General features: G+C 41.4%; 3 protein-coding genes and 3 long non-coding RNA genes across 17 annotated transcripts; 5 read left to right on the top strand and 1 right to left on the bottom strand.

Moving 5' to 3' along the window:
* Positions 1-16359: 16359 nt before the first annotated feature.
* Positions 16360-47219, bottom strand: Prkcd (protein kinase C delta). Of its 3 annotated transcripts, none has more exons than XM_027947785.2 (19): positions 46999-47219; positions 43646-43759; positions 30898-31020; positions 29739-29938; positions 28157-28217; positions 27808-27970; positions 27684-27715; positions 26498-26583; positions 26091-26220; positions 25305-25405; positions 24446-24542; positions 24124-24275; positions 23801-23974; positions 23311-23402; positions 22657-22719; positions 21222-21360; positions 20875-21063; positions 20163-20291; positions 16360-16995 (listed from the first exon to the last, which is right to left on the bottom strand). In XM_027947785.2, the coding sequence occupies exons 3-19, from the start codon at positions 31010-31012 to the stop codon at positions 16837-16839; spliced, it is 2082 nt and encodes a 693-aa protein (XP_027803586.1). In that variant the 5' UTR covers positions 31013-31020; positions 43646-43759; positions 46999-47219; the 3' UTR covers positions 16360-16836. The 3 variants fall into 3 exon arrangements, with proteins under 3 accessions (XP_027803586.1, XP_027803587.1, XP_027803588.1); XM_027947786.2 differs by having other exon boundaries at positions 24124-24227; XM_027947787.2 differs by having other exon boundaries at positions 24124-24224; positions 46999-47218.
* On the top strand, positions 28564-29533 carry LOC139707479 (uncharacterized). Its single transcript, XR_011709041.1, has 3 exons — positions 28564-28681; positions 28912-28988; positions 29372-29533. It is a non-coding gene; the product is annotated as an uncharacterized lncRNA (long non-coding RNA).
* On the top strand, positions 29862-30921 carry LOC114102344 (uncharacterized). Its single transcript, XR_003584497.3, has 3 exons — positions 29862-29962; positions 30163-30455; positions 30560-30921. It is a non-coding gene; the product is annotated as an uncharacterized lncRNA (long non-coding RNA).
* A 22938-nt stretch (positions 47220-70157) lies between the features above and the next one.
* LOC139705037 (uncharacterized) lies at positions 70158-77071 on the top strand. The gene is made up of 3 exons (XR_011706933.1): positions 70158-70226; positions 70388-70459; positions 77014-77071. It is a non-coding gene; the product is annotated as an uncharacterized lncRNA (long non-coding RNA).
* Positions 77072-80756: 3685 nt separating this feature from the next.
* Rft1 (RFT1 glycolipid translocator homolog) lies at positions 80757-127055 on the top strand. 6 transcript variants are annotated; one of them, XR_011709035.1, is made up of 14 exons: positions 80757-80850; positions 85718-85803; positions 87666-87782; positions 89139-89328; positions 92677-92778; positions 96942-97079; positions 102874-102952; positions 107387-107437; positions 108311-108441; positions 110148-110292; positions 114054-114159; positions 120049-120298; positions 121116-121402; positions 126112-126198. XR_011709035.1 is itself a non-coding variant. In XM_071618768.1 (14 exons), exons 1-14 carry the CDS (start codon positions 80788-80790, stop codon positions 126878-126880), a joined length of 1629 nt encoding a protein of 542 aa, XP_071474869.1. In that variant the 5' UTR covers positions 80757-80787; the 3' UTR covers positions 126881-127055. The 6 variants fall into 6 exon arrangements, 5 of the variants coding, with proteins under 5 accessions (XP_071474869.1, XP_071474865.1, XP_071474875.1 ...); XM_071618768.1 differs by lacking the exon at positions 121116-121402 and adding an exon at positions 126850-127055 and having other exon boundaries at positions 126112-126251; XM_071618764.1 differs by lacking the exon at positions 121116-121402 and adding an exon at positions 126850-127055 and having other exon boundaries at positions 126112-126255.
* A 26130-nt stretch (positions 127056-153185) lies between these two features.
* Sfmbt1 (Scm like with four mbt domains 1) lies at positions 153186-283645 on the top strand. 5 transcript variants are annotated; one of them, XM_071618760.1, is made up of 21 exons: positions 153186-153254; positions 218476-218631; positions 222073-222167; positions 233782-234022; positions 242575-242663; positions 250967-251213; positions 251839-251933; positions 252390-252491; positions 254097-254247; positions 256795-256877; positions 262339-262465; positions 263476-263589; positions 267084-267126; positions 268967-269031; positions 271468-271607; positions 273417-273526; positions 274314-274489; positions 279778-279956; positions 280132-280377; positions 281667-281795; positions 282972-283645. In XM_071618760.1, the coding sequence occupies exons 2-21, from the start codon at positions 218604-218606 to the stop codon at positions 283110-283112; spliced, it is 2601 nt and encodes an 866-aa protein (XP_071474861.1). In that variant the 5' UTR covers positions 153186-153254; positions 218476-218603; the 3' UTR covers positions 283113-283645. The 5 variants fall into 5 exon arrangements, with proteins under 5 accessions (XP_071474861.1, XP_027803622.1, XP_071474860.1 ...); XM_027947821.2 differs by lacking the exon at positions 153186-153254 and adding an exon at positions 153723-153912; XM_071618759.1 differs by lacking the exon at positions 153186-153254 and adding an exon at positions 154457-154649.
* The last annotated feature ends 4713 nt before the right edge of the window (positions 283646-288358 follow it).

The raw sequence follows: 288358 nt of genomic DNA, 5'->3' as shown, positions 1-288358 counted from the left end.
TCTTGAGTCCAGGATTCTAGGCCAGCCTGGGCAACATAGCAAGACTCCATCTCAAAAACCATAACAAAACAAACATGAGCTGGGATGTAGCTTAGTGCTAGCCACCTGCATAAGGCTCTGGGTTCAATCTCTAGTACCACAAAACCAAAAGAAAGCCCCCTCACCCCTCACCCCCCAAACCTAAATCTACATAAAGGAACAGAGAAGACCAGAAACAAACTGTGGGGGTGATGGTATTATAATGAAGCTTCAGGGAAGTCTCCTCTAGAATTGCAGAGGCAGGCAAAATAGTTTCTGAAGTCACATGACTTAAAAGTAAATGTCATTTCTTGGCACACAATAAAACTGTCTCTGTGCAGATAAGGAAAGGCAGGGAACTCTGAGCCGTGTATCTGTGCATGAAACTTTCTCAGCCACTATCATGAACCCTTCTCAGGTTCATCTATCAGCATGTTGCTACTCATGGGTCCAGTTACCCACCCTATGGAGTAGCCATTTAAGTGGCACCTGCCTGGGCAAAATGCCATCCATGCCTGGCTAAGTGAAGAAAACAAAGCTGGCCCAGGAAATTCCCCAGGCTTTAAGGATTTCACAGTCTACCAAAAAATCTCCATAAAGGGAGATAATAATAAACACAGAGGAAGGAAGGACAGATTCTCCCAACCACAGATCTAAGGAAGATCTTTTCCTTGGTAACTCTCCAAAGCATGAGCATTTAGAAGCATTTAGTTAAGATAGGCTGCATTTTTGCCTTTTATTTGTTGTTGGCAACTTCTAATTTTAAAAAAAATTAAATTTCTGTTTAAAGTGTGAAAGTTTCTTCTTTTGTTTCATCCCCTGCCTTCTGTCTACTGTGTTTAAAATTGTCAGGAAGAGAGAGAGAAATAGAGTGTGAAGCAGTAGAATTCTGGAAGGTAATTTTTGCTACTAAATATCTAGATTAAGTGTCTCCGTATGTGGCTGGTGAGAAGCTAAGTCACATTGGAAATTAAAACTCCACTTTGGGCTTATGTGCTGATTTTGGAGATGTCTGGGGGATATGAACAGGAAGACATTTTCTTTGGGGAGGTTTTTTAAGAATCTGGAACATTGGTTGATACTTCAAATAGTCTATGAGTTTATTTCCTTTTTATTGTCTCTTGGTTTAGTAAATCTTTTTTTTTTTTTTTAAGAATTTCAGTCTGTTTCCTCTGGGCTAAAGTCACAGTCAGGCTTTTGTCTTGGACTTGAGACCTGGTACAGTGTGGAAGAAACCCCACCATTGTGTTCATTAGCCCAATTTGTCATAACACTGACCTAGAGGACATGAACCAGGGCTTGTTCATCTTTGGATTTCCTTGAGCACAGGACCTGGGCAAGGGAAAGCCTTCGATAATATATTGGTTGGGTGGGCTGGGGGTGTGGCTCAGTGGTAGAGTGCTAGTCTACCATGCAAAAGGCTTTGGGTTCACAAGGAAAAAAAAAAAACAGGTTGAAGAAAAAAGTTCTGCTTTCTACAAAGGTGAAATTGGCAGTCTCTTCAAGTCTTTTCAGAGTTGAGACCTAAATTAATCAAGTGAGCTTTGGTTAGCTGAGCTGTGGCACAAATGCTCCTTTCTTCATTTAATGACCACTGTTTTGTACATGTTCATGTATAGTTTTATATATACAAGGATAAAAGATTTCAAGTTCTGAATGAGAGATTTCAAATGAATTTTCTCATTATGGTATAAGGTATATAATATAGAATTTACCATTTTAACCGCTTGTAAGTGTACAGTACAATGGCCTTGATTATATTCCCTGTTGTGCAACCATCTCCAGAACTTTCCATCTTTCCAAAGGGAAACTCTGTCCCCATTACAAACAACTCCCCGTTCTCCCCACCCCAGCCCCTGGCAAAGGACACCATTCTTTCTCTCTAGGAATTTGACCCTGTCTAGGAACCTCATATATATGGAATCAGACAGTAATTGTCCTTTTGTATCTGGTTTATGTCACTCATCATAGTGTCTATCCATGTTTTTAGCATGCGTCAGAATTTCCTTCCTTTTTAAGGATGACTGATATCCCATTGCATGTATATGCCATGTTTTGTTTATCCATTTATTCATCGAGTGGACTGCTTCCAACTTTCGGCTACTGTGAATAACACTGCTATGAACATGGGTATACAAGTATCTCTTTGAGTCCCTGCTTTCAATTGTTTTAGGTATTACTAATAATTTAATTTTAGATTTAACTTTAAATTTTTTTAATTATTATTTTTTTAGTTGTATATGGACACAATACCTTTATTTTGTTTATTTATTTTTATGTGGTTGCTGAGGATTGAACCCAATGCCTCACATTTACGAGGCAAGCGCTCTACAGCTGAGCCACAACTCCAGCCCCTAACTTTTTTTTTTTTTTTAACTGGGGATTAAATGCCCTTGAGTTCAATTCCTGGTACCAAAATTAATTAATTAATTAATTAATTTTTTAAAATACACATAAAGTTGTACACTTTAAATGGACAACTTGTATGGCATATGACTTGTGTCTAATAAAGCTATTACCAAATAGAATATGAAAGAAATGCACTTGAGCTACAGGGCTTGGCAGAGATCAATTTCAAGAGCATGTGAGGAGGAAGAAAACCCAGTGGCAGAAGGATCCTCCTGGCAGACACTATTTATCTGAGACTTGAAAACATGGGGAAGCAATTCTCTAGATTAAGATCAGGGTTGTCTCTAGCTCTTTGAACAGAGAAATGCTCCACACACTAAAAGCAGGTGCTGGGTTCCCTTGGGGGAACACAGAGGAAATGAATGGGGTGTATTGGGGAGGGTGGTACAGGGGCTGCAATTTTATTGGTAGTGTTTTATTTCTGTCTGGGATCTGAGATAGAATCATCTTTTTTTTTTTTTTTTTTTTTTTGGTACTGGGGATTGAATCCAGGGATGCTTAACCACTGAGCCACATCCATACTCAGCCACCCCAAGGTTTTGGGGGGTTTTTGTAATTTTTAGACAGGATTTCATTGAGTTGCTTAAGGCCTTGCTAAGTTGCTAAGTCTGGCTTTGAACCTGCAATCCTCCTGCCTCGGCTTCCCCAGCCTCTGGGATGACAGGGGCGGCCTTTTCCCTTCTCTTTTAAGTTTGTTATTTTGCTCCCCCAAGGGAAACAAAAACAAAACCAAATAAACAAAAACCTTTCCCATCACCCCTACCGGGCGCTTGTCTCCTCCAACCTGCCACAAGACCTGGGAGACGCAGCCCAGCTGGCTGGGAACCAGAGGCTGTAGATCCGGGGACCAGCGCAACCCTGGTCCTCCTGGTCTCCACCAAGCCGTCTCTCCCCCATAGGTTGCAGGAGGCCACCGCCACCAGCTCAGTGCAGCCAACCAGAAAAGCCAGGCTTGTAATAAACCCGACCTTCAGGCCACCGCGATCACCTCTTACCGCATAGAGCACAGGGTACACCACCGTATATACTCATTGTCCCACCTCCAGTCGGGATGAGTTAGGACCGAATCAGGCTGGTCCCCACAGGGTCAGTGTCGCCGCTGCGCCTCACAAGGGAGGGGAGGCAGCATGTAGCCAACTAGGCTGCTCCCCTGGGGACCGTGCGTCCTCAAGCCACCGCCCAACTCCCAGGGCCCCCTCACCCTCGGGGCTGTGCTCAGCTCCCAGGCATCAGCAGCTTCCTCTCCCCAGGACTGCCTCCCTGACCCCAGTCTCTCGCCTACACATTCTTTTTAACTTTTTCAGAACTATGAAATGACACATCGCTAAAGAAAAGCGCTCAGAACAAAAGTACAGTGTAACCAAATCATTATAAAGGACACCTGGGTAACCAGCCCTCAGGTCAAGAGCCGAACGCCTACCTGTTCTTTAAAAATCACTTTGAAAATTATGAACCCTTTTGATCATAGATACAAGCACAGAGACTAAAATAAGCATCTACAGGCCCTCCACCTTGGTTGAGGGAATGCTAATGGTTTTTATGTCATGCTCCAGTTTTTGTTTTGTTTTTGTCTTTTTTCTTTCAGTGCTAGGGATTGGACCCAGTGCCTAGCAAACAAACATCCTATCCTGAACCACATCCCTAGCCACTATATGGATATTTATTTTAATCATCAGTAAGCATTTAATATACCTTAGTTAGTTTTTATATAAGGCAAATCCAAATTAAACAACAATGTGGTGATTTCATTAAAATGAAAAACATATTCATATTTACCTTACTCAATAGAGAATGCTGTTAAAGGTTTGTTGACATCAGCACAGGTTGGACTAGTGAGAGAATGAGCAGTCACTGCTTTTTCTGGATAAAATCCAAAGGAAATAAATATGTATGTAAATATATGTGTGTATGTGTGTATTTACATATCTAGTCATAGTTGTACTTTAAAATACACAAACTCATGACTATTATACCTTAGATGTGTGTGTGTGTGTGTGTGTGTTGCAGTTGGACACAATACCTTTATTTTACCTATTTATTTTTATGTGGTGCTGAGGATCAAACCCAGGTCCCTGCACATGCGAGGCAAACGCTCTACCGCTGAGCCACAACCCCAGCCCCAGTCATGCATTTCTTCACGATTAGAAATGTTAAGATATAGGAGCTGTGGCTCAGAGGTAGAGCGCTCATTCACATGTGGGGGGCCCTGGGTTTGATCCTCAGCACCACATAAAAATGAAGAGCATTGGAAGATTACGTCTACACAGGGAAGAGGGGTGGGAGGGAAAGGGAGAGAGAAAGGGAATTGCATGGATGGTGGAAGGAGACCCCATTGTTATACAAGATACATGTATGAAGATGTGAGAAAAAAAAAGAATAGTGTTACCCTAGATTAGGTAGAGAGAAGTGATGGGAGGGGAGGGGAGGGGTTGGGGAGATAGGAAGGAGAGTAGAATGAAACAGACATTATTATTACTGTGTGTATATATGTGAATGCATGACCAATGTGATTCTGCAACCTGTATACTCAGAAAAATGAGATATTATATCCCATCTGATTCAAATGTATGATATGTCAAGGTCATTGTACTATCATGTGTAACTAATTAAAACAAATAAAAATAAATAAATAGATAGATAAAATAAAGGTATAAAAAATTAAAAAAGAAATGCATGACTGTCATAAAAACTCCAAAGATGTAAGTGGCTATATTAGATTTAACATTTTAAGCCAGGCAGGGCAGGGATTGCCTATAATCCCCCAACTCAGGAAGCTGAGGCAGGAGGATTACAAGTTTCAGACCAGCCTTAGAAGTACAGAAGAGCCCTAAGAAACTTAGCAAGAACCTCATAATTGGGGCTGGGGTTGTGGCTCAGTGATAGAGTGCTCACCTAGCGCACGTGAGGCACTGGGTTCAATCCTCAGCACCACATAAAAATAAAATAAAGGAATTGTGTCCACCTACAACTAAAAAATATATTAAAAAAAAAGAACCTCAAAATTTAAAAAGAAAAAGAACTGGCAATGTAGCTTATTGATAAAGTGTCCCTGGGTTCAATCTCTAGTACAAAAATAATTCATTCATTAATTAGTAATTAAATAATTTAATCTTGGTCCACAATGTAATACATACATCATAATTTTGAGCATATTGTTTCAGTTTCTTTCCTATGACCACCTCCTGTTCTGTTATTTATTGACACGATATCTCCAAAATCATCCCTTTTTATACCTTTTAGTCCTTTGGGAGAATGTGAGAAATAGTAGGTCTTTTTCTCTAATACCAAAAATGCCAACTCTGCTGTTTTGTGACATGTGGCCCCTGGGTCAGGAACAGCCTGACACACTGAAGTATCAGTTATCTTCTGACTAGGGCAGGCTAGTCCCCTGTATTTTTATTTATTTATTTTTTTTTAGTACAACATTACAGACCAGAAGTCAAGCCTTCCGGGTACCCTCAGGCCCCTAGCTTCTCCCTTACCTTTAGAAGCCTGAGTCCTGGGCTGTGTGTGTGTGTGTGTGTGTGTGTGTGTATGTGTATTTAAGCCCCTGTTGCCTCCAGGGCCCATGTAGCTGGGCACTGTACAGTTTGAGGCTTCAGAAAAGGCATCATTTTCCATTTCCTTTCCTTCCAAAATGTGCTTTCCCCTCTTTGGGGCTTTGAGACGTTATGAGTATTACATCAGGGAGCTCCCTAGGATTCCAACCTCAAAAGTGGAAGAACTCATATTCTGACACAGGAATTCAGCTCCAGTTCTTGATCTATTTTCCTATTGATGACATTCAGGATGTTTCTAATTGTTCCTTTTACAAAGGACCCTGCCATGAACATTGTTGCCTGTGAGGCTCTGGAGGCCACCACCAGGACTGTCTCCACAGTAAAATCACTGAGACTTCAACAGTAGCAGAGAGTGCCAAATTGCTTTCCATATGAATGGGGCCAATTTACAATCCCACTGTTGCAAATAGGATCCCACTGCTTTGCATTTTATGAATACTTGGTATCAAAAAATTTGCCAGGGGATTGGGGTTGTAGTTCAGTGGTAGAGCGCTTGCCTAGCACCTGTGAGGCACTGGGTTCAATCCTCAGCACCACATAAAAAATAAATAAATAAAAGATATTGTGTCCATCTACAAAAATAATAATAATAATTTTTTAAAAATCATTAAAAAAAATTGTGGGGGGGCTGGGGACGTGGCTCAAGTGGTAGCGCGCTCGCCTGGCATGCGTGCGGCCCGGGTTCGATCCTCAGCACCACATACAAACAAAGATGCTGTGTCTGCCGATAACTAAAAAATAAATATTAAAATTCTCTCTCTCTCTCTCTAAAAAAAAAAAAAAATTGTGGGGCACAGTTACACACACCTGTAATCCTAGCGGCTCAGGAGGCTGAGACAGGAGAATCATGAGTTCAAAGCCAGTCTCGGCAAGAGCGAGGTGAGGCACTAAGCAACTCAGTGAGACCCTGCCTCTAAATAAGATACAAAATAGGGCTGGGGATGTGGCTCAGTGGTCAAGTGCCCCTGAGTTCAACCCCTGGTACCAAAAAAAAAAAAAAAAGCCAGTCTCACTGTAGAACCTACACATCCTTTGAGACGTAGGTCCCCTCCTTTTTTTTAAATACTTTTTTTGGGGGGATACCAGGGATTGAACAAGTACTCAGGGGCATTTGACCACTGAGCCATGTCCCCAGCCTATTTTTTTTTTTTTTTTTTAAAGAGAGAGTGAGAGAGAGAGAGAGAGAATTTTTTAAATATTTATTTTTTAGTTTTAGGCGGACACAACATCTTTGTTTGTATGTGGTGCTGAGGATCGAACCCGGGACGCACGCATTGCCAGGCGAGTGCGCTACCGCTTGAGCCACATCCCCAGCCCCCCAGCCTATTTTGTATTTTATTTAGAGACAGGGTCTCACTGAGGTGTTTAGCACTTTGTTTTTGCTGAGGCTGGCTTTGAACTTGCAATCCTCTTGTCTCAGCCTCCCCAGCCACTGGGATTACAGGCTTGTGCCACCATGCCCAGCTAAAAATTCTTTTTCTTTAGTTATACATGAGTAGAATGTATTTTGACATATTATACAAGCATATATAGAGTATAACTTATTGTAATTAGGATCCCATTCTTGTGATTATACATGGTGTGGAGTTCACTGGTCATGTATTCATATAAGAACATAGGAAAGTTATGGCCGATTCATTCTACTGTCTTACCTATTCCCATCCCCATCCCTTTCCTTCATTCCCCTTTTTCTAATCCACTGAACTTCTATTTTTCCCTCCTCCACCCCAATTTATTGTGTGTTAGCATCCAAATATCAGAGAAAACATTCAGTCTTTGGATTTTGGGGGTTGGCTTATTTCACTTAGCATGATAATCTCTAGTTCCATCCATTTACCAGTAAATGACATCATTTCTTTCTTCTTTCTTCTACAAGCCTGCAGTCCCTGTGGGTTCCCCCTCTGCACAGCAACCCCATGCTGTGACTGCTTGTTTATACACCTGCATCCCAGGGAGACCTCCAGGCCTGCTCCTGGGTCGCACCAGTTTCCCTCCATCCTGCAGCGCTCAGGACATGTAATCAGTCAGTGCTCACTAAATGCTTGTGGAGTAAACAAATAAGTCCAGCATTCATTTCAGGGTTATGGCCACTAATGCACTAACAAAGCCTCCAGCACAGGATCTGCCCTTAGAAGCTGCTCAAGAAACATCAGCACAACCAGCATCCGTGCCCGGGATGCTATCAGTAGGAGATCCATTTGGAGGCCTCCCACTCTGCTTCTGGAACATATTGGGGAAGACCAAAAGGGTGGAGGGAGAAATTTCCGTGTGGGCTGAGACCAAACAGGGCAGAGAAGGCACCACGCAGCAGGGAATACTTGCTCTTTCTGCTGCTGCCGCCCCTTTCACTGGAATTGCATGACAGTGGTAATTACCACCCTTCATATCATTTCAATTTGTGCCAAGAACTGAGGCATTTGACATTCAAATTTTCTTTTTCATAATTTAAAGCCACATGAGATCCTCTTGCCATTCCTATCAACCTTAGACACATTTTCCCACTGTCAAGCTGGCTGGTGGCCTGAAGACTGTGATGAGGGAGGAAGTGAAAGACCATGCTCCGGGGACCAGAGCCTACTCTCGACTTGCCATCCAGGGTCCAGCCCCCTGTCATGCTGAGAAAATTGTGTCCCTTTTTGCATGATTTCTGGATGATTCTAAGCGTGGGCCCAGGCTTACCTAACACTTACAGCATTGTTATTAGGTGAACAAGCAAAAGACATGAAAGGGTTCATGGAGGCTGGGAGCCAGCAAATACCTATAATTCCTGTGACTGGGGAGACTGAGGCAGGAGGATTGCAAGTTCAAGGCCAGTCTGGGCAACTTAGTCAGATCTTGGCTTAAAAGAAAATAAAGGAGTGTAGCTCAGTGGTGGAGACCCTCTAGGTCCAATCCCCAGTAGAAAGAAAGAAAGTTAAGAAGGAAGCAAGGAAGGAAGGAAGGAAATGCTATGGAGTTAAGAGCATCATTCTTATATTTTCAGAGCACTGATTGGGTGACAAGATACACTGAGTTTTCTATACATTAGCCTCATAGTAACCACATAAAGCAGGTACTGGTATGCAAATACTACAGATGAGGAAGCTGAGGCCCAGAAAAGCCTAATATGTTAGTCTGCTTTGCCTGACTGTGACAAAATACCTGAGATAATTAACTTAAAAGAAGGAAAGATTTATTTTGACTCAGAGTTTCAGAAGTTTCAGTCCACAGTTGCTTGCCCCTTTGCTTTAGGCCTATGGTGGCCCTAGTACATCACAGAAGGAGCTGGAGGGTGGGGTGGTGGCTGATCACATAATGACTGCCAGAAAGAAGCCAAACACTTCAAGGGAAGTTAGTGACCTAACTTTTATTAGACCTCACTTTTTTTTTTTTTTTTTGTACTGGGGATTAAACCTAGGAATGGTCTATCTCTGAACTACATTCCCAGCCCTTTTAAAAATACTTTATTTTGAGACAGGGTCTCACTAAATTTCTTAGGGCCTCACTAAATTGCTGAAGCTGGCCTCAAATTTGTAATTGTCCTTCCTCAGCCTCCTGAGTCACTGGGATTACAGACATGCGCCATCGCACTAGGCAAGGCCCCACTTTTTAAAGGAAGAAGCACCACCTCCCTAAAGCACCACAGGCTGGTGACCAAGCCATTAATATATGGACCTTCTGGGGATATTCAAGATCCAAACTGTAGCACTAAGGAAACTGCTCAGGGCCACACAGTTGGATAGTTGGGATGGAGCAAGTAGATACAGACCCAGATCCAAGTCTAAATTCATGTCTTGCCATTTAGCCATCAGCTTTGTCACCTCCTGGAACATGCTAAGTGGAGGTTAAGCATGGGTCCCTTACAAACAGGAGCATATGATATCAAGATATTGATATGCCCAAGATTTAGGTTTTTTTTTTTTTTTTGGTTTCTTTTGCTGCTATTGTTTTGCAATACTGGGGATTAAACCCAGGGGTGCTCTACCACTGAGATAAATATATTTTGCTCAGGCTGATCTCGGATTTGCAATCCTCCTGCCTCTGCCTCCCAGGTAGCTGGAATTACAAACATTCCTCACTGTCACTGCACCTGTCTCCAAGCCAGAGATTTAAAATATCCTTGTTAAAAAAATTTAAATGGGGGCTAGGGTTGTGGCTCAGCGGTACAGCACTCGCCTAGCATGGGCAGGACCCGAGTTTGATCCTCAGCATCACATAAAAAAATAAAATAATGATATTGTGTCCATTTACAACTAAAAAATAAAATATTAAAAAAATATTTAAATGTACCTTGTTTCCAAACAGAGCATTCAAGGACAATTAAGCCAACAAAATCCATTGTTAGTTCAAAGCAAGCATTTTGTGAAGTGTGTTATTTTTAACTTATTCTTGGTGAAAAGGGTGTCTAATTAGCTTAATTGTTTCTGAACTCATAATGTAAATCCCAGAAAGTTGCTTGGAGAAGATTTGCCAGGAATATTGATGGCAGTTTTCTAATGGGCTGGGACATGCTGTGGCTGCCTTGTTTTTTTTTAATTTTTATTTTATTTTTCTTTTTTGTGGTACTGAAGACTGAACTCAGGAGCATTTGACCACTGAGCTAGATCTCCCAACCTTTTTAATTTTTTATTTTTGAGACAGGGCCTCACAAAGTTACTGAGGGTTTCACTAAGTTGCTGAGGCCGGCCTTTAACTTGAGATCCTCCCACCTCAACCTCCTGAGTCACTGGAATTACAGGTGCACACCACTGTTCCTGGTAGTAATGGTGATTTCTAAAGGGGCTGTTGGGAGGATTAATTACAGGTCACGATGCACATAAAGCATCAAGCACAGGGCTTGACATAGAGTGTCACTATCAAGAGTTCTTGGGGCCACACACAACAAATGCCAGGCATGCTCATGCCTGAGTGACACCTGTCAGGCTCCTGGCACACAGCAGGTACCTGTTCCCTGAAGGAACATGAGAGTCTGGAAACAGAGCCCAGCATGCCCAACCCACCCACGGCTCCTGTGTGAAATCATTCCAGGTGAAGTCAGTAGAATGCTCAACCCCAAGTTCTTCTCCTGAGAAGAAAATGGAAAATCTCTTCCCCAAAGAACTTTGGTCTTTGTATGGTACTTAATGTGGGCTGAAAAGCAAATGTCAAGACCTTCAAAGTATATATTTCACAGCAGGCAGAGAATAAATTGGGGGTCTTTTTTTTTTTTTTAAAGAGAGAGAGAGAGAATTTTTTAATATTTATTTTTTCAGTTCTTGGCTGACACAACATCTTTGTTTGTACGTGGTGCTGAGGATCGAACCCAGGCCGCACGCATGCCAGGCGAGCGCGCTACCGCTTGAGCCACATCCCCAGCCCAAAATTGGGGGTCTTATGAGGCCTTTTTAAGAAGCACATTGTCACATGCCTGTAATCCCAGCTCCTTCTGAGGCTGAGGTAGGAGGATCATATGAGCCCCAGACCAGCCTAGGTAACACAGGTAACTAGGTAACACAGGTAACTAGGTAACACTGTCTCAAAAAAAAAAAAAAGTTTGAACACTTGCATTAAAGTTCAAAGACAGACTTAAATCATTGTCAGATGATGAGGCCCAGGGAGTGCCCCAAACTTCACAGTCTGACCCCAGCTGGGCCATGCTGACTCCAGTGTGGCTCTCTGCTTTGGGAGCCTTTCTTTGTCCTCATTCCCCTTCTTTGCTACTAGGTGCCATGTTGTTTTCTGTTGGGTGCACCTCCCCTCCTCCCTCAAAAAGATAAAGTACCTGGGAGGATCTGGTCAGGACATAGGAAACCAAAATCAGGTTTCCAGCCTCTGGCCACCTACAGGGCAGTTATCTGGGGTCACCTGCTGGGCACAGTCAGGGTGCAGGTGGGAATCAGAAGTCCCATCCAGCTTGGAGGGGACCAAGGAGGAGGCAGGTACATGGGGATCTGCAAAGGTGTGAACACTCAGCCTGTAGAGTGGGTTAGGGCCACAGTGGGAGGACCTAGAGTGCCCCCAGGCCCCCCACACTGGAAAATGCTGGGCATGCTATCTTTCATTTTTCCCCCTTTTTCTGGTACCAGGGATTGAACCCAGGGGCGCTTAGCCACTGAGCCATACACCCAGTCCTTCTTGAATATTTTATTTAGAGACTGGGTCTCAGTGAGTTGCTTAAGGCCTTGCTAAATTGCTGAGGCTAGCTTTGGTCTAATTTCAGAGATCACCATGCAATTAGACCAGGGCAACCCAGCCATCGGGTTCCAGTGTATAGCCTGGGCTGAGACACGCTGGTTAGATCTTGGCGTGGTGGATAGAAATTAACCAGTATGCCCTGCACACTCCTTGCCTCGGCCTCCTGAGCCACTGGGATTACAGATGTGCGCCACCAAGCTCAGCTTGCTGGACATGCTCTTATTTCTTGTTATTAGAACCTGTTGAAAACAGGGAGCTCCCAACTCTTATCAGTTATTCACACCTTAATAAGGAATGTATTAGGGGAATGTGGCTGCCACGTTGGGATGGGTGCCAGAGAATGGGGTTGGATCTGGGGTAGCCACTCTTAAATGCCAGGGAAGGTGTAAGGTGTGTTACCTCCACGTTTCTGGGCCTCTAAAAGATAGTTCTCTGGCATCTCCTTGCAGGCAGGTGGGTCACATGCCTTAGAGCCCAGAGTTTCTTCCCATGGTGTCCTCACCTTCTAGGTCTGCGCCCTCTGCACAGCCCGCTAGGAAGCCACCACCAGAGGGCACTGTAGGCCAGCCAGGGCCGCGACCTCGCCACGCCAGAACCCGCCCCCTACCCCCGGGACCCCCAACCCTTAGCATGTGATCCGCGCACAAGCCCGAGTTAGTTCAAGGAGTTTGGGGCCTTCCCCACTCATGTCTGGGACGCACTGGCAGGTGACTCCGCCTTCCAGGGTGTAGCCTGTTCAGAGCAACATTTCCCAGCTTCACCAGGAAGCCTGGGCAAAATGCAGATTTCCTGATCTTGCCAACTGACTCTCCATACTGATGCTCCTTGGACCTCGGGAGAGCTTCCAAAATACTGGTGCCAGACCCTCCTTCAGAGATCACCATGCAATTAGACCAGGGCAACCCAGCCATCGGGTTCCAGTGTATAGCCTGGGCTGAGACACGCTGGTTAGATCTTGGCGTGGTGGATAGAAATTAACCAGTATGCCTTGCACACTGAATTTGAGAGGCAGTGCATTACTTCCCACTTGGACTTGGGCAATCTGTGCATTCATTCACCCCGTCCACATACTCCACTTTCATTTTTGCAGCCCCATCCTATGCTCCCAGACTTTGAGTGCCCTCAAGAGTTGGCACATGGAACCATAGGGTATAATCACACCAAACCATTGATTTTCTGACTTATTTTTTTAACTGACCCGTTGGCCCTGCAACACTTCCCATGCCAGAAAAGTATTTAACCAGCTCCCCAGTTGCTGGGTCTTCTGCTTGCTTCCAGTTATTCCCAATTAATCCACTCAGAGAGGTGGGCATCCTGGAAAACCTCCCAGGGCCTGTAGGCAAGCTTCCTTAGTAGCTCCGGGCTGGAAAGGGGACTGCAGGCTAGGCCATGGGGTAGTTGCACATTAGTTGCCCACCTGCAGCCCAGTCAGAAGGCGGGAGGAGTCCAGTGTGCAGCAGGCAGGCCCACTGCCTTGAGCATGTGGGGTAGGTCACAGTAGGTACTATTTCCTAAGCACCTACTGTGTGCTCAGCTCATGCCATGAACTTATGAATATCACGGTCGTCATCATTGTCTACAAGGCATCATGCTCATGCCCATTGCACAGTAGAGGAAATTAGGGCTCTGGGAGGTTGTCACTCACCAAGGTCAATAGGAACATACAGGATTTGAACCCCAGGCAATCAGCAAAGCTATGTTCCTGCCACTAGGTCCCGCTGTACCATGTTTCCCAGCCCAGTACAGGACGGGTGCTTTGGTTTGCTCTTGGCAGTGGAGGCTGAAGCTGATGCTACTCACATCTTCACTTGGTAGGTGTGGGGAGGGGGGAAGTGCCTGTTTCCAGGCCCCCAGATCCCAGTGAAAGTGTGGCTCAGGGCCCAGCCACGAGAGGCATTTCCTGAGGCCTCTGGGTCAGGTCTGGCACCCACCCAATGGCTGGAAACAGGTCTAGAGCTGTGCAGTCTTCCAGGCAACTTGGCAGAGTCCCCAACAGCTGCTTCCCCATCCCAGGTCTCTTGAGGTGGACCCCACAGGCCTTGTCCTATCCTTTTTGCCTAGCACTACTGGACATCAGCATTGGCACTGTATGGAGGCCCCCAGAACCAGGAGCTCCATAAGGCAGCAGGAATTGATGGTTCCATTTTAAAGATGAGGCCAGATGAAAGAACTGATCCAGATGACACTGTGGGTAGCAAAGTGGAACTCAAACTTTTTCACATTCAATTCCAGGTCCCATGCTCTTCCCACCACCACCCAGTGCCTCAGACTGAGAGCACTTAATTCCCTGAGGGGCATTCCTGTTCAAAGTCCACTACAGATGGCCTCATGAGGGATCTTGGGGCCTGTGTGTGTTGTGGGGACGGGGACCCCAGGCAGCATCTCTGGATTCTCACAGTCCGTGTTCCCTAGCCCAGCCCCCATCTCCCCCACCTGAAGGTCCCTCCCAAGGGGCTAAAGGTCTCTCCCAAGGGGCTGAACGTCATTTGTGGGGTTTTCATTGCTATTCTGGGTGCCCAGGTGGCCCAACACAGGCATAGCAGGGGGGTAGGGAAGGGAAGTTCAGCTTCTATCCCTGCAGCCCCCTCCCCTTACCAGCCCTGGCCCAGACCCAGTCCTCTCCAGCTGTGGAAACTTGTACCTCATCCCAGAAGAATGAACTTGCTGGCAGTCAACTGCTTGGCTGCTAGGATCAGCCAATCAGGCACTGAGCAAGCCTCGCCTACCTCCAGGGACAAAGGGCCCTGCCAAAGACCTGTGCCCCAGAGAGCAGGGTGGGAGCAGTCGCAAGAAGGGAGAGGCAGAGGGGAAGGCCCTGGAGAGCCAGGACAAAAATGGCTGCAGTCCATTTTGTCTCTTGGAGCCAGGTTCATTCACCTGAGCAACCAGCACACTGGGTACACCTCTTGGCCTGGCCTAGGTACTCTGCATTTTCTTTCTTCCTTTTTTTTTCTTTTGTACCAGGGATTGAACTCAGGACACTTGGCCACTGAGCCACATTCCCCAGCCCTATTTTGTATTTTATTTAGAGATAGGGTCTCATTGAGTTGCTGTGGGCTTTGCTCAATTGCTGAGGCTGGCTTTGAACTTGCGATCCTCCTGCCTCAGCCTCCTAAGCTGCTGGGATTGTAGGCATGCAACACCACACCCAGCCTCTGCATTTTCTTACCTTCCTCTCCCACCCTGCCTTCCCCTTCCCCAGGTAGGCAAGGGCTTCTGAGAAATAGATTAACATTCTCCTGTCTTTTGGCTACTCTGGGGTTTAAATCCAGGTGTACCTGAAAGCTGAGCCGTTTCCTTCCTCTTCCTGGTTCTCTTGCCTAGTCTAGGGCCAACCTCCAAGCCTTTCTTTTCTTCCTCCTATATTGGAGATTGAATTCAGGGGTTCTTTATCCCCTCACACACACTGCCTATTCCTTTTTGAACCACTGAGCCACATCTCCAGCCCTTTATTTATTTATTTTGTGTGTGTGTGTGTGGGGGGGGGCGGGTTTCTGGGGATTGAACTCAGGGCCTTATGCATGAGAGGCAAAGCACTCTACAGAAACAGGTTTTCGCTAAATTGCTCAGGGCCTTGCCAAGTTGCTGAGGCTGGCTTTGAACCTGCAATCCTCCTGCCTCAGCCTCCCTGGTCACTGGGATTATATATAGGCATGTACCACTATGTCTGGTTCCACCAACCCCTTTTGAAACAGGGTCTTAGTTAAGTTATCCAGGTTGGCCTCAAACTTTGATCCTCCTGCCTCAGTCTCCTGAGTCAGTGGGATTACAGGCATGTGCCACTATACCTGGTTAAGCCTTTTTTTTTTTTTAATTTTTAAAAATCATTTTCTATGCTGGGGATCAGATCCAAGGCCTTGAGCATATTAGGCAAGTGCTGTACCACAGAGCTACACCCTGAGGTCTAAGCTTTTGTTCACGTTCTGGGCCTGGCCTCCATTTCTCTTCATTTCCAGACTGGCCCTCACTCTCCAGCTGGACCCACCTCCTCCCATCACCCCACAGACATCCGGGGCTCCTGCAGCCACCCAGAAAAGCCTCTGCTTTAGGCCCAAGGCTGCAGGGTCAGAGGAAATGCATAAATAAAAACACATTTGCATGAAGGCCCAGGGCTCTGCATCTGAAGCTAACAGTTCAGTTAACTTCTAGGATAAGGCTGCCAGAAGTGAAAGCAGCCTACTAGCCTTCTGGGACAAACATGTCCCCGTAGCCAGGTGGGTACCATTCAGTGTTTATTTAGACACACAAATAAAAGAACCTGGTGGTTCAAACAGCTTGTGTTTTGTTTTTGTTTTTTTTTCCTTTTGGTCATACATATATATATATATATATATTAAAAAGATCAATACATTGCCAGTCCCACATGCTTTCTCTCTACTGAGCAATATATACAGCCTATTATATATATGCATATATATATATAATATATATTTTTTCAATAGATAACTACATTCAAGTAATGAAACACAGGATTTACAATTTCCCTCTGAGGACAGAGGAAAAGCAAATTCACACACAGTTCACAGAGGAAGTACCATAAGAGCCCAGCCAGCAGGAGCCGAGCCCCTCTGGGGAAAAGAGGGCAGCAGCAGAAGTCACGACAATCACACTGCTGCTTACCAGGGGCAGCGGCAGGTGCAGATGAGGGTGGGCTAGCCTGCTCTGCCCAGGGGGGTGGAGGGCCTGTCTGGGAGCCTCAGTTTTCCAAGAGGTGCTCAAATCTGGGGTTTACAAAGGAGAAGCCGGCGAATGCTGTCTGGTCCATGGAGTCGATGAGGTTCTTGTCACTAAAGGAGAGGCGTGGCTTCTCCTTCAGGAACTCCAAGTCGAAGTTGCTGTAGTCTCCTGGGTGTTTCTGTGAGCAGAGGGCAAGAGATGGGTGAGTGGGACCTAAAGGGTTAAGGGCTCCCGAATTCCCCCAAGGGTTTCAGCAGGTATCCAGGCCTGGCATCCCTGTTGGGCTGGGACAGGCCAGACCAGGGCAGTCCTTATGCAGAACAGGAAAGGGGGCCTCTCCCAGCAGCCTGAGTGCAACCCCCACCACAGATGCATGCTGTTTCCCTAAGGGGATGAGGAAAGCAAGCAGGTAGGTCTGGGCCAGGGTAAGGACAGGTGGACATCCTCCTGAGTAGGGGCCCACAAGCTATGTGTGGCCTATGGGTCAGATCTCATTGGTTGCTACTTGTTTTTGTAGAGCCCAAAAGCTAAAAACAGCTTTTACATTTAAAATTTTTTTAAGTTGTCAATGGACTTTTATTTTATTTATTTATTTAGATACAGTGCTGAGAATCATCCACAGTGCCTCACACATGCTAGGTAAGTGCTCTACCACCAAGCTATGATCCCAGCCTGGCTCTTTATTTGTTTTTTTTTTTTTTTTTAATATTTATTTATTTTTTAGTTGTAGTTGCACACGATACCTTTATTTATATGTGGTGCTGAAGATCAAACCCAGGGCCTCGCACATGCCAGGCGAGTACTCTACCACTGGGCCACAACCCTAGCCCTCTTATATTTTTAAATGGTTGGGAAAAAAAATAATAGTTCATGATGTGAAAATAAAATTCAAATTTCAGTGCCCATAAAGCTAAGTTTTATGTGTATGCAACTATGGCCATTTGTTGACGTACAAATGTCTATGGCTACTTTGAGTCTGCAAAACTCAACATGTTTACTATCAAGCTTTTTATAGGAAAATTTGGCAGATTTCCCACCCCTAAGAATATGAGATGATTAAAATAAAGAGGTCTCAGCTGGGGGCCCTCAGGCCAAACTGAAGTGGAAGGTACATTCATTTGGGGTTTTTTGTTGTTGTTGTTTTCATTGGGTTTTGTTTTTCTTCTTTTTTTAATGGTGCTGGGGATGGAACATAGAATCTCATATAAGAAAGGACTCTACAACTAAGCTACATCTCCAGCCCCTAGCACTAGCTTTTTGATAGAATTTGAGCTAATATTTTCAAAGTGGACAATGCAACATAAAAATCCAGATTTTGGCCGGACAGGGTGGTGTGCGTCTGTAATCCCAGCAGCTTCGGAGGCTGAGGCAGGAGGATCTCAAGTTCAAAGCTAGCCTCAGCAACCTGGCGAGGCTCTAAGCAATTCAACAAGACCTTGTCTCTAAATATTTTAAAAAGGATGTGGCTCAGTGGTAAAGTGCCCCTGGGTTCAATCCCTGGTGCAAAAATGAATGAATAAGTAAATAATGCAGATTTCTGGCTTCTTTTGAAAACTGGCAGAATAGTGTAGCCCTGGGCCCACTTCCTATGTTGTCATTTTTTGTGGGAGGGTGGGCAGGGCTTATTGAGGATTGAACCTAGGAGCTTTCTACCACTGAGCTATATCCTTAGCCATTTTTATTTTTTTATTTTTGAGACAGGGTCTCACTAACTTGCTTAGGGCCTCCCTAAATTCCTGAGGTTGGCCTCTAACTTGAGATCCTTCTACTTCAGCCTTTCGAGTTGCTGGGATCACAGGTGTACACCACTGAGCCCAGCTCTTTATGCTATCTTATTTATTTTGCACCACAGTCCTGAGAGATGCTACCATTTTGCTTGCTGATAAGGAAATAGGCTCAGAAAAACTAGAGCTTTGCCAATGTGGCCAGAGAGTAGTAGGACAAGAATTGGAACCAGATCTTTATTTTTACTTGTCTAGCATGCAAGAGTGCTTTACCACTGAGCTACACTCCCAGCCTCGCAGGGCCACTCTTGGATAGCAAGCTCGCCATCTCCCACGGGCAGGTGCTGCTTATCATCACACCTCCTGTGTGTGTTTCTCAGTGTAGAGGAAGAAATCAACCTCTATCAGCAGTGAGAGCCTGAGAGTGCTTTCCTCAGAGCTGGGTCAGCCTGTTAGCTCTCTGCCCAGCTCAGGAGGCCTCTGAGTTTGAGATCCCTGCTACAGGAAGTGTTCTGCAGCCTCAAAGTGCAGATGTAGGCCATGTTTTTGAGGATGCCCAGTGGGAACAGTAGGTCCTAGCGGAAAGGGAAAGCAAGGGAGAAAAAGAGTGGGATCTGTGATCATAGAAGGGCCACAGAGTCCCAACTTCTAAGGGGCCCCAACCTGCCTCTGCTGACAATGCTGGTCCCTAGAAGCTTCTGTAGATTGTGAGCCTGGTTCAAACCATCCTCCACTCCACTTTGAAGGCCTCCCAGCTACCTTCTGCCAGGGCCTTCTCTCCCTAGACCACTCACATACCACTTCTTTCAAGGGGACCTTTCAGACCACCTCATTTCCTGTACTCAGAGCTCCTTCAACAGATCCTCCCAATAACAACTGATCATAATGGTCAGTGATATCTATCATTCACTTTTTTTTTTTTTTGGTACCAGGGATTGAATCCAGGGGGCATTTAACCACTGAGCCACATCCCCAGCTGTTTTTTTTTTTTTTTTTTTTTGGTATTTTATTTAGAAACAGGGTCTCACTGAGTTGCTTAGGGCCTAAGTTGCTGAGGCTGGCTTTGAACTTGTGATCTTCCTGCTTCAGCCTCCCTAAGTCACTGGGATTACAGGCCTGCGCCAATGCTCCCAGCAAGTAATTATCAGACTCTTATGTCACAGATTATCATCAGTGTGCAAGTCTTATTTGCCTCATATGGGCTCCTCCAGCTCTGAGACTGTCTCCATGGTGGTACAACCCAACTCTGTGCTCTGTACCCAGCAGGACTTAGCATTTCCAAAATTTACTGGAAAATGGGTTGGATGGATGGATAAAGAGAGGGAATAAGGCCTTAACTCTGATACTCAAAGTATAGTCCCCTGCTCACAGCAAGTGCTAAAAAATATGTTAAAAGGCAGTGGGATCCACAGTCCCCAGTGTTTGCTGAATGACTGGGCAAGGAGAGGGGATGAGAACAGAAGTGCAGAGGCTGTGGCTAAGTGTCCCAGGGGAGAACAGGGAAGAAGGTTTGCTGGAAAAATGGACAAGAGGAGAGTGTGTTGAATGATGCAGGAGGGAGGCATGCAAAGGAGAAGGAGCCCACCCGGATGGCAGGCAGCGTAGGGATGGAATCACATACCACTTTGGGCCTGAAGGGCGGCTCCACCTTCCTCTTCTCCAGCAGAGTCCAGTTGATGGTCTTGAAGAAGGGGTGGAGTCTGATGTTTCCTGTCATTCCCAGCCTCTTGGGTGGGTCCCTTTCAAATAACTGCAACCCAGCAGGGGCCCTGGTTAGTATTCTCGGGGAAAATGGAGCTTTAGCAAATTGCCAGCAGGCCCTGGGGATGCCAAGGCGGGCCTGGCTCAGCATAGTGATGTAACCCAGGGAACTCTGGGGTGGAGGGAGGCTACTTCTGGGTGCCTGAGACAACAGGTCCTGGTCTGGAGCATCTAGGACTCTGAAGGTGGACCTTATGAGTAAAAGCAGTGCCATTTATTGACTGTTAGTATCCTAGGTTTCTATTTACTTCCCAATAACTCTGTGAGGTAGGTTCTCTCAACCCCTTTTGCAGATAAGGAGACAGAATCATAGAGGAGGGTTAAGTGACCTGCCCATGGTCACCAGCTAGTCACAGGCAGAGCGAGGGTTTGGTTCAGGTCTGTCTATATCCTGACCCTGAGCCCATAGTCACCATGCCAGGCTGATTCCACGCATGGGACTCAGACAGGAGCTGCTAGGAACCTGGTGAGAGAGCAAGACCCCCAAATGGAATAGCAAGGCTGCTGTTCCAGAGCCAGGAAGGTGCTGCCTTCCTACAGCCAATGTCTGCCAGGCCCGGCTCAGCCCCCACCTTCTCCAGGATGTCCTTGGACTCTTTGGTGATCCAACGGGGATAATGCGGTGTGTCCAAACGTATGGACTCGAAGAGTTCGTCCTCATCATCACCATGGAAGGGGGACTGACCAATCAGCATTTCGTAGAGGAGGACCCCAAAGGACCACCAGTCCACAGAGAATGTGTACTTCAGGCCCTGCAGGATCTGGGGGGAAGTAGTGGTCAAGGACAAGGTACCAATGCAGACGGGACCCTGAGCATGTTCCCTGGCTAGGCCCCTTCACCCTCAGGGAGCCTTCCCGGGCCTCACCCTGCTGAGGCAAGGTATCTGATTGGACTGGGGGTGGAAAGGTATCCACTTACCTCAGGGGCGATGTAGTCTGGGGTGCCACAGAAGGTGCTGGCTAGGTTCTCCCCAAATATGTTCTCTTTGCACATCCCAAAGTCGGCAATCTTGATATGGCCATGCCGGTCTAGCATCACATTGTCCAACTTGAGGTCCCTGAAGAGGAAGGGCAGGACAGTGTGTCATCAGGGGCCAATTCCTCTCTCCCTAAGGCTTCCCACAATGGGCCCATTTGGGGCCCAATAATAATAAGTCCAGGACTTTCCCAAAGAGTATAAAAGAATGAGGAAGCAAATGGGAAGCAGAAAAGGAAAGAGATGCTACACCCCTGTGCTCCTGATAAGGCACCTACTGTGCACTAAATGCTGGACACAAGAGATCCTACTCCCTGGAGCCCAAAATGAGGCTCGAAAGAGGTGGTTATCACATGCGCTGGGTCATCTAGCTGGTAACAAATGTGAACCCCAGCTCAGGAACCACATCCATTTTTATGTCTTTAGTTATTTGAGTAGATAATTGGTGCACAAAGAAATAAACACTAAACATTTCAAAGTTTATCTTCCACTAAGCTCCACCTTTCTCCCTGGAGCAATTCTGGGCATGGACAAGAGCACTGTGCGTCTAACCCCCACCTTTGAAAAACTGAATGCTGGGCTGGGGTTATAGCTCAGTGGTGGAGTACTTGCTTAGCATGAGTGAGGCACTGGGTTCGATCCTCAGCACCACATAAAAATAAATAAATAAATGGTATCATGTCCATCTACAACTAAAAATAAAATAAATAAAATGAAACCAAATACTACTATTTGAAACACACAGTCCCATGGGTTGGTTTTCTATTTGACAACATAGCTGGGTGTTACCCCACATCAGTGTATAGAGCAAGGCCTCTGTTTTTGCTTTTTCTTTTGTACTGGGGATTGAACACAGGGGAGCTGAACTACTGAGCCCCATACCCAGCACTTTTTTATATTTTATTTAGAGACAGGGTCTCACTGAGTTGCTAGGGCCTTGCTAAGTTGCTGAGGCTGTCTTTGAACTCATGATCCTTCTGATCTCTGCTTTTTTGATGGGCATAGAACATTCCATCATAGGATGTGACTATAATTGATTGCACAAGAATTTATGGAACCAGTCCCTGTGGAACCAGTTCCAATGGGTGGAAGCTTAGATTGCCCAGATGGGGCTTCAGCAAGAGACTAATGGGTCCAAGAAAAAAAGACACTGTGCCTATTAATGGCACCAAGGATAGGCAGAGAGTTCCCAGGTCCTGGAGCTGTGCCAGCTTCAGCTGAAGGGCCATAAGAATTCTAGCACTGGAATGGGGGTTTAGGCAAATACCCAACTAAAGGCTCACTCCACGTAGCAATGAAACTGTGACTGGGCCAGGCCTTTTTGAAGCAAGGATATGCCACCCCTCCCAAGAGCCCCCCCACGGCCCCACCTCTGCACCTGTAAATGATCCCTTTGTGGTGTAGAAACTGCAGTCCACAGATTATCTCAGCTGCATAAAACCTGGGCAAGAGAGACAGTGTTCCAGAATTCTTACCCACCAGTCCGCTTCTCCTTGGGCCCTCCCTCCCACCCTCAGGGGCAGGAAATGCTGCAAATAACTCATAGACAACCTGGACCTGATCAAGCACATCTTGTATCAGATCAGGCAAGCGAGGGCTGGCAGCCCAAGCACAAAATTTTGAAGGGAAAGCTCCAAATAAGCCAATTCTGTCACAGAGTACGATGTTCACGGATATACAGACATGCGCACACATGCATACGGTTAGTGGGGTGGGGGGCATGCAAATGGGGAAAGGGTCACCATGCTAGTCTAGGGACCACACTCCAGGATCTGGAGTTGGGCAGGACCACTATCTATGAGGCTGCTCTGGCTGAAACCCAAGAAGGGGACAGGACCTGGCATGTTTGTGCTGTTCCCTCAGCCAGAATGCACTCCACACCAGTGCTTCCCACATGTGGACAGCCCAGGGCTCCCCAGCTCCAGCTCTTGTCTGGTTGGCTTCTCCAGGGAAAGGAAAGCCGGAAAGCAGGGCAAACTGGCAATGCCCTCTAAGCCAACATCCCTACCCCACCACAGGACTGTCTACGTACGTGGCCCGGTAGAGTTCAAAGCGACCTTTATCCTGGATGTGATACATCAGATCTCCCCCGCTGAGGAACTCCATCACAAAGAACAGGTGGTCCTGGGGTGGGGCAGAGGGTGGGAACTTTAAAGGGGGGATTGGGCTCAGTTTCACCCGGGGCATCGTCCCCAGAGACTCCTGGCTTCTTCTCGAAACCCTGGTATGTCCCAACAGGCTCCGGAGATTCCGAGTACAGCTTCTTGGAGGATCTCTGGGGAGGGGGCAGAAGCAGAGGCAGGACAGCAAGAAAGGTCCCTTGATGAATACCACAGGGCTGAGCCTCAACAGAAAGTAGAGGGAACAGGTTCTGGACTGAGGGGGGCAACTCAGCCCTGGGAGGTATGAGCAGGGAAGACATGGCCCTGCCTTAAGCGATCTAGAAGGAAGATGAGGCCCGGCTGTCGGGGAGTCTAAGGGGGCTGTGGCACTTGGGCAATGATGGGTGGAAGGCCAGGCACCTTGGTCTGAAAGGTGCAAAAGAGGTGGGTAAGGAAAGGATTCTCCCCGGCGAGCGCCAGCACTCGCTTCTCCACCATGGTGCACTCCACGTCATCATCGATCAGAACCACGTCCTTCTTGAGGGCCTTGATGGCAAAGAACTGTCCTTTGCCCTTCAGCTCTGCGAGTAGCACCTGCGGGGTGAGGGGGAGGGATAATGAGCAAGATGGGACTGGGCACAGGCCACCCATAGATACCCAGCCAGAAAGTAGCCAGGGTAGTTTGGGAGGCAGGTGGCCCTGGACTCCTGAGCCCATATGTCTTGGGCTGCCCAGGGACTTACCTTCCCAAAGCTGCCTTTGCCCAGGATCTTGTGGAAAGTGAAGTTCTCGATGCGGCACCTGGAGCTTCCCTCCCAGATTTTGCCATACGTCTCACTGTTGTCTGCTTGAGAGATGGTGCCTGTAAGATCTTGGTCTGGAATAGTCCCCTTCCCTGGGATCCAGGATGGGTTAAATAAGGAATACTGGAAGGGAAGAGGCCTGGCTCCCCAATAGGCTACACCTTTTTCTAGAACTCACTCGGTAATGGGAGGGAGGGTACACCCGTTTCTTTTCCCTGTTGGAAGGTGGGAACTTTAAGTGGGGGATTGGGCTCAGTTTCACCTGGGGCATCGTCCCCAGAGACTCCTGGCTTCTTCTCAAAACCCTGGTATATCCCAACAGGCTCCGGAGATTCAGAATCCAGCTTCTTGGAGGATCTCTGAGGAGCGGGCAGAAGCAGAGGGCCAAGCAGTCAGAACACTGTCAGAACTCCCAGACCAGAGAGAGGACTCAACCATACCTCTCCCTCAACACCAAGGAAGACAGAAGAAGCAGGGTCCAGAACACCCCAGTGGTGTGTGCATGCACAAGTATGTCTCCCCATCCCTTTCTTACTCTCCCAGCAGCACGGGGAAGCCTCAGAGGTCAGGAAGGCACTGATCACAAAGAGAAGCTTTGTAAATTAAACTCCACCTTCCTAACCGTTACTCGATACATTTTACAACTTTTTTTTTTTTTTAACTAATTCTAGAATTTTCCTTTAAGGTTTTGTGGCATCCTTGAGCCATACACACATAATCTTAATTCACAGTGTTCTAACCCTGCAGTTTCCCAGATTCACCCTCAGGTTAAAAAAAAAAAAAAACTGTCTTAATAATTGATTCATTCATTCATTTTCTCTCCCTTCCTTCCTAGAGATTGAACCCAAGGGTGCTTTACCACTGAGCCACATCCCCAGCCCTTAAGTTGCTTAGGGCCACACCAAGTTGCTGAGGCTGGCCCCGAATTTGCAATCCTCTTCCCTCAGGCTCCCAAGCAACTGGGATTACAGGAGTACATCACTGTGCCCAGCTCTGCTGCCTAAATTCTTGAATCAGATCTTCCAGAAGTGATTCACTGACCACTGGGGTTCCCCAAAACTGCTGCCAATTCTGACTACCCTCTGTGTCCAGGGTCCCAGAGTCCCACTGCACTTGCCCACCTGGCTGACTTGGTTCAAGGCTTCAGCTAAGAGCTTCTGGTTGATACCACAGAGGTTGGCTACCTTCTCCCGGCATTTATGGTGCACGTTCATGCCACAGTCTGGGGTGAAGAAGAAGCAGAGCCATAAGTCTTGGGGGTTCAACCAAGGGTAGGAAGGGGTAGAGGAGGAAACAGGAGAAAGGGCTTTGGTGGGGTCTGCTAGGCTTCCTGTCTTTAGGAGGAAAAATATCTGTATATTTCAAATATTTCATGATTTAAAAAAAAAAAATACAGAAAAAGGAGAAGATAGACAAGTACTCTACACCTGAGCTACATCCCCAAGAAGGGACCTAAATGCTTTAAAGATTGTCTGGGACAACTGAGATGAGCTGTTTTACTCCTTCTAGTTTTTACTCTGGGGATGAGGGGAGGTCTGGGGGGCACCTTTGGTCACCGAGTACCTGCTAGTGCACAGCAGATCTTGGCTAAATGCCTTTCAGACACCTGACCTTCTCAGAGAGTCTCTGGGTCCTATTCCTCCTGCCTGCGCCCCACTCCCCATTTTACACTTGAGGATCCAGCTCAGAGAGACAGAGCAATCTGTCTGGTGGTCACAAACAGGTAAATAGCAGTGCCAGTCAGGCCAGTGGGGAGAGGCCCATGTGAAATTCCCAAATGAGGTGTACACAGATGGGATTCCTTTGACCTTAAGGCCCCATCTCAGGGTAAGGGGGTGAAGGCTGCACAAGATAGCTGGGATTCTCAGGGTTCACGTGGGCAGCACGGGGAGCTGAGTGGTACGCACCTTCACATTTCAATCCCTGCTTCACCAGCCCCCACAGCAGGCTGCCACAGTGGTCACAGAAGGTGGGGCTCATATAGTTGTTGACCTTGAACCGGTGAGGCATGTCAATGTTGAAGCGTTCTTTCTGGAACTGGAGGGAAGAGGGCATCACCGCTGAGCTGCCAGCTCCAGCCCCTTCCTCAATGTTTCCCTCTCCCCCAGCCCAGTGCATTCCAAGATGCCCACGAGGGCTCCACTGGGAGGCTGGGAAATCAGAGGCCCAAGGAGCCAAGGCGGAGTACAAAGAAAGATTAAGAAAAATGGAGAGGCAGGGTAAATCCCACAGGGAAGGGTGCGGAGGGCCCAGATCCCTCCCACCCACCCAAGTCCCCCAAGCCTCCAACCCCCCATTCCCTGCCCCAACTCACTATAGTGTCCCGGCTGTTGGCGGCAGTGCCGGTGCACCGGCCAATGATCTTGTCAATACATTTCTTGTGGATGGCAGCATTGCATTCTTGAAGAGGCACAGGCCCAGGAGGAGGAGGGGAAGGAACCAGGCCGGACAGTCGTAAGCCAGCGTCTGCCAGACTGGTCCAACCCTCTACACAAAGCCAGCCTTCTCCCTGACCTCCCACACCCTCACCCCACAGAAGCCTAGGGCCCAAGGCTCCATTTTTCCCTCCTCCCACCAGCCTACGCAGGAAGGGCCAGGAGAGGGTGGAGCAGGGGAGATAGGCCCATCTATAGAAATTAGGGAAGGCTCATGGACCTGGTAGGCAGGGGGGTGGGAAGAAGTGAGGGGGGAATGCAAATAGGGAGACGAGAGGGGTAAGAGAGCCCTCTTTCCCTCTTCTATGTCACAGGACAGCATACTGTTCCTAAGCATGCACTCTCATGTGCACTGAGATGGGCCCCAACATAAACACACCTGTATATACATCCAAAGCATGAGCAACCATGACAATGGACTTAGACTGAATGCTTACCCCGAGCCAGGGACTTAGAATACAGCTTTACATATTTTACCCACTGGATCTTCACACTATTAGCTCTAATTTGTGGATAAGGAAGCTAAAGCACAGAGAGGTCAAGTAACTTGCCTGAGGCCCTACAGCTAGTAGTAGATCAGCCTGTTGCTCATAACCCAAGCTGCAGAGCTCAGTGCATACAGGGAAAGGTGTGCATGTAGGGAAAGGTGCGCATGCACCTGTGCACCAGAGATACCCATATCCATGGGGAGCCCACAGCCAGGGGCACTAGCAAAGGCCTCAGAACCACCCTTCTGTGGGGAAAGGGCCCTGATGTGTGGTCTCGCATGATTTTTGTGTAATACTCGACTGCAGCCTGTTTCAGTCTACTGCCCTGATGTCCCAAGCATAGAGTGGGGAAGGTATGCACAGGACTGGCTTTGATGAGCTGCAGCAAGCCAGCCCTGGCGCTCACTAAACATGGCTATTACAGCTGCACACACAGTCTGACGGGAGAGTGCTGGCAGGTACACATTCACTGATGCAGAGCCCCTGTCCCAGTCACACCACCTGGACCTGGGAACCCATGGACTGGCACATGTAAGCACACTCCCTCATGCACAAACTAAGCTGTGGAGGTACTTACGCCTGCATTTGTAGCCTTGCTTGTTGAGGCCCCTAAAAGGTAAACCAGCAGGGTGAGTGCAGGGAATGATGGGGTTGGGCACCCCCTACTCTTACACCACTCCCCGCAGGTACCCAGCCCTCACCAAACAAAGTCCCTGCACACAGAGCAGAAGGTGGGCTGCCTAAAGAAGGTGGCGATGAACTCATGATTTTTGATGTAGTGGATCTTGGCCTGCTTGATGGCTCCACGGCGGTTCATCGTTGGAAACTTGGCCTCGTCCTCACTACGCATAGACTGCTTGCAATCTGGGGGTCACACAGAGTGATGAAGTCAGCCCCAGTGAACAGGAGGGGTAGCGCTCCTGTAGTCCCTTCTAGATTGATCCTAGATGGGACTGCTAAGGGGCCGGCTTCCCTGGGCGTTAGTGCTGGCTCTGGCCTCTGCCCAGCAGGTAAGCCCTGTCCTTAGTCCCGGTGGATGGATGGTCTTACCTCCGTCCTCCAGGAAATACTGCACAGACATCAATACTTTGGCCTGGGGCTGTAGGTCCAGCTGTGGGGGTAAGAGGAGGGGCCATTAAGCTCAGTGAGGGGGGCCTGGGCCAGATCAGACTCTCAGAACCGGCCCCCATGGCTGGGGTTCCTTGGCCTCCCTGAGGCCAAGGGAGCCCCCTAAAACCTAGTCAGACACCTGTCTGCCCAGTGTGGGCAGGGCCCCACCCCAAGCCCCGCCCCAGCCTGCACCCAGGGGTATTATTACATTTGGGGAAGTGAAAGGATCTAGCCCACACCCAGCCAGACCACAGAGCCTGGGAACAGAGTGGGAAAGGAAACTCCCCACCCTCACCCGCTGCTGTCCACAGCAAGGAGCTTAGAATGGAGGCTTGCTACCCACATGCCCTGCAGAGACACAGACATACTCAGCCTACCACACCCACAGGGCTCTTCATGGACTGGACAATCTGGAAGACAGGACCTGAGCCTCTATTTCCTCACCTCCCCCAGGACCCAGACCTGGTAAGGGACATCCTCCCTTAGGGGAGCGGGGAGAGCACATAGCCAGAGGCCCCTCTGTCCCTGCTTGATTGGCCAAGGGTCAGTACAGACCCTGTGTCAGCCTCTCTCTTATCTTGACCCCTTCATTTCTCACTGGAGGCTGATCAGGGCCTCCAGTGGTCATGAGGCCTTTCCAGTGGAGAAATCTGAGTTGTAGGAGTCCATGTGTAACCCAGGGGGGTTTCTTCCAGCACCAGTACCCAGAACACAGGCACAGCTGCATGTGGCCATGTGACCACAGACCTGCACTGAGTCCCAGTTTCGGCAGGTGAGTGAGTGGTGTCCTCAGCCTTCCCCTTGTCCCACCTCCTTTCTGCTACCGATCAGGAGGAACCCCCCACCACGCCTGCCTAGGCCTGGTATATCTGCAAGGATTCCAAAAAGAACTGGAACAATGGGTGCCTCTGAGAAGGAGCCTGTGGCCTGGTTTTGGGGAAGGTACACACCCTTTCACAGAGTTTGAAATGTTTCACTATGTGCATATCCTGCCTTTTCAAAATTAAAAGGGAAAAAATAGTCACAACAATGAGGATGACTGCCTTTAGTACCCAGTATGTGTCAGGTTCTTTTTTTTTTTTGGTACTGGGGGTTGAATTCAGGAGCACTTGACCACTGAGCCATATCCTGAGCCCTATTTTATATTTTATTTAGAGACAGCATCTCACTGAGTTGCTTAGCACCTTGCTTTTGCTAAGGCTGGCTTTGAACTCCCAATCCTCCTGCCTCATCCTCTGGAGCCACTGGGATTACAGGTGTGCGCCACCATGCCCAGCTATGTATCAGGTTCTTGACATCCATAAGCCCTTGACCATCAGATGCTCGTTTCATCTAACAACAGACCCTGAGGTAAGAACTTTAAGCAGCTCCTCCTTCACAGAAGTGGAAAAGAGAGGCTCAGAGAAGCTGGGGACCTGGAGCGAGGAACTGGAGCTCAGGCTGCACTGGTAGCAGATCTGCACTGGCAGCGGAGCTCCCCCGCAGCTGCCCTCAGTGGGTCCCACACACACAAGCCCCTCACCCAGAACTCAGCCTTGCCGTTGTTCTTCTTGCAGCGTTCGGCCAGCACCGACACGCCCACGGTCACCTCCGACACTGGGTCCTCAGCTGCCCGCATCAGCACAATCTGGATGACGCGGCCCTCGTAGATGTGAGCATCAAACGTGGTCTTCCACTCAGGATACATGGTCGGCTTCTTCTGCACCAGCGTCTTCCCTCGCTCTGCGATGGGGTCAGGCAGGAAAGGTCAGCAAGGACCCTGTGTCCCACCCTCCCCAGTCTTCACCCTGCCTGCCTCTCCTGTCCCCAGGATCTGCTGTGACTCCATAGAATGCCCAGAACACTGAACTGTCCCTAGCAGGGTCCACCTCTAGGGCTTTGCTCTTGCTGTTTCCCCTCCTGTGACCTTTTTGCTCCAGCTTCACTGAAGTGTCCCCTTCTCTCAGGCATTCACTCAGTGAACCCCTGCTGAGAGTTGCCAAGTGCCAGCCACAGCACGGGAGGTGAGGAACATGACAGAAAGAAAAGTCAAACCTGGGGCCTGTCCTCCTGGAGCCCCAGTCCAGGGCAGAGACACAAACCAACACATTCCTTGAGTAACCACTTAAGTCACAGCTGTGACGAAATTAAAGAAGGCAAGGCCAGTGGTTCTAAGGCCATCCATGGTCAAGTGGCCTGACCCAGCCTAAGGGTCAGGGAAGGCTTCCTGGAGGAATGGACAGTCAGCTGGGTCTTAGAGGTGAGCAGAAGCACAAGGGAATGGTGGGAAGTGTGCCTCCTCCTCCAGGAAGTCCTCCTAAGCCTAAGCCATGGTGGTGTCCTCTGTGGCTTTCCTCTCCACAGGACTCATTGCCTGGTGATACGTCCAGCTCCCCATCTAACTGTGAACCCCATGAGGGAAGGACTTGGACGGTCCTGGATCATGACAGGGTCCTCAGATGGACACGTGGAAACGGTTAGGTGGAACAACCAATACAGCCAGAAACTCTAAAGCCTGGTGGGGTTCAATTTAGCCAGGCCTTGAGACCCTGTGGCCTTAGCTTTCCTGCATCCATAGCTGGGCAGGGAGATAAGAACAAGGAAGAGAAGACACCTTAGAGGTTCCACAGAACAAAGTAAGGCCCCTGGCCCCTCCTGCTGAGCCTCACACCGCCACCCCAGGGTCTGGGCTTCGGCCCTACCTGTGCTGAGAGCCTCCTTCATCTTCACGGCACAGAAGGGCTGATTAGCCTCATCCTCAACCTGCAGGGAGCCCAGCTCGTAGGAGTTGAAGGCGATGCGCAGGAACGGTGCCATGGTGGGGCCTGCAGCAGGGTTGGATGTAGAGGGCTGATGAAGCCAGGCAGCACTGGGACAGCCCCAGGACATGCTCAGGTACCTACTGCCCCTGGGGCTCCCACTCCTTTGAACTTGGCCCACATGGTGTGGAAAATGCACTAGTCCTAGTTGCCAATGGTAAACATGGGGATGTTTTATGTATGTCTGGACTTGAGGTAAAACTGGAAGATGTGCCACTAGGTCAACTGGACAGTAGCCTCTGGATGGCTGCCTCTTTATCAAGTGACACCAGGCCAGGGACACTGTCTTCACTGCTCTCCAAAACCTGCACCGTGGAGGCATCTGAGTCTGTGATCTCTGAAGCATTCATTTGGAGTCATTCAGTCAGTGCCTCTGTCAGTAGCCAGTCACTGGGCTCCTGCATCTCAGTGCCAGCAATCATCCAGCAAGAGGAACAAGAGAGCACCTCCTCTCACCCTGCCCCTGGCAGCCCTTCTTGGCTCTGATTTTGCTCATAACTACCCAGGCAGACAAATGGGGCCAAGTGAGCACCCCCACTGAAAACTGAAACTCTGAGGTTTAGCCACAACTAAAAGCAGGGGTTCCACTAACTTAGCACCTACTTTGTTCCAGGACCAGGGCAGTCAGAGGCTCTGCCCACATCAGTGTACTTGACCGTTCTGAACTCACCCTTTGGCGTCACATGCCTCCCGCTGCCTGCACTTTCAAAATGAAAAATTTTTCCCCAAATGTAAAACTGTATTTTAATTTTTTTCTTTTTCTTTTTTTGGGTACCAGGGATTGAACCCAGGGGCACTGAACCACTGAGCCACATGCCCAGCCCTTTCTAATATTTTATTTAGAGACAGGATCTCACTGAGTTTCTTAGGGCTTTGCTAAGTTGTTGAAGCTGACTCTGAACTCACGATTTTCCTGCCTCAGTCTCCCGAGCTGCTGGGATTACAGGCGTGCACCATGGTACCTGGTTGTATTTTAATATTGACTGTAATGCCAGTTTCCACACTGTCCTCTTTCTTCACTATTCCTCAGTCAAGGGTCATTACAGGAGGTTGATTCCCAGGGTCCTCCTGGGTTGCCATCTGTGGAGGACATTCATGTGGAAGGCCACAGGTGCACACCCATACTCCTATATGGACACTGGCTCTTGGCCCAGGCCCCACGTCCGGGTGCTCCATAACCATAGTTGAATGAATGCTCATTCATGCTCATTCCACCCTGAACATTACCTGCATACGCATGCGTACATACAGCAGCTGCCCAACCCCCGAACAGCCCCCTCCAGCTCCTGCACAAGGCAGCCAGCATAGTGGCCAGGTCTGCTGGGAGCTCCCAGCCCAGATGAGCTCACAGGAAACACTGACCTCAGCCTGCAGCCCAGCCCAATGCGCCCGGCCAGTCCTCTGGGGCCAGCTGCCAGAGCAGAGCGAAGAAACCTGGTGAGGCAGATCCGACTACATCCCCTGCCCTGGCTCCTATTCAGTGGGAATAAGAAGCCAAGGCCTCAAAGCCTCTGGCCTGGGAGTACCGGGTCCCAGGCCAGCTGCACACAACCTCTTGGCAGGTGGGGAGGGGGAGCCAGCAGTGGCCTGCTAGGGGTTCATCCCATAGCTGGAGCACATGTGAGCATGTGTGTGTTGGGGGACGTGAGTGTACATGTGGGTGCGATGGGTAAGCACAAATGTGACTTACGTAGCCATAGAAATGCATGTGCCTGTGAGGCCATGGGAGTGGCTGGCACGTGGTAGGAGTAGTTAGTGGTAAGAGTGAAAAGAAGCTGCATGGGCCTGGCCTAGAGCCCATGTGTAGGAGTCTGGGTGTGTGTCTCAAACCCCCAAGGAAAAAAGGTATCTTTCCCCGGGGCTGCTTTGCTAGCCCTGAGGTCCAAGGCATCGAGCATCCAGATGAATGCTGCCTGGGGTCTCGGGTGATAAGCAAGATCCCTGCACAGCACACACTGGCTGCAGGCCTGCGTCTACACACTAAGAGACACAGCTCAGCCTTGCCCCTCAAGAGACAGAGCTGGGGTAGTGAGCAGCTTTCTGGGGTAGTGAGAAGATGAGGGAGGGCTGAGTGACAGGAGGGCAGAGAAAATGAAGGAGAAAGATGCTGTGGCCTTGGCTCCTGGGAGACAGGCTGAGGGCTGACCAGGTGGCAAAATCACGGTCAGGCTGGCTGGATGCGACACCACAATATCAATGCTGCCTTGGCTGCAGGACTGTACAAGTCTCCCCTCCCCCCATCTTCCAGATGAGGAATAGTCTCTTAGTTCAAGGGTCATCATGCTGATGAGGATCAACACCAACCTGACAGGCCCCAGAGAGGGGGTCCTCTCATTAATATCACCCCCTTGCACTTGGGAGCACCCATCCCTCACCCATGCACCTCCCTTTCCAGGCTACAAAATGCAGTCACTCCCCCAATGAAGGCTTCTGCCTGCCCACCAGCCTGGGGAGACGGTCCTGGCTCTGACCCCACTGCTCAACAAGGAAACCAAGTCTTAGAACATTTGGCAACTCATCCTGGGGCGCCAGGCACTTAGCACACCTGCTGGTCAACTCTTCCTCCCTACCACCTCCTCCTGAGGCCTGGTCCTGATGGCCTGTAGGCTCCATGGCTTCCCTTGCCCTCAGCTTGGCCAGCAGGAGCTATGTGACCAGGACTATATGGAGGAGAAGAGGGTGTCAGAGAGGATGAGGCAGAGCCAGGACTGGCCCCCCTGCCCTGTTCTGCAGGCTGCCCTAAACCTGCCCTCGGGCTCACAATCTGAGCAGTTACTGCTCACAGAAGCCACTGAGGGAAAACCACAACCACAGCGGGCTGCGGCCCCAGCCCTAAAACCGTGTAGCTAGGCCACAGTGCACAAGCACAGGGGATCCATGGTCTTGGTGGGCTGCCATGGGGCTTCTCAGTAGTAACCTTAGGGCCAGAGCCCGTAGCCCCAACTTGCTACGACTAAAACCAGGTCAAAAACTAAAACAAGGCCTGGCCCAGCATTCCCATTCCCTCAGCCCTAAACTGGAATCTCCAGACCCCAGGAAGGAGACAGTCACCATGAGCTGGCATCTGCTTCCATTACTGAGTGATCCTGAGAGAGGTCCAGGGCCTCTCTGGGCCACAGGTGCCCCTCTGCACAATGGAGCACGAATTACTCACCTACCTCGCGGTGTCTGAGCTGTGGTGGGAAGGTGAGGGGCGAGGCAGCAGCACAGAAGCAAGGTGTGCTCACTATTTATAACCTCCATGCAAATAGGCCCAGGCCCACAGGCCCAAAAAAAGGCCACCAGCTCAGCCCCAGACTCCTCACAGCTCTGCAGGGCCAGAGGCGTCGCAGGAGCTGGACCCCACACAGTGTCACAGGAGAACCAGGCCTCTCTCCCCATTGGGTGGGCTCCTAGCCTCTGTTCTAGCTTCTCAAGCCCACAGCAGAGGCAGCCCTGGGAAGCAGAGAGCACTGGACTCAAGCGTCAGTCTAGCCCAGTGTCAGGGCGTATACCCATAATTCCAGCAGCTCAAGAGGCTGAGGCAGGAGGATCGAGAGTTGAAAGCCAGCCTTAGCAACTTAATGCAGCCCTAAACAACTCATCAAGACCCTGTCTCAAAAAAAAAAAAATAAAAATAAAAATAAAAAAATGGGGTTGCTGAGAATGTGGCCCAGTGGTTAAGCATCCCTGGATTTAATCCTCAGTACCAAAAAATAAAATAAAATAAAATGGGCTGGGGATGTGGCTCAGTGATTAAGCATCCTTTGGTTCAATCCCTGATACCAAAAAAAAAAAAAAAAAAAAAGGAGTCAGTCTAGGTGTGAATCTCAGCTCCCCACTTCTAAGCTTTTCTGAAGCTGACAGTATGCTGCTGGATTGGCCTTGTAACTGCATTAGCTCACTTTATCTCTATGTAGATCCAGAAGGTGAGTATTTTACATATGAAGAAATAAAGGCTCAGAAAAGCTAACTGATTTGCCTAAGGTAACACAGCTAAAGGTTTAGACCCAGACATGCCTAATGTATACCATTTGGGGAAGAAGAGACAAATGGAGGTAAGGGTCTAGGACCCTGTGTTCAACCAGTCTATTCAGCCCTCCCTACTCTTCATCCCCAGGCCTCCACTTGCCATAACTTGAGGAACTGGCCCTGCTCCCCACTCTGCCCTAAAGCAACAGCCTGGAGGTAAGGAAAGGCAATAGCTAGACCAGGCCCAAGTAGGCAGGTTGCCTCCTCCAAGAGCAAACAGAAACCTGTTTTCAGCCAGTCCAGGGTAGTAGGCAAGGCCAGCCTCAAGGTGACCAGAGTGACCTTGCTGTGGGTAGACCCCAACAGAACAGTATGTGGGCTGCAATTCCACACATGCATCAGCAAAGAAACTGGGGTTCCAATAGAAACCCAGAATGCATTTTCTAACTCTTCTACATAACGGGTAACTTGTTTGAAACAACTCTGTCAAAGATAAAAAATAAAACTCACCAAGCTGAGACCAATATGCTCATCTCCTCATTGTACAGAGGGAAACTACAGCCAAGGTCCTGCATTGAGGATCCCTCAGCTCCCAGACCCAGCTTGGTCTCTTCCCTGCCAGCCCTTCCTTCCGGAACAGTTCTGCCTCACAGGGTGCAAGATGGTGCCCAATGAAGAGAGAGTAAACTGGGGTTGAAGCTAGAGAAGAGGCATCTTGGTTCAGCTGTTAGGAGAATGTGTCAACAGGCTCATGAGAGAGATCAGCTGCAGCTCCTGGTGAGGAGCAGGGGATGCCCCCATGCCACCTCATGCAGCCCTCTCCCACCTACCTTGGGCCTGTCCCTGCCTTCTGTGCATGGAGGGTACCACACTGCCTGTCAAGCCAGACTGGATGGTAGGTGATAGCAAAGTGAGGCCCTCCTAGGGACGCAGCTTTACCTGTTATGTAGGCCTTGAGGGATAAATGAAAGCAGGAAGAGCAGTCAAAGGCCTGGTCAGAGTCGGGAGGGGGTTCAGAGTGAGATGTAGTATGGCCAGCAGGCAAGAACAGAGCAGGCCCTGGCAGTTGGGAAAGGCCAAAGGCGCAGGCTCGGCAGAACAGCCTGGCCTTTCCAGACAGAACCGAATCAAGGAGGCCACAGGGTTTCACAACCCAGGAAGTGGGTTCAGCAAGAGGAACAGGAGGTCAGGGAAGAAAGGGCTAGAAACTCCCTTCCAAAGACCTCCACCAGGAATCTTGTCCCAGCCCCCATGTGCCCAGTTCTTCCTGAGAGAAGAATCACGGCTGGGCTCTCAGTTCATGCCTGAGTGCCACAGCAGGGGAGGCTCCCCAACTCTGCTCCTCACCAGGACTGGCACCTCATCCTCTGGCCAGGACTCCTCCTCCACCCTTCCTTCACCCTACACAGACCAACCACTGCCCACAAACTGTCCTCCTCGGACTCCCCAGGGCTCTGCTATTCCTCACTGCTCTCCTTCTCCGGCACACCCTCCCAGCTGTCACCACCCTGGTCCCTTCCCTAGCCAATCTTCCCACCAGGTGAAACCCCCTTGGTTCCCACTGCCCTGAGACCTCAGCCCAGACCTCGGCCTGGCATTCAGGGCTCCCCACACCCTGGCTCTGCCCTGTTCAACTCCCATTCTGGCCACTCTATACCTCACTTTCAAGTCTCTATGGACTTGCACATGCCGTCCCCACAGCCAGAAGACCTTCCTGAGTCATGTGTCCTTCCAGGCAATTCAAAAGGCCAGCCTGGGGATCTTTCCCCCCTCCTCAAGATACCAGCGACTTCCCTGCTGGTGACCTATGCCAGTATCTGAGGTCAGTTGTATCTGAGGACTTGGGTTTGTGGTCTAGGGGTATCTCTGCCTCCTGGTCAGCATGCTCATCCCTGGTTACAGAGCTGACTTTCTGGGGCCATTTCAAAATCCCACTGGCAGGCTCAGCCCAGCCGTCTGGAATTCAGCAGGAATCAGAGGGGGGCCCAGGCGGCACAAGTGTACCTTTTAATTGCAAAGGGGGTTGTGCTATTATAAGAATCCAATGAAAGTCAGGAGTCTTCTTCCCAGGAAAACACACGCATGAGATGATATGATTGTGTGCACACATAGAGTTAAGAGCTGAGGCCCCCAAGGCCATATAAGCCCCACATCACCTTCAGCCCACCTCAGGTCCAGCTAGTGGGCATCACAATGACAAGACATACCAGGCTGATGGTAACTACAACCTGATGGAGAATATCACATAAATAGTGGCTACAGAGCAGGATGACACCATGCATTGCTCAGGCAGTGAGAATAGCAAGACAGGGCAGGGGATAGAATCAGGGATGGGCTGGTTGGCAGGCGGGGAGCTTCCATCTCAGGGAAAGCAGAGGTGTTACAGTCCACTTATCCAGAGGGTTTGGAAGGGACAGAGGGGCAGGACTAAGGATGTTGAGTGTCAACTGGCTCAAACCATCTGGGCCAATACAGGTTGAATAGGACCTCCTTAAAAGCACAGCCCACACTAGGCACAGGCCTGAAGTCTCCCAGTTGGCCCTGGGTTGGGGAGCCCTGGGTTCAGTCAGAGAGAGGGTTCCAGGCACCCTTGAGGGAGTAACAAAAGCTCCTTCATGGCAGGAGCCAGAGAGTCAGCTCCTAAAAGACAAGGGGGCCTCTGTATGACCCTGGGTATTGGGAAATATGTGGACTTCTCCAAGAATAACGACACACATGTGCACACATGGGCACACCCACAAAACCAAACATACAGTTACAAATGGGGAGCCTCCCTTGAAGTTGGATGTATACGCACACATTTATAGCCACAGTCACATGTGACAGCTCAAAAGGTGCACACACACACACACACAGTGCCCCCCTCCAATAGTTTCTCAAATGTCAACATGCATCCAGGCCCACAAAGACCACACCCAGCCATACAGGATCCATGTGAATAAGCCATAACACACACACAGGGACAGGCACACTGGGCAGACACAGAGATGAATACATGAACTTGGAAGGATCCCATAAGCCTGACTAGAATCTGGTACCCAAATGCCACTGTTCCTACTATAGTCCCCCTGGGGCACAATGGCTGGAGATGGGAAGGGCATCTGGGAATCAGGCCAGGCTGGGCCTCCCCACTGAAGGAGGTCCAGAGCAAAGTCCAAAGTGTGTAAGGAAGGAGTGGGTGGGTCATGCACATCCCTATGCAGACCTGCCACCTTGCCTGCAGGGCCTGGGAGGAGTGGGGGGAGGGGGAGTCAGTTGAGGCTGAGGCTGGGAGGTCACAGGTGACAGTCACAGGCTTGGCACATGAGAGCAGGGGAGGGCTGGAACATCTGCAGGTGGGGACAGCCCACATATGACCTCCATGAGCTCTAGGCTTACCATGCAGAAAATGACAGACAGATTAAGTAATTCAACCAAAGCCACAAAGCCAATGGGGCAGACCCAGGTGGAGGGGGAGAGAGGCTCCAGTTCCAGTGCTCAAATGGCCCATCTGGCCTGCAGTGCAGCAAGGGGATGTGTTGGCAGGTGGGAACAGCTCCACTAGGTGGTCCCAACCCCACTCCTTCTTTTTCCCATAGAGTCCCTAGGATTTTCCTGATTATTTACAAGAAACAAATATTTTGTGTTTGGGAGAAGGTAAGGTGGCCACCTAAGCCTTTTGGTGTCTGTCAGTCCCTCTGCAGTAGGTAGAGCCCAGATGATGCCCCCGCCCGACTGCAGGGACCTCGAAAAAGCTGGGAGAGACAAGACCAACCCATGTAGCAGGCCATTCCCAGAGGACAGGAAACAGAGGAGCTGGTGAGCATGGGCATGAGTGGTCTGGACAGGCCTAGTTCAGATCCAGTGCCCTGAGAACATGGCTGAGTCTTGGGCAGGCATGCTGAGCACCAGGCCTGGCACAAGAAACAGTGCCAACACCCAGAAGCCGTCACCACGGTCCTTACCACCACTGTCATCCTCACACCCTGCCCTGTCTCTGCCCATTTTCATCTATCCTCGGTCACTCAGTCATGGGAAGGTCTGGGGTGGGCTGAGGCAGCCTACATCCATGGGCAGAGCACAGGCCTCAGCTTCCCTGTCTTAACAATGGAAACCCCCAAGATTTCTCCAGTCCTGATACTGGAGGACCCCGAGAGCCTCCTCTCACACCCCCAACCTTGGCCCTGAAGCCTATACCACACAGACATCTGATCCGACCTTGGCTTTGGTGACTGGCTGCTCGGCTGCTCTTGTTTACCCAATACAACCATAGACATGATCCAAAGCTTCCGGGGCTGTTTTGAAAACAGTGGCTCAGCCACCACAAGCCTGCCCTCCTGGTGCTTGGGCAGGGACCTTCGAGGGACAGAAGTCCCAGCAAGGACCCTCAAATTCCCCCACCAATGGCTTGCTGAGCCCTCTCCTCCCCAACCTAGGCTTTAGATTCTCAGGTCTCCACCTTTAGCCCAGACCCTTCTGGACCCAGGCTGTGGCCCCACCTGCCTCCCCAACCTCACCATGTGAATGATTCTAAAAGTGCTCAAATCTGCCCACAGCAGCCCACTGGTGTTCCCTTCCAAGTGCTTCTCATCTGTTAGGGGCGCCCACGCTCACACAGCTGTCAGGCCAGACACCTGGGGCCAGTTTGCCTCCTCTGGGGCCTCCCCACCCAGTCCGCAATGGTGTCTGCCTCTGCAGCAAAGATCAAGACCTTCTTTTCTCCGCCTCCTGCCCCATCCTGGCCACCATTGCCATCTCCAGGCTTGGTACCTGCCTGCCCACGGCTCTACCTCCCCTAGTTTGGCCCCTATGGTTCCTCTGCTCCAGCATCCAGACAGGGCTCTTAAGACTTAAGAGTACAGCAGACCTCATCACCCTTGCCTAAGCCCCTGGAGTTTCCTATTGCTCCTTGGGTAAGCTCAGACTCCTTTCCACCAGACCTGTGGCCCTTACCTTCCTGACCCCCTTGGTAGCTGCTCTCCCTTCATTCCAGTGTCCTAGCCACAATGACCCCTTTCAGTTCTCTGATCAGACAAGTTCCTTCCTGCTGAGGAGGCTCTGGGCTTGCTATTCTGTCTTCCTGTCCCCAATGCCCCACAGTGGTTCCTTCCCATCATTCATTTCTCATAAGGATACTCCCCTATCTGCCTATTTCACAGAAATAAGAAGACTTACAGCCATCCAGCACCTGGCTCCAGGGGACACAGCCAGGAAATATTAAACAAGGGACTGTCTGATGCTTGCCGAGGTCCTTTTCCTAAATCTGCAGGATTCCCTTGTCTTGATGGCCCAGCCCTACAATGATCTCCAGCCCTCCAGGCTCCTGAGCCCTGCCTGCCATATCGCCATCATTAACTCTTCAACACGGGAGAGCTCAGCCTCTTGGTCCCAAAGAGTGAAAGCCAAAGCTCATCCTAGTCCTCACTGAGCTGACCTTCTGTTTGTTTCTGGGATAGGCAGGCCACCAGCTGCCATGGGTTAAGGATGGATGCATGCACAAGTGTATGGGGAGATTTGTTGCTCCCTGACCCCTCAGTCTCCTCAGTCCAAGATGACTGCCCCCTACCCCCGTCCAAAGGCTGAGGCCAGGGGTCTGAGGGTAGGTAGGCTGGCAGGAGGGCTCACCACCCACTTCCTCATTCCCAGCCAATTCTCTAAGCCCAAAGTCCTACAGGAGCCCAGAGTGGGAGGGCTGAGAGGAGCCCTGAGGGGGCAGGCAGTTAGCTGCCTGCTTCCCTTCCCCAGCATCCTGCATCTATTTGTCACGAAATCTGTTTTCTTCTCTCTTTGAAAGGGAGTGAGGGGGAGACAGCAGGAGGGGGCTGGGCTGCTGAGTGGGCACAGCTGCTCCACCCTGGCACTCCTTCCTCAGAGGACAGGGAACCTATTGAACCAATGGAGCTCTCCCACCCCTGGTATTGCTGCCGAAGGCAGAACTGAGGGGGAAGGAGGGAGCCAGAGACCTGACTTAGTTGGGCTCCAAAGCCACCTGGCCTTGTGACACTGGGACAGTCCTCGGCCAATCAGACAATTATGGCCCATTATTAGTACCACTTGCTGTTTTCTGAATAGTTACCAGGAAGCAGGCACTGAGTACTTCACATGACTGACAGAAGATGTGCCAAGCATGGTGCTGGCTACTTTGCACACATTATCTTATTTTCCATATAACCTCGCCAGGGTAGATATCATTGCATTTGCCAGAGGGGGAAACTGAGGCACTGAGTAGCAAAGCCACTTGGCCAGGCTCATTTATACAGTTGCTTAGTGCTGCCGAATCTTCAAGAAGCAGCCTGCCATCTCCGTCCCCAAGAGACTGTGCCTGTTGAAGTTGATGCCTCTGATTCTTGGCTTCCAGGCTTGGAGGGAGGGAGAAGCTGGAGTTGTGGGGCTGCAGGGGACTTTATGGTCTCAGCACCTCATCTTTCTCCTAGAGTCTCTAACTAGGCTAAGCAGCCCTGGCAGTAGAAAGCCTGATCAGTCGGCCTAGCCCACAGGCAAGATGCTGCTCCCCTCGGAAAGCAGGACAGGGGCGGGGCAAGCCACAGGCAGAGGGCTGGTCAGTCCCACTCTGAAACCACTTCCTGGGCAGCCCAGAGGAAGTGAGCCTCCGGAAACGCCTCGGACAGACGGTCTTCTCCCCTGGGTCTAGGCCTTGGAAAGTGGACCCTAGGAGAGAGTACCCTGCCTGCCTCCCGGACCCCTGAGCCTAGCAACTCCACTCTCTCCAGACATGGACAATGGGTTAGACAGAGGGGCTGTAGGACCCCCACTGGCCCATGAGCACCTCAGCCTTATGGCCAAACAGCCCACTTCCTCCTCTGTGGCAGCAGCCACAAACGGTACTGCAGCAGCTGACACAGCCCCTCCCCCACGCCCATGTCCCCGGTCTCTAGTACCAAGCCCTGGAGGCCTGAGTTACATGGGCAAGACAGCTGTTGACTGCCCACAGCATGGCCCACCCAACTCTAGCCTCTGGTCACAGCCACACCTGGACTCTCACTGTCACGCCAGACCCAGGCTACATGGCTAGGCTGTTACCCTGCCTAGGGCCTCACTTCCCAACCCAGCATGGGCACAGTGCGGTATGTGTGGGCAGACATCTGAGTGCATGATGACAGAGACGAGTGTGTGTACGCACATATTAGTGTGCCCATGGGGGTGCATGTGCAGGCACTAGGCACCTATAGCACGTGTGCCCAGTGCAGCCTGGCATTCTGTATGAACACGTGCACATCTCTGCTAGCCAGGCAGGTGATGCTTGAGAGTAGAAAGTGGGTGGCTCCAAAACTAACTAATTGAACTCCTTAGGGAAGGAGTTTGAGTGCTGGGAGGGAATGGCTCCCCTGGCCTCAGGGGGCAGAGGCCCTCAAGCCAAAGGTACTTCACATCTTTCCCACCAGATAGGTTTTGGAGTAGGATGAATAAGCAGAAGACCCTCTGCCCCTAGTGGAGTGACAGCCCTGTCCCCAGAGTCAGGCCCAGGGAGTCCAGCCTCCTCAAGTTCACTCAGTCACCCTAAGACCTATAGTGCCTGACAGGCAGTAGGGTGGGAGTAGGGAACCGATCAGGGAGGACTCCTGGAGGAAAAGCCATCCTTCCCATCCCCTGCTCCTATCCCCCCCAGGTTCCAGGTGCCCTCAGCACACACCCACACACCCATTCAGAATCTGGCTTACTGGGGATTTAAACACTCAGTGAGTAACACTTTTCTCCCCCCCTTCCTTTGTTCGTTTGTTCCTTTCTTTCTTTTTTTTACTGGGGAGGAGATGCAGGGGATTGAACTCAGGGGCACTCGACCACTGAGCCACATCCCCAGCCCTATTTTGTATTTTATTTAGAGACAGGGTCTCACTGAGTTGCTTAGCACCTTGCTTTTGCTGAGGCTGGCTTTGAACTCCCGATCCTCCTGCATCATCAGCCTCCCGAGCCACTGGGATTACAGGTGTGTGCCTGGCTGGTTCCTTTCTTTCTTTCTCTTTCTGGGAATTAAACCATGCTAGGCACGTGAGTTACACGGAGCTTTATGCTCCAGCCCAGAAGACTGTTTCAATTGTAATAGGGGCTGACGGAACCAAGGCTGGCCACAAAGGGAGGGATTTCTAGCTTCCTGAGGCGCCTCGGAGACGGCAGCCTTCTTGGGCATTCCTCAGAGACACTGCCCAGCTTGCCTTGAATCTAGAGGCTGGGAATTGGGATTTAGAATCCCTCCTCAGCCCCAGAGAGGCTGGGGAAATAGAGTGGGGGAAATGGGATATGGAAGAATATCCAGCTGTGCTGAGAGACCCCATTCCATTCCCAACCCAGCATCCAACCCACGGAACCCACCGTGAGGCCTAAGTGAACCTCCATTTCCCTGTGTGATGGCGAGGATGATGTGACAGAGATACAAGGAGCCATGGAAAAACTGACACACCCTCCCCCAACCCTTGGCTCACATATCACTTTCTAACTGACAATAAATTGTCATCACTCCTTCCCCCAAACAACTGGTGGGCTCCAGTCCTCCAAGGCCAAAGCCTTCCCTGGGCCACAGCCAGGTTTTAGGCAGTGAGCTCCTCCTAGGCAGAGCAAATGGCTGCTTCTTCTGGGCACCCAACCCAGGCCCCAAACCACCCAATCCCACAGCAAAAAGGGAGGAGTCCAAAGAAGAATGCTACCCCAGCCCAATGTCCTTCTGCCTAAGAGAACGCAGTCCTACCTGGGGCTCCCAACTCCCACTTGTCCTTGGTCTGGGCTCCTGTTGCTGCTGCCACTCACCAACCACCAGGAAAAGTAGGCCCTCCGCCCTCACTTGGGCCAATTCCCAGCAGACCTGCAAGAACAGGAGAAAACAGCTGAGCCGGGAAGCAAACAGGATTCCCCATCAGCATGGCTGACACAGACCCGCTCAGTCTTGCCTGACTCTTACATCTTGGACCTCTCTGGACTTGACTTTCTCTTCTGTGAAATGGGCTGCCAGGCACAAATATTCTTGGGCATTGGCTATGTGTCCACTTCATGTTAGGAGTTGGAACACTGTGTCCCTGCCCTTGGAACATTTTCAGCCTGGTAAGGAGGTCAGCAGACAGCAAAAAGCTGTTTCCAACCCTCCGTCTGCAGGAGGTTGCCCTGCAGGTTTTGGAGTCCTAGGGTGCAACCAGGCACCACCACTTTAGGGCCTGGGGCAATTCCTCTGAGCCTACTTTTTAAATGGAGAAAACATTAATACCACAAGTGCCTCTATGGCTTCAAATTTTATTGTGTTAGCTCCAAAGCTAGATTCATGTTGAAACAAATGAATGATGATTTTTTTTTTTTATTCCTTGTTTGGTATTTTATGGTTTATTTGATTCTCCCATTATTTTGTGCCCATTATACAGCTGAAAACCTGAGGCCCGGAATGGCAGTGACGGCAAGGTGCGCTAGATCTCCTAGCTAAAAGGCATTTCCTCTAAAAGACCAGGTCAGGGCTCCACAAGATTTCCTTCCCCAGGTATAAACTCCTCCCTACCACCCAGTCCCCCATCAGCAAAGGTATCCTCCCTGGGGGCAAAGGTATCCTCAGGCTTTTTCTTTTTGTCATTACTTTAAATTATTTCTAATTTTAATTTAAATTCCAATTAGCTGTGCCAGCTAAATGGTGTCAGGGCCCTGCAATTACAGCTCTGAATCACCCCTCTTCCCCCTCTTCCCCCTCTTCCCCCCATCACTGCTACTGAGACTAGGGGTTGGCCATGAGGAGTTGGAAGGGTTTTATCATTCATTCAGGCTGAACAGGGTTGGGTCTTGGAGTTTCCAAACACATGCTCCCTCCCACAGACAGCTTGATCAAGGGGACAGGAAGGGGCAAGAGACCCACTGTAGGCAGGAAATGGGGTTGGGGACTTGGGAGATTTCGTAAATCCCAGCTTCCAAGATAATGGGAATCACAGAGCTGTGGGGTGATCACCAATAAGACTTAGTGTGTGTGTGTGTTAGCTCACTGTGGGTCAAGGCTGTGCTGAGGATCAGTGACACAGGACCTCTATTCCTCACAACTTTCTCCATGCTGCAGACAAGGAAACTCAACCTCTCTTGCTCTGAATAAGTACAGTGAGTATTTGAGCCCATGTCTGTCTTGGTCCAGAGCCTGAGATCTTGGTCATAACACTACAAACCCCAGAACTCGCCTACAGCTTTCACCATTGCCCCAGGAGCCAAGGTTGGCTTTGTGCATGCACAGCGCACACCCACGACCTCATGTTCTTGCACATGGTCTCACACACGGGGGCTCTCATCTTCCCTCCCAGCACTGTCACTACATACCTTGTCACATTCCCTCCTGCACTGACACCCACACCCAGCTATCTCAGTTCCCTACAATCACAGTCATTCCCAAGCACACACCTGTAGTTTCATACAGTCAGACTGTGAGTCTGTTACCAGTCATAGGCTCCCACCATAGCCCCACACTGCCAGTGTCACCTCCAGCGCAGTCCCAGCACACACAGGAGCTCTCATAACATTCTACAGCCAGATATAACCACCCAAACATACCCCCCCCCCAGCTGCCCTCTGCCGGCCTATCTACCACACCCCAGCCCAGTCCATAGCAGGAAGGAGGAAACCCAAGGGACCAGTCTCCTCCCTCTGGACCAGGTCAGCCTGGTCACAGTAGCTCAGTGGCAGAGGGACAGGAAGAACCAAATGTGAGTGCACACACACATGCACACTTATTTAGACACACTCACACATGAGCCCGGTGGGCTGGCACCCCAACACCAGGGGCTCCCACAATTAATGGATCTAATGTACTCATGGCCAGTTGGTCACCATGATATACCCAAGTGCAAAATAGGACCTTCCAGACACACAGGGACACCCCACCACCACCACATAAGGGCAGTCTGGTGACACAGAACAAACACATCAAGATCTGGTGTGCACAGTTGCAGAGGACACACAGAGAACTTCAGGACAAACAAACACATATACATGTGCAAGGCACACACGTGAAGAAGGACACAGAATCACAGGGGCACGTCCCACAAAACACATAAGGAGACAGACACACAGCATACCCACAAGTCCAGATACAGGCCATGCAGCACACGGTGATAGGGTCCATGCAATAGGGTAGGGGCCAGAGGAAAAAAGATCCTCCCACACTCGCACCCTAGCCAGGTTTAAATGGGGTACTTAATAGGACTCTCCCCGCCCCCACAGAGAGGGAGTTGGGGAAGTGGGAGCAGTTGTGATGGTGCTCACCTCCTCCCTCTCCAGAGCTGGCCAGCAGGGTGCCTCCATCTCCACCCCCCTTCCCTTACCAGCCTGGGCCCCCAGGGAGGTGGCTCCTGCGTTAGGGAAGCTGGGACTTACCGCACCAGGCAGGGCCACCCGGAGAGGGGGCTCAGAGGGGCGGGGTGAGAAGGGGGATGGTGGAGACTAGAGCCACGCCCAGCCCAGAGACAGATGGAGAGACCGAGAAAGACATCAAGACTGAAAGAAGAGATAGAGAGCTGGAGGCGCCGAGCGGGTCCGCCCGGATGGGACCCAGGGGCGGGAGATGAGGCGTGGCGGGCCGTCTGGCTCCGGCTCTAAAGGAGAGGCTGCTGGACAGGCACCGGACGGCGAGCGTGGGCCGGGGGCGCGGCTGCGAGAGGACAGGATCGAGGGGGCGGCGGGGTGAGTGGTGGGGGTGGGGCGATGGAGCACGCGGAGGGCGACTAGCAGACAGACCGGGTCTGGGGAGAGGCGGACCCGGGAACACAGAGGGAGTGAGGACACACGAACGGACAGAGGGCCCCAGAGAGATCAGGGAGGGACGATCGGACCCTCGGAGCGGCCGAGGCACACAGGAAGGTAGAAGGCCAGGGAGCGATCGGACATGAGGGCCCAGGCTCCCACCGTCGAACAGAGGGACAGACGGACGGGGGCACCGAGACACCGCGGGTCTCGGCACTCGGCGGGACTTTGCTGGTAGCAGCTCAGTTTCTCAGTTTCGGAAAAGGGAACCGGAGAAGGGAGGGGGAAGGGAGAAGCGCTGAGCTTTCGAGGTAGGTAGCCCGGATCCCGCGCCCGGCTCTCACTCACCTCCTGGCGCGAGGCCAGGCGCCAGGGGTCGCGGCGGCAGGGGTCTGGTTCCCGGAGCTGCTCCCAGGAGTGCGCGCGGACGGGGATCGGTGCAGGCCTGACCCGGACGGGTCCAGGGGCGGGTGGGGACGGCCCCGGTCTCAGCGCTGCTGCCAGATACCAGGGGTCGCTTTGGGGATCCCAGCGGCCGCCGCCTCCTGCTCAGGCGCCGCTGCACACGGAAGTGCAAGGGGGCGGGGCGGCGCGACCTCACCCAGGTGCCGGCCTCAAGCCCGCCCCCGCTGAGGGCCCGCCCACAAGTGCCGGCCCCTCTAAGGGCCCCGCCCCCGCCAGCTGGGAGCTGAGGGGTCCAGCGGGTTTGTGCCTCTCTAGGTCTGGCTTAAGTCTTCTGACCTCTCTAGCCTCCCCAGCACTCTTCACGCCTCCGCCCTCCAGTAGTCCACAAGCCGGCATCTGGAGGGGACCCCATTTTACAGTGGAGGAGGCTGAGGTTGGTGGGGCCCCTATACACCCTGAAGCCCAGGAGGCGCCCGCGGGGGTTCCCCGGCTCCTCACGCCCACGCTTGGGACTCCCCACTGGCCAGCTGGCCCTCCCAGCCTGGCCTCACTCCTTCTTTTCCTGTTGGCTGGAGCGCGGACGCAACCGGGCTCAGTGCCCGCCGCCAGGCCTGCTGGTCCAGGCCCTGCCCCAAAGACGCAGCTGGAAAGACTCCTGGGCTGGCGGTTCTAGTTGATCTGCGTCTACACTGCTCATCGGGCAGTTCTAAGAGCTGCCTCTACCTCTCCCGTTCTTCTGCTGTCCTGTCCCTACCTTCCAGAGTTTCCATAGCCCTAGGCAGGCACAAGAACTCCCTTTCTAGACGTGAAAATTCGTTGTCAGCTATAACTCATTCATTCATTTTTTTTCACCAAGTGTACTCTGGGCCTAGACCAATTGGGGTCTAGGGAGTCAATCCCCTGCCCTCAAAACTCAGAAAGCCAAGCCATTACCTCATACTAAGTCCAAGAAATGGCATTTTGCAGGAGGCAAATAAAAACGGAGTTCTGTGCTCTGGCCTCCTGGGGGACCACCTTGAGGGGATGAGAATAGTCTAGACTGCTCTTCCTAGCTGAGACCCTGGGGCTTTAGAAGTGGAGGATGACCACTGAGGAGGCCTGAGTTGACTATGGGGCCTGTGGCAGAGACAGGACACAGCTAGAACGTTAGTCTTCTGCAGCAGTGGAAGGGTGGGGAAGGCTGTTTCAATGGGCCGGTGACAGGTTTAAGGGGGCTCCTGGGAATCAGATGAGGCAGTGGGCGGGCTGGCAGGAAGCAGGAGGCTAGGAGAGGCGGGGTAAGAAACAGAACACGTGATTGAGGTTGGAGAAAGTGGGTGGGAAGAAGAGACCAGACCAGGTAGATTGCAGGGCTGCAGGAAGGGGGGTGGGGGTTGACCATGAGACCAGGGATGGAGATGCCTGGCAAAGATGTGTTGAGGATCTGGGCTGGAGAGAGAAAACCACAATGACTCCTCCCACTACAGAGGGAGGGCCCTGTACCCTATACCCTGGAAGGAGGCAGAACTCTGTTTGAAAATTAATTAGTGTCTTAAGTTCACAGCCCTGGTCCCTCACTCTTCACACTTTTGAACATAACATTTCCTGGGTCATTTCCTGTCCATCCCCGTATCTCTGTATTTCTTGGTTATGTCCATTCAAATGCCACTCTTCCCTGATGTCCACTTGCAATCCAGGGCATCATCTTGAACATATTCATTAGCTTTCCTGGGGTTGGGCTGAAGGAAAAGGTGGTGTGCTGCAAGGTGAGTTTTGAGTGACCTTTGCCCACTTGGAATCAGGTTTCCTTTCTGGCTCCTCCTCTGGGTTCACAGTAGCCAACCCAGCCTCTCCCTCAACATCAACAATAGCCCTACCTTGTACTAGGAACCATAGAGGATGTCTAGACATTGGGGAGCTCCAGGTCCAGCCACCAGACCTTTGTTGCCACATGCTACCTTCCACCTTGGAAAAGGAAATGAAGAATGATGGCTATCAGTCATGGGGCTACCCTGTGCTAGCCTGTCCTAGGTGCTGGATGTGTGCAGTCTGCCCAGTCCTCAAGTCTCCCATAGGTGGGGGCCACCCTCCCAGAGGGTGGTGAGCAAACTGAGCCTAAGAGAAAGATGAAGCCACTTGCCCAAGAATATATAGTACACAGAGGCAGAACTCAAAGCAAGGTCTGCCCAGCTTCAAAAGCCATACTTTGCATCAAGGATTCTCAATTTCAGCACTTAAGGACTTTTGGGCCACATTATTCTTTGTTATGGGTGTTGTCCTGTGCACCCTAGGATGTTTAGCAGCATCTCTGGCCTCTATTGCTACTAGACATCAGTAGCAATCCCATATCCCACTCCCCTCTACACATAATTTGTGACATACAAATAAATCTCCAAATGCTGCCAAATGCCTCACAGGGGCAAAACTACCCATTGTTGGAAACATCGGCTTTAGAGTTAACTATAGGAATAACTATAGGAATAAACCAACAGGAAACACTCCCTGGTCTTCAGTATTATATGGGCTCATGAGTTTAGGGACAGTTACAGTTTGGATGTATGAAACAATGCAAAAAGGTTTAGAGGAGAAATGATCGGGTCATGAAAGCCTTAATCCAATTAGTAAATTAATTCCATGATGGAATTAATTAAGTGGAAATTGAAGGCAGATAGGGTGAGGCTGGAGCAAATGGATATTGGGGGCTTGGCTTTAGGGTATATTTATACCTTGTATCTGGCAAGTGGAGTCTCTTTCTCTCTCTCTGCTTTCTGATCATCGTATGAGCTGCTTCCCTCTGCCACACTCTTCCACCATGATGTCCTGCCTCACCTTGAGCCCTGAGGAATGGAGCTGACTATGGACTGAAACCATGAACTCCCAAATAAATTTTCCTCTTCTACAATTGTTCTGGTTGGGTCTTTTAGCCACAGCAGCAAAAAGTTGACTAAAACAGGGACTTAGAACGCACATCAGCCTCAGTCTTTCTCCTCTGGAGAAGCACAAGGAACTCAAAAAGAGGCAGAGGGGCTAAGGCTGTCCTGGTCATGCTCTATCAAGGGCAGAAGAGGGATGAAGGTCGACTTCCTTACAGAGATAGGCCCTGGGTCCTAAGGCCCAGTCATATGTAGGGTCCAGGGAGTGCAGGTCAAGCTTGCCTGGTGCTGCAGCATCCTGAGCTGCTTTTGGAGCCATGCTGGGTGGGCCAAGGCAGAGTCCAGATGAGCTGACCCCTGTGCACACATAACCAACCCAATAAGGTCCTTCTGTGGCCTGGGAGCAAATTTTGGCTGTGTCCCATGCTAACTATAACTCTGGTCAGGTGACCCCACCTTTCCCAGCCTGAGTCCTCACCTATGGAATTGGCTGGATAAGGGTTAATGAGATGATATGTACAGAGCCTCAGCCAGGGTAGACACCTGGTAAGGGTTTGCTTCACACTGGCTAGGGTTATAGGCATGGTCCTTATGCCAGATCACAGGCTGTCAGCCTTGAAAGAGCCCTTGATGGCCTCTCATGACATGAAATGTAAATCCCCAAGTAGGGCTGGGCTCATAGCAGCCATCCAGAAGTGACATTTTCCTCCTCCAGGTTCACAGCCAAGGAAACAGCTAAGAGTAGAACTGGGAAGCATCCACCCAGGCTCTATGGGCCCCCTGGAGGGTTTGTCCGGAGAAGATGAAGTTGACCCCTGCCACCCTTGTCCCATCTAAAGGTTGCAAATACTTTGGGCCCCCAGACTCCTCCACAGGAAGTCAAGGACTAAACCACACAACCTGGAAAAGACCTGGACCACTTTCTGTCCCAGAGGCCCACCCAGCTGAAGTCAGAACAGGGTCCCCCATTTGATGTCTGCCAAGAGTTAGTCCTTGTTTTGGACTAAGGGTCCCTGTTTCTGTCCCTTCTTGTCCCTGAAGTTTTGGCTGCTAGAATCCATCTCTATCACATCCAGAGCACTGGCCTGGCCAAGGGAGAATGGGTTCCTGTTTCTGGGGCAGGAGGTGTAGGTCAGCAGGGACAGTCCTCCTGTTGGGGGTAGGAAGGACACTTGGGGCGTGCTCATGCCCCAGGCCACCAAGACTGTCATAGACAGGGATTTCAGTCCGGAAGCAGGTGAGGGGAAAGCAAGGGCAGGCTCAGAAGGCAGTAGCCTTATGGGTATTACTACATGGCAGGGAAGTGCCAGGTCAGGAAGCTGAAGGGACCAGGTTACAGCTTGTTTCTGCCAAGGACCTATGTCTTTACTGTGCCTGCACTTCCTCATCTGTGGAATGGAGATGGTAATAGTAATGACCTCGGGTCATTGAGTGGACCAACCAGATCAAGCTTCTGAGACACAGGGAGTGAGCTCAATCCCTGTTGGTGTTAACTGCCAAACAAAGTTAGCAAGGCTGCAGGTTCCCTCAACAAGTTTGTGTTTGCATAACTTGAGAAATACCTAGTGGGGGGGGGGGGTCAAAGGAAGGTGCTTCCTGGGGAAAGCAGGTCGCAGGGCTATTCTGCCATTCTCGTGAGTGTGCAGCCAGCCCTAGACTGACTCAGCCCTGCTCTATCATAGCACAGCTCTGGCCAGCCTGAGACTCTCTTGGAGGCTCCACTGTTCCTGTCCCCCAAAGGGGCGTGGGAGTGGGAGGAGGGGCATTTGCGCTAGGGATCGTCACCAAGGACATCTAGAGAAGCAAGAGAGTCCCCAGTCGTGCTCTATCAGGTCTCACAAGGCGGGGGCATGCTCAGTCACCCACGCAGCGGGAAGGCGGGGAGAGCTGGGGTCTCACACAGGTCCCCTTGCAGTGCTTCCTTCAGGGGACTCTGTCTCTCCCCGCAGACGTTGGTTTACTGAAGGCAGCTTGGCTCGTGGGAACCGCGAGAGCAAGGCTGAGCTGAAAGGTGGACCTCGAAATGGGGAGGGTGGGGACCTCCGCAGGCACACCAGGGTCCCCTAACAGCCGCGCCCCACAAACACGCTCCAGGAGGCACGACTCCAGCGCACTGCCACCGACTGCCCCGAGGCCCTGCCCCGCCCCGCCCCAGAGAAATCTTTCCCGGCCAGGGGCGGAGACACCGCCCAGCCACGTGACGCAGGCCCGGCTATAAAAGACCAGGCTCTATTCCCGGGTCCAGCAGCCACCTGGCGGCTCTTGAGGCGCCGGCACCTGGGCGGGGCGCCACTTTCTTTTGTCAGCCACTGGCTCCTTCCTGGAAAGTCAGAAATACCTAAGTATACCCATTTTGTGGATGGTGCAACCGAGGTCCTGGGTATGAGGGTCATCCAGGGCACTGCAATCAGCCTCTTAACTGGAAAATAGATCTTAAGGACCAGGTGCTGGGTGGGGAATGAGAGGTTGAGAGGGAGAAGCATAGAAACCTAGAAAAGTAAATACAGGTTGGGGGCTGGGGTTGTAGCTCAGTGGTAGGGCGCTTGCCTAGCATATGTGAGGCCCCACGTTCGATTCTCAGCACTACATATAAATAAGTAAAATAAAGGTCCATCCACAACTTTAAAAAGACACAGATTGGCAGTTCTGATGTAAAAAATAATACATTTCCATTAAAGCAAAAGAGAAAGAGAAAAGTTTACAGAAGAAAGTAGACATCTCCTATAATTGTACAGGTCATTTCATCTCCCCAGACAGACCTACTCTCTTCACTGTCACACACCTGTAATCCCAGCCACTCAGGAGGCTGAGGCAGGAGGATCACAGGTTCAAGGCTGATAAGACCCTGTCTCAAAATAAAAAGGGCTGGGGATGTGACTCAGTGGTTAAATACCTCTGAGTTCAGTCCCTGGTACCAAAAGAAAAGAAAAAAGAAATTGTTCTTGAGGACACAATCAGGACAGGCTTTCTGAAGAGGCTGTGCAGCTCTCAGAGACTGAGATGGACAGCCTGCGGCTCAGGACCCCTTAATCCTGCCTGAGGACTGGGACTGGGAATCTGAGGCCCCTGACACAGACTTCACCCAGGCTCTGCCAACATCTCTTGGCAGAAATGTGAGCAGGGGAAGCAACTGAGAGAAGTCGTTGGGCTAGTTGGACCAGCAGAGCCTGAGCGAGGCACCTGCATAGCCAGCAGCCTCCACCCCAAGTCCTCCAGAGGCTCCAGAGGCTCCAGAGGCACCAGGACACTTCTGCTAAGCAACCTCCCCCTGCCCGGCCCATACTCACAGACACACCCACACTGCCTGCCCATCAGGCCTGGCCTCTACTCAGGCTATGCTTTGCTCCAGATTCCTTTTCATCAACCAGATGTTAAAAGTCCTTTTAACATCTAACCAGTCCCCATGAAAATTATCCTCCTACAGGGGGCCTCTGCAGGAGCACAACACATTGGCAGAGGCTCCAGATAGGGAAGAATTAGCATGCAGTCTCCATGCTGATTGGTTATGTGCCACCCTTCTTTCAGCCTCAGTTTCCTCATCTGTAAAATCCCCACTTTGTGGAGCTGCCCGGAAACTAAATTAAAATATTGGATGCAGAGGGCCCAGCCCTGTGTCCAGTACTAAAAACAGGTGTGCCAGTAATTCCAATGACTTAGGACACTGAGGCAGGAGATCACAAGCTTAATGCCAGCCTGGGCAACTTAGTTGAGAGCCTATCTCAAAATAAAAAATAAAAAGGATGGGAGATGGAGCTCAGTGGCCGAGAGCCCTGGGGTTCAATCTCAGCATCAGAAAAAGGAAACAAGGAAGGAAAGAATAGAGGCAGATGGGCTGACTGTGTTCCCCTCCCCTGTCAGAGTTGTGTCTTCTCCACCAAAGCCCAGAAGATGTGATGGGTAAAGGCAGAGGTTGGCAGGGGAGACATCTCCTCAGGGGGATGAGTCTTACCCTCAGGCTGCTGCCCACCTTACCACTTTCACACGCCTGGGCCCTGCCTCTGCCCACAGGCAGGCTGTAGGCACAGGCTCTTACCATCTTGGCCACAGTGGCTAGGCAGGCAGCCAGGTTGTTGGGCAGGCCTAGGCAAGAGGAATAGTGAACCCTTGGGGCCAGAAACACAGCCAGTTCCCAGGCCAGCCCCTCTGGGCCTGTGGGTATAGGGCAGTCATGCCAGGGAAGGGAGGTGGGGGTGGAGAAAAGGCTGTAATTTCTGGAAAAAGGGTGGAATTTGGGTCAAGGACTGGGGTACAGAGCCTGTGCCCTCAGGTGGGCACTTTGTGGGGTAGGGACTCAGACAGTTGACATCCAGCCACACTGGACTTTCCAGAGTGGGCTCTGGAACAGAGGCCTCAGCTTCAAGTACCAGACCCAGAATCACAGGAGTCGCTAGGTCCAGAGGAGATCTTCAACCCTGTTTGGGGCCATTGTGAAAAAGATGAACTTGACTTTCAACTTGCTCTTAAGTTTCACACCTGCTCTCCTGGGAAGTTCATGTTGAGGTCTGTCTCAGCTCTCTCATGTTGCCAGAGCAACCCTGCTGGTCTGTCTCCTCCAGTAAGAAGATGGCTTCCCTATATGTGGGTTGCTTCTCCCCTGTGTGTGGTCTTCTCCTAGTCCTGGGCATCTCTCTGAGGCTGGAAGGTTTAGGAGGTGCTTAACCACTGAGCCACATCCCCAGCTTTCAAAAATATTTTATTTAGAGACAGGGTCTCATAGAATTGCTTAGGGCCTTGCTAAGTTGCTGAGGCTGGCTTTGAACTTGGGATCCTCCTGCCTTAGCCTCCTGAGCCTCTGGCATGTGCACTCAACTGTGTCAGTAGATTTAAGTGCTGCAGTGGCAGTGTTCTGTAGAACTTCACTTTGGGTTCGTGTTATGTGTGTGTGTGTGTGTGAGTGTGTGTGTGTGTGTAGGTAGGCAGTGGCTGGTGTGTATGTGAGGTGCAGGAATACTTGCAGGGAAGAGGGTAGGGGAAGTACCTGGTCTTCCCTCCTGTTCCTTAAACCCCCTCCTTTTACACTGCCCATACCAAGCCATCAGAACCCAGAGGAGAAGTCCCCAAGGAAGCTTTCCTCTCCCCCAGACTGTCAAGAGGTAGGTGTTGTGAGGATGTACACGGCTTAGCCACAGCACAAAAGAAGACAAAAGGAACTTTCTTCCCTCAGGAAGGAGTTTGCTCCCAGACAGAGGTGCCAGGGGAAAGGTTCCTAGGCCCTGGACTTGGTCCCAGTGGGCTTGCACTGGGCAGCCTTCTGTTCTGGTCTCCATACCCAACCTCACTCTGACAATACCCCGTTCTCCTGTCAGACTCCAATTCCCTGTAGAAGCCTGCATTTATCTCTGTCCCCATAGTGCCTCAGTTTCCCCATCCTGACCTCTCCATTCATTTTTGGGTCCTTGCCATGCTGGCCTGGGCTTCCAAGCTCTTTTGTCTGACTATCTCAGTCCCCTCTATTGAGGACACCATGTCCCCACCCCCAACAATACTTTCTCTTCACAGCAGCCACACTATCCTCCTAAAGTGTCAAGGACAGCTCCTCCCCAGTCCTGAGGCTGACCATGGATCTCTCAGAAAAAAGGCCAAATCCTGAGGTGCCATTGGGCCCACACAACTGAGCCCCTGCCTCCCTCCTCCCCTGCCAATCTCTGAGTCCCAGAAGGAGGAACTCCTTTGCCCCTCACAGACAGTGCCCTGCAATGTCTAGCTCTGGCCCTTTGCCCTTGCTGTTGCCTCTGCTTGGCTCACTACACCTAGTTAAGTCTCCATCTTCAAGTGGGGCCTGGCTTCCTCCAGGAAGCCCTCCCCTGCTAACTGAGGGTAAAGGGTACACAGTCCAAGGCCTTCCCATTTCCTCCTCCCTCCTTACCCATCCCTGTCCAGCTGCCAAGCCCCAGACTGATATTCCCTCTCAGCCCCAGGTCTCTGAAGAAATGAGAACACCAGATGCCCAGGAAGAAGTGAGGGCAGGGGACAATCATGGGACCTCAGGATGCCTCCTCACAACCCTGGCTCATCTACTCTATAGGCCTTACTGTGAGCTGGTACCACTGACTATCCCCCAAATCTGCCTCCCCTAGGTTGCCCAGTCTCTTAGGGTCCACCACTGATCTTGGTCCCCAAGTTGTGCCTCAGCTCTGAGGGAACCTGAGCAGTGAGGAGAGGGCCTGGCTTCCTGGGTCCCGTCTGATGTGGGCACAGGTGGGTGTGGGGTGAACTTCTGGAAGGAGGGCCGAGCACTGACACACCTACCGAGCAAGAGTGAGCCTGAGTAAACATAGTGAGTGAATTTTTGTTGGGGTGAGGGGTTGTGGTCCCCATAGGTCCCTGATGGATGTGCAAAGATATGTCAGGCAAGGCACCACATGGCTGGACACTGCCCTGCCATTCTCAGACTTGCCACTGGATCATGAGAGGTCCAGACCTCTATGGCTCCACTGCATAGAGAAGGTGATGAAGAGTTGATATTAGGCTGTCACCAGGGACAAGCTAAGCAGTCAAATAGCCTCTAGTTTAATACTTGGGGCAACCTGCAAATAAAAGTAGATTTTTTTTGGGGGAGGACCCAGGGGTACTTAACCAGTGAGCCACATACTCAACCCTTTTTTATATTTTTATTTAGAGATAGGGCCTCGCTAAGTTGCTGAGGCTGGCTTTGAACTCACAATCTTCCTGCCTCAGCCTCCGAAGCTCCTGGAATTACAGATGTGTGCCACCATGCCTGACTCAGTAGCCCCATTTTATAAGTGAGGAAACTGAGACTGAGATAGGTGAGCCCAAGGCCACTCTGTAGGTCAGGTGGCAGGGCCAGGCCCCTACACCTCCAGTCTTTCAGGAAGAAACCTGGTGGCTTTAGAGGTAGGTGCCTTCTAAAGGCCTTCCTCCTGGCTTAGCTTTTACTCTGTGTGTGACCTCAGGTAAAGTAGCTCAGTTTCTCTGAAAGGTGACAGGAAGATGATGAGAGTCTCAGCTGTCAGTGGTCATGAGAACTGATCAATGGGTTGATGGCGGGAGAAGAAGGATTCCTGCCTCCCTATCTCTCCTTTCCCTCCTTCCCAGGTGTGCTTGAGGATCTGATGAAAGCATGAACAGGAATGGGTGGCTCAGAGAGGTACAAGGGCCAGGTCCTATGGTTCCTCCCTGTCTTGTTCCACACTGGGCTAGGATCCTCTCCCAGGCACCATGGAGAGGAGAGCCACCTAACTGCTAATTTCTTACACCCAGGATAGAGCAGGTATTCCCATCCTATATGACAGAGGAGGAAACCAAGGCTTGGGTGAATCCTTGCCCATGGCCACACATGTTGTTGCAGGGAACTGAGCCCAGGGTCTGGGTAGGATCCCCAGCCCCTTCCTTGGACAAAGGATGGGTGCTGTGATGAGGGCTGGCTTTGATGCCCAGTAGTTGGTTCTTACTAGGCAAGGCCATGACAACTTCTTGGGACACTGGAACAGAGACACAGAGACTGACATTCTGTAAGAGATGCGCTCGCTCTCTTACAGCCCAAAGGTGGATCTACCCTGGAGAGAGAGAGAGAGAGAGAGAGAGAGAGAGAGAGAGAGAGAGAGAAGAAAAGGTGGCAGTCTGGACTTTGGCCCATGTTCCTTCCAGAGGAAGGAGTGGAGTCCAACAAGATTTGAGAGGTCATGTACCTATTTTGCTCTGTCCATGTGGTCCTGCCATGTGCCTAGGTGACTTGCTCCTCAGGACTCCCTCTTCCCTTCCATATACCTGTGGGCTGGCAGAATTCCCAGCCCACAGAGCAGCCCAGGCCCCAGAGCCTGATCTTCCTGAGAGAGCCAGAATGCATTAGTGAAAGGACCTATTCTTACAAATCGTGTTGAAGGGTGATGGCTAAGGTTGGAAATCCCTCAAGTGAGGGTTGTGGCAGGTTGACCTTCTCGCAGAGAGCTTAGCCACTAAACTGTGTGACCCTGGACAAGTCACCTTTCCTCTCTGGCTTCAATTCCCTTATCTGTAGAGGGGACTATTAATAGGCTCATAGAAATCAGCCCAAAGGTGGATCTAGCCTGGTGCCTGGATCAGAGTGAGCACTCCATAGATGACTGCCGGCTCTGTTATGATTTTGTATAATTTTATTATGATCAGGATGCAATTTGAAGTGGGACAGGGAAGGTTACTTAGCTTCTGTGTGAAATCTAAGGCTCTCAGAAGCTTACTTCAAACCATGTCATCTAACTTCCATTGGGACATATAGGGTGGGGAGACTGAGGTCCCAAGAGGCAAAGTGACTTCCTGGTAATAGATGCCAGTAGAACATCATGCATTGCTCTGCCTGTACTGCAATCACTTACCAAGCACCCACAGTATGCCAGGCCCTATGCTAGGACTGACAAAGCTGAGCAGTCTCCATGGAAGAGGCACTGAAGGAGTTCCTTAGTGATGGAAAGTTCGAGAAGGTATTCCAGCTGGAATTGCACCACTTTGCCTGAGCAAAGGTGCAAGGTAACAAACCTGCTGTGACCACAGCCACACCTAGAGAACCAAGAGACCAGCCTGAGGGCCTGAAGCACAGTCACAAGGGACTGGTTATTGCTGGCAGGTACCAGTGACCAGTTGGGGAATAATACTCTCAGTGGCCTTGGATGTCATGCAAAGGCCTAGGCGGATGCTGAAGATAATTGGAAAGAAAGCCATGGAAAAGGGGTTTTCCAGGCAGAAACTGGAAGTAAGGAGATCTGGAGGAAGGGTGAGGAGTCAGTAGGAGCAAGGGCCTGGAGGTAAAGGTCAGTGTCACAGGCACCTTAAATGAGTGAATAATGAATGCATAGCCATTATTATTCGTGGCCAACCTTATGCTTCCTGGGTCTCGTGGCACCAACAGACTAGGGGCTAGAGTGCCCAGTGCCACAGGTAGTGTCCATGCCCAGTGCAGGGTTAGAAACTCAGCCTGATACCACCACCTATCCACATGCCCAGCTTCCCTATCCAAAGAAAGTGCCAGAGGATGATTACACCTGCTCCAGGAGCATGAAATTTGCCCACATGAAAGAGCACACACGGGTATGAGTCCAGGGAGCCTTTTCCATAGTTTCTGCCCTTCTGACCTTTGCTTAGAGAGCTTGACTGGTTCCACCCTTAATGATGGGCTGCCAGGACTCTGGCCTGCAGATCCATGGGTGACTCACAGGGAAGGGTATGAGTGTGTGTTGGGAATTCCTGGGCCACCTTGAAGATCCTTTCTTCCCTTCACTGTCAGTTCTAGAAGTGTGCTTATGGGTCTCTGGGTTTCCAGGTGCCATTGTTCTGGCAGTTGAGCTAAGATCCTGTGTATCCTTTTCTTTCCTTAGCTGCAGGGTCACCCCCTTGAGTACCAACCATGTCCTCTCTTCTTTCTTTTCTTTTTGTATCAGAGACTGAATCCAGGGACACTTAATCACTGAGCCACATTCCCAGCCCTTTCAAATATTTTATTTAGAGACAGGGTCTCACTGATTTGCTTGGGGCCTCGATAAGTTGCTGAGGCTGGCTTTGAACTGGCAATCCTCCCCCTGCCTCAGCCTCCTGAATTACTGGGATTACAGGTGTACACCACCGTGCCCGGCAATGTCCTCTCTTATTGATCACTCCCCATAGCGGCCACACACATGGCCTTCACCCTGTGTCAGCCAGGTGTGCAGTAGTTGCTAAGTGCAGACCAGTTTTCCCATGGTAGTACTGCTTTGCCCAGAGATAGCATTCAGACATATTTGTCGACCTTGACCACATATTTATTACTCCTCCCCCACCACTGCCGGCGTCTCCATTTGGCAAAAGCCAGGGAGGGTCGTCTCCATGGAATCAAGCTAGATGGGGTTGGTATGGATCTTTGGGGCTGCCTCTATACAGATGTGTGGGCAGGCCTTGCCCTGGAAGCCCCTCTGGGATCCAGAGACACCAGGGCCATGCCAGGGGAATCTGATACAGCAGGCAGGAATGTGTGCAGAAGAATAGGGGGCAGCAGTCTACGACTTAGGGCAGGCTCACCTGTGCTAACACCCTTGAGTGCTCATGAGTCCACAGGTACACATGAGGTTCTTGCCCTCACCTGAGTCTGACTTTTTCTGGGGTTCCCTCCTCTCTCGCTGCTTTAGAACAGGGAAGTATTTGGGGTGGGAAGTCACCACCACTTCCTTCATTGATACCCTGGCCATTGTTGAAGTGTAAGTGGGCAAGGATACATATATGCCTGAATTCTTTTTTTTTGTACTGGGGATTGACCCAGGGGAACCTAAGGAACCTAATCACTGAGCCACATCCCAGCCCTTTATTTAGAGACAAGGTCTCGCTGAGTTGCTTAAGGCCTCGCTAAGTTACTGAGGCTGGCTTTCAACTCGAGATCCTCCTGCTTCAGCCTCCTGAGCCGCTGGGATTACAGGCCTGCACCACCATGCCTGACTATGCTTACATTGTGTGTGTGTGTGTGTGTGTGTGTGTGTAAATGGGGGCAGGGTGAGAGGGCAAGAGGAGGGCTAGGTGCAAATAAGCAAGTATACATGGCCTCCAAGAAATGGCTCAGGCTCTGAAGCTGCCCTTGAGGTGACCTTGTTCCATGCTACCCGCTGGAAGTTGTGTCAGTCTCTTTTCACACAAGATCAAGGTCTGTGCAAATTGGGGAGGAGGACAAGGCTGAAGAACCCACTGTGCTTCCCTGGCTCCTCCCACCTGCTCTACACTCTGTTCCACAGGCCCTGGAGTGTTTTCTACCTGTTCTCCTGGCTCTCCCAGGGTCCCCAGAGCAGCTTCTGCCCCTGGGACCTGGACAAAGGGAGTCTGTGCAGACCATGGGCTCTTGAACCTTGGTCCTTGCACTCAGAGGTTAGCCTCCTAGGAAAGGTCTCCTCCTCTAAGAAATCCACCTTTGTCCTCATCTGGCACTAGCCAGTTGGCATGAGGGTGCCCCAGGGCACTGTCTGGGTATCAAAATAAAACGTGAAAATTGCTGCCCCTGCCCAGGACTGCAGAGCTCTGTTGGAAGGTAATTATAGGTGGCCTGGGGTGGCCAGCTATGCCCACATGCCAGTGTTCAGCTGGCCCAGAGCCACAGGGTTGCAGGGAGCCCTGTCCTGTCTTCTTCCTCTTGTTCTCTGCCCCAGGCCTTCAGGGTCAGAGCATCCCAAGCCCGCACTCTGGGGCCCTCCACCAGCCCACATGCCTACTCCTCTGTTTTTTTGTTTTTAATTTTTTTTTTAGTTGTAGACAGACTCAGTAGCTTTATTTTATTTGTTTATTTTTATGTGGTGCTGAGGATCCAACCCAGTGCCTCACATGTGCAAAGCAAATGCTCTATCACTGAACTACAACCCCAGCCCTCTGGTTTTGTTTTCACTTTTTCTTTTGTTTGCATTACTGGGGATTGAACCCTGGGGCTTTTGCATTCTAGGCAAGCACTCTACCACTGAAATACATGCCCAGTCTCCCACTCTTTATTTATTTATTTATTTATTATTATTATTATTATTATTATTATTATTATTATTATTTATACTGAGGATTGAACCCAGGGGCACTTAGCCACTGAGCCACATCCCCAGCCCTTTTTTTAATTTTATTTAGAGACAGGGTCTCACTGAGTTGCTTAGGGTTTCACTAAGTTACTGAGGCTGGCTTTGAACTCACAAGCCTCTTGCTTACAGGCATGTGCCACTATGCCCAACTATTATTATGTTTTTGAGACACAGTCTCTCTAAATTGCTCAGGGTGAATTTGAACTTGCAAATCTCTTGCCTCAGCCTCCCAAGTAGCTGAGATTTCAGGTGTGTGTCACTGCACCCAGTGCCTACCGGTCCCTGTAGGGGTACCTTGGGAGTCTGGGTGGAAGAAGTAGGAAGAGTATGAGCTTGGTCTCAGGTTGGAATCCTAGTAACAACAGTGTCTCCAGACTGCACGTATCAAGCACTCGTCCTGAGCTAACACTTGACATTGAAATAATACTTAACATTGAGCTGACATTAATTCACAAACTACTCACATATCCCTTATGTTGCAGGTACCCTCATTAGTTCAGGAACAAGCATGAGACAGCTAAGAACTTGCCTAGTGGAGTGCAACAAGTGAGTGGCAAGAACTTGCCTAGTGGAGTGCAACAAGTGAGTGGCATGGAGATGGCTGTAGCAGGTGGGGAAGGACAGTGTTTCCCTTCCAGAGGCACATTCCCTGACCATGAAAGCTTTTACAGATCTACCTGTGTGTCAGCAGATATATGTGTTTAGGGACAGACGACAGACTGGGGGAAACAAGGGTAGGCACATGCAGTGTGGCTGCATGTGTCCTCTCAGCCAAGCTGCTTCCTCTGGTGTCTGCACAGATTTTCTCAGCCTAGAGGAAGCTTCCTAACTTTCCTAACTTTCTGTCGTTGCCTGCTTTGGTCCCTCCCCTAACAGTTTGGGAAGGGCAGGACTTTTTTTTTTTTTTTGTGCTCTGTGCAGTGTCCTGGACTCAGTAGAATTGCTTGAGTCTGGTCAGCATAGACCATATTCCTATAGCACAAGGATGCACTGCCTAGGCCCTTGCCAAGATTTATCTCTGGAATTTGCTTTGGAAAACTTCTGGTCCCTGCTGACTAATGAAGACCAAGCTATGACTGCCTTTGTCCCTGAGATCAGGGTCTCAGTCCACACTGCCAGAAAGCTCTTACAGGCCTTTGACTTCTCACTTGCTGTCTGTCATTCTCTCTTATTCTCCCTGATTCTTTTCTGGCTCTTGCAAATGCAAGATGCAAAAGGCCACGTGTTCCTATTTCTCATCTCCAACTCATTGCTAACTCTAAATGATCTCTGCACTGACCTTGTTACTAATCAAGAATAAACCCACTACTGGACACAATGGCACACACCTGTAATCCCAGCAGCTTAGGAGGCTGAGGCAGGAGGATCACAAGTACAAAGCCAGCCTCAGCATCTTAGCAAGGCCCTAAGCAACTCAGTGAGACCCTGTCTCTAAATAAAATATAAAAAAGGGCTGGGGATGTGGCTCAGTGATAAAGCACTCCTGGTACCAAAACAAAAACAAAACAACACACACACACACACACACACACACAAATTTACCCACCCTTGTACCAAAAAAATAAAACCCAAACCCATTTACCCTCCCTGCCTTCTGCTGAGTATTGAGGCCAGGGTCAGGCTTCTTGTGCAAGCTGTCCTTGTCTTGTCCCACCTCACACTGCCTGTGTCCTGATTTCTTTGTCCTCATTCTCAATGCCCTGACACAGGATGGGGAAAAGGCAGACAGGATCATCTGTCTTTTTGTCTCAGGTTCCAATGAGGCTGTGATAGCCTGGTTAGGGACACAGACACAAAGTGGCATGGTGCCTTTTGGACAGTTGTGTCAGAATACCTTCCACAGCCATCTCCATCTCTCCAACTGGGACCCTTACCCAAATGCAAATTTTCACAGAGCTTCTCTGGGTTTGGGGGATCACAGGTCCCTTGTTCCAGACACCTGCTCCCAAGCTGCTCTGTGTGCATTCCTTGCCAGATTGAGGACCAGAGCCTGACTTCTCTTTAGCCTTTTCCAGTCATTCAAACATGTGGGTTAGCACCCTTTGGGTGCCAGAGACCATAGGAAGGGTCAAAGTTCTCCCTGAGCAGAAACAGAGCAATCCTGACTTAAGGAGCTTGATTGAGATCTGCAGGGAGAAAAGGCAAGTTCACAGATGTAGTATATTTTTTTAAAAAAATATTTTTAGTTGTAGAAGGAAACAATACCTTTATTTTACTGATTTATTTTTATGTAGTGCTGAGGATCAAACCCAGTACCTCACACATGCTAGGCAAGCAGTCTACTGCTGAGCCACAACCCCAGCTCCCAGATGTGTTTTTGAGAAAGTATTAGACTTGGATCACACAAGCCAAACTCAATCCCAGCCCTGCCACTTGGGCCTCAGTTTTCTTGCCTATAAAATAAAGATAAACACAGTAATACTTGCTTCCCAGATTTATTTCAGGATTCAATGCTATTCCATCCCTCACTGTTACTTATTGAGGGCCTACTATACAAAGTCCTGCACATGGCTCCAGGGAGATGGTTGCTCTCTTGGAGCTGATAATCAGAGTAAGAACTGACAAGTTCCTAGGAATCATCATAAGCCAGGAAACAACCACAGAGTGAGCAAAGTCCAGAGGGGGGAACCCCAAGGATTGTGAGAGCCAGAGGGACCCCACCATCACCCAGGATATTTAAAAAAAAAGTTTCCTACAAGAGATGACTCCTGAAAGAGGAGGGAGAAAGTTGTTCTAGGACTAAGCAAAGGCCAGGCAGTGAAGATGGTGGGTAAGAGGGTGCCCATCTCTGGAACACAGCATTTGCTTAAAAAATACAAGGCAGGAGAGGTACCCAAACAGACTGTCCTAGGTGCTGGATGTGGGACAGATGAACTGGGTTGGGCCTGTCCAGGGAGCTGCATTATTTACTGTCCTGCCTATAAAATATTTACACAGGCTTTCTGATGATTTATAGTGTTTGCTTTCCTACCTCCGGGCTCTTGGTAGGTAAACCATGTGCCCTGCAGCTCACCCCTGAGAGCAGTCCTGGGACATTGGCGCCAAGTTTCTAACTGGGCCAGAAGGAGGGCTCTGGTCCAGCAGGCCAGGCTGTTGAACAGCTCTGAGCTCTTTTAACAAGGTGGGAATGACACAGACATGAAGCCCTCACTCCAGGGACCCTGGGGACAGCCAGGAATCCAGGGGTGGATGGAAGAGGCCCTGTCAGAGGTCAGGCAGTGGGGAAAGGCCCACACCAGGGCAGAGGCAGAAGCAACGGTGAACCTGTACTCCCTCGCTCTGTGACCTTGGCCAGTGTGCTAGACTTCTCTCGTCCTGTTTTCTCCTGGTAAAATGGGGCTAACAATAGCACAGTGTTTTGAAGAGTGAACTGAGATCACGCAGCACAGGGGCTCAGCTTAGTCACAGGCAGCTTGAAATTCCTGCAGGTTTAATGAAATGTCTTCCAAGTGTAGTATTAGGGCAACCCATCAGTTGAAGCACACCCCAATTCTTCCAGTGATTTTAAAGTGATATTTGTTGGACTGGGGTAGACTTAGTGGTAGAGCACTTGCTTAGCACATGTGAGGCCCAGCACCACTACAACAACAAAAGAGAGTTTTGTTTTTGTTTTTTGCAATACTGGGGATGCTAGGCAAGCACTGAGTTACATCCATAGCCCTTTTTATTTTATTTTGAGATGTGATCCTGGGAAGTTACCAGACTGACCTCCAACTTGCTGTCTTACCTCAGCCTCCCTAGCAGCTGAGATTACAGGTGTGAACCACTACACCCAGCTTCCTAAAGTGTTTAAATTTGGGAATGGGTGCATTTAAGCTGCTTGGACCGGGAACCAAGAGCCCCCAAAGACCTTAAAAGGGCCTGACCTCAGTTCCCATAGAAGAGAGATAGAACAGAGGTCTGGAATCTTTCTAGAAGTTTCCCAGTCTCCTCTTCCTTTCTGGAAATAAAGAAAGGAGGAACTTCAACAGTGGGAGGAAGGTGGCTCAAGTGGACCCCTGCCCAGGTCTAGAGGACCCCTGTCCAAGCAGAAGATGGAGGCCCCGGGCAGCTGGAATCATGGGCTTGAGGATGGGGGCCTGGGTCCCAGGTCATGGGCTCACAGAGACTGGGGAGAGGTGGGTTCTAGCCTGGGGCAGCAGGATGGAAAAGACATTAGGTGGACAGGGATGGTAAGGTCTTTAGATTCTTTTTTAAAATAACTTTATTTTATTTGTTTATTTTTTTATGTGGTGCTGGGGATTGAACCCAGTGCCTCACATATTCTAGGAAAGGTCTTTAGATTCTTGAGAGGAGCTTCCATAAAGTCCTGGCCTGAATGTGGTGAGAAATCAGTCCACATACCCAGGGTCTTCTTCCAGAGCCCTTTGGACCAGCCTGACCAACACGCCTCCCCCAGCCCCCATTGAACTTGACCGACACATCCCTCCCAGCACCCCCCCCCCCCAAACATTAAGGCCAGAGAGAGGAGGAATCAAAAGGCCACCGAGGATCAGAGCAGGACAGAAATCATGTCCTTGCTCTAAGAGTCCTAGATCAGTGGGCGTTTAGATAGAAAGGGTTCTCAGAGACCATCCTGTCCAATCCCCTTGCTGTGGTATGCAAAAGGAGAATGTACCCATCATTGGTCTTGAATCTTTCCTCATCCTTCTTGGCTCAGATCTTTCTCTATCACAGAGGGCCCAACTCTTTTTTTTTCAGGCTGTATTCCCCCATTCATCTATATAGTTTGTTTTGGTCTGTGAGGGACACTGGTGAAAAATGGAGGAAGACAGAAAGAAAAACACCTTAGGCAATGTTTCCAGCTGTGACTGCATTTCCTCTATGGCCTTAGTACTCACTCCCACAGAGTAATGAGGTTCTAGCTTCTTCTGGATGACCCAAGTATCAGTCAGTCATACTTGAGCAAGAATCAGTTGATGAGGCTCATTAAGTTCCCGGCATTCCCAGACAGACTTCCACAAAGGAGAGGGAAGTTGGAAATAATGGTCAGCTCAAAGTTAAGGCAAAGAAAGCATATCTCCAAAGGGAAGTGGGCTCAGGAACCCAAGGCTAGACTGCCGCAGGACACGGGGCCTCACCTCTCTGGACTTCAGGATCTAGTAGGAAAAGAGAAGCCATTCTAGGTATTTCAAATAGAAGGAGTTGAATGTAGGGAACTGTTATTCAAGCCACAGAAAAGTGGAATACCTATATGAGGAATGGAAAGGCAGCTAGAAAGTAGCACCAGAGGAAGCCACTGCCATCCCCAGGCTAAAGGGACAAAGAGAGGAAGGAGTAGTTTACATGAGCCACCCCTAGAGTTCACAGCCCGGTGGATATTCCCCACTGTGTTTCTCAACCATGTGTTTGCAGCAGGAACTTCCCCACTGAGCACACACTTCTCTCCCAGCAGCTCTGGAGGTGCAGCTAGAAGAATCCTGCTGCTTCCCTTGCTGGACTTGTCCCTGAGCTGGAAGGACTGGGGCCTACTTGTTGCTCCTCTACCCCTGCAGAGCTGTAGATACCAAGGCTCTTCAGGGACCATAGGATCCAATCTCGTGCTGTACACAGAAGGGGAATGTATCCATCCTGTGTCTGTAGGCCTCAAGTCATTCCCCATGATTCAAGAGAGCCAGGAGCCTGCTAAGCCCCAATGTCGGGGCCTCAGGAAGACAGCTGAGAACGAAGGCCCCCTAAACAAGGCCCCAGAAATTTGACGTCTTTATCCCACTGTCTGGACTCCAAACAGCAACTGCCCCTCAGGATCTTGAGGTCTTTACAGAGCATCTAGTGTGTGCTAGGCACCATTAGGTTATCTTGGTCTTACTTGACCCCAGAACCTGTTAGATGTTATTACATAACTTCATTTAACAGCTAGAGAAACTGAGGCTTGGAAAGATCAAGACACTTGCTCAGGGTACCTACACTAAGAGGGAGCTGTACTTTTGATTTGTTTTTAACAATTTTTTTTAAAGAGAGAGAGAGAGAGAGAGAATTTTATTTATTTTTTAGTTTTTTCGGCGGACACAACATCTTTGTTTGTATGTGGTGCTGAGGATCGAACCCGGGCCGCACACATGTGAGGCGAGCGCGCTACCACTTGAGCCACATCCCCAGCCCTTGATTTTTTTTTTCTCTCCCAGTCCTGAAGTACAGACATGGAGAGCTCTTGGTATTTGGCATTCAGCATCTGGAGTCAAGTATTTGAGAGCAACTTTGAAGATTAGGGATTTTCTGTCATTTGTCGCATTGTTGAGGCAAGAATTTTGGCCCTTGGTTGGTCAAGACTGGTTTTGGAGGAAGTCACTGATTTTGAGGATTAAATGAGGCAAGGCAGGCTAAACTCTTAGCTAGCTCCCCTTGGGAAGGCAGGGGGACTGTCAGGTTCTGGATCAGGTTACCTGAGCCCTACTATAGTCATGTGACCTTGAGCCAATTCCTTTACCTCCTTAGCTGTAAGATGAGATCCACAAGCCTGACCTTGAAGGGTTCTTGTGCAGACTGGGATCATGCATGTGTAGGTCCTCATGCTCCTGGCCCATAGTAAGGACTGTAGGACAAGGATGCTGACTGGGGCCCTTGTAAATGGAGACATGATTTCAGGCTTGCTGGCAGGTCTGAGTTAGAGTGAGACATGACAGTCAGACACACAGGTGGGGCTGCGGTGTATGCTCAAGGACTTTGGTCTTTGGGGCATAAAGGCCTTCATGCAGATGGCCGCTCTGTTCCTTCCTGGTGGTACAACCATTGTACAAAACACTTTAGCAGGACCTCACTTTCCTTATCTGTAAAATGGTTGTGACCCTAATGCCTATTTCCTAAGGTATGTTGAGATTAAATGTAGTAATGCTCGTGAAGCACCTGGAATGGGTTTAACTGACGTCAGCAATTACTATTATTTAACATCAGTGGTCACCGTGATTTTTGTGAAGGATAGATTAGTGCATGAGTGGAGGGTGACAGACAGCTCCTCCCACACTTAACAGGGATTCCTGGGCCAGCAGCCTCAGGCTCACTTGCTTCTCAGCTCTGGTCCTCACCAGGATTCCTCTAGTACTCACAGGAGGGAGGTTTTTCTCCATCATTTCCCATCAGAGCTGGACCAGGGATGTGGCCAAGGCCTTTTGACCTGTGGCACTGCTACCTGCTCCACCCACTCCAAGGTCAGTTAGGAAATGGGTCTAAATACCCGGTTGGGAGGCTTTGGCTCCTGCCTGGCCTTAGCTCCAATGTCACTCTACAGAGGTTTCCCTGACTGGCCTTCTTCTGCCCAGCTGATACGACTCAGGATGGCATCACTCCATCTTCTTGACTTTGAGACACTTATCTGGGACCTGGAATTATCTTATCAGCTTGGTTATTAGTTTACTGTCTACCTCCCCCACCCAGAAGGAAAGCTCCTTAAAACAGAGTTCCTGTCTTGTCTGTAGGCCTATTTTGATGTCCAGCACATGAGGCATTCATAAATACTTGCTGAATGAATGAATGAGGAGCAGGGAGGCAAAGATGTATGTCACCAGGAAGCCCAAGACCACTGGAAAAGAACGCAGGAATCCTAAGCTAGGATTCCAAGCTAGCTCTTCCTCAACAGCCATGTGACCCTTACCCTCAGTCTCCCCATTGACATCATGAGGTCTTTGGGGAGATGGATTTTAAGACCCCTTTGGGTTCCAATATTCTATGCCTCTGAGAAGTCCCTGCCAAGTTGCAACTTTTGGACGTCTGCTTGGCCACTGCATAGCAGGGAGTCTCCATGACAAATACAAGCTGGTCTATTTTGAAATATTTTCTCAGATTGATTGTGTTGAGTCTAAGTGACTAAGCCCAGAGAATTCTCTCTTCCCTTGGGGCCTCCTCCCCTTGTATCTGACTTGGGGCATACACACTCACACTGTATAACAATACATGTTCAGACACACACACAAGTTCAGGCACACTCTCATAGTCTGCACACGTGCACTGTTACACTTGCACGTACTGACTTGCATGTACTCACTGACATAAGTTTGTATATATGTCACACAACATAGGTGAGCACACAGGCATACATACTCACACACATTCTCACACACACACACAAAACTCACACATACACCCTCACACATGAATACACACCATGATCATGAACATGGACATAAAATCACACACATTTTCACTCTTCCAGGCTCACAGGCCAATTTGTGTACCATTGTATACACAGTCACTGCCACCCACTCACACTCACATGAATCTTATGAAGGCACACACTCAAATATGCACATGCTCACATACTTTCACTTCACATGCAAATGCACTGACAGTCTTTCACACAAGTGTTCACACACTCAGTCTGCATGTACACACTCATATAGGCACATACTCTCATGCACGTTCACACATACTAACACACACATATATGTCTACATTTATTGTTCATTTACTGTTCATGCAATCATGCATAAACTCATTCAGTCACACACACACACACACTCACACACACACACACACACACCCCGCCTCTTCTGTTGCATAAGCCCAACCCCCATCCATCAGCAGCCTGCCCCTCCGCAGCTGCCTGTCTGATGCAGCTCCCTTTTCCCTCTTGGTTCTATTTATTTTTCTTAGCCATGATGAGCATATTTGGAGTAGGATCTATTTTCACCCTATCTGGAAACATATTTCCCCTTGGCCATGAGCTCAGCAGGTCAGTGAGAAGGCTCCTAGCTGCCATCAAGTAGGCTGGGAGGGCTGAGGCCAAGCCAGGATGGAAACCAGAAAGCCACGGAGGCAGGAGGACTTCCCAAGACGGCCTGGCAGCCTCCACCTGGGGCGCTAACTTTGGCATCCTTTCTGGGTAATGCTGTACTCTGGGCAGCTGCTCCTCACAGAGGCAGTGATGGCTATAAGAGTTGGCCCTTGGCCTTCTTTTTTTTTCGTATGGGGGATCAAACTCAGGGGTGTTTTACCACCAAGCTACAGATCAAGTCCTTTATTTTTTATTTTATTTTGAGACAGGGTCTCAAATTGCTGAGGCTGCCTCAAATTTGAGAACATCCTCCTCAGCCTCCTGAGTCACTGGGATTACAGGTGTGTATCACAGCGCCCAGCTTGGCCTTCCTCTTTGCTTATTTCATCAGACCTGAAGATTCTCCTGCCTTCTTTCCATCTTTGTTTTCTGTAGGGCTGTAGTAGGGACTTTATAGATAATCTCATCCTTTTTAGCTTTTAGGTAACAAAAAATTTCTGTTTTAATAAACATTTTCTTGTCCTATGTACATGAAACCCTCTGCAAGCATCATCTCATTTTGGTTCAATAACCACCTGGACAGGTTGTGCCATTATTCTTTACAGATATGAAAACTGAGGCCCAGAGAGGCCAAGGACATTCATAAGGTACTCAGCAGTTGGTGCAGTGCAGGGTCCTTCTGTCTTCCTATTGCCCAGGCCCCAGAAGCCCCACTGTCTCTTGCATTCACCCTACAGACCTGCCTGGAGATGACCGGGGGGGGGGGGGGGGTGGCTGGCTCTGACAGGGTGTTGGTGGGTTTAAACTGAGACTTCAGGGCACATATTTAGAGGGTGCCTGCCCTGTTGGTGGTCTACAGTGATGTAGGTAGGCCTCAGGGAGAGTGGATTGCACAGATAGAGCCTCTGAAAACTGAGGCCCTTGCCTGGTCTGTACCTTCACCCTTTTTTGAGCCATGTTCCTTGCCATGTGACAGCCCTGGGAGGCAAGGCAGGGCAGGCCTTCATGCTCCAAGCAGAGTCCCTGGCTTTGTGTACCTCTTCCCATTCCCCAATGGCATGCAATAGGGGCTCATTAAATGTTAGCTAAAATCAAAAGAATTTTAAATAGGCTAAAGATTTAAATAGACATGTCTCAAAAAATATATACAAATAGCCAATGAGCATATGAAAAGATGCACAAGATCACTAATCATCAGGGAAATGCACATCAAAATCTTGCTTCATACCCACTAGGATGTCTACGATCAAAAAGATGGAAGATTTGAAGAATGTGAAGAAATTGGACCCCTTACACATTGTGAGTGGGAATTTAAAATGGTTTAGCCACTGTGGAAAACAGACTGGCATTTCCTCAAATAGTTTCACATCAGCTGGGTGTGGGAGCACATGCCTGTAACCCAAGCTACTCGGGACACTGAGGCAGGAGGATTATAAGTTCAAGGCCAGTCTCAGCAATATAGCAAGACCTTGTCTCAAAACAAAAAATAAAAAGGGCTAGGGATGTGGCTCAGTAGGAAAGCATCCTGGGTTCAGTCCCCAGTACCACAAACACACACACACACACACACACACACACACACACACGGTTTCATATAGTTATCACAAAACCAAGCAATTCCACTCCTAAAGAAATGAAAACGGGCTGGGGTTGTGGCTCAGTAGTACAGCATTCACCTAGCATGCACAAGGCACTGAGTTCAATCCTCAGCACCACATAAATGTAAAGATATTGTGTCCACCTAAAGCTAAAAAATAAAGATTTAAAAAAAAAGAATTGAAAACACACGTCCACACTAAAACCTGTACATAAATATTCATAGCTGTATTATTCATAAAAAGTCACAAAGTGGAAATAACTCAAATGTCCCACCAATTGATGAACAAATAAACAAAATGCAGCATGCCCATATAATAGACTATTATTCAGCCATATAAGGAATGAAGTACATATCTCAACACAGACCCACAAAATAACATGCTAAGTGAAAGAATCCAGATGGAAAAGTCCTCATTCTGTTGATAGGAAATGTCTAGAACAGGCAAACCAAAAGCCTTACAAAGTAGATTAATGATGCCAGAAGCTGGGGAGAAGGGCAATCAGGGAATGATTGATAATGAGTATAGGGTTTCTTTAGCAGGTGTTGAAAATGTTCTAGAATTAGATAGTAGTGATGGCTGCTCAACTTTTAAAAGGGTACATTTATAGTACAGAATTATATCTTAACATAATATTTAAATGACTCTGATGAAGAAGAAGGAAGACCAGTTAAAAGACTCTCTACAAGGTTGAAAGGTGAAGATCCAAAAACATTGGGATTACACATTTTATTTGCTTTTTGGTACCAGAATTGAACCCAGGATGCTCAACCACTGAGTCATATCCCCAGACCTTTTTTTTTTTTTTTTTTTTTGAAGCAGGGTCTTGCTAAGTTGCTGAGAGTGGTTTGAACCTGCATTCCTCCTGCTTTAGCCTCCTGAGTTGCTGGGATTACAGGTGTGCCCCACCACACCCAGCTTGTTTATTTGTTTGAGAATGTCTCACTATATTACCCAGACTGGACTTGAACTCATAATTCACCTGCCTCAGCCTTCCAAGTAACTGAGATTGATGGGAATGAGCCACCATGCCCAGCCCTAAAATATTAAAAAGCTTTTCCAAGGTCACAGGGAGAAGTGATGTCAACACTGTTGGTATAAGTACAATGACAATGAACTCATAGCTTCTATTTGTTGAACATGTTTGTTCTACGTGTCTAGCAGTGTGGAAGCTTCTAGATGCAGGATCTCATTTAATTCTCACCATATCCCACGTGGCAGGTCTTTTTGTCTCCATTTTACACAGGAGGAAATGGGTTCAGAGAGGTGAAGTGACTTTCCCAAGAAATATTTAAGTTTAAATCAATCCATCTCTAAATGGTAGCAAATGTGGTCCTATGTTTTTGTTTGTTAATATGGCAACCTGCACCCTCCATGTAAGGATAGAAAAGCAAGTTGGTGGTGCTGCTGTAAATGTTAGGTTGCCAGGGCCCAGGGAGGGGTGCTCTGGTCCCCAATTCCACACTGGTCCACAGAATAGGGCCCCAGTCCTCTTTCAGGGTATATGCTTATGAGAAGATTTCAAGAAACTGACCCAGGAAAGTCTGATGCCACTCTCCACACCAGATTGGTTTTTGTTGTTGTTGTTATTGTTTGTTTTTATAATGCAATCCCCCTTTTTAAAATATTTTTTGGTTGTCAATGGACCTTTATTTTATTTATTTATTTTTATGTGGTTCTGAGAACCGAACTCAGTGTCTCATATGTGCTAAGCAATTGCTTAACAACCGAACTACAACTCCAGCCCTAGACTGTTGTTTTAAGGGGCAAGAAACACAACACTCAGGCTGGGGACCTCAGCTGGCTCTGGCTCAAATTCTTTGTCTTTTCAAATAAACAATGGCTGCCTCGTTTCACCTCTGTGTGACCTTTCCATGTGAGTTGCCCTGGGCCCCTAGAGATAGGCCTCAGGGACAGTTCCTCTCCACCTAGCATGTGAGAAGGCCTGGGTGTCTGTGCTGGAGCCAGGCCAGCCTTTAATGTACCAGGGACATTTCCTCAACAGAAGCTTTTAGAACTGCTGAGAAGCAGCTTATAGGAAATAGTAAAACGGGGTCTCGGAAGTCCCACAGCAGGGGTGGGGTCAATCCCTGCTCTGCTAGTTTCACTCCAGCAAGTCACTTGACCTCACTGAGCCTCAGTTTCTTTGTTACATGGAGATAATCACTCATAAGATTATTATAAATTGTTCAACCAGAGAAATGAAAAATTGTGCTCCGTTTATGTACAATGAATTGAAGAACATTCTGCTGTCATCTATAACTGATTAGATCAAATAAAAATATTTAAAAATTAGTAAAATAAATAGTAACGATCAGATCATAAATAAATAAAATTGAAATTTAAAAACAATGCAAAACATCAATGAAAAAAATTGTTATATGTTGTTATAAACCCATCCCTTAAGTTTGATGGGAAGATTCATTGAGGTGATGCACAGAATCTAGGGACCTGACTCAGAGTGAAGACTATAATATTGACCATTATTACAGCTACAGGGGCCATGAACTCATAATCAGAAAATCTGAAGCTCACCCCAGAGTGCTGCACTTTTTTTGTGTGTGTGATACTAGGGAAAGACTAAACCCAGAGGCTCTTTACTATCAAGCTACATCCCCAGCCCTTTTAATTTTTTTTGTTTGTTTGTTTTGAGACAAGACCTTGCTAAATTGCCCAGGCTGGCCTCAACCTTGCAATCCTCCTGCCTCAGCCTCCAGAGTCTCTGAAACAACAGTAATGCACCACAACATCTGGCTCAGCACACATTTTGTATACTTGCAGGCATGTACACTTCCATACCTCCACATGCTGCATGCCCATGACCTTGCATTCATGCTTTCACATCCATCCATACATATAAATTCATGAGCATGTCTATCCATATTCATGTACATATGTACCTACTCAGATTTGATCTGAAGGCAGACTCTGGCAAATAGGCCTGCAAACACATGCAAATACACACTTGCCTTCCCCTCAAACACATGAATGCATGCACCTGGATTTGTATTTATTCACATGTATTCATCCAGCCCCGTGGACTTGCTGATCTCAGGATCATCAGCTCAGTACTGGCTACAGACTGGTGGGTGGAAGAACCTCTGAGCCCCAGGGCAGCCACAGCCAACTCCTGGGTCCTCCCACAGGCTCGGCCAGTTCCCTTCTCCAAGCTTCACTGCACCTGTTCTCTCTGCCCAGCATGTCCCTCTGTTTGGCCAAACCCTCTGGCCCTTCAAGGTTCACCTGAAAACATCCCCTGCAGGAAAGTTTCCCTAATGCCCTGGCCAGAAAGATCTGTTCCCTAACTCCCAAGCCCCCCTTGCCTGTTTTTACCACCTCAGCCTGCCTGGTGTCATTCCATGTTCTCCCCAAGAAGGACCCTGAGCTCTGAGAGGACAGTGATTGTAACTTACTCGCTCTTGTGTTCCCTTCCAATGCCAAGCACAGAGTGCTGGCTCTGGAATAGGAGGCTGAACTGAATGAACCATGCTGATATGCTGGCGTTGAAAGTTACTCTCGTCCCTTTGCACAGATCAATGCCCAGGGGTCTGAGAAAAACCAGGACCCCGTGGCTGCTCTCTCAGGGACTTACTCTATCTCATGGGCAGATCTGGGGCCCAGGGGCTGCCCTGTACACCCTTTCTGGCATAGAACTCTCTCAAAACCTTTATTTGGGAACCACCTCCAGGTCTTGTTTCCCTGACCACAGGTTCTCAGAGTAAGACCCATTAAAGGCTGGACAAGCCTGGGGGTAGATCTCATAACTCGCTTTACCTGCTTTGAGCAGACAGACACTTCCAGCCCACGGAAAAATGCAGTTTTTCCAAGGTGCCTAGAGATTTGCCCTTAGGGAGTGCTTTCCAGTGCCTGATTTGCTGTAACAGAACCACCCAGGGTGCTGGCCAATGTGGATTCCTAGGCCCATCCCAGCTTTCCTGAATCAGAACTAAGGTGGAGCCCAGGAATTAACAGTAACAATACATCTTCAGGGTTAGTCCTAGTTAGAACTGAAAGCCACACTACTGAGTCCAAATTTTGGCATTGTCATTCACTAGCCTTTAAGCAAGTCCCTTAACCTTGCTGAGCCTCAGTTTTCTGGTCTGTAAAACGGGGATGACAACGGTATCTATCTTGTTGGTTGCTATTGGAGTTAAATGAGATCGCGAAAGTGAGATGTCCAGCACAGTGCCCAGGTAGGCTCAATAAGTGTGGAGTATTAGAATCACAGCCTCATGCCCTGGGACTTTTGAGTGAGAGCTAGAGCCTTGAAGTTCTAAGTTGGGAAGGGGCCCCATTGGAGGTCATCTGGATAACAGGAAGACTTGATGCAGCAGGGCACTTGCCCAGAGTGCCACGCCACCTAGTGGCTGGTGTGTGGGACCATGCCGAGCTTTCCTGCCACCTTGCAGCTGAGGTCAACCACCCAGCTTGCTGTAGCTTCCTTCCACTCTGCCTCCTGCCCAGTGGCAGCCTCTTCCTTGCCCCACTGTCCTGGGAGCCTAACTAGCTTGGCATCCACCCTGGCACTCCCCTCCAGGTTTATAATAAAATAGATGACTCAGATCAGCTTTCCTAGCAGGGAGACCATGTGGCACAGAGGCAAGAGACAGGGAGAAGCTTGGAGAAAATAGCTCTTTCAATGACTACCAATTACAGTCTGATATTCTCAAGGGGTCACTTGCTCCTCAAACTAGGGAAAGGACCTTTATTACTTCCTTTCCTGATCCTTCATCACTCATTCATTTCAGTGAATGAATTCCAATACACTCATGAATTCATTGACTTATTCAATATTGAAATGTTTTCCAAATACCATGTGCTCAGGTTCAGGGATGATCACCAGGGATTGATGTGAATATTTTCTATAAAAGGTCAGCTAGTAAATATTTTCAGTTTTTTGAGTCAATCTCTTCAGCTTTTCTAGCAAGAAAATAGTTGTCGGTAATATGCAAACAAGAGGTAGGTGTGGCTGTGTTCCAGTAAACATTTTTTTTTGTAGACATTGAACTTTGAATTTTATATAATTTTCAATGGTCATAAAGTATTCTTTTTTTTAAAGGAAGGGATAGTGTCTTTTATTTTTTCCACATTTTTATTGGTGCATTACAATTGTATTGATGGGAATTGTTACATATTTGTACATGTACACAATATGATAATATAACTTGGCCAGTATCACTCCTCAGTACTTTCCCCTCCCTCCCAATCTCCCATTTCTTGCCCATTTTGCTCTACTGATCTACCTTTGATTTTTTAGGAGATCCTCCCTCACCTTTCTTTTCCTTTTACCTCTCTAGATTCTTCATATAAAGAAAACACACAACCCTTCACCTTCTGAGTTTGACTTATTTTGCCTACCGTCATGGTATCTAGTTCCATCCATTTCCCTGCAAATGCCATGATTTCATTTTTCTTTATGGATGAATAAAATTTCATTGTGTATACCACATTTTCTTTATTCATTCCTCCTTTGATGTACACCTAGCATGGTTTCATGGTTTGGCTATTGCAAATTGTGCTGCTGTCAACATGAGTATACATATTTCCAAGTAGTAAGATGACTTTAATTTTTCAGGATAAATACAAAGGAATGGTATTGCTGGGTCATAAAGTGGTTCCATGCCTAGTCTTTTGTCTTAAAGTATTTTTTTTAATTTTTTTCCAACCATTTACAAATGTAAAGACTATTGTTAGCTGACATGCTAAAGAAAACAGGCAACAGCAAATGGGCCATAGTTTGCCACTCTAAGCTGCAGCATCCTCTGCACATAAGACCAGGTGTGGGCTGCACCCAGTTTGTGCCAATACAGAGTCCAGGCCTCTGGAGCATCCCAGGGAGGAGGGAGTTGATGTCCTTAAACCCATCACAGCTTAACCATTGCAGCCTTCCTAAACTTTATCCTCTCCATGCCACATCTGTTAATCTGGGGGCTATTAGATCTCCTTTAGGACCAGAAGCTTTCTATGACGGCAGGAATATTACTGTTTAAGCACTTGGAATCAGAAAGGACCTGGGTCCTTGACCATCTCTTAGCTGAATGGTCTCAGGTAAGTTGCATAACGTCCCTGTGCCTCAGTTCCCTCATTTGTAGCACCTCTCAGGTTGTTGAGAGGAGATATGTGTGTACAGTGCCCAAACAAAGCCTGATGTTGAGTCAGTGGTTAGTGCTTATGGACTTTCCTCACAGTTTCTTCTCTACTCACCCCAGAATCCAGCAGCATGGCTCTGAGCCCAAAGTGCCTGTGCAGCCCTTCCTTCCTTGCCAAATCTCAATTTACAAAATATAAGAACAAGGTCCCTGATGTTTTGCCCAGGAGTCCTCAACATCTGTACTCTAGGCTCCCGAGAGACATAGTCTTTGGATTTAGCTTAGACCATTTCCCCTGGCTTCTTTGCCTCCAGCAAAATGATTCCTAAACCATCCCTCAAGGATACCCAGTCTTTGGAGTGTGTACACATGAAGAGCTCTTGGCTGGTTCTGTTCCAAGGATGAGTTGTGAAGGAGGAGGCTACTTGGCTGGGGATAAAGGGAAGAGGAGCCCATCTCACACACCAGGCTGTAGTCCAGGAGTGGTCAGGCTGCCCAGGTCAAGATCTTGAGCAACATATACTTTAACCCTCCAGAGCTTTCTCTACTCTCCAGATATACTTCTCTTCTAGGCAGGTGCCCAGCTTGCAGTCCCCTTTCCTTCCCTCCTAGAGCCTGTTACCTTATCTGGTTTCATTATTTCAGAGCACTTATACCTATGTGAAATTTTATAATTTCTTCTTAGATTTATTTTCAGTCTCGCTTCCACTAGAATTTAAGCTCCTTGAGGGCCAGGGATGTTGGCTATAATCCTTGCAACAATCCTTAATGGACAGATTCATTCATTTTCCTCCTCTCTCTCTCTCTCTCTCTCTCTCTCTCTCTCTCCCCCCCCCTCCCTCTCCCTCTCCCCCCTCTCCCTCTCCCCCTCCCCCTCCCCCTTCCCTCCTTTCCTCCCTCCCTCTCTCTCCCTCTTTAAATCAATGCACACACCGTGGTCACCCAGTTAATGAGTGGTAGAATGAGGATTCAAGGTCAGGCCTATCTAAGGATCTAAAGTTCACATTCTGTGCCTCCACACTCAAGGCAGAGCTCATTTCACCCAGCAAGATGAGGATATATAAGCTTTGAGCCACACAGTGTCCAGTAGTAGTAGTGATAATGATGTGTCAGGAGGCATTTATGGGAGCCTTAGGAATGTACTCTGACAATACTGCAGGAGGCAAAGTCAAATGGCCTGACTCTTGCTATCTCTGATCTCATGGACTCGTTAGATAGAGACATATATTCTCCATCTCTTCACTATGATACAGATAGTACTAAGAGATACACAGGGGCACACAGTGTTTTGGGACATGTTTTAGTGTTTGAGCAGCTATAACAAAAAACTATAGACTAGGTGGCTTAAAAAACATGAATTTATTTTTCATAGATCTGGAGGCTAGAAGTCTAAGATCATGGCCCCAATCAATTCAATTCCTAGTGAGTGAATGCCCTCTTCCTGGTTTGTGGATGGCCACCTTCTTGCTTTATCCTTCCAAGGTCTACAGAGAGATTGTTTCCCTTAAGTGTCTTCTTCTTCTTTTTAAAATATTTTTTTAGTTGTCAACAGGCCTTTATTTTTTATTTATATATGCGGTGCTGAGAATCGAACCCAGTGTCTCACACATGCTAGGCAAGCGCCCTGCTCCTGGCCACAACCCCCGTCCTCAAGTGTCTTCCTATAAAGGCACTAATCACATCGTGAGGATTCTACCCTTATGACCTAATTCCCTCCCAAATGCCTTCCTAGTACCATCATATTGGGGATTCAACTTCAAATAAGAATTCTGAGTGGACACAATATTTAGCTCATAGCAAGCACTGGATAGTCAGAAGCCAGGGAAAGGAAAGGGGGATAGGAAGGCAAGGGATATTGTCAGGGAAGACACTTTGGGCAGAAAGAGGGCCTATCTGAAGACTGGTAAAGGGTCCAAATGGCTAGAGTCTTCAGTATACTGGAAAAGAGCAGTGAGGGAATAAAAGACGGTGAGAAAGTTGGTTGGGGCCAAATCATGGAAAGCCTAAAAGAAATTAGAAAAAGACTGGGTTTCCTAGAGCCTGCGTGATGGAGAATAATACCAACAGAATACAACAGAACAACTGATTGTGTATGTTAGGAACTGTACATTTTACAAAGTACTTCTGGTTCATTCATCCACTCTGAACTCTTCTTTATTTATTTACTTTTTTTCTTTTGCTGTACTGGGGATTGAACCCAGGGCACTTTACGGCTGAGCTACATTCCTGGCCTTTGACTTTTTATTTTGAGACATGTCTTGCTAAGTTGCTGAGGCCGGCCTCTAATTTGCCTCCTCCTGCCTCAGCATCCAAAGTAATAGTTCCTAACATGCAAGCAAGTTCAGTAAGAGCATGAGGTCCAATTTACAAGTTGTATAGATTTGAACAAGTCACTTCACATCTCCAAGGCTCACTTTCTTCATCTCTGGCAGCAGGATCCAATTCTCAGAGCTTTGGGAAAGATTTCACAAAACCAAACACATCGAAGGTGGTCTTTAACTTCTGGTCTTCAATTTTTTTCTCGGCAAAATTCCTGTCCGACCTAATTTAAGGGGGCTGTGGATGCGACTGTGTAAGGCAAAAACCTGAAGCAAGAATCTGGTCAACCAAACCGGTGAGCAGATTGTTCCCCGTTTGGCCGATGGGGCTAAAGAAGTTAGTATTTCTTGATTGTCTGAAAGCCTTAGAGAAAGGGCTTTGGATACTCTGTAACAGCATCTTTTAATACTGGCCACAGTGTTTTACTTATTTGGGACAGAGAAAGAGAGACACCTAGAAAGCAAACAACCGCATTCAAAAAGCTGAGGAGCTGGCGGCGCAAGCGCGTTAGCCTACCCGAGCCCTAGGGCCGCACCTTCTTTTTTCCCGCCCCCGCCCCTCAAAGGCACCAATCAGCAAGCGAGCCGCTGCGTGACGCCATCTTCCCGCGGCAAAGCGAGCTGCGGCGGCGCTTCCGGCTGATCGAGCCGAGGTACCGAGGTTATGGGCAGCCAGGAGGTGCTGGGCCAGGCGGCCCGACTGGCTTCCTCCGGTCTCCTCCTGCAGGTATTCTCTGTCGGGCTGGTCACAGCCCGTGCCAGCCAGCATTCGTGGGCAGACGGCCCTGGGGCAGACCCAGCCTCGAGGTGGAGCCCGTTTTGGAGTGGGGTCAGCTGGAGACAGGTTGCGGTGAGGTGGCATCTGGACAGGAGTTGGGAGCCCGCGTTAAGAATCTTGACAGAGCAGTTGCAAACAAACCATTTTTAAAAATAAGCATTGTATTTCCCATTTGGTAGTAGGAGAAAATTTAATCAAGTGCTGAGGGTGAGACATTTCATACTGGAGAAACCGATATTTTTAAGACAAGGGATTCATTCCTCTGTATCTCATCCCTGACCTTCAAACACTTTCTTTTAGCTTTCTGACTCCCACTGAATTTAGACCGTATGGTATAGCCAAGAACAGGGATGTGGGTTCAGGCAGGCCTAGAATGGGACATGTACATGCTGTGTAACCCAGGACAAGTGACTTCATCCTGAGCCTCAGTTCCTCATGGATAGAATGGGGACGATAATAATAGCTAGCTCATAAGGTAGTTTCAAGGATTGATTGGGATCATTTAATAAATGCATTTAACACAGTACCTGTATCTTAGAACCGTGCACCTAATAAATATTGGATGCATCTCTGTTCTGTGTGACTTTGGACAAATCACTCCCCCTTCTTGGCTCTAATTTTTCTCACTTGCCAGATATGATACATGTCAGTCATCCAAGTAGTATCTAAATATTCTTTCAATCCTAGGAACTAGTTATTCTAAGTGATTTAATTAATTTCTCTGTCTCACTTAACCATACTTCACCCAAGTCCTGAATCCACTCTCTCCATTATCTTAGAGAGGCAGATGGAGGTTAGGAGAAAGAACCGGGCTGACTTGGGCTCTGTTTTGGGTCTTGTCAGTTCTTAGATGCCTGCCCTTGAGAAAATTGCCTGACATTCTCTTGAGTATAGATTTGCTCTCCCCACCCCCATCTTTTTTTAAATGAACTTGGGACTGAGCTACTTAGGCCTCGATAGCCGTATTGAAATCATATGCAGCTATTCTTTTTGCAGTGCTAGGGATTGAACCCAGGGTCTTGTACATGTTAAGCAAGCACTATACCACTGAGCTGTACCTCCAGCTCCAGTTTTCTCATTTTAAATGAGAACAGTAATGTAACTTCACAGGCTCATTAAGAAGATTAGATGAAATCATGCCTGCTAAGTGCCAAGCACATTACAAGTACTTAATAAATGTTAGCTACTTTTATTGGGTTAATGTGTTTTAAATGGTCAGTGTAGGATTGAGATAAGAGAATTTCCATGAAGCATGTAGAAGAGTGCTTTGCGCATGATCTGTGCTTAATGTTAGCTTCTCTTCACCTCCATGTTTACCTAGTTGTTTGTTTTTCTATTTCACAGTAAAAATAACTGAGTTCAGCACTTCAAGACAATATTGATTTTTCCACCTTTGATTAAGCTTTACTACCCAGGTTGGATTTATAAGAAGAAAACAAGTTATAACAGGAAATTCTCCTATATTAGGAGTTAGGTGGCCTGCCTTTAGGGTCAGGCTGGTCCATTTACTTGCTGTGTGGCATGGGGCAAATCACTTCACTTTGAGTCTTACTTGCTTTTGTGCATTTACCTGGCTGTTTTAACAGGTCAAATAATTAGCAGATGTGAAAGAGCTTTTTTTGTGTGCAGTGCTGGGGATTGAACCCAGGGCATCTCACATGCTAGGCAGTTGCTGTACCACTGAGCCACACCCCATTCCCAAAGAGTGTTTTTTAAAACCATAATTTCCTTTATGCAAATAAATGGAGAGGGTTGTTAGTAAGGGCCACTGTACGGGGCATGTAGTGGGTAGCATGAGTGACCTCAGTTTCATTTGCTTAAATCTTGATCCAAACCAATTAGGAGATATGGATATGAACTGAAATCTTAAGTTTCTTGGACAGTAACTTTGAAGTTAATGTGTGTTTATATGTTTTTTTTAAAAAATAGTCATAATTTTAAGGTTTTTTTGTTTGTTTTTGTTTTTAGATACTAGGGTTTGAACTCAGGGCCTCACACCTGCTAAGCTAGTCCTGTACCAATGAGCTACATTCCCAGCCTTTTTTAGGTTTCTTGAGTGTTTTAATTGGGTCTTATATATCCTTTTTCAAATTACAGTGCAGACACATCAGGTAGCTTTGCAATTACATTTTATTATGCAAGTATTTGAGAGCTTATTCTCTCTTAACTCTGATCCCGACATTCATTAATGCCTTTCATTTGTATGTTTTTAAAAAATGCTTTCACCCCTATAATCTCATTTGATCCTTGCAATCAACCCTTTAAGATACATAGTCTCATTTGACAGAGGAGAAAATGAAGGCTTTTAAAAATTAGAAGTTGATGGCTTTAAGAGCCAAATGGTAAGTTGAGACTCTTGACTGAGTACTTTTTCTAGTAAGGGATCTGTGATTGGTTCCAAATCTCTCACATTAAGTATAAAATTTGGTGTGTATGTATATACCTGCATGTTTCTAAGAAAAGGCTAGAGAACTTTTCATCAAACTCTCAAAAGGTCACCTTTGACTCCATAAAGGTTAAGATGTTAATTTTGACATTGGAAACCTTTGCATTGTGTTAACACTTTGGGGACACTGTTACTGGCCTAGAGGTTTTCAGACTATATAGTATTTTGGCTTCCTTTGATTAAATCTTCCAAATTGCAGCTGTTCACAGATAACCTTAAGAATGCTTAACAGAGAAGTGATTTGTCATTTGCTGCTGCTATGTGGGGTGGGGTAGGTACGTGGGGAGGCGGGGTGGCATCAGTTAGTGAGTACAGCTTGCATCCTATCCAGCATCTCCATTTGGCAGCCCCACTGAATGGCAGCCTCATTCTCTATGCCTCATGGGAAGAATTCTTTGTTTACATGGTTTTCTTGAATTGATAGGTTTGAAAGTCTCAGGATATGTGCCAAATGACAGTAGCTGGATTCTGTCTTCCCACCCCCATTTTATATTATTATTGCAGTTATTTTTTATTTTTATTTTTTGATACTGGGAACTGAATTAGGGCCTCGAGCTTGCTAGGCAACTGCTCCACTGCTGAGTTACATCCCTAGACCTTATTTATTTATTTAATTGAGACAGAGTCTTACTAAACTGCGCAGTCTGGCCTCAAACTTATGGTCCTCCTGCCACAACCTCTTGAGTAGTTGGGATTGAAGGTATAACAACTGCACCCAGCTGTAGTTGTTATTTAAAAGATATGTTGGCTCAGGGTTAAGGCTGTGTGGCTCAGTGGTAGAGTGCTTGCCTAGCATGTGTGAGGCACTGGGTTCGATTTTCAGCACCACATATTTAAAAATGAATAAAATAAAGGATCATACATCTAAAAAAAAATTAAAAAAAAAAGATATGTTGGTTCATTTGGTAGAGGGCTTGCCTAGCATGTGTGAAGCACTGGGTTCAATCCTCAGCACCACATAAAAATAAAATAAAGGTATTGTGTTCATCTACTAGAAGAAATATTTTTAATAAATAAATAAATAAAAGATGTCAGTTTCCTTTCTGGAAAGGGTCAAATATTTAGTAAAGAAATAAAAGTGTGTAGTGGCCAGGCATGGTGATGAATGCCTATAATCCCAGCACTCCAGAGGTGAGTTAGGAGGATTATAAATTCAAGGCCAGCCCTGGCAACTTAGATTGAATCTCAAAATAGAAAACATAAAAAGGCTGAGAATGAAACTCTTGTAGAGCACCTCTGGGTTCAGTCCCAATACTGCAAAATAAAAAATAGAAAAGAAGGAAAGAAATACAGTATCTTGAGAAAAGCAAATTTCAAAGAAATTAACTGACGTTATTGGAATCTCTGGATATTACCAGGCAAAGAAGAAAGAGACATTAGATAGACCTCATGATTCCTAGTGAGTCTGGTATACTCTCAGACTTTCAGTTGCTGAGTGTGTGCTATTTCTGAACAGTCTAGAGGGCCTGGGCTGAGGCCCAGTGTGAATCACTAACTACAATTCTTTTTGCCTCCTAGAGTGTTTGACTTTGAACCTAAAAAAATTTACTGAATCTATTGAGGACACCCTCTTTTCATCAGTAAATTAAGGAGACCTCCCAAGTGCTTTCCTGGCTGCTGCTGCTGTTTTGTTTTGGGTAGTGGGTACTGAACCCAACAAGGATGCTTTACCATTAAGCTACATCCCTAGTCCTATTTATTTCTTTGCGGGTTACGGGGGATTGAACTCAGGGGCACTTTTTTGTATTTTATTTAGAGATAAGGTCTTACTGAGTTGCTTAATGCCTCGCTTTTGCTAAGGCTGGCTTTGAACTTGTGATCTTCTTGCTTCAGCCTCTCGAGCCACAGGGATTACAGGCATGCACTACTGTGCCCAGCAACTTTTTATTTTTTAAATATATCTTATTTTATTTTTAGTTGCCGATGGGCCTTTATTTTATTTATTTATTTACATGTAAGTGCTTAGAATTGAACCCAGTGCCTCACACATAGTAGGCAAGTGCTCTACCACTGAGCCACAACCCCAGCCCTCCTTTTTACTTTTTGAGACAGGGTCTTGCAAAGTTGCTGAGGCTGAGTCAAACTAGCAATTCTCCTCTGCTTCAGCCTCCTTAGTTATTGGGAATACAAGTGTGTGCCACTGTGCCTGGTTTTCCTGGATTCCTTGACTATTGCACAGGATGTTGAGAGACTCCAAAGAATGAAATTTCAGAAGAAAGGCAGACAGACTGAGCTGTTTAAAGGAGAGTCTATGGCAAAGCTGTGGTGTGTCATTACATAACATTGGGAAAAACAATCATGTTGTCCTCATTTTGGCAAAGTAAACATTCCTAACATAGTTTATTCTGTCTTTTTCTTCTTTTTCTACAGGTGTTGTTTCGAGTGATTACCTTTGTCTTGAATGCATTTATTCTTCGCTTCCTGTCAAAGGAAATTGTTGGCGTAGTGAATGTAAGGTGAGAGGGAATGCACTCTGCACTGTCCACAGCTCGCATCCCTAGTCAAATATATTTCAAGCTGTACCCGTGTATGGTTTAAATTTTAGAAACATAGACCTTTATCAGAAGCACAGCTTTTTAGCAGTGGGCTGAGGAGGAGGTGCAGGGGTGGGGAATGACAGGGCAATGCTACTTTTAATGGACCCATGGAGTGTTTTCCATTAGCAGCCTCCAAATGCACATTTCTCTGCCAGTTGTTCTGGTTTCCCTACTCTTAGAACCCAGGAGAAGAGTGGGAGTAATTTGTTACAAACCTTGTCTCAGGTGCAATACAGTGTTCTTGTCCTGCTGACAGCAAAGGAGGCAGGAATTCTCCAGTTCTGAGGATGTGCATGATAATGGCAGGGCTGGAGCCACCAACTTCCTTCCCTCCTTAGTGATTTTATAATTGGGATATATGGTAACTGGGGGGAGTCTGGGTCCTCATCATTAGGTTTTTAGAGACTCTGGGAAAACTGACTTGCTTTGTCTTTTAGACTCAGCTTATTTCTTCTACTCTCCTCTTTTCTGTTCAAGGACACCCACACATGTTTTATATTCACAAATGACACAAAAATATATGAAATGATGTGAGGGCTCAGAATAGCTCAGCTTCTCAGGTGTTTCTTCATGTCCTGATAAACAAGACAGTGTGTTCTAGACAGCATTTCATGTCTGGTACTTACTATACACATGGTCTTGGTTCTGTTCTTAGAGTCAAATGGCAATTCTCAATTTTTGATTGGCATAGGAATCATCTGGGAGCTTTCTACAAAGTAGGGCTGAGGAAGGGTGCTGGAATCTGTATTTTTACAAGTTGTCAGGTGCTTGTGAGGCAGAGACTATACTTTAAGAAATACTGTTTTGGGGCTGGGGTTGTGACTCAACAGTAGAGTGCTCGCCTGGTACGTGCGAGGCCCTGGGTTCGACCTCAGCACCACATGAAAATAAAGGTATAAACAAAAATACTTCAGGTAAAAAGAAAAAAAAAAAAGAAGAAGAAATACTGTTTTAAAGGCAGGAAAGACGAGGGCCAAATATTAGGTGCTCAGGATTTTTTCCCCATGCATCCTCCCCCAGATTGGCAGGTGCCTGCCTTGACAGCCCTTGTCTGGCCTGTCCCTCTGCTTTCAGCTGCTCTTTGCTAAAGTGCAAGAAGGCTTACCCAGCTGCTGCTCACCTGCAAGGTACCCGAACAAGACTGGCTGAGCTGGGTTTCAGTGGCTTCTTCTTCTTTTTTTTTTTTTAATATTTTTTAGTTGTAGATGGACACGATACCTTTATTTATTTATCTTTATGTGGTGCTGAGGATCAAACCAGTGCCTCACCTGTGCTCTACCACTGAGCCACAACCCCAACCCCATGCAATGGCCTCTTAATGGTTGTAAGCCTTACGGCCTGTCTTGAGATTCCTTTGGCCACTACCTCACAGAGCAGAGCCTTGCTTTCCTCTTGAAGAGGCTATCAGGTCACTAGTCTCAGTGTGACCAAGAGGTTACTTTGCTGTGTGGGGTTAAAGGCTTATCCTTTTCTTTTTATGGTCAGGACTGTACCTCTGTCCATGGCCACAAAACCTGCAGCTTTTGGGGCCACCGCAACAGTTTCTATCCCAGACTATAGGCACACACATTCAGGTGTGCCTTATTGGTTCCCAACTCTTATTCAAGTGGATTGGAGTGGTGTGGCAGGGTGGGGTGGGGGTCCTGTAAGAGCTCACTGCCCTCCACCTTACTACCATGGTTTGTGACCAAGACCTTTTCTCCTACCTGTTGCTGAAGAAATCGCAGAAGTTGTCTGTGAAAAAAGTGGAGGCCTTATTGCTTTCTGCTTTTTCTTTACAGATTAACATTGCTTTACTCTACTACTACCTTCCTGGCCAGAGAGGCCTTCCGCAGAGCTTGTCTAAGTGGAAGTACCCAAAGGGATTGGAGCCAGACCCTCAACCTCCTGTGGCTAACGTAAGTTGTGCTTTGCCAGGAGATAAGTTTCAGGAAGGCAAGTGTAGTGAGTGTTGTACTTGAAGTTGGGTGTAGTGGTGCATAGCTGTATTCCCAGTGGCTGGGGAGGCTGAGGCAGGAGGATTGCAAGTTCAAGGTCAGCCTCAACAATTTAACAAAGTCCTAAGCAACTTAGTGAGACCTTGTCTCAAAATAAAAAATAAAAAGTGCTGGGGGATGTGGCTCAATGGTTAAGCACCTCACTCCCCAGTGCAAAAAAAAAAAAAAAAAAGTGTGTAAAACAGCAATACTTGCCTGAAGCAGGTTGGGTTTTACAGTAGGGTTTGAGGGACTAGATATGAGACAGAAAGGGGAGAGTGTCTGTTTTGGAGTTGATTCTTGCTTTGTTTTCTCTTTGGTTGTTCAGGAGCAGGAGGAGGTTCTGGTGGGGGTTCCTGGTCCAGATTTTTAGCCCTGATATTATTAACTTTGGAGATTGTTTCTGTTGTTTCTTATCATCACTCTGGACTCCACTTAGCCTGTGACATCTTTTGCCCTATAGTATCTTTTGAGCTCTTAACAATCACTTAGTCTTACTATTTTTTTTTGAAAGCCTTTTTAAGGAATTTTTTATATCTTTCTGCAATTTTGTTCTATGATTTTAGTTCTGAGTCTTTTAAAATATTCTCGAAGACCAAGTACATCAGCTAAAAAGTATAATGGCATTTCTGCAGCTAGATCCCCTCAGGGAAGACTGGTGGTTTCAGTTGTTTCCTAATGCTGCCCTTGCATAACTTCTTATTGCCTCACTGAAATTAATGACTGTCATAAGGGTTGATAGGCGTTCATTTTATTAGAGGAATGGCTGTCAATTTCCAGTCATATTTAAGTGCTCTGTGATACACATGTGAAAGGATACTGTGCAGTGGACTTTGGGTTATTTGGGGCTCAAAAACTGGTTGTATACTGCCAGTCATTCCAAGCATGGACAGCAAGCATCTTCTTTCTGGCAATTTTGCTTACCAAGTTCGTGTGACCCAGTGGATAAGAGTATAGGCTTTGGAGTTAAGTCAGTATTGAGTCCTGCTTTTGCTCTTGACTATTTATTCATGACCTTGGCCAAATTATTCATGACCCAGAGCTTGTCAGTCCAAGTTTCCTCATCTTCTAAATGGGGGTAATGACAGAGGATCATTGTGAGGTGTCAGTGAAATGAAGGGTTTGCATCATAGTGCCTATGTTCCTTACTAACAGATATTTATTGTGATGGCTCTTTTTATTATGACTACTTTATTCAATGTTATTATTTTAATATGTATTTATATTTATTTTAAATGTGAGTGTATCAAAATATGGTTTCTTTTCTTGCTCTTCTAGAGTCCCCCTGGGTGTGTTTTGGTCCTTATTCCTGGGCTGGGTCTGGTTGCAGTTGCTTGAAGTACCTGATCCTGATGTGGTCCCTCACTATGGAACTGGAGTGGTACTATTTGGTCTCTCAGCAGTGGTGGAACTTCTTGGAGAGCCCTTCTGGGTCTTGGCACAAGCACATATGTTTGTCAAACTTAAGGTCAGTGTGCCTTCTGCCAATGGGAAATGTGAAGAATAAGGAAAAGCATGGTTTATTAAAAAAGTTTTTTTTTTTTTTTTTTTTTTTAATAGAAACCAGACATGGCTCATGCCTCTAATCTCAGCAACTCAGAAAACTGAGGCAGGACATTGCAAATTCTAGGCAGCCTTAGCGATTTAGCAAGACCTCAGCAACTTAAGGAGACCCTGTGTCAAAAAATAAAAAGGACTGGAGCTGGGTGTGGTGACACATGCCCATAATCCCAGCGGCTTGGGAGGCTGAGGCAGGAAGATTGAGAGTTCAAAGCCAGCCTCAGCAACTTAGTGAGGTGCTAAGCAATTCAGCGAGACCCTGTCTCGAAGTAAAATACAAAAAAGGGCTGGTATGTGGCTCAGTAGTAAAGTATCCCTGGATTCAATCCTCAGTAGAGGGAAAAAAAAATGCTTTTATAGGAGAGAATAATTTTCCCAGACTTGGATCGAAAAAACTATTTGCAAAAAGGTAATGTGATCAGTTAATTCATTTACTTGAAACTTGTCAGATTGTCTGGGCTAAAGGTTACTTTTGCTATACGATAAATGAAAAGCAAATTTGCTAATAAAGAAGTTATTAGTTCAGTCAGAATTTAGGACTATAAAACATTTCATATTTTTCTAGTGATTCTATTAGTTGTATACTACTATTGACTTTTCATCTTTTAAAATATATCATTTGGGCTGGAGTTGTGGCTCAGTGACAGATCCATGTGTGTGACACTGGGTTAAGTCCTCAGCACCACATAAAAATAAATAAACAACAACAAAAAATATATATATATAATTTAATATATCCAAAATGTATATATTCTGGGAGTGGTGGCTCATGCCTATAATACCAGCAACTTGGTGTGTTGAGTTAGGAGGATTACTAGTTTGAGGTCAGCCTTGGCAACTTAGTGAGATTCTGTCTCAAAAAAACAAAAATAAGGGGCTGGAGTTGTGGCTCAGTGGTAGAGCACTTGCCTCGCATGTGAGGCTGTGGGTTGGATCCTCAGCACCACATAAAACAAATAAAGAAATAAATAAAGGTATTATGTCCATCTACAACTAAAAATATTTTTTAAAATAAAATAAAATAAAAAGGATGGGAATAAATAGGATAGCATCAAATTAAAAAGCTTCAGCACAGCAAAGGAAACAAGAATGTAAAGAGAGAACCTACAGAATGGGAGAAAATTTTTGCTTGTTACTTTTCTGACAGGATTAACATCCAGAATATATAAAGAACTCAAAAAACAATACCAAAACCCAAATAGCCTATTTAGTAAATGGGCAAATGGAATTAATGGGCACTTCTCAAAAGAAATGGCTAACAAATATATGGAAAAAATGTTCAACATCTTTAGCAATTAGGGAAATGCAAATCAAAACTACACTGAAATTTTATCTCATTCCAGTCAGAGTGGCAGCCATTAAGAATGAAATTGTCAGGTTTGGTGGCGCACACCTGTAATCTCAGCGGCTTGAGAGGCTGAGGTAGGAGGATCACGAGTTCAAAGCCAGTCTCAGCAAAAAGCAAAGCACTAAGCAACTCAGTGAGACCCTGTCTCTAAAAAAATTACAAAACAGGGCTTGGGATGTGGCTCAGTGGTTGAGTGCCCCTGAATTCAATTCCTAGTATTCCACCCCCCCACACACACACAAAAAGAATAAAATAATAATAAATGTGGAAGAGGATGTAGATAAAAAGGAATACTTTTATTTTTTAATTTTTATTTTTTGGGGTACCAGGGATTTAACTCAGGGTCACTCAGCCACTGAGCCATATCCCCAGCCTTTTTTTATATTTTATTTAGAGACAGGGTCTCACTGAGTTTTTTTTTTTTTTTTTAATATTTATTATTTTTAGGTGTAGATAGACACAACACAATGCCTTTATTTTTATGTGGTTCTGAGGATGGAACCTGGGTCCCACCCGTGCTAGGCCAGCACTCTACCACTGAGCCACAATCCCAGCCCTCGTGAGTTTTTTAATTGAAGCTTTTTAATTTGATGCCATTCTGTTTACTGGCTTTGAACATGTGAGTCTCCTGTCTCAGCCTCCCGAGCTACTGGGATAACTAGTGTGCCATGGCGCCCAACAGGAATACTTTTACACTGTTGGTGGAATTTTAAATTGGTACAATCATTATGGAAATCAGTATTGCTGTTTCTCAAAAGATTAGGAATGGAACCACCTATGATCCAGCTATACCACTTCTCAGAATGTATCCTGAAGAATTAAAGTCAGCATGCTATAGCAATACCTACATACCCATGTTTATAGCGGCACAGTTCACAATAGACAAACTATGGAACTAGCCTCATTGTCTATCAATAGATGAATGGGTAAAGAAAATATGATATGTAAACAATGGAGTTTTATTCAGCCAGAAAGAAGAATGAATTATGTCATTTGCAGGAAAATGAATGAACTTGAGAATATTGTTTTAAGTGAAATAAGCCAGACTCAGAAAGTCAAGGACTGTATGTTTTCTCTCCTATGTGAAAGCTAGAAAGAAAAAAGGAAAAGAAAGCTGTATTTGTGGGTGTCAGGAGGAGGGAAGAAGAAAGGGGAAGGGGAAATACTGGGGAATGATGTTGATAAAATTATATTGTCATGTCTGTGTATATAAGAATGTGTAACAACAGAAACCACCATATGTATTATTATAATACACCAATAAAAAATATGGAAAAAGAAAAAGGATGAGGATGTAGCTCAGTGTTAGAATGTCTCTAGGTTTAATCCTCAGTACAGAAAAAAAAAGTATAAATCTTACAGTATAACATGCAGATGGGGACAGTGGCACATGCCTGTAATCCCAGAGACTCAGGAGGCTGAGGCAGAAGGATCCAAAACTTGATTTTGCAAGGCCCTAAGCAACTTATTGAGACTTTATCTTAAAAAATAGAAAGTGCTAGGGGTGTGCTCAGTGATAAAGCACCTCTGGGTTCAATCCCCAGAGCCAAAACAAAAATATAACATGCTGAAGATTCTGTTTTTTTCTTTCTTCTTCTTTTTTTTTTTTTAGTTGTAGTTGGACACAATACCTTTATTTATTTATTTTTATGTTGTGCTGAGGATTGAACCCAGGGTCTCCCACATGCTAGGCGAGTGCTCTACCACTGAGCCACAACCCCAGCTCCTGCTGAAGATTCTTGAACCTAACATCCAACCCAAGAAGTAAAATATTACCAGTGCTTATGTCCAACCATGCCCTACCCCTCCACCAGGGTAACCACTACTTTGGAGCTTCTGTTTGTCATCTCTTTGCATCTTTCCTTTTTGATCATGTCCATAAAGTGCACCTTTATCATGTGTCTGCAGGTGATTGCTGAGAGCCTGTCAGTAATCCTTAGGAGCATCCTGACAGCTTTTCTTGTACTGTGGTTGCCTCTCTGGGGATTGTACATTTTCTCTTTGGCCCAGGTAAGAGTCATGGCTATTAACTTTTTTTTTAATCTAATCTGAGTTTCTCTGCTTTTTCTTCTTGTTTGCACTACTATATGTTTCACATTTACAGTATTCATGCATGTAAGGAGGAATGTAAATGTCCGAAGTCTGGCCTTACCACAACTTCTCTGGCTGCCATGGTCGTCCTGTTCCATACACTGACACGGCTGATGTTTTTAGAGTCCTGGAGATGGCCACACACTTGGCCACCTTGTCAAGAATCAAAAACTCCTTTTAGACATTTTGTAGGCAGGCCCATATCAAACTGATCTTTGATTGTCTGAAAGTCTTATGGAGGAGAAAAAAACAGTAAAGGGTGGGAATCGAATTGCATGTATTATTTTCCCTGGAGTTCAATCAGTTGTTTGCAGAATAGGAGGAAACTCTATCAAGCCTGTTTTAAATTTAGATTGAAATCTCATATAATTCAGAGAAAATGAATCAAGTCAGAGCAGGTACATTTTTCAGTTTTAGCAATTTTGATTTCATTTCCATTTCATCTTTTTCTAGTTCTAGTTCATATTTATGTTTCTAATAAAAATATAACTAGAGTACAGGCCCTATTTTAAAAATGAAACCTAAGATTAAATATATACCAGAATATAGTTTATATAAAGCAATGTATAGTTTTTATTAATGTATGGGAGACAAATTAAGATTCTTAGTAATCTATGTGAAATTCTTTCCTGTGTTTTAGGCAAATTTACATATAATTTTGTGGAACACTGAAGATCTAGATTTAAAATGAGTAAAATAAGAATGTACATTGCCTATAAAAGCAGTTTGCAGTTAGTTGCATATTTTGGAGAAGTTATCTGAGGTTATTTTTTTTGCCATTTATTGGGTCTAGAACTACATCACTTATCATTGTTTTTGTGCACTTTCTCTAGTAGGATAGGAAGATCATGGAGACACCCAATTATAGGTTGAGTTTTCTTGGAAGGCATTTGCATTATGAGTTTCTGGTTGTCATAGCTTTTACCCAGATCACATCATAGATTATAGTTCAGAGTCTGTGTGAGAGGTCTGAGAGCCAGTAAAACTTCATAACAGCAGGTGAGCACTGAATCCCCATTGTCAAACCTGGTTTCTCTGGTTTCTCCTTATACTGGTTCTATGTCCCATGGCATCAGATGTCAAATAAAAGGGTTACATTAGGGAAAAAAAAAACACATTTTTGCAGGGAAGGTGTCCTGAGGATTGAACCCAGGGGAGTTTTACCATTGAGCTACATCCCCAGCCCCTTTTATTTTTTATTTTGAGCTAGAGTGTCACTGAGTTGCTTAGAGCCTTGCTAAGTTGCTGAGGCCAGCCTCAAACTTGTGATCCTCCTGCCTCAGCCTTCTGAGCGCTGCTGGTATAATAGGAATGTGACAAGGCTTAAGACAATAATGTGTATGTGTGTGTGTGTGTGTGTGTGTGTGTATCTGTGGTACTGAGGACTGAACCAAGAGCACTCTACCACTGAGCTACAGCCCCAGCCCTTTTAATTTTTTATTTTGAGACAGAGTGTCACTAAGTTGCTAGTCTCAGATCTTAACCTCCCGAGTGGCTCTAAACAACTTAGACACATCTGACATAATGAGTAACTCTTACAATTCAACAGTAAATAGAGAAACCACTCAATTAAAAAATGGGCAAGGCCTGATGGCCCAATTACTGTAATTCCAACTACTCTGGAAATTGGCTGAGGCAGGAGGATCGAAAATTCAAGATCAGCTTGGGCAACTTGGTGAGATCTTATTTCACAATAAAATTAAATGGACTGGGGATATAGCTCAGTGGTAGAGAGTACTAGCCTAGTATGTTTGAGACTCTGGGTTCAATTCCTAATACCACCAAAAAAAAAAAAAAAAAAGACAAAAAAATCCAACAACACAGTAGGTACCACTTCATTCCCATTAGGGTGACAATTTTTTTAAAAATAAATTTTTAAAAAACAGAAAATAACAAGTAATTGTTGAGCATGTGGAGAAAATGGAATCCTAGTACATTGCAGGTGGGCATGTGAAATGCTGTGGTTGCTATGAAAAAATAATATGTCAGTTCTTCAAAAAGATAAACAAGCTAGGCCTGGTGGTACATGCCTATAAACTCAATTACATTGGAAGCTGAGGCAGGAGAATCTAGTTCAAGGCCAGCCTTAGCAACTTAGTAAGACCCCTATTTCAAAATAAAATTAAAAAGAAAAGGGCTAGGGTTGTAGCTCAGTGATAGAGTGCTTGCCTACCATGCATGAAGCTGTAGGTTTAATCCCCAGTACCACACACAAAAAGTTAAAACAGAAATATCACATGATCCAGCAGTTCTACTCCTAAGTATATATACCTAAGAGAAATAAAAGCAAGCATTTAGGGTTGGGGTTGTGGCTCAGTGATAGAGTGTTTGCCTAGCAAGTGTGTGGCACTCAGGTTTGATTCTCACTACCACATAAAAAATAAATAAAATAAAGGTATTGTGTCCATCTACAGCTAAAAATTAAAAAAAAATTTTTTTTAAAGAAAATAAGTGTTTAATAAAAATTTATTCCCAAATGTTTATAATGATACCATTTGCAATAGCCAATAGGTAGAAAAAGCTCACATGTCTATCAACTAATGAATGAATGGATAAACAAAATATGTTATATTTATATGGTGGAATATTATTTAGCTATAAAAATGAAATACTGATATATAATACAACATAGATGAACTTTAAATATATTAAACTAAGTGAAAGAAGTCAGATACAATAAGGCCACCCATTGTATGCTTCCATTAACATGTAATATCCAGGATAGGAGAGTCTGTAGAGATTAGAGTAGATTAGTGCTACTGGGGAATGGGGGAGTGGGCAGTAGCTGCTTAATGGCTACAGAGATTCCTTTGGGGGTGATAAAAGTTTTCTGGAATTAGTGATGATGATTATACAACAGCATTTATGTATTGAAAGCCTCTGAATTGTGCACTTAATACAGTTAAAATGGTAAAATTTTTTATTATGTGAATCTTTCCTCAATAAAAAAGTGGAGGATGCCAGGTGCAGTGGTGCGGCCTATAATCTCAGTGGCTCCTGAGGCTGAGGCAGGAGGATTGTGAGTTCAAAGCCAGCAACTTAGGCCCTAAAAAACTCAACGAGACCCTATCTTTAAATAAGATACAAAAAAGGGATTGGGGATGTGGCTTGGTGGTTAAGCACCCTGGGTTCAATCCCTGGTACCCCCCCCCCCCCCAAAAAAAAAAAAGGCTCTGGTCAGCTGGAAAGTGAGGAAAGGCAGAGAAGGGCACACTTATCACAGGGAGCTTTAAGATGGGGGAGTATGGCCATAGAAGTGCTTCTTGTCTTTTAAAGACTTGGGGGCTAAAGGAAGACTGGTAAATGGTGGTCTCTGCCCTCAGGAATGAAAGCATAGGAGCCCTAACCTGCTAAACTACTTGCCATGTGTCCTTTTATAGGAACAGCCTTGGTGTGGCCAGGTTGATTGCAGAGCCTGGAGGTCCCAGCCCTTGAGCACTGCCATTCTCAGGAGGGAAAGAGAATAGAAAGGAGCTTGTGAAAAGGGGCCCTTTTGGATACTCCTTTTCAACCTTCACACCAAAGCCTGGCTTCTGCTCCTGGCTAGAAGCCATTCTTTTGTCCTACATAGGTGGAGGGAGAGGTGGGTCTCTTATTGTCTCACCCTTTTCTCCCACAGCTCTTGCCTTACCCATGCATTGGGTGTAGAGGAGAGCGAGCCAAAAGCTCAGTTCTGCTTTGTAATCATAAATATCACGGATTTCCAGGTTTTATGGAAAATCCACAGTCCTAGAGGAAGGCAAGTTCCTGGCTGTCAGCACATTTTGGCACCTGGATCTTCCAAATACAGACCTTGTGAGAACTTACTTATCTGACATTATGGCATTTGAGCTAGTGTCTGCCTGTCTTAGAAATTTTGTTCTCCTGGTTAAGTGAAGTGTTTGGAACATTGGAGATGCTGCAGTGCAGCTGGACCTGAATGAGTGGTATTGTCTTCCAGAGGATGAGGCCTGCTCACTAGAAAGTGCAGTTAATTAAGACAGTTCTATTTTTTGATTGACCTTTGGGGCCAAAATTATAGTCATATCAGTTATGCCTATGTTAAAGCAGTTTAATTTCAACCCATTGTTTTCTTTTTTCAGCTTTTCTATACTTCCGTTCTGGTGCTCTGCTATGTTATTTATTTCACAAAGTTACTGAGTTCCCCAGAATCAACCAAGCAACACACTCTTCCTGTCTCCAGAATAACAGATCTGTTACCCGATTTTACCAGAAACAGGGTAAGTAATGTATTTTGTCTGATTATTTTAAATCACAGGTGATGGTTATCCTTGAGAGAAAGAAGCTGTAACTAGTTTGTTATAGTTGGAAATATTATTTATTCATTTATTTATTTATTTAGGTTCATACTGGGGCCTTAAGCATGCTAAGTAGGAACTCTACCGCTGAGCTACATCCCCAGTACCCCCTCCTTTTTGGGGGGAGTGTGGGTTAAACCTGGGGTCTTGAGCATACTAAGCAAGTGCTCTACCATTGAGTCACATCCCCAGCACCCCCAGCCCTCTTTTAAATTTTATTTTGAGACAGGGTCTTACTAAGTTGCCTAGGCTGGCCTTGAACTTGCAATCCTCCTGCCTCAGTCTCCCAAGTAACTAGGATTATAGGCATGGGCCCATTAGAAAGATAATTTTTTTTAATTTCATATTTTCTCTTTGTTATTAATAAAGTATCTTTTATTTTTTTAAAGAGAGAGAGAGAATTTTTTAATATTTATTTTTTAGTTTTTGGCGGACACAACATCTTTGTTTGTATGTGGTGCTAAGGATAGAACCCGAGCCGCACGCATGCCAGGTGAGCGCGCTACTGCTTGAGCCACATCCCCAGTCCAGAAAGATAATTTTACAGCTCATAATTATAGAGTACTTGCTATGTGCTAGGCCAATGTTTCCAGATCTTATTACTAGTGGCATTTTGGTCTGAACTTGTTGTAGGAACTGCTGTGTGCACTGTAGAATATATAACAGGATCACTTTATTTGCCTGGAGCTTCTGCCACTTCCTACTAGGTGCTTGTAGCAATAGCCTCCAGTGTAACACCCAGAAACTGCTCTGTCTTTTGGTTTTTCCTTGAATTGAAATGTCATACAAGTTCTAAGAAAGCTAGGTGATACCAATAGTTTCTTTATCTAGGTGTGAGCCCAGTCTTTCACATGATCAACCTTCCCATCTAGACCACTGAGGTCTGATACTTATCTGTGGAAGTGAAACATGATCTTTTTCTGCTCAACTCCTCTCTTGGTCCATTTGCCTTGTCTTCTGGCTGTGGTGGGGGCAGTGCTACTGTTCATTGCCCAGAGTTGCACATGAAATGGTCCACTGCACTGCCTCTGCTCAAGTGCTCTATAAACTGCTCTGTGCTGGGCATGTTTCCTTTTCCCCATACTTGTTTGCTTACTGGACGTAGTGTACTTTGTTGTGGTAAGTCACCCACTGGACTTTTTAGTCTTCTTTTGTGATTACTTGAAAAGTAGCCAAATATGTGGGACTTAAGTTTCAGAATTTATGGAATCCTGTTGTACAACTTTTCAGGGAAAACTAGATATTAAGTGTCAAAGTGACATATGTTTTTAGTTATTAGGAAAGCTTTCCATTCTGATTACTGATCTTAAGTCAACATGACAATTTTGGATACCACTGTGCCTCATCTGCAGGCTTAGATGGTTAGGACTCTGGATCATTTTTCTTGCATGGAGCGTCTGCCCCTGGCCCATAGAGCAGGTCTGAGCACAGAAGAGTTTCTTCTCTGAGTTCTCCCAGTGCCCAGCTTTACCAAGCCTGGCCAGCTTTTTATACTGGGCCAGCCCCTATGTCTCAGCATTATTTAGTAAAGGAGCATGTGAAACTGTTAATATAAACAAAAAGAGAAGGTAATAAAACAAGTCCGTCAAGTGTTTATTAACTATCATGGTCTTAGAACGCTGAACCTCAGTTTCTTTATCTGTCAAGTAGGGATAATAATAATCCTTCCCATCTAACATTATTTTGAGAGCCTGATGAAATGGGGGCATTTCAAAAGTGCTCAAGGCTGTGTCCTGGCATGAGTGGGTGACACTAAACGATAGTTTTGTCACTACCATTACACTACTGCTTTGAGAGCAGAGTTGGCTTTGACAGAGGACCCTAGCAAGCAAACACTGATGCCAGTGTTGGGATAAAAAGTCCCACCTCATGGAGCCTGATGTAGGGATCAAATGAAAGAAAACGAGACACTAAAAGCTTCCACCAGAAGCAATTAGATCAAGGCACTATTCAAAAACCTTTCATTAGGCTCTAATTCTCCTGAATTAAGCCCAAACTCGACAGCCCAAATCTGTTACATTCCTGCATCATTCTGTTGGAATTGAAAATTCAAAGATGACTGGTGTACTTAGGTGGCTGGACAGGGAGAAGAGAGAGAAAGAAAAGGTGAACAGAGATTATGAAGGGAGGTAAACCTGGCCTGCTGAGCTGGGTCAGGTAGTAGTGACCTCAGTGCTGTGATTTTCAGATGAGAGAATCAGGGCTTAGTAAAGTTAGTTATCTTCCCTGGCCTTTGGACTGTGTCAAGAACAGAAGCTTGAGCCCCATTCTCCAAGCTTGAGCCTGAAGTGTGAACCTACTATGAGAAGAGTGGGCTAGAGAAAAAGACGTGAAAAAGTTCAGTAGGAGCCTCCGTAATTGGCCAGGTGAGACACAATGAGAGCAGGGGGAGGGTGGTTGGAAATGGGAATGGACAGGCTGGGGCAGAGTCAACAGCTCTGGGATGACCTGGGCAAGTGGAGCAAGGGGTAAAGGAAACAATGCTGTGTGGGGCTGTAGTGGTGATGGAGGGCAAGGGCAGGAGTGTGGCCTCAGGCTCTCTGGTGACTCTTGTCAGTGCGAGAAGGATGTGGCTAATTGGATCATCCTAAGTCAGAGGAGTTTGGGAAGTGGAAGAGTGACTCAAGCTAAAGCTAGATGAGGTTCTTTTATTTTTAAAAAATATTTTTAGTTGTAGATGGACACAGTACCTTTATTTTATTTATTTATGTGGTGTTGAGGATTGAACCCAGTGCCTCACGTGTCCAAGGCAAACGCTGTACCATTGAGCTACAACCCCAGCCCTTTGGTGTTACTGCCCATCACCTTTCACTTTTCAAGACTCATTTTCCCCATCAATCAGGGAAGCTGTGGAATGGCTTAGATTTTAGAGAAATTCACTTCTATTTAGACCACATCAGCAGAACCAACTCAGCTTTGTGGAATAGGTCTTTTTTACCATCCCAAGTGAGAAATTCATTCTGAATAGAATGGTAGAAGTCCACAGAATTTCTCCCACTTAGTAGACACCCCCAAGTTGAACCCCCATCTCAGATTGGACTTAACTGCCAATGTATCCTTAATGAGCACTTTGTGGAAGTGGCAGTAAGCAGTGTGACTGTTCCTTCTGAACCACAGCCCATTTAAATTGAAGGCATTAGGAGAAAGGAATCAATGAGCATAAACTTTTCAGATTGGATTCCCTGTCATGATTTTACACTCCTAATGAACTTTTTCTTTGAAGAACTCATATTCCCAAAGCCATTCACAACCAACTGGCAAGAGGAGTTCACCAATGCCTCATGCATAAGCTGCAACTTTTTGTTTCTTTTGAAAAGAGCACAGGTACTGCTGTACAGACCCCTCAGAGGGCCATCCACCATTGCTTGGGCCAGGAAGTACTGTGAGGGAAATGGCGGTGCCAAGCCTCCCCGAGAGCTGGGCAGAAACAGCATTTGTAGATGAGTGGTCCATAGCACCCCCTAGTGGTGGTAACTTGTCAGGTGCCCTTTGTTCTTGGGGGAGGAGATGATGGCCTGTTTTAAACATCTTGTGGCCCATTTTCCTTCTCACCAGGGCATATTTACTCTGGGGCTTGAGCTTCCTGGCATCTGCTGTAGGTTTGGTGATGCCCTGAAGGCAGCACAATTCCAGAGGATTCAGACCTGTTTTCCCACTGTTTAGAAGGGAAGTTCAGGTGAGGAGAATGGGGGCTGAAACCACTTGCTTAAGAGATGCTGTAGATTTGCCCTGTCCTAAATGGTAGCCACCAGCCACATGTGGCTATTCAGCATTTTGGATCATGGCTGGTCTGAATTGGGATGAACTGTAAATGCAAGAAATATACTGGATTTTGAAGACTCAGTTTGAAAAAAATAATGTGAAATGACACACACATATAAATATATACATATATATTTATTTGATATTTAACATTGATTACATGTTGAAAGAATGATATTTTGGGTTAAATAAAATATGTTAAAATTAATTTCACCTGTTTCTTGTTCACATTCACTGAGACTGCTAGAAAACTGAACATTACATTTCAGCTGGATAGTATTGCTATACACAGATAAGCTTTGGGTCAAGAATAGGGGCCCATGTGACTGGGCAGGTTCCAGGAATGCTCTTGCATCCACTTCCACAGCTGAGGCTGACCTCTTGGAGAGATGACATGGGCTTGGCCTTTGTGATTCACCCCCTACCAAAGAGCCCTTTGAAATCCCACCATTTAAAAGTCATCACTTCAGATAATCAAAAATGTTCAAAATGCAGATATCCTAGGATTAAGAACCTACAATCTTGGGCTGGGGATGTGGTTCAAGCGGTAATATGCTCGCCTGGCATGCGCAGGGTGCTGGGTTCAATCCTCAGCACCACATAAAAATAATAAAGATGTTGTGTCTTCTGAAATCTGAAAAATAAATTAAAAAAAAAGAACCTACCATCTAGATTGAATTTCTGGGATTCCAAGATGCTTGTGTGATAGAGGAGGGGCCCCAGGGGAACTAGGGGAAATTAACTAGCCATCCCTCTATTCCATTTTATGGTTAACTCTCTGGCTTTAAAGCCACGTGTCACATACATTGACCTTTACTTTGAGTATTTGCTTCCTTCTTACCCTCTTTGTCCTTAGAAGATAGAGAGTTTGGTGCCTCCAGGAACTTCAAAAGAACAATATCAGAACTTTTGTTTTTTCCTTTCCTCTGTTATACTAATTTCAAGTGGTTTACTGACCTTAGAAGGCTGAATTTCTTTTGAAATTACAAGCATATCTCATATGCTTGTGTAAAAGGACCCTAGGTGGCCTATTAGGATGTGGAGCAGAATTTATACTGTTGACTGGTGTACTTCAGATGTGTATATGCATGCGTGTGTTACTTGAACCCAGGGGTACTCTACCACTGAACTATATCCTCAGTTCTTTTTATCTTTTAGTACAGGGTTTCACTAAGGTGCCCAGGCTGGCCTTGAATTTGTGATCACTTTACCTCAGCCTACCAAGTCATTGAGGTTTCAGGCATGTCACCTAGACAGACTATTTTAAAGAAAGGAACTCACTCTAAGCTGTATGTGTTAGACGTGGTCAGTGTCCTGTCTGAGTTTCCAAGGGGATCATAGTGGTTCTTTAGAGGTCTTTGTGTATAAATGTTGGGTATGCTCTTTATAGACTTTCTCTTTGTATTTGATAATTGGGTTAGTCAGCTTTCTGTTTCAATAACAAATACCGGAGATAAGCAACTTATCAAGAGATAAGGTTTATTTTGGCTTATAGTTTTAGAAGTTTCAGGTCCATGATGTATTGGCCCAGTTGCTTTGGGCTTATGTCAAGGTAGAAGTGTGTGGCAGAATAAAACAGCTTACCTCATGGCCCGGAAGCTAGAGAAAGAGGAAGAGTCTAGAACCCCACAATTCCATTCATAAGTACACTGTCAATGACTTACTATGCTTCATCTCTGAGAGGTTCTACCACCACCCAAGAGTGCCATGCGGGGGTCCAAGCCTTTAACACATGGCCTTTGGGGTACATTCAAGATCCAAACTATAGCAGTAACATAAAGTCTTTTCTAGTATTTGTGGATGCCTTCTGTATGCTTAATGTTAAATAAGAATTCAGTGGGAACTATTCCAAGTTGGAGTTTAGGGACCAGATTGAGTTTGCCTCTCATGTAGCATTATATTCTAAGCCTTGAAATACCCAGGATTTTAACATTGTTTTGTTTTTGTTTTCTAGGATTTTGTAAATTGGAAAGAGGCTAAATTAACCTGGAGTTTTTTCAAACAGTCTTTCTTGAAACAGATTTTGACAGAAGGTAAGTACAAGGTTACTCTGAGCAGTCAGGAGATCATGGTAGAAATAGAGGGATTTCACAGAACTGTTGATCAAAACTACCTGTCTGGAGCCCCCTTGGCAGAGGACCCTCAGAATTTTTTTAAATTTTTTTAATGAGAGGGAAAACAACATTTATTTAGTTTTATGCTTTACTTAAGTTGCCTAATTTAAATCTCTCTACAGCCTCATTAAAGACATTTCCCCCTTTATTATGGATAAGGAAACTGAGTGTCAGTGAGGTTGTAGAATTTTTTTCAGGGTCCTACAGTAATGAGGAACAGTTTAATTGGAATCCAAGTCTGAGTTAGTCAGCTTTCCATTACTATGAAAAAATACCTAAGCTAATCAACTTAAAAGGAGAAAGGGTTTATTTTGGTTCACAGTTTAAGAGGTTTCATTCCATGGCCACTTGTCCCTGGTGCTTTGGGCCTGTGGTAACACAGTACATCATGGCAGGAGCCTGTGGCAGAGGAGGCTTGTTCATCTCATCACAGCAGGGAAGCAAAGAGAGAGACAATAGTGGTCTAAGGTTCCAGTATCTTCTTCAACAGTGTGCCATCACAACCTGACTTCTTCCCACTAAGCCCCACTCCCTAAAGGTCCCACTACCTCTCAGTCATGGGCTGAAGACCAAGCAGAGCCAAACTATCAAAGTCTAACTATAAAACCAGGTGGTATATCATTTTAATAGAGTTGTTATAAAAGTGTTATCAATTACAGAAAACTTTGGAGATAGGGGAAACTACCCATGAATTCATAATTCCAATTTTTTAATATATTTTTTCTTTCTTTTTTTTTCAATATTTTTAAGAACCAGGTTTTCATCGTTTTATTTTCTTACTCAAGATTGACCCATGACGGGGCTGGGGATGTGGCTCAAGTGGTAGCGTACTCGCCTGGCATGCATGCGGCCCAGGTTCGATCCTCAGCACCACATACAAAGATGTTGTGTCCACCGATAACTAAAAAATAAATATTAAAAAAAATTTAAAAAAAAAAAAAAAGATTGACCCATGTGATACTTTGGTCAGATATCTGACTTCTGACAGAACTCCTAATGCAGAGGCCCTGACAATGAGCTGAAAGCATAATATATGTGTTGATTTTTACTCAGCTTAAATTCAGAGAATGAAATTTGAGGTAGCTATAAGGAGCTGGAAAGTGGAGGGTTTTTTCCTACATACAGATTTGATGTCAATAGATCTGCATATCTGTTACTGAACATATTTTTTTATCTTTTCAAAATTATCCTTTTTTTTTTGGTGCCAGGGATTGAACCCAGGAGCACTTAATCATTGAGCCATATCCCCAGCCTGTTCTTTTTATTATTATTATTATTATTTTTTTAAATATTTATTTATTTTTTAGTTTTCGGTGGACACAACATCTTTGTTTGTATGTGGTGCTGAGGATCGAACCCGGGCCACACGCATGCCAGGCGAGCGCGCTACCGCTTGAGCCACATCCCCAGCCCATATTATTATTATTTGAAGACAAGGTCTTGTGCTAAGTTGCTGAGGGTCTTGCTGAGTTACTGAGGCTGGCTTTGAACTTGTGATCCTTCTGCCTCAGCCTCCCTAACCACTGGGATTACAGACATGCACCACCATACTCAGCTCAAAATGATCTTTTAGTTATAAAAGTAATATAATCCTATTACAAAAATTCTAAAAACCAGAAAATATAATCCTAGTATTCTAAAACAACTACTCTCACTATTATCTTGTTATTTTCTTCTCCCCATATTTGTGTTTTGTTAATTATGACTCCAAAGGGAAGTAATTTACTTCCCCCCAGGTCTCTTTTCCTATCTATGAGCTGAGAGAGGACCAAGAGGGGCCTAAGGGCCCTCTGAGCCTTGAGAGTGCATGCTTCCAGTCTGAGCTTATGACTGCTGGTACAAAAGTTAAACTATTCGGGGGATTTCTGGGTCAGAAACCTTGAGAGAGCTGGCTCCTAGAAAGCAGGGATTCTCCCTGCTGGGCCTGGCACACCACAGATGTTCAGCAAGTATTTGTTGATAGAGTAAGAAGAGTGGCAACAGAAGAGAACTGTAGGAAAATTGTGTGTTGTGGTAGTTCACATTGTGATTAGAACAGAAAAATTAATGGAGAAAGTTTTGGTAAGGATGTTGTTTGTACTTTTTTCTTCCCAAAGTTTTAAGAGCAGTTTTAATGAGTTTGAGGGAGTTGGATCCAGTCTACATGATGTTCTTCAATTCATTGTACAGATTGCAGTTGCTAGACATGTGTTTTGCAACATTTAATTAAGCCATTCACTAAAGCCTCCTGAGCTTGTCCTGAGCAAATCCAGGTACTTGCCCCACAGTTGGGCCATACTAATATGACTTCCTTTCTTGCAGAAGGCCATTAGGAACTTCTCAGGGCCTCCATCTCTATGGCTAGAAAATAAGGAAGTAGGCTGAATGACAACTTAGGTTTCTTTTATCTTTAAAAACTACAGCTCTGAGTCATGTTCAGTGGTGCACACCTGTATCCCAACAACTCTGGAGGCTGAGATAGGAAGATCATAAGTTTGAGACCAGCCTCAGTAACTTAGGGAAACCCTGTCTCAAATAGAAAATAAAAAGCATTGGGAATATAGGTGGTAAAGCTCCCCTGGGTTCAATCTCCAATATAAAAATAATAATAATAACAATAATAATAATAATTATGGCTCTAAAAAAAGTTAAAATAACTGTGTAGTAGCAAAAACGTATGTGCTCCTCCCTTCTGCCCCCACATTTCCTGCAGCACTGTATGCAAGGTGCTGAGACTAGAGATGAAGAGTAACAAACAGACCGTGACCTCAAGGAACTCATTCTCTCACCAGTTGCACATATCATGTGGTTAACCATTTCAAGACTGTGGGACTGTACTTGGAAATGTTAACTCAATCATTAGAAGTCTCTGGAGTGCCTCTCATTTCCTGGATCTCTGCTAGGAACTCAGAGACAGAGATAACTGAGAGGAGTCTTCTGCCCTCAGGAAGCTGGTAGAATATGAGGAGAGGCCTATGCTGCCAGAAGGTAGGGAAAAAGCCAGTCTGGGTTGTAAAAATGCCCTAGGTAGGCCCAGCCTGACTCTAAGCAGCAACTGGAGGCTAACCCCAGATAGGTAGGTGACAACAGAGGATGACAGTGTGATAGGGATGAGACTGGTGAAGAGAGGCCACAAAGATAGTGTGTAAAAGCCCTCATACACAGAATGAAGAAGTCCAGACTTTTTGCAAACACTAATGAGCCATTTGAAGCCATGTGAAAGCAGGGTACAGTTGTTCCTTGGTATCCTGAGAGATCGGTTCCAAGGTCTCTCCCTGCCAACAATGGATAAATCTAAAATCTGAGGATGTTCAAGTCTCTTATGTAAAATGGTGTAGTATTTGCATATAATCTAGATATATCCTTCGTCTACTTTAAATAATCTCTAGAATACTAATAATACCTAATGTAATATAAATGCTATGTAAATCATTGTTAAACTGTATTGTTTAGGGATTGATGATAAGAAAAGAAGATTTGTACATGTTCAGATGCAGTTTTTTTTTTCCCCCTGAAATGTTAACAGGGTAGATCAGAGATACAGACCTGGGAGGACCTTCAGAGGTCTTTGCTACATATACTTGTAAGGAGATAAGATCAGAGAGAGGAGAGTCTTGATAGAAGATGGAAATTTAACCTCTTAATTAATGCTTTCTTCTATGAGCATTTTCTAGGAGGTGAGAACTTGCCCTTTTAGGCTCTGGGCACTGTTTAGTGCTGTCTTTTTAAGAGTTAGTGCTTTTCACTTATGGATAAGAAAATTCATAGAATGGGACAGAGTTGCTCCAGGGTGGTGTCTTCATCTTGAAGGCATTGGGCTGCCTTAGATTTGAGGATGAACTGAGCTTCCAGAACCTCCAGGCCCTGGGGAGTGGGGGCGGGTCTCTCCACCTGAGAGGAAGTGGAATGAGCATGTGCCACTGTCATGGACATTTCCCTTCACAGATAATTTACACTGTGGTTATTTCACCCGCTTAAGACTTGGGACATACTGGGAATGTAGCTTAGTGGTAGAGTGCTTGCCTAGCTTGTATAATGCCTAGGGTTCTATTCTCAGCACTGCAAAAAACAAATAAACTTGTGATAGTTGTTTAGTAATTTCTCCATATTTTATTTTTAATTTATTAGATTGGTTTTATTGGTTAGTTTTTAATTTAGCTGGCTTGGAGATTTGCTGTTAATAAAGCCCTCAGCATTGTCCAAATTATGAGATTACTTGAAATCAGCATTAGGACAAGGAACATGTCTGTAACCGATTATCTGATTTTTCTTCTTTGAGGGTATTCGTCCACCTGAAAAGTTGATAAATGATAAGAGTAAAGGAAATTAATTTATGCATTGAAAATGCTAATTATTTTGCTTTTCCATTTATAGGCGAGAGATATGTGATGACATTTTTGAATGTTTTAAATTTTGGTGATCAAGGTAAGATGAAATTCTATAGTGTTTTAATTAAAGGTGAATACTATTAATAGATACTTCTTAATATCTTTCTTTGTGGTTTGACATATTTAGTGAAAAATGAATCTGAACACTATTATAAATGAATAAATGAATTTTTTAAAAAAATATTTATTTTTTAGTTGTAGTTGGACACAATACCTTTATTTTATTTACGTATTTTTATGTGGTGCTGAGGATTGAACCCAGGACCTCACACGTACTAGGCAAGCACTCTACCACTGAGCCACAACCCCAGCCCCTAGAAATGAATTCTTAAGATTATAAATTGTACATCTTTGTATAAACATATACAGTGTACTGACTATGCCCTCTTGTGTAACTTGAGTGGCAAGTTATTGTTGGGACCCTTTTGCCTTCTGCTTCCTCCTGAGCTCTGGTGCTCATTTTGGGGGTTGGAAGTGTGCTAGGAGAGAAGAAAAAGGGAATTCACTATCACAGTAATAAAGATCTGTCCTGGGTTTAAGTGGCTAAATAAGTCTTTCTCCGTTTTTTTTTTTTTCTTTTCCATATTTATTTATACCAAAGAAATGAAAAAACAATTTAAAAAGCAACTTTACTTTTATTAAAAAGTGCTAGATAGAAGATCTTGTCGATTGTGTGAATGTCAGCATCTTGATTGATATCGTATTATAGTTTTGCAAGATGTTACCATTTTGGGAAACTGGGTAATGGGTACATGGGCTCTCTAGATTATTTCTTTAACTACATGCAAAGCTAAAATTATCTCAAGATTTTTAAAAAGTTTAATTAAACATATTTACCGTTTTAATAATGTTGTGAAAGTTAAAATAGAAAAACAAATATGATTGTCATTTCTTTCTTTTTGTTTTGTAGGTGTATATGATATAGTGAATAATCTTGGGTCCCTTGTGGCCAGGTTAATTTTTCAGCCAATAGAGGAGAGTTTTTATATATTCTTTGCTAAGGTGCTGGAGAGGGAAAAGGATGCCACACTTCAGCGGCAGGTAATCTTGGTTCTCATGCCTATCATCTCTCAAATGAACTTCTATCTAATTGCTAGACAAACAGAAATGTGGAATGGTCGATTTCCCTTTTGTTTGATATGAAATGTTCTTCTAGTTTTCATTTTTCTATCACATTCTGGCAGATGGCAGCACCCAAGCTCATTTCTGTTTCCTGACCTTTACCCTCTCCTCCTGGCTGTCCCCTTTTGTCTTACCCCTTTGTCCCTTTGTATGACCTTACTTTTGACCCAGCCCTCCCAGCTTTTTTTTTTTTTTTTTTGGCTACTGGGGACTTAACCCAGGGGCACTTAATCACTGAGCCACATCTCCATCCCTTTTTATTTTTTTATTTTGAAACAAGGTCTCTCTAAGTTGCTGATGCTGGTTCAAACTTGCAGTCCTCCTGTCTCACAGGCGTACACTACCATTCCTGGCTTCAGAGTTCTTTATAGTTGTCCCCAGTGCAGCACAGAACACCCACCCATGGCTTAGTTTTAGGTATAAGAATAAGATAGTCTCTCCTATTCTCAGATTCTCAAGAACCAGAGGGCCAGGTGCAGTGGCACACACCTGTAATTCCAGCAACTTTGGAGGCTGAGGCAGGAGGATCACAAGCAACTTGAGGCCCTAAGCAACTTGGCAAGATCCTTCCTCAAAATAAAAAATAAATAAATAAAAAAAAAGGGCTGGGGGTGTGGTTCCATGGTTAAACACACCTGAGTTCAATCCTTAGTACCAAAAAAAAAAAAACCCCAAAAAACCAGAGGATGCCAAGGTTGGAGCTGGGCTAACCTACAGCATAGGGAAGAAAATATGTGGTCACAGGGCTTCTCTCACCACACCAATTATGTAAGTTTTTTAAAGACTGTGTCTGACCAGGGCTACATTCTGACCCTAAAAATCTATGTACTCTGGTTGGTCAATACGAAGAGATTTTAATCCAGGAGCATTTGGTTATAGAAACTACTTTTTCTAAAATCATTGAAAATGTCTGACGTATCTTAGAATTCAAAGAAAACAAAATCCATCTCTTACATATGTAAGAAGGCATTTTACAAAGTATAGTTTATGCACACAGTATCTCAAGATGAGCTACTTTAGTTCTCAGTCTGGTTTAAGAATATGAACCCAAGTGTACATTGATAATAAATCAATATCTTGAGATATTTGTCAGGAGAAACATGAGCCGGCTGGCATAAATGAAAACTTACTCCATTTTAGAATAAAATATCAGGGCTGGGACTGTAGCTCAGTGGCAGAGTGTTTGCCTAGCACGTGTGAGGCCATTTTACATAAGGGACTTGAGCATCCTCAGACTTTAGATTTATCCATTGTTGGCAGGGAGAGACCTTGGAATCGGTCCCTCAGGACACCAAGTGACCTTAGCACCACATAAAAATAAATAAAGACATTCTGTCCATCTACAACTACAAAAAAAAAAAATCTTTTTAATCAGGGTAGAGTGAGTGGTTCATAAGTAATATTTAAAATGATTCATTCTAAATGAGTTATCCTTTAGGTACACACTATCCCCACTTTTTTTTTTTTTCCCTGATTGAAAAGAAATGTGCTACAGAAAAGCAGTGAGGTCTTATCTTAATTCATTTGGAAAAATTATCTGTAAAACAGTACAGGGGGAAGGTGAGATGTGAGGGTGTTCTTTAGTTCATGATTTATCCAGCTTTCTTCCCTTTCCCCCAACCCAGGAGGACTTTGCTGTGGCTGCTATGGTTTTGGAGTCCTTGCTCAAGCTGGCCCTGCTGGCTGGCCTGACCATCACTGTTTTTGGCTTTGCCTATTCTCAACTGGCTCTGGATATCTATGGAGGGGCCATGCTTAGCTCAGGATCAGGTATGTGCTAGAGTTTTGTCTAATTTGTTTTAATTTCGAAACAGAAATAGAAGAGTCTCCTGAAGTTCAAAAATTTGCGCACACTCAGTCAACATCTGTGTTCCTGGAGAGTTGTGGGAAAGCTGGGCTTGTGGGACTGTTCTCTCACTGGAGTTGAGATGTGCATGCTCAGGGTGATCAGTTCCCCAGCCTCACCTGGAGAAGTTATGAATCTTCCTTACAGTTGGCTTTTCCTCGCAGGCCTAAAATGTGTTTTGCCAAGCACTTGCCTGTGCTCCCTTTGGGGCAAGGGAGGAGGGCAGAGAGCAGGCTTTAATGAATCTCCACTTGGTATTAAACACATCTGAAGATAGTAAATGCCACATAAATCCCAGGCCTGATGCATAAAAGCCTCGGAAGGACAACCCAGAGCAATTTGCAGAGAATAAAATTGATCTCAGCAAATAAAATGGTATATTTAATCCACTGACTCTTGGTGTTTGAAGGAGAAAACTATTGAATATGTCTGATGAAATACCTGGTGCCCAGGCTGCTGAGACTCTTATAGCACTTTCTGGTCCTTGGGAACTTCACCAGTTTCAAAATGTGCTGGGCTATAGGCTAGCAATAGTCCATTTGTAGAATTTCATTTTGGATTTAGCAAAGATGTTTTTAATTACTCAGGTCACTAGACAAGAACTTAGAAGATTTTTTTTCTGTTGCCCCATCTCAGTATAATTAAGGGCTTTGTCCAATGCCTTTTTACAAGTTCTTTCACTATTGTAGTTGCCACTATACTGGCGCTTAAACTTTTGGTATTGGGAAAAAATGGCCAAGTTTCTACACTAGAGCAAAGGTCATGAAGTTTGTAGGAACACCTGCTATGAAGCCAATGAAGTGGTTTGCAGCTCCCTGGGGCTTGTGTTGTGAGAAGTACATTTCCATCAGGCAACTGCAGGGAGGCCTCATTAGGAAGCCATTAGTAAGTTTATGTGCAGAGATTGGGGATCAACTGTTTCACAGCAGCTCTGCCCCTTTAGAAAGCAATCACTAAGGGACAGCCTTTTCTGTAACAGTCACAGGATGTTGCCAAGAAAGGCTGTCCCATCATTGTAATGTTCATCTGGTAAGGTAATTAATCACAGAAGAGATACACACAAACTACTATCATTGTGTTGTCCTTTTATTTAAGTGAGGTGCAGGTATGGTTTTGAGCGTCAATAATAGAGTTAGCAATTAAAAGGATCAGAGTTCTGAATCATTAATAATTTTAGACTCAAAAAGGTGTTCTCCAGTCTCATCTTCAGAGAGAGCAGTCCTGAGAACAGTTCTTGTTTCTCAGTGTCTTAAAAGCATTGTGGTTTGGTGGGTCACTGCAGGGTATTCAGGACCACTGGCCTCTCTTGCCTAGGCCAGGGTCCCAGCATAACTGCCCCAGCACAGTCTTTTAGCATTTATCTCTGAGTCTTTGGTGCCTCACACTTTTTTTGGGGGGAGGGCGGGTACCAGGGATTGAACTTGGACACTTGACCACTGAGCCACATCCCAAGCCCTATTTTATGTTTTATTTAGAGACAGGGTCTCATTGAGTTGCTTAGTGCCTTGCTTTTGCTGAGGTTGGCTTTGAACTCGTGATCCTTCTGCCTCAGCCCCCAGAGCTGCTGGGATTGCAGGTGTGTGCCACCGTGCCTGGTAGTGCCTCTCACTTTGATCATACTTCCACTCTCTGTAAAGCCCATGTGGCTTCTAGGTAGGGCAGTACTTTTCACAATGTGCCTGCTGACTGTCCCTATCTGTGCTGCCCCTCTTCTCCCTACCTGCTCCTGTCTCATCAGACTGTATCTCCTTAGGCCTTTACTGTACCAGAAAATATAACACTTTTGCTCTCTCCATTCTACCTCATATTCCCCACAACCCCACTTTTTTGTTTTTCAATAGTAGGGATTGAACCCAGGTGCATTCTACCACTGAACTACATCCCCAGCCTTTTTTATTTCTTATTTTGAATCAGTGTCTCTCTAAATTGCCCAGGCTGGCCTTAAATTTGCAATTCTCCTGCCTTAACCTTCCAAGTAGCTGGGATTACAGGCATGTACCACCATGCCCAGCTTCTTGATTTTTTAATTTTTTTTTCTTTGTGGCCTTATATTACTTTCCTGGGGCTTCATGACAAAGTACTACAGACTGAGTGGCTTTATTTAATTATTTTGTTGTGCTAGGGTTTGAATTTGTGTATGTTAGGCACGTGTTCTACCACTGAGCTACACTTTTAGTCCCTCTAGTGACTTTATTTTGTTTGTTTGTTTGGTACTAGGGATTGAACCACTGAGCCACATCTACAGCCCTTTTTTTTTTTTTTTTTTCTAAATTTTTTTTTTTTTTTTTTTGAGAGAGAGAGTTTTAATATTTATTTTTTAGTTTTTTCGGCGGACACAGCATCTTTGTTTGTATGTGGTGCTGTGGATCGAACCCAGGCCGCACGCATGCCAGGCGAGCACGCTACCGCTTGAACCACATCCCCAGCCCTCTACAGCCCTTTTTAATATTTTCTTTTGATAAAGGGTCTTGCTGAGTTGTTCAGGGCATCACTAAGTTGCTGAGGCTGGCTTTGAACTTGCCATCCTCCTGCCTCAGTCTCTTAGGCCACTGGGATTACAGGCATGTGCCACCACACCTGGCCCTTTAGTGACTTTAAATCGCAGAAATTACTGTATCATGCTCCTTTCTGAAGGCTAGAAGTCCAAAATCAAGGTGCCAGCAGGGTTTTGCTCTCTGATAGCACTAGGGGAAGGTCTTTTCTTGCCTCTTCTAGTTTCTGGTGTTTGTCCACAGTCCTGGGTATTCCTTGGCTTGTCCTTGTATCACTTAAGTCATGTGGCCATGTTCTCCCTATTTGTCTTCACATTTTCTTCCCTTTGTGTATATCTGTCTTTTGTCCACATTTCCCCTTTTTGTAAGGATACCAGTCATTGGGTTAGATCTCTTTTTAACTATATTAGCTCTATAAAGACCTGTTTCTAAATAAGATCATATTCTGAGGTGCTAGGAGTTAGAACTTCAGTGTGTCTTATTGGGCGTACGTAGTTCAACCCATAAGATCTCATTCAATTCACAGTTTAAGATTCCATCTTTGAAGTCCCCAAATTGTCTCAAAGCTTTCTCTCTTTAGTCACTGCTTCATGCCAGAGTTTGTATTCCTCATGCTTGTAGGCAGCTCACTGTCTATCCTCAGATGGGCCGATGTAAGCTGTTAGCATTCAGTTACCTGGTGAGAGTGACCCTGTTTCTTTCTGCTTTGGCCAGAGAGAGGAGGAGGGGAGAAGCTTATTAGTGATAGAATTGCATTACTTTGTTTGAGAAGGAAATATCATTATTGGCTCTGGTTCTCACTGTGGATTGTGAATGTTCTATCTCAGTAGATCTTTTTCTAGGACCTGCCCAACTGAGATTCCCTTAATATTCAGGGCCACTTGTGTCTTGAGCATTCAAACTAGCAGGCCTCCTTGTGCTGATTTTAAAATGAGCAGATTAGCTTGCTTTTAGTTGTTAGATCTATATATGTATTCAGATCTGTATATTTATTCATAACTACTCTTTTGTTTTTAACTGATTATTTTAGTAGTACCATGGAATGCTGGGAGTCCTCCAATATGTATGCATTCTGTCCACTGTTAACAGTAGGTCCCATGGCCCAGTTCTGGTGTTTTCTTAGCATTCAACCAAACTGTGGTAGTATGTAGTCCTATTTGGATCTAGAATCTTGGTGGGTTGTTTCCTTGTAGGTCCTGTTTTGCTGCGTACCTATTGTCTCTACGTCCTCCTGCTTGCCATCAATGGAGTAACTGAGTGTTTCACGTTTGCTGCCATGAGTAAAGAGGAAGTTGACAGGTGGGTAACCTAGAAGGTACACCCTTAATCATGACCTTTGGCCAAAATGAACTAACTTGCTAATCTTTTTTCATTCTGAACATGTGTTCACTGATGGCTTTCTCAGAGACAATACTAGACCACAAATATGCTGCATCCCCAGGATCTCTACAGCCTGGCATGATTTAGCTAGTACTCCCTATAGTAGGGTCAGGGGACAGCAAATTCTGTGTGCTTCCCTTTGTGGATGGAGAAATGTCATCCCTAAAGTGTCATGATTGTCTAGGTGTACAGAGTCAGGCATACAATAAGGTAGACTTCCATCTCTCCATCCTATTACCCAGCCCCCACTTAGTGGTCCTCAACTCTTGTCATCTATTGACTCTAGATCAGCAACCCTGTTCTGGAACTTCAGTCAGTGGGTCTCAACATTGGTTGTGTGTCAAAATCCTCTGTGGAACTTATTAGAAATGCATATTTCTATCTGCTATATTTGCACTACTCTTTTTCCCATATTACCTGTAGGAACAGCAGGCCCTTGAGTGTGTGTGTGCATGTGTGCATGTATGTGTATGTCAATTATTCTGAGATGAACTCCTGGTTAAGTGCCTTTGGCCCACACCCAGAATCATTCACCTCTTCTGTCCTAAATACCAAAACCTAGCAAGGCAGTATCTTAATGCACCACTATAGGACAAGGTTAAGGAACAGCATAAAAGACAAGAGAGGAAAATAGAGAAGAGAATAGAAAAGGTTGGTGTAGATGGCGGGGTGAGTGGCTCTTGTTATTCAATCACCCCTTGAGGCTTGGATCTCTTGTGTGTTTTCATGCTGCCTCTGTAACCTTGAGTGCTATTGAGAACTCTTTGAGGCCAGGTCATAGAGGCAGGATGGGGAAGGGAGCTCAGAATCAGGAAACTTTTTCTTCTATTAGACTGGCTTCTGTCTGTTCTCATGTTGGGCTGCTTCAAATAGAAGCTATGGTGACTTTGTTTGCCACTAGTGGTCGAGAACTTGTCTAGACCAATGTCCCAACCTAGACCAATGAGATTCTCCTAGGAAATTCTGCTACCTCCCAGACCAATTGAATTAGAATTTGGGGAGGCTTGAACCAGGGAATCAATTCATTACGCAGTTCCAGGTGATTCTGATTCTAAGTGTGTGATAACTACCGGCCCAGGCCAGCTTTCACAGTAAACATACATTGAGCTCTGTGACCCAGTAGATACCTCGGTACTGAAGCCAGAATCCACAAAGCAGGAAGTATTCCAGTTATGCACAAGATACAGTGATGCTTTTTATTTCTTTTTTTTTTTTTTTTTTAAAGAGAGAGAGAGAATTTTAATATTTATTTTTTAGTTATCGGTGGACACAACATCTTTGTTTGTATGTGGTGCTGAGGATCGAACCTGGGCCGCACGCACGCCAGGCGAGCGCGCTACCGCTTGAGCCACATCCCCAGCTCCGCTTTTTATTTCTTCTACTTCATTTTTCAAAATTATCATCTTATAACCTACTGAATTGATTTCTCAGCCTATTAATAGGTCACAACCCATAGTTTTATTTATTTATTTATTCATTTTGTAGTACTGGGAATTGAACCCAGGCTCTTGTGCATGCTAGGCAAGCACTCTGCTACTAAGCTACATCCCAAGACCTACCATAGTTTTAAAATAGTGGTCTAGACATGGTTTTCACCTCAAATAATTAGATTTGTAGCTATAGAATTGCTTTGAGTCCACTCTTCCCCCACCCCATGGATGAAAAAGTCTAAGTTTACCTTGAAAGTACCATTTTTTTTATTTGAAATGCTTCTTCAATTGAATCATTTAAAAATATAATTTGACACAGTAAGTATGGCTTTGTGACATCATAGAAAGAGCTTGGACTAGCAGTCTAGTACTTGAAGGGAATTTTATTGTAATAACTTTAGCATTAGTGTGTGTGGGGGTCAACACTGAATCCATTTAAAATGTAAAAAAAAAAAAAAAAAATTGCTGCTCAGCACAGTGGGCTCTCACCTGTAATCCAAGTGACTCAGGAGGCTGAGGCAGGAGGATCATAATTTCCAGGTCAGCGTTGGCAACCAAGTAAAACCCTTTCTCATAACAAAAAAATAAAGGTCTAGAATTGTAGCCCAATGGAGAGTGCCCCTGGGTTCAATTTTAATACCACAAATAAATAAAAAACCTTGCAACAAAACCAAGAGGAAATACAGTGGATGGTTGCTTTCTTTTCTTTTATGTTGCACTGAACCAAAGGAAACAACTCTTTAAGTTAGCTATAATGGAATGTTGACAATATTTCAACATCTGGAAAATTGTTTTCATGGTATTAGGAAGCAGAAAAATCAGAGGCCAGAGCACCTTCTAATGCAGTTCTTATCTGATATAACTTTGTTCCCCTTGGAGTAAAATATGACTTTAAGCATGGTCTTCAGACAGCACTCTCAGTTCTGTCTGGGTCCCTGTCCCCAGCCCTCTGCCCTTGACTGAGCATATGGAGCACCCAAGTTCATCATAGACCCTGTTTTTTTTTTTTTTTTTTCATCCTTGTGAATTTTTTTTTTTTTAATATTTTAATATTTATTTTCTCAGTTTTCGGCGGACACAACATCTCTGTTGGTATGTGGTGCTGAGGATCGACCCCTTGCCGCACGCATGCCAGGCGAGCGCGCTACCGCTTGAGCCACATCCCCAGCCCCATCCTTGTGAATTTAACCAAATAAAACTGTAGCTTGGATTTTTATAGTAGATTAATAGCTTAAATTAAATGTTACAATCGATTATAATGATTTTACATTGAACAATTTAGATTCAGAATTGAAAAAAGGCGTTGATGCAGACGTGGATTTTTATCTAGTCAACTTCAGGTTAACCAGTGTTTTTCTAAATAAAAATAGAGTGGTTAGTTCTGAAATGTTAAGGCTTCCTTTGAATTGCAAGTTGCTCTTTATTTAATAGCCTAATATATAGGATCTGATTGATGGATTTTTCATTATACTGTACTGAAGAATTTTTGTTCTCTTTTGTGTAAGATGTCTCATTTTCTTTCTTGCATTCAACAAAAACTTTTGCGCATTTACTCTCTAACAAGCATTTATTTAAGTTTTGGGAATACAGCATTGAAAAAAACAGCTAAGATCCCTGTTCTCCAGAGCTAATGAGAGGCAAACTAGTTAAGAAAGTAGAAAATGTACTGTTTTAAAAAGTAAAATAGGATTATGTAGTGAGTGGTGGGAGGCCATTAGATTGGCTAAGTTGAGGTCTGAATGACCAAACGATGGTCAGAGACAGGACAATGCTTTCTAGGCAGAGGAAGGCCCAAGATTGACAGCTCCTTTGCCTGATTTATTGATCTTAGAGTGCCCTTATATATAAACCACATAACTGTTGAATGAAAAATGACTGTGATCTTCTTGTGCTGATACATAAGAGGTCAGTGCTATCCTTTTTGTATCTACAGAGGCTCCATTTTACACATTTGTAATCCCAGCAACTAAGGAGGCTGAGGCAGGAGAATCACAAGTTCAAGGCCAGCCTCAACAAGTTAGCAAGACTCTGTCTCAAGATAAAAAATAAAAAGGACTGGGGATGAAGCTCCATGGTAGAGCATCTATGGATTAAATGCTGCCAAAAACAAACAAAATAAAATTCGTGTGGCTGTGATTTAATGTGTTCAGTTAGCAGCTACTAAGGGGTGCTTTGGTCAATACTACAGTCAATACCCTTGACCATCCATTTTCTGGTAAACCTGATTTTAAGTCCAGTATCTTCTCAGATCATGGAGAAATAAACATTCATAAATAAATTGCTATTTATGTTAACCAACCCTTATAAAATAGTCAATGTCAATGACGAATAATTTTGCTTTGATTTTAATAGTGCTGTTTTAATTGCATCTTTAAAGCTCTTTATTTTTTTTTATGAAGTGGATTATGTCTTTAAGGCTACAGATTTGTGACTTCTGAAAAGTTTAGCAGCTACAGAGCCTCTTGTAGTGGAAGACAGTGTGCCTTATCATTCTCAACTCCTCCCAGATGGTCATACCAAAGAGGCTACATACATAGTTGAATGCTTCTCAGCTTGAATTACTATGAATTAGCTATTGGTTTCATTTATTACTGCCATTTTACTTGGAGTTGTGTGAGGATGACTTTGAAAGTTTTTGAATCTATAGCTCAAACACCAAGGATTGGTGTAGAATACCCTTCTGAAATAGTTCTTGAAAAAAATAACAGATTATATGTCTGCTTCTTTTGGAAAAGAGGTCAAACTCCTGGTCTGTGATGGGTCCCACCTTCAGTGGCTTGTTATGAAATGACTATTCTGATTATTTATTAGTAGTAAAAAAAAAAAAAAAAAGCTTCCCTAGTGGAAGATGAGCACAATGGTACATACCTGTGATCCCAGCAACTCGGAGGCTGAGGCAGGAGGATCACAAGTTCAAGGCTAGCCTCAGCAATTTAGTAAGGCCCTGAGCAACTTAGTAAGACCCTATCTCAAAATTTAAAAAAATTGGAAGGCTGGATATGTAGCTTAGTGGTAAAGTACCTCTGGATTCCATCCCCAGTACCACCAGAAAATAAATAAAACCTTCCCCAGTGGAGGTGCAGGCTCTTGCACTTCTATTGCTCATTAAGAGATTTTCTCCTAAGCAGCAAATTTTGTTGCTGGAATTCTAGATGAAATCACCTTTCTAGTTAGAGTATAGTATATTGTGTGTGTGTGTGTGTGTGTGTGTGAGAGAGAGAGAGTGTGTGTGCATGTGTGAGCACACACGCATTTACCATGTGTTTTCATAAAGTATATTTCCATAGCACCTTGTATTTGGTCGGCCCAAGGACTTAAGTGGGCATTCAGGGAGCACAGTGGCTTTCTTACAATGCTTCATGTACAGAACCTGGATGGTCTCTTCAGAGTCCATCCAGTGGACACAGCTTGGGGACCTAAGGGTTTGGTTCCCTCAACAGTTGTGTATTTATGGAGTGTCTTCTCTGAGCTAGATGGAAACCAGATTCTGGGAAATTTGGTTCATGGCTATACCACAGTCTTTTGGAGGACTACAGCAGTTATTTTATGTTTGCTGAGACTTAGTTCCTTCCTTTGCAGAGAAGTGAGGATGACTAAGTGATGTGCTTCTTTGAAATCAGAAGTGATAGGAATAGCATACCTATTTAGCTCCAGAATCCAGAGAGCCTTAGAAATAGAGTGGAAAAGAGTATATAAGAGTCTGCAAATACCAGAGGGGATCCAGGCTTCGCTTCCTGCTCATATTTCATTCTGGAGGCTGGTCACTTGTTTTGAGTGCGGTCCACTACCCAAGTTTATGGGGTATTACATTTCCCAAGGGAGGCAGTGTGAAGCACTGAAGGTTGGGGGCTGGGAGTCAGACTGGCATATTGGCTTACTCCTTAGGCAAGTTCTTCGGTCTTTGTGCTTCTTATTTGTCTGTGAAACAAATCCAGGTTCCAAAGGACAAGGGCAGGCTATTTGCGTTCATTTATCAATGTGTCCTCACATTCCTCACAGGCTTGTCATAGCATCTAATATATAACTATTATCCAGGTCACATTCTTACACCTTGTGATGGGGGCTTGCGCTGAACAGGATTTTTATGCATTTTGATAACTAAGTTGCTTCATTAATCAACTATTATCCTTAAAACACATAAATATCTTGAATTATTCATTTTGTACTCTTCAGTTCAAGGGTGAATGGGACATTGACATTTCTATGTTATTTGTGTAGCATTCAATGTTATAGAAAACTGTATTATGGGAACTTAGCTGGACTTATGGGAAAGCAGAGGTTCTTTCTGTGAATTGTTGTTCATGGCCACTTTTTTATACAAATCTTATCTTGGGTCAAGGTACCCACTGCCCTGTTTTGCTTGTCTCCTTCTCCTCAGGTACAATTTCACAATGCTGGCACTGTCATCCTCATTCCTGGTGCTGTCCTATCTCCTGACCCGTTGGTGTGGCAGCGTGGGCTTCATCCTGGCCAACTGCTTTAACATGGGTATTCGGATCACACAGAGCCTTTGCTTCATCTATCGCTACTACCAAGAGAGCCCACACAGGCCCCTGGCTGGCCTGCACCTGTCGCCAGTCCTTCTTGGGGTATTTGCCCTCAGTGGTGGTATTACTGGTGTTTCAGAGGTGAGATCCCGCAGCCTCCACACCACATGCTTCTGTAGCTCTCCACTGGCCCCCCCTTAGGTTTCCCCTTCCCCCTGCTTGAACTGACTGGACAATTATTTACCTCCTCTTATCCTTTCCCTAGGCGTCTAGAGCATCACCTTTTGCTAGACATGACAAAAAAATTACAGTGGGAAGAGAGTAGACCCACAGCCCAGTTGACATACCTTTTATCTGATTTGGAAGCCAGAATAATAGCCACCTTTAGTCCACGGCCAACCAGGCCAGCACAGATGGTTTGAGCAGGAAAATCCTCAGGGAGTTTAATTTAAAGACACAGACACCATTTTATCTTTAAACCAGCTCCGAGACAGCTCCTCGAACCCTCAACCTCAAGCTCCCCAGGGAGGCATCGAGGTTTTACTGAAGAGGCTAGCAAGAGAGAGAGAGAGAGAGAGAGAGAGAGAGAGAGAGAGAGAGAGAGAGAGAGAGAGAGAGAGAGAGAGAACGCTAGGGAGAGGGCTTTTGTTGGGGAACAAAGAATTCTGGGGAAATTCCCATCCAATAAAGGTCAGGCGGGCAATGTTGCAAGGTCAGGTGCAATGATTGGATCTTTGGGGCAGTGGTGAGACCGACCTCTACACAGTCAAGCTCTCGAACCTAAGAAGGGTGGGGAAAGCTCTGCCACATTAAAAGTGACTGAGCGCCTCACACCCAGCCGGGGAGGAAACTCATTCATGTGCAAGGATGGTCTCCCACAGCCACTTTCCCTGGCTTGTCCCAGAGGAAGGGGGTACAGACCCAGGAACCAGGCAGTGACAGTGCTTTCCTTTCCCAGGTGTTCCTGTGCTGTGATCAGGGCTGGCCCGCCAGGCTGGCACACATCACTGTGGGGGCCATTTGCTTAGGACTGACTCTTGGGACAGCATTCCTCACAGAAGCTAAGCTGATCCACTTTCTCAGGACTCAGTTTGGAGTATCCAAAGTTGCTGACAAAATGACTTGACTTCAAGAGCATCTTGGTACCTGTGGCACCTGGATCCACTTGGGACAGTTTTTGGGTGCAATGTTACCATGCAAAAGCCCTGCCAAGGGGTCTGCAGTGTAGTGAGAACCACCCAGGAGGTGAGACCATGGATGAAACACTCGTCCACTTGAAGTCTTAAATGCAAAGGAGGAATTTTCATTTTTAAGTGGAAACCAAACAGCCCTTTTAAAATAGATGTACTTTTTTCATTATTTTGTTCTAATCAGTACTTTTATTTTTATGAATATATTTATTCCTATTGAGTGTGATTGACCTTTGTAGCTACATGCTCCAGCAAACTTTATCTTAGATGTTAGTAGTGAATAATGATCTGGCCAAGAAAAAGAGAGGTAGCTGTTTATCCCTCACAGGAATATTTAGATTCTTCTGTAAAATAAGGAAAAAACCAGATGCTGTGCACCAAACAAGAACAGAGTGTGGCCTGGGAGTTGTGGCTTTCCACATGTCAACGCTGTGGTTGGAGTTTTTAGAGAAGGAAAAATGTTACTAAACAAAAAACCTCAAATGCAAATGTGAAGCTTTTGGGATCACATTTCCCTGTGTGCGTGAAGAAGAATCTTGCCTATCATGCTTTTATTCCCCAGGCTAGCTTGTGCCTTTCCCAGTGTGGGCCCTCAGGAATTGTTGAATGGAAGGAGGGTAGAAGTTAGTTGAAGACTTCAGGTCTGACCACCTGAAAGAGGGGGGCTTTGAAGGTTTGAAATTACTCCAGCATGAGCTACTTTTAGCAGTTTTCTGTAACTTTGCACATGGAAATTGATGACCAAAGTTGTGGAAATGTTTCTTTTTATCCTTAGAATAAAATAGGATAAACTCTATATGGCAAATATCACCAAGTCAAGCCCTTCTCACTGACCTGTTATTTCCAGCACTGCTCAGTACAACTGAATTCCAGCCCCAGGACAAGAGTGGTAGGCTTCGGGGAGTGAGCCTCCTGGCCACCACATGTTCCTTGTGCCCTGTATATGCAGGTGAGATGGTCAAGCATTGTTCTGGGGTTGTAAAGTGTTTTTCTTTTCTTTTTTTTTTTTTTTTTTTTAATATTTATTTTTTAGTTGTAGTTGGATACAATATCTTTAATTAATTATTTTTATATGGTGCTGAGGATCCAGCCCAGAGCCTCACCCGTGCTAAGTGAACACTCTACCACTGAACCACAACCCCAGCCCCAAGTGTTTTTCTGTTTTCATTAATGTATTAATTCCTTTTAGACATGATTTCTCTTTGGAAGTACATGCACAGACTATGTCTTCAATGTTAATAGTTAGTAATCCTCTGGCCTAATGTCTCCAGATCTTCCAAGTTTACCTCCAGAGAGAGGGCCAGTAAAAGCAGCTCGTATTATTCATTGAAATGCATGCATTTAAACCCACTTGCTTGGACTCAGTACGAAGAAGCTGAGGACCAAGACCCATCAGCCTACCAAGACTAGGGCCCAGTCACTTTGACACCTTTTTATCTGTTTCCCCTCTGAATTGAGACACCAAATGCAAGGTGTCTTAAGCAATAGAGGCCCTCCAAAAGCATGATCTTGGTAGGGTAGGATCAGGCTAAGTCAGAAAAAAGGGTTGTCTCAAGTGCACAGAAATGGGTCTTCCGTTCACAAAAGCTCCTTCTCTTCTTCTGATGACCATTCCACTGTCCCCTTCCCCAGAGTCCTGCCACCCACCATGCTCACTTGACAGACATAAAGCATAGTCTTCCACCCATGTGCCTCAGAGTGTTCTGGATTACAGGTTAGAAATGTAGGTTCCCAGACCTTGAGATGCTGAGGTCTTTGGGTATGGGACTACCATTCTCATGTGGAGAGAGGCTCTTTGTCTGACAGTAGGGTTCTTCCCCTCATCTCCTCCCACATTATCCACCAGGTGCTGCTGTTGGGACCTGCTCCTCTTGACAGATGGCCAGCTGGAACATGGGCCAGATTCCTTTTTATGTCCTGCTTCCCTGTTTCTAGGACAAGTAGTGCTGTGTGTGTTAGCTTTCTATCACTGCAACAAAATACCCAAGAAAATCAATTTAGAGGAGGAAAGATTTATTTTGGCTTATGGTTTCAGAAGTTTCAATCCATGGTTGACTGGCCCATTGCTATGGGCCTGTGAATCAGAGTATCATGGCAAAGAATTTGTGGTGCAGCAGAACTTCTCACCTCATGGCAGCCAGGAAGCAGGCGGGGGAACAAACCAGGGACAAAATATACCTTTCTAGAGCATGTCCCCAGTGACCTACTTCTTCCAACTAGGCACAGTTTCTACCACTTCCCAATATTCAGTTCAGTTATGAACCAATCAATGGGTTAATACATTGATGAGAGAGCCTTCATGATCCAATCAATTCCCAAAAGCCCACCTCTGAGCATTGCTGCAATGGGGATCAAGCCTTCAATAATGAGCCTTTGGGGAATATTCCAGATTCATACTATTATATCCTGGCTACCTGCTTCCCTGCTAGTACCTGCCTTGCAGGCTGTCAGTACTTTGGCCAAAGATCTCCACCCTCTTGACACTTCCCTAAAGCCCAGTGAACCTAACCATGATCTCTGGTGTTTTCCCTTACTGCCTGTCCCAGAACCGTACCTCTTGCCTCAGGTCACTTGCATATGTGTGGACCAGGCTGCCCCACTTCACCCATGAAGGATTTGGCAGGGGAATCACATTTGGCTTTAAGTACCATTTTAAATGTAGTGAGGCTACTTCTTCATGGAAACATGTCTGTAAGGCATGTCCTTTTTATGACGGGAAAAGCCTTCAGTGGTAAGAATAACACTATTGCTGGCTTCCTTTGCGTCTCTGACCACACGTAAGAGTTGCTCACTTCAGACTTGGCCTAGGGTGTCTCTGTAAGGGACACTGCTGTATTTTGTAATGCTCACTCCATAGTGACTCCTGGCTCTGCTCGGCCCTGTTTGATGCCGCTTCCCAACCTAATCCAAGTACAGGTCTGCTTTCCTTCCATCTTTTTTTTTTCTTTTAATCATGTACTTATGTTGCTGGTTTCATGTCAATCTCCTGGTTTAAAAAAGAATAAATTATTTTCTTCACATCCTTGTAAAGACCTTTCTTCTTTCATACCCTTCTTCCCTCCAGAATGGGGGGAAAATACCTAAGGAAGTGGGCAGATAATTTGAATGTGAACCATTAGATTTCGTCAGGGGATCGATCATCTCTCCCTACGCAGATAGTGACACTGGGACTTAGAATCCTGACCTTGGAAGAGGAATAGTTGTCTGGCGCCTTCTGTGTTGGGACTGAAAGACTAGGGGTCTCTTTCACTCTTCCCTCCTCACTCTAAGGTAGTGTTTCCCATTGCTTTCCTCTCCCCTCCATTTTCCGCCTCGCCTGGTCCTTGTCTTGTTTGTTGTTATTTATGAAGCAGCTATTCCTTGAAGGGTCAGGATGCATTTTGGTGCAGAGTAAAGCAGTCATGTGATTTTTGGAAGTTTGGGGCAGCCCCTTCCCCTTCCTGTCTTCAACTTGGTGATAGAATTTTTTTTTTCACTGAGCTCAAAGACTATCATTCCAGAATAGAGGATACTGGAAATTTGGATCCCATGGGGAAGGGCTCTGACTCATTCACACCAAGATGTACACTGACATCAGTGATTCTTACCTTGATATGGAGGAAGAAACAGGAGTTGGGAGCATCCAGAACTTGCAGGTGAAGTAGCCCAGGTGAGGGGGTGGGTAGCCCCAGAAGGTAAGAGCTCAAGAGGGGTGCCATAAGGTCCCTGGGCTGAGTGGAATTGATATCCAGTGGGGGAATTGGGGAACATGTTTCCAGCCAAGTCTTGGAAGAGCCATGAGTAAAAAAGGGCTGTGCCTGGTGTAAGAACTAGAGAAGAAAAAGAATAAGAGCAGGAGAAACCTTTCACATCTTTATGAACATCTGCTCTTTGGAGAGGCCAGGTGCAGAATGAGGAGGTGAAGTGAGGAGGGTGTGCAGGGTGCTTGTTGGGGAGGCTCTCAGAAGCTCCATCTTGAGAACCTTTAGGAACTACCCTACAGGCTCCAGAATATTGCTTGTACCAGATTATCATTAGCCCTGAGGGAGAGTTCAGGAAGGCAAACTAGAAGCCAGAAGATCTGCAGAATGTGTCAGAAGGGAACAGATTTGGAAAGCTGATGAACCAAGGCATAGTATGAGGGGTCCCCTAGAAACTTCTCAAAGATAGCAAAATACACAGAACTGGAAAGGGCAGCCGATCAAAGATGCTAAAATACAGCTTCCATTTGCCAATTATTCCTGAAGTATGCAGGAAGGGACTGAGACTCTCATTTAATTTGAAAATGAGACTTCTGAGCCAATACAGATACTAATGAAAAATTATTTGTTTTGCTGTTATTTACTATACTTTAGTGAATTAGCCGTTAATGTTGTAAATATTTTATTTGCTAATTAACTTTTGAGGGTAACAAAAAGGTGTTTTATTTGAAGAATTTGGGGAGAGGGAGGGCTCATGTATTTGTATTATCAGTCAGTCCCCAATTATCTTGCCATAACCAGTCTCCCTGTTTAGTATCATTTGTTTTTAACCAGAACTGTCTGTATGTTAGAACAAAATGGAGAGAATGGACTCCTAATGCATTTCAGCCTCCTTTAGGAACCTAATGAAGTTTTATAACTATTTCTTAATTTCCTTAAAGATGAACTAGCAGGAGTTGCTTGTTGCCCCATCCCAAAATGCACTCTATTCTTTGTCTACCACTTTTTCGGCCCTTTTTGGGAAGTTTGGCTTAAATGGAAAGTGTTAGAGGTTAAATGTCAGGCCTTTCCTTTTATGTGATAGGTCCTCAGCAGCAGAGTACGCACACCCAGAACTCTGTCCCAACCTCTGCAAGTTCCAGCACACTCACTTTTGGAGACATCTGCCCTCCTCCAGCTTGTCAACCTAAAAAAGTACACCATGTCCCACATTGAACATAACAAGTTTGTAAGTATACAAGAGTGTGGTTGCCTAACTGATGTGATGTTATGCTCTGTAGACATTTTCAAAATCCCCTTTGAAGCTTTGTATCTTGGAGCCAGCAAATTTTTGTTTCTGTCTTAGTCATGTCTGAAGTTCCTAAAGAGTTGAAGGGCCCTTGATCTTGCAACTGTGAGGCCTAATGAACAATGTGCTGGGAGAGAGAAGAGTAGGGGAGGAGCCTGAGAGGCCGCCTGGCAGCAAAACTGTCAGGGTCCCTCTCCTAGGCAGCTTTTGGCCCTCCGCTCCTTCTGGCTGCTCACTGGGGTAAATTCTCATCTCTCCTGGGTCCCAGATATCAGGCAAGGGTGTACTAAAACTAGCAGGCAGTGACTGCTGCTCTCAGGGTAAAGGCCAAGGTTCCTCCATTTATGAGACATCGATTCTACCACCTTTTCCTTCCAGCCCCTCATACAGTGGCCTAAGAACAGGTCTTTATAAGACAGCTACAGTAGGTAATAGGCCATAAGTAGCCCTATGACCCCATCAGCCATTGTTGGTTGGGGACCATGCAGATTGGCTAATAAGATAATTTTTAAATTTTTATCTTTTGTGGTGCAGGGGAATGAACCCAGGACCTTGTATATGCTAAGCAATTGCTCTACCCCGAGCTTCACCCAGATGGCATGGTTTATCCACGGTTGCCCTCCAGCCTCTGAGGAGCTCCATGAGAACCTGTGACAGAATAGCTGGCTTTTAAAGGAATCTTCTGGATGACATTTATTTGTCACATTTGTCCTCTTTCCAATAAAAGTACGCCAAAGTTATGACCCTGTTAATTCTGCTTTCGTGATGTTGCCTTCTCCTGACAAGGGCCTTTGGCAAAGGTCACCTGGGTTCAGAGAGCTCAGTGGAAAAGGAACCTGAAAAAGTGGCCACTCATGGGCCTTCCTTCCCACTAGCCTCTCATCTGCACCACCCCATCACAAGTCAGGGCCTTAGAACAAGCTCCAATGCTGTCAGCGCAGTCAGTGAGCAGTGACTAATTAAGACACAACTGCATTAGTCATGTTGGAGGTGACAACTGAGAGCATGTTTCTGGTTCATGTCTGGGAGATCCTGACACACTTTCCAATTATGTGTGCCTTCCACGCAGCCCTGTCGCTGGGAGAGTAGGGGAAGGAAGGTGTGATGCACTGTGGGCGGCACTGGTTTGCTCCCTGCTCCTCACTCCTTTGCACTTCCTGTTGAAAATCATGAATGGTAACACCAGGGTGAACAGCATTAGGGCTGCCAGAGGACCCCTCTCAGGAGGGCTTTCAGTTCCCAGGAGAATTGAGTCAACTCACAGGGGGAAGCTGGTGACATAGGAGCCTCAGTAGATGACTTCAGCCTTCCCAGCTTTGGAGCATCCCATCTGACCCTCTAGCAGAGACTGGCACAGACCAGGAAGGGAGAACCATGAAGACCCAGGAATGTTTAACACATTGTAGCCAGAAAAAGAATGTCAATGTTTCCTCCATACATCATTGCTAATATAACTCTCCTTTTTAGTTTCCCTAGAAAATTAACACAACTTTATGAACAAACAGGTTAGCATAGTACATTTTTATGTTTCTAAACTAGAACAGAAGATTGCTCTCTTCCCTGCATGACTTCTGAGATCCCTAAGTGGTATCTTTCTAATGACAAGAATGTTATTGCAGGTGTGCAGATGTCAGGCTATGGGGGGCAATAGAAGGGACACAGCTACTTACATTTGTTTCCTTTGTAACCAGGAGTGAAACTGTGTGGAGCTGTGGCTGCCCAGCAGGGTTCATGGGCATGATGCCCAAGTATACCAGTGACTTTGGTCTTCCTGCTCTCTGTGTTCCCTGCAGTGGACCTGCAGAGGGCCAGAGCCAGGCTCTGGGTGGAAGGACCCCAAAGGTGTCCTACCTGCATGTTTCTTCCATCTGCACTATCACTGGAGAAATCTGCTCATATCACTGTTATTTTGAAATTCACAAGCAGGGTTTAATTTTGTGTGTGTCATTTCCTAATGATACATTCTGTTGTGCTACATGCCATCAGTTGTATCTCACCTAGCTGCCCTTCTCTAACTCACCAAGTGACCTTGAACAATTCTTTCTCAGGCACTGAGCATGTGTCAGGTATGTGTGAAGACACATTTTAATCATGTTAGCTGTGAAATCTTCATGACAGACCTCATCCATTGTCTGCATGTTACAAGTTGGGGAAAAACTCAGACAGGAAGAAGTGGCCACACAGCTATGAAAAAAGTGGCAGAGCTGGGATCAACCCCAGCAAAGAGATGATATTAAAGGATGGCAAAGAGAGGATATTACAAATACTTGATAGCTTTTTACTGTTAATGCAAGCTTAACTATTAAGCTTTTACTTTAGAAAACTAAATATAATTATTTCAGCCTAATTTGACAGCTTTTCCTTTAGTTCTGTCACTCAGGTGACACCTAGCCCAGGACATCTTTGTGGCTCCCAGTCCGTTTCTTGGCTTCTGCCTGTGATGATCCTTAGAGTGCCCTTGAGAGCCCCAGAACCAGCCTGCCCTTCCTGCAGTGCTTATACCCCTCCCTCTTCCCTGCCCAACTGGACCCTTGCCTATGTCCTTGACCTCTTCTCCAAAGTCTCTCTGTCCCCATCATGCTTTCCTCCAACAGCTCTGTTTTCTTTCTCCCTTGAGAATTAAGAAGTCAAGTGGGAGACTTGAAGTAGTCCTCATATTGAGCTCTGCTTCATCTCTTCATCCCCTGAATCTTTGAGCTAAATGTTATATTCCTCTAAGACTCAGTTTACTTATCTAAAAATGAGCATAACCACACTTGCCTCCTAGGGTGTGGCAAGGACTAAATGAGAGGGTGTAGGTAAAGCACTGAGCAGGGGTCATCTAGGCCCCTGTACTGGGAGTGGAATTATAAATCTGTCCAACATACAGTTGCAGAGGGACTGTAGTCACTGAGACTATGTCACTCCACTGCCTCTTCCCCACCTCCCCGCAATTTATAGAAGCAGCTTGAATCTTTTCTTTCAGTGGAAACATTTCTCCTTTTCTTAAAGGCAAAGCTTCAGGTGAAGAGGAAATGACAGCTCCTTTTTGGGCCTGGCTGGCCCAGGAGGAGATTTGGGGGTGAGGACCTTCAAAGGGGAGACAGCACAGAGGCCAGAATCTGGATGGAGGTCTGAGGCCTTAACCCTTAAAAATGCCCACAGCCAGGCTCCAGGATGCAAAACCATAGCTTCTAGGGAAGGCCACAGCTGCCAGCAAATGTCCCCTTTCAGGCACAGTCTGAATGTCTCCCCAGGACAAGGATGCTCCAGAAGCTTGTTAAATGATTTTCAGCAATTTCAGAAATTGCCTTAGCTGGTTGGTTAGATTTTGCTGCAGTCTTAGATTAGGAAAGAAAGAAAAAAGGCTGCTGGTGATGGGAATGTGGCTTTGTCTAGGAAGGCCAGCTGCTGTGGGCTGCTTCTAAAAACATTGGAAAGGCATGAATGGACTCTGCCAGGTATGTGAATGGCCTCCCAGGCCCACTGAGGACACGCCTCACCCCTACATAGCTTTGCTCACCAATTACTGGTATCTTCCCCTGGAACTCCTAGACTGATCCAGAAACTTGTGTTTACTTCTTACCCTAAAAAAAATTAAAAAGAAAGAAAGAAAGAAAAAGACAAAACCAACCGTTGTCTCTCCCCAGTCAGCCCCTTTGGCTTAATCTCTGAGAGCTCGGTTTTGTTTGTTTTTCTTTCACTGCACTGGGAATAAGGATGCCAAGTTCAAGTCAACTGGCTTTCTCCTTCCAGAAGTGGCTGAGAGGAAAAGGTCAGAATTTAGCATGGGCACAGGGTGCTGATAAGGTGGAATTTTCCCACAAAGGGATGTGTGTTCTGTTCCCATTAGGACTCATGTTTTGTACGGAGATACCAGACATATCTGGACCTGGCACTGATCCTTGGTGAGGCATGAGGTTGTTGATTTTAGTGTATGAAGCATATCTGAGTGGCAAGGGTCCATTGGGCCTTTCTCTACCTAGTTCTGCTCATCCTCAAAGAGCCATGGCTGGGGTGTACCACATAGCCTGCTGCTACAGGCCTCCCTCATTTCTGTTGGCCTCCGTGAGACATGCCTCAAATCTGTAGGGACTCCGGTGGCCTTTGCAGCCTGAAGATGACATTTTACCCTCAACTATGTTGTCTCTTGGACCAAAGGACAGCTGTTGGTCCACATAATCAACAGAGCTAGAGAGCAGGAGGGGAGAGTCGCATTCTAATCCCAACCGTGCCTCTATCTCTTCAGAAGGTTCCAGGGAAAGGTGGGGGTGGCTTTGCCTCCTCCCCATGTACAAAAGGCTCCAATCCCTCCCTGCCCAGCATTGCTTCAAGGTTGTTATGGAGGGCATGGGGAAGTCAGTGTTTAGCAGTCCTTTGGAGTAGAACAGAGAAGGGGGAGACAGTAGGCCTGTGGACTATAAGGCTAGAGCCTGGGCCTTGGCTCATGTTTAGGCAAGGGAGCCAGACTAGTGCAGAAGTCATCAAGGAAATTAAAATAGCTTCACATGGGGGCTGGGATTATAGCTCAGTGCTAGACCAACTAGCCTAGCACATGTGAGGCACTGGGTTCAATCCTCACATAAAAATAAATAAAGTAAAGGTATTATGTCCATCTACAACTAAAAAATTAAAAATATATATATATGTTCATGTAAGCTGGGCCATGTAAGCCGGGCTCAGTGGTGCGTACCTCTGATCCCAGCTACTTGAGAGGCTGAGGCAGGAGGATCCCAAGTTCGAGGTAAGCCTCAGTAACTTAGTGAGACCTTGTCTCAAAATAAAAAATAAAAAAGGCCGATTGTGTTTCCTGATCTTATCTACTGTTATCATTACATATTTGATGTCCTTTTTTTTTTTTTTTTGTACCAGGGATTAAACCCAGGCATGCTTAATCACTGAGCCATAGCCCCAGCCCTTTTTATGTTTGTTTGTTTGAGACAGGGTCTCACTAAGTTGTTTAGGTCCTCGCTAAGTTGCTGAGGCTGGCTTTGAACTTGCAATCCTCCTGCCTCAGCCTCTTGAGAAGCCGGGATTGTAGGCATGCACCACCATGCCCAACTTTTCATATTTTTTGATAGTAAATTATGTATAGCAAACTATAAATTGCCCTAAGGGAAGCCAATGTCCTGTATACATACACAGACTGCACATTCTGCCCACTGCTTCTTTTCTCTTTGCTTAACTGCAGTGATCCTTTTTGCTATATGTTGTACCATTGGAGGTTGTTTCTAGATGTGTGCTATTATAAACTTGTAGAGAATATCCTGACATAGAGACCTCTAAACCTAGCCTGTGTTTGCAGTTTGCCTCTCTGTAATCTCTAGTAACAAACTTCACTGCCTGCCAGCACCATCCTCGCCAAGGGAGCACAGGGTGAAGGGAGCCTGCTCAAGACACAGTGAATGAGTGACTAGCCCCAGTGAAGCTCAGGACTCAGGACCTGTTGGCTAGGGTACCAGGTTGCTCCTTTCACTTGGGTTCCATATCAGAAAAGGGCTTCACACAGTGCCAGGCATCTAATTAGGGGTCAGTATTAACTGTGACATCATGGCAGCCTGTCACTATGCCTTTCAATTGCTGCCTTTTCCATGGCAGAACCAGGAAACCCTGCAGGGGCAGTGGAGCTTGCTGTCCCTGCTGAGCATAAGCCAGCAATTAGGACCTGGGCGGCCAGGCTAATGGCCTCCTCAGCCACAGACAGGTGGTACCTCGCTCAGTACCAGAGAGTGCTCTGAGAGTGTGCTGCTGCCACAAGTAATTGCTTCCCCTGAAGCTGTTCCTCTGGGTGTTGGTAGTCATGCCTCGGCACTCCCCTTAGGGAATCTGATTATCCAGCCCAGCTGGATGGGGAACTAGGAAACAAAAGCCACCTACCAAACAGAAGAAGCAGAACAGCTGCTCCAACTCTTTCCTTGGGATGATGTGGCCTCCACAGGCAAGTGGCTTTGGAAGGTGCCTTATTTCCTGCCCAGAGGCCTGGGCTGCCTCTTAGGCTTGAGACCCATATTTGTAGTACTCCTATGTGCTTGGGGAGGGTTTCTGAGCTGCCTGGCCTGTGGTAGGTAGACTCCAGAGTCACCATTTTTTTTTTTTTCAAGTTGTAGATTGACACAATAACTTTGTTTGTTTGTTTATGTGTGCTGAGGATTGAACCCAGTGCCTCACACATGCTAGGCAAGTGCTCTACCACTGAGCCACAACCCCTGCCCGGAACCCAGAGTCTTGACTTCAGGTTCACACCTGCTATGGGCTTTGGCATAGACCGACTGGTATGGACCTGGGTCCCAGATCTGCTGTTTCTTACTCCATGGCCTTGAACAGCAGGCTCAACTTGCATGCTCTCTATCTAAATCCTACCAGCTTTTATTTTTAATTTTTCTTTTGATCAAAAAAAAAAATACACACACATAAGTTTTAAAAGTCAAACACTAAATGGTTGCTAACGCAGGTTCTGTTCACCATCACAAATTCCCCAGTTCTTGTCCCACTCCATCCAGTTGTCTGTTTCTTCTATCGCCCTTCCTATTTCTTTTCTTTTTTTCTTTTATTATAACTGGGGATTTAACCCAGAAGCAATTTACCACCGAGCTACATCCCCAGCCCTTATTGTTTTTGGTTTTTTTTTTTGTTTGTTTTGTTTTTTGTTTTTTTAGACAACTTAACAGGGTCTCACTAAGTTGCTTTGGGCCTTGCTAAGTTGATGAGGCTGGGTTTGAACTTGGCAATCCTCCTGTCTCAGTCTCCTGAGCCACTGGAATTATAGGCGTGCACTACCACACCCACCCTTTATATTTCTAAGTCATTCACATATATTGTCATTTCTTGCTCTTTCACCTGAATATCATTGCCTTCCTATGAGGGGAAAAGTGAGTCTAATAACCACCTTTCCACACCCACTCATCCTTCCAAGGTTATGATTTGGGGAAAATTGCTAGTCAATGTTTACATGCTTTAAACTACTGTATATAAACATTTTTTTTCCTAGTAAACCAAAAGTGGTGGTATTCTATTATTGTGCTATAATCCTTTGTTTTTGTTTTTTTATTAAGCTATAATTAAATATCTCATCTTATTCGTTTAGTTTTTTTGTTTGTTTGTTTTGGTGCTTTACGCTCTTCTTTATAAAATCTGGCTAAACACCATAAAGCTTTTCTCAACATGACTAATCCCCCAAATTGTGGCTTTTGTGTTTTCCCCAGAGGTGTTGCACCAGAAACCCCTCACCCTCCCATTCACTCTCACCATCCTGTCCACTGGCCCCCAGAGTGAAGAGACTGAAGATCAGTGAGGTAGAAAAATTGAGGCAGAAATGCAACCCTGGCAGGAAATGGAGTTATGGTCAATGGTCAGCACTTGACCCAAGGATGCTGTAACTCAGTGTGAATAGCCTACATGTAAATAGGACCACTCAGTGGTTTTATTTTTTTTATTTTTTTAAAATTATTTTTATTTTTTAGTTTTCGGCGGACACAACATCTTTGTTTGTATGTGGTGCTGAGGATCGAACCCGGGCCGCACGCATGCCAGGCAAGCGCGCTACCGCTTGAGCCACATCCCCAGCCCCACTCAGTGGTTTTAATTGTGGCTTGGGCCAGGGGTCTCTGACCCTGACCACAGAGGACAGAGAGACAGGTCTCCCTGTTCATCTTAAGTGACCCTTTCTGGTGAGATTAGCAAGCCCATTTCCATCCCTTATCCCAGGCATATCTAAGAACAAGCTAGGCCATGAGTCTGGCCTGACAGATCCATGCTTTTTTTCCCATGGCGGCTTTTCCTTAAACATGCTAAACCAGCCTTACCCAATTGCTGGGCTGAGCACACCTCCTAGGGCTACCAGCACCTGGCACATCACAAACAGGGCTGCTTTTGGCCACTATACCTTGTCTTGTCTCCTCCATACAGCAGGTATTAGCTCTGAGCCCATTTCCTGCAAGTTCCCCACTGCAGGCAACTCTTTTTCCATTGCTGGTCAGAGGATGCTAAGGTCAACAGTAAGATTAAGGTGATAGCCGGGCTTGGTGGCACATGCCTGTAATCCCAATAGTTCGGGAGGCTGAGGCAGGAGGATTGTGAGTTCAAATCCAGCCTCAGCAATTTAGTGAGACCCTAAGCAACTCAGTGAGACCCTGTCTATAAATAAAATATTAAAAGGATGTGACTCAGTGGTTAAGCACACCTGGGAACAATCCCTGGTACCAAAAAAAAAAAAAAAAAGATTAAGGTGATGCTGGAGGCCTAGGCCCAAGAGCCCAATCACCAAATGTCCACAAATAAGCAACTCCTGACTTGGTGCAGCACACATTCTTGAATGGGACAGAGAGCCTCCTGAGCTGAGAGCTCTTGAATGGACACCCATTATACCTCACACCAGAGACGCTTGTGCATGATTAGAGGCCTCTGATGACCACCATTCAGCTCATAGGGCTTTCTTACCTTGGCGTTTACACATGACACTGCCATCCATGTGTTCCTGCAAGTCACGCCTAAAGGGTGCTCTGCCACTAGGACTACCAGAGGAGCATAGGAAGATGGTGCAGGGCACATGTTCTCTGCTCAGTCAGTAAGGGAAAAGGCATGGCATCAGAAAGAGAAGAAAGATGCATAGATCTCTTCATAAGGCTACATGCTTTCTAAACTGACAATTTACTGGGATTTAATCTACAACTCAGATTCAATTGGCTAAGTAAGGAAGAAGAAAGTGTGTGGTTGTCATGGCAACATCAAATTGCCCAGGATCAGGTTTGTCTCTAAGGAGGGGGAAAGGGGGTAGCAAAGCCAAGCCTCCATCTTCTTGGCAGGGATGTTATGGAAATTGGGGGAGCAGGCTGGTCCCACTTGCATGAAGTAGAGAACATTCTTCCCACCACCCAGATCAGGGCTGAGGGCCTGAGCCATGTGGTGTATTGCAGAGGGGTCTGGCTGGCTCAGGGACCTCACTGTGGGGCCTGGGGACTCTGATTGCCCAAGCATGTCAACTTTCAGACATCCTCTTGCTGAGGGCCAGTTCTTTTCCTGGGAGCTAGCCCCTCCCAGAGCATCTTGTCCTGCTCCCTAATCCTAGTTTTCTTAGCAGAACTTTTGCCTGTTGGCCTGGCCGTGGATGTGGGCACAGCCTGAGACATCCTCTGAGTCTGTCTGAAGGATCAAGGGAACTGAAGCCTCATCCAGAGAGTGCCAATCAAAGCTGGTGCTGCCATTCCTAAATACTCAGTGCTGCTGGCCTGGCTTCTTCCTCCCCACTAAGAATAAAATGGAGTCAGCTAGAGAAGTTGCCCCGCATGGGCAACCTCGGCCCATTCCTAGGTGGCTGTAGATGGCAGGGGAGAAGGCTGCTCAAATGGGGAAGACTTTAAGCAATGGGAAAATTCCCTGGCCCTAAACCCACTTTATCCCTATTTGGCTTCTGATCATCCAGTGCTCTTGGCCTCCCAAGACAAGGTCCTATCTCCTCAGCAGCCTCCAAGTCACTCACTGACCAGCTAAGCCCTGCCCATTCATCTCTGTGGACCCTGGGCTTGGCCACAGGAGGGGCTCTACTGACACCTAATACATAAGATGAATGAATGAATGAATGAATGGTTAACTTGGGTAGTGAGGACTGGGAACAGAAGAATTTTTTTAAAAAAAGGTCAGATTTGCAGGGGAACCTGGTAGGTTCCCCCCAGGTAGGAAACTGGGGGACCATAAATGCCAAATTGAGAGGGGAGGGGAGGTGTCAGGCTCCCCCTATCTTCTACCCTCGATCTAAGACAACTCCCTGACAGATGTGCCCCTATCACCTGATTCCCCTCAGAGAGACAGGGATCCCAGGGCCCATTCCCCAGAGCCTAGCTCACCTGGTCTTTGAAGAGGGCTGCCTCTCTAGAACCCAGCAGACCTGATTGTTTTTTTAACACACTCTGTGGGCTCTCCCATTTGTCCAATTAGTGCTAATTGGAAGCAAGAGGAGTGTGAATTGGGGAGGGAGGGAGGGAGGTCTGGAGCTCTAATGTCCTTGTCAGAACTTTGAGCCAGTCACCAAGCTTCCTGGGTCAGGCCCTTCCGCAGCAGTGCAGGGTCTCCTGCAGGGTTGGTGGGATTGCTCAGGGGCTCCTTCTGGTACTACGTGCACTGGATCCAAGCACAGTCAGGCTTCTGCTCTCCAGAGGGTTCAGGCTGCACTGGCCACCTCCTCCCCCATGCCTGTTGTACCCCAGGTAGAACAGGCTCAAGGTTTTCATCATTGACTTCTCACCTGTGTAGAGCCAGGGCACTTCAGTTTTCAGATTCTAGGACTAAAGGGTAAGAGGGACTTAGGGCCTGGCAAGACAGGCAAGGAGGGGCTGGGGACCTCCTAAACCCATCACTGATCCTCAGTCCCAGCCTCACCCTGGGGATCAACAAAGGCAAAGAAAGGTTTGCTGCATCTGACTTGGTGTACATTTATGCTCCTCATGAGAGATAAAGGTCCAGAGGCCCTTCCTAGAGAAGTGGGACTTCCCCTTTGCTTCCCCTCCTCCCCCACGTCCCTGCAGGCAGAGATGAGGGTGTCCAGAGGCAAAGCATTCTTTGTGTCAGGCCCAAGCTCTGTTCCTGATCCTATAGTGCTTTCCCCACCCACAAGCACTGGTCACAGTCTGGTGACAGAGACTATAATGTGGAGCACGGTGTGTAGGCACATGGCAGAAGGCCTCTGCTCCAGCCTGGGCAAAGATACGCTCCTACCCTGCTCTGCAGTGCTGCATCCATCATCATCCATGGGTGCCCTTGTCCTGGGCACTGTCAGGCCTCCCTCTTAGTGGATGGAGACACTGAGGCCCAGCCTACAACCACCCAGATGCTGTGGCTGGGGACATACCTCTGGAAGCAGGGCCCTCAGGACTCAAAGATGCTCACAGATTAGGATTCTTTCTGGGACCAGGCCCAGCTTCTGTCCCTAAAAATGGGCTCATCCCCACGCAGCAGGTACTAGAGAACACAAAGGGACAGAGGACTCCTCTGTTCTCAGGGATTCTGAGAACAGAGGCCTGGCCAGTGGCAGCCGCTAGAGGGCAGAACCCTCCCATGTGTTTTCTCCTGAGGGCTGGTGAGCAGATGAGCTAGGCAGACCAGACACAATGGAGTGGTGGCCCCTGGGCGAAGTCTCCACAAGGCTGAGACGCTGGCCAGAAGTCCACCTGGATCCTAGGACCCCAAAGTCCTCCCTGAGTCTTCAGGCTTTTCGCCTCCTAAGAGCCCAGCCATGAGCCAACAGGGACTGGCTCCTGCATTAGTGACTGGTCTCTCATTCTTAGAACATGAGGGCTAGAGGAGCACTTAGGAAAGCAGGTCCTCCAGCCTCCTCCATGCAGTGAGGAAACAGGCAGGGAAAAACTCATCTGACCACACCCTGTATATGAGTTGTGTTGGGACACATTTCCCAAGGACTGATCATGAGCCAGGCACCCACAGCATCCCCATGGATCCTGTTAGAATCACTTTATATTTGCAGATGTGGAAACTGAGGCTCAGACAAGCTGCCATTTGACTGAAATCCCCGGATTCCAGACCAGACAGGATGATGACCAAGTCTGTGTTTGATTTGCCATACAGCAGAGATACCCTCATGGTTGGCTCACTGATAAAAGTGAATGAGTGTGTGTGTGTGTCCACAGACACTGGCTGCTAAAGCAGGGACCAGGCTGCCTCTCTTGCACCCACCCTTGCTCTCCCAGGTTGAGGCCTCTGCTTCTCATCTGGACCTGGCCAGTGGTTGCCCTGGGTAGAAGGAGCTATGCAAGGAGGCAGTACCATAACAATCCTCATTGAGGGCCATTTGATGTAACAGTGACACTAAACCCAAGAAAAGGGTGTTAACTAAGAGGACCAGCAGCAGTCTAAGAGGTTGTGCCTGCAGCCTTAGGTGTTAAGAACCCTTTCCCCCACTCCCCAATACTGGGGATCAAACTCAGGGCCTCATGCATGCTAGGCAAGAGCTCTACGACTGAGCGATATCCCCAGCCCAAAGACTCACTTTTTTGAGTCCTCAGCTTGGCCTTGCTCCTCCAACCAGGCTTGGGGACCTCTTCTCAGGACCTAAGGTGGGTAGCTCGGTGCTCAGGCAGCACCACTGAGCCCTGGAGCTCCTGGGTGTTTTAGCTCTGGTGAGGGTCTGAGCAATTTGACTGATTTCTGTTGGTCTGCTGGCTCCTGACTCTTGCCCTTGCATGGAGCCCAGGAGACCCTGGAGATCCAGGTCAGCTGTCTGCTAGGACCCCTCCTCAAGACTGAACCTGCCTCCACACGCTAGCCCTAGGATTCTCCCTGACATCTAACAGCAGGGCTGGCCAAAATTACGGCTGGCACCGTCTCTACTCAGGCTAAAGCTAATTAGGGGGTATTGCCCTGAAGTGACCCACTTAAAAAGCTAGCCTATCTGGCCATCTGACTTTGTGTGAGAGTGTCATATTACCTCTCTAGCTTCATCTCCTCTCTCCAGAAAATGGGTGAAGAGAATTCAGGAGAAGGGAGGTCAAGAAGTGATTGATAAGCAGGGCATGGTGGCACACACCTGTAATCCCAGGGGCTCCAGAAGTTCAGGTAGGAGAATCGTGAGTTCAAAACCAGCCTCAGCAAATTAGCAAGGCCCTAAGCAACTCAGTGAGACCCTGTCTCTAAATAAAATATTAAAGAAAGGTCTGTGGATGTGGCTCAGTGGTTAAGTACCCCTGAGTTCAATCCCTGGCACCAAAAAAAAAAAAAAAAAAAAAAAGTGATGGGCCATTAGAACATCAAGCCCAGGTTCCTGGGAGCTGAGTGTGGGCAGATGCTGTGAGAGGCTGGAAGTGAGTTTTTGGCCTATCTCAACATTTCTCCTGCCACCCTGTGCTCATTGTCTCCCTTACTGATCTTTCACAAAGAACACTGGGAATTTCCTAGCCAGAAGTTATGAAATAGAGGGCAAACTAGCTGATGATGGAGATGGGCTCTTGGAACTCACTTCCCTTTGCAAAGAAGAGTCTGCTTAGGAAAGAATGACCAGTGGGGGCAGGAACCAGACATCCTGGCTGCAACTCTTTTTTTTTTTTTGGCAGGGGGTGGGGTGGACACCAGGGATTGAGCCACATCCCCAGCCCTTTTTTGTACTTTAATTAGAAACAGGGTCTCACTGAGTTGCTTAGGGCCTCACTAAATTGCTGAGGCTGGCTTTGAACTTGTGATCCTCCAGGATGGATGGATTGTGGGCAGGTGACTTTTCTCTGGGCCTCTGTCATCTGTAAAGTGGACAGAAGGATGTGGTGAGGGTTAAAAGAGTCAAGGAGCTGGGCACGGTCATGTACACCTATAATCCCAGCAGCTGGGGAAGCTAAGGCAGGAAGATGGCAAGTTCAAAGCCAGCCTCAGCAAAAGTGAAGTTCTAAGCAACTCAGTGAGACCCTATCTGTAAATAAAAATACAAAATAGGGCTGGGGATGTGGCTCGATAGTCAAGTGCCCCTGAATTCAATCCCCAGTACTAAAAAAAAAAAAGAAAGAAAAATAAAAAAGAGTCACAGAGAGATCATCTAATGCAGTGCCGCACACATAGGAAGTGGACACAAGCAATTGTAGGTCAGAGAGCAACCATCATTTCATAATTCATGACTGTTATCATGGTACCTGTTGTACCTGTTTATGTGCCTGTGTCTGTGGGCCCCTATAAATCTGTACATCTGTAAATCCATGCTAGTTGCTGTGAGTCCTCCTGGTGTGTGTGTGGTGTGTTTCCACATGTGGGCCGTCATATCTTGGCATAGGTGTGTGTGTATCACTCGGCGTGATTTCTCCTGCAGAGCCAGTGCTCAGAAGGTAGGAGGTGAGGAGTAGTCTATGACAGGGCTGGTGCTTGGAGAAAGGGAGAAGTGGACAGGCTGAGTCTGGGAGAAAACAGGGGGAGGAAAATGGGACCAGCTTAGCTCAGATTAGGTAAAGTGTTTAAGGGGACTAAGATCAAGCTCTATTCCCTCTTGCACCAGGATGATGCATAGGAAAGTGTTGGGCTGAGTCCCCTAAAGAAGACTGGCCACAGCTAACTCATGCCTCACCCTGACCAGGGAGCTCTGAGGCCCCAGAAAATCCCACAGTCTGGCAGTGACATGTTGTCCAGCTCATTGCTTGGCCCCTCAGGCCGTGATCTGCTAAAACTCTAATAGGAGGTGTATTTATGAGTTGCTATAAAGGTACTGGCACCCTGGTGATAAAAGCCTCCAAAATTGCCATAAACTGCAATTTATATGTTTATAACCATTTACCAGCTAGTGGGTTAGAGATTTGGTTGTCACTGACACCAGAACCAAGGAGGCACAGTTTCTAGCCAGTGTCATGCAGGGAGGGCTGAAAGAGGGAGCACTAGTGTGTAGCAGAGGGCCACTGCCCACTTCTTCCACACCTGTCCCTTCCTGAGAGACTCCTCATTTGGGAGCATGCCCTGAAGTCTTATTTATCTTGAGGCATAACTTACGCTCAGTGAAGTACATTCACCATTAATATACAACTCGGTAATTTTTTCATAGACAGCTACCATGTAACCATGACACCCAGCAGAGTTCATCATCCTAGGAAATTCCCTTGTGCCTCTTCTCTGTTAATGTCCCCGACCCCAAAAGTAGCTACCATTCTGACCTCCTCAGAGATGGGTTTTTCTGCCCCAGAATTTCATCTAAATGTAATTACGTCAAATGTACTCCCTTGCGACTGGCTTCTTTTGACCAACATAGTGGTTTTAGATTTATCCGGGTGGCCCTATGTAACAAGCATTCATTCCTTATTATCACTGACTTTTGTAGCCATTGCATGTTTTTTTTTTTTTTTTTTTTTTTTTTTTGTGTGTGTGTGTGTGTTTGTACCATGGATTGAACCCAGGGGTGCTTAACCACTGAGCCCTTTTTTATATTTCATTTAGAGACAGGTTCTCACTGAGTTGTTTAAGGCCTCACTAAATTGCTGAGGCTGGTTTTGAACTTGTGATCCTCCTGTCTCAGCCTCCTGAACTGCTGGGATTACAGGGGTATGCCACCCGCTCCCGGCCCATTGCATGGTTAGGTAGTCTCTTGTTTATTTAGTCTCTTGTTGATAGAAGTCTGGGTTGTTTCTAGGGTTGGAATATTATGGATATTCCTGTGTGTGGTCATGGTTTTTTATTTCTCTTGGATAAATACTTCAGAGTGGAGTGGTTGTGTCCTGGGGTAAGGGTATGTGTAACTTTATAAGAAACTGCCAGTAGCAACGTGTGAGAATTCCAGTTTCTCACCATCTTTAGAAGGTCTTCTGCTCCAGACCCTTGGTTGCCTCGAAGAGTCCACCCATCACTGGACACCATGATACATACCTGTAATGCCAGTGACTCAGAAGGCTGAAGCAGGAGGATCACAAGTTTGAGGCCAGTCTCAGCAAAATAGTGAGAATTTGCATTAGGGATTGAAGCCAGGGATGTTTAACCACTGAGCCACATTCTCCGTCCTTTTTATATTTTACTTAGAGACTGCGTCTCACTGAATTGTTTAGGGCCCCACTAAGTTGCTGAGGATGGCTTTGAACTTTTAATCCTCTAGACTCAGCCTCCTAAGTCAATGGGATTACAGGTGTGCATCACCATGCCTGGCTCAAAATTTTTTAATTTTAAAAAGGGCTGGGAATGTAGCTCAGTGGTAGAGCACCTCTGGGTTCCCTAGTACTGAAGAAAAAAAAATCCAGCCTATCCATTGCCCTATCTGGAGGTGGGCCTGGCTGCTGGGATGGTGACCCAGAGTCCCACTGCAGGGGAAGCATCTGGGCAGATGTGGGCAAGTGCATGTTATACTCTGGGAACTAGCGAGGGGGAAAGGAACTTTACTTTTGATAAGTCCAGCTATAACTTAGGTACCACATTACCTCAATGTATAATCCCTTATTTAATCCTCTAGGTGTTGGGGTCCTGCAGGGAATGGCAGACAAATCACTTGCAGGCTGCAGAGAACCCCACCTCCACCTGTCAAGGCTGCCTGTTTAGATCTATCACATGACCTAGCACAAAAGTGCTGAGAAGGTCTGTAGATTTTTTCTCCATTCCTCCAATACCCAGAGCAAAGCCCAGGGAGAGAAGGGACTTTGCCCCCATAGTTATAATTCGAGTTAGGCAATGACTTAGCTGCTCTGCTCCTAGCTCAGGAGGGGAAATCAGGCCTCTCTCTCCGACAGAGGCCCTTTTTTACACTCCCTTCTCATTGAACCAATCCCCAGGAGGGCTTCTCTCAGCTGGGAGCTCCTCTGGGTGACCGTGTCACAGTCCTGTTAATAACAGTAGCTCAGTCAGAGCAGGCACACAGCAGGCATCAATGAAACGAAGGTTGATGCATGAGTTAGCCTGGCTCTGCTACTTGGAAAAATACTAGAAAATTCCTCCTCTGAAATATCGACAGTTGGCAGCTTAAGCCAAAATCTCACAGCCAAAAGAATCTCCAGACATCTTTAGGTACGGTGTCCTGCTTTCAACCAACCATGTGTTACTAACCAAATTTCAAGGATAAAATAACTGATATTAGAAAGATAAGCAACTGCCCCAGACTTTTTACTGCAGATCTGGTAAAATGACTAGTTCAAATGGAAACTGAAGGCCTTTGGAGCAACACCCATCAGAAGCAAAGGTCATGCACCCCAGAAATTACAAAATAAGCAATGACAGCTGGGTACACTACTGTTATATTGCTTATACCTATAATACCAGCAACTTGGGAGACTGAGGCAGGAGGATCGCAAGTTTGAGCTCAGCCTCAGCACTTAGTGAAACCATGTCTCAAAATAAAAAGAGAAGAAAAGGGCTGAGGATATAGCTCAATGGCAAAGTGCTCCTGGGTTCAATCCCCACTACCAAAAAAAAAAAAAAAAAAAAAAATAGGTTCAATTGAATATGCTTCCCTTTGTACAAAGTTATTGGGTAAAGCAAAGTCCATTGGCATTTTTCCTAATTTTGTCTGCACTGTGTGGAAATTTCTTTCCTTCTAAATACACTTAGTGCTAACTCTAGGGGACAAGTTGGAGGACTAGAGGTAGTACTTGTTAATCAGAGAGATTAATCTGACCTGTAGCTATAACAGGTATTAAACAAACATATTAAATGTACCTGCCGATGTTATGTGGCTTCTCACCGATATTCTAAGTTATAGGATGTAAGCTATATCTAAATATAAAAGAAAAAAAATGGCAGAGTGGGAAGAAGCAGGAAATAAGACAGAGGACATGGGACAGGTGAGGACAGCCAAAAGAATCTGGTGGGGACTGTGGTCTGCACTCATGGCAAATAGGCAGGGTGTGAAGGAAGGACTCTGGGCAGTAGAGGATTACTAACAGGTGGCTACAGAGGGTGACTAGGAAGGCCCATGTATATATATCTCCCTTTATGCTCTCCTCTGGAGTTGGGGGACAGGAGAGGTTTGCCCTGCCAAGTCCCTTCCAAGGGCCTAATGACCAGCTTTTTTCACAAATCTCCCACCCAAGCCTGCCCAGGCAGCTTATGATGGGCCTGGAGTTTGCTCTATGCCTAAGATGGCCCTGTTTTCTACTATCTCCTGGCTGCTGGGTCTTAGGCAGTCAGGAGAGGAGCCCTGGGACAGCTTAGGGAGACTCAGTGTCCTGGTCCAAATGTAAGCCCCTCAACCCAGCTTAGCCCTAAGTCTTGTTAGTTTGTTTTGTACTGGGGATTGAACCCAGGGTGCTTAACCACTGAGCCACATCCCCAGCCCTTTTTATTTTTCATTTAGAGACAGGGTCTCTCTAAGTTGCTGAGCCTGGCTTTGAACTTGCAATCTTTCTGCCTCAGCCTCCTGAGCTGCTGCGATTACTGGTGTGCACCATCACACTTGACCTTGGCCCCCAAGTCTTAAAACTGGCCTCTCTAGAATGAAGGCCAGGAGTCTGCTAATTTTTAACTTGGCATCCAAAGCCAGCAGGTAGAGGACCACAAGGAATGGGAACTAAATGCCCCATTGAAAGGCACGCACACTAGAGAAAAGGAGAGAGAGTTAGATATTTGTACACATGTATATAGTCATGTGTTGCAGAACAACATTTCAGTCTATGACGGACTTTACTGTATATGTGATAGTGGTCCCGTGAGATTAAATCACTTAGTGATGTCATAGCCACCTTAGTTCATATAAGTTCACTCTCTGATGTTTGCATAAGGATGAAATCACCCAACAATGCATTTCTCAGAACAAGTCTCAGTGGTTAAGTGATGCAGACCTGTAATGAGTCTTACATCAGTAATTACATGACTAATAATGAGGCATTTATTATATATGTATACAATATTATACAATTAATGATTAAGTACATTTATTATATTAATAGTCATATTATTATATTTTAGCATATAATACATATGCTTTTAACTAAGAGGATGAAAACACATGTTCATAGAAAGACTTGTGCATAAATGGCTATAGCCCCAACCCAGAAACAACCCAAATGCCCACCAACAAGGGAATGGAGAAACAAATTGTGGTATATCCATGCAATTGAATAATACTTGGCAATAAAAAGGAATGAGCTGCTGCTATCCACAACAACATGGAGGAATCTAGCAAAAATTATGCTGCATAAACAAAGACAGGCAAAAAGAGTACCAACTTTAGCTGGGCACGGTGCTGCATGCCTGTAATCCTAGCGGCTCATCAGGTTGAGGCAGGAAGATTGGATTTAGAAGCAATTTAATGAGGCCCTAAGCAACTCAGTGAGACTCTTTAAATTAAATATGAAAAAGGGCTGGGGCTCAGTGGTTACATGTTCCTGAGTTTAATTTCAGGTTAAGAAGAAGAAGAAGAAAAAAAAAGAGTACCAGTTTTATAATTCCACTCATATAAAATTCTAGAAAGTTCAAACTAACCTGTGATGACAAAAGCAGACCAGTGGTTACCTATGATAGGCTGGGATGGGCTGAATGGATTAAAAGAGATACAGAAACTTCTGAGGTGATAAAAATATTTGCCTTCTTGATGATATTGATGGTCTCTGGGGTACATTCATATATCAACAATAAATAAATTGTACACTTTATGTAGGTATAGTTTATTGTACCTCAATTATACTTCAGTCATGTGGAAGAGATATTTTTTCCATCACATTACTTTCATTCAAAATACCATTACTATTATTAATATAGTTTCCCTTAATGTCATTTAATAATATCATCTAACAATATGAGGGGAAATGAAATAAAATAAAAATTATTTAAAAGTAGTATTTGTGTTATCTTTATCTCTTCCTTTTAAAATGGTGGCTATGCCAATAATCCCAGAAATTTGGGAGGCTGAGGGGGGATGATTGCAAGGTCCAGACCAGCATGGGTAATAATAATAATTCATTTCAAAATAAAAAAAAATTAGAGGGGCTGGGGTTGTGGTTCAGCAGTAGAGCGCTCGCCTAGCACATGTGAGGCCCTGGGTTCGATCCTCAGCACCACATAAAAAATAAATAAATAAAGGTATTGTGTCCAACCAAAAAATAAATATTAAAAAAAAATTAGAATTGGGGGTTGTGGTTGTAGCTCAGTGGTAAAGTGCTTGCCTAGCATTTGTGAGGAACTGGGTTTGATCTTCAGCAGCACATAAAAATAAATAAATAAATAAAAATAAAATAAAATAAATAAATAAATAAATTAATTAATTAAAGGTATTGTGTCCACCTACAACTAAAAAAATTTAAAAAGGGCTGGGTATGGAAATTGTATGGTATGTAATCCCAGTGACTCAGGAGGCTGAGGCAGGAGGATTGCAAGTTCAAAACCAGCCTCAGCAATTTAGCAAGAGCCTGTCTTAAAATTTAAAAAAAAAATTAAAAGGCTGGGGATGTGGCTCAGTGTTGAGCACCCCTGGGTCCAATCCTTGGTACAAAAAAAAGAAGTTAAATAAAATAAAAATAAACATAAAAATAAATAAAAAATTTAAAAGGGCTGGGGATGTACCACCCTTGGGTTCAATAACCTGTATCAAAAATGTTTCTATCAACAAATGGGCCAAGGACCTGAACAGACACTTCTCAGAGGAGGACATACAATCAATCAACAAGTACATGAAAAAAATGCTCACCATCTCTAGCAGTCAGAGAAATGCAAATCAAAACCACCCTAAGATACCATCTCACTCCAGTAAGATTGGCAGCCATTCTGAAGTCAAACAACAACAAGTGCTGGCGAGGATGTGGGGAAAAGGGTACTCTTGTACATTGCTGGTGGGACTGCAAATTGGTGCGGCCAATTTGGAAAGCAGTATGGAGATTACTGGGAAAGCTGGGAATGGAACCACCATTTGACCCAGCTATTGCCCTTCTCGGACTATTCCCTGAAGACCTTAAAAGAGCGTACTACAGGGATACTGCCACATCGATGTTCATAGCATCACAATTCACAATAGCTAGACTGTGGAACCAACCCAGATGCCCTTCAATAGATGAATGGATAAAAAAAAATGTGGCATTTATACACAATGGAGTATTACTCAGCACTAAAAAAATGACAAAATCGTGGAATTTGCAGGGAAATGGATGGCACTAGAGCAGATTATGCTAAGTGAAGCTAGCCAATCCCTAAAAAACAAATGCCAAATGTCTTCTTTGATATAATGAGAGCAACTAAGAACAGAGCAGGGAGGAAGAGCAGGAGGAAAAGATTAACATTTAACAGAGGCATGAGGTGGGAGGGAAAGGGAGAGAAAAGGGAAATTGCATGGAAATGGAAGGAGACCCTCATTGTTATACAAAATTACATATAAGAGGCTGTGAGGGGAATGGGAAAAAAAACAAGGAGAGAAATGAATTACAGTAGATGGGGTAGAGAGAAAAGATGGGAGGGGAGGGGAGGGGGGATAGTAGAGGATAGGAAAGGTAGCAGAATACAACAGTTACTAATATGGCATTATGTAAAAATGTGGATGTGTAACAGATGTGATTCTGCAATCTGTATTTGGGGTAAAAATGGGAGTTCATAACCCACTCGAATCTAATGTATGAAATATGATATGTCAAGAGCTTTGTAATGTTTTGAACAACCAATAAAAAAATAAAAAAAATGTTTCTATATTTTGTGTATGTTTTAAAATATACCTAACCTTTTACTAAAATGGCATATGTGTGCATGTTTACAAATATATACACACACGTGTGTGTGTGTGTGTGTGTGTGTAAAATCATATGATATAAACATACCTGAGGGCATAAGCTTGAAACTTCATTGATATGGGTATAATATTTCAAAGACTGTATATTAGGGAACCCCTGAATATTTATTCCCTAGGAATTCTCTATGATTAAAATAATATCTAACCTGATATAAGAAGTGATTTAAATTAAAGAAAAAAAGGAATAATCTGATATACATAGCAATGTAGATAAATCTCAAAGACAGACACAAAAAAAGTACTTACTTTATGATGAATTTTTTAAAAACTGGCAAAACCAATCTATGGAGCTGTTGTTATTATTAGATGGGGTCTCAAGGAGTGTTCTGGTGTGACTGAACACTTTGCATTTTGATTATGGTATAAATTATCCTTAAAAAAAAAAGTATCGTAAAAAACTTCACTGTTCTGGTTGCGTTCAGTGGCTACACCTGTAATCCCACAGCTCAGGAGGCTAAGGCAGGGGGATTGTGAGTTCACAGCCAGACTTAGCAACTTAGCAAGACCCTATTTCAAAATAAAATACAAAATAAAAAGGGCTGGGGATGTGGCTCAGTGGCTAAGTGCCCCTGGGTTCAATCCCCAGTACCAAAAAAAGAAAGCAAAAACACTTCACTGTTCTGATCAAGCAAAGAACCATATGAGCTACATTTGATAAAAGAGCTGCACGTTTGTGTCCTTGATAATAGTCCTGTATACATTTCTCATACAATTTAAGTGAGATATTATTCAAATACCATAAACTCATCTTTATTTATGTATTTATTTATTTTTTGCTGTCCTGGGGATTAAACCCAGGGCCTCACACATGCTAGGCAAACACTCTACCATTGAGTTTACCCGTCCCGCCAAGTCCTTTAAATTTTATTTTAAGGCTGGGTGTTTCTAAGTTCTTCAGGTTGTCCTTGAACTTGCAATTCTCTTGCCCCAGTACCTGAAGTTGCTGGGACTACAGGCATGCACTACTGTGCCCAGCCTAATTAACCCTTTCTAAGTGTAAACTTCTATCCATTTTGGTATGTTAATGAAGTTATGCAACCCTTACCACTATTTAATTTTGGTACATTTTCATCACCCCAAAGAGAAACCCCAATACAGAGAGCTGCTCCCCTGTTTTTTCATGCCTTGCTCAATGTCATTGTCACTTATTTGATGTTTGTGAATTTTGTTTTGTGTATTGGGGATCAAATTCAAGACCTTTTGTGTGTCAGGTAAGTGATCTGTTGCTGAGTTACACCCCTATGCACCTGTGAACTTTTGTTAGTTGATAAGACATTAAAGATGTGAAAAAGTTTAAGAAAGGGGATACAAGTAATATAAAGTTAGAAACATTGTAGCTATTAATTTATTTGCCAGTCTGAATTGGCCAAAGAGGGCTATGGAAGCAGAAAGGGGATTCCACTGATGAATAGAGCACGATTCTAGGATGCAACACTCAAGGATGGAATATGGGGTTGGGTCTGGGCCTGTCCCAAGGTAAATAACAGAAGGCAGGGGAAGAAGCTAAGTTCCTTGGGAAGACAAAGAAGGAAGTAGAGTGGTCTTGGGCAACTTCCTGGTGGAGGTGACTTTGAGGCCAGGCCAATTATTTCTTATAATTCTGTTGTGCTTTGCAGTTTGCAAAGAGGCCTTATCAACATTTTGTCCTTTAATTCTCAGGGATTTGCATGGTAGGTGGCTTCATTCCTGTTTTATTGAGATGATGACACTGAGCCCAGAGAGGCAAAGGGTTCCACAAAGAAAGTCCCACAGAAGGTCTCATAGAGAAGCAGTGACTGAACCTGAACTGAGCCCAAGCTATCTAGCTACTTCCAATCCTGTTGCTTTTCCCCCTACAATATGTTGTAGGAGAGAAGGATGCTTCATGGGATTTGCAAGAACAAAAACTGGAGATGGAGCAGGGCAAGTCCTGGGAGGTCATTCAGCAGTGGTCTTTATTCCCAGAGAAGCAGGGCCTCCATAGCCAGCTGGGCCTCAGAAGAGAGTAGCATGGGGTAAGTAGGGCCCTTTGGTTGCAATCACCTGCTCACTGGGGTAACTAGCCCCAAGGAGACATTACATGACTTGCCTCACTTGGATGATTAAAGGGAACTGGTTGCTCAGTGACAATGGAAAGATACTGATTATTGAAAGCAGGTCACAGCAGCCTTGAGGAACCTAATTAAGTTCCTCTTGGGTTGAAAACAGCCTGATGCCCTGACCAATGGCACTGCCAGTACCCAGGGTCCGGGCCTGTTACTCTTTTCTCACTCAGTCCTAAGTTCCAGCTTCACACTCACTGCTGCCAGAAAGAAGCCTCCTTGGAAGGAGCAGGCAAAGTTTAAGGGAACAGGAGTCCATTTTGGGATAGTCAGTATGGATCCCTCCGTCAGTGAGGACATGGTGTTATAACCTCCAACTGATGGAGCCAGAAGGAAGTGGAGACCAAATTGGGAATGGCCAGGGAGCCTTCTGGGTATGCCAGCCTCTGGTCTTGGATGCCATTCTCTTGTCCACAACTGCTTCTTGGAGAAAAGACCAGGTTCAGGTTTAATGATCAGGCACATCTCTGCCCTCATGGGGACTGATGTCTATCTGTGGAGCCATGGACAGGACACAAGCAAATTACAAACAAATGCAGGCATAAATTATAAATTCAACTATGGGGAAGAGAGAGAAAGAGAGAGAGATGAGATGGAAGGCAAACTCCCGAGGAGCCCACCTTGTTAAACAAATACTGCAGGTGTCAAGTACATGAAGGTAGATGAGGAGGTCGAGGTTATGTGCACCCCATGGTGGGAAGGACTGTGGCATGCTCATGGAAATAAAAGGAGGCAGGTGCAGCTGGCAAGTTAGGTGAGTAGAACAGGTTGGCAGGGGGCACGGGATAGTCATATAGGCCACAGTGAGGTTGCTGGACTTACACAAGTTGTATCAGGAAGTGTAGGGAGGCTTTTAGGAAAGGTGAGTCATAATGAGAAGTCAGTCTTCCCTAGTTTACCCCTAGTTCCATTCTCTTCTGGGGCCTACCTCTCTGTCAACAATCTGGAAGCCAAATTTCCCAGGAGCAGAGTAGTTGAGGAGCTGGCACCGTTGGTTTGTGGCCTAACTCTGCCTCTCACTAAAGATGTCCTGGAAGCTCCTAGTTTGCTCTATTCTAGGGATGCTGCAAGGTGCATATATCCACAACCCACACCCACCCAAGCCCAGCCCAAGGCAGCCATTCAAATGGTAGTTTTCAACTATTCACTCTGGCTCTTTGCTGTTTCTCTTCATTAGGGGTCATGAAGGTGAAGAGTGGAAGAGGGCTGGAGTCAACAAGGGAACTTCTGGCTTCTATCTAAGAGTCTTAAAATATTGGGAAAAAAGAAAAGATAGCACATGTCCTGGTTGGAAAAAAATGAAATGTTATAGAATATTTGATGCATTTAAACTAGTTCCTAGATAATGCAATGCCATGCAAAATTTCAAATTTTCTTTGAAACCAAAAATATCGTTAACAATAGGTGACATTTACTAAGCATTTTCTATGTGCCAGGCATTGAGCTAATGAGGAGGCAGGTGTTAATTCCTATCCTTTTTTATAGACCAAGAATATAGAGGTAAGCAACTTGTCAATGTCACAGGGCTACTCAGTGTTGAACCTGAATGTTCATCTTCAAAGACAAACAGGAGTGCAAAGGTGGAATGATTATTCTAAAATGTACATGGACACATGAACTTGTGTGAATATTAAGTGATATTCTGAAAAAAGAAGACCCCCACCTGGCATAGTAGGAACTGAGCCTTGTCAGATGTAAAAACCATTTTCAGGGCTGAGGCTGTAGCTCAGTGGTAGAGTGCTTGCTTTGCAAACATGAGGCACTGGGTTCAATCCTCAGCACTACATAAAAATAAAGACAACTAAAAAAGATTTTTAAAAACCTATTTCAAAGAGCCAATATTTATATACATGTAGTCTTTGCTTAAACCAAGGCCTATGGAAGGAAATGGAAAATTAAAAAATATACCAACCCATAAAAGTAGGTTTAACTAAACAAATCATAAGGGAAGAACTGTTTGATAAATGGTGACTGCATAAGCAATAACAATTGGTAACAGAGGGGATGAGTTAAATCCACATTGTACTCCAAAATAAAGCAAAATAAATTCAGCATATAGTCATCAAGGAATTAAATATGAAATGAAATTGTATAAAACTAGCAGAAAACAGATTATCAGATGGGTGGAAGAAAGCTTACTTCATTAGTATTGAAGTAATGAAAAAAATGACAAATTGAACATTAGAATAAAACAAAAAAGAACAACAGACTGGAAATATTTGCATCAGTGATTGCAAAGGAGTAATATCTGTAAAAAAAAAAAAAAAATGCTTGTTCAAAGTTAGAATAGGTATAAGGCCCCAACAGATAAATGGATATGAACAGATCATTCACAAAAAATGGGAATGAAGATAGGAAATTTTGAATGTTTAGTCATCTAAAAAAATGCTTAGTAAGGTAACCTTGAACTATCCATAGACATTATTAATGTAGGGGAGAAAAGACGGCACTCAATGCTTAGAATTGTGTATTAAACTCCTTACATTTGTTCCTTGGAGGTGATAGAATAAATGGTGCAGCTTCTTGGGAAAGTTCAAAGTCATTGTAGGGCAAAATCACTCTGCTGTTCTCGGCCACTCAAAGCTTTCCACCTGGAGCTTTCCCAATTCCAGGGAATGTGTCCCATGTGCAGAATTCAAGGATATATTTGCAAACAATCTCAAAGTAACAAAGTATACTATACCAGGATATTAAGTGGATGTATAGGGGTACCTGCACTCCCTAAAAATGAATTATGTTAACAAAAGAAAAATGTTAATGAAAGTAGCAAATGAAAACCTGTGGTTCTAATTGTGTAAAGATACACAATTATGGAAGGTTTTCTGTCTGAAAAGTCAAATTCTATAGAAATGATTGGATACTTAAATCTTTTTACATCTCTGTCTCACTGGTTGTCATATTTTCTTTTAAGTGGTGCTTAAAAAAAAAAAAAGAATCTGGATTCAAATACAGCCTGCAGCGTGACTTTGAGCAAGTTTGTCTGTAAAGTGATATAATATTTCCCAGGGCGACTGAAATCAGTGAAAGGTGGACTGAGCCCGCGCGTCTAGCACACTGCGGGTATCCTAGAACTTCCTTGTGGTGGGGGCGCTTCCTTTTCCCTGAAAGGTAGGGGCCATCACCGTCTTGACTGAACTCTCTTACCAGGGCCCAGGAGTTTAGTACTGCACTCGCGATCTCACTGGCACTGGGACTCCCTTCCAGGGGAACTTTCCTGATCAGGTGTGTGTGTGTGTCCCTCACGCGCATCTGCACTTGAAGGCGGAAGGGACGAGCTCCAGAACGTAAACGCCCGTGGGCACCTCGGACTGCGAGGCCGACGCAGCCACCTTTGAGCTGATTTCACCAGAACTCCGAGCTCTCGCCCACATTCGGCAATTGTTCTGTGCCTCTTCGTTAAGAAAACTCAGGTTTACAGGGCGCCTTCTGATGAAGCCTGGAGACATCGGGTGCGCATAGAGGCACGAGTCAGACTCGGTAGAGAGGGGACACCTGGGTGCCTTTCTAGAACCTAAAAACGACGTGCCAGACCCCCGACGTGGACCAGGCATCAAGCGGTGGCACGCGCCCATCTGGGATTCCCGACGCCTCTGGGTCCGTTTCTCCGTTAATGCCATCTTGCCCCGGGCGATCACGTGCGGACTACAGCAGCGCGCTTCGTCCCGAACCGGACACAAGGAACGACCCCCAGGACTCCACTAGGTTCCCCGTGGTTCGGTCAAGAAGCCGAGGTAGGCCCTTCCCTCCTGAATCAGAGCAGAGCCAGAACCAGCACTAGGTTCTCGAGAGCGCGTCTCCCAGTCGGGACCCGTCCGCACCCGGCCATAACGTCGTCGGGGACCCGAAGCCCCCCGCCTTGTGCCCTCCGCCACCGCCTCCCGGGCGTCCTAAGAAAGGTGCCGGCTAGACGCGCGAGCGGGGGCGGCGGGAGGCGCTGGACCCTAGGGCCCCAGCTCGCCTACCCTTCGCTTCCTGCGCAGCCCGGGCCGGGCCGGCAGACGCGAGGGCGGGTGTGGGGAGGCCCGGCCGGGGGGGCGCCACGCGCACGGCGCGAGGGGCGCGGGCTGCCGGGAGGACCGCGGAGCCGGGGCGGGGTGGGGGGGCGCGGGCGCATGCGCCTTGCGCCCGTGCCATATTGGAATGAGTCGGAGCGCGGAGCGCCGCCGCCGCCTCCGCCGGAGCGCGGGTGGAGGGGGGCGGGGAGAGCTGCCGGCCGCCCGGCTCCGCCGAGCCCAGCAGGAAGGAGGGCGCGAGCGGGCAAGCGCGGGCGGCGCGAGCGGAAAAAGCGCCCGCGCCGGCGAGTGAAAAGAAGGAAAGAAAGAAAGAAACGAGCGCGAGAGGGGGAAAAGCGAGCGATAGAGCGAGCGCGCGCGCGAAAACTCCCGGCAGGTAAAAAAGCGGGGCCGCTGGCTGGGCCTTCCCGCGCGGCGGCCTGAAGGGGCGGCGGCGGCGCCGGGGCGGGAGACCGCGCGGCGCCCCCCTCGAAGCGGCCGCGCAACTTTGCCAACGGAAAACCGCCGGGAGCTGGCGGGCGGCGGGTGCGCGGGCTGAGGCGCCAACGGGCGGCGGCGGCGGCGGCACGTTGGGGGCGGGGGCGGGCGGGGGGAGCGCGGCGCCCGCGCGCGGCCTCGCGCGGTTCCGCGCGCCGGTCGGCCGGGCTGCAGGGGCGCGCCTGGGCACCTCGCCGCGGCAGCGAGCGGCAGCGAGCGGCGGCGGCGGCGGCCGTCGGCCCCGGGCCGGCAGCGCAACGCGCGTCAGCCCGTAGGAGGCGTGAAAGGAAAGTGGTCGGGCGACCGCAGCGGCGGGCGCCCAAGTTCCCTGGCGCACTGGGCCCCCAGCGCGCGCCCCGCGCTCCCGCCCGCCGAGCCCCCGCGGACCCGCCCCCCGGGCTCGCTCCGGGCGGGGCGCGAACCCGCAGCTGGGGCTGGGCGAGTCGCCCGCGCCGCGGGTCGGAACTTCGGAGGGCCCAGGCGGCCGCTGCGCGGTTGCGGAGCGTCTAGCGGTCGCCGCAACCGGTTGCATAGCCACCGTTGTGAAGTGAGCGGGCCTCCCTGGCTCTGCAGATCGTCGGGCGCTGCTGGCCAACCTCCTCGCGGACCTGGACAGAGTCCCGAGGCACTCCGCAGGTCCGTGACCGTTTCAATTTCTGTTCTTGAAGTCTGCTTTTGGACGCTGAAAAGGAGGCAGTGTAGAGGCGAGCAGAGTGTCCTGGGAATTAAGGCCTGCTCTATGCGGAGCAGATACGCCTTGGGAGAACATAAATTCCCGCTGAAAGAATGTACGTTGGGTCAAGTTTTTTTCCCAAGATGTCAGTTGTTCGAGTGGGGTCTAAAACTGAGCTATCAGGCACAGGTTATCTATAGATCTTGCTTTGCGCTGGGAGTGGGGTGGGACGTTCCAGTCAGAAAACTGGCTTTTATTTGGTGGGTGCTGTTCCCAGCGGGTCACTCAAAGCAGCGCTGGTTAATGGCCCCAAGTGATGTGGGGTGTGTGTGTGCGCGCGCGCGCGTGCGAGCCCTATCCTGCAGTGATCTCTTTGAGAATCAAGTAACCGTCAAAGAGATTTGAAAGGAAGTAAGGTGCATTTTGACAGTATCTGCGTATGTCTTGTCCTGAACCACCTCTTTAAGATGTCATATTTAACTTTATGGCATCTGAAGTAAAATGTACATTAACTTGCCTATCATCTTGAGAGGCTGGAGGAGTGTCTACACGTGTACACGTTGGGGCCTGTTAACCGGTGTTTGGAGTCGTATGTTGAGTCCTTTTAGGCCACAGGTACACTCAAAGTTCAGATTTGTTTGCAGTTTCAGAAAAGTAACGGCCTGGTGGAAACGGGAGTGGCCAGAAACAGGAAACAGTTCTGTGACTACCGTTGTCATTGACTAGCTGCCTTATCTTGGGTACATCTCTAAACCTATATGGATTTTGATTTTACCTATTTGCGAAATTAGGATAAATAGATATCTTTCTGTGTGCTTTTGGTACTAAAATTTGGTGACTTTAACATGAAAGATGTTAAAATCAGTCTATGGTTCCACGAAGGTGCATCTTTATAAATACATTTTTAAAAACGTGGTGTCGTCTAAATTTTTGTAATTATTTGAATAAAGACATTCAAAAATGTATTTAAGTGTGCTTAAGAAATTATACCTTTTTTCTTGAGGTAAGATCTTAAGAGTATATTTCAAAGATTTTTTTTTTTAATGTATCATATGCCTTGATAACCACATTCAGATCAAGATACAGAGCATTTTCAGGCCCCCAGAGGGCTCCCTTTGAGTTTCTCCCATTCATTATACCTGTCCCCTCCCCAAGGCAACCACTATTCTGACTTCTATCACCATAGAGGAGTTTTGTCACAGAACAGCACCCTTTAGAAGCTGAAAGGGGGGCAATATTAATAATTAAACTCGAGGACAGCAGTTATGTAAACTTGAAATTATGGTCATTTTCATCATGATTGTTTGCTTTGATAATGACTGTTAAGGTTTATTTGTATCTAGAATAAGGTAAACTTCCAACCTGAGAGACTTTGTAGTCAGAAGGTAACTTTTTAGCAGATTTGGATCTGTGATTCTTGGGAGTTCTTTTGTTCACAGATATGGTATTATTCTGTTACTGCCCGTTTTTAAAATACAGGTATGTTTGTGGAGAGTAAGTTTGAAGGATGAATCATGAATTTTCCCAAGTCAGAGTTTAAGATGTCAGTAGATAAATTAATTTCTTAAAACAGAATTTGCCCCATCTGGTGGTGCACACCTGTGATCCCAGCTACTCAGGAAAATGAAGCAGGAGGATTGCAAGTTCAAGGCCAGCCTCAGTAAGTTAGGGAGACCCTGTTTAAAAACAAATAAATAAAAAGGCTGGGGAGGGCAGTGTGGTTCAGCAGTAGAGTGTCCCTGGGTTCAACCTCCAGTATCTTTTTTTTTAAAGTTTATTTTTTATAGTTGTACACTGTCACTTATTTATTTATTTGTATGTGGTGCTGAGGATCGAACCCAGGACCTTGCACATGTAAGACAAGCCCTCTACCACTAGGCCACATCCCCAGCCCATCAACCTCCAGTATTTTAAAACAAACAGGGCTGGTGATGTGCCTCAGCAGTAGAGCGCTTGCTTAATACATACTGTTTTCCATGGGATCAATCCTCAGCACCACATTAAAAATAAATAAAATAGAGGTATTGTGTCCATCTACAACTAAAAAAACCAAAACCAAAAAAAACCAAACAATGACAGGCTGAGCACAGTGGCACACACCTGTAATCCCAGCAGCTCAGGAGGCTGAGACTGGAGGGTCGTGAGTTCAAAGCCAGCCTCAGCAAAATCGAGGCGCTAATCATCTCAGTGAGACTCTGTCTCCAAATAAAATACAAAATAGGCTGGGGATGTGGCTCAGTGGTTGAGTACCCCTGAGTTTTATTCCAGCACTCCTCCTCCCTAAAAATGAAGCCTTAGAATTTTAGAGAAAATTGAATGGAAATTGATAATTTTTAAGATTCAGTGAATTAAGATGTGGGTATCAAGTTTTTAACAAACTTTTAAATGACAGCCATTAACTTGATTTATATATGCAGGATATTTATCGTGTTTAATCAAATCATTAAAATTCTAAAAAGGAAATAAACAAGGTAACTAAAAATTGTTAGGTATGGATTTTTACAAGAATTTCAAAGATGCCCTTTTGTATTAGACCTCAATTTGGGAAGATGTTTTTCTAAATATTATCCAATGAAAGCAAGTATGCAACAATTTACTTATCCTTTTTAAATACCTTTTAATGTATCGTTTGTGTTCTTTCTTGTTTCTACTACTAAAGGAGAGGAGTTCGAAGTGTAAGTGAATTTTTACTTTGTTAGTTTCTAACAAAGGCCTATGTTTTTTACTGCAAGGCAGTCTATGTGATAGAAATTAGGAACAGTCTTCAGTCCTTCCTGTGTTAGGCATATATGGGGGGGATAGTTCACAAAGTTCCACAGTTTTCTTTTGTGAAATTATTTCATTAAATAATTCTGACTTTCTGTGTTTAAGTGTAACTGGCCAGTTGATGGGCCAAGAACTATGCTGGATTTGTCTTTTTCACCCACATTTCATATAGCATCATTAGCCCAGAGTGTGCTTGATGATTTAGCTGTAGTAGAACTACCATTTTATTTTTTGACTATTTCTAGGTTTCTGTTTTTTCATTATCAGATTATTTAAAATTTGTTAAATCTTTAAGATTTTGAAGAGAAGCAAAGTAAGAAACAGAAACATGAAAGGGAATTTCCTAACTGGGTGTGGTGACACATGCCTGTAATTCAGGATACTCACTGGGCAAAGGCAGGAGGATCCCAAGTTTGAGGACAGCCTGGGCAATTTAGTCAGATTCTGTCTCAAAATAAAATTAAAAAGGCTGAGGATGTAGCCCAGTGGTAGAGCATTTGCCTAGCATTTACAGGTCCTGCGTTCAGTCCCCAAAACAAAGGAATTTCCTATTTTTGGTATTTGTTTTCTTGTAAACTCTGATTTTTTTCCTTTAGAATTAATAATCTTGGGGGCTGGGGTTGCAGCTCAGTAGTAGAGTGCTCACTTAGCATGTGTGAGGCACTGGGTTCTATCCTCAGTACCACATAAAAAAATAAACAAAATAAAGGTATTGTGTTCATTTACAACTAAAAAAGAAATTCTTAAAAAAAAAATCTATAGTCTTGGGCTGGGGATCTAGCTGGTAGAGTGCTTGCCTCACATGTACAAGGCCCTGGGTTCAATCCCCAGCACCCCCCCCCCCCCAAAAAAAAAAAAAAAGTATAATTTTACTGCATTTGTCAGGTACTTTTGCTTTCACAGTAAGAACTACAGCAGGGTTAGATATGAAATGGTGATATAGACTCACATGTCATTTTACTTTAAAGTCTGTAGAAAGGTGAACTGTCCAGACTTTTGATTATGTTTTTTCTTAATATATTTTGAATTCATGATATGTTCCTATTAAATGAATATAGTATACAAAACAGATGACCTTTATTTAGACAGGTATTTTGAACGCTGAATATTTTTTACATTAAAACTTTCTATCTTATAAATTCCTAAAACTTTAATTTCTGAAATTATTTGGCTGATAATCAATATTATATAAGTGAGAGCAAAATAACATGTAATAGTAAATGGTATAGCTTTGTTATGGTGGGATATTTTTCTTCAGTGACTAATATTTGTTATCTAACTAGGGTGTCTTATATTTGAAAAAATTATTTCTCTGTATACATAGTTATTAAATCAGATGAAAGTGTCTGGGGATTTTGGTTACCTCGGAGATTTTGAACCTTTAGACTTTAGGGAGTAGGGTTTTGATGGTTTTGACTCTACCATTCTTCAACTGATTCTAGCCCCACTGGAAAATGATTTAAAATAGAAAGGATGTGGTCAGGTTGTTGTAAATTCATGTATAAACTTTTCAAAAGTGGGAGGAAGGATAAGAACAAAGACAAGTTATTAAGTCATATATAGAAAAATTATATGACTTCACCACAGAAGTTTTAACAAATTTTATTGTAAACCTTTTCCTATAACTCAAAGGCAGCTGAGAATTTGTATATAATTTTTCTTTTAGTCTGTTTTATTCAAGAGATGTTTATAAAAAACTTATTCAAGGGCTGTGGCTGTGGCTCAATGGTAGAGCGCTTGCCTAGCATGTGTGAGGCACTGGGTTTGATCCATGGCACCATGTAAAAATAAACAAATAAAATAAAGGTATTGTGTCTATTTACAACTTAAAAAAACAAAACTTATTCAACTTTCTTTGCCTTCAGGTGATCACAAAAAGTGTAGTCTGTATATTGTGTTAAGTGATATTAGGTTTCTATTGAATTTTGTGATTTGATAGTTGAATTACTTCAGAGAGCCAAAGACTTAACTGAATGGAGAGGTTGTAGGGTGGCATTTTTAACTTTGTGTCCTGTGCTGCATGCATTGGTTCCTTTTTGATGTTTTTGCTTCTTTAAGTGAAAGGTTAATTACTAATCTGATTTGGGGTAGAAAGGGTAGTTGAGAGCATCTGTTTTGTAGGAGAAGGTTGAGTTCTGTTCTAAGAAGGTATTTGGAAAAGGGTCTTAGATGAGAGAATATGGGCCATTGGCAGTCAAAAGTGTAGGACGGCCAGGCTTGGTGGCACACACCTCTAATTCCAGCTATTTGGGAGGCTGAGGTAGGAGGGAATCGCACGTTGGAAGTCAACCTCTGCAATTTAGTGAGATTGTCTCAAAATAAATAACAAAAAGGACTGGGGGTGGATTTCAGTGGTAAAGCACCCCTGGATCCAATCCCTGGTGCCACCAAGAAAATGCCTCAAAAGAAAAAAAATGTATGGTTGGGGCTTGATGGTGCATGCCTGTAATCCCAGCAGCTCTGGAGGCTGAGGTAGGAGGATCACAAGTTCAAAGCCAGCATCAGCAATTTAGCAAGGCCCGAATGCAACTCAGTGAGACCCTGGCTCTACATAAAATACAGAAATGGGCTGAGGATGTGGTTTAGTGGTTAAGTGCCCCTGAGTTCAGTCCCCATACTAAAACAAACAAATAAAAACATGTGGGACAGTTACACATTTGGAATGACATGAGATGAGCTGAGAAATGCAGCAATTGTTAAAATAACTCAAGTTTTTGTTGTTGTTGTTGTTGATATCAAGTTTAAAGTATTAACTGGCAAATCATTGAATTCCAAATTATTACTTTTGTATTGGAAGAAATTTTATTATTATTTATTTGCATGGGAGATTGAACCCCAAGGGTGCTTAATCATTGAACCATATCCCCAGTCCTTTTTTTGCGGGGGGGGGGGGTACTGGAGATGAACTCAGGGGCACTTGGCCACTGAGCCACATCCCAGCCCTGTTTTGTATTTTATTTAGAGACAGGGTTTCTCTGAGCTGCTAAGTACCTCACTGTTGCTGAGGCTGGCTTTGAATACCTGTCTCATCCCCTCAAACAGCTGGGATTAGGATCCCCAGTCCTTTTTTAAAAAAAACTTTACTTTTTATTTTGAGAAAGGGTCTTGCTAAGTTGTATAGGGCCATGTTGAGTTGATGTGGCTGACCTTGAACTTGTGATCCTCCTGCTTTAGCTGCCAGAGTTGCTAGGCATGTACTGCTGCTTTTATTTTATTAAGAGGGAAAAAGTTTATTTTATGGTTTCAGAGTTCTCAGTTCGTAGATGCTGACTCCAATGCTCTGGGCCCAAGCTGTGGCAGCCACAATTGGGGAAGAACCCAGTTGAGGAATTCTGCTCTGCTCTTGGTGTGGTCAGGAAGCAGAGAAACCCTGAGAGTTTTTAACGAGTATTTGCAGTGCCTTTGATACCTGTAATCCCAGCAACATTCCCTTGTGCCCTACCTTACTTTTCCATACTCCAGCCACATGGTTTTTGAGTCCTGCTCAAGTTTCTTACACTTGGTTCCTTTTCAGAGTGGAGAGTTCAACCCAATCATGAAGCCTTCCTTAACCCTTCCCAAAACATATCTCTCTCTCTCTCTCTCTCTCTCTCTCTCTCTCTCGTACAGGGGTTTGAGCCCAGGGTTGCTTAACCAATGAGCCATATCCCCAATCCATTTTTATTTTTTATTTTGAGATAGGATCTCACTAAGTTGCCTAAGGCCCGCCAAGTTGCTGAGGCTGGCTTTGAACTTGTGATCCTCCTGTCTCAGCCTCCCAAGCCTCTAGAATTACAGGTGTGCACCACAGCCCCTGGCTCATTTAATTCATAATAAAATGCTTTAAAACCACACTTACAGGATATTAAAATCTATGTACCTACTTCAAAGATTCTTCCCCTATTGTTTCTTGTGGGAGAAATAAAAATAGTCTTGTTTCTTGTGTTTACTGTTATAAACTCTGCATAGGCAGGAATTGTATCTTAATTATCACAGTATCCCTGATACTAAGAACAGTGCTGGGAAAAATATATATGTTAAATGGAGGTATAAATACACAAACAATTAGTAAGTGATATAGGAAATACATGTATTTTTTTAAAAATATTTTTTTAGTTGTAGATGGACACAATATTTTATTTATTTTTATGTGGTGCTGAGGATCTAACCCAGTGCCTCACACTTGGGAGCAAGTGTTCTACCATCGAGCTACATCCCCAGCCCAGGAAATACATGTATTTTTTAATGCCAGAGACTTTTTTTCTGGTATTATAGTTTAATTCCAAATGTTTAGACTTTTTTTCAAGATGAGATATCAATATTTTGTTATATTTTGTGCTTGAAGTGTCTGTTTTCGTTCAAGTTTTAGGTTAGCAAAATTCCCCCTCTCAGCATTTTGAAAGCATTTTTTTTTCACTTTTTCTAAGATAACTGCATATCTTTAGATGTTTGGTAATGCATTTACAATAGTAAAAATCAAGTTGAAGGACATTGACGTCAATCTTTTTGCTTTACTTTTCATGGTGGTAGTTACAAAGGGCCTTTAGCAGCTTGATTATTCATGGGTGTGAAGTGGAGTAGCTCCACTTCTGTTAGCCTGGGATGACTGATGAGAGTCTATTATTTGCAGGCACATGAGCAACTGGTTGAGCTTCAGAAACAAATCTGTGGATCCTTTTGCCTTCTACTAGTGTTAATGAATCCAGGCTCTTACTGGGAAGCCCTGATGATAGCTGCTTCTGGATAGGACTTGTGGTCCTGAGGATGGGGTGGAGTGAGTGGGATCTTCAGAAGTGGAAGAGGATTCCATAGGCTTAAGTTTTGCCTATAATATCCCCTACCCTCATCCTCCCTGGAAATGGATAAGTTTTGGAAATTTTGAAATTATGTGAGGGGAAACCCTGTACTGAATTGATGCCTGTGGTGAATTTAGGAAATTTAGACTCTTATAAATCTGAATAGTTGAAAAACAATATTATGTGAAGCTTCCTATTCATAAAATATAATTAGTATTTCATATAAACATGAAATATAATTGAACTTTAGTTGCAAACTTACTAATATGATTTTTTTTTTTTTTGGTACCAGAGATTGAACCCAGGGGTGCTTAACCACTGAGCCATATTCCCAGCCCCTTAAGATTTTTTTTATTATTATTATTTTAAAATTTTGAGACAGGGTCTTACTAAGTTGCTAAGGGCCATGCTAAATTGCTGAGGCTGGTCTTGAATTTTTTATCCTCCTGCCTTACCCTCCCAAGCTGCTGGGATTAAAGGCATGTGCCATGGCGACCAGCTATAATAGAATCTTTTATGGAGCCAAGCACTTAAAAATGGAAATATTCTTTATTCAAGAACGAAGAGGAATTGTTTTTAGCATTATGGCAAGAAGTTGAAAGTTACTGAAGTTATAAAGAAGGAGTATAGAAGGGACCTCTTTATACTCAGTCCCTTTACTCACCTGTTTTACTGAATTCAAATTGTTCCTCAGGGAATTCAGAAATACAGTTGTGTAGGGACATGTTCTGAGAAATACGAAGTTTAGCAATTTCATCATTGTGTGACTACATAGCATATACTTAAACTGAGATGGCTGTGATAGCTACAACATCTCTAAGCAATATACTCTTATGGAACCACCATTGTATACTCAAAACCATTTCTTTAAAAATAATTTTTTAGTTGTAGTTGGACACAATACTTCTATTTTATTTGTTTTTATGTGGTGCCAAGGATCAAACCCAGCGTCTTGCACGTGCTAGGCGAGCGCTCTATCGCTGAGCCACAACCCCAGCCCTCAAATACATTGTTAACAGGAATGTTATTATACGGTGCCTGGCTATAGTTTAGAAAGATAAGATTGCTTCTTATAGGCATTACTTTTTTCTTCTGTTGCTTTATTTTTTAATCATATCCTAGACTGAAGGTAGTCATTTAAAAAAAGTTAAGTATGGGCTGGGGTTGTGGCTCAGTGGTAGAGCGCTCGCCTAGCACATGCGAGGCCCTGGATTCGATCTCAGCACCACATAAAAATAAATAAAGATATTGTGTCCAGCTAAAAAATAAATATTAAAAAAAAAGTAGAGGGGCTGGGGTTGTGGCTCAGTGGTAGAGCTCTCGCCTAGCATGCACGAGGCACTGGGTTCGATCCTCAGCACTACATAAATATAAAATAAAGATATTGTGTCCACCTAAAACTTAAATATATATATATATATATATATTAAAATAAAGAAAGTTAAGTAGAGATGCAGATCTATGTATAAAATATTATTTTGAATAGTGAAAAAGTATACTCCTTTTTGCTGAAACCTGCAGTTTCTCAGTCCCTTCTATAGGTTACCATTTTTCCCTGTTTCTTTTGTATTTTATCAGAAAAATTCTATTTATACAATAGCATATATTTTCCTATCTACATTAAAAAACACCTCAAATAGTGGTATGTTTTATGCATTACTTTGTATTTTGCTCTTTTTATTTAAAATATCTTGGATACATCCAAGTACTTATAGGTCTGCCTTATTCTTTTAGTGGTTGCCTAGTGATTTGTTGCATGGATGTATCATAATTTGTGTACATTTTGAGTTATTTCCAGTTTTTTATTTTTTTCCTACAATAAACAGTATCATGGACTGATGACAATTGAATTTGCTTGAATTAAGAAAAACTTTCTAGGATTTACAGAGATTTTTTTTTTTTCTGAGTTAATGTTTGAAGGTAGATTGTTCTCCAGCCAATTCTTGTCCTCCATAATGCAGAAGGTAGAGGAACTGGGTCTAGTAAAGTCAGAGGAGTTGATGACAAAGTCATCCAGAGCTGCTCCCCGCCACCCCATCCATCATGTTGCAGAAGAGGTGGTGTAGGCAAAATCCCTAGATAAGCTCAGTCTTGGGAAACTGAAGCATCTGAAGATGTCTTTAGACTGCTGAGATGTTGATCATGCCCTTAAAGCTCAAGGCCTCAGTGTGTTGCTTATTATAAATTCAGTTAATTTGTTTTTGTATTTTGGTTTTGAGGATATTGCAGCAGCAAGGATTGGCTAATATATCAATTTCTGAATGTTTTTTGATATTCTTTTGTTCATTTACCATGGCTAAGTTTTTTAAAAAATATATTTATTTTTTAGGTGTAGATGGGCACAACACAAGCCTTTATTTTTATGTGGTGCTGACGATCGAACCCCATTCCGCTGAGCCACAATCCCAGCCCCTATAGCTAAGTTTTAAAAAGCTGATTTTTTTTCTGGGCTACTTGATAAGGAATTCTAGTCACATGTTCCTGTTCTAATGTAGAATTCCTAAAGAAAGTGGATTTGGAATCTTGAGGCATTTTGTGGTTAAACCTTACAGTATTATGTATTTCCCGCTGGGGATGTAGTTAAGTGGTATAGTGCTAGTTAAGTGGTATAATGCTTGCTTAGCATGCACGTGGTCCTGGGTTTGAGTCCCCAGTACTACCAAAAAAAAAAAAAAAAAAAAAAAGTGTTATGTATCTTTGTAGTCCAAGTTCTTCTTCATTTCCCTATGTCAGAAGAACTTCAGAATACCTCTCAGCATATATACTTCTTCAACACCTCCTGTTCATACTGCCATTTTCTGTTAAGTGCTTTCTTAAAGAGAACATGTTAGCTTTCTGTTATTATACAAATACCTGAGATAATCAGCATATAAAGGGGAAAGGTTATTTTGGGTCATGGTTTCAGCCCATGGTTTCTTGGCTCATGGCTTTTGGGCACAAGACAAGGCAGTATGTAATGGCAGGAGCGTGTGACAAAAGGATGTGACTTAGTTGGACTCCTGGCAAAGAAACACTTTCATACTCGATGTCAAAATTTAAGTTGATAGAGCTCATAAGTTATCTTCAAGAAGAGATTTGAGAAAAAGAAGTACAGAAATCAGCACACAATTAGGATTAATCAAGTTCTTTGTACAGAGGAAGGCTTTGTAAACAACAGGGCAGCCTGACAAATTGGACCATCCTATGTTTAAAGAGCAAGTGGAAAAAAACAATGTCTTGAAGGCATGTTTTAACTTCACAGGATTTCAAGAGGACTGAAGAGCAAGTAAATTGCCTATGAATGATGCCTTAACAAATTTACTCGGGGCTTTGGCTTTAATAACCTCGCTGATTCTTCCATCCATTTTTTAAAAAACATATTTATTTATTTATTTTTTTAGTTATTGGCAGACACAACATCTTTGTTGGTATGTGGTGCTGAGGATCGAACCCGGGCCGCACGCATGCCAGATGAGCGTGCTACCACTTGAGCCACATCCCCAGCCCGTCTTCCATCCATTTTTGTTGAGAAAGGTAGCTGCAGTGTGCACACACAGACTTAGTTAGAAGTAATGAACCTCTACTGCACTTGGCAGGCACTGAATTTCCTTCTCTTGTGAAAATGACAGAACTTCTGAAGGCAGTACTGTGTTAGTTGAATTGTTTTACTCGTTTAGTGAATTAGGGGTACCATTGTCTGATAACATAGAAATTAATTTGACAAACACACAATAGTAGTGATGTGAAATCACTGGTGCCAGGGGTTTAGGGAATGCAAAGTTGAGTAAGTTCTATGTCTTTGAGAAACTATAGTGTCCCAGGATAAGACATGATAGGGAAGAGCTTATTTTTAAGTGCTGTGAAAAGGTACAAAGTGTCTACTATGGAAGATACGCTGATGGAGGTATGGGAATGGGCTAACATTGGTGTAGGGTATTGCTTTCAGAAACAATTTTTGTGGAAGTAAAGGCCAGATAGTTAAGTGATTTGTGAATACTTGTTCATACACTTGTTGGTATAAATATTTTTAATATAGGCTAAAATATCTCAGGTTTTAGAAAAAACTGATTGTAAAATAAGAAAGTAACTCTAATTTTTTCCCTTTGAATCACTTTCCAAGTCTTTAGTGCTGCCTCCCTCTAAAGTGAGTATTTATCTTTGATGAGGTTGTTGCCTCCTTTTCCATCTGCAGCAGAAGCAGATGAGCAGTCACTGTGATCTCAAGGCTGTTTTAATTTAGGCAGGTTCACAGGGACCTACCTGGGACGATAGGAAGCAGCTCAGGCACAGGGAGAGAGGGTAAACTCTCTTAACTTGCAACTGTGAACATGTACCTTGGCAAGAATTATAGGATATCCTAAATGGGTGTGAAGTTTTAAAATTTATAATATCGTTTGGGCTCCCCTATTTGATCTTTAATTGTTGAGAGAATTATTATGCTGGGTGCTTATGTTGAGTCATTTGCTATTTGATTTATAGTTCTGTATGTTTTTATGTTTTCCTTTTCTAATATAGTAAAATATTTTTTAAAATCTTTTTTAGTTTAGATGGACACAATATGTCTGTTTTATCTGTTTTTTTTTTTAAATGTGGTGCTGAGGATCAAACCCAGTGCCTCAGGCATGCGAGGCAAGTGCCCTACCACTGAGCCACAACTCCAGCCCCAGTAAAAATATTTTTAGTATTATTTTTTGTGGTATGGGGGTGTTGAACTCAGGGGTATTCTACCATGGAGCTATATCCTCAGCCCTCTTCTTTTCTTCTCAGTCCTTTAACAAATTTTTTTATTTTTAAAAATTTGAGGCAGGGTCTTGCTATGTTGCCAAGGCTGGCCTTGCACTAGTGATCCTCCTGCTAGCCTCCTTAGTAGCTGGGATTACAGAGTGCACCACTGTGCCCAGTGCTGTTATTAATTTAAAAAGTGAAACTGATTTTAGCTGGGTGTGGTGGCACATGCTTGTAATCCCAACTACTTAGAAGACTGATGCAGAAGGATTGCAAGTTTTAGGCTAGCCTGGGGCAATTTAGTGAAATCCTGTCTCAAAATTTGAAAATTAAAAAAAATAAAGGGGACTACGAATGTAGCACAGAGATAAAATACTTGTTTAGCTTGTGTGAGACAGTGGATTCAGTCCCCAGTACCAAGGGATTTTAAAAAAAAAATGGTGGAATGGTAGGAAAGGGACCAAAAAATTTAGCCTGGTAGAGAATTTGGTGGGGTATCAGGTTTTAGAAGAAATAGCATGCCCTTTATTATAGCGTATTACTTTTGTATTTATACTTTCAAGCATTTGTTTGAGACTTAAACATTACTTTGGTAATTTGCTTTTTCAGGAAGTGTTTATGCTGTTAGTATTTTGGTAAAAAATTTTTCTTTAAAACTTTATGCTTTCTTAAAAGTGATTAATTTCATTTGGAGGAAGATCTTTCTCTAAAGAACTGTATGTGTATACATTACCTATCCAGCCATTCATTTGGGGCTGTTACACTTTGATGAAGAACATCACAAGCAATATCTGTTTTCAGGTGCTAGCAGTCAGTGTTGTAAAAGCTCCTGCACCAAAGCTGATGCTTGGTTCTTAACTATTTCCCAGCCTTTTGATCAGATGTGATTAGCCAGGTGTGAGATTGTGAGGGCTGCACAGTAGACGCAACAGTTAGCACTGAGTCCAGCTTTACTCTGGACAGGCACAGTTGTTTTCTAAGAGAGGGCAGGCTTATCAGTGAGAAGTTAGTGTCTTTAGGAATCTCTGTTTTAAGAACACAGTCAAGGAAAAATATATTTTGAAATATTTTCACCACAGTATTAGTATATGTTTTGATGCTTAAAGAAGGACTTGGTTCCATTTTTTTATACCTTTATTTTATTTATTTATTAATTTATTTTTTCATGTGGTGCTGGGGATTGAACCCAGTTCCTCACGCATGCTAGGCAAGTGCTCTACCACTGAGCCACACCCCGACCCTTGGCTCCATTTTTATTGGGGCTTTATAATTTTGGTCTAAAAATGAATGGAATGGGATTCCAGATTCCTTCTAATTCTGAATTTTCTTGTTATCTTTCTAGAAAATATATGTAAGGTAATTTTCTTCTTGGAACTACAGTTAGTAAGATAATATCTTACCTCTAATTTGATCAATTTAATAAAAACAATTTTAAAGTATTTTGTATTTCTATACTATTTCTTTACATTTTAATAAAATTCAAAGCCCTGGCATGTTACATGTTAGGTTTTGCCAGTATTGATTATTGCAGAATGTTCATTTGCAGATATCTAATTATCTTTGACCAAAGTCGTAATATTCTCACCTGGTAGGAATTCCATAGAAATTTCTGTTGGGCAAATTCCAGCAAGACCCAGGGACTAGCTCGCTCTTTCTTTCTTTCCTTCCTTCCTTTTTTTTTTTTTTGGTACAGGGGATGGAACTTAGGGGCATTCAACCACTGAGCAACTACATCCCTAGCCCATTTTAAAAAAAATATCAGATTGGAGATCAAAATATATTGTCCTCTACAGTCTACTGTTGCCACTGCAAGACCCTGTGAGGTAATTCATATGATGTTTCTTCTCTGCTTAGAACCTACTGTTGTAACTAAAGCTTTTTGTAGGCTTTAAGGCTCCTGTGGCCTGGCTTCCCTCACATCCTTTCCACATGTACCTCCTCCTGTTCTCCAACTCCTTGGGGTCTTTGTATACACTGTTCTCTTTTTTCTGGAATGCTGTTTCTATAGATGTATGCAGCTTCCTCACTTCTTGGGTCCTTTCCTCAGAAGTTACCTCAGTGACCTGGGTATCTAAAATTTCAGCTCTCCTACAACATTCCATGTTCCTGCTTAATTTTTTTTTTTCGCCTTAGTGGTTATTTTACACACTGTGTTTTTCACTTAATTTATCTGTGTGTATCTCTCTCCTTTACTATGATGTAAGCTCCTTGAAGTCAAGGATTTTGGTTTCTGTTATTATCTAGCATCTCCAGTTTGTACAACAGGGTCTGGCCTGTAGCTGGTGTTCAGTAAAGCTTTGTTAAATTTAGGAATAGATAAATAAATGACTTTTTCATAGTGTAACTCCCCCCACCCTGACCCATAAATTGTGAATTTGGTAGATCATCAGTTCTTGTCAGAATACCACTCCAGGTGCTTCACTCAAAAAGAGATGTAATTCTAGGAATTGGTTACAACAGGAAAGGCTGGAGAAAGAAAAGGGAAAAGCTGTCCACAAACCAGAGCCCACAAACCCCATTTTCTACCAGTGGTACTAACAGAACCTGATGGGGAGAGCACAAATGATAAGGGGGTTTGAAATGAAGATTTCAGGCCTGGTAATCCAGGGCAGAGTCTAGAAAGATAGGTGTGGGTTAATACTAACATATACTGTGCAGTAAAAGTAGTATTTATTTAACTCATTTGTGGAAATAAACAGTGTAGGAAAAATTGAATAGTTTGGGCTGTGGCCTCAAATGATAACAGGGTAATATCTTAGATTATGACTGAAACAAAAAACAGCTAAGGATTAAATCCCAATTTAGCCTAGTGACATCCATGCATTGAACCACCAAACTGAACTCAGCCTCTAGAAATGGCACACAGCAGGAAACATATCTTTACTGTGGCCCTGATCTCTTAGTGTGATTAAGTGCTCATTTCCTTGAGTTCAGTAAATCTGTGTTTAGGCCTAATCATGTTCCAGATTAGATCTCTGTCACCTAAAGGATCATACTGGCCTCTCCTGATTAAAGTCCTTACTCAGGCTCTACTGTCATTTAAAGGTCTAAGAAATGACAGGCCTGTGTGGGTACTCTGATTCAGTGCTTCTCTCTTAGTAAATTATGTCATCCTTAGCTCTCCACCCCTTCAGGACTCATTGCCAGTAACGAGTTGCTTCTCTTTTTCTTTTCTTTCTTTTTTGGTACCAGGGATTGAACTCGGGCACTTGACCACTGAACCACATCCCCAGCCCTATTTTGTATTTTATTTAGAGACAGGGTCTCACTGAGTTGCTTAGTGCCTCGCTTTTGCTGAGGCTGGCTTTGAACTCTTGATCCTTCTGCCTCAGCCTGCTGAGCCACTGGGATTACAGGTGTGTGCCACTGAACCTGGCACTCCTTTCTTTTCTCACTTAATGAGTGAGTAAAGACACTAAAATCTGAATATATGTAATTGCCAACATATTGGTCAGTGCTAATCATGATTGGGAACATAAATCTGTTATTAATAAACTTATTTTAAAATTAGGGATGTCAGAATCTTATATTTTTATTATAAAGTTTATAAAATCTTACCTATTTTTAAGTATACAGTTAAGTGTCATTGAAAATGGTCAGGTGCTGTACAACCACCACTATCCATCTTTGTAACTTCTCATAAAACTGAGAAGCCGTATCAATTGAACAATAAACTTCCTATTTCTCCCTCCTCCCAACCCCTGGCATCCATCATTTTACTTTTGGCTTCTGTGAAATTGACTACTTATAGGAATAAATGGAATTATGTAGTATTTGCCTTTTTATAACTGAGTGACTTAGCATAATGTCTTCTCCTAGAAATTGAAGTTGTAAGGACTTTTCATGTTAAAATATCTTCTGAGTAATTTATCATGGTTTTGATGAATTGGAAAATTTATGTTCAAGTATCAGTTTAGGGGGCTGGGGATGTGGCTCAAGCAGTAATGTGCTCGCCTGGCATGCGCAGGGCGCTGGGTTCGATCCTCAGCACTACATTAAAAAAATAAATAAATAAAGATGTTGTGTCCACCGAAAACTGAAAAATAAATATTAAAAAAATTCTCTCTCTCTCTTCTCTCTCTCTCTCTTAAAAAGTATCAGTTTAGTTCATTCATGAAATTAGTTTGAATTTATTTAATGCTAATTGTTTTTATTTGAGCATGATCCATGTGCTGCTAGTAAACATAAAGAAATTTTTTATGTTCTGGTTTGTATCTTTCTCATTATGTTTGTAGATTAACTTGTAAGGATATAATGGATTTCTTAAAATTATAGCTAGCAGCAGTCTGTAATTTCCTATTGGTAAATTTAAAAATTATTTTTAATCCAAACAACTTAAATAGAAGTAATAAACTTCTGTTTTTGTTTTCCCATGGACTCTTCTTCTTTTCTTCCTCAAACTCCATTCTCTCTTCTCTACCTCCTCCATTCTTCCTCTTTTCCTTCCTCTTCCTCACTTTTCCTTCTTAATGGGAATTGAACGAAGGGCCTTGGGCATGGATAGGCAAATGCTCTATCACTGACCTAGACTTTTTTACATTTTGAGGCAGTTTTGCCAGCTTGCCCAGCTGGCTTCAAACTTGCCATCGAACAGGTAGAATTACAGGTGTGCACCACCAACACTTAGCATTGATTAGGCTTTGTCTATAGCAAAAAAACAAGCACCTGCCAGAGTAGTTTAGATGGTTCTGTTCTTTGTGTCACCAATAAATGAGCACTTAATTTCCAGCATTTGACCACAGATGTCCATAACATTTTGTTTAATGCCTAGAGAAGGTCTTGGAGTATAGTGAGGAATCCTGAGATGAGGGGCTTTATTGAATAAGAATGCAAGCCTCTGGTGTATTTGCATGTAGTCTTCCGTAAATACCTTCCTGAATTTGAAGTTCCACTTTAGAAGAAGTATTAGCTCATCAAAATTCCAGGGAAAAATATTCTGTTTGAATTTAAGCAAAAAAATGTTATTTTCCCTTCTGTATGCATTCAATCTTTTCCCCTTTAAAATGGTCTTATTCTTACCTCGAAGTTGCTCTGTTTTTGAGCTGTGGTTATTGGAGAACTGGTAGAAAGGTGCTGGGGCAGAAGACTATGACCCAGAGCAGAGGAGAGGGCAGTTCATCTCCCTGTGTTCTCAGATGCTCCCCAGAAGGCCTTGATGTATTATAAAGACATTTTTAGAAACTGTTATCAACTCATTTAAATTAAATCTCCAAGTGACAACTGAGTGTAATTGAGCCACAAATGTATCTGTGATCCAGAGATACCTACTCTTTTTTGATATCTTGGAGGTATTTATTTTTATTTAACTTTTTATTATGGAAAACAAACATGTACAAAAGTAGAGATAATGATTTACTCCCATTTACCTATCACTTTTTTAACATTTTGCTTTTCTAGATGGCTTTTTCTAATGAGTTTAAACATAAGACTTGCATTTTATATTATCTTTTCTTTGTCCTCATACATGTTTTAAGCAAAAAAATTCTCTGAATTTACATTGGCAAATTTAGGTGTGCACTAGTTTGCTAGATGGTAATCAATAACTAAATTTGAACTTTTTATTTATTTATTTTGGTGGTACTGGGAATTGAACTCAGAGGTATTCTATCACCAAGCCACAGTCCCTGCCCCTTTTATTTTATTTTGAGATCGTGTCTCTCTAAGTTGCCTAGGCTGGCCTTGAACTTGCAATCTTCCTGTTTAGCCCCCAGAGTAGCTGGAATTACAGGCATACACTACCACACCTGATTTAGAGCTGTTCTGTAGGAATAGTTGAAGTTATACATAGAATATTCTCAGGTTCAACTTTCATTTATAGTATGGAAAAATCTGTATTACAAAACTCTGGATGGAAACATAGAAGGGAATGTGTTCTCTTTTCTTTCTTTTTTCTCCATTCTCAATTTGTTCTTTCTTTCATTCATTCTACAAATTCTAATTTGCTATAGATATTTATTGTCAGTCTTATATACAGCCACAAAAAGACAAAATCTTGTACTTCAGGAAGGTAGGAAGATAATGAACTAGTAAGGAAATAAAAGAAAATCTAATAATTCTGCTAACCACTAGGTAGGAAATCTGAGTGAAATGATAGAGGATAGAATGTGGATGTGCTAAATAGAGTGATGAGGAAAAAAATCTCTATGTACTGATGACTTTTAAAATTAAGATGTGGAGGGCAGGAAGCAGTCTGGGCAAGGAGATGGCATTTGCAGAGGACCATAGGTTGGATGGTGTCTGTAGTGAAATAGGAGGGTATATGAATAGAAAGAAGATGGAATGGTAAGTAGGGACTAGATTTTTCAGGGCCTTGTAGATTCTGGTAAGGAGTTTATATTTTTTTATTTAGGAAGCTACTGAAAGGCTCAAAAGTAAGATTATGACATAACTTGCTTGTCTTTTAAAAGATGCCTATATGCGGTATGGCGAATGGACTTCTAGGTGTGGAAAGAGACCATTTGGAGGCTATTGCAGTGTCAAAGTGAGTTGGACTAGGGTAATAGTAGTGAAAATGGAGAAAAGTGATTGATTTCAAGGTAGTTTGATGACAGAGACTCATCAGGATTTGCTAATGGACAGAGTGAAGGAGACAGTAATGATGGCTTCTTTAAATTTTTTTTTTTTAATTCAATGATGGTTTTTAAGTGCTAGGCTTGATTGGTTGTATAGTTTTGAGATGAAGTCCAAGGAGAATAACATTTGAAAGCAAAATTAGAGTTCAGAATTGGTTATTCATAACAGCATTAAAACGAAGATTCCAAATGAGTAGCTGGATATATTATGAGTCTGATACAAAGGCTGAGTTCTCATCTTATTGATAGTATTTATAACCTTGAGTTGGTATGGCATTACCAAGGAAGAGGGTGTCAAATGTGTTTGCGGGGGAAAAAAAAGAAGAAAACTTGGCACTAAACCCTGTGGAATTCTAAGCTCTAGAGTTTGTGTGTGATCCTGGAGGAGGTAGCAAAGGAGTCTGAGGAAGAGTCACAGTTGCACAGGGGTTGCAGTTTACTGTGTACAGTGCTGTGTAGAATGGACAGCTTCAATAAGACAAGAGAGGAAACCATTGGACTTGGTAATAGGAAGGTCACTGGTGACCTGGACAAGACAGTTGTCACTGAAATCTAAGGAAGAATGAAGCCAAATTGGCATATGTAAACAAGCCCCTTACTGGGAAGAGGGGTGGAGCAGAGAAATGGAGAAGTATTTGGAGGGCATGAGGTAGTCCAGAGAGATTTTCTTTTATTATTGAGATTGCAGTATTAGAGTGTGTTTGTGTGTAGCTCTTAAGGACCAATGTAGTGGAGCAGGATGTAGACCTGAAGGGTCCATGTTACCAAGTAAGAAGGGGCAAGGGGTGTTGTCTAGAACTTCAAGGAAGGGGTTTTCCTTTGTCCGAAAGATGAAAGCAGCTAGAAACAAATGGTGGGAAAATAAAGGAAGCTCTTGGCACCCTCAAATTACTCTGCAGAATTAACATTTTTTCCTTACCTATTTCTTGCATTCTTAATTTTTCTAAGTATTCATTGGTTTCTGGTTAAAGAAATGAAGAAGCAGAAGCTTAATACTACTTCTCATATACTGAGGTATGTCTTTTGAAGGAGAGGAGAAAAATATTTCAGAAACATCATAAGATATATAGATACTTACAAGAAGTTATACTCATTTTGTTAAGGTTTTTGAAATAATGTGTTTTGAAAAGTGAAGGTATAAGCCATAGAAGGGAAGAGACTAGGGATGCAAGAGTGTTTTATTTCATGAAGTTCTTTCCTTGTGAATGCTGGTATTTCTCCAAGTTGATCCTTAAGTTCAACCTTGTTGCATGAGAGTATAACATGTTGCAGTACTGCCTTTTGTTTTCCTTTATTTTTTTGTAGTACTGGGTATTACATGCAGGGCCTACCTTGTGATAGGCAGATGTTCTACCAGTGAGCTACATCCCTAGCCCTCACTCTGCTATTTGAAGATTTCATTTTTTAAGTGTGCAGGACTGAATCATGTCGAATAGACATGGGAGACTGATCAAATTGGACTGTAAGCCCCCAAGAGGATAGAGATTTTGTTTTGTTCATTATTTAATTCTCAAAGTTTGGAACAATGCCTGGAAGGTAATAGACACTCAGTAGATGTTGAGAGAATGAAGAAATGAACTATGAAGGTAAAATAAGCATCAATATAGTAGTGGACCTGGAGAGTAAGATGACTAAAGCATCCTAAAAATCAAAATATTTTCTTTTTTATTCAGAGATCACATTCTTAAATAAAACAATATGATATAGTAGAAAGAACACGAGTACTAAGTTAAGCAGACACGGATCTTGTGTTTGTCTTCCAAAAGCCTGGGTAGGTTTTTTAGCTTTTTCTTTTTCTTCTTTTTTAAAAATATATATATATATTTTAGTTACATATGACAGTAGAATGTATTTTGACTTATCAAACATACATGGAGTATAACTTCCCATTTTTGTGGTTATATATGACGAGGAGTTGTACCGATCACGTATTCATATATGAACATAGGAAAGTTATGTCTGATTCATTCTAGTCTTTCCTATTCCCATCCCCCTTTCCTTCTCTTCATTGACCTTTGTCTAATCCAGGGAACTTTTAGCCTCCTACCCCCAACTTATTGTGAGTTAGCATCCACATATCAGAGGAAACATTTGGCCTTTGGTTCTTTGGGATTTACTTATTTCATTTAGCATGGTAGTCTCCAGTTCCATCCATTTACCAGCAAGTGCTATAATCTCATTCTTCTTTAAGGCTGAGTAACAGTCCATTTCCATAATAGGAAAGACTAGAATGAATCAGACATAACTTTCCTATGTTCATATGTGAATACATGATTGGTGCAACTCCTTGTCATGTATAACCACAAAAATGGGAAGTTATACTCCATGTATGTTTGATATGTCAGAATACATTCTACTGTCATATATATATATATCCATCTGTTGAAGGGCATCTAGGTGGGTTCTGTAGCTTAGCTGTTGTGAATTGAGCTGCTATAAACATTGATGTGGCCATGTCAACTGTAGTATGCTGATTTTAAGTCCTTTGGGTATATGCTGAGGAACAGGATAACTGGGTCAAATGGTGGTTCCTTTTCAAATGTTCTGAGGAATCTCCATACTGCTTTCCAGAGTGGTGCACCACTAGCAGTGTATGAGTGTACTCTTCCCCCCACATCATCGCCAACATTTGTTGTTGCTTGTATTCTTGATGATTGCCATTCTGACTGGAGTGAATTGGAATCTCAATGTAGGGTTTTTTTTTTAAATATATTTTTTAGTTGTAGATGGATATAATATTTTTATTATTTATTTTTATGTGATGCTGAGGATCAAACCCAGGGCCTCACACCTGTGAGGCAAACGCTTGACCACTGAGAGAAGAGATGTACTTTTGATTTGCATTTCTCTAATTGCTAGAGATATTGAACATTTTTTCATATATTTGTTGATCAATTCTATTTCTTCTGTGAAGTAGAGTCTTTTCAATTCCTTTGCTCATTTATTGATTGGGTTATTTGGGGGGTTTTTTGGTGTTAAATTTTTTGAGTTCTTTATATATCTTAGAGATTAATATTCTGAGGTGTGTGTGGTAAAGATTTTTTTCCCATTCTGTGGGCTCTCCTACAGAATTAATTATTGATTATTTCCTTTGCTGTGAAGAAACTACTTTTTCTCCTATTAGGCACAGGGTCTCTGTTCTAATGCCTAAGTCTTTGATCCACTTTGAATATAGGTGAGAGGTAGGAGTTTAATTTCATTTTGCTACATATGGATTTCTAGTGTTCCTAGCACCATTTGTTGAAGAGGCTATCTTTTTCTCCAATGTATGTTTTTGGTGTCTTTGTGTGGTATAAAATAACTGTATTTATGTGGGTTTGTCTCTGTGTCTTCTATTCTGTACCATTGGTCTACATATCTGTTTTTGTGCCAATACCATGCTGTTTTTGTTACTGTAGCTCTGTAGTATAATTTAAGATCTGGTATTGTGATGCCTCCTGCTTCATTTTTCTTGCTAAGGATTGCTTTAGTTATTCTGGGCCTCTTATTTTTCCAAATGAATTTCATGGTTGCTTTTTCTGTTTCTATGAAGAATGTCATTGGGATTTTAATAGGAATTGCATTAAATCTGTATAACACTTTTGATAGTATGGCCATTTTGACTGTGTTAATTCTGCCTATCCAAGAGCGTGGGAGATATTTCCATCTTCAATTTATTTCTTTAGTGTTCTGTAGTTTTCATTGTAGAGGTCTTTCACTTTTGTTAGATTGATTCCCAGATATTTTAGTTTTTTGAGGCTCTTATGAATGGGATAGTTTTCCTAATTTCTCTTTCAGTGGATTCAGTACTTATATATGGGAATTGATTTATGGGTAACTAATTTTATATCCTACTTCTTTGCTGAATTCATTTATTAATTCTAGAATCTTTGTGGTAGAATTTTTTTGATCTTCTAAATATAGAATAATGTCATCAGCAAATAGTGATATTGAGTTCCTCTTTTCCTGTTTGTATTCCTTTAATTTCTTTCTTCTGTCTAATTACTCTGGCTAGAGTTTCAAGGATAATGTTGAATAAAAGTGGTGAAAGAGAGCATCCTTGTCTTTTTCCAGTTCTTACTGGGAATGCTTTCAGTTTTTCTCCATTTAGAATGAGGTTGGTCTTGGGTTTAGCATAGAGAGTTTTTACAACTACTATCCTTAGGTTTTCTTTAATTTTGTTTTTAATACCATTAATTAATCTGATAGAATGAAAGGTATTATCTCTATTTTTTTTTTTTTTGCTAAGAGTTGCTTTGTGGTCTAAGATACGGTCTGTTTTAGAGACGGATCTGTGTGCTGCTGAGAAGAAAGTATATTCAGTCGTTGATAGATGAAATATTCTGTATATGTCTGTTAAGTCTTAAGTTATTAATTATATGTTTTAGTTCTATAGCTTATTTATTTAGTTTTTGTTTGAAGGGCCATTTACGAGAGAGACGAGTTAAAGCCACCCAGCATTACTGCATTGTGGTCTGTTTGATTCTTTTTTTTTTTTTTTTAATATTTATTATTTAGTTTTCGGCAGACACAACATCTTTGTATGTGGTGCTGAGGATCGAACCCCGGCTGCACGCATGCCAGGCGAGCGCGCTACCGCTTGAGCCACATCCCCAGCCCCCTGTTTGATTCTTGAAATTGAGAGAAGAGTTTGTTTGATGTATGTAGATGCTTCATTATTTGGGACATAAATATTTTATGATTGTTATGTCTTGTTTATGTACACTTCCCTTAAGCAATATGAAATGTCCTTCTTAGTCCCTTCTGATTAACTTTGGCTTGAAGTCCACTTTATCTGATATGAGCCTTAGTTTCTTTATCTGTAAAATGGAAATAGTAATAATGTACTTTGCAGAATTATCATATATTTATATAATGTATGTTAAAATACTCAGCATTCATAGCATAGTTAGTTATCAATAAAAGAAGGATGTTATTGATTTCCTATTTTGTTAAGTGGTTGTGAGTTTTTAGGTACTAGAGTTATAGATCTTTTTCCAAGTAAACAGTTTTCCCTAGGAAAAACAAATGAAATTGGACCTGATTTCAAGTAGACTGAAGAATTGAGTATGCAAGGCAGAACTTGAAAACTTTTGGAAGATAATATAAGAGATCTTTGTGACCTTAGGAGGGGGGGGGGAGAAATTTTTCTAACAAGATGCAAAAGGCACCAGTTATAAAAGAAAAGATTGATAAATGAGACTACATTAAAACTAAAACCATTATCAATAGAACCATAAAGAGTGAAAAAATGAGCCACAGGGTAGGAGAATAACTTTTAATCTCATATGACTGTCAGAATATATAAAAAAATGTCCTTTCAAATCAATAAGAGAGAGAGCCCAATAGAAAAATGGCTTGACAAGGCACTTTTCAAAAGAGGAAATCCAGTCAGTATCCATAAGAAATGGCATTCAAGTTCATTATAATTGGGAATATGCAAATTAAAACACAATGAGATGCTGTAACACATTCACCAGATTTGCAAAAATATAAAATTCTCATAGTAGAAGATGAATAAGTGGAGCACTGACCTCTTATTCATTGCTGGTGGAGTGTGAGTTGGTACAAACACTTGGAGGAAGATTGAACAGCGTCTGCTTTAAAAATTGGATATATCCTCACCTTGACCTTAGCTAGATTGATGTGTCTGTGTCCAGAGATAGTCTTGGAAGGTTTGTGCTCCTTTGATTAAGGTTGTGATTGTGCTCCTAGAGCTCAGAGGATGATGTGGTGTTTTGATTGTGCCACTGAACTCAGACCTAGGCACTGTTTCCTACTTTGGAGTTATGGGTGTGAACTAAAAGTTGTAATAATTTTTCTTATTTAGGCCTTTAATTTACAAATAAGATCTAGTTATTTAAAAAATGGCTTTACTTAAAAAATAAGAGGAATAGAGCTCACCTACTTTGAAATGTACAGTTCAGTGGTTTTTAGTATATTTACAGAGTTATACAACTATTATAATCTAATTTTAGAACATTTTCAATATTCCAGAAAGAAACCTTATATCCATTAGCAGTTATTCCCTATCCATCTTTCCCTGCTTCCTCAGCCCAAGGCAACCACTAATCTACTTTCTGTCTCTCCAGATTTGCCTATGCTGGGCATTTTATATACATGATATCATATAACATGTGGTCTTTTGTTACAGCCTTCTTTAATTTAGCATAAAGTTTTTGAAGTTCATCTATGTTTTAGTGTACACCAGTATTTCATTTTTTTATTGCCAGATAATGTTCTGCTGCTTGGATATATCAGATTTTATTTATGTACTCATTTAGTGAACATTTAGATCATTTCTACTTTTTGGCTATCATCAGTAATGTTGCTGTGAACATTCCTATACAAATTTTTGTGTGGACCTGTGTTTTCTTTTCTCTTTGGAGTGGAATTGCTGGGGCATATGGAAACAATGTTTAAATTTTTGAGGAATTGTTAGTTTCTCAAAGTAACCATTTTACATTCCCACCAGCAATATATATATGAAGGTTTCAGTTTCCTCATATCCTCATTAACACTTATTAATTTCCTTTTTTAAAATTATAGCTATTCTTGTGGCTCTAACCGGGAAAACGCAAGTTAAAATACAGTGAGATGTCATTGCACTGAACTAATTAGATTTGTAAATGTTTAAAAGTCTGACTGTAGGGTATGTGGAAGTCTATTACTTTTTATATAACTTGAAGATGATTCTGGCTTTTTAAATTACTACTTTTATTGAGGTGGGGCTGCTTTATGTTCTCATTTTGGTTGGTCTTCCAGTTTTATAATTTATGTCTACTGACTTAAATTTTATACTGTTTGTTTGTTCATTTACTCACACTATCAGGTCATACCTGTAACTGTCTTTAAGAGTCCAGTTCCAAGAGAGCCTAGGACTCACCTCTCTCAGGTTTGTGACACCTGATTTTGTGATTTGGGAGTGAAGAATGTAACATAACTGTACAATTTCTAAGGTAGACTAGTTGTACTCTTGTTCCCCAGAACTTTTTACAGAGTCTTCCTTTGTAAAAGGAACGCCTTTCTAGTATATGACTTATATATTGTCAGAGGATTCATTGGATAGTGGTTCTAAAAACTTTCTATGAAGTGGTCTGTCTTCTTACCAACCTTAAGGCTTTAGAATGTGTCTAAGAAGGAATGATAGAAGACAAGAAAACCATATAGGGAAAAGAGCTTTATATGTATAAAGATTTTATTTTTGACCAGGAAGCAGGTTTGTTTTGTGGAGAAAGAACTTAGTTTTTGGATTTGGTTGTCATTTACCATGTGTGAAAATTAAGTAGTTTCTTTAAGCCTCCATTCTTGTCCTTTAAAATGGGAATATTTCAAGTGGTGGTTGGATGGATGAAGTATTATATTGCATAGTGCCTGGCACAGTGAGCACTCAAATGTTAACTCTCTTTCTCCCTGACCTCAAGGCAGTTTATTTTAAAAAACCTTTATAAATAGGCTGTGTTACTTTTTGGATTAATTAAAGCTACTGGTTAACTAATTAGTAGTAACAAAATGATGAGAGCATTTTGACAAGAGTATATATAGAAAGAGACATAGTTATGCAGGTCGAGCATCTGTAATCTGAATTTTGAATTAGGAATGCTCAACTGGTAAAACTTCATGCAAACATTACACAATCTGAAAATTTCTGCTCCCAAGCATGTTGGAAAAAGATACATCATTTCCTAGAATGTGAAAAATTGATGTAAATATTTAAATCACTTAATTATTAGAAGTTACAGAGTTTTAAAATCAATTCTAGATTCAATATAAATAATTAAAATTGTTTACAGGAGGGGCTGGGATATAGCTCAGATGGTAGAGTGCTTGCCTTGCATGCACAAGGCCATGGGTTCAATCCCCAACACACACACACACACACACACACAAATTGTTTACAGGAGATTTAAAAAATAATAATCATATTCTAAAATAAAAGTACTTTTTCATGGGCTGGGGATGTGACTCAAGCGGTAACACGCTCTTTCATCTTTATGCTGACAATTATAATGTGTTTTTAGCTGAGAAAACTGCTTTTTAAATGTAAGGTAAGGTGGTATCAGGTCATACCTGTAACAGGTGAGGTTAGTTTTGCATGCTCAGTTAATAACTCAGTAAATAACAATAAATGTCTATTACATTTTGAATGAATTTAAGACTCCATGAGGAATCTATTACCTGGAATTCTCAGTTACTTTAGGGGTGGGGGGAGTACTGGGGATTAAACCCAGAGGCACTTTACCACTGAGCTATATCCCCAGCCCTTTTTATTTTATTTTATTGTTTTTTAAGATAGGGTCTTACTAAGTAAGTTGTTCAGGGCTTCACTAAGTTGCTAAAGCTGTCCTTAAACTTTTGATCTTCCTGTCTCAGCCTCCTGAGTTGCTGGGATTACAGGTATGCAGCACCATGCCCAGTTGGGATTTTTAGTTTTTATATTGTATTTGGTTTTATGAAAATTTTTGGACAGAAAAATGAATTTAGCAGAAGTCTTGCCTTTGGTCAGTTTTGACCACTCAGCTATACACACCACTGAGTTGTCCTTAAAGTGTTATATTCTGTCCATTTTAGCTTTATCTGATTCTTATTGTCCCCTGTGTGGAAGCATTTATTTTTCATGTGGAGGATTGCATAATTAATACCTTTATTATTTTGAGTAGAAACCACTGTAATCAGCTGACTGATCCCTCTGGTCACCTTACACACAAGCATATGTTCCACCCCATTTCCCCATAGCACTGATACCAGCCTCATGTCGGTCTACTTGTTGCTTTTTGCAAGCTTGTCTTTCTGGGAATGCCCTCTACCCTTTCTGTATCTTTCTAAGGTTCTGTCATATCCTTCAAGATGAAATTCATATCTGGCCTTTGGTGAAACTGTTTGCAGCTATTTTGATCCACAGTTAACTTTCCCTTCTGTGCAGATGATTTTTAAATACCATGCATTTCAAAAATTCCCATAGTGACTTTTTCCTCAACGGTAAAATCTTTTAGGACAAGATTGAGCTTTGTATTATAGCAATGCCTTCCCATCCCTAGGGTAGTGCCAGGAACAAGGAGGTTCACAGTGTTAGACTGAGGTGAATTCATAGTCAAGAAAGCATTGTCAGTGTGTTGGGTTCCAATTGTGTTGGTAAATACTGGAAAACAGTTTTAAGATAAAAATATAAAATTCATTTCTGTAAGGTTAGTTTTACCTGGGATAGTTTTATCTTTTACCTGGTTACCTTTTGTTAGTATGGCATATCAACCATTGTAGTATTAAAATTTGGAGGGGAGAAGATTTGAGCAAATTATAACCTTACTTAAACATTGTGTTTTATAAAAACGCTAAATTTTATATATGTAGAGATATCTACATTTATCACTTTTTAAGTTAGCTTCTGTGAAACAAATACTGTTATAAATAAATATTTTGGTTGTACAAATTAAGCAGCTGTCATCTCACTGTGAAACATGGCCCTTCACTTACACCCTTGTGCAATTTCTCCATCTATCTTGTCTAAAAACAAAATTAAGTCTAGGTGTGGTTGGTCATATCTTTAATACCAGTGATTTAGGAGGCTTGAGGCAGGAGGATCGCAAGTTCAAGGTCAGCATCAGAAATTTAGTGAGTCTCTGTTTAAAACAAGGTGGGGAGTTAACTCAAAGTGGCCCTGGATTCAGTCCCTAATTCCATCCCACACACACAAAAAAAGTTTTGTTTTTGTACTGTTCTTTGACTTTTCCCTTCCATAATGTATCTCTGGATTAGAAAGGATTTAGCAGCCCCACAGAAGGTTAAATTAGGCTCCAGGAACTGCTTGCACCTGGCTGAGCAGCATAGTCCAGTTTCAGCCCAGCTGACAATCTTGATGCCTTTTTCTCCCTTGTGTTGCCCTGGGCTAGTGGTTCAGAGTTTATCCAGTATCCCTTGCCCTCTCTGCTATAGGAGGAACCAAAGCCAGAATAGCTTTCTGATTGATATCATTTTCCCAAAGGAGCTTTACTTTTTTACTTCTTTGTTGAGAATGAAATAATTTCTCTAATAGTTTTTCTTGCCTTTCTGCTTTGGGATGGAAGACATTCTGCCCCTTTATTTTGTTTGAGCCTGTCTCTCTACTAGTTTGAGGTAAAGGGAGAATGTTTTCTCTTTGTAGCTGCTGCAAAATGTGGTATAGTATACAAACCAAGTAAATATTTGTTGAAGGAATAAGTAATTCATGTGTTTAAAACCTAAATTTACCCAAAGAGTAAGGGATTACATTATGTAGCACCAAACTCCCCCCTCCATTAATTATATATATATTATATAAAATACATAGGATTAAAAAGAAAACCAGTTGTATGTAAACTGTAATACATGAAAATGTGTGCTTTTCTGTGGTGACAAAGTTGTACTTACTACTAATGGTACTGTGATTTATTGCCTTCTCATATTTAAAGAAAATCTTGAATTTCAATTTAAGGTTGGTGAAAACAGGTGTAAAACCTTTTTCTTATCCATAATTTCATACATTCTTGAATTCTCTTCATGGACCCTAGGACTCCAGGTTAAGAACCTTGCTGTAAACAGTAAGGATATGATAAACTACTTAAATTTAAGTGCTTTATTTTTTACTGTTGCTGATTTTTAGTAAACAGGTCTAAGATAAGGAGTGTGTACGATTATTTGAATTGCCCAGGATGCCAATGGAAAAGCCCTAGGGGTTAAACAGTTTCTGTTTTACAGTGATAACATTTTGGGAACTCTGGGAGTAAGGAAGTAATAATTACTTGAGGGCTTAGGATATAGAAAAACCTTTTAAGCATGTGTATAGTGTCTTTCTTGATCATGGTTAGAAATAAATGAGATAGCGTTTAATTTGTGCATTTGGTAGTCAGACTTGAATTCTGAGTAGGGTTCCTTTTTTTTTTTTTCCAGTTGAGAACTGAACTCAGGGCCTTGTACATACTAGGCAAGCATTATACCGCTGAGCTATGTCTCGAGCTTTTTTATTTTGAGACTGGATCTTTTTAAAATAATTATTTTATTTATTTATTTATTTTTATGTGATTCTGAGTATCTAACCCAGGGCCTCGTACATTCTAGGCAAGCTCTCTGCCTCAGAGCTAAAGCCCCTCCCTGAGACAGGGTCTTGCTTAGTTGCCCAACTGGCCTTGAACTTCTGATCCTCCAGCCTCAGCCTCCTAAATAATTGGGATTATAGGTATGCATCACCATGCTTGGCCTGAGTAGGTTTCTTAGTCTTGCATGAGCTTGGTGTCTTAATCTATAAAATCATTATAATGCTTGCTTTGGAGTTCTGAAGGTGAAATGAGAGCATGTCTAAGTGTTGGGGGCCCAAACAATGCTGATTTCTCCATGATGGGAGATAGTTTTCACTTTGCCTTGTGTAATCCAGGGTTTTCTGGGGGGCCCAATTTCTTTACCTATATGGAAAGGGCCTTGGAGTAAAGAATCCTTAATAGCTGTTTAATCTGAAAAGTTGTCTGATATTAGGAAGGCTACTCTTTGGTCTTTCTAAATTAGAAGTAAGCCTGACTAGAAGAAAGCCTTAAATAAGTTGCTTAAAAGTGAGAGCTAGTTTTGGTTACTTACTATCTGGGAGGCGTTCTCAAATAGGCCGTTTTATTTAATCCTCATAGTCATTCTATTAAAAAAAAAAAAAAAAGGTGGTTTTCCTACTTTGTAGGGTAGGATGTTGAAACCCAGAAGAGTAAAAACTCTTCCCATGCTCATGAAATTTGTATGTAATGAATAGGAGTTTGAAGGCAAGCTTAATATATGTAAACCCTTTTAAAAAATTGTTATATAACACTTTTTCATACTGCTCTTCCAGTGACCAAAAGGAAGACTCATTCAGTATACTTCTTAGAAAGACAATATACTTAGTGGAAAGAATACATACATATATGTGCATTAAAATCTTATCTATAACTTTCATTTTGCAGAAATACCCAGCTGCTTGGAAGGCTCAGGCAGGAAGATTATAAGTTCAAAACCAGCCTGGTCAATTTAGTGAAACCCTGACTCAAAATTTTTTTTAAAAGCCAGACATGGTGGTTCATGTTTGTAATCCCAGCGACTCAGGAGGCTGAGGCAGGAGGATTGCAAGTTTGAGGCCAGCCTTGGCAACTTAGTGAGACCATAAACAACCGAGTGAGACCCTGTTTCTAAATAAAAAATAAAAAAGGTTTGGGGATGTGACTCAGTGGTTAAGTACCTCTGAATTTAATCTCTAGCACCAGACAACAACAACAAACAATAATAAAAGGGCTGAGAATGTAGCTCTGTCATAAAGTGTTTGCCTAGCATGTGTGAGGCCCTGGGTTTGATCCCCAGCACTATAAGAAGAAAGGGGGTGGGGGAGGAAAAAAACTGGAATAGTCAAAGCAAAAAGTGTATTTTTCTTCTACATAAGTAGTAAAATATAGCCCCAAATCAGGAAATTAACATTGATGTGTTGTTACTGTCAAATACTCATCAGACCACTTTCAAGGTTAATAATAGTCCCAGTAGAGCTTCCACCCCGTTCTTCTTATTCTTCCCTTTGGTAACAAAAGGAGTCACTTCAGAATCATGTGGTTTGCATTTGACTTTGATAGTCTTGATGGGTTGAAGATTGTAGACAAGTTATTTTGTAGAATGTCTCTCCATTTGTGTTTGTTTGATGTTTTCACCCGATTAAACTTAGATTGCACATCTTTGCAGGAATATTGTAGAAATGATGCCATGTCTTATTGAATCCAATCTGATATGTAATTTTGGTTTGTCCCATTTCTTATGAGGTGCTACTTAAGGTGATGTCTGTCAGACTTTTTCACTGATAAGTCATTTTTCTTTTTGTAATGAATTACTATTTCATGGATAAGTACCTCAAAATTATATAACTATCCCATTCCCATCAAACTTTCAGTTTATTGATAATTTATATCAATATGAACTCATGGCTTTCTGTGTTACTTAATGAGCTAATCTGTTCTTTTCTTTTTTTATATTGATGCTTACACTGTCTCAGATTTGGTCAGTGAGAGCCCTTTCAACCTGGTTTATTTGTCCTTTTGACTTATTTCCACTTATTCATGGAGTGTTTTTTTACTTTCTGGCATAAGTATTGTAGGCCAGGGTTTCTTAACTTTAATCATATGCATGATTATTTTTCTTAGCATACATTCCATTGTGCAAGGAAACGAAATTTTTGAAAAAACAATTACCACACGTTACCCTTTTTTGTGTCCTTAGTCTAATTTATCACATAGAGTGATGTTCTGATTCAACTGTGAAAGTGGTAGGCAGCCTGATACTGTTTTTGTGTGTGTATGGCGCATGAGCGCGCACATGCATTTTTCCTTGTCCCTTCCTAGGGAGAAAATTTTTTTCTAGGAAGTGCCAAGAAAAGGTGTTAAAATTGTCTATTCTTCTCCATTATCAGAACAGTTTTTTAAAACATGTTAAAAAGCTGGATGTAGTGGAGTGTGCCTGGAATCCCAGTGACTACGGAGGGTGAGGCAGGAGGGTCACAAATTCAAGGCTAGCCTCAGCAATTTAGCGAGGCCCTAAGCAATTTAGGGAGCCCCTGTCTCAAAAAGTGAAAAGGACTTGGGATGTTGCTCAGTGGTAAAGTGCCCCTGAATTAAATTCTCACTAAAAACAAATAAACATTAAAAAAAACACTTTGGGTTTAAAAAGGTTTTCAGTATCATTGAAAAAAGAATAGGGGGCTGGGATTGTGGCTTAGCGGTAGAGCACGGGACCCGGGTTCGATCCTCAGCACCACATAAAAATAAAAATGCATTGTGTTAAAAAAAAAAAAAAGAATAGGAAGAGGAGATGTGCTCTTCACTCATCCATCACACGTTCAGTGAGTATCCACAGGGGTTAGACGGCGAGGAGGTTTCATTGTGAAGCAGAGGGATACAAGAGCAAACAAAAATCTGCATGTCCCTGCATGCCCTCATGGAGCTTACAGTTTAGCAGTTAAGAGGCAAACAGTCAAAAAAGAAACGTGGAAGTCAGGTACAGTTGCACACACTCATAATCCCAGCTACCTGAGAGGGTGAGGCAGAAGGATTGAAAGTTCGAGGCTAGCCTGGGCAACTTGGTGAGATCATGTCTCAAAATATACAAAGGCTGAGGGTGTAGCTCAGTGGCAGAGTGCTTCCTAGAATGTGCTAGGCCTTGGTCCTGGATTCAATCTCCAGAACTGGCGTAGAGGTCGGATAGAAAATGGAGTGACAGTCGTAAAAGAAAGTACCATGGCCAACAATTCTTAACTTGTGAACTGTGACAAGTTCTACTTTCACATTGTTCTGAGGGTAAAAGAAGATCATTTAAGTATAAGTAAAAGAAGATCATTAAGTAAATTGTTATATGAATGAAGTATTTTCTTCTGGTCACTCTGATATTTGATCTGTTTCAGACTTGCTTATATAAGCATCACCTAAACTAGTTTACAAGCTCTTCCTTCCCACTTCATCCTGGATATCATTGTCCCATCTATCTGTACACTGCATGTGTACACTACATGGATACTTTAATTTTACTGACTTACCCCAATCTAGCTTTTCAACCGTGTCCTCTTTACTTGCTTTGAAGACTTCAACTCAAACCAAATTGGTTTCTGTGTCTGAAACACACGTTGCACTTTCCTACCTTTATGCTTTTGCCTTTTTCCTTATTTAGAATTCTTTTTCTCATCTTGGTTTTTCAAAATTACATCCCTATTCTGAATCTGGCTTAACTTCTTTACCCCCCTCTCCTCCCCACTTTACTCCCATATTGCATGTGGTCTCTCCAGAGTATTTGGTAGTCATCATTTGCTTTGTAAGTCACTATAAGGTTTTTCTAACTGACATTACAGGCTCTCACAGTGTAGAAACCATACTTGATATGTTTATATTTACAATATTAATGTAGTCTTTACTAAGCTTTTGCTGGTTGATAAACGACATGACCATGTTCAACTGAATTTGCAAGAATTTTAAAATAAAACTCCTTGACTTTTCAAAATACAACCAATTAACTGATTTTGCACTGGAAGACAAAAAAATTTACTTGTGTACATTTTTGCTTTTTGTGAAAAGTATAACACATCTAACTTAATTGACCCTCATCTAAGCAAAAATAAGACACCTTTGCATAGTAAGTATACTGTTATCAAGAACGAATTTTCAAACTTGAGATACTGGTGATCCCCTTGATACCAAAGATGGCTACCTCAACTTAGCAGATGCATGTGTTTACCAGCATTAAGTTGGATAGTCCAGGTTACACCAGTGAAGTGGTTGGGTAAATAAGTTATGGAAGACAGTTAAAACGGAAAGTATTGGGGGACGGCTGGGGTTGTGACTCAGTGGTAGAGCACTTGCCTACTACATTTGAGGCACTGGGTTTGATCCTCAGCACCACATGAATAAATAAATAAATGAATGAATAAAGTTTTTTTTAAAAAAAGAATAGGAGGAAGAAATGTGGGTGAGTATAGATAAAAAATAGGCTATGACTTGATTACTGCATAAGAAGTCCTTGAATAATAGATAACGGAACATTATCTATTATCCTTGGATAACAGAACAACCTTGGATGTTCATTTTACTATTTTGTCTACTTTTGTATATGCATGAATTTTTTTTAAAGTTTATTTTTCAGTTGTAGTTGGACGCAATACCTTTATTTTATTTATTTTTATGTGGTGCTGAGGATTGAACCCACGGCCTCCTTCATGCTAGGTGAGTGTCCTACCGCTGAGCTACAACCCCAGCCCCTGCATGAAATTTTTGACCACACAAAATTGCAAGGATGTGTGTATGTGGGGGGCTGGAGTTGTGCCTCAGCGGTAGAGCACTCGTCTAGCACCTGTGAGGCCCTGGGTTCGATCCTCAGCACCACATAAAAAATAAAATAAAGATATATAAAAATAAATAAATTGCAAAGATGCAATTCTTGCAAGGATGCAATTCTTTCAAGCGATCATATACCCTCTACAATACTGTGAATTGAATCCAGGACCTTACATGTGCTAGGCAAGTGTTTAACACTAAATTATATCCTCAGCCCTTAGATTCAGTAATTTATTTAGTAGAGGTTCTGTAATCCCTTTATCATTTATTAGTTAGCATACTCACATTAAAAGAAATTTTTCCTGGGGCCGGGGTTGTGGCTAAGTGGTAGAGCGCTTGCCTAGCATGCATGAGACACTGTGTTCGATCCCTGGCACCACATAAAAGTAAAAACATTTTGATTTTGGAAGATGGCGGCGAATAGAGTGCATCACCTCCATGTACCGCGTCACTGTGCAGGTGAATAACGAGTTAGAACAGCCAAAAGCTATCTTGTTAGGAATTTCCAGCAAAATTGGGGTGCACTGAAACCTAGAGGAAGGATTTCCATCACCCGAGGATCAATTACTGGGGCTCAATCGCGAGTGAACCGTGTGCCCGGAGATTCAGGCTGATTGATCGGCGGCCCGCCCCGCAGCCAGAGAAACGGCGTGCCAGGAACACAGAGAAACGGTGCTGCAGATTTTGTGGGATCCTGCCAACTGTGCCCTCACTGTGCTCCAGGCTGAGTTCTGGGTTTGAGACGGGGGAGAGAAACAGTCCAGATCTGTCCTCCACACCAGACAACCCAACGAGGAAGCCAGTGGCCACCATCTTGGAGAGCTGATGTCACCATCGCCAGTTTCCGACAGATCACAGCAAGTTCTGTGATAGAACAGGTGTGTGACATTTAGCCCTTCTCCCATACAGCGGGGAAATCGCATAAAAGCTCTCCCCGGCTTTCCGGGGCATAATTATCAGAGTGAGCGTGAATAGAGGTGTGGGGAAAGGTAAAGGCAAAGGCACCTGACCTCCAACTCCCCCCTCCCACCAGTGGCGAAAAAGAAACCTGTCTCGCTAGCTCTTGGAGGAGTGGCTATTGGAGGGAAACAAAAATAATAGGGGCCGGTTCCCAATAGCCGCGCTCCACATCCAGGAAACTGCAGGCCCAGAGTGTAGCTTGAACTGCGGAGAGGTATCACACTGGCAGGAGAAGTGAGGAGACTAGAGACCAGGAATAAACCTAAGCTAACAGGTTTGGAGAGACACCAGGTGGGGGAGATGGGAGCGGCCTCACACGGATTGTTTCCTACAGCCGGAGGGCAAAATCTTGGCCCGGAAGGCACAGCACCACCTACTGGAAGCGAAGAAAATAAAAGCCTAACAGCACCTTTTTTAAAAAAAATTTTTAAATTTTTAAATTTTAATTTTTTAAATTATTTTTTTAATTGTAATTTTTATTTTACTGTATTTTATTATTTTTTTATCATTTCTTTTTCTTTTCTATTCTTTTCTCTTTCTTCTCTCCCTCTCTCTTTCTTGGTTTGCTTCCTTACCTTTTCCCCATCTTTCCTCTTAAGCATGACCACCCAAATTACGTATAATTTACTAAATGCAAATAGATGAATACTACGAGTTGGTCTATAGTCCGCCTAAGCCCTTAACTACCCCCAAGTACTCCTGTCTATTCTCTTGTTAATATTCGCCTGCATTTGAGCAACCCCCCAAAGAAGCTAACATATACTAACCTCCATACCATCAAATCGCCCGACCTTAACATAAAATCCTAAGTTCAAACCTCAATTCTCTATATGCCATCAAAATCTGTAGGCCTTTAATGAAACTAATGAATTTACTTTAAATCACAATTAAATCCAACATCTCTAAACATTGTCTCCCAACACAAAGGAGAGATATTGGAACTATAAAAACCAAAACAAATTTAAAGGAGAAAACAGAAACACAGCAGTCAAACAGAGTTGGAAAGTAATGTGAGCACCATGAAAAAACAAGGGAAAAAAGGATTACAAACAATGCAGGACAACTTAAATTTACAGGAGAATCTAGAGGCATCAGAAAAATGGACAGAGAAAGAACTCAAGGCATACCTAACTCAGATGGAATGGAATCTTAGAGAAGACATTAGACAGCAAGTCCAAACGATGAAAGTATACTTTAAAAATGAATTACATAAGCAAATTCAAATGGCAAAGAATGAGCTCTACCAGGAGATAGAGATTTAAAAAAAAAATCAAACAGTAATCCTAGAAATGCAGGAAACCATAAACCAAATTAAAAACTCAAACGAGAATATTACAAATAGACTAGATAAAAATAGAAGTCAGAACATCAGATAATGAAGACAAAGTTTATCAACTTGAAAAGAATATAGTCAACACAGAAAGGATGCTAAGAAATCACAAGCAATCCATCCAAGAGATATGGGATGTCATAAAAAAACCAAACTTGAGAGTCATTGGGATAGAAGAAGGTATAGAGGTTCAAACCAAAGGAATGAACAATCTATTGAATGAAATAGTCTTAGAAAACTTCCCAGATATGAAAGATGGAATGGATTGCCAAATCCTGGAAGCCTATAGGACCCCAAACATACAAAACCGTAATAGACCAACTCCAAGACACATAATTATGAAGATATCCAACATACAGAACAAGGAGAGAATATTAAAAGCTACGAGAGAAAGGAGGCAGATTATATTCAGGGGTAAACCAATTAGGTTAACGGCTGATTTTTCATCACAGATGTTGAAAGCGAGAAGATCCTGGAATAACATATTTCAAATGCTGAAAAATAATGGATTCCAACCGAGAATACTGTATCCAGCAAAATTAAGCTTCAGATTTGACAATGAAATTAAAATATATCACGATAAACAAAAGTTAAAAGAATTCGCAGCCAGAAAATCAGCACTGCAAGGCATTTTGAGCAAAACACTACAAGAAGAGGAATTGAAAAACAGCACCCAAAACTAACAGTGGGAGGTAACTCAGTAAAGGGGGGAAAAAATAACCAAAGAGGAAAAACTAGCCATATTAAAATAAATAAATAAATAAGCATGACTGGAAGTACAAACCATATATCAATAGTAAGCCTAAACGTTAATGGCTTAAGTTCACCAATGAAGAGACATAGGCTAGTAACCTGGATTAAAAAAACAAATCCAACAATATGCTGCCTCCAGGAGACTCATATGATAGGAAAAGACATACATAGGCTGAAGGTGAAAGGTTGGGAAAAATAATACCACTCACATGGTCCTTGGAAGCAAGCAGGAGTGGCCATACTCATATCAAATAAAATCAACTTCAAACCTAAGTTAATCAAAAGGGATAAAGAAGGACACTATATACTGTTAAAAGGAACCATTCACCAACAAGACATATAACAATTATCAATATGTATGCACCAAACAATGGTGCTGCAACGTTCATAAAACAAACTCTCCTCAAGTTCAAGGGTCAAATAGACCACAACACAATAATTATGGGTGACTTCAACACACCGCTCTCTCCATTGGACAGATCCTCCAGACAAAAGCTGAATAAAGAAACTATAGAACTCAATAACACATTCAATAACCTAGACTTAACCGACATATATAGAATATATCAACCGTCATCAAGTGGATACACGTTCTTCTCAGCAGCACATGGATCCTTCTCAAAGATAGACCATATATTATGCCATAGGGCAACTCTTAGTAAATATAAAGGTGTGGAGATAATACCATGCATCTTATCTGATCATAATGGAATGAAACTGGAAATCAATGATAAAAGAAGGAAGGAAAAATCCTGCATCACCTGGAAAATGAACAATATGTTACTGAATGATCAATGGGTTACAGAAGACATAAAGAGGAAATCAAAAAATTCTTAGAGATAAATGAAAATACAGACACAACATATCGGAATCTATGGGACACAATGAAAGCAGTTTTAAGAGGGAAATTCATTGCCTGGAGTTCATTCCTCAAAAAATGAAAAAACCAACAAATAAATGAACTCACACTTCATCTCAAAACCCTAGAAAAGGAAGAGCAAAACAACAGCAAATGTAGTAGAAGGCAAGAAATAATTAAAATCAGAGCGGAAATCAACAAAATTGAAACAAAAAAAAAACATTGAAAAAATTGATAAAACTAAAAGTTGGTTGGTTCTTCGAAAAAATAAATAAGATCGACAGACCCTTAGCCATGCTAATGAAGAGAAGAAGAGAGAGAACTCAAATTACTAACATACGGGATGAAAAAGGCAATATCACAACGGACATTACAGAAATACAGAAGATAATTAGAAATTATTTTGAAACCCTATATTCCAATAAAATAGAAGATAGTGAAGATATCAATAAATTTCTTAAGTCATATGATTTGCCCAGATTGAGTCAGGAAGATACACACAATTTAAACAGACCAATAACAAAGGAGGAAATAGAAGAAGCCATCAAAAGACTACCAACCAAGAAAAGCCCTGGACCGGATGGGTATACAGCGGAGTTTTATAAAACCTTCAAAGAAGAATTAATACCAATACTTTTAAAGTTATTTCAAGAAATAGAAAAAGAAGGAGCTCTTCCAAATTCATTCTATGAGGCCAACATCACCCTGATCCTGAAACCAGACAAAGACACTTCAAAGAAAGAAAACTACAGACCAATATCTCTAATGAACTTAGATGCAAAAATCCTTGATAAAATCCTGGCGAATCGAATACAAAAGCATATCAAAAAAATTGTGGACCATGATCAAGTAGGATTCATCCCTGGGATGCAAGGCTGGTTCAATATACGGAAATCAATAAATGTTATTCACCACATCAGTAGACTTAACGATAAGAACCACATGATCATCTCGATAGATGCAGAAAAAGCATTTGACAAAGTACAGCATCCCTTTATGTTAAAAAAAAACTAGAAAAACTAGAGATAACAGGAACTTACCTCAACATTGTAAAAGCTATATATGCTAAGCCTCAGGCTAGCATCATTCTGAATGGAGAAAAACTGAAGGCATTCCCTCTAAAATCTGGAACAAGGCAGGGATGGCCTCTCTCACCACTTCTATTCAATTTAGTTCTCGAAACACTAGCCAGAGCAATTAGACAAAAGAAAGGCATAAAAATAGGAAAAGAAGAACTTAAATTATCACTATTGGCGGATGATATGATACTATATCTAACAGACCCAAAAGGGTCTACAAAGAAACTACTAGAGCTAATAAATGAATTCAGCAAAGTGGCAGGATATAAAATCAACACGCATAAATCAAAGGCATTCCTGTATATCATCGACAAATCTTCTGAAATGGAAATGAGGACAACCACCCCATTCACAATATCCTCAAAAAAAATAAAATACTTGGGAATTAACCTAACAAAAGAGGGGAAAGATTTATACAATGAAAACTACAGAACCCTAAAGAGAGAAATAGAAGAAGATCTTAGAAGATGGAAAAATATACCCTGTTCATGGATAGGAAGAACTAACATCATCAAAATGGCGATATTACCCAAAGTTCTCTATAGATTTAATGCAATGCCAATCAAAATCCCAACGGCATTTCTTGTAGAAATAGATAAAGCAATCATGAAATTCATATGGAAAAACAAAAGACCCAGAATAGCAAAAGCAATTCTAAGCAGGAAGGGTGAATCAGGCAGCATAGCGATACCAGATTTCAAACTATACTACAGAGCAATAGTAACAAAAACAGCATGGTACTGGTACCAAAACAGGCGGGTGGACCAGTGGTACAGAATAGAGGACACAGAGACCAATCCACAAAATTACAACTTTCTTATATTTGATAAAGGGGCTAAAAGCATGCAATGGAGGAAGGATAGCATCTTCAACAAATGGTGCTGGGAAAACTGGAAATCCATATGCAACAAAATGAAACTGAATCCCTTTCTCTCGCCATGCACAAAAGTTAACTCAAAATGGATCAAAGAGCTTGATATCAAATCAGAGACACTGTGCCTGATAGAAGAAAAAGTTGGCTCCGATCTACATATTGTGGGGTCGGGCTCCAAATTCCTTAATAGGACGCCCATAGCACAAGAGTTAATAACTAGAATCAACAAATGGGACTTACTCAAACTAAAAAGTTTTTTTCTCAGCAAGAGAAACAATGAGAGGTAAATAGGGAGCCTACATCTTGGGAACAAATATTTACTCCTCACACTTCAGATAGAGCCCTAATGTCCAGAGTATACAAAGAACTCAAAAAATTAAACAATAAGATAACAAATAACCCAATCAACAAATGGGCCAAAGACCTGAACAGACACTTCTCAGAGGAGGACATACAGTCAATCAACAAGTACATGAAAAAATGCTCACCATCTCTAGCAGTCAGAGAAATGCAAATCAAAACCACCCTAAGATACCATCTCACTCCAGTAAGATTAGCAGCCATTCTGAAGTCAAACAACAACAAGTGCTGGCGAGGATGTGGGGAAAAGGGTACACTTGTACATTGCTGGTGGGACTGCAAATTGGTGCGACCAATTTGGAAAGCAGTATGGAGATTCCTGGGAAAGCAGGGAATGGAACCACCATTTGACCCAGCTATTGCCCTTCTCGGACTATTCCCTAAAGACCTTAAAAAAGCGTACTACAGGGATACTGCCACATCGATGTTCATAGCATCACAATTCACAATAGCTAGACTGTGGAACCAACCCAGATGCCCTTCAATAGATGAATGGATAAAAAAAAAAGTGGCATTTATACACAATGGAGTATTACACAGCACTAAAAAATGACAAAATCACGGAATTTGCAGGAAAATGGATGGCATTAGAGCAGATTATGCTAAGTGAAGCTAGCCAATCCCTAAAAAACAAATGCCAAATGTCTTCTTTGATATAATGAGAGCAACTAAGAACAGAGCAGGGAGGAAGAGCATGAGGAAAAGATTAACATTAAACAGACACGAGAGGTGGGAGGGAAAGGGAGAGAAAAGGGAAATTGCATGGAAATGGAAGGAGACCCTCATTGTTATACAAAATTGCATGTAAGAGGTTGTGAGGGAAAAGGGAAAAAAAAAACAAGGGAGAGAATTAAATTACAGCAGATGGGGTAGAGAGAGAAGATGGGAGGGGAGGGGAGGGGGGATAGTAGAGGATAGGAAAGGTAGCAGAATACAACAGTTATTAATATGGCATTATGTAAAAACGTGGATGTGTAACCGATGTGATTCTGCAGTCTGTATTTGGGGTAAAAATGGGAATTCATAACCCACTTGAATCTAATGTATGAAATATGATATGTCAAGAGCTTTGTAATGTTTTGAACAACCAATTTAAAAAAAAGTAAAAACAATAAATAAAAGTATTGAGCCCATCTACAACACACACACACACACACACACACACACATATATATATATATATATATATATAATTTTTTTTTTTTTAAAGAAAGTTCTCCTATTTTGTTATGCTGTGATTAAATGTGTATGGATATCGTTAGTTACAAAAACAGTGACTTTGGGCTGGGGTTGTGGCTCAGCGGTAGAGTGCTCGATTCATACATGCGAGACCCTGGATTCGATCCTCAGCACCACATAAAAATAAATAAGTGAAATAAAGCTATTGTGTCCAGCTACAACTAAAAAATATATAAATATTTTTTAAAAAGTGACTTTATTAACAATGTATTTTTTTTTCTTATGTACCACTTCCCAGTTGAATTAATAAACAATTTGAACTTATTAGCTAGTGAGGGTTTTTCATTTTTTGTTTGGCTTCTTCTGTAGTAAAGGTTTACGGACAAATCCTTCCATTGGAAACTATAAAAGTGTTCTACAGGGCTTTTCAAAATCTGCTTTTATAGGCATAGATTGTGTATAAATTGAATTATTGCTTTGTAAGAGCAAATTGCAATCTTGATCTTATCTTTTCCCAGCATAGTATTTTGTAATGAGTATGTAGTAATTGCTTGCTTTTAAGAAACAGTTTGATTGATGTTGCTGTTGTCTCTTTTGTTGCTTCATTGTTATAAGAGTCTTCTTTCTGTGATCTTAAATTAAATAAGAAAAGTTGTTTTTAAAGTTATAAAGTTAAAATAAATTGCATTGAGCTTTTACTGCTATTGTTATTTTTCATAAGTATCTTACTTGTTAGTCCTTTTCAGAAATCTGCCTGAATGTAATGACGTTTTTCTTTTTTGGCTGTCAGTGCATCTGTTTTAAGTACTAATATAATGTCAGTAACTTCATAGTGTTTCTTAAGTAGATGTAACTCCTAATCAGAGCTTATGTATAGCAAGTACTTAGAATGGCTAGAACTAAATAAATTAATGGGGTGGGGAAGTTGCAACCCTAATTGATCAGCCTTAAATTAATCTTTGAAAGAGTAGAAATTTAGTGCAGCACATAAAGAAAGTAATTGCTCTGAATATAGCAGACCTTTAAACATATAGCAGAACAGATGTACAGATGTATAGTAGGTCAAATTTTGAAGAAAAATTTGTGTTTTTTATTTTCTTAAATATTTATTTTTTGGTTGTAGATGGATATAGTATCTTTATTTCATGTTTATGTGGTGCTGAGGATCAAACCCAGTGCCTCATGTGTGCTAGGCGAGTGCTGTACCACTGAGCCACAATGCCAGCCCCTGTAATTTGTTTTAAAAGGAACTTTTGGGCTGGGGTTGTGGCTCAGTGGCAGAGCGCTTGCGTAGATGCATGAGGCACTGAGTTCGATCCTCAGCACCACATAAAAGTAAACAAATAAAATAAAGGCATTCTGTCCATCTACAACTAACAACAACAACAACAACAAAAAGTAAAAAAAGGGACTTCCATGTGTAACAGTGTAAAAGATATAAGACCTTTGTCTCAAACAAAAAGTTTACGTGCCCGGAAACCACATAACTAACATATCTATTTAGCATATGGACTGAAGTGTCAAAAACTACTTGTTATGGGTTTTCAGTTGGAGTTTATGAATGTTAAGGCCTTTGTTTAGAAAAAAAAATTCCTCCAGCCTCTTTTATCTGCCTTATGTGATATTTTTTGAAATTCTCTATTTTTTTTTTTTAACTGGTAAGGCATCATATTTTCAGAATTGTGAAATTTCAGTAATTTGGCTTTCTTGGTACCCTTTTAAATTAAAGGATGATTATGAGGAATTTTGAGAGTTGAGTCTTGAAGACTGTTGAAATAGGTAACAGAACTACCCCATTAAGTTTCACTCAGCAGACACAAATTGTAAGCTTTCCACTTATAGGCATGGTGTCATATCATAGAGAGTCTTCTAAGGCAGGTCTAGGCCCCAGGAGCAGAGAGGACTGAATTACTATAAGGGAAGTGCTGTTCTGGAGCCCACTCCCAGATCCTGTGGTACTTTTGGAGAGGAAGAAATGAATTTTGATTAGGAATGTTTATTTTGGGGGCTGGAGATGTAACTCAGTGATAGAGCACTTGCCTAGTATGTTGAGACCCTGTGTTTATTTCCTAGTACCAGGGAGCAGGGAAGGGAAAGAATGATTATTTTTTTCTATGCTTTGTGGAATACCTATGATTCCCCCCCGCAAACTTTTTTTTTTTTGCGGGGACAGGGTGGGGGTGGGTTACTGGGGATTGAATGCAGGGGCCCTTGACCACTGAGCCACATCCCTAGCCCTGTTTTATATTTTATTTAGAGATAGGGTCTAACTGAGTTGCTTAGCACCTTGCTTTTGCTGAGGCAGGCTTTGAACTCTCCATCCTTCTGTCTCAGCCTCCTGACCTGCTGGAATTACAGGTGTATGCCATCACACCCGGCAATGATTTCCCTTTGTTTCTCATTCTGAGAGGTACAATTGCCAAGATCTCAATGTCAAAATTAAATTAGCTGAGCAAATTTGCCCTTAAAATATTTTGCCTATGGGGCTGGGGATGTGGCTTAAGCCGTAGCGCGCTTGCCTGGCATGCGTGTGGCCCCGGGTTCGATCCTCAGCACCACGTACAAACAAAGATTTTGTATCCGCTGAAAAAAAACTAAAAATAAATAAATAAATAAATATTAAAAATTCTCTCTCGCTCTCAAAAAAAATTCTAAAAAAAAATATTTTGCCTAGGAATAAAGCAGAAATCAAAACCACTTAAGGTTTTAATTCTCTTGCATTGTGTTTTAGACTACAGTTAAACTGGAATGAATTTCAGGGGAGGGGCTAGGAGAGCAGGGAAACTCAGGACCAGTTTTAGGAAGAGCAGTTGAGTGAAGCCCTTTCAGCTATGTGAAGAGCTCTTATATGAGTGAAGGCACAGACTTGTTTTGAGTGGACAGCATCACTGGGAAGAAGCCATCCCTGTGGCTTTATACTTAGGGCCAGTGTAAAGACAGATTTGGCCCCTAATGAAGTGGTTTCATCACTTCCCCAAAGGCCTCACCTCTTAATACTGTCATTTTAGATTAAGTTTCAACATGTTGTGTTTTGGGTGGGATATAACATTCAAACTACAGCAGGAGAGCTGTTGCTATTTGTAGAAATGTTGAAACTTGAGAATGTTGTATACTGCAAGATTGTTGAAGATCAGTGGTCTAGATATGGCCATTAAAGTTCTAACTCACTTTTAGATTCACCAGCCTTTTGAAAGAAAAAGAGATTAAGAAAAAGTATTCAGGCAGTTGACTGTATATGTAGTTGCTGAAGGTACTAAGCAAATGTTTGCAAATGACTAGTCATATGAGCATAAAGGGGGAAAACAAGTCTACAAAAGAATATTTCTATGTTAAACTTAATCATTCGAAATGAAAAAAATTATCTTACTCTTTTTATACTTCACCCATCTCTACCAGTACTCCTCTAAAATGTCGGGGTTTATAATACTCCATAGTAGTAATGTTTTCTTATGAAGTTTATTTACTTATTTTTGCAAAATGTGCCTAATGTCTAAATTTTTAATATCAGCTTCATAATACTTAGTTCTGATCATAGTATTTGTTAAAGTTGAAAAACTTTTCCTTTCTCCCTTGGTCTCTCTCCTTCTCTTTTTCTAATCTGGTAAAAAGACATTTTCAGGGCTGGGGTTGTGGCTCGGCAGTAGAGCACTCGCCTAGCATGTGTGAGGCCCTGGGTTTGATCCTCAGCACCACATAAACATAAATAAATAAAAGTATTGTGTCCAACTACAACTAAAAAATAAATATATTTTTAAAAATTTTTCATTAAATGTACTCTTATCTAGCCATCTGAATTTGGCGTTTTGTTAAAGATTAAGAGTAGTACTGTGGTATATGAATGGCTTATTGATTTTTTTTCTTTAAAGATAATTCTGAGAAGAATTTGAAGTAAGCTTAAGACTTTTTTGATAGTTAGGTTTGACATTAATCTTCTTCAAGCATTGGATTTTCATTTCCAAGTTAGGAAGGAGTGATGGAAGATCCTGTCTGTCAACTGACTGTCATGAAATTCCAAACTTGATGTAGCTAAGCCTGTGATAATCTTCAAAATGTCATTTTGGAAGAATTTAATGTGAGTTTAAACAATTGAGTTGAGTTCTCTTTTATACCCTAATAGAAAATAATACTATATTTATCTCATATCCTATAGAGAATACTAAGGAAAAACATGTTAGTGATTTAGGATGTATGTCATATTTTACTTTTATGTTTTTCCTGAGCAGTTGGCTGTGTTTTGGCCAACTAAACTCATTTACTTCAGAACAGTTTAAATACAACAAATTAGAATAACAATATTGGTCTTTCAATTTTCCTTTTTCCAATTCCTAAAAAAACTACTTAGCTTTTGGAATATAGGTCAGAATGGTTTTCATAGACAGGGCTGGAAAGTTTTTTCTCTGAAAGAAACATAAATAACCATTTATTTGCTTCAAGCCTACCTTTTGTGTTGTTAATTTGCAAATACTGAAGTTTTAAATTCTTATTAGCTTGTGTTAATAATTTTAAGTACCTTTGTTTTATAGTTTTGTCCAAGACTGAAAGAAGTTCTATATTTTGTAAAAAATGAGTTTTTTTTTCTTATAAAACATAAAAATTAGTAGTTTTAGTTTCATGGAAAACATGTTTCTTACAAAGCATGAATATATGATTATTAGTAACAGTATTACCAAGGATTGAAAATTAATTTTATAGTTATCTCTAGAAAGTGGAATTGGTAAGTGCTTATTTTAAAAAAGTAGCAGCCTTTGTAATGTGCCATTTAAGTTGGCTAAAAGTAATAACTTAATGTTAAGTGTTAAAAAAAGTGTTAAAAAAATAGTCTTTAGGGAAATAATAGAAAAGTGGAGAAGGAAGAATCATTTTTTTGTTTAGAAGGTATAGAGAATTAACCAAAAATTCTTGTTTATTTAACATAAGCACTTACATAGTTTTCAGAGGATGTTTACATATATTTAGTTAATATAGGTGGGTATTGAAGTTTATAAAGGCAAATAATAAGGTGCAACTAAGTTCTAATACTGACCAAACAAAAGGGTGTCGAATATCCCACTGAGCTCCAGCAATCTCAGGTAAATAGACTGTTGTTCTGCCTGTTCGAGTTTTGGTTTTACACCTTGCATGAGTTTAGTTGGATTTCTAATATAGGTTCCCCCCCCCCCCCCATATGTCTATTTACCTTTTTGTGCTGAATTATTTTATAGATTTAACATGTTTTGCAGTGTGTCTCTTGTAGTAACCAGAGACTTACTCCTTTTCTGGAAGCACTTATTTTAAAAGCTAGTGAAGAGTTATTTTGTTTCTAAGTAATTCATTTTTTTCCTAAATAATTTATTCTCCTTCATTATTAAATGTTCAGCATTTGTAGGTCTCAGTATTTTACTGTAGATGGTCATGACCATCACTTTGTTTTTTGGGGATGCCCTGGGGATAGCAGTATTGCACTAGATTTGGGATGCCATCTTGAAGGGACTGTTTTTTATCTGATCATCCTGTATGAACGTCTGTAGTGATTTTTGTGGAGAGAAGCTTGTCCAAAAGATTATCTATCTGCTTCTTTTATGGCCTTAAACTTTTAAAAAATTGCATTGAAATAATTATACACACACATATCTGTAGTTCAGGAATCTTTTTAAAGTGCCTTGTTTTATAATGTAATAAAACAAAAGCAGCAAAACCCTCAGCACATCCCTGGGAGTTTGCTGAGTGTTTGGATAGAAGACAACCTCCCCAGAGTCTCACACTTCAATCATTATGGCTTGCCTTGAGCTCTCTTCTTTGAGGCCTTTGGGATAAGGCAGAGCCACTTCCTTGGGGCAAAGATTTTGTTTATGTACTTTCCTGCATATTCTAAGGTTTTTTTTGATGGTGGTTGTTTATCACTCAGATCTCTCTTTAACCTTTTGACTGTTCTCTAAACTCTGTGATTCCATTAAAGAATTGATAAGGAAGTACGTGTAATTTTAAAAGCTGTGTACTATAAAACTTTGTTAGGAGAGGTTAGGAGGATACTTGGCAGGGGGAAAAGGGTATCTCAAATTCTTATGGGTTGTGAATCATCTTTGAAGCAGTAGATAGATATTCATTCTAAGTAAGAGGTTTGTTAAAGCATGAATAGCTAATATTCTTTGAGGGCTTACTATACTACAAATTTTGCATGTATTACTTGATAAAATAATATACTAGGAGATGGGTACTGTTGTTAATATCTCCATTTATAAGGACACTAAGGCATAAATTGGTTACTTAACTTGTGTAAACCCCTTAGCAAGTGGACTGAGTACTTGGAATTCAGGCCCACCAGTGGTTCTGAGGCCCCATGCTTCCTTACCCATACTGTCCAGTTATTTTGAGATGATGTTGATCATCATACACTTGATTTTCTTTCTTTTTTGTTTTTTCTAGTATTGGGATTCATCTCAGGGCACCTACCACTGAGACATATCCTCAGCCCTTTTTATTTTTTGAGACAGTGGGTCACCAAATTGCCCAGACTGGTCTCAAACTTGTGATCCTCCAGTTTCAGCCTCCTGAGTCACTGGAATTACAGGCACATACTACCCGCTGATTTTCTCTTATTTTGAGTGCAGTTAACCACTTAAATTTTGTTGTTGTTGTTAAACTGTCAAGGCTAGTAGCCTCTAAAATTTATGAGTCTTAACTTCTATAGCTGGGGAGACAAATTGCCTAGGGATATGAGGGTTTAGACATTTCTAATATTTTATTTTTAATATATTTTTAGTATATTTTATTTTTATGTGGTGCTGAGGATTGAACCCCCCCAGGGCCTTGCGTGTGCTAGGCAAAAGCTTAGTGCTGAGCCACAACCCCAGCCCTCTTAGTATTTTATTTTAATAGAATTTATTAGATTCCTGATGTTCGAATGGTGTTATATTTCACATACATTATCATTTTAGTCTTCAAACAACCCTTCACCATGTGTATGTATATTACCTGTTAAATAGATATGGAAACTGAGCTAGTAAATGATAGACTGCAATTTAAGTTGGGTCTCATTTTTTTAAAGTATTTTTTTTTTTTTTAGTTGTAGTTGGACAGAATACCTTTATTTTATTTTATTTATTTATTTTTATGTGTTGCTGAGGATCGAAACCAGCGCCTCATACATGACAGGTGAGTGTCTACCACTGAGCCGCAACCCCAGCCCTGGGTTTCATTTTTATGGCTAGTCAAGTCGTCGTCGTTGTCTTCTTTTTCTTCTTCTTTCTTCTTTTTCCTTTTTAACTAGTTGCCATTCCCTGTCGTGAATTTTGTTCACTTTTTGGGGAAATATTTTGCCCAAATTAAAAAAACAAAAGCACAAAGTGGAAGACCTTGTCTAGGTACCCCTGCTGATTTTTGCTGAGAGATCCTTTTAAAGATATTTACTGTGCAAAATTGTGAGTAAAACAAATCTGGTTATAATTAGTATTTAGCTTCAGTTGATTTTTTTCATCTTCCTCAAGAGACTAATATGCTTTTAATTAATATAATTGGTTTTTGTGTTACTTCTAGTTGTTTCTCAATATTTCATGTGCCAGATAATTTGTAGGCATAATATAACTAAGGCAACATGAAATTTAGCAGGTTAAGTAAGGACTGTGAGAGGAAGCTTTGTTTGGTCCAGTCTGATGTTCTTTTTTCCTGGCCTATGTCTGCACTTGATCTCTCCTTTAATTGACCTGTCTTTCTAATTTCTCTTTAATTATAGTTATCAAGGAGTTCTTAAACCTTCACTGTCATTTTCTTCCCTCCCAGGGGTCTTCTTTTGGGGGGCTGTGTATACTGAGATGAGCACATATGTAGCTATTTGTGAAGTAAAGAAAATTAGATAACTTTCTAGGCCTAATTAGAACTTTTGGGTCTTTTTAGTTTGTGGTCTGTTTTTCTTTCCTTCCTCCCTCCCTCCCTCCCTCCCTCCGTCCCTCCCTCCGTCCCTCCCTCCCTCACTCCGTCCCTCCCTTCCTATTTATTTTTGTGGTCTGTTTCTTAAACTTGAGCTAATTAAGAATGTTAAAAACACATGGAGGGGCTGGGGTTGTGGCTCAGTGGTAGAGTGCTTGCCTAGCACATGTGAGGCCCTGGGTTCATTCCCAGCACCACATTGAAAGAATAAATAAACAAAATAAAGATATTGTGTACATCTACAACTAAAAATATTTTTTTAAAAATGGAGGACTTCGTTTTGATTTCTCTTTTGTTCTATCTGTAGCTTAGCTCTTTCAGTTAAATTATATTAGTGATCCTGACCGGTCTTTATGATCTCTTAGGTATTAAACTGCCCCACTGCCAGACTTCCTTGTTGATTAATGTAAATTTGATCAACTTTCTGAGAGTTTTAGGTCAGATGTTAAATTTAATCAAGTTATATGATTTGTTTCTTGTTTTTTTCATGGTAATGGAAAAAGCATAGGGGAAGAGGGAGATCACTTGCTGGTGTAGGGATACCTTACTCTTTGTAGTCTCTCTGAGATTTGAGAAAGCCTGGAGGTCAAAAAGACTAAAGGAGCTCAGGCTCTAGAATCAAACCAGACCCCTGTTGCTTCTTCATTGACAGGTTATTTAACTTCTCTGAGGCTCAATTTCTTTACCTGTAAAATGGGGTTATTATATCTGGTTTTAATAGAATAGTATTAAACAAGATATCATTAAAAATAATTAAACATTAAGTTTACCATGTGTTGGGCATTGTTTTGTGTGACCAATTATTTACTATTTAATACATACAGGGATATAAAAAGTAGGTACTCAAATACTACTTCTTTCCTATTTTTTTGATAAATGGTTAATAAGAATTTGTTGGGTTGGAGTAATGGTTTTTGATTTGTGACTTGACAAGAGGACTGAGAAAAAAAATCCATGAAATTGCAAAATAGTTTCAAGGCTTTTCATGACTGAACATAGTCTCTTCCTATAATTTACCCTACCCCCCACCCCCTTGGGAGTCTCGCCAAGTTGCCCAGGCTATCCTTGAATTCACAATCCTCCTGCTTCAACCTCCCAAGCAGTTGGGATTATAAGCATGTGCCACAGTACCCAGTTTTTGTAATCCTTCTATAATACTACTGAAATTTATATATTTTGACAATGCTTATGTTGGTAAATTCAACTTATTAATCTTATTTATTTAATCAGAAGAAAGACATACTGACCTTTAACATGTTTATGTTACTGGCTCCCACAAATACAGTTTTCAATCTGAAAAATGTGATCATATTTGAACTATATAAGATTTACCATTTTCCCAGCTTATAAAATAATATAAAGATAAATAAATGATTTTTAAATGTTTCTCATCTGTTACTTTTTTATGCAGCAAGAGAACATTTCAAAATCATAATTTAGTAATCTTGGTAAGAGGCATAGACTGCTCAGTGTCCTGGTACTAATTAGTCATTTCTGAGCAAACAAGGCCATGAAGTAGTCATATGATCATAGCAGGTCATATGGTCATAGCAGATAATGGACTAGATATTTAAGTATGATGGGCAGTAGATTTCCAGTCTCCTCATAGTGTGAATCAATTTTTAAAAATATTTATGCCTGTGATTCCCCCCCATATTTATTATTGGTGCATTATAATTATATATGATGGTGGGATTAATTGTTACATATTCATACATGCATGCAACGTAACAATGTAATTTGGTCAGTATCATTCTCTATTATTTATCCTTTCCCTCCCCTCCTCCATCCTCCTGACCCCTTTTCTTTACTGATCTTCTTTGAATTTTCATGAACACTCCTTCCCCTGCCTTTTTCTCTTTTTCCTCACTAGCTTCCACATATGAAAGAAAACATGATCTTTGGCTTTCTGAGTTTGGCTTATTTCCCTTAATATAATCTTCTCAAGTTGCATCCATTTTCCTGATAATGACGATTTCATTTTTCTTTATGGCTGAATAAAACTCCGTTGTGTATATATACACCACATTTTCTTTGTCTAGTCTCCATTGATGAATAGATACCTAGGCAAGTTCCGTAGTTTGGATGTTGTGAATTGTGCTGTTGTAAACCTAGATATGCATGCATTGCTATAGTACACTGACTTGACTTCTTTAGGATAGATTCTGAAGAGTGGTATAGCTGGATCATATGGTGGTTGTCTTCTTAGTCTTTTGAGGAACCTCCCTACTGATTTCCATAGTGGTTGTACTAATTTACAACTCCACCAATACTTTTAGTACCTTTTTCTTCTCATCCTGTCTGGCATTTATTATTGTTTATATTCTTGATGACTGCCATTTTGACTGGTGTGAGATGAAATCTCAATGTATTTTTGAATTGCATTTTCCTAATTGCTAATAGTGTTGAACATTGTTTTCATATATTCGTTGACCATTCTTTCTTTATTTTTATTCTTATTTATTTATTTATTTATTTTGGTGGATGGATGCAATACATTTTATTTATTTATTATTTTATGTGGTACAAAGAATCAAACCCAGTTCCTCATATGTTCTGGGCAAGTGCTCTACCACTGGGCTACAAACCTAGCCCCTGTATTTCTTCTTTTGAGAAGTATCTGTTTAGTTCATTTGCCCATTTATTAATTGGGCTATTTGGTGTTTTTTAAGTTCTTTATATATTCTGGATACTAATGCTCTATCAAAAAAATCTATATATTTCTTTTGATAGTATAGCTATTTTTTAACAATATTAATTCTGTCTATCCATGGTAGTAGCAAAGATTGTCTCTCATTCTGTAAGTTCTTTCATCACATTCTTCTTATTTTATTTTTTTGGTACTGAGGATTGAACTCAAGGGCACTCTATCACTGACCCATATCCACAGCCCTATTTTGTATTTTTTTTTAACTTTTTTTTTTTTTAAGTTGTAGATGGGCACAATACCTTTACTTTTTTTTTTGTAAGAGAGAGAGAAAGAGAGAGAGAATTTTTTTTAAAGATGCACATTTTCTAAAAAAATTTTTTTAAGAGAGAGAGAGAAGAGAGAGAGAGAATCTCAATATTTATTTTTAAGTTTTCGGCAGTCACAACATCTTTGTTTGTATGTGGTGCTGAGGATCGAACCCGGGCTGCACACATGCCTGGCAAGCGTGCTACCGCTTGAGCCACATCCCCAGCCCACAATACCTTTACTTTATTTATTTATGTGGTGCTGAGGATTGAACCCAGTGCCTCACATATGTGAGACAAGTGCTTTACCACTGAACCACAACTCCAGCCCCCTATTTTGTGTTATTTGGAGATAGGATCTCACTGAGTTGCTTAGCACCTCACTTTTGCTGAAGATGGCTTTGAACTCTCTGTCCTCCTGTCTCAGTCTCCCCAGTTGCTGGGATTACAGGCATGTGCCACTACACCCAGATTTAATTATTTACTTCTTAATTATTTCCTTCTCTGTGCAGAAACTTCTTAATTTTATGCCATCCCTTTTATTAACTCTAGGTATTGTTTTCTGAGCTTTAAAGGACCCATTGAGAAGTTAGTTGCCTGTGCCTGTCAGTATGTTGGAATGCTGACCCTACATTTTCTTCTAGGAGTTACATAGTTTTCTGGTCTAATTCCTAGGTCTTTGATCCATTTTGAGTTGACTTTTGTGCGGGGTGACAAGCATCTTATCTCATTCTTCTATATATGGATAACCAGTTTTCCCAGCACCATTTGTTTTAAAAAAAAAAAAAAGCCTGTTTTTTTTCTCCGATGTTTTTGGTACCTTTATCAAGGATCAAATGACTGTAAATGTGTGGGTTTGTCTCTGTACATTGGTCTGTGTGTCTGTCTTTATACCGTGCCATGCAGTTTTTGTTACTATAATATAATTTGAAGTCAGGTAATGTGATGCCTCCTCCTTCATTGCTTTTTTGGCTTAGAATTATTTGGGCTATTATGGGTCATTTATTATTCCAAATGAATTTTAATGCATTTTCTTAGTTCAATGAAGACTGTCACTGGTATTTTGATGGGGATTACATTGAATCTGTATATTGCTTTTGGTAGTATGGCCATTTTTAACAATTTTAATTCTGCCTGTCCATGAACATGGTCAGTCTTTATCTTATATCTTCTTCCATTTCTTTTCTTCAGTGTTGTATAGTTTTCATTATAGAGATGTTTTGCCTCCTTGGTTAGATTTATTCCTAGGTATTTTATTTTTGAGGCTATTGTGAATGGGATTGTTTTCCTGATTTCTTTCTCAAGCAGATTCATTATTGGTGTATAGGAAAGCTCTTGATTTTTTTTTTTTTTTTTTTTTTTTGTATCTTGTCTTTGTAAACTGCTACTTTGCTGAATTTGTTTATTAGCTCAGTAGTTTTCTGTTGGAGCTTGGATCTTCTAAGTTTAGGGTCATATTACCTGCAAATTTAAATAATTTAACTTTTTCCTATCCCATTTTTATCCCTTTTGTTTCCTTGCCTAATTGCTCTGGTTAGAATTTCTAATACTATATTGAATAGGAGTGGTGAGAGTAGACATTCTTGTTTTGTTCCAAATTATAAAGGAAATGCTTTTAGTTTCCCCCCATTCACTATGATGTTGGCTTTGGGTTTAACATATTAGCCTTTATGATGTTGAGGTAAGTTCCTTTTGTCCATAGTTTCCTCAGTGTTCTTATCACGAATGAATGCTGAATTTTTGCCTAGGGGTTTCTCTGCATATGCCTGAGATTTTTAAACAACATGTATTAAAGCTTAGAAAAAATTATTATTGCAGTGTCTTTACTAGAAAATTTGTGGGTGGTGAAATTGAGATTAAAAAAAAAAAAAAGGCAACAAGACACAGTGTCACATGTTTATAATCCTAGTTACTTGAGTGGCTGAGGCAAAAGGATCTCAAGTTGGAGGCCAACCTGGGCAACTTAATGAGACCCTGTCTTTAAAAAAAATACTGGGTAGGGGCTGGGGATGTGGCTCAAGTGGTAACGCGCTTGCCTGGCTTGCCCAGGACACTGGGTTCGATCTTCAACACCACATAAAATAAAGATGTTGTGTCTGCTGAAAACTGAAAAATAAATATTAAAAAATTCTCTCTCTCTCTCTTAAAAAAAAAATACTGGGAATGTGGCTCACTGATAGAGGACTTGTTGAACATGTTCAATTCCCTGGGCTCAACACCCAGTACTGCAAAGGAAAGAGGGTGTGCATAAATTACTGAATTGATGTGGGAAAATGTCTTTATGGCTGACCAGTGCACCTAAAAGAAGGTGAAATTTAAGATGGAATTGAAGCTGACAGGAAGATTCCCAAAGTGAAAAAGAAAAAATGGGGGAGGGGAGGACCTTATTTTAAATATTATTCTAGATATCTTAGTTTTTATTATACTCAGATGAAGCATAGCCTATGAAAGTAACTTAGAAACTGGGAACACTACACACATAGGGGTAATTATACTTTTATTGATTGAAAAACATTTTCCTGGGGCTGGAATTGTGGTTCAGCTGTAGAACGCTTGCCTAGCGCGTGCGAGTCCCTGGGTTCGATCCTCAACACCACATAAAAATAAATAAATAAAATAAAGATATCATGTCCAACTACAACTAAAAAATATTTTTAAAAAGAAAACTTTTAGTAGTGAGAAGAGTAATCAGAATGTCCAAGTTTTTGAAACAACTTTTTTCTTTTTAAATAACAATTCTATCCTTCTAGTTGCTCAGGCCAAAAACTGCGGGGAGAGGGAATTCAACTCAGACTCTGCTCTTTCTCTCACACACAGCATTTGTCTTGTTCCTAGGCACCAGCACCTCCCACCTGGATTATTCCAGTATCTTTTTAATTGGTCTTCCTGTTCATATTCATGTAGAGTCTGTTTTCAGCATAGCTGCAAAATGATACTTTTATTTTTATTTATTATTTTAATTTTTTTTTTTTTTTGCTAATAGGAATTGAATCCAGGGGTGTTTATCACTGGGTGACATCTCCAGTCCTTTTTACTTTTTTTATTTTTTGAATTTTGAGACAGGTGTCACTAAGTTCCTGAGTCTCACTAAGTTGCTGAGGCTGGCCTTGGAAGTTGCCATCCTCCTGCCTCAGCTTCTTGTGTTGCTGGGCAGAGTGATCCTTTTAAAAGGTCAAATTACATCCCTCCTTGGTTCAAAATCCTCTATTGGTTTCCCAAAGGCCAAAATTTGCACAGCAGCCTTCAAGTTCATATATAATTTGGCTCCCTGGTACTTTCCTGAGTTCATCCCCTAATGTTTCTGACTTGATAATTCTTCTCCAACCATGGTGGCCTCATAACATGACATACAAGTTCCTACTTTAGGGTCTTAGCATTTTGAGTTTGAATGTTCTTTTTCAGGTACCACTTTATCACTAAGACCTTGATAATTCTATTGAAAGTTCTATTTCCTGCCCTTCCTTGTTGAATTTTCCCCCTAACATTTATTTTTTTCAGCATATTATGCATATTATGTATTTGGTCTACCCATACCAGATTATCATATTCAGGAGTGCAAATTTTTCATATTTGTCTACCCAGAATAGGGTATGGCAGGTAATATGTGCTAAGTAAATATTTATTGACTAATTGAGGAAGATTTCCATGACAGATCATAGTATTAGTACCTTTGCTTTGAAGAGCTTTCTTTAAATAACTGATTTTGGCTCTTAATAAAAGTTCTGGAGAATGACAGTACTAATTCTAAACACACTGTTTACTAATGGTGGAACTTACCATGTTATAGTTTCCAACCTCCCTTGAAGTTAGATGTGATCATGTGATTGCATTTTAACTACTGGAATGAGGATAGATGGATGGATCTGTCACTTTCAGGCCTGGCCCTGCAGACCCTCCGGTAAGTGATCCCTCTCCACCATTCTGCTTGAGAAGACTATGTCCAAGATGGCAGTTATGTGAAGGAAGGCTCTTGACTTCAGGAATTGCTACATGGAGTTGCGAGTGATCAGGAACATTGGTTTTATTTGAGTGAGAAATAAGTAAATAATCTGTTGGATTAAACAGCTGAAATTTGTAATTTTTCTGTTAAAGCATTAACAATACTTTAAATAATACCAGCTGATAACTGCTAAATTATTTTCTTCCTTATTCTCTTGTACATCCTAATGGTAAACCAGATTTTTTTCTCATTTGTCATTGGCTTCTGTGTAAGTACTCATTTTTAGTCTTATTAAGATATATTTTATGTTACCATAAAATTCACTTACTTAGAGTATACAAAGCTCAGTGATTTTTCCTTTAATACAGAGTGATATCAGCTAGCACCACCAACTGTTAGAGTGGTATAATCATCACCACTAAAATCAATAATTTTTTAGTATTTCACCCACTCTCCCCCACTAAAAAACAAAACAAACAAACAAAAAGGAAATCTTGAATGTAGTACACATTATTTCTTTTTATGGCTGAAAGGCATTTTGTTGTATTATATAGACCACATTAGTTGGTTGATGGACATTTGAGTTGTTTCTGTCTTTTGGGTATTGTTAATATTGCTGCTGCTATGAACATTCAGGAGCAAGTTTTTGTTTGGATATATATTCTCATTGTCTTGAGTACATGCTGAGGAGTGAAATTAATGGGTTGTATGCTAACTCTGTATTTAATGTTTTGAGGAATTGTCAGACTTTTCCAAAGTGGTTGCAACATTTTACATTTCTGTTAACAGTACCCTTACCCTTTATCACTACCAGAGGATTAGAATTACTGGGTAAATATAGTTCCTTAAGGGTTGAAGGTGGGGGGCATTCACAACAGGGAATGGGGGTGTGGCACACAGTGTGAATTGACTTCTCTCTTGCCCCCTCTTCTATGCATTCCTGTTGCTTACCTGGCACTGTCTACACTGTCCTGTTTGCTATTCTTAGAACACAGAACCTCACTCTTTTGGATCTTTGTGCTGACTTTTCCCTCTGCCTGGCATGTTCTGACCTTCCATATCTATTAAGTCTTTGTCTATGTTACCTTTTCAGTGAAACTTTCTCCCTCAGTCGGTATAACTCTAAACCTATTACTGTCACTCCAACCCAGTTAAGTCATTTACACATTTTTAAAAAGTACTGTACTTTCTTCCTTCACGAGGTCAGAGATTTTGGTCTATTTTCGATGTGCCTCTAATATTGTGATCTTTTACAATTTTTTAGTTTTTAATTTTTTTGTGGTACTAGGATCATACATACATACAAACATAGTAGGTTTCCAGTAAATGAAAAAATGGATAAACGACTTTCCATATTAATAAATGCATCTTGTTTTTCTTAAGATAAAAATTTAATGGGCTGGGGTTGTGGCTTAGCAGTAGAGCACTCCCCAAGCATGTAAGAGGCCCTGGGTTTGATCCTCAGCACCACATAAAAATAAAATAAAGGTACTGCGTCCAACTATAACTAAAAAATAAATATTAAAAAAGATAGAGATTTAAATCATAGAAGTAAACATTTTGAGTATATTCTCATCATAAAAAGCTTATCAATTCAGAAAAAAAACACAAATTTCCTTGTATTTTGCCTCTGCATCTCATTTACTAGAGATAGTCACCATTAGTGATTTGGATACACTCTTTTAGACCATTTAAAGATATCTGCACAAAGAATTAAAAAAAAATAATATAAAGATATTTGCACATACATATGTACCTATAGGAATATGTAGTTTTGATTTGTATTTTTCACAGATATGTCTATATTTTTCATAGCTCTATATAAAATCACTCTCTATACCCAGAACATTTTTGTCGCCTCAACACAAACTTTATATTCATTAAAGTGTTTCATTCTTTTGAATTCTCATCTTGTGAATATGATGCAATTTTGATTGACATCGAAGTCCCCCCCCCCCCCCCCCAGACATTGTTTGTTCAAGCCAACATTTTGGCTCTTGCTACTTTGTACACACATGGAAGTGTTTTTCTGTATTGGCCCTGGAAATGAAGACAATTTATATTTTTCTTTGAAATTGTTAGCTATTTATTTCCTTGTTCTCTCTAGGTATTTTTCTGAAATAGATATTTCAGAATAAAATAGATATTTTATTCCAATATCTATTTTTCTGAAATAGATATTGGAATAAAATTGAAATACATTTTTTTAATAGAGTAAAATTTCTCTTTTAAAGGGCTTTATTTATTTACCTTCTTCATCTTGTATTGACAGCATCCATTTCTCTACATCTTCACCTATATTAGATGTTATTAATCTTCTATTTTTGACATTCTGGGTAAGAACTCATTTTAGCTGTTGAGGTTGAATATACTTTCATATAATTATTGAGCATTTGTATTTCTTCTGTTAAAATTCTTGTTCTTGGATCCATCTTTTAATTTTTTTTAATTTTTAATTTTTTTGTGGTACTAGGAATCATACCCAGGGCACAATACCATTGAACTATGTCTCAGCCCATTTTAATTTTTAAAAATTTTGAGAAAGTGTCTTGCTAAGTTGCTGAGGTTGCCCTCAAAATTGCGATTCTCCTGCTTCAGTCTTCTGAATAGCTGGCATTATAGGTATGTGCCCCTGCACCTGACTGTACATGACCTTTAAAGAAAATTCTTCCCTATATTAGATTAAATAAGTCTCTTATTTACTTTATAGGTGCTGTTTTTTTATTATGGCTATTCATATTTTGTTATATGCTAGAAATGGTTTCTTCTGTTCTATAGTTTGTCCTTTAAATCAAGGTTCTTTTTACCAAATGGGAGTTTTAAGTGTTTCTTTATTTACATGTATCCATTTTGTGGCTTCCTTGCTTAAGGAATTCTGTGCTGTTCTGAAATTCTAACCATATTCACTTATGTTTTCTTTTAATTTGGTTTAAATCTTATTTTTCATGTTCTCCTCTTTTAATTCACCTATAGTTTGTTTATATTGTAGTGTAAAGCAAAGATCTAATTATTTTCCTCCTCCAAATCCAGTTCATTAACACTATTTGTATCTTCACAAGTGATGTGGTATGCCATTTTTATCATGTACTGTACTCCTTATAAAATTGGATATATTTTTCATCTTCATTCTACTTTATTGATGATGTATTTATTTTTTCTTATGCTAATAATTTATTCTATTTTAATATTTTGATAGAAGAAATTTGCCTCATTATAAAAGATATACACTTTCTCTTTTAAAATTAGCTTATCAAGCAGTATAAAATACTCTTTGGAATTTTGATTGGAAGGAAAAATATTTCTCTAACATAGTTTTTAATGGCCATACAAGGGACATTGTTATCTTGTGCTATATTTTATTTGTTTGTCATTATTGGTTCAAAATAATCTTTTCAAACTATTGGCTCCATAATTTCCTTCCTTCCTTCCTTCCTTCCTTCCTTCCTTCCTTCCTTCCTCCCTCCCTCCCTCCCTCCCTCTCAATTTAGGTTAATCTTGAGTACAAGTACAAGGTTTTGTTTAGAACTTGCTGTGATTTGCTGAGTGCAGTTGTACATGCCTGTAGTCCCAGATACCTGGTGAGGCTGAGGCAGGAGAATGGCTTGAGCCCAGGTGTTCAGAGCCAGCCTGGATAACATAGTTTCTGAAATTAAATATTTATTGAGTTTATAAATACAAATTTATACATATTAGCAATCTATACTGAGTTCTGTCCTCCTAAGCCTTTTAAAAGTTATTTATGTAAGACATGTTAAATTACATGGCTGAAGATCTTTCCCAAAGACATCTTTTTTGTTTGATTGTACAAAATCAGGCACGTTCAGCGTGGTATGGTGGTACATTGGCTTCGACAACATAGAAAACTCCAGACTCCTAAAGGAAAAACTTTTAGTGGTTTAATAGATTTATTAGTACCAATTTGTTTAACTGAGATATGCCCTGTGTTGAGTTTACGGAATCATGAAAAAGTTAAGTTAGGGTCAGATTTAATTTAGATGGTAGGGGTGGCTAAGATGTTTTAAAACTTTGACTTTATCAGATTTTATTTTTTAATATCTTTAGTCGGACATGTAGCATTGTGTTAAAAACAATAAAAGCAACAAATAACTGAAACAGAAGATGTTTGCCCCAAACAATCAAGTAACTTTGATATTTGACAAATAGAAACACGATTTTAAATTTAGATAGTCTGTAAAAATAGAACTGTGCAAGGTCAAGAAGTAATGATAGACTATTGTTAAGCGTAAATGGTCAAATCTTACTATTAAGAAACCTTACTATTAGGAAACAAAATATATTGACTCTATTACTAATCTTTACTGTCAAGGTCAGAATTAATATGGCAAATTTGCTGAAAATGGAGCATCTGCTTTGCTGAATTATTGTATTTACTAAATTGGTAGCATTCTTGAAATCATTGCTGAACTCACATCTGTTGAGTTGAGGGGTAAGTGTGCAGATTCAAATATTTCAATGGATTTTCCTGTTAACTACCTTGTAAATATTTATTGAGTTTATGAATATAAATTTATACATATTAGCAATCTATACTGAGTTCTGTCCTCCTAAGCCTTTTAAAAGTTATTTATGTAAGACATGTTAAATTACATGGCTGAAGATCTTTCCCAAAGACATCTTTTTTTGTTTGATTGTATTTGCATACCTGGGGTCTTGGTATGTTGACCAGGCTGCCCATGAACAATCTGGGTTCAAGTGATTCTCCTGCCTCAGCCTCCCCAGTGGCTGGGACTATAGGTGTGTGCTCACAGTGCATGGCTCTCTTACATTATTGTAATATCCCAAATAATACTCTTTAAAAAAATTTTTTTTTGTTGTAGATGGACAGAATAACTTTATTTATTTATTTTTATATGTTGATGAGGATCAAACCCAGTGCCCACATATGCTAGGCAAGCGCTATACCACTAAGCTACAACCCCAGCCCCCTTTGTAATACTCTTACTCAGTGTTTTATCTTAGCTTTGGAAACAAGGTGCGTTAACATGAAGTGTAGTTACTATCACTAGGCTTATCGAATATGGATCACAACTATTAATAATAGGCGGTGGGGGAAAGCATGGTTTAAGTGTTCAAATGACTTTTAAATATTTTGAAAGATTTACTACAGGTAGTTATTCTGGGTTTTTATTTCTTTATTTTATACTTATTTTTGCAGTACTAAGGATTAAATCCAGGGTCTTGTGTAGATTAGGCAAGCACTCTATCCCTAAGCTATAAAAAAAGAAAGAAAATAGGAAAATAGGAATTATGTTTCTCTTGATGACTTTACCTCATCCCCAGAAATAATTGTTTGTGATGAGCTAGTGTTGATAAATATGTAGGGAGTGAATTAATTAGTAGATGGAATGGTACGATTTGACTGAGATTTGGGTGAAAAAGTAAACTAAGGAAAGGGAGCACATTTAGAGGATTTGTATATTACTCTTGAGTTTCATTCAGTTGTTCCTATGAGAAAATGTGGATGTCAGTGCTTTTATGGTATATAATTTTGTTCATAACTGGTAGTTGTCTCAAATGGGACATCCATACTTATAATAGTTTATTAAAACTTTTTCTATGAAATGAAATTTTAGAATCTGAAAAAGACCTTACCTCATTCTACAGACAAAAACAATGACATAGTATGATAACATGTAAGATTGCATAGCTGGTAGAACTGCTATTTCCCATCTGAAGCTGTTGTATTTCAGGTAGCTATTATTCTTGAAGGGCAACATTAAAATCTAAGATAACTTTTTCTTAGTGATTAAAGTTGCTCTGAGAATCAATTACCAAGGGCTTTCATATACACTTAAAACCCTTTGAGAGATATAAAGTTGCTTGATCTTGCAGAATATCACCCTCAACACTGTGCTTGTAAGTACCTATCCCATTTATATAGTTTTTTGTATTGTTGCCTGGGCAGTTAGTTCATATCATGCCCTCCTGTAGCAAATCCTTTTTTCACTTATTCTTTCTCATCTGTTAGAGGTGTATATAGATAATATATTAGATTGTTTTACAAGCAAGAATAAATAGATTCATCCATGGGCAAAACTCAGAAACATGCTAAGTGAAAAAAACCAGACAGAAAAGACCACATATCGCATAATTCTATCTATGTGAGATGTCCAAGAAAGGCAAAATCTCTAGAGACAGGAGATGGATTAGTGGTTGGTTGAGCCTAGAGATGGGATGGGGAGGAACAAACTGCAAGTGAATATGAAGATTCTTTTCAGGGATACAGAAATTGGATTATGGTGATGTTTGCCCACCCTGTAAATTTACTAAAAGTTATTAGATTATACATTTAAAATAAAATTTGGGTATATAAATTATACTCCAATAAAGTTGTTTAAAAAATTTGGTTTAGAACTCATTTTGGAGGGATTCTCTTTTATAATTGTAGATTAATATAATTGATAAATTTAGTTATGCATAATACCCTAGAGAAGTAAAATGGAAAACTAGATAAAGTAATATATGATATATATTTTTATATGGTGCCAAGGATCGAGCCCAGTACCTCAGACATGCTAGGCAAGTACTCTACCACTAAACCACAACCCAGCCTTAGGAATTGTTTTTGTGAAAAGGAAAAATTAAAGTTTTTGTGGATAGGAATTATGGCACAAAGAGTGGTAACACTAAGTTTTAAGGATAGGATTCATATACATGTTAATTTGTTGTGATCTATAGATATTTTATCAAGGTCTTGGTTTCTCTTCCCATCCTTTCCCTCTTCTTCTGCCCCCTGCCCTTTCTCCCTCTCCCTCTTTCCCTTCCTACCTCTCTCTCCACATATACTCTTATACAGAATTGTCAAAATTAGAGAAGGTGTCAGATTTTTCCTCTAATCCTATCTTTTCTGCCAGTATGTTTTTGTTTTATCTTACCTTTCATCCCAGTCAAGTGTCATGTCTTTTGAACAAGTAAACACTTTGGCTTCAGGCTGTTGATGAATTCTCTTTGATTTTTCAGCACTTTCATTTGGACCCTTGGATGCTCATTGGACAGACGCTTGAAACCTGCAAATCATCTTCCAATCATAGCAGAATCATTAGGCCTTTCCTTTGAGTGGGGAGGAGATAAACCCATGTGTTGTGGAGATGAACGGGGAACAGCAGCTTGATGCAGGTACTGGTTTTGCTGAGCAGATGTTATCCTCCATAGTGCACAATTGTATTACTCACTGTGTTACATTGTCTGACTTGTCTTTGTACCACTAAACTGGAAGCTCTTTGAAGTTAGTAGTTATTTTTCATTGCCGTGTGCTGCACCAGGCAAAGAATCTGGCACTAAAGACTACTAATAATGTTTGCTGAAAAAGTAAGTCATTTTTATGAAGACACTTTTTTAAAATAGTATTTTAATTTTGATGGTTACTTTCTAATTATTTCAAAATAATTATGGGTCATAGGAAGTTGCAAAGATAGTGTTGACAGGTCTCATGTTCCCTTCACCCAGTTTCTCCCATGAGTTCCTCAAAAAATTGTAATATGATATAAAATCCAGGACATTGATACTGATTTAAAGTGTATATAGTTCTGTATCATTTTATCACACGTGTGGACTCCTGTAACATGATACTGAAAAGTTTTGTTTTGAAGCCTAAATTATTTCTAGCTATGCTTTTCATTCTCCACTTGTCTTTTCTACTTGATGTTCTTTATTTATCTATGTCAATGCAAGTTAGTTAATTTCACTTGCATATATAATACTATTTCATTAAAGAATTGCCACAGTTTATCTCTCATCCTACCAATTGCTTCCAGTCCTTAACTATTACAAACAGTGCTATGGTGAATATTCTCTTATTTGCTCCTTGTGTTCATTGGAAGCATGACTTCCCCTAGAATTTACTCATTTACCAACCATTTATTGAGAATTTGCTCTGTTTCAAGCATTATTTTAGGTAGTGGGACGTATTAGTGAACAAACAAACATAAAACTATCTTTGCTCTTTAGTTTACATGAAGTAGGATTGTTGGATTACAGATATTTGAATCTTGCTCACCCAGCAGATAATTTTTCTTTTAGTATCTATTGCTCACGCAACAAGTATATGTTGTGTGTCTACTATATACCAGGTGTTTTGAATCTAGGTGACAGAAATATAAGAGTGACCAAAGTAAAATTTCTGTCTTTATGATTTAGTAGGGAAGATTAAAAGATATGGTATATGGTCAAGTAGAAATGAATGCTATGAAGAAAATGGAAGCAGAGCCTCCATTTAGATGGATACTGAAGAGGTGACATTTTAGTAGAAACTTGAATGAAATGAAGGTGTGATCCTCCTGGAAGATGAATCTTTGAACTGAGGGAACACCAAATGCAGAGACCTTACAGAAAACATTAAAAAATGTCAAGGAACTCATTGTCACCTGAGTGCAGGAAACAGTGAATGTCTGGCTGGGGATAAAATAGAAGGGTATGTGGCCAAGAGTTAGCTCATGTAGGGCCTTGTAATCTTTGAAAGATTGTAGCTCTTATTTAAGTATGATTAAAAGATGAAAGATACTGTGGACTAGAGACAGTAATAGACAGGATGAGAAATTATTTGATTTGGAATGTTTTAAAGATGGTAGCTACAGAATTTTTTATGGATTGGATATAGGATGTGAAGGGAAAGGATAACTTCACTCTTTTTTGGTAGTAAGCTAAAACATGATTAATAGTATCTTTACTCAGAGAATATTTATTTATTTTTAATTTTTTATTGTTGGTTGTTCAAAACATTACATAGTTCTTGATATATCATATTTCACACTTTGATTCAAGTGGGTTATGAACTCCCATTTTTACCCCGTATACAAATTGCAGAATCACATCAGTTACACATCCATTGATTTACATATTGCCATACTAGTGTCTGTTGTATTCTGCTGCCTTTCCTATCCTCGACTATCCCCCCTCCCCTCCCCTCCCCTCTTCTCTCTCTACCCCCTCTACTGTCATTCATTTCTCCCCCTTGTATTATTTTCCCCTTTCCCCTCACTTCCTCTTGTATGAAATTTTGTATAACCCTGAGGGTCTCCTTCCATTTCCATGCAATTTCCCTTCTCTCTCCCTTTCCCTCCCACCTCTCATCCCAGTTTAATGTTAATCTTCTTCTCCTGCTCTTCGTCCCTACTCTGTTCTTAGTTACACTCCTTATATCAAAGAAGACATTTGGCATTTGTTTTTTAGGGATTGGCTAGCTTCACTTAGCATAATCTGCTCTAATGCCATCCATTTCCCTGCAAATTCTATGATTTTGTCATTTTTTAATGCAGAGTAATACTCCATTGTGTATAAATGCCACATTTTTTTTTTATCCATTCATCTATTGAAGGGCATCTAGGTTGGTTCCACAGTCTTGCTATTGTGAATTGTGCTGCTATGAACATCGATGTAGCAGTGTCCCTGTAGCATGCTCTTTTTAGGTCTTTAGGGAATAGACCTAGAAGGGGAATAGCTGGGTCAAATGGTGGTTCCATTCCCAGCTTTCCAAGAAATCTCCATACTGCTTTCCAAATTGGCTGCACCAATTTGCAGTCCCACCAGCAATGTACAAGTGTACCCTTTTCCCCACATCCTCGCCAGCACTTATTGTTTGACTTCATAATGGCTGCCAATCTTACTGGAGTGAGATGGTATCTTAGGGTGGTTTTGATTTGCATTTCTCTGACTGCTAGAGATGGTGAGCATTTTTTCATGTACTTGTTGATTGATTGTATGTCCCCCTCTGAGAAGTGTCTGTCTGTTCAGGTCCTTGGCCCATTTGTTGATTGGGTTATTTGTTATCTTATTGTCTAATTTTTTGAGTTCTTTGTATACTCTAGATATTAGGGCTCTATCTGAAGTGTGAGGAGTAAATATTTGTTCCCAGGATGTAGGCTCCCTATTTACCTCTCTTATTGTTTCTTTTGCTGAGAAAAAACTTTTTAGTTTGAGTAAGTCCCATTTGTTGATTCTAGTTATTAACTTTTGTGCTATGGGTGTCCTATTGAGGAATTTGGAGCCTGACCCCACAGTATGTAGATCGTAGCCAACTTTTTCAGAGAATATTTAGAATCAGATTGAAAACTTAAGTTTGAAATATCTATTAAGTGACCTAAATGTTTGGTACTAGATACTAACTTACAGGCCAAAATGAATATAATAGTTTTATATTCCTACTATCTTCATATTATACGATCCACTAGGGTGAACTTTAGATTTGATGTCTCCCCAAACTTCTGTTCTGTTGAGACCCATTGACACTCTAGGCACTAAGGGAAACTGCCATTAAAACAACAATAAAAATTTACTTAGGCAGGGGTTGAGGCTCAGTGGTAGAGTCCTCGCCTAGCACGTGTGAGGCTGAGGCCCTGGGTTCGAACCTCAGCACCACATAAAAATAAATAAAATAAAGGTATTGTGTCCAACTACGACTAAAAAATAAATATTAAAAAAATTACTCATTTTTTTGTGCAAACTCAATTAATTTGTCCTGAAGTAAATTTTATAAGTTAGATTGCTATAGTTTTATGTTTTTGTACCTTCATTTTTCTTTAATTGAGATTCACCTGTTTTTTGTTTTGTTTTTAATTCCAGATGCTGGATCTGGTATGGAAGAAGTAGAATTAAGCTGGGAAGACTATCTAGAAGAGACAGGGTCCACAGCAGTTCCTTATGGGTCTTTTAAACATGTAAGCAGTAACTATTATTGTTTTACTGTTTTATCCTTTTTCTTTTAGCTGTTGTGTCATCATTAGAGAATTAGAGTTGTTGAAATTACTTTTCCTTCTTCCTACCATTCTCATTGACAAAACTTGACATATTCTAAAATCCTTTATGGTTTTTTATTTTTTCTGCTTTAAAATGTATTACTTACCTCTTTGACTGGTCATGGATGCTCCTTTATATTTTTGCAAAAAACCCTTTTCATAAGTGGAAAAAATTATTTTCTTTTACTTTATTGATTATTGATTTTCTCATCAAAAGAAATTTCAGTGGGAGAGTTGGGGTTGTGGCTCAGCGGTAGAGTGCTTGGCTAGCATGCAAGGTCCTGGGTTTGAGTCTCAGCACCACATAAAAATAAATAATTAAAATAAAGATATTGTGTTCAACTACAACTAAAAAATAAATATTAAAAAAAAAGAAATTTTAGTGGAATTTCCCTCTTGTTAAGAAAAAGCATATCATACATTGGGGCATATTAGTGGCCTATGTAGCTCAGTATTATTCCCTAACAGCTCCATTTAATGTTTTCCCAAGGGACAGCATATTTGCCCTATGTAATAACTAGAATGTAAGAAAATACTCCAAATTTTATTAATAATTTATATCTAGACTTGGCTTTTAAACTGCTTCCCCTAAGCTCCCTTTTAAAATGCATTAAATTAATTATTTTAAAATGATTTACTTCATATTTTCTTAGTCTGCTTGGGCTGCTATGACAGAATATCATAGACTGGGTAGCTTAAACAACAGAAATTTATTTTCTCAACAGTTCTGGAGACTGAAAGTCTGAGATCAGAGTTCATGGTCAATTTCTGGTGAGGATTCTCTTCTTCATTTGCAGGTGGCTGCTTTCTTTCTGTGACTTCAGATAACCTGGGGAGTGGGGTAGAGGGAATTATGTGCATAGACCTACATTAGAGTTCTCTGGTACTTCTTACAAAAAAGATACTAATTATGTTGGATCAGGGCTTCACCCTTATGACCTCATTTAATCTGATTACTTTGCTGTTATCTAAAGTTTGTATCTACCCAAAGCTCATATGTTGAAATCTAATTACCAGTATGGTGATATGGAGAAGTGAGGCCATTGGGGAAGTGACTAGTGCCTTCATAAAAGAGTTCTGACCAGAAACTATGCAACTCCTAGAAGAAAATGTAGGGTCAACACTCCAGCAAATAGGCACAGGAAACTACTTTCTCAGTAGGACCCCTAAAGCTTGGGAAATAATGCCAAGAGTTAATAAATAAGATGACATTAAATTAAAAAGTTTCTGCACAGCAAGGGAAGCAATTAGGAATGTGAAGAGAGACCTACAGAATGGGAGGAAATCTTTGCTAGCTACTTTTCGGACAGAGGATTAATGTCTAGATTATATAAAGAACTCAGAAAAACAAATAACCCTATTAATATATGGGCAAATGAATTAAACACTTTTCAGAAGAAATACAAATGGCGAACAAATATATGAAAAAATGTTCAACACCTTTAGCAATTAGAGAAATGCAAATCAAAACTACACTGAGATTTCATCTCACACCAGTCAGAATGGCAGTCATCAAGAATACAAATAATACCTCCTCCAGTCCCTCAATATCCAAATCCAAAATGCCAAACCCTTTGTGAAATTTTCTATTTTCCTGTCTGTGAAAACATCTCCTTCCTTCCAATTCGCTTTGTCCTGAGTATGCCCTTCTTAGAGCATGTTTTTACCTGCTGGCTGGTATTATGGTTACTCATATATCTGGTCCATCTTCTACATTAGACTACACTAGTCCTGTCTTTGAAAATAAAGAATGATTTTTTATTCATCTGGGTATTCTCATTGGCACATAGGCCTGAATCTTTCATGTAATAGGTGTTTATGAAACAATAAATGAAGAATGGAAGAAATAATTTGGTTCATAAAAAATTCTTCACAAGGGGCTGGGATTGTGGCTCAGTGGTAGAGCGCTCACCTACCATGTGTGAGGCCCTGGGTTCAATCCTCAGCACCACATAAAAATAAATAAATAAAATAAAGGTATTAAAAATTTTTTTTTCACAAAAACATAGTTTTCATTGGAACAGATTGGTTGACTATAGATGAAACTTACCAACTTTTGCATATATTATTGGAGACCAAAATGTTCTTATACTTGTTCACAATAAAGTGTTATGTTTGGGATTACAAAAAATAATAATACAAATAATAATAAATGCTGGAGAGGATGTGGAGAAAAAGGAATACTTTTACCCTGTTGGTGGGACTGTAGATTAGTATAACCACTATGGAAATCAGTGTGGAGGTTCCTCAGACAAAGAACCATCATATAACCCAGCTATACTGCTTCTTGGTATTCATCCTAAAGAATTAAAGTCATAATATTATAGTAATACTTGCTTACCTATATTTATAGCAACACAATTCACAGTAGCCAAACTATGGAACCAGCCTAGGTGTCCATCAACAGATGAATGGATGAAGAAAGTGTGGCATATACACACAATGGAGTTCTATTCAGCCATAAAGAAAAGTGAAATTATGTTATTTGCAGGAAAATGGAAACAACTAGAGACCATTACGTTAAAGGAAAGCTCAGAAGATCAAGGGTTCCGAGCCACAACTCCTGCCCCGGGTAGGAATCTTAATGAAAATCAAAAGGAGATCAGTAGAGGAAAGGGACCAGGAAGGAAGTGGAAGTTGGAGAGGGAGGGTGGAAGTGCTGGGGAGTTATATTTGCCAAAGTATATTGTTATATTGTGTGCATGTACAAATATGTAACAGCAAAACCCCATCATGTATATTTAAAATACACCAATAAAAGTAGAAAGAAAAAAATAAAATTTAAAAGTCTGGGAGAGTTTGCTCCTTCTACTGTGTGAAGACATAGCAAGAAGTCATCATCTATGAATCAGAGAGCAACCCTCACCAGACACTGAATCTGCTGGTGCTTTGATCTTGGACTCCTAGCCTCCAGAATTGTGAGCAGTGTATTGTTGTTTATAAATTGTCCAATCTAAGGAGGAAAAACAAAACTGAAGAAGGAATTAGAGATAAAGCACATTTGGGAATAAGGATCTAAAAGAGTGAAGAAGCCCTCCTCATGGCATATTCTGGTGGAAAAAAACAGCATTTACTATGGGAAATCCACTGAACTCTCTCTGGATGTTGTAGAGCAAAAACTTTAAGCTGTTAAGGGAAGAAGTATAAGCCCTGTCAACCCAGGGCAGCTTGGGTAATAGAATAGAAGAAAACAAAAGCCCTCTGTTCCTGGAAGAAGGGTAGGAGTACTTGCTGAAGCATTAGCAATTCCCTGTAGTTGAGATAAGGGTAGGATCACTGAGAAGTTTCCGCCCCAAGACTTAGGAACACAAAGCTTAAAACTGAGGTTAAATATAAGAGAATGTTCCTCCTTACTTGTTCTTCACCATCAGATTAGAAAGTGTTGAGTAACAGCAGTCTGTAGTAGGGGTAGAGGGAACTGTGTGGAGAGACAATCTCTGAGGTGCAGTCACAAAGAGAAGACCTGAGTTCAAGGATGGTGCAGCAGACTCCAAAAAAGACCCTTTGGCAAATGAGCCTATACCGCTAAATACTAGCTGATGCTACAGAAATTTGAAGCCTGTGGTACACTATGAATAACCATAGCAACAAACCCCAGCCCCAGCTCCATTCTTGACTAGATTGACTTAACGTTTTCTCTTGAACTAAAGACCCAAGAAAAAGAAGAAACATACCCATTTCTAGGTATAATCACTATTTGACTCTGTCTTGATTGTTCTACTCATGATGTCTAGTTTTCAACCAAATATTATAAGGGCACATAAAGAAGCAAGAGATGGGCTGGGATTGTGGCTCAGCGGTAGAGCTCTTGCCTAGTACGTGTGAGGCACTGGGTTCTATCCCCAGCCCTACATAAAAGTAAACAAAATAAAGGTCTAAAAAATATTAAAAAAAAAATAAAAAAGCAAGGTGGGGGGAAACACTGTCAAAAGATCAAGCAATTAATAGAACGAGAGTCATGTGACCTAGATGTTGGAACTATCACATGGGGAATTTAAAATAACTATGGTCAGGATGTTAAAGGACCTATCAGAATTTGTCCTTGGAGAGCATGCATGAACAGATAAGGAATTTCAGCAGAGATAAAACTATTAGAAAGTATGAAATAGAAATAATAGAAATGAAGGACATAATAGCAGAGTTGATTAATACTTTTGTTAGGCTAATCAATACACTTGACAACTGAGGAAAGGATCTGTAGATTTGAAGATAGATCAACAGAAATTTCCCAGATTGAAACATGAAGAGAAAAAAGTGTTCAGGTGTGGTGGTGGAGGAATAAGACAGAACACCCATTAGTTGTGGGATAGTATATATACCTGCAGTCTTGGAGGAAGGACTATAGAGTGAGGAAGACATAAAGGAAGATAGTTTACCAAAGGAAATAAAGATACCACACCACAGATCCAAAAAGCCTGGGGAACACAAATGAGAATAAATACTAAACAGTCTAACAGAACCCACCCAGTCATATTGTACGCAAACACTGAAAACCAAGGGGAAAGAAAATCTCAGTGGCAACCAGAGGGAACAAAGACACATTACATAGAGGAGAACAAATAATCACAGTGCCATTCTTTTTTTTTTTTTAATTTTTTATTGTTGGTTGTTCAAAACATTACATAGTTCTTGATATATCATATTTCACACTTTGATTCAAGTGGGTTATGAACTCCCATTTTTACCCCGTATACAGATTGCAGAATCACATCAGTTACACATCCATTGATTTACATATTGCCATACTAGTGTCTGTTATAGTCTGCTGCCTTTCCTATCCTCTACTATCCACCCTCCCCTCCCCTCCCTTCCCCTCTTCTCTCTCTACCCCCACAGTGCCGTTCTTTATAGAAACTATATAACTTAGAACACAGTGGAGTAGAAGTATTGAAAGAAAAAACTTGTCAGCCCAGAAAAAATTCCATCCAAATGTGAAGAAAAAATAAAAACTTATCCCCCGGAAAATGTACAGTAAGAAAATTCATTACCAGCAGACCTAGACTACAGAAACTGTTAAGGAAGTTCTTATGACAGGGGAATTTGATAAGACAGAAATTTGAATATATTCAAAGAAATATGAAAATGATGGAAAAGGGCATGAATGTATGTATATATGAGGTTTATTTTTTTAAAGCTAACTTTGAAGCAAAAATAGAAAATATTTGTGTTTATAATATGTAACTACAGTAGCATGAAAAATGGGAGGGAGGATTTGGGAGCATAACATTGTAAGATCTTTATATACACAAGAAGTGGTAAAATATTATTTATAAGTAGACTCCAACTAATTAAAGATGCATATTTAAAACCCTTTAGCAACCATTCAATTAAAACAAACTGTTTTAATAAAAATATTCATAAAGTTTACTATTTAATTTTTATGTGTATAATTCAATGGCATTAAGTATATTCATAGTGTTGTACAACTATCTGCAGAACTTCTATAATCATCTCCAATAGAATCTTGGTACACATTAAACAGTAACTTCCCATTTCCTCCTCTTCATTGTCCCTGGGAACCTTTATTATACTTTTTGTGTACCTTACATAAGAGGAATCATGATACTTGTTTTGTCTTATTTCAATTAGCACTACATTCTTAGGATATCATTATTATTCTTTAAAAATATTTAGTAGTTTGGTCTTGAGTTTGCAGTATATGTTTACAACCTATTCAGATCTTCTCTTAAGTAACACTATTCCTCATCACAGGTAGTTCAAATGTATTTTAACTAAGTATTCTTAATTCCTCCTTCATGTACTTGATAACATTTCTGTCATGTAATTCAAATGTCTTTTAACTAAGTATTCTCAATTCCTCCCTCATGTACTTGATAACATTGCTGTCATTTACTCATAAAAGCTATAACATTCTAAGCTGTCATCAACAAATACTTTGTTATTATTTTTATTTGAGAAACTGTTATCTGTTAGTTCAATTAAGAATAAGAAAAATCAAAGATTTTATTTTAACTTCTTTTATTCCTTCGTCAGTGCTCTTCCTTTATGTAGCTCTTAGTTTCTGATTTATATCAAATATTTTCCTTCTTTCTAAAGAATTTCTTTATTTCTTGTAAGGCAGGCTTACTGGTGACAAAATTCCTCAAATTTTGTTTGTCTGAGAATGTATTTCTTCTTCAATTCTTAAAGATAATTTCTCTTGATACAGAAATCTAGGTTGGTGACTTTTTGCTTTCAATGCTTTAAATATTTCACTCTACTTTCTTCTTGCTTGCATGGTTTCTGAGGAAGAAAAAAAAAAGGAAGAGCATTAGAGAAGGAATAAAAAAAGGTAAAATAAAATCTTTCAACTTTTCTTATTCTTAATTGAACTAACAGATAACAGTGCTCAAAATAATAACAGCAATAATGCATTCAATTATGTATGTTTATAAATATATTGAGTAAGTGTGTCTATGTATAAGTGAAATGAAATGACAACAATGATACAAGGAATGGGAAAGAAGAATTTGAATTATTTTGTTATTATAAGGTATTCATACTACCCATGAAACAGTATAGTGTTATTTCAGAAATGGATTGGGATTACTTTAAATGTACATTGCACATTTTTGGGAAACCAATAAAAAAAGTTTAAAAAAACAAAAACAAAACCTGGTACACTAAGAAAGAAGACCAAGGCTAGACATGTAGCTCAGTGTTAGGACTTCACACATGCTAGGCAAGTACTCTGAGTTCAATCCCCAGCAGCACAAAATAAGGGAAATGGACAAAATAATCAAATGGAATCATATCAGTTGCCTGTTTGTAACCACAAAGGCAGAAAAAGAGTAGAAGACAAAAGTAGAAACTAAGAATAAGGTAACATTTAAAACTGTAATATATAGTATATGGTAGATTTATGTGTGTGTGCATGCATGCACATGTACTGAGGATCAAATCCAGAACCTTGTGTGTGCTAAACATGTTCTCTACCACTGAGCTACATCCCACAGCCCTGTTTATGATACATAATTCAATTCTTATCAATAAACACTTTGAATGTCAGAGGTCTAAATATACCAGTTGATTGTCAGAGTGGATCAGAAAACAAGACAGAACTATACATTGTCTACAAGAAAACTACTTTAAATATTAAAAACATACAGATTGAAACTAAATGGGTAAACTGGGCCTGGTGGCATATGCCTGTAATCCCAGTGGTTTAGGAGGCTGAGGCAGGACGATCACAAATTCAAAGCCAGCCTCAGCAATTTAATGAAGCCCTAAGCAACTCAACCCTGTCTATAAATAAAAATACAAGAAAGGGTTGGGGTTGTGGCTCAATGGTTAAGCATCCCTGGGTTCAATCCCTAGTACCAAATAAAATAAAACAAAAAAACTGGATGGCTGGGAATGGTGGTGCATACCTGTAATCCCAGCAACTCAGGAGGTTGAGGCAGGCGAATCACAAGTTCAAGACCAGCCTGCATAACTTAGTGAGATCCTGTCACAAAATAAAAAGCCAGCCGTGGTGGCACATACCTGTTATAATCCTTCCTAGTGGTTCAGGAGGCTGAAGCAGGAGAATTGCAGGTTCAAAGCTAGCCTAAGCAACTTAGTGAGGCTGTAGGCAACTAGTGAGACCCTATCTTAAAATTAAAAACAAACAAAACAAAACAAAAACCTAAAAGGGCTGGAGATGTGGCTGAGTGGCTAAGTATGCTTGGGTTCAATCCCTGGTACCAAAATAAAAAATAAAATTAAAATAAAGAATAGAAAAGTAAAAAGGACTGGAGAGTAGCTCTGTGGTAAAGTGTCCCTGGGTTCAGTCCCCAGTACCAGATAGTTAGACAGACAGACAGACAGACACACACACACACACACACACATACACACAAATATCAGGCAAAAGAAAATGGGAATAGTTCCGTTAATTTCAGATGGAGTAGACTTCAAAGCACAAATGTCATCAGGTATATAGAAGGATATTACTTAATGACGAAGTGCTTAGTTCTGTAAGAAGACATAACAGTTCTTAACATATATGGACCTAACAACAGAGCATCAAAATATGTGAGGTAAGAACTGGGGATGTAGCTCATTGGTAAAGTACCCCCAGTACCTAAATTAAAATAAAAAGAGAAAGGCAAAAATTCATAGAACTACAAGGGAGAGGCAAAATGAATCCAGTATTATAGTGGAGAAGTCAGCACCCTTCTGTCAGAAATGGACAGATTTTTCAGCAGAAAATCAGTAAGGAGGACATGGTTAAGCTCAACAACATTATCAACCAACTGGATACAATGGCCATCTATACAATACCTCATCTAGTAACAGCAGAATACACAGAATACACATTCTTGTCAAGCTCACATGAAACATTCAAAAAGATAGATCTCATTCTGGGCTACAAAACACACTTTAACAAATTTAAAATAGGAATAGGAATCATATACTCTCTGCCATAGAACCACAGTGGAATTAAACTAGGTATCAATAACAGAAAGATAGGTGAAAAATCCCCAAATACTTAGAGAATAAACAGCACACTTCTGAATAACATATGGATCATGGGAGAAATCTCAAGAGAAATTAAGAATTATTTTGAACTAAATTAAAATATAGTAACATTGAAGAACATCAAATGTCTAGGAATAAGTTAACAAAAACTTCCAAGGAAATTTCAAGCCATTATTAATGTAAGTTAATGACCCTATATAAAAGGATAACTTTTTATATGTAATCAATCAGATAATTGCTATTGTAAAAAGATGTCATTTCTCCCCCAATATGTGTGTAGATTTACTGCAACACAAATTAAATTCCCCCTAAAATTTTTTGGAAGAAATTGGCCAGCTAATTCTAATGTTTATATTATAGGATGTATGAAGGAGGGATAGCCAGACATATCTGAAGATTAAAACAAAGTATGTATACTGGATATGCTAGATATCAAACTTAATTAAGATTAAGTAAAGTGTTGCTCTAAGGAAAAGCAAATCAGAAGCAGATCCACTTATATAGAGACACTTGATTTATAACAAAGATGGGGATAAATAGTGATTGGGGAAGGTATTGATTTTTATATAAACATGTTGAAATAAATAAAACCTGGTCCTACCTAACTCCAACCACATATTAATTCTAGGTGGATATCAGTTCTAAATATGAAAGGCTTCTAGACAGTAATGTATTATATCATCTCTGTGACCTCTAGAGGTGGGGCAAGATTTGTTTAAAAATATAGAGAAAACACAAATTTAAAATATACATTAAAATTTAGAACTCAAGTTCATCAAAAGACACCATCATGAAAATGAGAAGTTATTTGCAGTACAAATAACCTTCAGAGAACAGGCCTCCAAAATATAGTGTGAATAAAAATATGGGAATGAATTGGTATGACTTCTTTGGAAAACACCTTGGTAATTTCTCTTATGGAAATGAATGTGTGTATGTACCAAGAGGCATATAGAAATGTTCATGGCATTGTTATTTGTAGCCTCTCAAAACTATGAAGGTGCCCCCAAACCTAGTACTAGTAATAGTAGAATGGATATACTCTTGCAGATTTGTGTTGGGGAATATTATACAATAACGAAAAGAGTATTCTTACATATAATAGTGAGAATGAATCTTATAAGTAGTGTTTAGCAATAGAAATCCTACACAGAAAATAATCATATTGATAGCATCAAAACGTGGGTGGTATTACAGTTAAAATTCAGGAAAAAAGTAACCGTTCAGTAGTAAGGCACTATAGCGACTAGAAGAAAAAAAATTTATACAGAATGTGGGACTTATCTTCGCTGGCTCTATTTTTTTCAGGTCTTCACTTTCAGTTTACAGTGATTTTGATTGTCACACTACATTTATTTGTCGTGTCTCCATAGTCTCCTTCAGTGTATGACAGTTCCTCATCATTCTTCATTTGTCATTTGTGGACTTGATACTTAAAAAAAAATTTTTTTTTTTTTACTTGATACTTTTTGAAGAACATGTGTTTCAAGTCAGTTATTTTGTGGAATATTATTCAATTTAGATTTGTTTTCGCCCCCATGATTGGATTGAATTTATGCAGATTTTGCAGGAATGTCAGGAATAAAGTCAAGAATGATGTAAAGAAAGGATACATAATATTGAAATTTTAGGACCGATGATGTTAACTTTGATTAAATAGTTAAATAAAGTGCTGTCTGCCAGGTTTCTTCACTATAATGTTTTCCCTTTTGCAATTAATAAGAATTTTAAAGGGAAAAACTTTGAGTTTGTGCAGATACTGTTTCTCATCATGGAAATTTTAGTGTTCATCAGTGATTCTTGAATGTCTGCCATTGTTTATTTTATAATGTTTGTCTAATGGTGATTTTCTATTTTCATCTTTTTTTTCTATATTTATTGATTCGATTTCTGCTTCAAGGAATATTTGTTCCTCCCTCCTTCCATCTTTTCCCCCTCTCTTTTTTTCTTTCTTTTCATTGTGGACTCATGAATATTTATATTGTTAGTGATTTATAATTCATTATTCTCCTAATTTATCGTATTGCTCCTATTTGAAATGTGGCTGCCGGGATATCCTTCTAGTTGTCTTCCATGCCTTTCTGACATACCTCATCATTTTTTGACCATTTCTTTACTTTATGGCATCATAAGATATTCCAGACTTTTACTTTATTTTCTTTCCACAGAATTGTTGTCATTTCTCCAAGTAGCTTTTGTTCTTTTTTTTACTGGAAGATGGCATTTAGAAATCAAGCTTTGGGTGCTTGCTTGTTAATTTTGGACATCATTATTTGTATTACCTGTCAATTCACAGAGTTAGGGAATACAAATATAGTAACACAAACATATAATACATCTACACTTTTTTCTATTATTCATCTATCTAGATATCTATCATTATTTTCTCCTTCAGATACTTCTGATTTTAGCCCAGAACTACAGAGTTTACTTTAGTTTTCCCTTTTCCTTATTTGTAACTTCTTCCTTCCACAGTGAGAAACCTGGCCTTCCTTATCCACAACATATTTATTTACTTAATCCAAGAATACACATAAAGTAGTATTAGAATTGCTAACCCATACCTTTATTACCATGTAATTTTTCTTCTGAACTAGAACACATACAAAACAATATTATTAATTATTAATCAAGGATAACTAGTGGAAACAGTCTGTTTTAGGGACATTGGGAAGTATGACACCCTCCACATAGTATATATTATACTAATTTATTATCATTACAACATTTTTATCCTTTCCCTATTTCTGGTTTCATACGTTTTCTATTGAATGATCTAGAAATTACTCTTGAAAACTTATGTTGAAGGCTGCTTCTATTTAGTAGTTTATATACTTAATTGAAAGTATTTTCTGTAATCAAAGTAGACTGCTTTGGTGAAAATATTGAGTTCCTTCTGTTTCTATTTCTCTGTTTTCTTTGGTTCACTCTTCTGAGTTAGAATGGGAATTTCTCAGGTTTCCCTAGAGAAGATTTTATTGAATTTAGTGCTTCAGAATTGAAAAGAATGTTGGGCAGAGTAATACTTGTCTGAGATAACTTGACTAGTGCCTAATAACATTTTTCTGTTCAGGTGGATACGCGTTTGCAAAATGGATTTGCTCCTGGGATGAAACTGGAGGTGGCTGTGAGAACAAATCCTGAGACCTACTGGGTTGCCACCATCATTACTGCTTGTGAGCAGTTGCTTCTTCTCCGCTACGATGGCTACGGAGAGGACCGGAGAGCAGATTTCTGGTGTGACATCAGGAAGGCTGATCTTTATCCCATTGGGTGGTGTGAGCAGAATAAGAAGACTCTTGAAGCCCCAGAAGGTAATACTTTCTGGCAAGACTTGATATGACTTTGCTGTAAGAAAATTTGAATTGTCCAGAGACTTGAGATTTTCAGTTTCCAAGGCACATAGATAAGTTGACTCAACTTTTTTAGGTTAACAGTTCAAATGAAAACAATTATAAGGAATAATACACATTTCCCTCTCTTTTAAAATTATTTTCTCCATAAAGCATCAACTTTTTATGATGTTCGTAGAGGACATCATTTGATTCTCACCCTTTAAAACTGTGAGGTTGGTTGAGTTTGGCACTGGAAGATCTGGCTGTTTTTAAGTATATTGAGTCAGTTTGACATACTGTCCATTCTCTTCCTATTTTTATTATCCTCTCTCCTCTTACCCTTAAGCAATTTGGGAACTGAGAACCAACTGAAGTTCCATTCCAGGAAGGAGCCCTTCTGAGAGATGAGTCCAGATTGAGCAGGAGAGAGAGGAATAAAGTCAGAAGAAGGATGAGACAAAAGTGGGGGAAGGGAAGAGAGACTACAGATTTTAGAAGACACTAGACTTTATATATATCTTTATATATATCTTTATATATATATAAAATCTTTATATATATCTTCTTATTTTAACGTAATTTAAGATTTACACAAAAGTTATAAGAATAGTAAAGAAAAGTCTTGGAGACTTTTTGCCAAGTTTCCCCAAATGTTGACATTTTACCACATTTGCTTTATCCTTTCTCTCCTGCCCACACATGCTTTTTTAGCAAACTGAGAATCAGTTTTAGACATAATGCCCTTTTACCCACAAATACTTTAATGTATCTCTAAGAACAAGGCATTTGTGAGCACAGTAAAATATCAAAATGAGGAAAGTAACTTTGATACAAGTACCCTTATTTAATCTACAGACCTTTTAAAGCTTTTTAACAATTGTCCTAATAACAATATATTAATAAAACAAAATCCTGGATCATGTGTTGCATTTGGTTGTCATGTCTCATAAATAAGTTTCCTTTTATATCTGAAATATTCCTCAGACTTTTGTCTTTCATGGCTTTGACATATTGAAAGGTGCAGGCCAGTTTTCCCAATAATATTCGTGATGTTCTGCTCCCAGGAATGGTCATTATGCCCTATTTCTGTTCCTGGACAAGAAAGAATCTAGTCCAGGATCACATGGCATTTAGATGTCACACCTCTTTAGTTTTCTTACCTTTTCTTTGTCTTTCTTGGTCTTGACATTTTTGTATAGTACAGGATATTTACTGTATAGAGTTGTTCCAAATTTGGATGTGTCTTATATTTCTGTAGATTCAGATTGTGTACTTTTGGTAGGAAAAATGCAGAAATTATGTCCTTTTAGTGTATCCTAATTGGAAGATGCATGTTGTTGATTTGTCCAATACTGATATGAACTTTCATCACTTAGATTAAGTTGGTATATACAAGAGTTTTCCATTAAAATTATTTGCCAGGCTCAGTGGTGCACACCTACAATCCCAGCGACTCAGGAAATTGAGGTAGAAGGACTACAAATTTGAGGCCAGCACCTGCAACTTAGAGCCTGTTTCAAAACCAAAAAAAGAGTGACTAGGGATAAAGCTCAGTAAAAAAGTGCCCTGTGTGTTAAAAAAAAAAAAAAAGTGTATATTTATATATTTAAGTATATACACACACACATATACTTTTACCCTTTTTTTTTTTTTTAATATTTATTTTTTAGTTCTCGGCGGACACAACATCTTTCTTTGTATGTGGTGCTGAGGATCGAACCCGGGCCGCACGCATGCCAGGCGAGCGCGCTACCGCTTGAACCACATCCCCAGCCCCTACTTTTACCCTTTTAAATTAACTAACATCTAATAAATGCTTTGCAATTGTTAAAATATCACTGTTCACCCACTATTTTTAGCATTCACTGATAAGTTTTATTTGAAACAATTATTACTCTACTGGTTACCAAATGGTATTTTTCTAATTTCTTTTATGTTTCTTTCTTTTTCTTTTTGAGAGAGAGAGAATTTTTTAATATTTATTTTTTTTTAGTTTTCGGCGGACACAACATCTTTGTTTTATATGTGATGCTGAGGATCGAACCCAGGCCGCATACATGCCAGGCAAGCGCACTACCGCTTGAGCCACATCCCCAGCCCTCTTCTGTGTTTCTTAATTGACTTTCTACTATAGAAAGAGGTTTCTCATTTCTCCCATTTATGTATATACATGTATATGTAGTATGTCAATGTAGACTCATGATTCTGATTTTATTCAATGGGTTATAATCTTTTATTGTTATTATTTGTTTTGATGCTGAAATTTTCTTAGATGCATCAAGTTAGGTACCTCTTTAAGCTAGAATGTGCCCTTTTGATATGTACCTTTCCTTTTTTTTGCAGTTTTTTAATTTTTTGACTTAAGTTTTTTTCCCATTTTTTTTTCAATCCACCCCTGAAATCAGCATTTTTCTTTTAGTGAAGAATGTTGTTTAGAGATGATGAGTTATTGTGGACTTCTAGTAAGATATATTTTTACTTTGTAAAAAAGAATACAAAACCAGGCATAGTGATGCACCCCTTTAATCCCAGCAATTTGAGAGACAGAGGCAGGGAGATTGCATGTTTGAGGCCAACCTGGGCAATTTGGTTAGATTGGTCTCAAAAGTCCCCAGAAGTCAAAGGTCAAATGTTTTTGTGATATGTGGGAGCTAATCCAAAATAAAGTGGAGTGGGAGGGAAGAAGAAAAAAGAAGGGAGAGGGAATTGCATCAAAAAATAGAAGGAAGATCAGTATAGTAGAGGGGATTAAGGAGAAGGAAGAAGGGACAGGAAAAAGAAAGAACAGAGGAATAAATCTTACAGAACTTTTGTGTGTGAATGCATGGATTTGGCACAGTGGGTCCTGGCATCAGGTATATCCATACTACACTAACAATAATAATTTTAAAAAGTAAACTGTAAATAGTTTGATGAAGGATTGGTAGAGTAGAGTGAGGGAAGCGGTGAGGGAGGGCATGGAGGAAGTGCTGGGGACTGAATTGGGGTGGAGCTGGTTGTGTTCCATGCTTTTGTGATTATGTCAGGGTATATCTTGGTGTTGTATATAACTAAAAAGAATTTTAAAAAATGGGGAAAAATTAAGTTAAAAGGTCTGGGGGACATAGCTCAGTGGTAGAGAGCTCCTGGGTTCCATCTAGTACCAAAATAAATAAACAAATAAGAGGAAGCTCTAGAGGCCTGAAGCTACCTAGCCTATCATCTCATCTAAAGATTATAGGAAAGTACGTCTCATTTAATCCAAGAACAACAGAAATGGTTTTAGTTGAACATCATGTAAGATTATTATGACAAAAAGAAAGTAGAGTAAAATTGATGAATACTGTGTTTAATAAAAACATTTCAAAACAAGCTAATAGTAACAGTAGTAGTAGTAATGATAAAAGCAAAATAAGATTTATAAAAATTCAGAAATGAGATGACTAGAGGAGAGGAAGATTTAAAAAGAGAAAAAGTAGAACTTAGGCTGGAAACAGAAAAAAAAAATTAGACTTGAAAACTTAGTTAAAATGAAGACAGGAATGAATCAACACCATAGATTATATCTGATGAAAAATAGAAGGTGAAAGTAAACTCTTTCATTTTTTTAAGGAATTCAACATATCTTTTATTTTGGGGAGAGGTTATTCCTATACACCCAGGAACTTGTTAAAAATATTCCAATAACACAGTAAGAAAACATTTTTAAGTAAAAATGAGTGGGGCAAGAAAAAAGGACTTAAGAAAAATTAGATTGATTATAATGATTTAATATACATAAAACAGAAGAAGAAAACCGAAGGAATGAAACAATAAAATACAATAAACTATAATATAAATAAACTTTGCTGGAATAAAAGACAATGTGAAGTTCATACTATAAAGCTCATTAAGTATGTAGGAAAATCAAATGAGAACCACTGTATCAACGTGTGTTCTGGCTGGCTACACACCAGAGTATATACCTGTAATCCCAGAGGATTGAAAGTTCTAGGCTAGTCCAAGCAATTTAGTAAGACCCTGTCTCAAAAATAAAATCAATAGGTCTGAAAATGTAGTTCAGTAGTAGAGCATTGTGTAGTATGTGCTTAGACACTGAGTTTACTCCCCATTAGTGGGGGTCTGGGAAGTTCTAGTGAAATTATTGAAGTTTAAGGCAAAAAATAATTCTTTGGTTGTTTATGCAAAAGACCAGGTTTCTTGCAAAGGAAGGGAAACAAAGTTGTCATGAGAGTTATTAACAGTAGTGGTTTATACCAAAAGACAGTGGAACACTTGAAATACAAATATAAGAAATTCAATGAAAGAATAGAACAAGGATTTTAAATCTAGCCAAGCTGAATTTTAGGTATAAAGATCATATGAAAACTTAGCAATAGGTAAAGTACATGAGGAACATTGTTCATGGGACCCTTTCGTAAATTTTCTAGAATGAAGTAATGTTAGCATAAGAACTATTAGTGACACATTAAATATATGTTATAGTTGTATAGTATATACTACATAATTAAAGGAGACAATGTAGTATGTAAGGGAACTCTGACAATGTAGATAGAATGTCACTATAAAAATATGGGACACAGTGGGGAAAGCATATAAATAGTGGTATAAGTTTACTTATTGCCTTTTGAAAATTTTAACTATCTGTATTGTCATGTAATTTAACTAGTTACCTGTTAAGTTTTAGCAGGGAGTATGAATTGAGATGCTGAAGTTTACTAGAGGAGATGTTAATGTTTAGAGAGAAAAAAAGAAAATAGTCCCAAAACAAGACTAAAAGTATTATATAAATGTGTTAATATAAAAGTAAGCAGCAGAAAATATAAACTTTTCTTTCTTTTTTCTTTTTTTGGTACTAACATTTACCACTGACCTACATCCTTTTTATTTGTTATTTTGAGATGAGATCTCTCTAATTTGCTGAGACTAGCCTTGAACTTAGGATCCTCTTGCCTCAGTCTCCTGAGTTGCTGGGATCATAGGTGTGCACCATCATGCTTGCTGGAAAATACAAACTGTTCTATATACCAAGATAGATTTAAAAAGACAAAGAATATGTGCAAATGGATCACATGGTGAAATATTACACTTGCAAATAATGTTCATAACATTTAACAATGACAGAATTGAGACCATCCATATTGATAGTATGGCACAGTGGTGCAGGTCTACAATCCCAGCTCTTCTGGAGGCTGAGGCAGTAGGATCACAAGTTTGAGACCAGGCTTGGGAACTTAGCAAGACCCTGTCTCAAAATTAAAAAAGGGATAGTGATATAGCTCAGTGGTAGAGCACCCCTGGGTTTAATCCCTACTACTATTTTTAAAAAACAATGTTTACTCTTACTCTTTTTTTAATTCTAATTTGTTATACATGATAGCAGAATGCAATTCATTTTATATTACACATATAGAGCATAATTTTCAAGACACTAATTGTACACAGAATATTTTCACACCACTCGTGTCTTATACATGTACTTAGGATAATGATGTCTAACTCATTTCACCATCATTCCCATCCCCTTGCCCACTCCCTTCTCCTTCTTCCCCTTTGCCCTATCTGAAGTTCCTCCATTCCTCCCATGTCCCCACCCACCCTGTCCAATCACCATTATGAGTCTAGAGCCCCATATCGAAGAAAACATTTCGGCCTTTGGTTTTTTGGGATTAGATTGCTTCACTTAGCATTATATTCTCCAGCTTCATCCATTTACCTGCAAATGCCATGATTTTATTCTCTTTTAATGCTGAGTAATGTTCCATTGCGTATATATACACCAAAGTCTCCCTATCGATTCATCTACTGAAGGGCATCTAGGTTGGCTCCACAGTTTAACTATTGTGAATTGTGCTGCTATAAACATTGATATGGCTGTGTCCCAGTAGTATGCTGTTTTTAAGTCCTTTGGGTATAAACCGAGGAATTGGGTCAAATGGTGGTTCCATTTCAAGTTTTCCAAGGAATCTACTCTTACTCTTCTATTAAAAGTTAAAAAAAAAAATTAAGGTTTGCTACAGTGATTTCAAATATATATCATATATACTTTAATTTATGACTTCATAGTAAAATTTTTAAACAAGACCCTAACTGATAGCCTTTGGAGGATGCCAAGGAAACTATTTTAAGGGCTGATAAATATCAGGAAAGAATAAAGAGTATCGAGCACTACCCTGCCTTCTTTTTGTGAACTAACCTTCAGGGTAAATAAATAGTTGAAGAAGAAACTTTTGAAGTGTTTTGGTTAATAAATGATGAAGGAATTATAGAATTAGAATATTATTATCATTTTTTAGCCCCCTAGTGAATCAGTATTAACTATAAAATCTGCTAATGTCACAAAAGGACAACCAGACCTTAGCTGCCTTTTGATGGCACCTATAACTCCACTCATGAAGCATTCTTTCCATTCCCTCCCCTCCAAAAAAAAAGGTCAGATCTGGATTTCATTAAGCTTTGGGTTCTAAATAGAAAATATAAGGGACAGTGAAACAACTGGTTGCTATAGGGAGGTAACCAATGAAAACATACTCTGAAAAAGTCTACATAAGGACAAAGGCAGAGTCAATAAATGTGCTGCAAAAGTCGGGGGAGGCAGAAAGGGAAATAACCTGCACACTAAAAGAAATTTAGATAACTATTTACAGTGTATAGCTCTTATTTTGGATGCTAATTTGATCAAACAAATTGAAAGACCATTTATTAGACAACTGAGAAAATTTGAACATGGACTATATATTTGATATTGAGGAATTGTTTATTTTTTAAAAGGATGATGATTTTATGTAAAAAGTTATTTCATTTCAGAAATATATACTGATGTATATATGGATGGAATATATAATGTTTGGAATTGGCCAAGTGATTCTTTTTTTGATATTTATTTTTTAGTTGGACACAATAGTTTTTTTTTTTTATTTTTTTATGTGGTGCTGAGGATTGAACCCAGGGCTTCGAATGTGCTAGGCAAGCGCTCTACCGCTGAGCCAAACCCCAACCCTCCAAGTAATTCTTGATTGGACAGATGTGAAGTGAGTGCAGGTATAGGCCAGGAGTTGGCAAATTACCTGAAAAATGCCAGATAGTAGATGTTTTAGCCTTTGTGGGTCATATGGCCTCTGTTACAGCTGCTTCATCTTTGTGGTATGAGGGCAGGTATGGACAATATATAAACAAATTGACATTTGTTTATATAGAGGTTCCCTCTATATTTTGACTGTATCCCTTGTTGCTTTGACATATTTTTTTTTTTCTTTTTCCCAACCTTCTCCCTGATCTTCTTTTCCCTAACTTTCTCCTTCCTGATCTTCTCCTCTTGGATCTTATTTTCTTTAACCTTCTCCTTCTTGACCTTCTCCTCCCTGGTCTTTTTTTTTTTTTTTTTTTAAGTTGTAGATGGACACAATATATTTATTTATCTTTATGTGGTACTGAGGATCGAACCCGGGGCTTCACTCATGCAAGGTGAGTGCTCTACCAGTGAGGTCCTGGGTTGGATCCTAAACACCACATAAAAATAAACAAAATTAAAAAAAAAAAAAAAAAGATCAGGGAGGGCTTTTTTTTTAACCTAACTTTCTTCCTGATATTTTTTCCCACGATCTTCTCCTTTCTGATCTCTCCTCCCTAGTGTCATTTTCTCTGAATCACCTCTTTTAAACCCCCGTATTCCTGCTGATGGGCAGAATCACAGCATTTTGGATAGGCACTCCCTGTTTTTCTCGTTTGATAGCAAAGCAGTAAACCTTCTTTTTCCTTTTTCTTAAAACTGTGTCCTCATTATTGGATTGGGATCTGAGAGAAGGACTAAGCTTTTGGCAATAAATTTGTTATGTTTCAGTAAAATTTTCTTTACAAAAATAGACAGCAGGCTGGATTTAGCGCACAGGTGGTAGTTTGCTAACTCCTCTAGATGAAGCAGCCTATCTTATGAGGTCAAGGTTGTTGAAACTAGAGTACAGGAGGATTCAATATACCTTTTTCTGTATGTTTGAAAATTAGCATAATAAAATAAAGTAGGCACCTTTTGGACAAATTGGAGTAACCAGAAGTTTGTCCATTGTCCTTCCTTCCTCCTCCTCCTTCCCTGTTTTTTTTTTCAGTAGTGAGGACTGAACCCAGGGATAATGTACTGAGCTGTATTCTAGCCCTTTTTACTTTTTTATATCGAGACAGAATCTTGCTAAGTCACCAAGACTGGTCTTGAACTTGCCATCCTTCTCTCTCAGTCTTCTGTGTAACTGGGATTACAGGTGCCACCACACCCATCACTGAGTTGTTTTGTTTACAACACCTATTCTCTTTGTTTTTTACACAGTTCTTATTAAATTAATCACAAAGAAGTTCTTAAATTAATCACAAAGAAGTTCTATCTATGAGGACTTTTTTTTTTTTTTGGTCTTATCTTTTCAAGCTGCTGAAGAAACAATGCATTGAAGTCTTAGATTTTAAAATGAAAAACACATCTCAAAGCCATTACCATGTGTTTAGTTCCTTTGTGTTCTTTGGCTGACACATGAGTAACAGTCTTTTTTTTTTTTTTTTAAATCTAGGCATCAGAGATAAAGTGTCAGATTGGGATACATTTCTGCAGCAGACCTTGATAGGAGCTTGTAGTCCTCCTGTTCCGCTGCTAGAGGGCGTAAGTATTACTACATGCCAAACCAGCATGGAAAAAACGTTTGCAAAGAAATAAATTGGTTGCTAATATGCTGCTCTGAAGGAGAAAAGCATTATTACTAAAGACATAGGCATAAGTATTGAAAAATTTAAACATCCTAAGAGACTGAAAACTGGTGGCTGTCTTAGTGCCCTAAAATATTGATTCTGGATTTGTTGCTAAGACATACAAAACCAGTTTTCTAGATTCTTGTACACAGTTGGAAAATGAGGTCTTTTAAACTCTTAACTATGGAACTGATCAGGTGTTGATTCAGCTTCAGAGGGTACATTTGTAACTCTTATACCAGATAACTTGAGACTCTTTTTCTTTTTGCTCAGAATACATTGGACCTATCTTACTCCTACCTGCTTTCAGCAGTCCTTTTAAGTTAGTGTAGCTTTTAAGGGCTGGGGTTGTGGCTCGTAGAGTGCTTGTCTACTATGTTTGAGATACCGGGTTCGATCCTTAGCACCCACATAAAAAATAAAATAAAGATATTGGGTTCACATACAGCTAAAAAATAAATATTTTTTAAAAAGTTAGTATACCTTTTGAACTTGTTAGTGAATATAGATTTCTTGATTACATAATTAATTTGTTTATTAAATTTCTAAATCATATCTTGTCACTTTCTAGTATACCTGTAGCATTCTGTATGGCACATGTGAACTGTGATGTATAAAGATTTTTTTGTTTCTTTATCTTCTTGTCAATACATGTTATCTTTTTGGTTATAGCTATTCTAGTGAGTATGGTATCTCATTTTTATTTGCCTTTCCCTAAGGGGCTAATGAGGTCAAGCATATTGGCCACTCATGTTTCATTATTGGACTTTGCACATTTTAAAACTGGGTTATATTTTTATTATTGAATTATAAGAGTTTCTTATACATTCTAGATATAAATACAGATCAGAGTTTTAAATTTTTTTTTAAATTAGTTATACATGACAGTAGAATGCACTTATGGGATATAATTTCTCATTTTTCTGAGTGTACATGTTGTAGAATCATACTGGTCATGCAGTCACATATGTACATAAAGTAATAATGTCTGTTCTGTTCTACTATCCTTCCTATCCCCACATGCCCTCCCCTCCCTTCCCTTCCCTTCCGTCTACCTAATCTAAGGTAACTCTATTCTTCTCTAGTTCCCCACCCCTTAATGTGAATTAGCATTCACATATTAGAGAAAACATTCGAACTTTGGTTTTTTGGGATTGGTTTATTTTGTTTAGCATGATAAGTCTCCAACTCTATCCATTTGCTGGCTAATACCATAATTTCATTCTTCTTTAAAGCTGAGTAATATTCCATTGAATATATATACCACGTTTTATCCATTTGAAGAACACCTAGGTTGATTCCATAGTTTAGCTGTTGTGAATTGAGCTGCTATAAACACTGACATGGCTGCATTACTGTTGTATGCAGATTTTATTAAGTCCTTTGAGTATAAATCAAGGAGTGGGATAGCTGGGTCAAATGGTGGTTCCATTCCCAGTTTTCTGAGGAATCTCCATACTGCTTTCCATAGTGGTTGTACCAATTTGCAGTTCCACCAGCAATGTATGAGTGTACCTTTTTCCCTACATCCCTCATCAACATTTATTGTTGCCTGTATTCTTGATGGTTGCCATTCTGACTGGAGTGAGATGAAATCTTAGAGTAGTTCTAGCCAGAGCAATTAAACAAAAGAAAGAAATTAAAGGGATACAAATAGGTAAAGTAGAACTCGAACTATCACTATTTGCTGAAGAAATCTTAGTGTAGTTTTGATTTTCATTTCTCTAATTGTCAAAGATGTTGAACACTTTTTAATATATTTGTTGATTGATTGTATTTCTTCTTCTGTGAAGTGTCTGTTCAGTTCCTTAGCCCATTTATTGATTGATTGAGTTATTTGTTTTTTTGGTGTTAAGTTTTTTGAGTTCTTTATATATCCTAGAGATTAATACTTTATTGGAGGTGCATGTGGTAAAGATTTTCTCCCTATCTGTAGACTCTCTTCTCACATTACTGATTGTTTCCTTTGCTGAGAAGAAGCTTTTTAATTTGAATCCATCCCATTTATTGATCCTTGATTTTACTTCTTGTGCTTTAGGGGTCTTGTTAGGGAAGTCAGATCCTAGGCCGACATGGTAAAGATTTGGGCCTACTTTTTCTTCTACTAGGTGCAGGGTCTCTGTTCTAGTGCCTAAATCTTTGATCCACTTTGAGTTGATTTTTGTGCAGGGAGAGATAGAAGTTCAATTTCATTTTGCTACATATCAATTTCCAGTTTTGCCAGCACCATTTGTTGAAGAGGCTATCTTTTCTCCGGTGAATGTTTTTTTGGCACCTTTGTCTAATATGCGATAACTGTATTTATGTGGGTTTGTCTCTGTCCTCTATTCTGTTCCATTGGTCTACAAGTCTATTTTGGTGTCAATTCCATGCCATTTTTGTTACTATAGCTCTATAGTATAGTTTTTAAAAAAAAATTTTTTTAAAGATCAAACCCAGGGCCTTGCACATGCTAGACAAGTGGTCTACTGCTGAGCCACAACCTTAGTCCCTGTAATATGGTTCTAGATCTGGTATTGTGATTCCTCCTGCTTCACTTTTCTTGTTAAGGATTACTTTGGCTATTCTCAGACTCATTTTTCCAAATAAATTTTCTGATTGTCTTTTCTATTTCTATGAAGAATGTCATTAGGATTTTAATAGGAATTGCATTAAGTTTGTATAACACTTTTTGGTAATATGGCCATTTTGACAATATTAATTCTGCCTATCCAGGTTACATGGGAGATCTTTCCATCTTCTGAGGTTTTCTTTAATTTCTTTCTTTAGTCTTCTGGAGTTTTCATTGTAGAGGTCTTTCACCTCTTTTGTTAGATTGATCTCCAGGGATTTGATTTCATTTGAGGCTATCGTGAATGGGGTAGTTTCTCTAATTTCTCTTTCAGTGGATTCACAGATGTATAAGAATGCATTTGATTTATGGATGTTGATTTTATATCCTGCTACTTTACTGAATTCACTTATTAGTTCTAGACATTTTCTGGTAGAATTTTTTGGATCTTCTAGATAGAGGCATGTCATCAGGAAATAATGATAGTTTTGAGTTCAAATAGGTAATTTGTATTTCTTTAATTAATTTCTTCTGTCTAATTGCTCTGGCTAGAGTTTCAAAGATGATGTTGAATAGAAGTAGTGAAAGAGGAATTGTCCTTGTCTTGTTCCAGTTTTTATAGGGAATGCTTTCAATTTTTCTCCATTTAGAATGATGCTGGCCTTGGGTTTAGCATAGGTAGCTTTTATAATGTTGAGGTATGTTCCTACTATCTCTAGTTTTTCTAGTGTTTTGAACATGAAGGTGTACTGTATTTTGTCAAATGCTTTTTCTACATCTGTTGAGATGATCATATGATTCTTGTTTTTAAGTCTATTAAATTATATTTATTGATTTCCATGTGTTGAACCAACCCTGCATCCTGGGATGAACCCCACTTGATCGTGGTGCACTATCTTTATAATATATTTTTGTATGCAATTTGCCTGAATTTTATTACGAATTTTTACATCTGCATTCATCAGGGATATTGGTCTGAAGTTTTCTCTCCTTGGTATGTCTATGTCTGGTTTTGGTATCAGGGTGATATTACCCTCAAAGAATGAGTTTGAAAGGATTCCCTCCTTTTCTATTTCATGGAATACTTTGAGGAGTATTGGTGTTAATTCTTTGAAAGTCTTACAGAGCTTGGCTGAGAATCTGTCTGGTCCTGAGCTTTTCTTGGTTGGTAGGCTTTTTTGTTTTTTTTTTTTTAATGATGCGTGGTCAGTTTATTCTTTATTATAAATAAAGCAAAAGAAAGGAACAAAGTCACCTCCCTGTTATCATCAGAGTAGAAATCAGTCTTAACATGCGTTCCTATATTTCACTATAAGCAACCAGAGGCCTAGCAAGATGTCTTCTAACCCTTCCGGCCAGTGCAGGTTCTCACTGGAGTTTAAGAAAGGTCATCCCGTTTTCCTTACAAATTTCCAAAATGCCCCAACCTCAGGAACAGGAAGCCCTGTCCCAAACATGATGTTCTGCACAAGAAATCCTGGTAGGCAGTGCCTTTGAGGCCCAGGCTTTCCCAGGAGGTTCCCTAGGCTCTTGCCACAAGTGCTGCTGTACACACACCACCTGATGGCGGTTCCTGGTCTAAGTGTCACACTGGGGGTGATGTCACCACATTGTCACCCAACTGGCCACCAAGGCACCATCTAAAGGACTGCTTCTTTTCTTGCCTCCTATAGCTACAGTTGGTGGGGTCACACTCTGGTAGGGACTGGTACCCTTATCTCTCCTGGAGGTAAAGGATGCCCAGCTTGGGGTGTCCATCCAAGCTGTGCAGTGCAGATGTGTTCACCTGCATTCTGAACCAATCTGCTGAACCAATCAGAAGGCTGACAGGCCTTCTGCCAACACTATCCCAGGGTCCGATTCATTTCGGGGAGACAGATGGAGAGGAGCAAGCACTTCCAGAACTCAGCAGATGAGGGTCATTAAAGGTCAGCAGGTTCGCAGGTGACAGCCAGCCTCAGGTCCCGCTGAAGGGCTCATAAGGGTTAAGATGCATCTCTAGATAGTTAAGGTAGCATAACTCTACACAAAAAAGTTTTGTCCTTGCCCGCACCGGAGGACATCCGGTCCTGTTGGTAGGCTTTTGATGGCGTTTTTTATTTCATTACTTGTAATAGATCTATTTAAATTGTGTGTGACCTCCTCCTTCAGTTTCGGTAGGTCTCTAGAAATTTGTTGATGTCTTCTATGTTTTCTATTTTATTGGAGTATAAATTTTCAAAATAGTTTCTAATTATCTTCTATATTTCAGCCATGTCCATTGTGATATTTCCTTCTTCATTTTGTATTTTAGTAATTTGAGTTTTCTCTTTTTCTCTTTGTCAGCATGGCCAAAGGTTTATCTATTTTATTTATTTTTTTTCAAAGAATCAACTTTTTGTTTTGTCAGTTTTTTAAATTGTTTCTTTTGTTTTGATTTTATCGATTTTAGCTCTGATTTTAATTATTTCCTGTCTTCGGCTTTTGGTGTTGATTTATTCTTCTTTTTCTAGGGCTTTGAGATACAGTTTTAGGTCATTTATTTGTTGACTGTTTATTCTTTTAATGAATGTACTCAGTGCAATAAACTTTTCTCTTAGTACTGCCTTCATACTATACCAGAGATTTTGATATGTTGTATCAGTGTTCTCATTTACCTCTAAGAATTTTTTTAATTTCATGCTTGATTTCTTCTACTATCCATTCATCATTCAATATTTAGTTTCCATTCGTTCTTTTAATTTGTCGTTAATTTCTAATTTCATTCCATTGTGATCTGATAGAATGCAGGGTTTTGTCTCCGTGTTTTTTTTTTTTTTTTTTTTTTTTGTATTTATTAAGAATTGCTTTGTGGCATAAGATATGGTCTATTTTAGAGAAAGAGCCATGTGCTGCCGAGAAGAAAATATATTCACTTGTTGATAGATGAAATATTCTATATATGTCTGTTAAGTGTAAATTATCCATTGCATTATTTAGTTCTGTAGTTTATTTAGTTTTTGTTTGGAAGATCTGTCCATTAGTGAGAGAGGTTTGTTAAAGTCACCCAGTATTATTGTGTTGTGGTCTATTTGATTCTTGCAGTTGGGAAGGATTTGTTTGATGTATATAGATGTTGCATTATTTGGGGCATAAATATTTATAATTGTCATGTCCTGCTGATATATACTTCCCTTAAGAAGTATGATATATCCTTTTTTGTCTCTTCTGATTAATTTTGGTTTGAAGTCTAGTTTATCTGAGATGAGGATGGAAGCCTCTGCTTGTTGATGCAATCCATATGAGTGATATGTTTTTTTCCCTTCCTTTTACCTTCAGCCTGTGAATGTCTTTGCCCATGAGGTGAGTCTCTTGAAGACAGCATAATGTTGGGTCTTGCTTTTTAATCTAATCTGCCAGTCTATGTCTTTTGATTGATGAATTTAGGCTGTTAACATTCAAGGTTATTATTGAAATATAATTTGTATTCCCTATCATTTTGACTTATTTATGGTTTTTAATTTGATTTAGTTCTCCTTTGGTTGAATATTTTTTTAGTGTAAATTTTCCCTTTCCTGGTTTTTACTTTATCCTCATGGAATATTTTGTTGAGAATGTTCTGTAGTGTAGGCTTTCTACTTGTGAATTCTTTTAATTTTTGTTTATCATGGAAGGTTTTAATTTCATCTTCAAATCTGAAACTTAATTTTGCTGGATATAAAATTCTTGGTTGGCATCCATTTTCTTTCAGAGCTTGAAATTTATTATTCCAGGACCTCATAACTTTGAGAGTCTGCGTTGAGACATCCGTTGAGATTTGAATTGGTTTCCCCCTATATGTAATTTGATTTTTTTTTTCTCTCATGGCCTTTAAGATTTTATCTTTATTTTCTGTATTATTCATTCTCATTATAATGTGTATTGGTGTGGGTCTGCTGTAATTTTGTACATTTGGGGCCCTGTATGCCACTTGTGTTTGATTTTCCATTCTATTCTTTAGGTTTGGGAATTTTTCTGCTATTATATCATTGAAAAAAAATTGTGCTGTCAAGAAGACAGTATTATATTTTCTTCTACATATTTTATAGTTATAGTTTTAGCTCTTAAATCTAATTCTGTGATCTGTTCACATGCCCTTTTAAATCTTGTCTGATAAACACTATTTCAAGCTATTCTTTATTTTTTGTGCTCTGACTCATTTCATCATGCTTAGTCAGGGTCTGATATATACCAAATACTCAGTAAAATTTGAGTGAATGAATGAAATCAGGAAAAAATGAATTGATAAAATATTCTTCTCTTCTTCTTCTTCTTCTTCTTCTTCTTCTTCTTCTTCTTCTTCTTCTTCTTTTCTTCTTCTTCTTCTTCTCTCTCTCTCTCTCTCTCTTTTATGGGGGGATGTACCAGGGATTGAACTCAGGGGCACTTGACCACTGAGCCACATTCCCAGCCCTATTTTGTATTTTATTTAGAGACAGGGTCTCACTGAGTTGCTAAGCGCCTTTCCATTGCTGAGCCTGGCTTTGAACTCCCAATCCTCCTGCTTCAGCCTCCTGACCTCCTGGGATTACAAGCATGTGCCACTGTGCCCATTTAAAATATTCTGCTCTTTATTGATCACGGTTCTTCTGTATGGAAATATTTAACTATGAATGTGTTCCCTAATGCATTCATAAGTTCTTTTCTATACCTGGATATGGCAGTTTCACTGAGCAGTTCTTACTCAGAAAAAGGCGTTAGGTTGAGTATTAAGAGATGATTAGGTGATGACTTTGGAATGAGTATTTTTGCAGTGCTAAGGGTTGAACCTAGGTCCTCATGTATGCTAAGCATATGCTCTCCCACATTCCTAGTCCCCTCCTTCCTTCCTTCCTTCCTTCCTCCTTTTTAAAAAAATTTTTTGGTACTGGGGATTGAACCCAGATCTTGAGCATATTAGGCAAATGCTCTACCACTGAGCTACATCCCTAGCACTTCCTTTTTTATTCTTTATTATTGTTTTTAATATATATCTAGATAGAATTGAATTTTCACTTTCTTTCATGTAGTCAAAAGTTCTTACTGTGTTCATTAAAACATTCTGAAAGGAGTAAAAAATCAGAAACAAGCAAAATGCCATCAGAAGGAAAGTGGATAAACTATTGCCCACTTATAATAAGAAATATCATAAAACCAGTTTAAAAGATGAGGAAGATTTAAATTTGATATAATAAAAAGATGTTTTGATGTGTTACATGAAGAACAAATTAAAAAACAGTATAAGGTGTTCCCATTTTGAAAAAAAATAGAAGAGAAAGAGGTGGATAATGAATTCTTTGAAGACAAAGCGTATATGACAAATACTTACCCTGGTTCTTTCTTAGAAGTGAAATTATAGGAGACTTTGACCTGTTGGATTTTTTTTTTTAATGATAATCAGTTTTCCATTTATAATTAGACAATAATTACATTTAAAAAATTCTTAGTAAATTAGCTAAATAATATTCTAGAGAAATTTTTTAGAATAATTTTATTGTAGGTATTCTTTAAAAGATTTCCATATCATCTAAAAGTAATACTATAAGAGCCCTGCATGATAGCAGACAATTTGATGTAACTGGCTTTTGAATGAATAAAAAATATGAAGGATGGTTTGGGATCATTTAGAACTTTTAAAAAATACCATGTTAACTTTTCTTATTTAACCATTTTACTTTTTTAACCTACAGCTCCGTAATGGACGGAATCCCTTAGATCTCATTGCTCCAGGATCCAGGCTAGAATGCCAAGCTTTTCGGGACACTTTAAGCACTTGGATTGTTACTGTAGTAGAAAACATTGGGGGACGGCTGAAGCTGTGTTATGAAGGACTTGAAAGTCCCAACAATTTTGAACATTGGTTGTATTACTTGGATCCATTTCTTCATCATGTTGGTTGGGCTGCTCAACAAGGATATGAGCTTCAGCCCCCATTAGGTGAAAACTAATATAGAATTTTTCTATCAACTATTACATTATTGTTATATCATATTAGTATTAATATCTATGTGACTGAAAAAATGTGTTCTACATATTTTAAAAGCTTTTATTCACATAGAAGAGATTGACACAAATATATGTGGTGTTATGAATTGCCTGCTTTTCTTTTACTTTTCTTGCACTTATAATATACCTCACACATATTGATATGCCTCAGAAACTCTTACCTAACCTATTCTGACCATTTATCAGATTAAAGAAAAAAAATTCTCTAGGTAGCATTCAGATAGATGTATACAGTAAATTGAGTTCTTAGCAACTTGTTTTAAAGGAAGTTACAATAATAAATTGTTATTTATATAAATATGCACTTATTATGTGCCCTTGTTTGGATGTGTATTATATTATTTTATAGTTTACAACAGTAAACTTAGGTATTTTCATAGGTATTTTCACAAAGCCTAGTACTGAGGTTAAGGTGCAAGTGCTTTTGAGTGAAGATGGGTGTAAACTAATGGGACAATTTCCAGTGGAAAGTTTTTGTTGTTGTTTATGTGAATGCTTTCAGAATAGTTAAAAAGTGTATAGGTTTTCTAAAGCATTTTGTCTTGTCTTAATGAAGCCATCAAACATCTGAAAAATGAAACTGAGTGGCAAGAGATTTTGGCTAAAGTGAAAGAGGAAGAGGAAGAGCCATTACCATCTTACTTATTTAAGGTAAAACAAAAACATGTGATAAATAGGTATTCATCTCCTTACAATAGAGTAAAGCAAAGCAGTTTGGGGAAGAGAGAAGTGAAAAATAACCCCTGGAGGTAGGAGTGCTATGGCCTTCTGTCTTGGGGAGGAGGGGTTAAGGTTGGAGGAAGGATCACCCTTATTTTCTTCCAACATTTGTCTGTGTGTTCTCCCCATGTCATATTTTCTACTCCTAAATACATAGACCTACTTTACTATAAAATGTTTTTGGTTTTTCTTCCAGATGTTTCTTATGTTTCAAATGTAGTGAATAGGAGTACTTTCTCTGTTGTTTGATCCTGAACAGTTTTTTTCCAGGGGAAAAAAAATTAGTTCCTTTATTTGAATTAATTAGAACAATATTCAGTTACATATGAACATAAAACTAATATAAAAACACTGTATTTTTATTCCCTTTTGGTGTTTGCATTTCAGGATAAACAAGTTATTGGCATTCATACATTCTCTGTAAATATGAAATTGGAAGCTGTGGATCCCTGGTCTCCTTTTGGGATCTCTCCTGCTACAGTCATTAAGGTAAAGTGGGAGCAATTCTCCTTGGTAAGAATATCCATCAGGGTGACTGTTGTAGGAAATCGTAGGGTTCTAATCTTTATACTCTACTAATTTGGTCAGAATTACTTCTATGCACATTTCGTATTATATTTCCAGCTTTCTGTGATCTCTCACTTCTTTAGAGCTTGGTAGCCCTAACCAGCCAATGCAGACTAGGGCCTGGGCAGCAGAATGGTGACCCCTCACCCATTCTTTGGAGTAATCCTAGTAGGCATTAGTGTCTATAAAGTTTGGAGGCAGGTAGTATCATCAGCAAGCATTCAACCAGATGCAGGGCTTCTTACAATGAGGAGGTGTGTGGGGGCAATTAGCATCACAAGATCTAGCAGTGGGATGGCTATGACCATTATTCCAAATTCAGACTTTAATTGTTCAGAAATCTGACAAAAGAAAGGCCCTTACCAGGAGCATCCTCAAGAGGTGAGCATTTTGTCAAGGCTCAGTTACTTGTTTACTACATAAAGGAGGGGTTTCAGTTTAAGACTAGAGCAGAAGTTCATTTACTGAAAGTATAACCTATGTTGGAGCATAACTCGACAATAATTGCTTGAATGATAAATCATCTGACCCATATAGATATGTAAATTTCCTTGTCTTGCCAGAAGATTATCCTCAGAGCAAGGAGGGATTCTGAATCTGTAAGTAAGGTCCTAAGACCCTATTTGGAATCTTTCAGAAATATGGGCTGGTTAAGAGCCAGAAGAAGTTCATTATTTTCTCTTCTTTGGCATTTGAAACTGGGTTAGGATCTAAAAACTTAAATTGTTTTAGTCAGCTTTTGTATCACTGTAACAAAAATACTAACAATAACTTTGAAGAAATGTTTATTTGGGATTCATGGCTCAGTCCATAGATGGCCAACTCCATTGCTTTGGGCCCAAGACGAGGTAGTGCATCCTAGTAAAATGGGCTGGTGGAGGAAAGCTACTCACTTCATGACACAGTCTGGAAGCAGAGAGAGGTGGGGGGAACCTGCCACAGGAGAATGACCGTTTTAGGGCACACCCCAGTGACCCACCTCCTTCAGTTACACCCCACCTGCCTACAGTTACCACTCATTCAGTTCATTCAGACTAGGATCGACTAATTGTTATAGCTCTCATAACATATGATCATTTTATCTCTGAATATTCTTGCATTAACAGCAGCTTTGGAGGGATACATTCACATAATACTAGTGTGGTTGATCCCTTGTAAACTAAATTTTGACCAACTACTTGGTTTGAATCCAGATTCTCATTTTCTTGGCTTTGTACCCTAGGGCAAGTTATTTAACATTTCTTTAAACTCTTTTCCCTTAATTTGCAAGGTTAAGTTAATAATGTACCTAGATTGTTAGGAAGATTAAAGTTGGATTAATATATGAAAAGCATATAATTAAAATATTACCTGATATTGAGTTAACATTTATCAGTTGTTTAGCATTATTAATACCCAGTGGGACTATGAACTCTTGTGACTTGTTTGACTATGCCAAGGAAAAACACATATATGTATACGTGTGTATATACATTTATATACACACACACACACACACATTGTGTGTTTTATTTGTTGTGTGTATAGGTTTTTGATGAGAAGTACTTTCTGGTGGAAATGGATGACTTGCGACCTGGGGACCATGCACGGCGATCATTTGTGTGCCATGTCAACAGTCCTGGCATCTTCCCTGTGCAGTGGAGTCTGAAGAATGGTCTACACATCAGCCCACCTCCAGGTGCACATTTGTACTCTTCTGTGTTGTTTCTTGAGATGAGATATGTTAGGTGGAATTGCTAGAATCTTTTTTCCTTCTCCTGATGTTCTTAATATTTGGGGGGCCTCAGACAAGTGTAAATGAAGGTCTAGATTCCATATATTTACATTTTAAAAGTTATAAAGCTAAGAATCTCTTAAGTGTGTACTTTTCTTGTATTTGATGCATATATCTGCATAACCAGAAGGTCTGGTTCAAGTTCAGATTCTGTGCTGATTCCTTAGTCCATTCCATCTTGTGTCCTGTTAGGAGTTCACAGAAGGGTGGGTTTGGATGCATGCTGAACTTTGAGAGTGGCTTGTGAGAAGAGGCTTTAACAGCTAGAACTATAATGTAGGTTATTAATTTTTAGGTATCTGGGCCTTGTGGGAAGTTGTGGTCAAGAGTAGGACTCAGAGGCTTTAGGTAGGAAAATTAAAGTTTATTTTCCTAATGTTTTCAACTTTCAAAATATAATCTCTGACCTTTTAATCAAGGCATTTAATTATGATTTAGTTGAGCTTGACTGAAGTTTTTAATATTTTTAAACCTGGAGTATCTGGAAAATGTCAGATGACTATCTGATCTTTTATATCAGCGAATCTGATTATTTGAGCAGTGGTCTATGTGTACTTCATTAGTAAGTTTTTGGTAAGCATGGCTTCACTTTCTAAATGTTGATTGCTGAAACACTGAGCTATAGAAGTACTCTTTTGTGTTAACAAGCTGTAAACTCAAACCTTTTGCTTTCCATTCAGCTAGTAAACATTTATGGAATGTTTGCTATGAACCAAATATTGAGCTTATCACTGGGGAGACAAAAATGAGCACAACACAGTCTCTTCAAGGAGAAATACCCAGATTCTCCTCCATCAGTGGAGCAAACTGTAGGAGTGTCTGGTAGGAGGGTGTTGTATGGAACACCTACAGAAGGATGTTCTTGCTTTGTAGGAATGCTTGGGCTTGCACCTTCATGTGAAAAGGAAAAAAAAAAAAACAATTATTAAAAATATTGGAGCTTTCAGCACTGTTGTAGACAAGCCAACTATCTTGTAAATAAAGTAGATTAAACAAATGAAAATGGCAGAAAATGTACTTTTGAGAAACATGGTAGGGACAGAGGGAGAGTGTGGTACCTTTCTCAGTTATATGGAAAAGATAATTAAAGGGCTGAAGGAGGGCATAGTCTTGAGTAGCCTCCTCTGTGCCTTTGTGGTATTAAGCTCTGTGACGGCAGAGAGAAGTTTAGACACAGTGAAGCAGTCAGGCCTTATCAGCTTTTTGTTCACAGATGGTGCTGAGCTTTTTGTTCACAGATGGTGCTGATTCAAGTCATTCGACTAGAGATACTCTATCAAGAATATTGGTAGAATAAAGTAGGGAATTAAGCTCAACTTTTTTTCTGAAATGAATTAATGATTTAGATTATAAGAGCATTGATATTTTTAAGGTGTTCTTTTCTTATTGTCATGTAGCAATTATATGTATATGGGATACAGTGTAGCATTTTAATATATACAAATAGTGTACAATGATCAGATGAGGATAATTGGCATGTCTATCTCATTTCAGAGTGTGTGTGTGTATGTGTGTGTGTGTATGTGTTGGGAACATTAAAAATCTACTAGCTGTTTGGAATATTCAATTCTCATTAATCCTAGTTACCCCTCCAGAAGTTATTTCTCTTATCATCTGTATCCCATGTCCATTAACCATCTTCTCTCCATCTCTGAGAGCTTTGAGATTCTGAAATTCTGTTGTACCTGAATCTGAAAACAGTGCTAAGAACATTGTATTACTATTAGCTAAGACATGTTTAAAGAAATAGCCTTATCAAAAAAAAAATCTTCATTTATTAAATAGTACTGTTTGTTATCTCTTTTCCTTCAGAGCTTACATCCTAATAAAATTGATAATAATACTAGATTCATATGTGTAAATCAAGTCTGGTCATAATTGTGTTAGATTCTTTGGTAAATTGCTGTCAACTAATATATAAAATACAGCTTAATTTCAAATATCATTAAAAGTGATTGTTTTTAAGATATAGAGAAATATCCTAAAGATGCAGCAAATAAAATGATTTTAGTAAAAAATAATGTTAAAAATAAATGCCCAGGACCCATGTTGTGGCTTAGTGGTAGAGCACTTGCCTAGAATGTGTAAGACACTGGGTTTGATCCCCAGCACCACATTAAAAAAAAAAAAAAAATTAACCAAAAAAAAAAAAAAAAGGTTAAAAAAAATAAATAAATGCCCAATTTGAAATTTAAAATTCCAAAGAATTCCACTGTATAGTTTGGACAGAGTTGTTTTATTTTATAAAATTAACTATGTAGGCCCTAAGTTTGATATCTAGCATTGAAAAATTAATTGTGGTTTGGATTTATGAAGTGTTTTTTATGTTCTCTAAGATGATCAAAAATCCTTAGATTAGCAACCTTGGAAGTTTATGGATGGACACATGGCCGAGCGGTAAAGCTAGGCAAGCACATGTGATGTGAATCATTGCTCTTTGTCTCCATGTAGGCTACCCAAGCCAGGACTTCGACTGGGCCGACTACCTCAAACAGTGTGGTGCTGAAGCTGCTCCCCAGAGGTGCTTTCCTCCGGTGAGACCACTTGACCACTGCTTCAAGGCTGCAGGGGCTGCTGTGTTTCCCTTGCTTTTTATGACTGTTACTCTCAAACTATTATGTCACTCAATCCCCTAGCCACCTTGTTGATTATAGTTAAAGACAAATATGTTTACTGGAGAAGTTAATAAATGTACTAATTACATTAGTTTATAAGTTTATCAGCTTTATGTTTTCTTAGTAGCTGAAATGTGAATTTGACATTTTATAATTTGATGGTTCAATAATATGAAAAAAATGTTGAAATATAGCATGTAGAAAAATTGTTAAGCTTATTTAAAAATACTTCTTTTCAAATAATAAACACACATGTTTAAAAAACCAAAGAGCAGTAGAAAGCTTAGAATATAGAATAATAGTCCCTTTCCTATCCCTTTCCACATCCTCCCTTCTCAGAAATGATTGCTTTCTGTTCTTCTCAATATAATTCTGGTATTAAGACTTTTTCATTTTCAAAACAATGTGTGCCATCTTTTAGGCATTGATTTTTAGACACATTTATTGACTCTATATTATAGTAAATGAGCATTTAGCCATTTTATATTACCTTTAGGTATATCCTGAGGAGTGGGATAGCTGGGCCAAATGGGGGTTCCATTCTGAGTTTTCTGAGGAATCTCCATGTTGCTTTTCAGAGTGGTTGCACCAATTTGTAGTCCCACCAGCAACGTCTGAGTGTACCTTTTTCTCCACATCCTTGCCAGCATTTATTGTTACTTGTATTCTTGATGATTGGCATTCTGGAGTGAGATGGAATCTCAGTGTAGTTTTTTTCTACATTTCTCTAGTATACCATTCTTGTTTTAAGGATGCAGTAGTTTTTCTTCTCTCAGAGGATGTTAACCCCCCATCACTTGATGGCAAGTTGACGCTAATCTCTGCTTTCTCCAAGTTGCTTGTTTTGTCTGTTTTGATTTCTAACTTTCATGTTCTTATATATCTGGTAATTCTTAAATGCTTATAGTTAAGAATGGAAGAATAAAAGAAAAAGCTGATTGGAAATTCTTGATTGTGTTGGTGGGAATTGTCAACCTTGAAGTTTCCTTCAGGATGTAATCTGGCTGACCATTTGTTGGGGAAACCCAGATCCTTATCTTTGTGTCTTCTTGGGCTTCTCATATTATTCATAAGAAGTCTTTTTCAATCCCCTGCCTGATTAGTATAGGCTAGACTGGGCCAGTTAACCTCCGAAGTTCCCCGGTACCTGGTTCTATCAGTTCTTAGTTTTCTTCGTTGCCAATTTAGATTCACCTTTCACTGATATTACCCATTCATTACCCACTACATACTTGCCCTTAATAATTTCTTGTATCCTCCTGCCCACACGGATCTATGTTTTCCATGTCCAGAGGCTAAATCCAACTTTTATATGGAGGGAAAGAGACAGTTGCCCTGGGGGTTAGATAGGGTGGAGTAGAAGAGCTCCAGGTGTTATCAATCCTTCTTGTTTTGACTATTTCTTTTTCACCTGCAGTTGCCTAGTACCTGGTTTTTTCCAGTTCTTAGCTTTTTTTTTTTAAATGCCAACTTAGATTTATCTTTCATATATGCTTAGATAATAGACCCTATTCTAAATTTTAGTTTATAAAATGTATTTCAACAATCAAAAAGATAATATGCCATGATCAAATGGGTTTCATTTCAGAGATGCAAGGTTGGTTCAACATATGCAAATCAATAAATGTAAATCACCACTTAAATAAAATTAAGGACAAGAATCACATAATCTCTCAATAGATAAAGAAAAGGCCTTTGATAAAATTCTGTACCCATTAATGTTAAAAATGCTAGAGAAGCTAAGGATTGAAGGAACTTGCCTCAACATCATAAAGGCTGTTTATGATAAACCAAAGACAGCATCATACCAAATTGAGAAAAACTAAAAGCATTTATTCTAAAATCAGGAACAAGACAAAGCTGTCTAATTCTTACCACTTCTATTCAATATAGTCCTCGAAACATTAGGCAGAGCGATCAGTCAAGAAAAGGAAATCAAAGAGATACAAATAAGTCAAATTATCTGCTGATGACATGATCCTATATCTAGAAGACCCAAAAGACTCTACCAGAAGACTTCTAGAGCTTATAAATGAGTTCAGCAAAGTAGAAGGATACAAGATCAAAACCCATAAGCCAATAGCTTTCTCCCTGTGCTCCCAACACCTGAGGAAGAAATCAATAAAACCATACCATTTACAATAATCTCAAAAAAAAAAAAAAAAAGAAACTTGGGAATTAATCTAATCAAGGAGATTAAAGAGCTCCACCATGAAAATTATAGAACACTGAAGAAAGAAATTAAGACCTTAGAAGATGGAAAGATATATTCCTTGGATAGGCAGAATTAATATTGTCAAAGAGCCATACTACCAAAAGCAATATACAGATTCAATGAAATCCCCATCAAAATACCAATGACAGAAAGACAGTGGAAAAAATCAGTTTTTCCCATGTACATATATGAAAAGAATGGGACTCTAACTAGAATAAGATATATTCCATACTTGTATAATTATATCAGAATGGATTCTTCTGTTATATATAACTAAAAAGAACAAAATAAATAAATAAAAGCCAAATAATGATAGCTTTAAAAATACTAATGACATTCTTCACATAATTAGAAAAAACAATTTTTAAATTTGTTTGGAAGAATAAGATACCCAGAATAGCCAAAGCAATACCATGCAAGAAAAGTGAAGCAGGAGGCATCACAGTATCTGATCTGAAATTATATTATTATAGAAAATATACATAGATAAATTTGTATGTAGATAAATTTACATATTTAAAGCCATTTGATATTTGACAAAGGTGCCAAAAATATATTTTAGATTTAAAAAAAAAAAAAGTCTTTTTAACATTGTGCTGGGAAAACTGGATAGCTTCATGTAGAAAAATGAAAGTAAATACCTCCCACCCTGCAAAAGACTCAAATTGAAATGGATTGAAGACTTCAAAATTAGACCAGAATCTTTGCAACTGCTAGAAGAAAATAGAGTAAACCCTCCATCATTTAAGTGCTGGCACTGACTTTCTTAACAAGACCTCCAAAGCATAAGAAATAAAGCCAAGAATCAATAAGTGAGATGCTTTCAAACTAAAAAGCTTCTGCATAGCAATGGAAACAATTAAGAGCATGAAGAGGGAGCCTACAGAATGGGAGAAAATCTTGACCCAACTATGCCTCCAATAAGGGATTAATATCCAGAATATATAAAGAATTCAAAAAGCTTAATACCAAAAAAACAACCCAGACAAATGGGCAAAAGAAGTAAACAGAAACTTCTCAAAAGAAGGAACAAAGATGGCCAACAAGTATATGAAAAAATATTTAGTATCTCTAGCAATCAGGAAAATGCAAATCTAAATTACACTAAGATTTCAACTTACCCCATCAGAATGGCGATGATCAGGAAACAATAATAAATATTAGCAAGGTTTGTGGAGAAAAAGGTACACTTATATATTGATGGGACTACAGGCTACTACAACCACTCTGGAGAGAAGTAAGGAGATTCCTCAAAAAACTAGGGATGGTACCACAATATGACCAGCTGTCTCACTCCTTGGTATTTTCCCAAAGATCTAAAGTTGGCATACTGTAGTGTTACAGCCACCTTAATGTTTATAGCAGCACAATTCACAATAGCTAAATTGTGGAATCAGTCCAGATGCCCATCAATAGATGAATGGATTGAGGCGAGATTATTGTATATATACAATGTAGTTCTACTCAGCCATAAAAAGAATGAAATTATGGCATTTGCTGGCAAATGGATGGAAATGGAGAATATCAAGCCAAGTGAAATGAGCCAAACTTAGAAACTCAAAGGTCAACTGTTTTCTCTCATATGTGGATGTTGAATAAAATAAAGGAAAAGGGAAGGGTAGGGTAGGATATAATAAAGGGAAGAGTGGTAATGTAGAAAAAGGAGAGGCAAAGTGGAGGAACAGGTAAGAGGAGGCCTACAGAATGAATTCTTTAAAAATCATGTGTATATATAAACATATCACAGGGAATTTCACCTTATGCATAAGTAAAAAGAACCAATCAGATATAAATAAATCGACAATTGTAAGGAAGTCTAGTCGAGTAGAGGAAGGAGAATAGGGGAAGGAAGGGAGGACAAGAGGAAAAAGGGGAGGATCATGAACTGAAACTGAATTCCATGATGTATGAGATTGTCAAGATTAATCCAAGTGCTATATATACTATAAGGCTTTAATAATAAAAAGAAAAACTTAAAATGCATAACCAACATAAAAGAAAGCACTGCACTCACCGATTTATTTTTGTCACTTTTAATAAAAAGTAAGTTGATTGCTAAGTCTTAAATTTAAGGTTTACTCTGGAAAACTGCAATAATAGCTTGATATCTCAAACTCCAATTTATGAGTCATGCCCAGGATCCCTTTGCAGCTAGCAGGATAAAAAAGTCTACTGTGGCTAAGTGGTTTAGGTAAAAATGATGTATATACCACAAAATGAACTTAATGGGTCCTGCTAGAAATCACTTTTTGCAACAGATGTTAAGTTATAAGTGTAATTTGAACGTTACACTGAAAATACTGCCTTATCCTATCCAGAAAAGGTTTGTATCAGATTATCTAAGCAATTTCTGCTTTATAAATATATATTTTACCTTTAGTTTCTGAAATGAAAAAATGTGTGCATATATTTTTTCTGAATTTTTAAAAAAATTTATATCAAAATACAAGTATGTGCTTCAAAAAGAATTTTTTAGAATTTATCAAGACACTAAATATTTTTTTTAGAATTTATCAAAACACTAAATATCATTTAATTATAAAATTGAGACTTCTAATATTGAAAAAAAATTAATCTTCTCTTACATCCATTTTGTTAGGTTTGTATCTTAAAAAAAAAAAAAAAAAAACTTTTAGTGACTTATCAGAAAGGAGAATAATCAAATGCAGATGTTTAGTTATCCATTTTGACCCAGAAGCTGCAAATTTTTTAAACCTGTTTTAAATGACTCTTCCCCCTTATTTGTAAGTTTTTTTTTTTTAATTCTGACTTACTTTTGTGGTATACATACAAATATGAACCAGGGAGTTTTTAGTATAGTAGAGCCCTCTGAGGGAGGGGAAGTGAATGAACAGTTGAGAATCACTTGGTTTGAGACACCAAGTCTTATTTCATTGATCTTTCTAATAATCCAGTGAGATAGAAGTGTTTTCAAAGTCATCTGACAGATGAGGAAATGGAGTCAAAAAGAGGCTGTACAATTTGAACAGGGGTCATCATCTATGCTGCAGTATGCACAAATCTCTGACCTAAAGACCACACTGCCTATAACACCAAGAAAGGCAGATATTTTCCTTTTGCACCTTTAAAAAACAATAAAAAAATAAAAAGAAATTAATATTGAGCGTTAATCTAGTAAGTGAATTTGATTCATTCCTTTTCTAGTCAATTTCTGAGCATGAGTTTAAGGAGAACATGAAGCTTGAGGCAGTGAACCCTCTTCTTCCTGAAGAAGTATGCATTGCCACCATTACTGCTGTGAGAGGCTCCTACCTGTGGCTCCAGCTGGAGGGTAAGTGCCAGCACTCCTTTGCTCTTCCTATTTATTTTGGTAGTGTGGCTTGTTTCACTTATTGGACTAGTTAAATAGTGACCTTATTTAGAGACTTCTATTTGAATTGCAACACTCTGAACTAAAAATTTATTTTCCTGTCCTTAGTTTTCAATTTTTAGGCAATGAATGTGCATAAAACCTTTGTTATGAAGTCCCTGTTTTCTTGAAGGTTAAGTCAAATAGTATATATTGTGATGTGACTAAAATAAATGAGCATGAACAGCAAACACAGTTTATTGAAGAGAGAGTATTTTTGTTGCCCCAAACAGTATCAGAAGGCATATGAAATAGAAATTATGTATTTTATTCAGTGTAGTATTCAGTGATGGGGGAGGTTTGTGGTTATAAGGCTGTGTGAGTGCTCAGTGCTGTAGTTACTGTGTGTGGCTTGGGTTTCTTTTTCTTTATCCTATTGCCAAATAGTCATATTTTGAGAAGGTACTTACTATTTGTGATTTATGGAATTGGCATCTAATGCAGGCATTAAGGATAATATTAAATGTAGACTTTCATGCAACTTGCTGAGCAACTTGCCAAATAATTTCCTGATTGGAATTTACTGTTTTACTTTCTGGCTTATTCCCAGAGTACCTGAACTAATGTTCTCATGAGTAGAATTGTCACTTTCCCTTTTGGTTTCTAATTATTTCAAGGAATTGGGGGGGAAAAAAAAGAATTGTTAGCTATGTGAATGATACCAGTGGTAGTTCTAGTTGCTTATTGGTTGTTTCTTCACTAAGGTCACCTTGTATATTCATTATCCATTTTGGTCCATAAAACTTAAACATATAGGGCACAGTTCACTTTTTTCCATAATGTTATCATACATGAAAAAGGTAAACTATGAAAAATATCCTTGCTTGAGAGACTTGTGTTTGTTTCTGTAACAAACACAAATGTTTAGAAAGTAGTTTATGAAGTAGGCTGTTTAATGATCTAAACAAAATTATTTTGTTTAATCTAAACAGGTTCTAAGATGCCTATACCTGAATGTATTGTGAGTGTGGAATCCATGGATATATTTCCTTTGGGCTGGTGTGAGACCAATGGCCACCCCCTCAGCACTCCTCGCCGGGCACGAGGTATCTTTTCTGGGCAAGAGGGTTGATGATTGTTAAGTGATCTGTTGTATGACTTTTACCTATTAGGATGAATAGGGACATTTTAGAGAAAAACTGGTTATCTATTTCTACATAGGAAATTTTTTATTGCAACAAACATTATCTTCTAGTGTCTGTGGGTTGGCCATCTGGGTGTAACTTAGGTGGGTTCTCTTGGATGTATATTTCTCCAAAGCTTCAGTGAAGGTTTCAGGAAGGGCCAGAGATATCTTAAGTCTTAATGTGGGAAGAATCTGCTCCCAAGTTTACTCAGATGATTATTGGCAAGTGTTGTCCATTCTGGCTGCTATAACAAAATATCATAGACCGAGAAATTTATAAATAACACATCATCGGAGGCTGGGAAATTCAAGAACAGTGTATCAATGGATTCAGTGTCTGGTGAGGGCCTGTTTCCTGGTTAATAGATAACACCTTCTTGCTGTGTCCTCACATGCTAAAGAAGACTACTAATTCCCTGTGGCCTCTTTTTTGTGGGGAGAGGGTACCAGGAATTGGACTCGGGGGCACTCAACCACTGAGTCACATCCCAAACTCTATTTTGTATTTTATTTAAGGACAGGGTCTCACTGAGTTGCTTAGCGTCTCACTTTTTCTGAGGCTGGCTTTGAACCCCCGATCCTTCTGCCTCAGCCTCCAGAGCTGCTGGGATTACAGGCATGGGCCACTGTGCCCAGCATGATCTAATTACTTTTGTTGGTGGTGCTGGATATTGAACCCAGGGCCTCGTGCATGTGAGGCGAGCACTCTGCTGACCAGCCCCTGATCTAATTACTTTTAAAGACTGCCCCCCTTCCTAATGCCAACATGTTGGTGATTATGTGTCAGTATGAATTTGCAGGATATTCAGACCATAATAACAAAAAGTAATTTCCGTGGGCTATTGGATTGAGAGCCTCAGCTCTTTGCTGACTATTGACTGGAGGCTTCCCTTAGTTCTTTGGCACATGGATCTTTCCATAGGGCAGTTAATGGCAAGATAACTGGATTCCATCAGAGTGAGGAAGTGAGAAAAAGCAAGAGAAGTCGAATAAGATGAAAGCTAGAGTCTTTTTGCAAATTAATCTTGATTTTTTTTTTTTTTTTTTTTTTTTTTTGGCGGGCAGGAGGATAACTGGGGATTGAACCCAGGGATGCTTTACCATGGAGCTACATCCCCAGTTCTCTTTTTATGTATTTATTTTTTTAGTTGTATTTGGACACAATACCTTTATTTTTATTTATTTATTTTTATGTGGTGCTGAGGATTGAACCTGGGGCTTCTCATGTGCTAGGCAAGTGCTGTACCGCTGAGCCACAACACCAGCCCCCCCTCCCTTTTAAATTTTTTTTAGTTGTAGATGAACACAATACCTTTATTTATTTTTATGTGGTGCTGGGGATTGAACCCAGTGCTTCACACGCAAGTCTTGCATTCTACCACTGAGCCACAACCCCAGCCACCTCCCAATTCTTTTTATTTTTTATTTTGAGACAAGTTCTTGCTGAGTTGCTGAGGCTGGCCTTGAACTTGCAATCCTTCTACTTCAGCCCCCTCAGTAACTGAGATTACAGTGCAACCTAATCTTAGATGTAATATTCTATCTCCCTTCTCTCTTTTTAAAAAAATCTTTATTTTTAAGTTGTAGTTAGATACAATACCTTTATTTCACTTATTTATTTTTATGTGGTGCTTAGGATTGAACCCAGGGTCTTGCATGTGTAAGGCGAGCACTCTACCGCTGAGCCACAATCTCAGCCCCCTATCTCCCCTCTTTTAAAAACAGTTTTGAGATATAATTAGTATACCATGAAATTTGCTCTTTTGAAGTTTATAATTCCTTGGTTTTAGTATATTCACAGAGTTGTGCTATTAGCTTCATAGTTGATTTGAGAACATATTTTTCATCTCCAAAAGAAATCCCATTCCAACCCCTTCCCAGGGAACCACTAATCTACTTTCTGTCTCCATTGATTTACTTATGTTGAACATTTATTATTAATAGAATCATATAATATGTGCTCTTTTGTGACTATCTCCTTAGCATGTATTCAGAATTCACCCATGTGAATTAGTGTCTGTTAGTACTTTATTCCTTTATATAGCTGAATAATATTCCATTGTATGGATATGCCACATTTTGTTTATCCATTCCTCAGTCGATGAACATTTGGGTTGTTTCCATTTTTTTACTATTATGAACAATGCTGCTATGAACTTCAGTGTACAAGTTTTATGTAAAGATTTGTGTCTTCATTTCTCTTGGGTACATTCTGATGAGTGGAAATGGTGAGTCATATGGTAACTCTATGTTTTCATGATTTGAGGAAATGCCAAACGGTTTTCCAAAGCAGCTGCTACATTTTACATCTCTATCAGCAACACATGAGGTCCAGTTGCTGCACATCTCCCCAGTGCTTCTTTTCTTTTCTTTTTTTTTGGTGCTAGGGATTGAACCCAGGGGTACTTAACCACTGAGCCACATCCCCAGCCTTTTTATATTTTATTTAGAGTCAGGGTCTTGCTGAGTTGCTTAGGGCCTCACTAAATTGCTGAGACTGACTTTGAACTCATGACCCTTTTGCCTCAGCCTTCTGAGCTGCTGGGATTTCAGGCATGCTCCACCATGCCCAACTCCTTTGTTCATTTTTTGATAGCCATCTTAGTGGGTGTGAAATTATGGTTTTGATTTGCATTTCCCTAATGATTAGTGATGTTGAGCTCTTCTTATATGCTTATTGGACATTAGTATATTGTCTCTGGAAAAATATCTACTCAAGTCCTTCACTATTTTTAAATTGGGTTATTTATCCTTTATTGAGTTGTCAGAGCTCTTTGCATGTTAGAGATATTAATCCTTTATTAGATACATGACTTGGAAATATTTTCCATGGGTTTCTTTTTCACTTTCTTGACGTGCATAAGATTTTATTCTCTTTTATGCACAAAATTTAGTCAAATTTTAGTGTTTTGTACTTTTATTGCCTCTAATTTTGGTGTCATATTTAAGAAATGATTGACAAATACCAAGTCATGAAGTTTTTTCATTTTTTTTATTAAGAGTTTTATAGCTTTATCTCTTACATTTAGATCATTGATCAATTTTAAGTTCAGTTTTAAATACAATGTAAGATAAGAGAATTCACTTTTCCTGGCACCATATTTTAAAAACTATCCCTTCCCCCATTGAATGGTCTGATTTGTACTTTTGTCAAACCAGTTTCTCATGAATATCTAGTTTTGCTTGGAAAATATTCCTAGGAATTGATTAACCCAGGGACCCTTGAAAATATCAATTTTTGCTCCTTGTATAAAGACTCCTACCCAAAATAATGTGCTTTATTTAGATATTCAAATACATAAGAACTTATATAAAGTAGCAGGTAGCTACCATTTTAAATATGTTAATATAAACAATACATATATAACTTTCTTTTGTCTTATTTTTCTTGACTCCCCACCCCCTTTCTTATAGTACATAAACAGAGGAAAATTGCAGTGGTTCAACCAGAAAAACAGTAAGTAATATAATAGAATGTCTGAGTAGTTAAGTTTGAAATTTAGAATACAGAAATAACTAAAAGTAAGTCATGTTTGTTTCTTGGATGGAAACATAGTCTTTTAGTTGGATAGTTTTTATACAAATTAAATAGTTTTTATACTTCTGCTTATAGTATATATATTTTGTATTTGAATAAAAGAAAGGAAATAACAGTCCCCATTCTAGTATTTGTGAAGGAAAAGTAAAAATTGTAGTCAGAAATTATTTGTTATAGTGTCTTTTTTTTGCTATTGGGGATTGAACCCAGGGGTGCTTAACCACTGAGCCACATCCCCAGCCCTTTTTTTTATATTTATATTTTATTTTGAGACAGAGTCTCACTGAGTTGCTTAGGGTCTCACTGTTCCTGAGGCTGGCTTTGAATTCACCATCCTCCTGCCTCAGCCTCCCGAGCCACTGGGATTATAGGTTTGTGCCACCTGTGGCTGGCTGTCACAGTGTCTTGAAGTAGAAGACAACAACTCTTAAAAAAAAAAAAAAATGACATACTTGGAAGAGTGGCTTTGTGCCTACCAGGAAACTCTTTGTAGCATCTTTACATACAGCTTTTTAGAAGCAATTATTTGGTGGTGGCTTCAACTCTTAAAAGTGCAAAGTTTTCTGTGTTTATATTTATGTTTTTAAACAACAGATTTTGCATTCTCTATTAGTCTGCTTAAGTTTCTCAAACACAGTGCCACAGACTGAATGACTTAAACCTCAGAAATTTATTTTCTCCTGTTTTTGGAAGTTGGAAAGTCCAGGATCAGTGTGCCAGCCAATTTGGTTCCTCTTCCTGGCTTGCTGATGTCTACCATCTGGTGGTGTCCTCCTTTGGTGAAGAAATTCATTCATTCATTTATATTCCCTTATTCTCTCTCCCACCTCTTCTTATAAGGCCACCAATACTATCAGATTATGGCTCTACTCTTAAGACCTCATTTAATTTTAATTAATCCTAAAAGCCTGACCTCCAAATATAGTAAGGATTAAGACTTTGACATAGGAATTTGGCAGGAGGGATACAATGTCTTCTATAGAAAATTCTATTAGCTATCTAATTTATAATTTATTTATAACTGCCTTTGTGTCTGTATGGTTAATAAAACTGGCACAATTCTAGTGTCTTGGGATGCTGAGGCAGGAGGATCTCAAGTCAAGGCCAGCCTCAGCAGCTTAGCAAAATAAAAAATAGAATGGGATGGGGATATAGTCAATGTTAAAGTGGTTCAACCTCCAGTGCCCCCCCCCCGCCAAAAAAAAAAAAAAAACTGACAATAGAAGTGGGAAGAATTTCAGATACAGAAGTAAGATAACAGTGACAGTACTGGCCTTGGATTTTTCCTCAGCTTAGTTGTTAAGACCAGTCCACAGCTTTAGCCAGGAATCATTCTAAAAAGGTAAATTAGCCTATTTTAGGGATTGCTACATACAGAATGAGTTTCTGTGTTTTTTCTCTAATAAAATAATTTTTTAAAAATTTTGAAATTGACATAAGAAATATTTCTGTTCTGTGACTGCTGAAAAATTAATAGTTTACTTGTGGTTTAGGAATCCCACAAGAAATTTCATAATTTCTTGAAAACATGAATGAAAGTAAAATTCATCTGAATAAGCAGTTTTACAACACAGATTGTTGACTCATTAAATCTTGCACACAATTTGAAAAGCAATTGCTGTTGTTAAATAAAATTATGATGAAAGAAGGACTTTATGCTGACTGCCACATTTGCTGTCTTAAATTTGAAGGAAACGAACCCTCATGCTTAGCTGATCTTAAGGTTGATCTCACTGTTTGCTGTGTTTTCCTAACCTAGAGTACCATCCTCCAGGACTATCCACGAGGGTCTGAAGAGTCAGGAGTCAAACTCCACAGACTCAGGTATGATAAACATTTATATCTTATAGCGAAGAGGACCTTTAATTTCTTTTCATGGACTGTATCTTACATTTGATTTATAGAATGTGGCTTCATAGAGGAGCCTCCTAATTGAGACCCTGGAGTTATAACTGTCTAAGATGTATTTAGTTTTATAATCACCTGTAGGCAGATATTTCTACCCATTTCTAATTATAGGTGTTCTTCACTCATTAGCAGTTGGGTGCCAAAGACTCTGGGGGTTGATGTTACCATTCCAGACTTGGGATAAAGAACCTGAGGCTTTCCAGGCATTGCTCTTTCTTAAGCTTTGCTTGAGAGGTGGTTAACTCTTTATATGTAAATTTTACAGTTACAATTGTATCAGAGGCAATGTCTGATAAGGGATATAAGGATCCTTGCTAGAAGTTTATGTTTTGTCCAGGGTCTTTCTGGAACTATTCTTGACTACTCCTGTGCTGGCTGTGTAATGCTTAGCATCATGATTATGTATATTCTAGCACAGATTGGGTGTTCAGGTGCTCTAAAAAGGAAACCAGAGCTCAAGAGAGCTCACATTGCATATGAGTGGAAGGCTGAGAAATGGAACTTAACTGTTTCTCAAGTTCAAAACCTGTACATTTGTCTCTTCTACCCATTAACTTTTTATTACATCATTTATACCCAGAAGATTGGGACTATGTTGACTACTTATTTTTTTTTGCATTGCTGGCCATTTTGATGCCTACTGCAATTTCAGAACTAAGACATTAATATCTTATATGTGACCACAGCCAAGTCATCTTGGTTTAGGTTTTGTTATAGTTCAGGTTCCCTGGGAAACAGTATGAGACTCTGATATTTGCATGCAGGAGTCTGACTGGGGAGTGCTTTGGTAACAACTTCTGGAAGGAGTGAAGGAAGCAGGTTTGCATACAGAGAGAAGTTGAAGCACAAGGTAGTTGCAATAGAAGTTTCTTATCCTCCCACAAGGAGCCTTAGAACTGATCTAAAGCACATAGTTGTCCATAATTCAGGCTTTGTGGCCACTCATTACTTGTTATTAGAAGTAGACTTCAGCTCTCTCTACCTCAAAAGGAATGGGACCTTGGATGAGATGGCTCTTTCCTACTGAGGGCAGTCCCCAGATCAGGGCAACTGTAGAACAGACTTGTAACTGAGAGCTATAAACTGCCAATATTCCTTAGTAACAGAGGCATGACTACCTTAATTCTGCTAAGAGGAATCTAGATGGCAGAGTGGCAGAGTTCAGATAGAAAAGTGGATGCTGACAGATAACCACCATGCTAAAACCACATTCTTTTTTTTTTTTTTTTAATTTTTTTAGTCGTAGGTGAACACAATAAATACCTTTATTTTATTTCTTTATTGTTGTATGGTGCTGAGTATTGAACCCAGTGCCTCACACATGCTAAGCAAACACTCTACCACTGAGCTACAGCTGCAGCCCCAAGACTGCATTCTTAATTAAAGAGAGAACATTATTAATGTAAGTCCTGTCAATAGTGGACATTGTACACACACCTGCTTTCCTTAATGGTGGATAAAAGAGCAGTATCCATCAAAGGAGCCTCTGCTGCATATCAAATGAAGATGTTTAATGTCTTTTTAAATTTTCTACATTCAGTAGCTGAAATGTCAGTTGCTGTGAGGAATTATTAAAAAAATTTAAGAACATTATTTATTCAGAAAATATTTGAATTTGGTGTCAAAGCCTTGTTGCACCCACTGCACACAAAAGGAACCCAGAGATGTTGGCACAGCACACTTTCAGCCCTCTGAGAAATCCCAGAGATGGGAGAATTCACATGGTATCAGATCTGCCAGATTATTTGTTTGGTGGGTTTTAGAAGACAAACTTTAGTTCTGGATAATATGCAGTGTCAATTCCTAGAAATATTCCTGAATAGATTATCAAATAGTTGGTATTTGAAGAACTAAAATTGTTGATTGTCAGGAATCATCATTGGTTCATGAAGTACATTTTCTACTTCTTTATTGTTAGAAGTAAAGGGCTCTAGAATAGTGTTACATTCAATCCAGGAGTTAATGAGCATGTAATTCAGGACATTTGTTTGATTTCAGTAGAGTGATGACCTCTGTAAGGCTAGTATAAGGTAAGTATAAGCTTTCTAAATATAAATTATTTCAAGAGCATTCTCAAACACTATATTAAGCTTCAAAATATGTAACTCATTGGTAGAGTGCTTCCTTAGAATGCATGAGGTCCTGGGTTTGATCCCCACCACTTCAGAGAAAGAGGGAGGGAAGGGAAAAAGGGAAAAGGAAAAGAATCATAGAAAAAGAAAACACATAATCTCCAAACTAACCTAATGGTTTATTTGCTTGGTTCCCACCCCTGTGCTCCTGGTAATTCAGCATTAGAAACATGGGATAGAGAATGACTGTTCTTAATATTTGTTTTACTTCATTTCTCAGTTATGATTAATGGAAAATATTGCTGTCCAAAGATATACTTCAACCACCGTTGCTTCTCAGGGCCATATCTTAACAAAGGAAGAATTGCTGAGCTGCCTCAATGTGTAGGACCTGGAAACTGTGTTCTGGTCCTCAGAGAGGTAAGATTCTAGCTTAGAGCAGAAGAATTTGGAAATATAAGGAGTCTCCTAGGGCTCATTCATACAGGAGCCATATTTGATAGAACTGAGAACTCTTGATTTTATAAAAAGTTACTAACTTTTCTCATATACAGTATTCCCCATCCTTTATCCATGTGGTGTGTGTTCCAAGACCTTAGTGAATGCCTGAAAACATGGATAATACCAAACCTTTTATATGTTGTGTTTTTTCCCTTATATACATACCTATTGTATTAGTTGGGTTTTGTTTTGTTTTTGTTACTATAGTGGAATACCCAAGGCAAGCTACTTATGAGGAAAGAGAGGTTTATTTGGCTCATTTTTTGGAGCCTGAAATTCCAAGACAGGTGGCTCCAGATCAGCCTCTCGTGATGTTCTTGGCTGCTGTTCGTGATATTACATGGCAGGAATGCTTGTGTGAGAAAGAGATCACAGTATCAAACAGGAAGCCAGAGAGAAACGAGGGTCCCACAATCCTTCCAAAGGCATGTCCCCAAATGGCCTGTGTATCTCCAATAGGCTCTACCTCTTAAAGGTCCCATCACCTCATCACCTCCCACATCTATCATTCTGGGGACCAAGGTTTCAACACATGAATTTTGGTAGAACACATTCAAATCAGTACCTATGAATAAGACACAATAAGAGATCAACAACAATAATGAATAATAGGACAATTATAACAATATACTATAATAAAAGTTATATGAATGTGGAATCTCTCAAGATATCTTACTGTGCTATATTTACTTTTCTAATTGTAATGATCTGAGCTTATACAGTGCCTACATGATGAGATGAGGGAATGATGTAGGCATTGTGATATGGCATTAGGCTACTTAAAGGGTTACTTGAACATAAGCTCTGTGATACCTCAATAGTTGATCTAATAACTGGCACAGCTGCTAAGTGACTAACAGATGTGTAGTGTATACAGATGGATACTATGGACAAAGGGGTGATTCATATCCCAGGAAGAATAGTGCAATTTAAAAACTTAAAAACTTTTATTTCTGGAATTTTCCACTTAATATTTTTGGACTTTGGTTGACCGTAGATAAAGTTAAGTACTGGACAGCATATTGAGCACATAATTATTTCTACTCCCCTCAAAACATTCATCTAAGTAATTCTTCACATGGCAGTAATTCTTCTACTTTTGTCAGCATGGAGGGGTGTTCTGTCAGACACCACATGAGAACTGTGTGATGTGAACTAATAAGTCTATGACTTGGAGACTATGTGATATTAACCAAGAACCAAGCTATTCATGATAAAGCTGTTCATCTGCTGGACTTGCAGTGCCTCTCAGCCATTGTGCTGTACTGTGGATAACAGATTTGAGGATCTATCAAACTTTTAAGCCTTCAGGGTAGCAACTTGCAGGATCTGGGGAAGCTAGAGCTTCTGGGCCACACTCCTCAAGTCTCCATAAGGCTCAGCTGTCTATAGTTTTTAGTGTCCCAAACAAATGTAATCTTCTGTGTGTGCTACAACTGGGAAAACATTTTAGAAGCATGTGCTAGAGTACTTTAAAATTTATGGTGCCTGTTTTTTCATGACCATAGCATTTTGAATGTTTAAGAGGACTGTTATTCTTTATTTGCAACTTTGGGCAACTACCATATGTTTGGTTTTATTATTTTGTTAATCTTAATTAATGTGACTAGAATTATTCTCTAAACAATTGTCTTAACAATCTATGGGATAGCAAGAGTGCCATGGTGCTAATGATCTGTTTTTCTCCTTCCCTACCCATATTTCTTTCTGCTTTAAAACCGAGTTCAGGTCCTCACTTTACTTATAAATGCAGCCTATAAACCCAGTCGTGTCCTTCGGGAGCTCCAATTGGACAAAGACTCTGTGTGGCATGGATGTGGAGAAGTCCTAAAAGCCAAGTGAGTAGATTCCTCTGCTCTCTATTCTTGTTTGTCTTTAACAGGTCACAGAATCAGTTCTTATGTGGATTACGTCAGATGCTTATGTTTTCTAGGGTGGTGTTGCTTTATCTTTTATTTGTGGTGAAGAACCAAGCTGATTTTCTTTTTTAGATTCCATTCTGTCATGGATCAAAACATTTACAAAATATGATAAAAATGAATTATAAGAAATATAAAATTTAAGACACAAAATTGCAAGAACAATTTCCTATTAGATTCAAGAGACATAAAATTTTCCAGTTGACTCTTACTTTCTGACCGTGCATGGATGACAATTGGCAAGTCATACTATATCCTTGAACCACCTTCTGAGGATCACTACCCACTAATAAAGAAAGACTTAAGGAAACACCACTTTTGTGTTTATACTAATTAGTGAGATTACTATTTGAAAATCTTCACAGGGCTGGGGTTATGGCTCAGTGGTGGAGTGCTTGCCTAGCACGTGCGAGGCCCTGGGTTCCATCCTCAGCACCACATAAAAATAAATAAGTAAAATAAAGGTATTGTGTCCAACTGCAACTAAAAAATAAAATATTATAATTTGTTCATTTAAATAACTCAGCTTTTAGTTGTCACATCTTACTAGATTTAAGTCTAATGTTGTTTTCAGAGACCTCAAACTCGGTAGGACTCAGAATATTCTAAGAACAAAAAAATATTGTTCAGCTATTTAGTATGCTTGGTTTTTCTTTGTATAATCACTGGCTAAATAAATCTGTCATCTGATTTCTTCCAACGGTAGATATAAGGGAAAAAGTTATCGGGCTACTGTTGAAATAGTGAAAACAGCAGATCGGGTAACTGAATTCTGCCGGCAAACCTGTATTAAACTGGAATGCTGTCCTAACCTCTTTGGTCCACGGATGGTTCTGGATACATGTTCTGAGAACTGCTCTGTACTTACAAAGACCAAATACAGTAAGTCATGTTTTTCAAATATATTAATTATAGCAACTGACCATACCTTATATATTGGAATTTTTAATTTTTGCAGACATACTTATATATAACATGAGTACACAAACATTTTCTGTAAAGGACCAGATAATAAATATTCTATGCTATGGGTCATGTGGTCTCTCTCACATATTCTTTTTATTCTGTTGTATTTTCATTTTAAAGAACCCTTTTTAAAAATGTACGATTACAATTTTAGCTGAAGGACCATACCAAAATAGGCCATAGGTCCTAGTTTGCCAACTTCCATGTGGCCCGTGTATAAATTAGATGTTGCATTAAATAGGATATGACATTCATTTATATGATTTTCAGGTATTTATTATGTGCCTACTGTGTGAGCACTGGCATATATTAATAAAACAAAATTCCTGTCCTGAGTTTTCATGTAATTTGGGATAGATAATAAATGAACAGCTATAGAGAGTTAAGTACAAGAGGTAGGGAATAAAGCAAGGTGATCAAGTGCAGTAGAGGAGTGAGGAAGGCTAGGCCTGGGGTGCTGTATATACAGGTGATCAAGAAAGTCTTCTGACAGGGAACACCTGAAGGAAACAAGAACATAGCTGTGCAGACATCTTGGTAGAAAGGGTATTGAGGGCACAGGCTTGAGGCAGGAGCTTTCTCAGTGTTGTGAAGAGCAGCGAAGTAGGCCCAGCGGTTGCAGAGGCATAAATAGCAGGAGAGGAGGAAGTTGTAGTCTCACTTTGAAGTATGCTGACACCTGTTTCCTCTCTGTCCTTATCTTTTCTCCTTTATGAAACTGAGATGGGGTCATGTAGGATGAAATTTCAGGTGGGAGCCTCATTAAGGCATTGTTACCCAAAGCTAAAATTCTGATCCTGCTTTTCTTTAAATCCCACAAGCCCTCTGTCACTTGGGAGAATTAACACAGATGAGGAGTTTACTGTGTTAAATTTGAAAAGATTTCTTTTAGGGCTGTGTGCCTCTTAAACTTTATGGCACATGCAGATTACCTGAGGATCTTGTTAAAATGGATTCTGGTTATTAGAGGTGTGGGTCTATGAGCCTGAATGTCTGCTTTCTAGCAAGCTCCCTGAGGTGACTGATGTTGCTGATCCAAGGCTTAGACCTTGCATGGCAAGCTTTCTAATCAATATTTGAATTAAAAAATCATGTAAGAGTCTAACTTTCGAGTTTCTGTTTGTATATATTGGATTGTAAACTCTGTAAGGGTATAGATTATTTTAGTCTATTGTATCAGAGTTTGGAAAATTAGAGCTATTAGGAGCTAGATGAAAAATACTATTCAGATAAATGCACATATAACACTTTGGGCCTTTGAAGATTTGTGAATTTTATTATGCTTTTTGTCTGAATATATCTTTCATAATGATACAGTTGAAACTAGCCTAGATTTTAGGAGCATCTGTAATTTTTTCCTAATTAGTAATGATAATAAATGAACTTTAACCTTTAAGAAGAATTCGTTTGTGTAGAAAGTTCCATTATATATTTTTTAAAATATTTTTTGTGGATGGACACAATACCTTCATTTTATTTTTATGTGATGCTGAGGATTGAACCCAGTGCCTCCAACGTGTGAGGCAAGCACTCTACCACTGGGCTACAACCCCAGCCCCAATTATGTTTTGATATTGCCTTAATCCATAACCCAGAGATAGACTATGTATTTCATTTTTGAAATATCTATGTATTCTAAAATTTAAATGAAAAGAATAAAGTTGAAGGACTTTTCACTTTCTCTATTTTTAAATCATAAAGCTACAGTATCAAAAGAGCACCACATAAAAATAAAGGCATTGTGTTGTTGTCCATCTACACCTAAAAAATAAATATTAAAAAAAAAGAGTAGTGAAATAAAACAATGGGATAGAGTATAGGGTCCAGAAATAGAGCCAAATTTATATGGTCAAATGATTTTCAACAAGGGTGACCAAGGAATTTAATAGGGAAAGGAGATTCTTTTCAACAAATGGGACTAATACAACTGGACATACAAATAGGAAAAACAAAAACAAAAAAAAAAACAACTCTTTAACTCCTACCTCATAACTCATATAAAAGTTAATTTAAGATCTATTATAGACCTAATGTAAAAGCTATAACTGTAAAGAAGAAAACAAGGAGAATATATTCAAGTTAGAAAGATTTGGGGGGACTCAAAGATTTCCTAGAGAGGACTCAGAAATACACTAACATAAAGGAAAAATTAATAAGTTAAATATTACCAAAATTAAAAACTTCTACTCTTCAAGCCAAGTGCAATGGTGCACGCCTGTAATCCCAGTGGCTTAGGAGGCTGAGACAGGAGGATTGCAAGTTCAAAGCCAGCCTCAGCAACAGCAAGGTGCTAAGCAACTCAGTAAGACCCTGTCTCTAAATAAAATACAAAATAGGGCTGGGGATGTGGCTCTGTGGTTGAATGCCCCTGAGTTTAATCCCCAGTACCCCCCATCCCCAAATTTTGCTCTTCAATACTTTTTTTTTTGGGGGGGGGGGTGGCAGGTACCAGGGATTGAACCCAGGTGCTTTTAACCACTGAACCATGTCTCCAGCCTTTTTTTTTATTTTTAATTTTGAGACGGGGTCTCGTTAAGTTGCTTAGGGCCCACTAAGTTACTGCAGCTGGCTTTGAACTTGTGATCCTCCTGCCTCAGCCTCCCAAGCCACTGAGATTACAAGCATGTGCCACCACACCCAGCAATAATACTATTTTAAAAAAAGAAAAGGGGCTGGGGTTGTGGTTCAGTGGTAGAGTGCCTGCCTTGCACATGTGAGGCACTGGGTTGGATCCTCAGCACCACATAAAAATAAATAAAGGTATTGTGTCCATCGACAACTAAAAAAATACTTAAAAGTAACATGCATATCCAGCAAAGAACTTCTCTTCAGAATATATTAAATCCCACAACTTAATAATAAAAAGGGGAATTTTAAAATGACACATCCGGTGGCTGCTTGACATTTTGAATATACTACATACCTCTGAATTGTGGAGGTTTTTTCCCCCTCTGTTACTGGGGATAGAACCCAGGGGCTAGCACTAAGCTATTCTCCTAGCTCCTTTTTTTTTTTTTCCTTTTTTTGAGACAGAGTCTTGCTAAATGCTAAGGCTGAGATCTTGAGATCATCCTTCCTTAGCCTCACAAGTAGCTAGGATTACAGATGTGTGCTAATGCGGCTAGCTGAATTATACACTTTTAAATAGTCATTTGTATGTTATGTGAGTTTCACCCCCAGGGGAAGGCGAGAAGGAGGGAAAAAGAAAATAAAATGTTTTGGAATTATAAAGTGGTAATGATTGCACAACATATTTATACTAAAATCACTGAATTATATACACTTTAAACTGTTGAATTTTATGTTAGGTGAATTATATCTCAATAAACTATTTAGGAACAAAAAGGGCTGCGGATGTAGTTCAGAGGTAGGTGCTTATCTAGCATATGAGTGAGGACCCTGCATGCAGTCCACAGAACCAAAAAAAAATTTTTCAAGTAAAATTAAAAATGAAATAAAAGTTTAAAACTACAAATGAAAGACTTGCATATGTATTTCAAGAAAGAAGATATACAAGTGTCCAATAATCACATGAAAAAGTGTACAATATCATTAGTCATCAGGGAAATTTGCAAATTAAAACTACAATGAGATTTGTAGTAACGTGGATGGAACTGGAAGACATTATAAAGGAAATAAATCATGCACAGAAAGACAAATATTGCATGTTCTCAATTATATTTAGAAGCTAAAAAGCTGATCTCATATAAATAGAGAATAGAATAGGGATCACCAGAATCTGAATTAGGGTGTGGCAGAGGAGAATAGAAAGAGGATGACTAATGGGCATAGGGATGCAGTTTGATAGGAGCAATAACTCATAATGTTTATAGCACAATAGCATAACTATGGTTGACAAAACCTAATTGTGTATTTCAAAATAGCTAGTAGAGAGTATTTTGAATGTTCATAACAAACAATATATCTTCAAGGTGATAATTATGCCATTTATCCTGATCTGATCATTACTTATTGTATACATGCATTGAAATACTGTACCCCACAAATATGTGCAATCACTGTGTGTCAATTAACAACAAAAAATATATTTTGTTTTATTTGTTTAGCAGTACTCGGGATTGTACCCAGGGTTTCTTGTGTTCTAGGCAAGTGCTCTACCACAGAGCTATATCCCCAACACTTTTAAAATATTATTTTGAGACAGTTGTACTAAATTGCTCAGGTTGACATTAAAGATACAATCCTCCTGCATCAACCTGCTGAGTAGCTAAGATTACAGGTGTTTGCTACCTGGCTAATAAAAGTAGCTTTTAAAAGACAAAAACAAACAATAGAAACTAAAGTGAGAACTCACTACATTGACTGAAATGAAAGACTGACAATACTACTACTGGTTTGCAAAGTGTAGAACACCTAAATCTCCCATACTTTGCAGGTGGGAATGTAAAATTACACATCCATTTTGGAAAGCTAGTAGCTTCTTTAAAAGTAATGATATATGTGGCTGGGGTTGTGGCTCAGTAGTAGAATGCTCACCTAGCACATGAAAAGCCCTGGGTTTGATCCTCAGCACCACATAAAAATAAATAAAATAAAGGTATTGTGTCCAACTACAACTAAAAAATAAACATTTTTTTAAAAGTTAATGATATGTCCTCTCTATGATCCAGCAACTATATTTTTAGGTGTTTATACAAAGCAATGAAAACATGTACATTAAAAGCCTTGTACATGAATGTTCATTGTAAACAAATTATATTCATAACCCAAATACAGCCCAAGTACCCATCAATAAGAAAGTAGATAAACTGGTACATTTCTACAGTGGAATGCTATTCACAAACAAAATGGAATAAATTTGTATACATGATAACAGATGAAACTCGAAAACATTATCCTGTATAAAAGAAGCCACATATTTTAAAAAACTACCTTCTGTATGGCTCCATAGAGATATAAAACTAATCTGTCATCATGGAAATTAGAATAGTGGTTGCTCTGGGAGGGAATGACTGGGTTAATGAAGATGTTCTATATCTTGATATGTGGAGGATCATTCAGGTTTATTCACCTGTCAGTATTAATTATATCAAATACTTATCTCCTTATTCCACTATATGGAATTTAAGCCTCAGTCAAATATACTATACCTGTTTACCGCTATGTTAATAAACTCTCTTGTGGTTTTAAGGTGCATAGCAATAATAAAGCAACTTTTATTTTTCTTTATCATCCACATTTAGCACATTATTATGGAAAGAAGAAAAATAAAAGAATTGGAAGGCCCCCTGGTGGGCATAGTAACTTAGCTTGTGCCCTGAAAAAAGCCAGTAAGAGGAGAAAGAGAAGGAAAAATGTTTTTGTTCATAAGAAGAAACGTTCCTCTGCATCTGTTGATAATACCCCAGTGGGCTCACCCCAGGTATGATATCTGTAATGTACCCATCATCTCTAGCAACCACTGCTTTATAATTCGAACACAGAAAGAATATCTGTAGGTGGTTCTAATTCAGATCTGCAGCCAATAGAAGATGTTTTTGTGGCCCAGGAATTGGTTTGTCCTGAATTTCAATGAGACTTGTCTCTTTTTCCTCTAGGGAAGTGGGGGTGAAGATGAGGATGATGCAGATGAAGGGGATGATGATTCCCTAAGTGAGGATAGTACATCTGAGCAGCAGGATGAGCTACAGGAAGAGTCAGAAATGTCCGAAAAAAAGTCATGCTCCTCTTCTCCCACCCAAAGTGAGATATCCACTTCACTGCCCCCAGACAGACAAAGGAGAAAAAGAGAACTTCGCACTTTTTCATTTTCTGATGATGAAAATAAACCTCCTTCGCCAAAGGTACAATTATTTAAAATGGTTTTTTCCCCATTTTAATTTTCTTCTAGAATCTAATTGTTAATGATGCAGGCATTCCACTTCTTTTTTTTTAAAATTTTTATAGTTAGACAGCATGCCTTTATTTATTTGTTTATTTTTATGTGGTGCTGAGGATCAAACCCAGTGCCTCACAAGTGCAAGGCAGGCACTCTGCCACTGAGCTACAGCCTCAGCCCTCCACTTCTTTTAATACAAGCTAATGATTCCAAAGGCAGTGATTTACATGTGTTTCAAGTTTTATTTGGAGGAGATCATCTATTTATGAGGGGCACAATCTCTCAGCAGCTGCTTAAGTTAAAAAAACTTAATTGCTAGTTTATTTTAGAGCCTGTCATTTAATTTAGGGAAAACTGCCCTTTTTTTTTTCCCTAACTATTGTAGTTTGACACAATGCCTTTATTTTATTTATCTATTATTATGTGGTGCTGAGGATCGAACCCAGTGCCCCACACATGCCAGGCAAGCACCCCACCACTGAGCCACAACCGCAGCCCAGGAAAATTGCCTTGTAATATGTTCATAATGTGTATGGTTTTTGTAGAAATAGTTATTTATCTTTTTGATTCTGGTTTACTATACTTAATATATGCATATATGTATATTATATAATGTATGTGTGTGTGTGTGTGTGTGTGTGTGTGTGAGAGATAAGATTGCAATTTAGTTATTGTTTTATTGTTTTGCCTGTAATCCCAGCAACTTGGGAGACTAAGGCAGGAGGATTACAAATTTGAGGCCAGCCTGGACAACTTCGTGAAACCCTGTCTCAAAATAAAAAGGGGTGGGGATATAGCCCGGCACCCCAGTGCTGGGATGGTGTGAAATTATTATTTTAAAAATGGATTACTTTTTTAAAATGTACCGTGAGCAAGAGCAATAAAAGGTCTCTTGTGACAATTTGGTTAGCCTTCTCATTGAAAATACCATCTCATTCACTTTAGTACTCTAGCAGAGACCAGCTGAAATAGACCAAGAACAAATAGGAGGGTTAAAAACTTTTTTCTGTTAAATTGTCCCACTTATTTGTGCTGAAACTCTGAGATGAATTCTTCCTTTTTGATAATGTTGTGTTATAATATAAATTTCCTGAGTATCTAATGCATGTAGGGTTTTTCCGTCTTTGTTGGGGGAAATCATGTCCTAAGATCACTTTAAATCCTGTCTTGAAGGGTTATTAACTTATGGAGAGACTTTTTTCAGATAAAATAGCTCTTACACCCTTTGGTTTGATTTTGTTGTGGGGAATGAAGGAAATAAGGATTGAAGTTGCTGAAAGGCTTCATTTGGATAGTAATCCCCTGAAGTGGAGCGTGGCAGATGTCGTTCGGTTCATCAGATCCACGGACTGTGCTCCATTAGCAAGAATATTCCTAGACCAGGTAATTGCAGATACCTGTAATCTATAATAATATTGTCTTTTAGCAAAGAACTATTTGTGTAATAGTGAACAATTTATTTATAAGTTTTAGGAAAAATGTTTGATCCAAAACTAAGGCATTGTTTAATTCCCGTTTGGGGAGGAAAAAAGATGATTAGAAGTTATTTATCTAACCTGCCTCATGGTTGAAGCAAATTTTCATCCATCCATTTTTCTCAGAAATTTGGTTTTGTTCCCCATGTATTTAAATGGATTGAAATCAAGCAAGCCTTGCTTAACTCTCATCTTTTAAAAAAAATAATGATTTATTTTATCTTTTATTAAAATAATGGCTTATTTTTAAAAATACCATTTGTCATGTGTCAAGCTGTAAAGTAACAATCAGGTTTTTTTTTTTAATATTTTTAGTTGTAGACGGACACAATACATTTATTTTGTTTATTTATTTATTTATTTTAATGTGGTGCTGTGGATCGAACCCAGTGCCTTCATGTTCTAGGGCAAGTGCTCCACCACTGAGCCACAACCCCAGCCCAGTGACAATCAGTTTTAAGGTAGATTTCCTGAAACCCAAGTAGTTCATTTGGGCTGGGGATATAGCTCAGTAGTAGAGTGCTTGCCCAGCATGCATGAGTTCCTGGATTCAATTTCTTGTACCACAAAAAAGGGAAAAAAAACCAAAAAAACAGAGCAAATAGTGGCCCTAATTAAAATAAATTTTGTTTTGATAATTGAAGTTATTCAAAACTGAACATCTTTGAAGAGCTTATCATGTTTTTATGAATGTTACAAAGTAGGAGAATATTAAAGTTTATAGTTAATGTTTTGTTTCAGATTGAGAAAGAGCCCTCTAAAAATATATTTCTTTTAGCACAGTTAGTTGCCAGTTAACAGGGTTCAACAGCTTACTGAAATGAATTTCTGCTGAGCAGAGAGGCTCTATAGAATGGATTTTCATCCATGGTAAAATTTCTTATCCACTTTGAAGCTTCCTTAGGTGGAGGACATTGGAGCCACTTAAAAGGAGATGTGTGACACTTGTGTAAAGGGAAAGGTAATGAAGGGAAAGCACAAAGAGACTCTGGTTTTGATAGAACCAAAATGAATTGGGGCTGTCATGCTCAAGCTGCCATTCATGTGCACATCATAGATAATTTGCATTTTTATGCCTTAACAGGAAATTGATGGGCAGGCCCTGTTGCTCCTTACCCTTCCCACTGTTCAAGAGTGCATGGACTTAAAATTGGGCCCTGCCATCAAGCTTTGCCATCACATAGAAAGGATCAAGTTTGCTTTTTATGAGCAGTTTGCCAACTGAGAAGGACAACCAAAGTAAGCTGGACCTTTGAAGCACAAATGCAGCAAATCCTTCGCCCTGCTCTTGAAGTAGAGCTGAAATAGTCCTGGGGCTCTGGGCCCTGCAGGTGTCGGCTTGCTCTCTTTGCACTTTCAGGGAAGGAGGACCCATACCAAGGAAGCAAAAACGGCACAAAAATGGCTCTCCTGCCATTGGAAATGTGGACATTTCATGTTCAGCAGATTACAGTTTTTAAAAAAATAAAGGTTGTGAGGAAAAAACTCATAAGAAGAATAAGCATTTCCAGTGGTGTAGCCTGAAAACAAAGAATTATCTGGGCAGCTGGATGGCACTGATGTGATTGTTTCTTTTCATTCTGTTCTTTCCTTCCCACTGTAGATTGAACTTTGTTCTCTGCTTTCTCTTTCTTGGAAAGAGAGGACATAGCTTTAAGTCAGCACTGATTTGGGACTCTGCCTAAGGCACATCAGTGCTTGTCATTGTCATTGTGTTTTTAAGCTTTTTAAAATTAAAACAATTCTTTTTGGGGATGATTATGTGGCTCTAGGGTTTTGAATGTATAGTCACACTTTGATCCATTTTTAAAATCTATTCTTAAGAGTTCCTTTGTTTACTACCTCTGTTGATAATTGAGCTTACAGTCACGAATGAGGTTTTTTTGTATGATGTCATTTTTAAGCTTCGTGAACACTAATACTATGACAGAAGTTGGAGGGAGAAAAAAATCACTGTTTGCTTTCTTAGAAACATTGTATGGACACTTAAACCAGTTTCTTAACTGACCTGCCCTAAGAACTCTGCTGTCATTGTTTTTTATCTTGACCCAGTTCTGGATACCTGTGTTTAAGTAGGCTTACAAGCATTGTTGGTATTTCAGTTTAATTGCTGTCTCCCTATTAGGTCTCAGAGGGATGGAAATGGCTTTTATTTTGTATTTACTTTTCTCTAGATTTGTTTGTCTACCTCTGTTTCATTCCTAGAGTCCTTTGTGTGAATCAGTAGATGTTCCTTTGAATCCTCTGTAAAGCCAATTTTCCATGCTTTCTAGGTATCTCCAGGTAAATAGTGTAGAAGCACAAAGAAAAAATGTGATTTGGGGGGTGACACAGAGCATGGAGTTCCTGCTGGAGTGTCCTCAGTGATAGGATAAAGATTGAGAGGTAGTTAAGGAGTCTGGAAATCCCTTTGCCTAGCCACATATATGCTTTTCTTTGCCTAAACCTTTAAATTGAATGTACTTTACAGTCTGAGGATTCTCACTTAACACTCAGTATTCTTTTAGGTGTTTCTTTGGACTCAGTTCACATTGACATGAAATTCCAGATGAATTTTCGCTTACGATTGCATTGCTAGCTATTGTAGAGTAACAGCACTTCTTTATACTGTTCTAGACACAGAGAATGAGGAAAGACATACACAGATTGCCTCCCTTATGTGGTTTGCTTTGCTGTTTATTTATTTATTTATTTATGTTTGAATTGTCCTAGTCACCTGCAAATTTATAACCTAATCATTCCTCCTTGAGAATTATGAAAATGTTTTAAAACTGCTAACTGGGTAAATTCTGAACAACTATACAAATATAAGGTAATATTATTACAAATTTAAACTGATTGTGATTTTTGTTTTTTCCTTTTCTCTACCCAACACCCTCTCTTTTTGTGTAGTTTTGCAAACAGTCCAGCCTGGATCCTCTTTTCAATGGATAATTCATGAGCCACCAGAACTCAAGTTCTCCAACCAAATGATAAAAGCATTAACTTTGCTTAGGTTACTAACATATTTGGAAAGACGCTCCATTTAAGTAAAAGTTAATGTATTTGAACTTATTCAGAGATCCAATTTTTAAAATTTTGTTTAATTGTATATCCATAGAAGAGAAGCATATATATGATGCTAGCAAACAATTAGCATCTAAGCAGGCGGTTTTAAGGGGATGGTTATCTTGTTTAATAACGTTTCCCAAGAGCTCAGCAGTCAAGGCAATAAGGCATGACAGGGTTCCTTGAGGAAGAGCAATGGAACACAAAACTTCTGGAATTAATGTTTAGGGCCTCACATCATTGTCTTGGAAAATGAAATATAAGAGGACATTTTCCAAATGTAACAATAATGAATATGTTATTTTGCCTGTCTTCTTGACTTCTTAAGAAATCACAGAATTTAGGACCACCTCTCTTCACAGATGGGGATCTAAATCCCCTGAAAGGTGAAAACACACTGCCCAGAGTGGTTTCTGATCTGGGTAGGTTTGGGGAACAACAGGCTTGTCTGTTTACACCATGATTATTCAGGCTTAGCTTTCTCCTAGAGAAAGACTGGCTTTTAAATTGAACAATGAGTAGGTTTTCCCTTAATATGTCTTCCCTTCTACTGGGATATAGACAATCACTTTAAAAAAGATTTATAGTCCCCAGCCCCTAGTCCCAGATACTATATATGAGAGAATAATTGAGAATTTGGCACAGGGCATTTTTTTTAAGTATAAAATTTGAATATCATCCTCCTTAACTGGAAAAGTTGGCCTACCAATATTAGGATATAACTACTATGTCAATGTGTTAGGGAGATCTTTTACTTCACATGCATATTTGTTCTGACATTTTAACTATATTTTGTGTGCTTCTGAGGACTAAGCTACTTTTTTTATTTGTGAACCATCTTTCTCATTGAAGCAGTTTGAAGGGGCTAATGCAGGGAATGCCTTAATGGGGGCTTTTTACCCTAATTTTAGCAATGTGGGTGGCTCCTGGCATCTGTGACATAAATTTATGAGGTCAAAAAGGGTATTTACCAACCTCTGGAAACAGTGATCTTGGTAAATATTTTTTGAATTATGATACAGACAGACATAGAAAGCCATTCAGAATTTGGTTTTTATGTCTTTTTTCCTGAAAGTAAAATTATTCTCACTGTGAAACAGAGGACATTGAACCAAAGCTTCTTCATGAATACATTTTACTTGCTTTGTAGAACCAATCCATTCACTAAGGTGGTACTGAATACATTTTAAAAGCTCTAGGAGGCCCTAGATAAGGTAGGACTCAGAACTATTCCTTTCTCAAGCCAACAACTCTTTCCAAAGGACACAGAACATTAGGAAATCTAGATTGGGACATTGTAAAAACTGTCCCTAGCACTTACATTTACTTGGCATCTATCACCAAAGACTTACATTTAAGACACCCCTTTACTGGTTTGATTGATTTCTATGGAAGCTTTAGGTTTGAACTCTGGTCCTATGTATTAGGGATGTTCCATGTATGAGCATGCATACAAGTTGAAAAGTATTCTGTTTACTTATGAAGATGAAGAAAAAGGCACCACTAATGAAAGTGAAGTATAAATCTTGGTGAGGACCAGGTACTCCCTTGTTAAATTTTAAGTATTTTTAGTCCTGAGTCTTATTGTAAGTAGCTGGGTTGTCATCCATGGTGCTGGTTTAGAAACTGTAGGACAAAAAAGAAATCAGTTTTTGCAAAACCAAAAAGAAATGTCACTTTCCTGCCACTATAATTTTCTTCCTAGACTTTATTCACTCTAAATATTTTACTAGTAAATTTTAATGACATCCTTGTGTGAGAATGTGCATCTTTAGGAAATTTGAATTTATCCAAATAAGGTACCTAATGGATTTGGAATTTTGGTGTAGAGTTCTAAACTCAAAGCTCAGTCCAAATGGATGTGGTTTTAAGCCCACTCTCTTAGGGCGTTTTTCCTTAGTACTTGTCTCAGACCAAGTACTGTTTCTGGAAGCAGCCTTAGTGGTGAGGTATAGAAGATAGTGGTAGTGCACTTTTTAAAAAGTGCATATTGATTATCTTGGCTACAATGTTTAAGAAGTCAGATTTTTACAAGAGTAGCAAAACCGGGAGTAGAGGGTTGAGGGGATGAGAAGTAGGCCTAAAACTCTCTCCCCTTATGCTTTTTCTGACTGCTCTGTCCTGGTGCAATGGCCTATCACAAAAGAATGTTGTAAAAGAGAAACAAGCCCCAGCCTTGCTGGGCAAATCTTCAACACCAGCAGTAAAGCTTAGACCTGAGCCATGGGGTTAAAAGAGGATGCTAACTAGTAAAATGGTGCCACCATTGCTGATGGGATGGGGGTGCCTGTTCTCAGGATGTGTGAATATTCAGGCCTATAGGCTTCTGCATGGTTTGTTCTAACTGCTTGCCTAGCTTGGCAGAATGAAGGTGGCCAGATAGTGTTGAAAGGATGCTTTGGGGGCAAATCAAGTCATAAAGCATATGATTGAGGGAGATTACAAAGTACAAAATTAAAGCTGTGTGGTCACTTAACTCCTTTGCAAGGATCCTGGTGAAAGTTAGTTTGAATGAATGTTTCTCTTGAGATTTTAAGTGCTCATTTCTTTTCCTCTCCCCTGCTCCCCTTCTTCCTTTTTTCAAGTATTTCTAAAGACAATCAGAGGCCTGTCAGAGAGGGACTCCCGGCTGGTTACAGCACTGTCCTTAGGCCTCTTTCTAATTCTAACTCAATGGAACTGATGCACTTTGTTTAATGTATCTTGCCTTTTTTTTTTTTTTTTTTAAGCTGCTTGTTTGGAACAAACTTAAGTACTTATTGCTTTCTGTTTCTCCTCTTAATTTCAAAAGTTATGCATTGAAGATAAAGAACACTTAAGGGGAAATATGCATCAGGAAACCTATTAAACTCCCATCCAGTTTGATGGTATACTTCAAAATATTTTTAAAGTATTTTGGATGAATATTTATGTTTTTCTTTTTGGTAAATAAGTTTGTATAAACTTGTGGCATATTATGACAGTTTTAAATGGTTTGAGAAAATTAAAGGAAATAGGTCTTAAGCTTTGTTTAACTTTTAATTTCATTTGTACTGATTCGACAGTAAGGAGGACATTTTGACAAGAGTCCATCCATCAAAACTCTTTCCAGTGGGGCCTCAGAATCAATTCTGAGAGGTGGAGAAAATTCCTTCCTACCTTAATAAAATTCCAGAATTCTCCCCCTTCTGGCTGTCTTGTCCTTTCACCTCCATATTTATATGCTTTTTAAAATTTCAGCTCAGGAAAGGTAGGAAGAGAAGAATTCCCGACAGTGGCCTTGCTTCTAGCACTGGGGATTCTGCTCCTGATCCCTAAAATGAGTTCTTATTCTCTTGGGGCATTAAGGATTTGTCCACATTTGAATGTGTAGAACAGTGCTGTGTCCAAACTTCAGTTTTCAGCCTTATGTGCAATTTTTCTTGAGCTGTCTGTGTGTTCAGG

The sequence above is a fragment of the Marmota flaviventris genome, chromosome 1 (assembly GCF_047511675.1).
Source record: "Marmota flaviventris isolate mMarFla1 chromosome 1, mMarFla1.hap1, whole genome shotgun sequence".
Classification (NCBI taxonomy): Eukaryota; Metazoa; Chordata; class Mammalia; order Rodentia; family Sciuridae; genus Marmota; species Marmota flaviventris.
The sequence above is the reverse complement of the archived record's forward strand: the minus strand, read 5'-3'. Positions and strand labels throughout refer to the sequence as shown.

Excerpts from the sequence above, each read along its gene's own strand:
- Rft1 (XM_071618764.1), top strand. The coding sequence starts at position 80,788 with ATGGGCAGCCAGGAGGTGCTGGGCCAGGCGGCCCGACTGGCTTCCTCC. Across the intron at positions 92,779-96,941 it reads ACATTTTCTCTTTGGCCCAG|CTTTTCTATACTTCCGTTCT; the intron begins GTAAGAGTCATG and ends TTCTTTTTTCAG. Across the intron at positions 110,293-114,053 it reads CATGCTTAGCTCAGGATCAG|GTCCTGTTTTGCTGCGTACC; the intron begins GTATGTGCTAGA and ends GTTTCCTTGTAG.
- Prkcd (XM_027947785.2), bottom strand. The coding sequence starts at position 31,012 with ATGGCACCGTTCCTGCGCATCGCCTTCAACTCCTACGAGCTGGGCTCC. Across the intron at positions 27,716-27,807 it reads GTGTGCAGGGACTTTGTTTG|GGGCCTCAACAAGCAAGGCT; the intron begins GTGAGGGCTGGG and ends TTTACCTTTTAG. Across the intron at positions 26,221-26,497 it reads CCAACAGCCGGGACACTATA|TTCCAGAAAGAACGCTTCAA; the intron begins GTGAGTTGGGGC and ends TCTTCCCTCCAG.
- Sfmbt1 (XM_071618760.1), top strand. The coding sequence starts at position 218,604 with ATGAACGGGGAACAGCAGCTTGATGCAG. Across the intron at positions 273,527-274,313 it reads GGAGAAGTCCTAAAAGCCAA|ATATAAGGGAAAAAGTTATC; the intron begins GTGAGTAGATTC and ends TTCCAACGGTAG. Across the intron at positions 279,957-280,131 it reads CCCCAGTGGGCTCACCCCAG|GGAAGTGGGGGTGAAGATGA; the intron begins GTATGATATCTG and ends TTTTTCCTCTAG.